This window comes from Rhinoderma darwinii, chromosome 1, assembly GCF_050947455.1.
Source record: "Rhinoderma darwinii isolate aRhiDar2 chromosome 1, aRhiDar2.hap1, whole genome shotgun sequence".
Taxonomy (NCBI): Eukaryota; Metazoa; Chordata; class Amphibia; order Anura; family Rhinodermatidae; genus Rhinoderma; species Rhinoderma darwinii.
The window spans coordinates 429,110,420-429,398,777 of NC_134687.1; the positions used below are offsets into that span (position 1 = coordinate 429,110,420).

The window sequence follows — 288,358 nt, forward strand, 5'->3', positions numbered from 1 at the left end:
AGTGCAGGGACCGCCGCCCAGTTGTACCCCGTCGCCTAGGGCGGGTCATTGCAAGTAGGCAGGGACAGAGTGGCGGGTAGATTAGGGCTCACTTGTCCGTTTCCCTACCCCCCGGTCATTACACATACCAAAAAAAATTAGTAACACATAAAAAAGCAAAGCAATTCTTATACTTACCTTTTCTGGGTCCAGCACTGGAGCCACAATGTCATCGAGCTGGGCCCTATATCTAATCCTATCATGTGTGATACTGTCTGCTGAGCAACTGTATCTAATCCTATCCTTAGCTATAGGGTCAGCGTGCCATAGGTATGCATATATATATATATACATACACACATACATACACACATACATACATACATAGATACACACACACACACACACATATGGATACACGCACAAACACATATTTTTTTTGGGGGGTGGACATATGTTAGTACAAGGATACTTACTGCTGGGGCCCTGTGTCTAAGTCTATTATGTGTGAAACTGTCTGCTCTCCATGTATCTAAGCCTATAATAAGTGATACTGTCTGCTGGGGCCATGTATCTAAGCCTATCATGTGTGATACTGCCTGCTGAGACAGGGTGGCTATGTGGGACTACTTACAGGGGACTGCATGGCACTGTCTACAAGGGGGATGTATGGCAGGGGGACTGTGTGTGGAACCATACAGGGAACATTGTGTGGGGAACTCTCTACAGGTGTCTTTGATTAGAGCCCATGGACATAACTTTGCTTGGGGCCCCAGGAATGCCAAATTTACCTCTGAGGGTTAGCACAAGGATACTTACTGCTGGGGCCCTGTATCTAAGGCTACATTCACACGAGTGTGACAGATTTACGTGCGTAAAAACTGTGCGGAAATCTGTCCGTGTGCATTGCGTTTTTCCATCAGTGTTCTTTGCTGGTGGCATGTGTTTTTCACGCACTTGCAAGCACTTTTTTTCAGTGTAATTAAGGCGTGAAACACAGACAGCACACGGACACTCACTGGGTGAAAACTCACGCATGTGTGAATAGCCCCATTTATATCAATGGGTCCGTGTGTTGTGCGTTGTTTCAATGCACAGCACACGGACGAGATTCATGCTCGTCTGAATGAGACCTAAGTCTATCATGTGTGATACTGTCTGCTGGGCATGTATCTAAGCCTAGCATGTATGATGCTGTATGCTGAGACAATGCATCCAATTCTATCCATTGGTGTAGCTATAGGAGCCTTAGCCTTATAGATATGCTATCTCCGATATGTATGTAAAAATGTATTACATCAATAATTTGGGAGAGAATTTTGCAGCGGGCGTCGATCCACCTCGGATAGTCTCTCCTATTAACCCTAGGTGATGGAGTTTCCCGGCTTTTGGGGACATTGACGTAGAAAATGACCTTTATGGCCACAGTAAAAACATATTCCTGCTGAACGTCCGCGCTGCCGCTCTTCGTCAGTCTATCCACCTACACAGGCTCTTCAGGGACAACAAGCGAAGGATGTAGCAGGGGTCTCTGGAACTTAGGCACCAGTCTGTAGGACCTTTTTTTCCAACGAACTTCCTGGGAGCGTTCTTGGAACCTCATGTCTATCCATGTAGCCAGTAGAATTAGGGCATCCAAGGTAGATGGGAGATCATGAGCCGCCAGCTCATCTTTTATTTGAGGAGCTAATCCTTGCCAGAAGGTTGCCATCAAGGCCTCATTATTCCAGGCAAGCTCTGCTGCCAAAGTACGAATTTGGATGGCGTACTCTTCTACTGTTGATTCCCCTTGACGGAGAGTTAGAAGCGAAGTAGCTGCAGTAGACATTCGGCCCAGTTCTCCAAACACTGTACGAAAGGTTGACAAGAATAATTGCAGGTTGGAAGATTCTGGCCCCTCACGTTCCCAAATAGGATTTTCCCATGCCAGAGCTTTGCCAGAGAGGAGAGTGACAATAAAGGCAACCTTGGTCACATCAGATGGGAAAAGATGTGCATGGATCTTGCACTGGTTGTTAAAACCTCAACAGGTTTTAGCATCTCCATTTTAACGAGGTAGAAGTGGCAACAAAACTCTGGACCCAGAACCGACAGGAGTGATGGTGGATAGTGGAGTAGATGGAGCAGCAACAGAAGCAAGATCCAATCGTGTGGCAATAGCATTGACCGCTTGTAGAACCTGATCCTGGCATGCTCGGATGTCTCGCATGTCTGCTTGCATTGCTTGGACCTGCATCTTGGATTGACCAGCGAGATCCATGGCGCGAGCAGACTGTCATGACTCTAGGGTATGTGGACCCACTGGTCCGCTCCGCTGTAGCGGAGTAGAAGCTGTCCAAACCAGAGTCACTAATAGTCTTTAGGACAAGAGTACCTGGATAGAAAACTTGTGCCGGGCTATCAGAAGCAGACTTGTGCCGAACTATCGGAAGCTGACTTGAGCTGGACTATCGGAAGCTGGCTTGTGCGGGACAACAGGACTTGTCTCGGATACAGGACACGGATAGTGAAGTTGTCTTGGATACTGGACTTGGCAAGGACACCGGACTCGGATAGTGAAGTCGTCTCGGACACTTGACTTAACACTTGACAGGGCTCGGACACTGGACACAGATACTGGATACGGGATACGGAATACAGGATACAGCTAGGGAACCTTTGCAGACAAACACTGAGGTCCCGGTTCCCAATGAATAGTGTTGGTCTCAAGTGCTCCTAAGGCCGTGGGCAGGGGCGTAGCTAAAGGCTCATGGGCCCCGATGCAAAAGTTCTTATTGGTCCCCCCCCCCCCGCAAACTCCTCATGGCCGACGGTCCGCAGCTTTCAGCTGCATCGCTGGGTCTCCTAAGTGACACAACAATGCAGCACTAGCAGCCAGGGCGTCACTAAGGCTGGGTTCACACACCCTATTTATGGACGTAATTCAGGCGTTTTAGCATTGAATTACGTCCGAAAAAGTGCGGCTCAAAAGCGTTGGCAAACATCTGCCCATTCATTTGAATGGGTCTTACGATGTTCTGTGCCGACGGTCATTTTTTTTACGCGCCGCTGTCAAAAGGCGGCGCGTAAAAAAGATGCCCGCGTCAAAGAAGTGCCTGTCACTTCTTCAGACGTAAATGGAGCCGTTTTCCATGGACTCCATGGAAAAACAGCTCCAAGTACGTCCGTAATGGACGCAGCGAAAGACGCCTGCACATGCCATTACGGCTGAAATTACGGTGCTGTTTTCTCCTGAAAACAGCACCGTAATTTCAGCCGTAACGGACGCTGCCGTGTGAACATACCCTCATGGCTTAAAATGTCAGGGGAAATAGCCCCAATACATATGTGTCCCCCCCCAAAAAAAATGTGTGTATAGGAGACATCATATCTATAGCACTACGACCCTATAAACTATGGATAGGATTAGATACAGTGGCTCAGCAGACAGTATCACACATATTAGGATTAGATACAGTGGCTCAGCAGACAGTATCACACATGATAGGATTAGATACAGTGGCTGAGCAGACAGTATCACACATGATAGGATTAGATACAGTGGCTGAGCAGACCGTATCACACATGATAGGATTAGATACAATGACTCAGCAGACAGTATCACACATGATAGGATTAGATACAGTGGCTCAGCAGACAGTATCACACATGATTGGATTAGATATAGGGCCCAGCAGACAGTATCACATATGATCGGATTAGATACAGGACTCAGCAGACAGTATCACACATGATCTGATTAGATACAGGGCTCGCTGACATTGCTGCTCCAGCGCTGGACCCAGGAAAGGTAAGAATAATAATTTTGCTTCTTTATGTGTTACTGATTATTTTTGTGTGTTTGTGTTTTTTTACAGGTTCGGTTGTTGGACTTCGGATACGAGGACTTCAATGACGGCGTTTTTTTTATTCTCAATAAAATGGTTAATGAGGGTTGTGTTTTTTTATTTTAATAAAATATTTTTTCTATGTGCTTGTATCTTTTTAAACTTTATTATCACCGCCTTAGTAATGGCCGCTGGCTGATTGACAACCTCCATTACTAAGACGGGGCTTAATGTTAGCAGGTGCAGAGGCCAACACTAACCCCCCCATTTTTCATAACCAGCCAGATACAATAAAGCAGCAGCAGCCTAGCATTACCAGGGTGAGAAGGGCCACTGTATCTGGCCTTTCCCCTCCTGATAATACCAGCCTGCGGCCGCCCCAGTGGCCGACCATCACTACAGATGGTCAAGTACTGGATCGTACCCGGCTCTTCCCAGCACCCCTGGTGGCGGTGGGTACCGGGGTAATAAAGGGGGTTAGTGTTAGCCTCTGCACCGGCTAACACTAAGCCCCGCCTTAGCAATGGATGCTGTCAATCAGCCGGCGGCCATTACTAAGGCGGTAGTAATATAGTTTAAAAAAAAACACAATGATATAGAAAAAATATTTTATTGAAATAAAAAAAAAAACACACAGCCCTCATTAACCATTTTATTGATAATAAAAAAAAAGCCGTCATCGAAGTAGTCCTGGAATTCGACGTAGTCCAACGACCGAACCTGTAAGAAAACACACAAGAAAAACGATTAGTAACACATGTTAGGCTTAGATACAGTGCCCATGTGTGATACTGTCTGTGGGACCCTGTATCTAAGCCTATCACAAGGTAGGCTTAGATACAGGGTCCAGCAGACAGTAATCTTATACAGTATAAGATTACTGTGTGCTGGGGCCCTGTATCTAAAACTACAGTGTGGTAGGCTTATATACAGGGCCCATCAGACAGGATCACACATGGGCCATGTATCTAAGCCTACCATGTGATTGGCTTAGATACAGGGCCCAGCAGACAGCATCACACAATCTGTGATCCTGTCTCATGGGCCCCCTAAGCCTGCTACATCGTAGGCTTAGGGGTTGTGCAGTCCCTAAACATTGATGGCCTATCCAAAGGATAGGCCATCAATAGCTGATGTGTCACCCGGGACCCGCAAATCAGCTGTTTCGAAAGGGGCCGCAGCACTCGTACGAGAGCTGCTTCCCCTTCATTTCACTACTCGCTCACACTGTGAATCGCCGACACCGATTCACAGTGTGACCGGAATGAAGTGACCGGAATGAAGGGGAGCAGCTCTCGTACGAGTGCTGCTGCCCCTTCAAAACAGCTGATTGGTGGGTCCCGGGAGTCGGACCCCGCCAGTCAGGGCTAATCTTACCTTCCTCTTCAGCCGCGGCGGTAGTTCTGTCGTCTCGATGCTGTGCGCGGCGCATAGCGCTGTGACGTCATGCGCTGCGCACAGCGCTTGACGTCAGGACCTCCGTTGCGATCCGGAACCAGGAGGGTAAGTACAGTCTGTTACTATAGTAACAGGGGCCCGCGGCCCGAGTTACTATAGTAACTTTTTATTGATGTGGTGCGGGGGGCTGTGGCTGGGGCAATTGCGACCGCTGCGACCCCTATAGCTACGCCAGTGGCCGTGGGAGATTCGAATCCCGATATTCTGCTAGTGTTGAAATTTTTTTTAACTCCTTTTCGTAGTTATGGGTAGACAAGTCCCTGTGCAGGTATTCTTAGGAAATCTCCTGACGTGGTAACCTGTGAGAGGATAGATGAGGCTGTAACAGTATCATATGCGAAGGTTTCTGTAGACATCTGCAGTACGGTGCACGTCACCAAAAATGTGTAAATCAATACATGGGCGATGGGATGCACTCGAAGAAATAGGGGCGAGGTACGTGATGATAGGGTTTCCCACGTCAACAGTAAAGAGATAATCACAGCACATGCTTCAGAAATACTTGAATAAAGTGATATTTATTGATCTCTTAATTCAACACGTGGTATTAATAAAGATCAACAAAGTAAAGAGACAAATATAAGATAAGGATCTTACTTTCCAACTCGCTATAAATGAAAAACAGGGTAATACAGATCAAATACTACCAGTAAACATTGTAAAATAACCTATGGTGGTAGGGGTAGGAAATAGTATGGGATAAGGACATAAATATAACAACAATCAATAAAATAATAAGGAAAAAAGCTCAAAGGTGAAAATTCCGGAAAATGTCTAATGAACTCGATACTGGGTTGCATTCATTCATCATATCCTAGCAGAAAATGTACAGAGTAAGCAGGTAGGTAGGTATATTATGCAGAAGATTGCTCATTATGAGTGATAACATATGTGGATCAATAGGTGAGATGCTGAGTAATTGGCTAGAGGACTGCTCAGTTAAAGGGGAGGTGTCATGATTTTTTTTTTATTATATTGCTTTTAATAAAATATAAACAAAAATTTTATTTTTTAGCGTTGTCACTTAATACTTTTTACTGTATTCAAACTTTTACTTCTCTATGGGGCTGCCATTTTTTTTTCATCTCTGTATGTGTCGATTAACGACACATACAGAGATGCTATACGGCACATACAACCCCATGGAGAATGTGAACGGGAGCCGTTCCATTCTCAGAAGCATACACCGTCTGTGTGGGAACGGCGCATGCGCTGCTCCCACACAGACCAAAACTAAGCTCGTTCGTAGAGCGAAATCCGGAGCCATTTTCATGTGGACCGGAAGCCGCTGCCGGACAGTAAGATGACGACTTCCAGCCGCGGCTTACGGCCATATGTTGAACGAAGCGAAGGAGCAAGGACTAGGAGCGTAGACCAGCGGTGGCGGAGGCGGCAGGAGCAGGTAATTTATGTTCGTGTATGATGTGTGTATTATGTTCGTGTATGTTCGTGTGATACTGTCTGCTGAGCCCTGTATCTAATCCTTCTACACTGTGCAGTCGCTCAGAAAATGGCGGCACACAGTGTAGGAGGTTTTAAGACATTCAAACCCCTCCTTCTCCTGGCACTAGCCAGAAGAAGGGAGGGGGGATTGTGTGAGGACACTAGAGGAGAGTGTTGTCCACCCCAAATTTTGGGAACTGCTCCCTCTAGTGGCCAGCACATGGAAATGTTATAAATTAGAATCTAATTTATAATATTTCCTGACTTGTGAAAAAATTAAAAAAATTAAAACAATGTGTAATCACTCAAATACTAATTGTTTAACTGAAAAAAATAATAATAATTTCTAGCGACACATTCCCTTTAAGTGTCTACATACTTATTGTTCTGATGGGTGATAACAGTAATGGTGTCACAGAGGAGAATGAAGATGGAGGGGATAAAGGTGGAGATGGAGGAGAGAAGGCAAGATTATGAAGCTGTAAATAACCTTCATGATGCTGGGCTAATAAGATATATTGTATGTGAGAATCCAGTAATCTCCTGCCTTTAACCCCTTCCCGCAATTTCACGTACAGTTACGTGATGGGAGATGGCCTTTTCCCGCATCTCCACGTAACTGTACGTGATGGAGATGAAGCTGGCTCAGGATCTGAGCCAGCGACATCACCGCCGGGTGACAGCTGTATGTTACAGCTGGCACCCTGAGGTATCGGCCAGGACCGGAGCTAGCCTCCGATCCGACCGATTAACCCCTCACATGCTGCGTTCAATAGAGATCGCAGCATGTGAGGAGTTTATAGCCATCGGCACCCCAGCAACGTGATCGCTGGGTTGCCGGTGGCTGCAAAGGCGATCGGAGGGCTAATACTTACCTCCCGATCAGCCTGTAATGGCAAGATGGTGCCGGCTCAGCTTCCGGCTCAGAAGCTGAGCCGGCGTCATCCGCAGTGGGTGTCCGCTGTATGTTACAGCGGACACCCCGATCTATCGGCAGGAACCGGAGCTAGCTCCGATTCCTGCCATTAACCCCTTCAATGCAGCGATTCAATGCAATCGCTGCATCAAAGTGCTTTGTATTCAATCGGCAGCCTTGCCATGCGATGGCAAGGCTGGCGACTGCTACTATGGCAACAGGATGCCTAACAATGGCTTCCTATCTGCCATTACGTTAGCCGATTAGGCCCCGCCCAGAGGCGGAGCCTGATCGGCTTGCTGTCAGTGAACAACTGACAGTTCTAATACATTGCACTACATAGGTAGTGCAATGTATTAGAACATCAAACAAACAGTTGAACCTTCAAGTCCCCTAGTGGGACTAAAGAAAAGTGTAAATAAAAGTTGTAAAAAATACAATAAAAGTTTCAAATAATAACACAAAACACAAATCGCCCTTTTTCCCTTATCAAGTCATTTATTATTGAAAAAAATAATAAAGCCATACATATTTGGTATCGCTGCGACCGTAACGACCTGAACTATAAAAATATGATGTTATTTATCCCGCGCAATGAACGCCGTAAAAAAAATAACTAAAAAATACTGACATAATTGCTATTTTTTGGTCACTTTGTCTTCCAAAAATTGAAATAAAAAGTGATCAAAAAGTCGCATGTACCTAAAAATGGTACCTATAAAAACTATAACTCGTCTCGCTAAAAACAAGCCCTCATACAGCTCCGTCGACGAAAAATGTAAAACCGTTATGGCTCTCACAACTTGGCGACAGAAAAAATCCATTCTCTTTACAAAAGTTATTTTATTGTGCAAAAAGTTGTAAAACATAAAAAGTGCTATAAATTAGGTATCACCGGAATCGGACTGACACGCAGAATAAAGGTAACATGTAATTTATAACGCATGGTGAACGCTGTATAAAAAGAACTAAAAAAATATGCCAGAATTGCTGTTTTTTGGTCACCTTGCCTCCCCAAAAAAAAAAGGATAACAAGTGATCAAAAAGTCGCATGTACACCAAAATGGTACCAATAAAAACTACAGCTCGTCACACAAAAAAAACAGCCCTCATACCACTACGTCTATGAAAAAATAAAATTAGTCAAGGCACCAATAAGCCAGGAAATAAAAATATGCAGTTGTGCCGGCCCGAGGGGAACGTTTCTTCTGTTTCAAGTGGCGATTTATCAAGGCCCCTAAAATTAGGGAACCAGGAAGGGGAGGGCCAAACATATCTGCTGGAAGTGAGGGCGCCCGTATTATACCAGGACAACACTTTCCCAGCAAAATTCCCCAAACTTCAAAGGTGTGGGTTGCTGACCAAAAGGGGAATAAGTAAAGACCATTTATTAGTGTGACACCGGCCTGTGCAGAAAGGATTGTGTCACAGCGTAACACACATCTATGGATTATTTTATTGTTTTTTTTTACCCCATTATTATACCCCCTGACTATGCCCCTTATATACTCCGCCCGCCTTACATGTACCTCCACATTATAAACGGAAACACCAGTAAGACTCCAAACAAAACTACTACAAGCAAAATCCACGCTCCAAAAGCCAAATGGCGCTACCTCCCTTCTGAACGATACAGTGTGCCCAAACAGCAGTTTACTTCCACATATATGGCATCGCCATACCCGGGAGAACCCTTTTAACAATTTTTGGGATGTGTGTCTCCAGTGGCACAAGCTGGGCGCCACATATTGGCATATCTATTGAAAAACCATTTTCACTCTGCAACATCGAGTGCACACCAATTTCTGCCAATCACTTGTGGGGTTAATATGCTCACTACACCCCTAGGTGAATACCTTGAGGGGTGTAGTTTCCAAAATGGGGTCACTTCTGGGGGGGATCCACTGTTTTGGTCCCACAGGGACTTTGCAAATGCGACATAGCGACAGGAAACTAATCCAGCAAAATCTGTACTCCAAAAGCCAAATGGCGCTTCTTCCCTTCTGAGCCCTACTCTGTGCCTAAACAGCAGTTTATGGCCACATATGTGGTATTGCCGTACACAGGAGAAGTTGCTTTACAAGTGTTGGGGTGCTCTTTTTCATTTATTTGTTGAGAATATGAAACATTTTCAGCTAAAACTACGTCTTATTGAAGAAAAAGGATTTTTTTTATTTTCACTGCCCAATTCTAATAAAATCTATGAAACACCTGTGGGGTCAAAATGCTCACTACACCCCTAGATGAATTCCTCAAGGGGTGTAGTTTCGTGAATCAAGTCACTTTTGGGGAGTTTCCACTGTACTGGTACCTTAGGAGCTTTGCAAATGTGACATGGTGTCAAGAAACCAATCCAGCAAAATCTGTGCTCCAAAAGCCAAACGGCACTCCTTCTCTTCTGATCCTTGCCGTATGCCCAAACAGCAGTTTATGACCACAAATGGGGTATTGCCGTACTCCAGAGAAGTTGCTTTACAAATGTTGGGGTTCTTTTATTCCTTTATTTGTTGAGAAAATGAAAAATGTTGAGCTAAAGCTACGTCTTATTGGAAGAAAATGATTTTTTTTATCTTCACTGCCCAATTCTAATAAAATCTATGAAACCCCTGTGGGTTCAAAATGCTCACTACACCCCTAGATAGATTCTTCAAGGGGTGTAGTTTCCTAAATGGAGTTTTGGTGTTTTCACTGTTTTGGTCCCTTAGGGGCTTTGCAAATGCGACGTGGTCTCCGCAAACCATTCCTGCTAAATTTGAGTTCCAAAAGCCAAATGGCGCTCTTTCCCTTCTAAGCTCCGCCGTGTGTCCAAACAGCCGTTTATGACCACATGTGGGGTACTGTTTTACTCGGGAGAAATTGCTTTACAAAAGTAGTGGTGCATTTTCTCCTTTTAGTCCTTGTGGAAATTAGAAAAAATTAGCTAAACCTACATTTTCTTTGAAAGAATGTAGATTTTCATTTTCACGGCCTACTTCCAATAATTTCTGCAAAAAACCTGCGTGGTTAAATTGCTCACTATACCCCTAGATAATTTCCTCAAGGGGTATAGTTTCCAAAATGATGTCACTTTTGGGGGATTTCCACTGTTTTGGTGCCGCAAGAGCCTTTCAAACCAGACATGGAGCCTAAAATATTTTCTAATAAAAAGGAGGCCCCAAAATCCTCTAGGTGTTCCTTTGCTTCTGAGGCCTGTGTTTCAGTAAATGTGGGGTATTTCTAAAAACTGCAGAATCTGGGCAATAGATATTGAGTTGCATTTCTCTGGTAAAACTTTCTGTGTTACAAAAAAAATAGATGAAAAATGAATTTCTGCAACAAAAAAAAAGAAATTTGAACATTTCACATCTACTTTGCCTTAATTCCTGTGAAACATCTAAAGGGTTAAGAAACTTTCTAAATGCTGTTTTGAATACTTTGAGGGGTGAAGTTTTTAAAATGGGGTGACTTATCGAGGGTTTCTAATATATAAGGCCCTAAAATCCACTTCACAACTGAACTGGCCCCTGTAAAAATAGCCTTTTGAAATTTTCTTGAAAATGTGAGAAATTGCTGCTGAAGTTCTAAGCCTTGTGATGTCATAGAAAAATAAAAGGATGTTCAAAAAACTATGCCAATCTAAAGTAGACATGTGGGTGATGTTAATTAGCAACAATTTTGTGTGGTATTACTATCTGTCTTACAAGCTGATACATATAAATTTAGAAAAATGCTAATTTTTGCAATTTTTCGCTACATTTTGGTGTTTTTCACAATTAAATACTTAATGTATCGAGCAAATTTTGCCAGTAACATAAAGTCCAATGTGTCACGAAAAAACAATCTCAGAATCGCTTGGATAGGTAAAAGCATTCCGGAGTTATTACCACATAAAGTGAAACATGTCAGATTTGAAAAAATTGGCTGTGCCCTGAAGGCCAAAACAGGCTGTGTCTTGAAGGGGTTAAAGTACCAAGTGTATGACAACCCTGGTTAAACCAGCAAAATACTTTTTCTGTGGACCAGCTTAGAAAAAAGCCCTTCCCCTTTAATGCCGTTAAGTGTCGATCCTGCACACATCAACTCTACTCACACCCCTATATGCTTGCCTTGGTCTTGACTCACAGACATTACCATATCCCTGTCAATAAAAATAAATCCAACTTTCGCTCTTACGAGCAGAAGAAGGTCCCCCGATCTCTTTTTTACACTAATTGTCTTTCAGACAGACATGTAAAACGTTTTTGGACAACCTTCCACGTTCCATACGAGCTGCATACTGGCTAGAGAATTATCTATTATTCCCAAAACTTCTAAAGAGACTACTCTCAAAAATATACCAAGGCCTCCTTCTTCAAAATCTGCCCAACGCAAACCCAATTTTCTAGTCTACTAGGAAATATACAACTTTCTCTAGAACTTGTGTTTTTATGTCTACCGACCACACACTTCCAACTTTCTAAAAATAATTTACCAACTTTGCTTAAGCTGCACATATCCCTCAAATGGAAGTTTGTGGAACCTCCATTCCTGGAATTATGGATTGATAGACTACACAAAATAGCTCAGATAACCACTAGCCAGTTGGGAAATGGGCAGTCACACTAAATACCTCACATTGTGGACACCCTGGTTCGGTTTTCTTATAACTCAAAAGTCATTATTCTGTCGTCCCCCCACCCCCTCAGTACTTTTGCTCTTGAATATCGTAGCAGATGAATCTTGATCCTCATCTGATGAATTTATGGTACATTCATATACTGTAAATTCTATAGTAGACATTGGTCACCTGTGTTATATGTTCCATGTTACAAGTCGTGTTCTATTATCTGTATTACTTGCTACTGATATCCTCTTTTAATGTGCATTTTTAGGAAGTGTTTTCTTGGAAAGAGGACTGTATCTTCATCTCTATGATATCTTCTACTATTTGTATATGCTAGGCCTGAGTGCCTTACCAGTGTATTTCCTCGATATTTCTGTGTGCATGTGAGAAGCCCATCACTATACACCTTAAATGGTTGTGTAACCCAGACACAACACTGTTGCCGGGTATAGTACAAAGTATATTGTGGACCATCAAAAGGTGCTGCTCCTACTAGTTCCTGCTATGCCAACCAACAGTAAATACTTCGAGAAAATAGTAAAAAAGAAAGACCAAGGAGTGCTCCTAGTGTATTCTTGCGATCGAGAATTAAGAAACAAATATATTAGCAGATGCTCTCATCTGGTAATGTTGTATTGAAGGTGCAACACGTAAAATGGCGTCAAGAAATTGGAGTGATTCAATCAAGGTATTGAATCCTTCTTTTAGTGACATCAGATAACGTGTTTTGGGGTGCTCACTCACCCCTTTTTCTGATCCACTAGACATGTCTGATAAAGCTTTATGGTGGCAGTGCTGGCGGCAGCAGCAGCTGTTAAATTGCAGCTGCTGCCTTTCATTTCAACCATCCCTCTCCACTCAGGGGCATCACTTACGGCCTGCTCAGGTGCTGCTTGTTAGGTAATGTTCACATCTGCGTCAGGGCTTCGTTCTGACCGTAGTCGACTACGCTATTCATCCCGTCAAAATGACGGAACCCTTGCACAACGGAGACAAACTGAAACCATTGGCACCGGATCCGTCACCATTGAAACCAATAGTGATGGAAATGGAAACCTATGGTTTCAGTTTGTGTCAGTCAGGGCTCCGATGGAAAGCTCCGACTGAACGTCGGTACGGAACCCTGACGCAGATGTGAACAAAGCCTTACCTGGAAGAGGCGGTTCAGATATTAAATGGATAAGAACAGATTATTTTTAGGTGAAAATACTTTATTAACAATCAGTCGTTTTAAACACACATACAATGTACAATGTACTGCGATGCGGTGCAGGCTATGAAGCAGCACACAATAAATAATCTCCTATGTCATGCATGACAGTTCAACAAACAGCACAGGTTTCCCTACACTAACATTCCTGAATAGCCAAAAGGCCATGAAGCGACAACTCGAAAATGTTGCACGCCATCGCCATCCAGTAGCCAGATTTTTAGGAGATGGCGCCCACTTCTAGGGTCTTACTGGCACACTCATACATGGCAAGAGACAAGGTTTGACTCCCTACCAGTCTTCCCAATATTCGCAAAAAGGATTTATATCTGCATAAAACCACAAGTAACAAGCTGCAGCTGAGTAGGCCACTAATTGATGCAAATGAGTGGAGAGGAATGTTTAAGATGGAAGGAAGCGGCTGCAATTTAGTAACTGCCACCATAACACTTTGGCCTGGATATCGCCAGCAAAGACGGAGTTATTATGTTACTATGTTACCTGGGCACATAGCATACCGTGGAAGATGTCAGCAACGCTTGTGGCTGCTTCATTTCTGTTTTGTAGGCTTCTGTCTCTAGAAGCATAGTGGCCTGGTCCAAAGCAAAAAGGAGACTTACTGATACTGTGGGGCTCATTGGACCTTTGCATAGATGGAACACTGCGCATGTCACAATGAATCTCTCAGCAGCCACAGGTCATGACCTAATAAAGGGACCTCAGTCAACCAGGGGCTTCATTGTGACACGCGCAGTGTTCTATCTATGCAAAGTCCCAATGTATCAGTCAGTCTCCATTTTGTTTTGGACCAGGCTACTTGCAGTTCCGTAAACGGAAATACATCAGCCACAAGTATTGATGACTTCTTCCACGGTTTGCGTTCAGGTAACAGTAACTGTGTCTATGCGGGCGAGTGTGGATTTCAAATGCAGGGAGGGGAGGGACATTCCATCTGTTCAGGCCAAAGTTACAATGACGGTGGCAGCAGCAGTTGCTAAATTTCAGCCTCTGCTTTTCACCATGGAGATCTAAGAACCTGAGGGATTTGCTGGTCAAAAGCCATCTCCCAACGAGTACTCAAATTAATCAGCTCCACTGGACCCAAATGGGGCTGTAGTCCATGTGGGAAATGTATTTCCTCTCCGAACGGGCAAAGAAATTCCAGCAATCGAGTGGCCAGAGAATACTATGACACATGCCCGTGCCCAAAGATTTACATTAGGCTAACTACCCGAGCAAAAGATTCACATTAGAAAACATGTATGGGTTATTGAGTCAGCGAAAAATTTAAATGAACTTAAAAAGTTAAAAACTATACCTAAACACTTCAAAGTACATCATTATTGCAATTCGAAGGCATTTCAAGTAAGAAGTTGTAATGACGGGGGGTAGGGAAACGGACAAGTGAGCCCTAGTCTACCCGCCACTCTGTCCCTGCCTACTTGCAACGACCCGCCCTAGGCGACGGGGTACAACTGGGCGGCGGTCCCTGCGCTCAGTAAGTGCACGACAAACACGACAAACATACAAGGGAATACAAGCAAGGGAAAGGGGCAGTTGCCCACGGCAACACCGTGAGCAACCAGAGTGGTGAACGAGCCGAGTCAAGCCAGGAGTGTACGAGGTACCAAACGAAGAGCAGAAGAGTAGTCAGTAAGCCAGGGTCTGTATGGAGCAGGATCAAAATAGAAGGAGCTGTAGCTGGGCCAGGAAACCACACGAAAATAATCACAAGCACCGAGGGACAGGAAGGGCAGGCTTAAATAGACCGAGGGCGGGAGCTAGCTGAGTCTGGCCAGGTTGCGATAGGCTCTCCCACTCCTAAGCCTGCCAGCCTGAGTGGTGGAAGCTGGAGTCAGTCTCAGGGATGTAGATTCAGGTGCTGACTGATTAATTATGGGAGTTAACCCCGAAGCTGTGCCTGGCAGATCCTTTACAGTACCCCCCCTTTTATGAGGGGCCACCGGACCCTTTCTAAGTGGACCTGGCTTACTGGTAACGAAGGTGGAACCTCCTGACCAATACCCCAGCGTGAACATCCCGGGCGGGTACCCAAGTCCTCTCCTCGGGCCCGTATCCTCTCCAATGGACCAGGTACTGGAGGGAGCCTTGGACCATCTTGCTGTCCACAATCTTGGTCACCTCGAATTCCACCCCCTCAGGGGTGAGGACGGGAACAGGAGGTCTCCTCGAGGGAGCCAAGGACGGGGAGCAGCATTTAAGGAGGGAGGCATGAAACACGTCGTGTATACGAAAAGACGGGGGTAACTCCAGCCGGAAGGAGACAGGATTGAGGACCTCAATGACCTTATACGGCCCAATAAACCGGGGAGCAAACTTCTTGGACGGAACCTTGAGACGCAAGTTCCTAGACGACAACCACACCAGATCCCCGACCATAAACAGGGGGTTAGCAGAACGTTTTCTATCAGCCTGAGTTTTTTGTATGCTCTGGGACGCCTCTAGGTTCTTCTGAACCTGGGCCCAGACTGTGCACAGTTCCCGATGAACGACCTCTACCTCGGGATTGTTGGAACTACCAGGTGAAACGGAGGAGAACCGTGGATTAAACCCAAAATTACAGAAAAAGGGGGAGACCCCTGACGAGTTACTGACCCGGTTATTAAGGGAAAATTCGGCGATGGGAATGAATGAGACCCAATCATATTGACAGTCAGAGACAAAACACCTTAAATATTGTTCTAGATATTGATTAGTCCTCTCAGTTTGGCCATTGGTTTCAGGATGGAAGGCAGAGGAGAAGGACAGATCAATCTCCAACTTCATACAGAAGGCTCTCCAAAACAATGAAACAAATTGTACCCCTCTGTCCGAAACAATATTGACAGGGACCCCATGGAGACGCAGGATGTGTTTGACAAACAAGGTAGCCAACGTCTTAGCGTTGGGTAGTTTCTTGAGGGGCACAAAGTGGCACATCTTACTGAAGCGGTCTACTACCACCCACACCACCAACTTGCCTTGGGATGGAGGCAAATCGGTGATAAAATCCATGGAGATATGTGTCCAAGGTCTCTGGGGAATTGGCAACGAACGCAGTAAGCCCGCTGGTCGGGACCTGGGATTCTTGGACCTAGCACAAACCTCACAAGCGGCGACGTAGGCCTTAACGTCTTTAGGCAACCCAGGCCACCAATAGTTTCTAGTAATGAGGTGTTTGGTACCCAGGATGCCTGGATGACCAGATAGTGCGGAGTCATGATTTTCCCTAAGTACCCTTAGCCGGAATTGCAGGGGAACAAACAGCTTGTTCTCAGGAAGGTTCCCGGGAGCTGATCCTTGATCAGCAGCAATTTCAGAGACTAAATCAGAATCGATCGAGGAAATGATTATACCTGGAGGCAAAATACAAGCAGGATCTTCCTCCGAAGGAGGGCTGGCCATGAAGCTACGCGACAGTGCATCAGCCTTAATATTTTTAGACCCAGCCCTATAGGTAACCAAAAAATTTAATCTGGTAAAAAATAACGCCCATCGAGCTTGTCTCGGGTTTAGCCTCCGGGCAGATTCTAGGAAAACCAGATTCTTGTGGTCGGTAAGGACCGTTACCTGGTGCCTAGCCCCCTCCAGGAAGTGGCACCACTCTTCAAATGCCCATTTAATGGCTAAGAGTTCGCGGTTGCCAATATCATAGTTACTCTCAGTTGGCGAAAACTTCCTGGAGAAGTAGGCACAGGGGCGGAGATGGGTGAGGGACCTGGTACCCTGGGACAAGACAGCCCCCACTCACACTTCAGATGCGTCAACTTCCACGATAAATGGCTCCATTTGGTTGGGCTGAACCAGCACCGGGGCCGAGATAAAGCACCTCTTAAGGACCTCAAAAGCCTGGACAGCCTCAGGAGGCCAGTGGAGGAGATTAGCTCCTTTGCGAGTGAGGTCCGTAAGAGGCTTAGCGATGACCGAGAAGTTAGCAATAAATCTCCTGTAATAATTAGCGAACCCCAAAAAACACTGTAACGCCTTCAGGGAGGCAGGTTTGACCCATTCCGCCACAGCCTGAACCTTGGCGGGGTCCATGCGGAATTCATGAGGAGTGAGGATTTGACCCAAAAATGGTATTTCCTGTACCCCAAACACACATTTTTCGCTTTTGGCAAACAGTTTGTTTTCCCGAAGGACCTGGAGCACCTTCCTGACATGCTCAATGTGGGAGGACCAGTCCTTGGAAAACACCAGTATGTCATCAAGGTACACTACAAGAAATATCCCCAGGTAATTTCTCAAAATCTCATTTATGAAATTCTGGAAGACCGCAGGGGCATTACACAACCCAAAGGGCATGACGAGGTATTCGAAATGGCCTTCGGGCGTGTTAAACGCAGTCTTCCACTCATCCCCCTCTTTGATGCGGATAAGGTTATACGCCCCCCGTAGATCCAACTTAGAGAACCATTGGGCCCCCTGAACCTGATTGAAGAGATCAGGAATCAAAGGAAGGGGATACTGGTTCCTTACCGTGACCTTATTCAGGCTACGGTAGTCAATGCATGGCCTAAGACCACCATCCTTCTTCCCTACGAAGAAGAAGCCAGCACCTACCGGAGAAGTAGAGGGACGAATGTAACCCTTGGCCAGGCATTCCTGGATATACTCTCTCATGGCTTCACGTTCGGGACAAGAAAGATTAAATATCCTACCCTTAGGAAGCTTAGCTCCTGGTACCAATTCGATAGCGCAATCGTATTCTCTATGAGGAGGTAACACTTCGGAGGCCTCCTTAGAGAAAACATCAGCGAAGTCCTGAACAAACTCGGGTAGCGTGTTCGCGTCCTCAGGGGGAGAAATAGAATTAACAGAAAAACATGACGTAAAACATTCATTACCCCATTGGGTTAGCTCCCCAGTATTCTAGTCAAACGTGGGATTATGCAACTGCAACCAGGGAAGGCCTAGAACCAAATCGTACGATAATCCCTGCATCAACAGTACAGAGCACTGCTCCAAATGCATGGAGCCAACAAGGAGTTCAAAAACAGGGGTATGCTGTGTAAAATAACCATTAGCAAGAGGAGTGGAGTTGATACCCACTACCCGGACAGGTGTAGGCAAATCAATCAGAGGCATAGCAAGAGACATAGCAAATTCCACAGACATGATATTAGTAGAGAACCCTGAATCCACGAAGGCACTGCCGGTAGCAGACCTACCACCAAAAGAGACCTGAAAGGGAAGCAAGATCTTAGTACGTTTCCTATTTACGGGAAATACCTGTGCGCCAAAGTGACCTCCCCGATGATCACTTAGGCGCGGAAGTTCTCTGGCTGCATTCTTACGCTTAGGACAGTTGTTCACTTGATGCTTGTCATCCCCACAGTAGAAGCAGAGACCATTCTTCCTGCGGAATTCTCTACGTTGTTGGGGGGACACGGAGGCCCCGAGTTGCATAGGTATCTCTGAGTCTTTTGGGGAGGAACGAAGCAACGGAACTTCGGGAGGCATCATGGGGGAGTCGGAGGAGAAAACACATAAACGTTCACGTTGTCGTTCCCTGAGACATCGGTCAAGTCGTACCGCTAAAGCCATAACCTGGTCTAGGGAGTCAGAAGAGGGATAGCTAACTAGCAGGTCCTTCAGAGCATTCGACAGACCCAACCTAAACTGGCACCTTAAGGCAGGGTCATTCCACCGAGAAGCTACGCACCACTTCCGAAAGTCAGAGCAATACTCCTCAACAGGTCTCTTACCCTGACTTAAGGTCACCAGCTGACTCTCGGCAAAGGCAGTCCTGTCAGTCTCGTCATAAATAAGTCCAAGAGCAGAAAAGAAACAATCAACGGAGGAAAGTTCAGGGGCGTCAGGAGCCAAGGAGAAGGCCCACTCTTGGGGCCCTTCCTGGAGTCGGGACATAATTATACCCACCCGCTGGCTCTCAGAACCTGAGGAATGAGGCTTTAAACGAAAGTAAAGCCTACAACTCTCCCGAAAGGAGAGAAAAGCCCTCCGGTCCCCTGAGAACCGGTCGGGCAACTTGAGGTGAGGTTCAAGAGGTGCGGTGAGGGGAACTACCAGGGTAGCATCAGGCTGGTTGACCCTCTGAGCCAGGGCCTGGACCTGTAGGGAGAGACCCTGCATTTGCTGAGCCAGGGTCTCACGGGGATCCATAGTGGTGTCAGGGACCAGGGGTAGACTAGGTATAGGCTTGTGATTATGTAATGGCAGGGGGTAGGGAGACGGACAAGTGAGCCCTAATCTACCCGCCACTCTGTCCCTGCCTACTTGCAACGACCCGCCCTAGGCGACGGGGTACAACTGGGCGGCGGTCCCTGCGCTCAGTAAGTACACGACAAACATACAAGGGAATACAAGCAAGGGAAAGGGGCAGTTGCCCACGGCAACACCGTGAGCAACCAGAGAGGTGAACGAGCCGAGTCAAGCCAGGAGTGTACGAGGTACCAAACGAAGAGCAGAAGAGTAGTCAGTAAGCCAGGGTCTGTATGGAGCAGGATCAAAATAGAAGGAGCTGTAGCTGGGCCAGGAAACCACACGAAAAGAATCACAAGCACCGAGGGACAGGAAGGGCAGGCTTAAATAGACCGAGGGCGGGAGCTAGCTGAGTCTGGCCAGGTTGCGATAGGCTCTCCCACTCCTAAGCCTGCCAGCCTGAGTGGTGGAAGCTGGAGTCAGTCTCAGGGATGTAGATTCAGGTGCTGACTGATAAATTATGGGAGTTAACCCCGAAGCTGTGCCTGGCAGATCCTTTACAGAAGTGTTGACCATATTGATATGGGATTAAAGGGTCGAGACCTAATCAAAAAATTATTACAGTGTGAAAGAAGATGGATTAGGAAATGGAAAATGTTCCAGCCGAGGAGTCTCAATGAGACACTCGGTTTTGCATTGTTCATTTGACCTAAGCTTGGTCCGGTGACATTTCTTCTGGTTGTCGATATCTGTTTCTGTGGTGCTTTAAATGCTAATGTTATTTATAATTTTATACTGTGTTTAGTTATTTTTATTAATTCTTATTTTATGCCCTATTTAAGTCCTTTTCAAAAAAGGCAGCCTGCCGGCAGAAATAAGCCATGTTTTCCAACCATTATTAAAGAGTAAAAATAAAAAAGTCTTTATTCAATTTGCAACAAGGACAGACTACATGAAATTTAAAAGTTAATGTCCATTTCTGACAGCAATTAGCACAGTGCCAGACGTAAGAGCTCTGTCTAGAAAGGGTTAAGTACCACAACCACAGAGCGCTACATGCAGTTAGTTATTAGTTAGATTCAAAGGTGTCAATAGGACAATTATTAAAATAAAGGTAGAAGCCCCCCCGACATGTTTCGCTACGATGTAGCGTCCTCAGGGGTATCGGGGACATTAACTTATAAATTTCATGTAGTCTGTCCTTGTTGCAAATTGAATAAAGACTTTTTTATTTTTACTCTTTAATAATGGTTGGAAAACAGGGCTTATTTCTGCCGGCAGGCAGCCTTTTTTTTATTTAACTGTTGCACGCCCACCAACTATTGAGGTCCGCTCCATTGTATTTTCTATTTAAGTCCTTGGCATATAGCTTTTCTGATGACTATCCCTTCTTGTTTAAAGACTAGTGAAGCTACCCTACTGCAATGTAAAGATATATTATTTTGTACTACAAACTTTTTTTTGCTGTCATTTTTTTGTGTGTGCAGGATTGGTGTATATAGCCCTACAGTGTATTTATAACTTTATGTATATCTTGTATATATTTTTTCAATGGGTCACTTTATGGGTTGTACTTATTTGCACTAAATCATTTTTTAACTTTATATGCATTATCCATTTACTATATATTATTTAACTATTATTTCTCAGATTAATTTTTTAAGTTTATATACACATTATTATAACCACCAGCTAATATCCAGAGTAACTGCTGTGTGCAGCACGGACAGTAGCTAGGCGTGCTGCGAGTGACTCAATAAGGTGCTGGTAGATTGTCTCAGGTATGTGGAGTCATGCTGACTGCAGTGCATCCCGTGTTTATTGGAGGGTGCGTGGGGAAGGATCCATAAAGCAAACAAGACAATCGAGGTGGTCCCACAGATGCCCAATTGGGTTCAAGTCTGGCGAATTAGGGGGCCAGGGAAGTACTTGGAAGTCTTGGTCATGCTCTTTCAACAACTGTCAGACATTTCTAGCCATGTGACATGTCGCATTGTCTTGCTGGAAGATTCCATCTGCCCCAGGGAAGAGAAACAGTATGTATGGGTGGACGTGATCTGCAACGATAGATTCATACCCAAATCGGTTCACAGCGCCTTCCACATGGATGAGTGGGCCCAGAGAATGCTATGAAAAAATTCCCCAGACCATAACGCTGCCGCCACCAGCTTGTGTTCTTTCAGCAATGGTTGCGTTTCTCGCCTGACACGCCAACGTCCATCCGTTTGATGAAGTAGAAAACATGACTCATCTGAGAAGGCAACCCTTTGCCAATCATCGGTGGTCCCATTCCAATACTACCGTGCAAATTGAAGCCTTTGTTTCCGATGCACCTTTGTTAGCATAGGAGCAGTGACCTTCCGTCTGCTTCGGAGCCCCATACGCAGTCGGGTTCGCTGAACTGTTGTTTTGGACACACGTCTGGTAGCCCCCTGATTGATTTTAACGGTGAGCTGCTCCACTGTCGCGTATTGTTCAGCCCTCGCGCACCTTCGTAGCCGACGTTCACCTCTCGCATCAATGACACGTGGTGCTCCACAGTTTCCATGTCGGTTATTCCCAATGGTGCCATTTGTCCACTCACGATACACTTTCACCACAGCAGCACGCGAACAGTTCACAAACTTTGCTATTTGAGAAATACTGCCACCCTTGGTCCGAACGCCAATAATTATCCGTTTTTGCAACTCTGATAAATCGCCCCTTTTACCAATGGAAAACACGAGTGATATGTGTTCAGACAGCCTATTGCACACCTTATATACCCACCAAGCCAGCCCATGACACATCACTTCCTTCATGGGCTAAACGCTGCCGACGTCAAAAGTAGGAGGTGGTCATAATAATATGACTCGACTGTGTGTATTTTTGCTTACTATGCAACAACCACTTAGATGTCTCTATATCTAAAATTGGTGTTGCACTAACATGGTCTTAGTTCAACATATATGCACTATTATTTAGAGATGCATTCATTTTTTATTTGTACCATCAAAACATTTTGTATTTGGAGTAATTATTAATCACCATAAAATTAATAATTTATACAGTTCGGAATCTCGGTTTATGTACTTATATATTTATAGAGGGGGATGCGTTAATATCAATAATCAAGAAAGCCCCAGGAACGCAGCCGCTGGTGTAGTTTAATGGGCACATGATTGAGCTGGTGATTAGACAAATAGCAAAGTGTTAAATTGAAAGGAGAAGAAATCAGGGAGGAGATTAAAACACAAAAGAAAGAGTCAGATAGGGTTGAGGTCACGTGGCCAGAGCATCGCTAGGGAGTGTTTTCCTGCCTGTCCGGCCTACTTTGTTTTGTTTTCTTTTTGTTGTCTTGTGCTTTTGTATTTCAGGCAGTGTGAGTTCCGGACAGTTCCAGTGGCGCAAGTATGAGGGGTCCTTAATGGCAGATGAAAAAGAAGCATTTACGTAAAGGAAAATTGTGGGGGGGGGGGGGGAATTTAGGCCCCCAAACAACAGTTGTGGTAATTTGGGCTTGGGGGTATAAAAAGTGAATTTGGAATACCTTCAAGGAATCCTCATGGGAGTACTCATTTGTTTACAGGAATGTCAAGTGTTGAAATGTTATTTAAAATATTAATTGTAGATATTTAATGCAAATATTTATATTTTGTTACATTATATGATTGTTTAATAAAAAGCTTCTATGGCATTTCCTCCAATCAATATTATTTGAGGTGAAAGGTGGGAAGGTGCTCAGGATAGAATCTACAATCCTCTAGTCATGATCTAAGACTCTATGCACGTTGCACTTTCTAGTTTTTTACACTTTACATAGTGTGATAGGGGGCTGGTATATGACACTACTAGAGATGAGCGAATTTCCTGAAATTAGTTTTAGTCTTCTAGGACTGTATCCAACCCCTTTCAAACATTTTGACAGTATTAGTAATGTCAAAGTGACAGCAACATATAAGGCTATGGGTAAACGGATGGTAGTCTGTGGTAAAAAAAAACAGCCTGCTTAAAAACACACTGCATTGTCAGATTATGTATGCTTTTTAAAATGAAAAAATGGTCCAAAAATTCCTTGTTTTTGGGGGCAGATGCCTGCTGGTGTTTCTACACACACGGTGATATAGAAAAAAAGCTATGGTTTTTTATCAAACGGTCTGAAAATTATCCCTTTTTGGGGAGTAGCAAAAGGTTTCGTGTTCTTTTACAGAAAGAAAAATAAATTATATATATATATATATATATATATATATATATATATATAGTGGGAAGAAAAAAGCAGCACTTCAGAGAATCGGTGCTATGCGTCCTTGACCGTCATCCACGCGATCCTAAACTGGATATATATATATATGTATTAACCACCACTTCCACCACTACATGTGCCAATGACAGAGAGACTGATTGTCCTGGAAAGTGAAGAAGCAATGGCTATTATTTGAAAAAAAATGTCACTTAGACACAGACTGATGTAGAACGTCGCTGTATAAATACTTGATGCAGAATAATCCGCCAATTTTTGGTGCCACTATTATTAGCAGTTAGAATAAAAAAACAATACAATGAGTAACTTCACGTTCGTGATGTCTGTACCAGCAGGCAGCAGCATGCTATAAGCACGCTATTAAATGAAAATCCTTTTATTTGAAAAAAAAAATTGTCACAGACTGAAGAATAGCTTGACGCAGTTCAATATGCCAATTTTTGGTAGCACTTTTATATATATATATATATATATATATATATATATGCAAAACATTGAGTGACGTCACGTCCATGACGTCTGTTTCAGAAGGCAGCTTCACACTATGAGCACCAGGATTAATGTTATTGAAGAAGATTTGTCAATAATGTGATGAAGATTGGTGATTCACAAATTAATGTAAGAATTGTATAGGTGCAGCATCACTCACTTACAGCAATGACTACCTGTGCCTGTTTAACTAACACAATGACACTGACTGGCTCCTATCTCTTTCTAAAATCTATTTCTCCATCAAATTGTTGTAAATCTAACTATTCACTTCTCCTCACTATGAAACACCCTCACTGCCACTAATCCACTATCTAGCTGTATTCTGTGTTTTACTATCTCTCACTTTTTGTCTGACGTCCTATCCCTCCTCCCTGTATTCCCTAAAAGCACCAGAATTTCCTGGTTGGGCTGTTTATAGTGGCAATGACTGTCACTACTGAATTATCAGTGACTTACACCTATACCCCTCAAGATTGGCCGTGCTTGAGGGAGGATTGTCTGCAAGGCATTATGTGGAAACCCGCCGGGCCACCATCCAGGGTCATGTGATCCTTCTTATCTGCCTTCTTCTGATCTGTAAAATGGCTGCCGACATTTTGAGCGCTTCATGTGGGACAAATCCCAAAACTTTTGGGAAATTCGTAATAAAAGTTTTTCTTCGTGAAAATTCGATTCGCTCATCTCTAGTCACTACCTATTATTATTTAATGTTTTCTATGCACATTACTCTTTCATTCTTGTTTTGCACTTTATATAACGGAGGTATTGTTTCCATTGCATACTTAACATATTCATGTTAACTGTTATACATTACACACCTGATACTCGGTACCTGCAGAATGAACTAATTGTATATGCTTATGGCACAGTTATGGGGGCTCACAGGCATATAGCCGCTGAGCCAGGGACTGTTGCGGCGAAGGGGTTAAGTGAGGGGTTAATAGTCTCCCTCCCTTCTCCTCTGTACTTGGGGGGAGTCAGAGTTAGGTAAGGGACGTTAGGGGAGTAGAAGGGGTGGGCTTAGGGTAATGGAGGAAGAGATATAGGCGCTGCTTACCTGTTGTGCGGCCTCTTTTCCAGGATTTTTCAACCAGGATGGATCGTCAGGAGATGCTTCGGGCGCTGCGCGCCACTATCGCCGCTGTAGGGAGTGACTGGCTGCAGTCCCTGCTACGGGAATCAGCTGTGTCGGCTCCTGCATCTGTGGCCGGGCGGCATCGTTCGGCTCGTGCCTCTTGTCCGCCGGTCCGGCTCTCTTCCTCCACTTCCGGTGGGGTGTGGCTGGCAGGCCCCTCCCCCATCGGTACTGCTGCCTCCTTCGGCGCCGGTGCTTCCTGGAACGGGGGTGTTCAGGCCGTTGTGGGGGATGTGTTTCCTCCGACACAGGGGATCAGGGGAGCCACGGGTGTGGTGGGCCTTAGCATCAGCTTCCATCTCAGCGGCGGCAGCTGCTTCACCAGCTGGGAGCGTGCTGCTGCTCCTGGCGTCAGATGGCAGAGAGGTGGGGGGTTTTGAAGGGGAGGGGGCAGTGGGTGGAAGAGTCGGGGGATGATGGCTCCTTTGAAGGGTCGGAGCTCTTTTTTTCGGGCCAGTCAGCTAGGCGGGTGGCACGTCAGGTGGCGGCCCCTCCCGCTGATGTGCTGCCGGGGCCGGCAGCGGTGGCCACAGTGTTGGCATCAAACATAGGTGCAGCGTGCCGGCATCGGTCCCATAGTAGACACGGGGCGAGTAGGGCGGGGTCAGGGCGGCGCCATGTGTCCGGTCGCAGACGGTCGCGGAGACATCGGCGTCGTCATTCTCGTTGGTATAGGCGGTCTCCGTCTGACTCATCGTCATCCGTCGTCTCCCAGGATAGTTGGCGGGCGGATCGAAGCAGTAGAAGGAGTTGCCGTGCTGCGTCTGACCGGGGGACTCAGAGTCGCCGTTCCTCAGTTGGAGTAGCAGGGGTCACTGCCCCTACGCCAGATGTGGTTTCGGTGGCCCCGGTGGCCACGCCGGCTGAAGTGGTTTCGTCCATGCCTGGACACGGTGAGTATGCCTGCCTTCGGGCTTGGAATGCTGATAACATATCTGCCAATGATTTATTGTCTGCTGTGCAATCTCTGGTGGCAGGGGCCGTCTCGTTGCCCGTGGGACCGTCGTCGCAGGCCGTAGTTGCGAGGTCCACAGTGGAGGCGTCCACTTCTATGTCCACTCCTTCGGTCCCTGCTTTCAGAGATTCTTATTTTTGTAGTGGGTCTCCCTTGGGTGCGCATGTGTCTGACGAGGTGCGCGAGAAAATTGGGAAGAATGCTTACATTGATATTTGGTCTCTTTTGTCGGTCGATTCATCGACAGTTGATAAGGAGCGTAGACTTGAGAGGGGTGTGCTGAGTAAGCCTAGGGTCGTGCGGTCGTTTAATAACTGGATGCAGGCCTTTGCTATTTTTTTTGGGGGGGGGGGGGGTTTAGTCAGGTGTGCCGGGCAGTTGTGTGTCTATTTGGACACTATTTTTAGTGCGTATAAATCGCATGGTGGCACGGCCTGGTGGCGGTACGATGAGGAGTTCAGTCGGCGGTTGGCTCAGAGGCCTGTGGTGGGGTGGGATACAAAAGCGACTGATGTGTGGTTGCGCTTGATGATGGCGCAGCGGCCCTTTCAGCCCGCCGCCCCCGCCTTTTCCCCTTCCGGGGGGCGGGGTTTGGCGGGGGGATGGGGCTGTCCTTCGAGCACGGACCTGTTGGCTCTTTAATGAGGGACACTGTAGATTTTATGCTTCTTGTAAATTCCGACATGAGTGCTCCTCGTGTGGAGGTACCCATGCAGCGGTCAGGTGCTCCCGTCGAGTGGCGGCGGTCGCCCACCCTGCGGGTGTTGGTAGAGGGGAGGACGCCGGTGCGCGTGTCCGCAATGCTCCCGTGGTTAAGCCGGTATCCCAAGATGGCGGAGGCTGCCCTGCTTAGAGTTGGATTTTGTTTTGGGTTCTTTATTCCGTTTACTGCGCAGGTGGACCCAGTTATGTCGCGGAATTTGAAGTCAGCGGAGGAGTTTCCAGCCGCCATTAGGGAGAAGGTGGAAAAGGAAGTGGAGCTTGGCCGGATGGCCGGCCCATTTTCTGCTTTACCCTTCTCGAATCTTAGGGTGTCGCCCCTGGGGGTGGTTCCTAAGAAGGAGCCTGGAAAGTTCCGTCTGATTCACCATCTGTCTCATCCTAAGGGGCAGTCGGTGAATGATGGAATTTACAGTGACTTGGTGACGGTCTCGTATGTTTCGTTTGATCGGGCAGTTATTGTGTCGGGCGGGGGCGGGTGCCCTCATGGCCAAGTCTGATATTGCGTCCGCTTTTCATTTGTTGCCCGTTCATGCGGATTGTTTTCATCTGTTGGGCTGTGCTTTGGAATGGTTTTTCTATTATGACATGTGTTTGCCGATGGGCTGTTCGATTTCTTGTTCTTATTTTGAGGTGTTCAGCTCATTTCTGGAATGGGCAGTGCGGGATCTCACTGGTTCTGGGTCAGTGACTCATTACCTGGATAATTTTTTGTTTGTGGGGCCTGCGTCCTCGGGGCAGTGTCAGTTTTTGTTGAGGTCCTTTCAGTTTCTTGCTCAGCGGTTTGGGGTCCCCCTTTCTGAAGAAAAGACGGAGGGACCGGTGACGGTGTTGCGTTTTCTGGGCATTGAAATCGATTCGGTTGCTATGGTCTTTCGCCTCCAGGTGGAAAAGTGGGTGAAATTGCGTACCGCATTGGACATGGCTTTGGCTGCGCGTAAGTTGGAGTTGTGACAGATTCAATTGTTGTTGGTTTGTTGGTCTTTGCGGGTCGTATTATGCCCATGAGGCGAGTGTTTGCCAGGAGGTTGTCCTTCGCTACAGTGGGAGTCTTGGTGCTTTCTCATCATGTTCAGATTTCTAGTTCTGGCGCCCTTTCTTGGAGGACTACAATGGGCGTACGTGTTGGAGGGCGCCTTCCATTTCCAGTGTGGACTTGGAATTGTTTACGGACGCGGCTGGTGCGGTGGGATTTGGGGCATTTCTGGGTTCGGCGTGGTGTGCTGAAGCTTGGCCTGATTCCTGTAGGGACAAGGGGTGTTGTGCAAATTTGACGTTGTTGGAACTTTTTCCCATAGTGGTCGCCGTTGAATTGTGGGAGGCACGCCTCTCCAATAGGTCTGTTGTCTTTTGGTCGGATAATATGAGTGTTGTTTTTGCTGTTAACCGCCTTACTTCTTGCTCAGGTCCGGTTTTGACTTTGCTCCGTCATTTGGTGTTGCTTTGCTTGCAGTGTAACATCCGTTTTCGTGCTCGTCATATTCCAGGTGTTCACAATGTTGTTGCTGATGCTTTATCTAATTTTCATCGGCAGGTTTTTCGCTCTCTTTGCCCGCAGGCGGAGCAGGAGGGGGCCAGCTGCCCGGAGTTCTTGTGGAGGCTGCTGGATCGGAGTTAGTGCCATTGGTGAGGTCGTCCCTTGCGCCCTCTACCTTGGGCGACTTACGGTAATGCATGGAAGGAATGGTTGAGCGCTGCGGGGAATAGACTGGCAGGGGAGGATCCGGTGCTGCGCACAACTGTGACGCTGGAGTATTTAACAGCTTTGAGCGAGCGGGGTGTTTCGGGGGTGGTAGCTCAGCGGCGTCTGGCTGGGGTTGCTTTCTTTTCTAAGCTAAGAGGGTGGTCGGATGTAACTAAGTCCTTTTTTATTTTACAAGCATTGAAGGGTTGGAAGAAGTTGGCCTCTAGGAGGGAGTCGCGTTGTCCGGTGTCCTTTTCTTTATTGCAGGAACTTATAGCGGCGCTGTCGTCGGTTTGTTCTTCTCCGTATGAATCTGTTTTGTTTTCAGTGGCTTTCTCGTCATGTTTTTTCGGGGCTCTGCGGATTTCGGAACTAGTTCCGATGGGGGGCGGCTTGTCCGGGGGGTTTGCTTTTTGAGGATGTAGGGGTTTCTTCGGTGGGGATTCGTTTGCGTATTCGTCGCTCTAAGACGGATGTGTTTGGTCGGGGTTGTTGGGATTTGCTTCAGCCAGTTCCGGGTTTGGCTTGTCCGGTGGTGGCGGTGGCGGCTTTCTAGGTTCCAGTTTTCTGCTATTTTCCGTAAGGCTTTGGTTCGGGTCGGTAAACCGCCAGGGGAATACGGTAATCATGCTTTCCGTATTGGGGCGGCCAGGATGGCCAGTGAATTGGGGTTATCGGATGCGGCGGTGAGACGCATCGGGAGATGGATGTCGGAATGTTTTGCTGATTATGTTCGCCCGGATCTTATTTTACATTAATTTAGTTTTCGTTTTAGGTTCCAGACCATCGGTGTGGATTGTCGGGCACTCCTATGTGTTTTGGGCGGAAAGGAGGGCTGCCATACGCCCTGGGGGAAGATCGTTGGGCTTTGCAAGTGCCGAAGTCTACTGGAGAGGCATCCGGGGCCTGCGCTGGTTGCAGGCACTGCCCGAAGTGGTCGACATTAGCCGGCATCAGCTGGTACCAACTGTTTTGGTTGTGCATTTGGGAGGAAATGATCTGTGTGCAGTTAGGTTGGGGGAGTTGATCTCGCTGATACAGTCGGATTTAGAGAGGTTCGCTTCCTTTTTCCCCCGGTTAGTGTTAGTATGGTCGGAAATTGTTCCTAGGTTGGTGTGGCATGGGGCACGGGATGTGAATGCCATTGAGCGGGCGAGGCACCTCTTAAATACCAGGGTGTCTCGGTTTGTCCGAGATAGAGGTGGTGTGGTGGTGCATCATCGGGAGTTGGAGGGTGACAACAGGGGATTGTTGCTGCCAGACGGGGTGCACCTGATGGACATTGGGCTGGATATTTTCTTGTTGAGATTGCAGGATGGGGTTGAGCAAGCTCTGTTTTTGTTGGGGGTCGGTGAGCCGTGTAGTTGAGGAGTACACGGTCCCCTGGTGGCGGTAGTAGAAGGGGATTTACCTACATGTCCTTGGTTAGGCAGGCATACAGGTTGTTTATTGACCTCTGTTAAGGTCATTTAGTGTTTATATATTTTGTAAATATGTTATTTACATTTTTATTGTATTAATAAAGCTGTGGCCGACCCCTGGGTCAACCCCACTTTAAAAGAGAATTAAGTGTCGGTTGTTATATTATTTTAGTTTATGGGGGGGACTCATCGGTTAGATGTTGCTTTATGCATACAGTCATCATAATAACAGTGCTGGTACTTCTTAATGGATGGTTGCTCCAGGTGCATATTTTTTAGGTTATAGGCCGGATTCACACGTGTATGTTCGTTCCGTGATATACGGACCGTATGTCGGCAGTATTTCCCAGACCGAACACACTGTAATCATGTTTTCAGTACGGGACAGTTTTCCCGAAGCGAGGCAGGGACTCATAGCGTCATAGATAACTATGATGCTAGGAGCCCGGCTTTCTGAAGTGTGTTTTTGGTTCGGGAAATACTGCCGACATACGGACTTTGTGCGCATGCAGAGACTGTGTCCAGCCCGGTATCCATGAATGACGTTCGGATGTCGCAGATCACATGATGATCCTGTCACGTGTGGCGACCTCTGACGTCAGGGACACCGGTTCTGGAGCGCTATCACCCTACAACTGAGACATGATGCCAACAAAGGGGCAGACGTTCATAATATTGCAGTTACGTTGCACCTGGCAGATCCACCAACTGGCCCTCTGGCCACTGAAGTAGAGGCTGTTTGCTATGTAAGCGCCACCTGCAGACTAAGGCACTTTGCCGAAACGCCCGTTTGGGTGGACTCCGATCCTCGTGATCTTTCAATATGGATATGTAAGATATCAGTTTCATTATAGCATACCTTGTTAGTGTTGTCATTTTTGCACTGTTGCACTTTACTCATTAGTTTGTATACCTTTAAGGCCTCATGTACACGACAATGGTATTTTTCGGACTGTAAACAACGGATCCAGTGTCCGTTTTTGCGGTCCGTGTGTTATCAGTGTGTCCTCCGCATCCATTCCGTATGTCCGCAAACATAGTCTGTATTGCATCCGTATGTCATCCATATTCACGGATCTGCAAAAAAAACGGAAGGCAGGAAATTATGTCAATAGTTTGTCCCAATTTTCTTTGGTCACATGATCTCTCTGGCGCCATTTTCTCTTGCATCTTTCCTTTGCTTTGTTAAGAGCTCTGTCTGATTCCTTTGCTGATCTAGCTCTGGTTTCTGGTGATTCCTTCACTGCAAAGATGTCCTGCAATGCTGTGGATAATAATAATAATCTTTATTTATATAGTGCCAACATATTCCGCAGCACTTTACAATTCAGAGAGGACATATACAGATGATATCAGACATTCCATACTCACAAAACTAAATTACAATTCAAACAAGAGGAGTAAGGACTCTGTTCGCAAGACCTTACAATCTATGAGGAAATAGGGGGGACACAAAATGTAAAAAGTGCTTGTTAAAGGGGTTTTCTGAGTTATTTCAAAAATTGGCCACGGTAGAGGGGAATCCAAAAAACACACTAAAGAGCCATTCCTCACCTGACAGATCCCCGTTGTTCCAGCACCTTTCCAACTCTGACCATTGACATAGCTGCAGTGATGATGTGCTTGTACATCCACATGATCACTGCAGTCAATTACTGGTCAATTACTAGTCTCCATTTCTTGGCTGCAGCAATCACGTGGGTATACGGGCACGTTAGCGCTGCAGCTATGTCATTAAACAGCTGCATGGAGGAACGGAGTAGCGCTGCTGGAACGACAAGTTCTGTGAGGTGAGTAATGGCTCTTTTTTTTTTGCATCTCACCTACCCCTTTAAGTACAAAGATCCAGCTATCTTTTATACACATTGGGTAGTACACATAAAGCTGCACGAGCCGGTCACCAATCTGCTGATGGTTTGTCGAATAGGGGCTGTGTAGAGAGAAAAGAGGAGCGGACCTAGGACTGAAACCTGAGGAACCCCAATAGCAAGTGGAAGAGGAGAAGAACTAGTAGAACCAGCAAATGACACTCTGAACGAGTGGTCAGAGAGATAGGAAGAAAGCCAAGAGAGAGGTGTCCTAACCCCTTTCCGATATTGGGTGTGACTTTACGCCCTGATTAGCAATGCATTCCCGCAATAGGGCGTACAGTCACGCCCTGTAGATGAAGCGAGCACAAGTGCTGTGCGCGCTTCATCTTCAGCGGGTGTCAGCTGTAATATACAGCTGACATCCCACTGCAACGGCAGCGATCGCAATAATCGCCGCCGTTTAACCCCTTTAATGCGGCAGTCAATAGTGACTGGTTGACAGAGGGAGGGGGCTCCCTTTGTACCCCACAGGACCCCCCGCGAGAGATCGTGGGTGCCAACGGTTGCTATGGCAACTAGGAAGCCTAGCAACGGCTTCCTGGTTGGCTGGCTATCGAAGCCTATTAGGTCCTGCCCAAGGCAGGACCTAATAGGCTAACTGTCAGATGAAGAATGATAGTTACGATACACTGCACTACATAAGTAGTGCAGTGTATTGTACCGGAGATCAGAAGACCAGATGTTCAAGTTCCCATGTAAGTGTAAAATAAAAAGTGAAAAAAGTAAAAAAAAATGTTTATGAAAAATAAAGACGTTTTAACTAAAAAAAAAAAAATGTATCGCTCTGTTTCCCTGATCAAGTCCTTTATAATTAGAAAAAAACGAAAAAAACTATACTTAATAAATATTGCCGCATTCGGAACAGCCTGAACCATAAAACGATCACGTTATTTTTACCGCAAGGTAAACACCGTCAACAAATTGAATAAAAGACAATAAAAGAATTCAGTTTTTTGGTTATCTTGTCTAAAAAAAAATGTTTTAATAAAAAGTGATCTAAAAGTCGCAAGTACCCCAAAATGGTAGCACTAGAAACTACAGTTTGTCACGCAAAAAAACAAGCCCTCTCACAGCGATATCAACTGAAAAATAAAAAAGTTATGGCTGTCAGAAAATGGCGACAGTAAAACATGATTTTTTTGAGAAAAGAGTATTTTTATTGTGGGAAAGTAGTAAAGCGTAAAAAAAACAAAATAATTTTGGTATCGCTGTAATCGTATCGACACGCAGAATAAAGTTAACATGTTGTTTATACTGCACTGTGAACGCTGTAAAAAAAGAAAACAGCAATTCTAGCACTGTTTTGTGTTTTTTGGTTTCCTCGTCTCCCCAAAAAATTGAATAGTGATAAAAAAAAGATTGCATGTACCCTAAAATGGAACCAATAGAAATTACAGCTCGTTCGATAAAAAACAAGCCCTCACACAGCCTCGTCAACGAAAAAATAACACGTTATGACTCTCAGAACGTAATGATGCTAAATGATGGCCCAGACTAATTTTTTAGGTCCAGTAGTTTTTCACTAAAAACCCCACATTGGCATTTGCTAGACCCGACAGGTAGACCCCATAGATGCAGCGGAGATGAGGAAACTTTAGGGTCTTGTGCTGCTTATAGGGCTAGTGAAGAAGTCAAAGATTAGGCAATACTGGAGCGCAGTTTGTACTATACACAAAAAACCCAGCCTGTGCCTAAAGGATTGGTTCAAAGCGTACCACACCAATCCATGGATTATAAATTTTATTATTCATTCACCCCATTATTACATAATCCTATTATGCTCTGATGTACTCCACCCAGCTTACATATACCCTGATGTACTCCGCACAGCTTACATATACCCTGATGTACTCCACCCAGCTTACATGTACCCTGATGTACTCCGCACAGATTACATATACCCTGATGTACTCCGCCCATCTTACGTATACCCTGATGTACTTCGCCCATTTTACGTATACCCTGATGTACTCCGTCCAGCTTACATATACCCTGATGTACTCCGTCCAGCTTACATATATCCTGATGTACTCTGCCCAGTTTACATATATCCTGATGAACTCCGCCCAGCTTGCATATACCCTGATGTACTCCTCACAGTTTACATATACCCTTATGTACTCTGCAAAGCTTACATATGCGCTAACGTACTCCACCCAGCTTACATATGCCCTGATGTACTCGGCACAGCTTACATATGATCACGATCTAGGGGTATGTGGACCCACTAGGCCGCTCCGTAAGAGCGGAGAGGCAGCTGACCAACTCACAGTCTATGCAAAAGTCTATGGAAGGAGCGTAGCACAAGGGTACCTGGAATAGTCCAGACGGCGGCAAGGGCTTTGGCACAGATGGGGCTAGATATGGTGGGTCGCGCCAGACGTGGCAGATGGTATCCGGGATGGCAGATGACACCAGACGTGGTGTATTCCGGCAGGCGAGGCAAGGCACAGCTCAGATACTAAACAGGCTCGGAAGGAAGATACAGCATGGGATACAGGAGATCGGAGGCAGGGCACGGGAACACTGGGTGCAGGAAAACACTAAGGAACTATTTGCCATACAAACATGGGAACACTAAAACAACGCTCGGGCAAGGAGTGGAAGGGAGGAGCCCCTCTTATAGTCCAGGGTGATCAGGAATGGATTAGGGAATTCTTGACAGGTGTGTGCACTGGCCCTTTAAGGCGCGCACCCTAACACTTGAAGCAGGGCCGGCGTCTTCTAGGAGGGAGACGCTGGCAGGATGCGAGCAGTCTGTGGTCGCGGCCGCCGCCAGATAAGGAACAGTGGCGGGCCGTGACACATATACCCTGATGTACTCCACCCAGCTTACATATGCCTCCACATTATAAGGTGAAATACCAGTAAAATCCCGAACAAAACTACTACAAAGCAAAATCTTCGCTCCAAAAGCAAAATGGCGGTCCTTCTGAGCCTGGCAGTGTGAAAACGTGCCCAAAGACTGCAGAGAGATCCAGAAGAATCAGTAGAGAGTATTTGCTGTGAGGGTATGTTCACACGGCTTATTTTCTGCTGTTTTTCGGGTTGCAAATGCCTCAAAAAATGGATAAAAATGCGGGGGCTGAACGCCTCCAAACATATGCCTATTGATTTCAATGGGTTCTGTTCCCACTTGGCTTTGTTCGAAGAAGTGCATGTCACTTCTTGAGCCGTTTTTGGAGCCGTTGTTCATTGACTCAATAGAAAAACAGCTCCAAAAACGGCCGTAAAAAACTCTGCAAAAAGCGCAAGTTGCTTAAAAAACGGCTGAAAATCAGGAGCTGTTTTCCCTTGAAAACAGCTCAGTTTTTTCAGCCGTTTTTTGTTAAGCGTGTGAACATATCCTTAGATTTAGCCGCCAAGATATCGTTTGAGACATTAGTAAGGGCAGTTTCTGTAGAGTGTAGAGCGCGGAAACAGATTGTAAGGGGTCTAGAATGGACTTAGCAGAGAGATAGCGGTTAGGCGAGAGTAGACCAAGCGTTCCTGGAATGTTTGTTTTTAATCAATAAAGATATACCTTTTTACTTTGAATAGACTTTGGCTCTTTGATGCAATCTTATCCTTTCCCATTGGTTCTTGACAGACTTTTTTTCGTGGTAAGTGATAAATCGCTGTCCATAGGAATGCATTAGGTTACAGCTAATTATCTTACTGCAAAATGCATAAGCAGCGTGAAAATCTCTTCAAAATCGCTCCAGTCAAGCGATTTGCTAACCATTTTTTTTTTATCGCAACATGCTGGGATTTCAGAGCTACACACTTGTCAGTAGTGATTTTAACCCCTTCCCTCTTTGGCCACTTTTGACCTTCCAGACAGAGCCTCATTTTTCAAATCTGACATGTTTCACTTTATGTGGTAATAACTCCGGAATGCTTTTACCTATCCAAGCGATTCTGAGATTGTTTTCTCGTTCACATTGGACTTTATGTTACTGGCAAAATTTGCCCAATACATTCAGTATTTAATTGTGAAAAACACCAAAATTTAGCGAAAAATTGCAAAAATTAGCATTTTTCTCAATTTAAATGTATCTGCTTGTAAGACAGGCAGTTATACCACACAAAAATGTTGCTAACTAACATCCCCCATATGTCTACTTTATATTGGCATCGTATTTTGATCATCATTTTATTTTTCTAGGACGTTACAAGGCTTAGAACTTTAGCAGCAATTTCTCACATTTTCAAGAAAATTTCAAAATGCTATTTTTACAGGGGCCAGTTCAGTTGTGAAGTGGCTTTGAGGTCCTTAGATATTAGAAACCCCCAATAAGTCACCCCATTTTAAAAACTGCACCCATCAAAGTATTCAAAACAGCATTTAGAAAGTTTCTTAACCCTTTAGACATTGCGCAGGAATTAAGGCAAAGTAGAGGTGAAATTTACAAAGTTCATTATTTATTTCCAGAAATTCATTTTGAATCCATTTTTTTTGTACCACAGAATGTTTTACCCAAGAAATGCAACTCAATATTTATTGCCCAGGTTCTGCAGTTTTAGGAAATATCCCACATATGGCCCTAGTGTGCTACTGGACTGAAACACCGGCCTCAGAAACAAAGGAGCACCTGGTGGATTTTGGGCCTCCTTTTTATTAGAATATATTTTAGGCACCATATCCGCTTTGAACAGGTCTAGTGGAACTAAAACAGTGGAAACCCCCCAAAAGTGACCCCATTTTGGAAACTACACCCCTCGAGGAATTTATCTAGGGGTGTAGCAAGCATTTTGACCAGCCAGTTTTTTTGCAAACATTTTTGGAACTAGGCCATGAAAATGAAAATCTACATTTTTTCAAATAAAATGTAGGTTTAGCTAATTTTTTTTCATTTCCAAAAGAACTAAAGTAGAAAAAGCACCACAACATTTGTAGAGCAATTTCTCCCGAGTAAAACAATACCCCACATGTGGTAATAAACGATTGTTTGGACACACGGCAGGGCTTAGAATGGAAAGTGCGCCATTTGGCTCTTGGAGCTCAAATTTAGCAGGAATGGTTTGCGGAGGCCATGTCGCATTTGCACAGCCCCTGAGGTGGCAAAACAGTGGAAACCCCCAACAAGTGACCCCATTTTGGAAACTATACCCCTCGAGGAATTTATCTAGGGGTGTAGCAAGCATTTTGACCGGCCAGTTTTTTTGCAAAAATTTTTGGAACTAGGTCATGAAAATGAAAATCTACATTTTTTCAAATAAAATGTAGGTTTAGCTAATTTTCTTTCATTTCCAAGAGAACTAAAGTAGAAAAAGCACAACAACTTTTGTAGAGCAATTTCTCCCGAGTAAAACAATACCCCACATGTGGTAATAAACGGTTATTTGGACACACGGCAGGGCTTAGAAGGGAAAGAGCGCCATTTGGCTCTTGGAGCTCAAATTTAGCAGGAATGGTTTGCGGAGGCCATGTCACATTTGCAAAGCCCCTGAGGTGACAAAACAGTGGAAACCCCCAACAAGTGACCCCATTTTGGAAACTATACCCCTTGAGGAAATTATCTAGGGGTATAGTGAGCATTTTGACCCCACAGGTTTTTTGCAGAAATTATTGCAAGTAGGCTGTGAAAATGAAAATCTAAATTTTTTCAAATAAAATGTAGGTTTAGGTAATTTTTTTTCATTTCCACAAGGACTAAAGGAGAAAAAGCACCATAAAATTTGTAAAGAAATTTCTCCCGAGTAAAACAATACCCCACATGTGGTAATAAACGGCTGTTTGGACACACAGCGAGGCTGAGAAGGGAAAGAGCGCCATTTGGCTTTTGGAACTCAAATTTAGCAGGAATGGTTTGCGGAGGCCATGTCGCATTTGCAAAGCTCCTGAGGGGACAAAACAGTGGAAACCCCCAACAAGTGACCCCATTTTGGAAACTACACCCCATGAGGAAATCTAGGGGTGTAGCAAGCATTTTGACCCGCCAGTTTTTTTACAGAACTTATTGTAAGTAGGCCGTAAAAATGAAAATCTACATTTTTTCAAAGAAAATGTAGGTTTAGATATTTTTTTTTCATTTCCACAAGGACTGAAGGAGAAAAAGCACTGCAACATTTGTAAAGCAACTTCTCCCGAGTAAAACAATACCCCACATGTTGTCACAAACATCTGTTTGGACACACGGTAGGGCTCAGAATGAAAGGAGCACCATTTGGATTTTGGAATGGTTTCTGGGTGTCATGTCATATTTGCTGAGCCCCTGTAGTACTAGTACAGTGGAAACACCCCAAAAGTGACTCCATTTGGGAAACTGCACCCCCTGAGGAATCATCTACGGGTATAGTGAAAATTTTGATCCCAAAGGTTTTTTGCTGAATTAATTAGAATTAAGCCATGAAAATGAAAAATAATTTTTTTTTCCAACAAGATGTAGTTTTAGATACACATTTTTCATTTTTACAAGGAATAGAGAAGAAAAAGCACCCCAACATTTGTAAAGTAATTTCTCCCGAGTACGGTAACGCCCCATATGTGGTTATAATCGGCTGCTTACGTATATGGGAGCATTCAGAAGAAAAGGAGCGGAATTTATCTTTTGGAGCGTAGATTTTGCTGGAATGGTTTGCGGACGCCATGTTGCATTTGCAAAACCACTGATGTACCAAACAAAAGTGACCCCGTTTTAGAAACTACACCCCTAAAGGCATTTATCAAGGGGTGTAGTGAGAATTTAGACTCCACAGGTGTTTTTCAGAAATGAATACGCAGTGGATGGTGCAAAGTGAAAAATGCAATTTCTCCACTGATCTGCCCATTCACCGCACAAGATGTTGTGCCCCTAGAGAATCTTACCCAATAAATTGTTAAGCGGGTTCTCCCAGGTATGGTAATGCCTTACTTGTGGCCATAAATTGCTGTTTGGGCACACTGTAGGGCTAAGAAGGGAAAGACCGCCATTTGGAGCATGGATTTTGCTTGGTAATAGTTCTGTTTGGGGTTTTGCTGATATTTCCGTTTATAATAATGTGGGGTATATGTAATCTGTGCGGAGAACATCAGGGCATAATAAGAGGGTATAATAATGGGGTAAATAATACAATTCTCCATAGATGTGTGTTACGCTGTGAAGCGATCCGTTATGCGCAGGCCGGCGTCACACTGATAAACAGTTTTCTTTCTTATCCCCCTTTTGTAACGCTCTGCACCTTTTGGGGACTTTTTCTCCTTCGTAGTTTGTGAAATATTACTAGGAAAGTTTTGCGCTGGTATAATACGGGCGCCCTCGCTTCCAGCGGATGTGCGATGTCCCTTCCCTTTCCTAGTTCCTAAATACTAGGGCCCTGAAACTGAAGGAATGTTCCCCTCCGGCCTGCGCATTGAGATGTTTTTTCATCACCGCATTACTAGTGCCGTAACTTTTTTGTTTTTCAGTTGATTGAGCGGAGTGCGGGCTTGTTTTTTGCGAGACGGGCTGTAGATTTTATTGGTACCATTTTAGAACACATACGACTTTTTGATCACTTTTTATTTCATTTTTTGGTAAAGGAAATTACCAAAAACAAGCAATTCTGGAATAGTTTTTTATTGGTTTTTTTATCGGCATCCACAGTGTGCCCTAAATTACATGTTAGCTTTATTCTGCGGGTCGATACGATTACGGCGATACCAAATTTATATAGTTTTTTTTATGTATTGCAGCTTTTGCACAATAAAATCACTTTTTTTATAAAATCATTTGTTTTCTTTGTCGCCATACTCTAAGACCCATAACGTTATTATTTTTGCGTGCACAAAGCGGTGTCAGGGATTATTTTTTGCGGCACGGATTGTCATTTTTTATTAGTACTATTTTGGAGTAAGTGTGACTTTTTGATTACTTTTTATAGCATTTTTTGGAAGGAGATGAGACCTAAAAACAAAGATTCTGGCGTTGTTTTTCATGGGTTTTTTTTACGGCGTTCACCGTGCGGGATAAATTACATAATTGTTTTGTAGTTTGGGTCGTTACGTACGCGGCGATACCAAATTTATATAGTTTTTTTATGTATTGCGGCTTTTGCACAATAAAATCACTTGTTTTATAAAATCATTTGTTTTCTGTGTTGCCATATTCTAAGACCCATAACTTTTTTATTTTTGCGTGCACGAAACGGTGTCAGGGATTATTTTTTGCGGGACGGATTGTCATTTTTTATTAGTACTATTTTGGAGTAAATGTGACTTTTTTATCACTTTTTATAGCATTTTTTGGAAGGAGATGTGACCTAAAAACAAAGATTCTGGCGCTGTTTTTCATGGTGTTTTTTTACCGCGTTCACCGTGCGGGATAAATTACATAATAGTTTTGTAGTTTGGGTCGTTACGGACGCGGCGATACCAATTATGTATAGTTTTTTTTATTTTTACCTTTTTTCCCATAATAAAAGACTTACTATGGGAAAAAAGTCAGTTTAGCTTTATTTTTATTTGAAACTTGTGTGTTTTTATTGTTTTACCACATTTTTATTAACTTTTTTTTACTTTTTTTACTTGTCCCACTAGGCGACATGAGGGCCTGATGCCCCGATCGCTACTCTAATACACTGCACTACATATGTAGTGCAGTGTATTAGCGCTGTCAGTTATTCACTGACAGCAAGCCTATGAGGACACGCCGCAGACAAGGCAGACTCGGACGCCATTTTCTGGCGTCCGATTGCCACAGCAACCCAGCGATTGCATCACTGGGTTGCCGATCGGGTGAAAACCTCTATTGAGCACAGCATCTGAGGGGTTAATCTGCCGGATCGGAGAATAGCTCCGGTCCTGGCAGTTACAGGAGGGTGCCAGCTGTATAATACAGCTGTCACCCTGCGGTGATGGTGCCGGCTCTGCTCCTGAGCCCGCACCATCACTGCGCCGTACATATACGGCGCTTTGAGGGAAGCACCTCCCGACAGCGCCGTATATATACGGCGGATGTCGGGAAGGAGTTAAAGAGATTTTCAAGCTACTCAATCATTGTATATTTGTTGCTTACTGAAATGCTGCCACAAAAATGCATCTGAAAAACGCATACATTTTTAAATACCCAGACGTTTTTACAAAGTGTTGCAGCTGTAAGCCTGCGTTTCTTTTGCATGTGTTTGAGAACGCACCAAAACTCGCAATGTGAACTCAACCTAACTGTGCTGCAAACAAATGCTGCAAAAGATGCAAAACAAATTAGGCCGGATTCACACGAGCGTGTTCAGTCCGTGATATACGGTCTGCAGGTCGGCCACATTTCCCGGACCGAACACAGTGCAGGGTGCCAGGCTCCTAGCATCATCGTTATTTATGACGCTAGGCAGGAGCGTAACTAGGAAAGACTGGGCCCCATAGCAAACTTTTGACTGGGGCCCCCCCTCCCCTGGGTGTCACACAACCCCCCCCCCTTGTAGATAGTGCCTTTTTTACAGCCCCCCTGTAGATAACGCCATACAGCCCCCCCTGTAGATAACGCCATACAGCCCCCCTGTAGATAGCGCCATACAGCCCCCCTGTAGATAGCGCCATACAGCCCCCCTGTAGATAGTGCCATACATCCCCCCTGTAGATAACGCCATACAGTCTCCCCCTGTAGATAACGCCATACAGCCCCCCTGTAAATAGCGCCATACAGCCCCCCTGTAGGTAACGCCATACAGCCTCCCCTGTAGGTAACGCTATACAGCCCCCCCCCTGTAGATAGCGCCATACAGCCCCCCCTGTAGGTAACGCCATACAGCCCCCCCTGTATGTAACGCCATACAGCCCACCCTGTAGGTAACGCCATACACAGCCCCCCTGTAGGTAACGCTATACAGCCCCCCTGTAGGTAACGCTATACAGCCCCCCCTGTAGGTAACGCTATACAGCCCCCTCTGTAGGTAATGCTATACAGCCCCCCTGTAGGTAACGCTATACAGCCCCCCTGTAGGTAACGCTATACAGCCCCCCCTGTAGGTAACGCCATACAGCCCCAACCCCCCAAAAAAATCCGACCTATAGTTTGTCCTACAAAAGACATGTATCCCCTATCCACAGGATAGGGGATACATGTGTGATCGCTGGCAGTGATAAGGAGAACGGGGGACCGACAGTCCCCCGAAGTTCTCCATGACTAACCTCTGACTTCTGGCGTCTGCGCAGCTCAATACAAATGGAAGGAGCGCTGGTCACGCATTTCTACGGAGCTGCCGACACAGACCCCGGAAGTCCGAGGTTTGTGATGGAGAACTTCAGGGGACTTTCGGTCCCCCGTTCTCCTTATCGCTGCCAGCGATCACACATGTATCCCCTATCCTGTGGATAGGGGATACATGTCTTTTGTTTAATGGCAGAGCGGGGAGATACCTCCCTGCTCTGCCGTAGTGTTCAGTGGCATCGCACTGTAGTAGCCATAGTGGCAGCTAGCGGAGCCTCCGGCCATGGTGGGGGCCGTGCCGGCGGGCGATACGGCCCCCTCATGCCACGGGGCTCATAGCAGCCGCTATGGCTGCTACAGCGGTAGTTACGCCACTGACGCTAGGAGTCCCTGCCTGTCGTCGGAACTACTGTCTCGTACTAAACACGTTCGTGTGAATCCGGCCTTATTGGTTTTAAGGGTATTTCCACATTGCGAATACAGTAGCAGCAGAGTGGATGAGATTTGAACTAAAACATTTATAAACTGACCTGCAGTGCATTTTTTTAACTGGCTCCCGACCGCTGGCTGTGTATTTACGGCCAGCGGTCAGGGTCCTTAAAACCCGCGCCATAGACTATGGACGCGGGTTTTGGCTTGTTGCCCGAGCGATCGGGCAGCTGAATGTCGGGTCGCCAGCAGCCAGTGACTGCCGGGGCCCCTGAGGAGAAAATATAAGCAGTTTTCGCAATGAGCGATGTGATTATGAATAGAGGCAGCGGTAGCAATTACGGACTATTTTTATGGTTGTGTGCATGGGGTCTTAGTGTGATAATTCCTGAATTTACCCTGAGGCTGGATTCACACGAGCGTGTGGTTTTCACGCACCCATTGACTTCAATGGGTGCGTGATGCGTGAAAAACGCCCAAAGAACGGACATGTCATGAATTTTTGCAACGGACCAACGCTGCGTAAAAGTCACGCACATGTCTGCACGGCCCCATGGACTAATGGACGTATATCCCATCCCGTTCGTCTGAATAAGCCGTAAGGCCCAGTCCACAGAGTTTTTTGGCGCTGATTTTGACGTGAAACCGTGTCAGAATCAGCCCAAAAAAACTGCCGAAATTGCTTCCTATTGATCTTAATGGGAGGCAGAGACTTTTAGCCGTTTGCGGGAAAAAAAAGTGGCATGTTCTTTCTTGCCTCAGGTCTGCCTCTGACCTCCATTTAAATCAATAGGAGGCAGAAAATGTGTTTTTCACTGCGTTTTTTTTACCAGCAGTTCTCAACGGGCACGGGGGAAAAACACTACGAAAACCACGGCAAGAAATACTCTGTGTGATCTAGGCCTAAGGACCTGTCCAGACGTAGCGGAATTGCTGCAGAATTTCTGAAGCAATTCTGTTGAAAGTAGAAGACATTCCGCTGTGGAAAAAAACGCAGTAAAAAAAATGTGTTTTTTTTTGCTGCAGAAAATGGTGGGTATTTTGCTGCGTCTTTCTCATGGCTGGGGGATGGTAACATCTCCTCTGAAAAACGCAGCAATTCAGTCCACTTTCCGCAGCAAGAATTGACATGCTGCGGTCAATTTTTTGCAGCGTGTGGATGAGATTTTGTAAATCTCACCCACTTTGCTGCTACTGTATTCCGCTGCGTATTTTCCGTCCGCAATTTCGGACGAAAAATATGCAGCAATTCCGCTACGTGTGAACAAGCCCTAATTCAAACATGTTGACATCTGTACACACATGACAATGGCTGGAGTGAACAGCAAAGGTGACATTTAGATGATTATGGTTCCGAAGAAGTTTGGAGATTACCCAGCTCCTGCGTCATGGCTATGTAAGTTTTCTCTCCACTTACTGTACATGCAATTTACAGTTTAAGATACAGTGTATAGACACCAAATCAAATGTCATCAACCAGTGCAAGTACGGATGTAACTTTGGAAAGAAAATCAGGCCATTGATCCTCATGTATCAATATGTTGTACTTGCAAGTATAAGGCTGGGTTCACACGACCTATTTTCAGATGTAAACGAGGCGTATTATGCCTCGTTTACGTCTGAAAATAGGGCTCCAATACGTCGGCAAACATCTGCCCATTCATTTGAATGGGTTTGCTGACGTATTGTGCAGACGACCTGTAATTTACGCGTCGTCGTTTGACAGCTGTCAAACGACGACGCGTAAATGGACTGCCTCGGCAAAGAAGTGCAGGACACTTCTTTGCCACGTAATTTGAGCTGTTCTTCATTGAACTCAATGAAGCACAGCTCAAGATTTACGAGCGTCTCAGACGGCTCGCAAAATGCGAGGAGGAGCATTTACGTGTGAAACGAGGCAGCTGTTTTCTCTTGAAAACAGTCTGTCTTTTCACACGTAAATGACAGCTAGCGTGTGAACATACCCTAAGTCTTAAACCAGGTTCAACAGTGTGGCTTTTTTTGGGGGGACTTCTTTTTTTTTTTCTTTTAAGGCCAAAATAAGGAGCAGATCCAACATTGAAAAGGAAATGTTGAAAGAAAATATAATCCTTGCTTTGGCGCTTAAAAAAAATAAATCAGAAATTGCCCTGTCCTTATAAAGGGCTAGACTTTTGTTCTGGTAAGGCCATTTTCACAGTGCTGTATTTGGGAGCCAAAACTAGAGGTGGAACAGAAACCAAAATAGTATAATGGCAAGATTTGTACTGTCAGGTCCGTATTTCAGGGTGGCTTCCGTCCCCTGTTATTTCACACCGAATAACCACCTCTGTAAATTGAAAGCTGAAGGCATGCCTGGAAAGAAGTAAACCAGCCAGAGATGTTGGTACACAGCTTTCCCCAAATCAGACAGGAAGCGAACTGAACTTTATTCAGAAGAAAGAAACACAGGAAAAAACACATACCCCTCCCTAGAGATATGGGACTTGCTTAAGCCCCCATTGGCTCCTCAGGTGTAAGTTCTCCTGTACATTCTTCTGCACACTCCTCTTGCATTCCAAGGGGCGGTGTCTTCCATAGGTGTGTCCGACATGAACAAAGAACTTGTTATATATATATCAGTATATTACACAAAGAACTGAAATGTATATACATATGTGTGAGGATAATATTTTTGCAAACAATATACATGGTAATGATCCCTGACAGTACCACTTCCGTGTTTTAAAATTGCTCCTAGTTTTGGCTTGTATTGTTGTGTAAGACAGCCTAAGGGTATGTTCACACGCTTGGCAAAAAATGTCTGAATATATGGAGCTGTTTTCAAGGGAACCACGTGGATTTGTATTGTGGACTGCAGGCTGCCATATAATCTGTAGTCTGCAAACAGGATCTAGACTGCAGATTGAGGGATAAAACCGTGCAAGACATTTTGATCAAAATGGTTTTTGTTTTATCCAGGCCGATGTAGCTGAACCTGTGGCTCATAAGGGTAGTGAAAAGCACAATGGATAACATGAATGCCTCTCCATCACCTGCCCGCTGGTTTAGAGTTTTAAGAAGGTGAGAACGTGAAAGTAAATTGTAATAAATTCACTTCAGGCAAGTGATCACAAAAAAAACGCTTCGGCTGGGTTCACCTTGTGTTTCTCAGTATATGCTTAACCCCTTAGTGACCAGCCTATCTTAAACCTTGATGACCAAGCTATTTTTTTAATGTTTTTTTTTCCATCGTCTCATTGCAAGGACTATAACTTTTTTTTTTAGCATCGACATAGCTGTATAAGGACTTGTGTTTTGTGGGACAAGTTGTATTTTTAATAGCACCATTTTGGGGTACATATAATTTAATTATTTTTTGGGGGGGGCGTAAGGAAAAAAAAGCAATTTTGCCAATTTTTTTTGCGTCTTTAATTTACGCCGTTTACCGTGTGGTATAAATAACATAACTTTATTCAGCGGGTTGTTACGATTGCAACGATAACAAATTTATATGGTTTTCTTATGTTTTCCTACTTTTACACAGTCTAAATTATGTGTTTTTGTGTCTCCATATTTAAAGATCCATAATTTTTTTTTTTTTTTTAGGCAGGATGAACGTAAATTCTGGCTTTTTTTTTTTTTTTTTTACAGCGTTCGCTGAGCGGGTTAAATAACATAATAGCTTTATAGTTTGGCTCGTTACAGTCTCGGCAATACCAAATATGCGTAACTTTTTGACTATTTATTTTTTCATAATAAAGCATTTTGTAAGGGGGACATTTTTTTATTTTTTCCTTTAACTAGTCCCATTAGGGGACTTCACTATACGATCGTCCGATCGCTTTTCTAATGCACTGCAATACTTCTGTATTGCAGTGTATTACTGCCTGTCTGTTTACAACGGACAGGCATCTGCTAACCCATGCCAGAGGCATGACCTAGCACGCATCCACTACAGGCAGACCTGGGGGCCATAGAAGACACTGGCACCCTGCGACTGCATGCAGTGTGCCGGTGGGGTGAGAGAGGGAGCGCCCTCCATCTCTCCAAAACCACATGGATGTGGCGCTCTCTATTGAGCGCCACATCTAACTGGGAGTCGGACCCTCACAGATCCTATCCGGTGGATAGGTCATCAGTTGTCCGGTTTGGACAACCCCTTTAATAAATGTAAAAGTATTAAGAGGGTATAGTATTGAAATCCACTACGAAATCTAGAAGTCTTGAGACCAGCTGTGGATTTGAAAATACCGTGATATACACACAAACCCCATTCACATGCGGCGCACTATACGTTCTTGTGGAGTCTGCACTGGAAATATGCAAGAAATTCACGTGGGAAACTCCACTTTATAGTCCTCTTTGACAAGGCTAATGTTTGATAGTCACACACGCGTTCACATCAAGCATGTTTGAACGATTTTATGATGCATCTATAATCTGTGAGGCTGGCATATAACAATATGTGTAGGTAGATTACCTGGAAGCACATACGACTGATGCTAAAGATCTGGTTAGAGGATAGAAACTAGAAAGGGGACACCCAGAAGAATGGTATTTTTTCCTATCTACCATTGATGGACTAACTGCTTCTGTCCTGACTTATTGGAGAGACATTGTAGTTGAAACCAGAGACCTCAAATTTCACACTTGACCCCCCCCCCACTTATTTACTCTACAACTGATCTAAATGGATATAAAACTGATCACTAGGTATCTCAATATGCATTGGCTTTTCAATCCATCACAAATTACATTTATGGCACAAACAGAGCATATGCGATAAATGATAGGTAGAGGTTCTTCCTCTGGAACCCCTTATCTATTGGTAGAATGGGGGTTGCACCGTTAGACCCAGTCTCTTTTGACCACAAAAACTAGCCAGAGTCAGCCGTGCTTGCACTTCGATTCGCCATTAAACGATTAGGCCTGATTTCAGACGAACGAGTGCAAACTCAGACGTGACAAGCTGCCGTTCTTCACATCAGTCACCCCTGTGGATCCCTCATAGACGTGAGTCCATTGAGGGTTCCGTGAAAACGGATGAAAATATGACATGTCCTATTTTTATTTTTTTTCCACGGGCCCTTAACACGGTCCGTTAAAACAATGGATGTGTGAACAGCCCCATTGAAAAACATGCGTCCGTGTGACGGCCATTAAAAAAAAAAAAAAGTCAGTCACATGGACTCTATTTAAGTTCATCTGAATAAGGCCTAAAAAATACTAAAATATCTGACTGTGTGCCTTTTTAAAGTTTTTTTTTTTTTTCTTTTTTTTTTTCCTACCCCTAAAATTGTGTTCAAATAGTGTAAAACGATAAACTAAGCAAACCAGCGTTCCCCCCCCCCCCCCCCCCCGCTTCCTGTTTTCATTACAGAGCAATTACATATTGTCCATTCAGATCTGATTGCGGCAACCAGTTGCTGTGGGGACAAAAACCCAGCATAAATTGACATGCTGCGGATTTGAAAATCCATACCGCAGGTCAACTTCTGAACTTTTTCACTGTGTTTTTTTTTCTGCAGCGTGGACATGAGATTTTCTGTATATAATTTTTTTTTTTTGTGTTTTTTTTTAAAAAAAAACACTTTTTTTCATTAAATGAAAAGATAGAGTATGAGCTACAAATCAGTATAATATCAAAACTATTTAACAGTAAAACAAGAAGTGTGGAAGAGAACTTAGTGTAGAAATCAAAGTTCATACAGATCTTTCGGAATGTTGAACAAGCTTTGAAGCCAAGGGCTCCAATTGGACAACGCATGTTTTTTATTACGAGCATTTAGCATACATCGAGATTTTCTAAATATCATTCTCTCTACTGCTGCTGTAAATACTACAGAATTCCATTGCAGAAATACCTACGTGGGAACCCAGCCTTAGGCCTCGTGCACACGACCGTGCCCGTAATCATGGCCCACAATTGTGGGCACGGCTGGCCGCAGCCCGCATTTCCGGCCCGTTCTCCCATACAAAGTATGGGAGCACGGCCCGTAAAATCCGAAAAATAGGAAATGCTCCATAATTCCCGGCACAGTTCTACGACACGGACACCTATCCGTAGCGATACGGAAAGGTGTCCGCGGCCAATAGAACTGAATGGGTCTGTAATTGCGGACCGTATTGTGGTCTGCAATTACGGAGTTTTTTTACAGTTGTGTGCATGGGGCCTAGAACTGTAACAATTCTACTAGGGCTAACTATGCAGCCGACATTCTGCTGCAACAGCCGGGATTAGACCTAACATCCTGGACGTCTCATTCCTTGGATGCAGCGGTCAACAGAGGGGAGAGGGTTCCCAAATGGTTCTCATGGCAGCTGGGGGCCTAACGTGTCTATATGCTGCAAGGCCATGCCAAAGGTATGCTGAGTATATAAAAGCATTATTAAAGTGATCAAATGATCACATTGGAAAGTCCACTAATGACACTAAAGTAGGTACGTTTTAAGTCTGTATAAAAAAAATATATATATATATTTTACTGTAAACGCTTTATTTATTCTCATAATGGTATTTTGTTAGTGATAAATAAATATGACCGCAATTGTTTTTTTGTTTTTTTTTTAATGCTAAATACTGCATTTTAAAAAAAAATGTTTTTAGGAAATTTGCTACTGTGCAAAAAATGGTAAAACACAAACATTTGGTATCGCTGAAATCGCACCGACCTTTAGAATAAAGGTGATGTGTTATTTATGCCACACAGTGTAAATTTAAAACACAAAAAAAATTGTGGCATTGGTTTTTATTAGCTTTAACAAAAGCTAAAAAAAAAGCTAGTTAATCTGTGTCCTGAAATGGCTCTATTAAAAAATGATTTGTCCTGCAAAATTTGAGCCCTCAAAGTTATGGTTCTTGGAATGCGAAATCAATGGGCAGATGTTTGAAAGCATTCTGCTTCTGATTTATTTATTTTTATGACGTTTTTTTCGGGACGCTTACGGACCGAAAAACGCCTGAAAATGGCTTGTGTGCACATACCCTTAGAGTTCATTGTAGTTCTGACTTTTTTTATTTTTTATAAACCTTGACAATGAACAGGCCTTTAGACAACTAACAATGTGCGTGTGGTCTGTTGCAGGTGACTATATCACGGGAAGGCAGGTGATGCAGGCGGCAGCCAAACATATGACACCCGTGTCTTTGGTCCTTGGCGGAAAGAACCCTTGCTATGTGGACAAATTATGTGATATTGCAGTGGCACCTCATAGGATAGCATGGGCGTGGTTTATGAATGCAGGCCAAAATTCACTGGCTCCAGAATATATTCTGTGCCATTTGGATACTAGAGATTCTCTAATCCATGAGTTGGAAATGTGCATCCATGAATTCTACGGGAAAAATCCACAAGAGTCCCAGCACTATGGGCGCTTGGCAAGTTTGGACCAATATAGAAGAGTCAAGGATTATCTATCCTGTGGTCAGGTGGCCCTCGGGGACAGACTGATGAAAGTGAGCGCTATATTGGTAAGGACTTGGTTATGACATGTACTGTGAATGAAACCTTAAAAGCCCCTTAATTCTAAATCCAGAAAAAAACTTATATCTACCCCATACTAACCAATCTTGTATGACCTGGACTTATTTAAAAAGCAGTTACCTAAAGTCAACCATCAAATAAAAATCGGTAATGTAAAGTATTTTTATTAGTGATTTTTACTACTATACAGTGAAGGAAATAAGTATTTGATCCCTTGCTGATTTTGTAAGTTTGCCCACTGTCAAAGACATGAACAGTCTAGAATTTTTAGGCTAGGTTAATTTTACCAGTGAGAGATAGATTATATAAAAAAAAAAAAAGAATCACATTGTCAAAATTATATATATATATTTATTTGCATTGTGCACAGAGAAATAAGTATTTGATCCCTTTGGCAAACGAGACTTAATACTTGGTGGCAAAACCCTTGTTGGCAAGCACAGCAGTCAGACGTTTTTGGTAGTTGATGATGAGGTTTGCACACATGTTAGATTGAATTTTGGCCCACTCCTCTTTGCAGATCATCTGTAAATCATTAAGATTTCGAGGCTGTCGCTTGACAACTCGGATCTTCAGCTCCCTCCATAAGTTTGATGGGATTAAGGTCTGGAGACTGGCTAGGCCACTCCATGACCTTAATGTGCTTCTTTTTGAGCCACTCCTTTGTTGCCTTGGCTGTATGTTTCGGGTCATTGTCGTGCTGGAAGACCCAGCCACGAGCCATTTTTAATGTCCTGGTGGAGGGAAGCAGGTTATCACTCAGGATTTGACGGTACATGGCTCCATCCATTCTCCCATTGATGCGGTGAAGTAGTCCTGTGCCCTTAGCAGAGAAACACCCCCAAAGCATAATGTTTCCACCTCCATGCTTGACAGTGGGAATGGTGTTCTTTGGGTCATAGGCAGCATTTCTCTTCCTCCAAACACGGCGAGTTGAGTTAATTCCAAAGAGCTAAATTTTAGTCTCATCTGACCACAGCACCTTCTCCCAATCACTCTCAGAATCATCTAGATGTTCATTTGTGCGTGTGCGTGCGTGCGTGTGTGTAAAAAAAACCAGTTCTTATTGATGTGAAAGAATCGGATCCCATTATACAGTAGAGTCTCTGGAAAAGGCAATCCAGTTCATCAACCAGGGGGAACGACCCTTAGCTGTATATGCCTACTCTAACAGCTGTGAAGGATGGTTTATTTGCTTATATTCTCTGTATGAAATGTGACGTCACTCACAGGTCCTGCATCGTGACGGCCACATCGGCACCAGAGGCTACAGTTGATTCTGCAGCAGCATCAGCGTTTGCAGGTAAGATCGATGCTGCAGAATCAACTGTAGCCTCTGGTGCCGTCACGATGCAGGACCTGTGAGTGACGTCACAGATCTGCACTGTCAGAAGCTGGGCGTTCTGAAGAGAAGAGGATGTTACTTCTCTTCAGAGCGCCCAGCTAGTGAAAGTATTAAAAACGCCCCGATGTACGCACATAATACACGCCCACTTGGACTTTTACTTTTAAACACACCCACTTGGACTTTTGCAAGCCTCATTTGCATAACTACAAAAATGGTCAGAACTTGGCCAAAAATGCTCGTTTTTTAAAAATAAAAACGTTACTGTAATCTACATTGCAGCGCCGATCTGCTGCAATAGCAGATAGGGTTGCAAAATCTGGTTACAGAGCCTCTTTAAGTCCTATATATTACCAAATATAATTTGCATGTGAAACCATTGCAAAGTGCTAGAGGAAAGAGTTTGGGATATATGCTACATCACAGGCTGTATGAACCGAAAGACACACCCCGGCAGTAAGTGTTTTGCATAAATGAATGTGACCAACTCCTGCTCGAATCAATGGAGGTTCATGAATGTCGATTGTGTTGAAGAATTTGCTCTTGCAATTGTTGATTGGCAGCATTTTGTCTGTTCTTGATGTTCAATACAGTGAGGGATCAGAGGAAAGGATACCCTACTGCTAGAATGTCTGGAGGAACGACTTTTGATAGCGTATTGGTTAGACAGTCTAGGAGATAGACTGGTCTGAGATATCTGTCGGCAAACGTGGCCAGTTTGCCTGGAGGTGGGGGATTTACCGGAAATCACCCTACCGCTCTCCGACCATGGGGTCAGGAGGAAGTAAGACAAAAATGCTTTGGGGCACGGGTCCCGGCCATCATTATAGTAGAATGAGCAAAAGGAGCTGGGGCTTTAATTGTAAAGTATGTGAAGGCAAAACCACACACTGTAAAAAAAAAATATTGTCGAGGCTGGCAGCCGTAAGATTGATGTTTGCATGTGATAAAGAGAATGGTTTGTGGAAAGTTGAGAAGTTAAAAGGACAAAGCAGATGGTTACAAGTAAGTTGATGTAAGAAAGAACAATTTAAATACAGGTGTACATTTTTATTGGAAGAGTGAAGAAAACGGAGCAGCCGGGTACATTGCAGTGACTAATGTGGGTCAGAACGGGCGGGGGGGGGAGTGTAATGTGACCAGGTGCGATGTGACATGTGTGTAATGTAACATGTTTGAAACTAGTGGCCACAATAAAGCAGATCTATATTGTATGTTATCTTTAACCGCAGTAATGTCTAAAATTCTTAGTGTTTTGTGTATGGGGTTAAAATCAGTTCCACTCCTTAATGGAATGTGTCTTATCTTTGCGCATGTGCTGTCGTCTGTAACTACACCAAGCGAGAAAAATATTAGACTACTAGATATGTTTGTAAAAAGATAAGTTACGTTGCATATTTATGTGTTATGATGTGATAAGATTTAATGTTGGAATGTTTTGATGTTAATTCAAATAAATTAAAATACAGATATTGTGAGACACGGGATCTTGAAAATTTATGTGCCCCCCCCCCCCACAGTTCCCTATTCTTATGTATAGTTTATTGGTTTGCAGTAATTAATATTACCAGATATATTATTTTCTGTGTTATTGAATAACTAATTACAATTTTTTTGTTTTCACTCGTGAGGCACGTGCTGCCTAAATGTTTTGGAAAATGTGATGTTTTACAGGTAAATGGTTGCAGGTCATTTTAAAGATAAAATTTATTTTTGTCAGGAGAAAGTCATTTTTGTTCCAGGCTGTTGTGTATTACAAGGGGTTAAACTAGTGCCCCCCAGATAGAGTGCCTGTCCTTATTATGTTAACCTGTAGTTTTGAACCCTGCTACATTACTTTCGCAGAGTCCAAATAGGAGGGAATGGTGAAGGGACTGATCAGGTAGTTTTTTATTTTGTGTTTTTATTTTGTTTTGAATTAATGAATTTGGTTCTAGGAGGTTTACAAAATGTGTATGAGACCCCAATGAGTAACCCAGATTAAATGTGTATGACAGTAACCTACATTTTGAGGTATTTCTGTGTAGATGGTTCCAGATCTTTCCAGAACGTTAAATATGGCACTGGGAAAGTGTGACACCAAGTGCAAATGAAATGTACCCAGTAAGCACACATCTTCTAGGTGCCACGTCCATTGTAACAGAGAAGTTTTTCTTATATAAAGGTGTTAGTTTGATTTAGTTTAACCCCTTCCCGCACCTTGACGTAACTGTACGTCGAGGTGAGCAGTAAGTTCGCGCACCTTGACGTGCAGTTACGTCTGTGCTTTGACAGTTAACCGCCGCGCGGCGGTTAACTGTGTAGGCCGTCTGCCCTGCATTCCCCGTTGCTGATCAGCGGCCTATCGCCGCTGATTTCGGCAGTTAACCCCTTAATTGCGGCGTTCGATTTGAACGCCACACTTAAGGTGTTTAGCGCCGATCGGCAGCACCCATGTGAAATTACGGGGGCTGGCGATCGTACCCATGGCAACCGGACGCCAGACAATGGCTTCCGGGTTGCCATGTACAGAAGCCTATGAGGACCACCCGGAGGGTGGTCATCGTAGGCTTCCTGTCAGTGTGACTGTCATGTCACAATGACAGTTGGAGTGCATTACACTACGTGTGTAGTGTAATGTATTCCAGCAGCGATCAGAGATGCAAGTCTAAGTGTCCCCTAGTGGGACAAGTGAAAAAAGTAAAAAAAATAAAATGTTTTAAAAAAAGTGTAAAAATAAAAGTTATAAGTGACATAAACATGAACTGCTTTTTTTCCTATAATAAGTCTTTTATTATAGGAAAAAAAATGAATACGTAAAAAAAAAGTACACATATTTGGTATCACCGCGTTCGCAACGACCCCAACTATAATATTATTTTTCCCGCACGGTGAACATCGCAAAAAAATAAATTAAAAACAAAGCGAGAATCACTATTTTTATTTTGGTCACCACCCCTCACAAAATATACAATAAAAAGTGATCAAAAAGTTGCATGTACGCCAAAATTGTACCGATACAAACTACAACCCGTCCCGCAAAAAACAAGCCCTTACACCGCTTTTTTACTGAAAAATAAAAAACTTACGGCTCTCAGAATATGGTGACACAGAAAATAAATTATTTTCTAAATAAGTTATTTTATTGCGCAAACGCTGCAAAACATAAAAAAACCTATATACATATGGTATCGCCGTAATCGTACCGACCCGCAGAATAAAATATAACGGTCAATTATAGCCCAGGGTGAACGCTGTAAAAAATAAATAAAAATCATTGTCAGAATTGATGGTTTTTGGTCACCTTGCTTGCCGAAAAATGGAATAAAAAGTGATCAACAAAATTGCATGTACCCCAAAATGGTACGAATGAAAATTACAGATTGTCCCGCAACAGATAAGCCCTCACGCAGCTCCGGTGGTGAAAAAAGAAAAAAAGTTCCGGCTCCCAGATTATGGCGATGCAAAATGTGCAGAGCGTTCCAAAAGCGGATAAGATCGGGCACCATTTATAATATAAGTGCAACACCGGCCACATATCTGCGTATTATTATTTATTTACCCCATTATACCCTCTTATTATGCCCCTGATGTACTCTGCCCAACCTACATTTGCCCCCACGTTATAAACTGAAATACCAGCAAAACGCCAGAGCTTCTACCAAGCAAAATCTGCGCTCCAAAAGCCTAATGGCGTCCCTCCCTTCTGAGCCCTACAGTCTGCCCAAACAGCTGTTTACGTCCACCGATATGGCATCGCCATACCCGGGAGAACCCTGTTAATATTTTATTTGTGGTATTTGTGGCACAAACTGGGAACAACATATAGTGCACTAAAATGGCACATCAGTGGAAAATTTTAATTTTCACTTTCCACCATCGGCTGCGCATTAAACCCTTCGCGCACCATGACTTAATAGCATGTCGTGGTGTGGGGGGTGATATATGGAGTGTCTCACGCGCTGAGCCCGCGCCATACGCTGTGGGTGTCAGCTGTGTATTACAGCTGATACCCGGGACTAACGGACAGAAACAGCGATCCCGCTGTTACAGGAGCCTGTAAAAATCACAATATACTGCAATACATTTGTATTGCAGTGTATTCTACCAGTGATCTAATGATCGCTGGTTCAAGTCTCCTAGGGGGGACTAATAAAATATGTAAAAACAAAAGTAAATAGTTATTATTAGTGGAAAAAATTTAATAAATATTTAAAGTCCAAAAAGAAACCCTTTTCATATTTTTTCTCTAAAGTAATGTAAAAAAATAAAAAAAATACACAAAATTGGTATCGCTGCGTCTGTAAAAGTCCAAGCTATTACAATATACCATTATTGAACTCTCACGGTGAACGCCGTGAAAAATAAAGAATTTTAAATGGCAAAATCGCAGTTTTTTGGTCACCCTCGCTCTACCAAAAAATGTAATAAAAAGTGCTGAAAAAGTCTTATGTACCAAAAAATGGTACCAATAAAAACTACAGCTCGTCCCGCAAAAAATAAGCCCCCACACCGCTCTATTGATGGAAGAATAAAGACGTTGTGGCTCTCGGAAAGCGGGGAGGAAAAACGAAAAAGAAAAACATGGATCAGTCCGGAAAGGGTTAATTTATTTTCTAATGAAAAAACATTTATGACCACATGTGGGGTATTGCCGTACTCGGGAGAAATTGCTTTACAAATGTTGGGGTGAATTTTCTCTTTATGAAATTGAAAAAATTCAACATTTTAGTGGAAATAATGTTGATATTAATTTTCACGGCCTAATTCTAATAAATTCTGCAAAAGACGTGTGGGGCCTAAATGCTCACTATACCCCTAGATAGATTCCTTAAGTGGTGTAGTTTCCCAAATGGGGTTACTTTTGGGAGGTTTCCACTCTTTTTTAGTACCTCAGGGGCTTTGCAAATTCGACATGACACCCAAAAACTATTCCAGCTAAATTTGAGCTCCAAAAGCCAAATGGTGCCCCTTCCCTTCTAAGCCCCGGTGTGGGTCCAAACAGCAGTTTATGTAAATACCCCATATGTGGTAATAATCAGGAGAAATTGTTTTACAAATGTTGGGGTGCTTTTTCTCCTTTATTCCTTGTAAAAATTAAAAATTTCTAAGTTCTTACAGAAAAAAGTCGATTTTTACCTTTACAGACTAATTCCAATTACTTCAGCAAAACAACTGTGGGGTCAAAATGCTAACTTTACCCCTAGAAAAATTCCTTGAGGGGTGTAGTTTCCAAAATGGGGTCACTATTGGGGGGTTTCCACGGTTTTCATCCCTCCAGTGCATTGCAAACGTGACACGGCACTGAAAACTATTCCAGCAAAATCAGAAATCCAAAATCTAAATGGTGCTCCTTCTCTTCTGAGGCCTGCTGTGGGTCCAAACAGCAGTTTATTACCACATATGGGGTATTGCTATAATCGTAAGAAATTGCTTTACATATGTTGGGGTGTTTTTTCTACTTTATTCCTTGTAAATATTTAAAATGTTTACGTTTTTTCACAAAAAAAGTAGATTTTCATCTTCACAAACTAATTCAAATAAATTTAGCAAAAAAACTGTGGGTTCAAAATGCTAACTATACCCACAGATAAATTCCTTGAGGGGGTATAGTTTCCAAAATGGGGTCACTTTTGGGGGGTCTTTACTGGTTTGGTACCACAAGACCTATTCAAACCTGACATGGTACCTAAAATAGATTCCAAAAATAGGAGGCCCCAAAATCCACTAGTTGCTCCTTTGCTTCTGAGGCCGGTGTTTCAGTCCATTACCGCACTAGGAACACATGTGGGATATTTCTAAAAACTGCAGAATCTGGGCAATAAATATTGAGTTGCGTTTCTCTGGTAAAACCTTCTGTGGTACAGAAAAAATTAATTACAAATTAATTTTCGAGAAAAAAAATGAAATTTGTAAATTTCACCTCTACTTTGCTTTAATTCCTGTGAAACGCCTAAAGGGTTAAAACACTTTCTGAATGCTGTTTTGAATACGTTGAAGGGTGCAATTTTCAAAATGGGGTGATTTATGGGGACTTTCTAATATATAAGGCCCTCAAAGCCACTTCAGAACTGAACTGGTCCCTGAAAAAATAGGCTTTTGAAATTTTCTTGAAAATATGACAAATTGCTACTAAAGTTCTAAGCCTTGTAACGTCCTAGAAAAATAAGTGTTCAAAAAACGATGCAAACATAAAGTAGACATATGGGAAATATAAAATAGTAAGTATTTTGTGTGGTATTACTATCTGTTTTACAAGTAGATGCATTTAAATGTAGAAAAATGCTAATTTTTGCTAATTTTCTCTAAATCCTTGGTATTTTTTACAAATAAATATTGAATTTATCGAACAAATTTTTTACCTAACATAGTACAATATGTCACGAGGAAACAATCTCAGAATCACTTGGATAGGCAAAAGCATTCCGGAGTTATTACCACATAAAGTGACACATGTCTGATTTGAAAAAACTGCTTCGTCCTGAAGGCCAAAACAGGCTCAGTCCTGAAGGGGTTAAGGGCCTCACATTGTTATTGTATGTACTTAGAACAACTTTTATATTACATAGAGGTTTTCACCAGATTAGAATTTATTTTAACAATTGACAAGGGTTAGTGGTTCCTGGCAAGTGCCAGTAAATATGAACTAAAAGACTTTTAATACGATGAACTCCATCACTGAGGTGCGGCAGGCGCAGCTGGAGCCAATACAACGTGTTTGTCATGAACTGACGGCAGTGTCACAATTCCAAGCAGCCACCCAGACAAGTAACTTACCGGAGGAAGAGGACAGTTGCGGAGGGTTTGTGGTAGTCACAATAAAACTCCACTAATCCGCCTACGTGGGATCTCACCCCAGGCTCACCGCATGAGGTGCTATGTACAGCCCGGTGACGTAAACTAAATGAGACGGTGTCGGACAGATGAGAAGGACCAAGACCAAAGACCTGAGTGAATCCGTCAGCAGTATCAAGTGTTTTTTAATCAGAAGACAGGAGAAGAGGACGATGTATAGGACTTGTCAATACACTGGTGGGACCCCATACCCAAACCGGACATATTAGTTGTGGCCCTATTGATATAGTGTTTATAATCATAATATATAATTTCTGTAATTTAATGAGAAAAAGGGGGGGTTTGTGAAGGATGGTTTATTTGCTTATATTCTCTGTATGAAATTACGTTGTGAATTATCAAGCAGGATGCCGAATTACTAAGATATGTATTATGTGAAAGTGATTACAATAATGTTTAAATTATTTAGTTTCGTGCAGCAGCCATCTTGTCTGGAGTTTCCATCTTGGTTCTTTTGTAGTGAATAGGAAAGTCACTGTTCCTTTAATACAAGTAATGTGAAGAATTATGATGTATCTTATTGTATGCTTTTTACTGAATAACAAATATTGTCACATTGTCTATGATTGGTTAACCTCAAGCCTACACCCCTTCTGAATTTCAGTATTCTAGTTTGAGCTTGGAAATAAACCTTCAGAGGAGTATTTTGAGCAGATCAGCAGCGTCCGTGTTTTTTCTTCTCCGCTCTCGCTATATATCGGTGAAATATCCTAATTAGGATACTGAATAATGGGGCCTGGCCGGAGAGTCTGTTTGGACTCGTATAAACTTCAGTTTAATATATTTTGAGCCATTGATTTCCACGACAACCCAGAGGTAACTCTACTGCTACGCGATACCAAGCTGTGGCTTGAGTAGTTTACAGCTCTTTACCATTGCCCTTTGTAACAGCGGAAAAAGGTTCTCCTCAGTGATTTAAGAATGGATACGTACAGCATATTTGACGTGGAAGTACAAGACCATGCAAGTGAATGGCATTCAAGAAACCTAATTTACAAATAGCGTGAAAAATCTGCAGCCGATTTTAGGCACGTCCTTTTTATGTTGCAGACTTCACTCATTGCAATAGGTAAACACTGTCGCCGAATCTGCTTGTCCCATGTGCAGATTTTAAGGAAGGATTCACTGCTTACTTTATATGCTGTGACGACAAATTCTGCAGTTTATAGTCCCATTCGTTTTTATATTGCAAAAGAAAATGTGACAATTGCCTTTTTAAGCTGGTTAGCATACGTGCATGTATGCTTAGAGTTGACGATACCACTGGTTGCTAACTTAGAAACTTCTCATTTACCCCCCCCCCAAGTATTATGTCTATTGGGCTAAAATAAACAGAGTGGCTATTAGACATCTCTTCCTGGATTTGTGGTATCTAAGGGCCCCTTGCACACAACGTGTATTCGTTGCAGATTTTCTGTGTAACTTAACTGGACATGCTTCAGAATCTGCACCGCAGGTCAACTTTTCCAGACTTCAAATGAAGTGTAATCACTGCGGAGTTTCTGCGCGGAAATTCTGCAGCATTTTCGCAAGAGAAATAATCAAGTTGCGGAATGAAAAGCTATGCAAGTCAATATATATATATATTTTTTTTCGTGCAGGTTTATCTGCAGCATGTAAACTGTAATAAGTGGTGGAATTTCTGATTGGAAATTCCAGTTTTTACATTATACAACTGCATTTAAAACGCCCTTAAAAACAACTAACATTTTTCATGTGGTTTAAAACACCAGAAAAATCTTAGGCCTCATGCACACTTCCATCACCGTTTTCGTGGCCGTTTTTGATGGATCTGTGTGTCCGTTTTGATATCAGTGTGTACTCAGTGTCCGTTACATGTTAAATGGATGTAATGCTTCGCTTTCGTTTCAATTAAGAAAATGGAAGGTATTGAACTTTATTTGAACTTGTCACATGCTCCAGTCTGAACTTTAGCACGCCCTGCCGTTGCTAGGGCAATGGATCCGTCAAAAACGGACAGCACACGTAAGCCTTCCGTGTGCCGCCCGTTTTTTGACTGACCCATTGACTTCTATGGGCCCCACGGTAATGGAATCACTGACCAAAGTAGGACATGCTCTACTTTAGACGGAACGACGGATCGGTCAAAAAAAACAAGTGTGCATGGGCGCTATCAGAGACAAAAACGGATAGCACCCTGAAGGAAAAAAACTGAAGTGGGCATTAGGCCTTTTAGAGGTACTGATAGTATACCTGTAATATAGTTTTAAATAATTTGGCCTAGCACCATTTTTCATTTGTATCTAGAAACCTGAAGACCTGACATACTATAATTATAATGACAAGAAATCCTTGTTGGAGGCTTTTTTGCAGAACTTTATTTATACTGTGATAAGTAACAAAAACAAATGTGACTGATACCATTGACCACCTGTCATTTGCCTTAGGAAACAGTGGTGTAGGAATATATGGTGGTAAGTTCAGCTTTGACAACTTCTCACACAGCCGTGCCTGTCTACTGCGCAACACCACCATTGAGTGTGTCACTTACCTGCGTTATCCTCCATATGCAGAGAAGCCGCTCCGTCTCATGCAGTGGGCCATGTCTATGTCCAGGACTAACAACTGGTGTCACGTACTGTAAAGACCTTTTTGTGACCCACTGCTGCGTTCAATGTACTATGCAGGCATGTGAATGCTATGGACTAATATATATATATTTATTCTACTCAATGTGGATGTGAAACGTATGTGTTAGGCTGCTCGCACAAGCTGTGGTGGGGGTGATTGCGTGGCCGACAGCAGTGTGGCAAGAGCTTCATGTGGTTTCCATGTGCTCCTCCTGTACTTGCAGCAAAACCATAGCAAACTATGTGCAGTTTTTGCCGTGTAGTTCTTGACCGCATGGCACAAGATGTAAGTGTAGGAGCAGTCTTCTAACCAATACCAATTAGTCTTGGCTTAAATTTTTTTAATTGCCACCCAAAAATGCAGTACATATGCATTGGGAGATAAACCTTATAACTGCCTTTATTCACTGAAATACTTCGGCACTTTATTTACCTTCTTTGGCTATTTTTTTTGTTTAAATACCAAACATTCATTTGGCATTTAAAAGAACAGGGTCGAGGGGGTCGTAAATGTAACGTTACAGCTTTTCTATGTTGCGTGTGTAGCATTATGTATATATGTATGTATGTATGTATTTTAATTTAAACTATGTAAGATCTCTAAGTCAATTCCATGTGAGCTACTAGAGGCAGAACATTGTTTCTGAGAATGAATATGGGAGGGTACACATGTGTATTTTGTCAACTGTGCCTGATCTATTGTCCATGTCAGTCAAGGCCTTACATAATTCTAATACATATTTATATGGTATTAAGTTTGTGATGTATAGTTGGGATCAAATCCCTGGAAGGCAGGAAAAACTTTCCCCTGAAAAAAACCTATTGTGAAGGATTTTCCCATCTTTCTCATGATGTGATCCTATCACATTATTGTGCTTCAGCCATAATATCTAGTTGGGTTCAGGTGTTTTTTGTTATTTTTAAAAATATGCTCAGACACTTCCATGTCTGTAAAAGAGTCACAGCTAAATTTCCACTCACGGTCTTTGATATCTGTTTTTCCCCTGACTGCAATACTCGAATGTTCAGGTCGATAGGAATTGACAGTCTTAGTTCTACTTTTAATACCTTTATTCTGGAAAATACCATGCACTCAGACAGTGGCACCAGTGTTAGTAACCTTAATTTCCAATTACAGTAATAATTTTCATGATATTTCATTGCCTGGCTATACAAGTCTATGTGAGGGTGGGTGCGTGCGCAGAGAGGAGACACAGGCTACTTGTAAGTCTCAATGCTGGATTTTCAGCTACACTACTCATTACTGCTGTAAAACCTCCTTCATGCTGCAGCAGCATAGTAATAGAGACACGAGAGATATTCTCCTCATGTGAACAGCGTATCGAAGACATGATAGCACTTAAACTGAGAATTATGGACTGCAGAGGGGAAAACTGCTAAGTAATGCAGAATAAAAGTCCTATAATGGTCAGAAATAGTATTATTCCTCATGTGCACACATATTACAGCTTATTCTGAAGTCACCGGGAAAGTTAAATATGCTTTAAAGACTGTTACTTAGAAATCTTCTCACAAATGTAATGAGCTGTATACTCTGTCCTGAGTAGAGAGGCCAGGCTTACATAAATGAAAAGGAGCTCTACTCGACGGCACTTCAAGATCCCAGCTGCTATTTTTTTTCTAATGTAACAAGGCCTGCTGCAAGATGCCAACCTGAGAAGTTCAAACTACATATGCTTTACATAAAAAAATATTCTGTATTGTTGCCTTGGTATGTAACCATGAAGGGGGTATGGTCTCCACTCCAACTGTACATGGCATAGGTAATTATTACAAATCCCATCTCCTCATGGGTACATTCGAGTGTAGATGGTCTCCGACCTGCCTTCTGCCTTGGCTGCATATCTTGCCAATGTAAAAAGATAATCACTCAACCTGTAAAAGATAAGATTCTGATATTAAAAAAAAAATACGTGAAGACTGGTCCAGTACGCAAATGTTATGTGGCTAAGGAAGGGGAGAAGTTTTTTTTTTTAAAGAAATTCTCTATTAAAAGTGTAATTTAACTAGTAAACTTGAACTGCTAGGGTAATGTAACTTAGCACAACTGTTACAATTTTCCCTATGGTCCCCCAACTGGACATTTTCCAAGGTGCTCTGAACATTATAGCTTTCTAACACCACTGTAAACAACTGGACTGTACAAGACAAGTTGTCATATTACACACCATCTCTGACCACTATAGCCTGAAGATCCACCTCACTGGCCTCTTCTGTCCTATGCATTTAACTAATACTGTTCGTGAGGTGTTTTTTTTTTTTGGGGTCCAAATGTAAAAGAAAGCAGCCAAAATGGAGCAGTTATGTATTATCTGCAGGAAGTCAATGTGCTTTAGCCAAAAGGTGAAAATTTGGCAACTGCTATTGTACGGTTCATGCAACTGTAGTTATTTCCGGTAGGGCCATGTACAAAGTGAATAGATCACCATGGAAACTTACATTTAAAGGAACAGTGTCATCACAATATTTTTTTTAATATGTTAAAGATGTTAGTGCTTTATTAAAAACGTTTATATTTATTTGTGTGTTTGTGTTTTACTTTTTCTTATTTTTACACTTTTTCTTCCCTATGGGGGCTGCCATTTTTTTTTCCATTTCTGTATGTGTCGATTAACGACACATACAGACATGGAATACGGCAGCCACAGTCCCATAGGGACTGCGAACGGGGCCCGTTCCATCCACTAACATGTACGCCGTCTGTGTGGGAACTGCGCATGCGCCGCTCCCACACAGTCCAATTTGAAATGCGCGCCGTCCGGCGCCATTTTCCTGTGGACCGGAAGTCGCGGCCGGACAGTAAGATTACTACTTCCGGTCGCGGCTTCCGGACTTGTGCACTTGGACCAGCGGCAGCAGACGGAGCGGACGGGCCGGAGGGAGCTGCGGCGGCAGGAGCAGGTAAGAGATTTCTATGTATGTTCGTGTTTGTGTACGTTTACTACTGTATGTAAACCTACTACACTGTGTGTTAGCTCAAAAAATGGCGACACACAGTGTAGGAGGTTAGACCGTTCAAACCCATCGTTTATCCCGGCACTAGCCAGGACAAAGGAGGGGGGGGGGATGCTGAGAGCTCACTAGAGCGAGGGCTTTTTACCCAATTTTGCAGTATAAAGCAATGTGGTTGCTTTACCACATGCAATGCTGCAATTTTGGGAATAGCTCCATCTAGTGACCAGCAATGGGAAATATTATAAATTAGAATTAATTTATAATATTTCCTGACTCGTGAAAAAAATAAAAAAAATTTGAACAATGTTTAATCACCTACACACTAAATGTTTAATTAAAAAAAAACAACATGTTTTTCTGGCAACACATTCCCTTTAAGGGTTTCGAGTGAAAGATATTAAAGGGTTATTATTCCTTTTGATACCCCCTTAAAGGAGTTTTCCCATCAGGAACATTTGATGTATCTACAGGATACTTCATGGACGTCAGCTAGATGCGGGTCCCACCTATCTAGAACGCCCCGTAACCCCTGTTCTACCGTTCTGTGTTGTGGCTGAAGCGTGTGATTTTAGACCATGAAGAAGAAAACAGCATAGCTTGCTGAGCCACGCTGTCTCCGTAACTCCCATAGTGGTGAATGGCAGTTACGGAAGCAGAATCGCACGTGAGCTACGCGGTTTCCATAACTACCGTACAGTTCCACGGGACTTATGGGCGGAAATCAGCCACTTCAGCCACAACACAGAGCGGTAGGAGGAGGTTTAAGGGGCCCCTTTCTAGAGATAGGCGCGGGTCCCAGAGGTGGGACGTGCATCTGACATTTATGACAGATCCTGTCCATATTCTCTGATCGGAAAACCATTTTTGTAAAACTATTTTAGCACAATAAAAAAAAAAATTCTAAAAAATTATTTCATTTTTGTGTAGCCACATTCCATTATAACTTTGACAGAACTGGATGATGGCTTGCTTTTTGCGGGATGAGCTATAGTTTATTGGTACCATTTTGGAAAATACACGACTTTTTGATTACTTTTATGTTTTTCATCCCACCTAAAAAAAAAAAAAGCAGAGGAATTCTGCCATTATTTAGATTTCTCTTTACGGCGTTCACATGTGGGATAAATAACGTGTTAATTATTACGGATGCGGCGATAGTCATCAGTAAAAAAACAAACTGACAGACTTATGTCCATGGCAGACCTGGAGACCTTGATTAGACCACCCTTTGCAGGGGTGGGATCTGGCCAGTTCGCCCCGGTTCCCACCGAATTGGTTGTTAAAATTACAGCCGGTTCGCAGAACTGGGTAAAGCAGGAAACCGGAACCGGTTCCCTGCACTCAATTGTATTCGCGTCCTTCGGACGCGGATACAATGGAGTTCACTAGCACTGCCCTGCCGAGGCACATGATGCTTCGCCATTCGGCACTTTAGTGATAAAGCAGTCGGCACGATGACATCGTCGTTCCTCTGAAGGAGGACTGGCGTCGCTGGAGGATGGCGCGGCAACGGGACAGGTAAGCATATAATGGTTTCCTTTTATTGTGGGCAGTGTTGGGGGGGGGCTTAACTATAGGGGACAATAACTACAGCGGAGGACTATACAGGAGAGCACTATAAAGGGGGCACGAACTACAGGGGAGGACTATAGAGGTGGCACCAACTACAGGGGAGGACTATATAGGGGGCACCAACTACAGGGGAGGACTATATAGGGGGCACCAACTACAGGGGAGGACTATATAGGGGGCACCAACTACAGGGGAGGACTATATAGGGGGCACCAACTACAGGGGAGGACTATATAGGGGGCACCAACTACAGGGGAGGACTATATAGGGGGCACCAACTACAGGGGAGGACTATATAGGGGGCACCAACTACAGGGGAGGACTATATAGGGGGCACGAACTACAGGGGAGGACTATATAGGGGGCACGAACTACAGGGGAGGACTATACAGGGGGCACGAACTACAGGGGAGGACTATATAGGTGGCACCAACTAAAGGGGAGGACTATATAGGGGGCACTAACTACAGGGAAGGACTATATAGGGGGCACTAACTACAGGGAATGCTACTATCTACAGAGGAAACCAGGGGGAGCACTATCTACAGGGGGCTCTATGAGAGGCACTAGGGGGTTTTACACTGGGCAACTATCGGGCAGACCAGCGTTGTTAGAACGCTCGTTCACAATAATTGCCCTGTGTAAACAGGGCTGCGATCAGCAGAGCTACGAGCAAATGCTTGATCATCTACTGGTGTATCGTCTTAAAGTAAAATATTATCGTTGTCGGAAGCACATCATCTTGTGTAAACTGGGAGACGCGCTGATGGCATGATGATAATGTATGGGGAAAAGCGTTCGGAGTAACGACTGCTCGTCCCCATCCATAGCTCCTTGTGACAGGAACAAACTAGCGCCGATCAACGATGTATCGTTAATCGGCGCTCTCTGCATCGGCCGAAATTCGGCAGGCGTAAAAAGCCCTGCGTGTGGTGCATTAATTTACGGTGTTTGACACAATTTTATTCATGGACACAGTGTATAGTACGATTATATTCAGCACAGTGTGTAGAACTATTATATTCAGGGCACAGTGTATGATACTATTAGGGTATGTTCACACGCAGAGTCAAAAACTTCTCAAAATACGGAGCTGTTTTCAAGAGAATACAGCTCTTATTTTCAGAAGTTTTTTTGTGCCACTTGCGTTTTTTACGGCTGTTTTCGGAGCTTTTTTAATAGTCTATGGAAAACTGCTCCAAAAAACGTCCCAAGAAGTGTCCTGCACTTCTTTTTCGCGGGCGTTTTTTTACGCGTAAAAAAAAGCTGCGAAAAAGACTCCGTCGGAACAGAACAACGTTTTCCCATTGAAATCAATGGCCAGATGTTTGGAGGCGTTCTGCTTCCAATTTTTAGGGCGTTTTTTGGGCGTTTACAGGCCAAAAATAGGCCGTGTGAACATAACCTTATATTTAGGAGCATAGAGTGCGGCACCATGAGAATTTTATCTTAGTTTATAGGTGCAGAAATGTTGCAAAAGTGAGAAGCTGAAGACATCTGAGCGGCATACATATACGCGCAGAGCTTGCGCCCGGCGCTATATATATATACATGCACAGAGCTTGCGCCTGGCGCTATATATATATATACACACACACACACACACACACACACACACACACACACACACACACACAGAGCTTGCGCCTGGCACCATATCTGTGCATCAGCCGGGAGAGTTGTCGCGGCTTGTGCGCACGCCGCACTGTCCTCCACCCTTCTCACAGTCCACAGCCCAACTAAATGGGCTGAGCGCGCAAAAGAAAAAGTTAAAGGGAACCTGTCACCAGCATTTCACCTATTAAACCGACTATACCTGGTGGTAGTGGATGAAAAATCATTTTTATATAACCTAGAGTTGTCTTCTTAGTCGGCTCTGTAGCTTTAGTATTCAGTTTTTTAGTGTCCCACACCGTATAATAATGAGCATAAGAGTCAAATCTTCATTCCTCAAGTCTTTGCGAGCTTACCCCGCCTCCTTACTTTTGATTGACAGCTCCTCGCCTTCCCCCAGCACACAAAATCCGACGCTTGTGCATTGATGTTCTCTTTTGGTGTGTGCGCACAAAGGGACAACAGATTATTACGATAAAAGGCGCGAAATGTTTGAAGACCGTTATTTACAGTCGGAGGAGTTTAGGATAGGGGATAACGGCAATGGACTTTTTGATGGCAGCGGACAGTGAGGGATAAGTAAAGTTCAATAAATGAAATGCTGGTGACCGGTTCCCTTTAACCCATTAGTGACCGCCCATACGCCTTTTCACGGCGCTGCATCAGAATAAATAAACAGAGCAGTGAGCCGTTAAATCTCCCTGCTCTCAGCTGCCAGAGGTAGCTGGGGGCATTCCTGCTCAAACGGGTGAGATCGATATAAGTATCGTTCTCACCAATTTAACCCCTTGAGATGCAGCGCTCAATAGCGAGCACCGCATCTGAGTTGTTTTGGAGAGAGGGAGGGAGCTCCCTCTCATCCCACCGACACCCGGCGACAAGATCGCCGAGTGTCTGTGTCTTCTATGGCAGCCGGGGGCCTAATAAAGACCCCCAGGTCTGCTAGGTCATGCCAGAGGCCTAGCAGATGCCTGTCCATTTTAAATGGACAGGCAGTAATAAACTGCAATACAAAAGTATTGCAGTGTATTATAAAAGCTATCGGATGATCGCATATTAAAGTCCCCTAGTGGGACTAGTAAGAAAGTTAAAAAAAACATTGAAAAACCCACTTTCCCCAATCAAAAAGTTACACATATTTTGGTATTGCTGCGTCTGTAACGACCCCAACGATAAAGTTATTCCATTATTTAACCCGCACGGTTAATGAAGTAAAAAATAAAAAACTATAAAAAAAATAGAAAAATTGCTGTTTTCTGTGAAACCTGCCTTTAAAAAAAAGTGATAAAAAGTGATCAAAAAGTCACATCTACTCCAAAATGGTACCAATAAAAACTACAAGTCTTCCCGCAAAAAAAAACAAAAAACCCTCAAACAACTGCATCAGCGGAAAAATAAAGTTATGACTCTTCAAATATGGAGACACAAAAAATAAAAATTTTGAAAAAAAAAAGTGTTTTTAGTGTGAAAGTAGTAAAACATACAAAATCTATACAAATTTAGTATCGTTGCAATCGTAACAACCCGCTGAATAAAGGTAGTGTTATTTATGCCACACGGTAAACGGCATAGATTTAGGACGCAAAAAAGAGTGGCGAAATTTCTTTTTTTTTTTTTCCAAAAAAAAAGTTAATAAAAGTTAATCAATAAATTATATGTACCTCAAAATGGTGCTATTAAAAATACAACTTGTCCCACAAAAAACACGACCTTATACAACTATGTTGAAGCAAAAATAAAGTTATAGCTCTTGGAATGTGACGATGGAAAAACTTAAAAAATTGCTTGGTCATTAAGGTTTAAAATAGGCTGGTCATTAAAGGGTTAATGTATTTGTATGCACTAGATAGTTTATATGGGAGAATCTGGGATAACGCGGCTCATGGTCTATCTGTACGTACACTGCTGAAAACCAGTGAATGTGGGGATTTTGTTTTGAATTATTTTTCAGCATTTTAAAAAAACTAAAACGAATACGATTTTACTTCTAATATTATCAGAGAGGACTTAAAAAATCACTTTGTACCTGTTCAAGTATTTTCCAACATTTGGATCTGCCTCTCCTGTTTGCAAGAATTTGAAAGTTCTAGAATTAGAAAGAAAGAATTATTCAGTGGTTTATATACAGTTAATGATATTCCTTTAAACCAAAGCAGGTGTCCACTTGTGGTGATGGTCACATTGCTAGATACTAGGGCTGGGCAATTATGACCTAAATCAAAATCACGATTAATTGAACGTGTAATCTCGATTACGATCAATGAACGATTATTTAGGCGACAGCCCTTTTTGCATACCACACCCTCAATATGCATGCTACGCCATTGAATGAATATTTACTCCGAGCCTGCTGTAAACTACTGTATATAATATACCCCGACACTGCCCCCACACAGTATATTGCCCCCACCCAGTATAATGCCCCTATAACTGCCCTCCACACAGCATAATGCCCCTATAACTGCCCTTCACACAGTATAATGCCCCCATAACTGCCCTCCACACAGTGTAATGCCCCCATAACTGCCCTCCACACAGCATAATGCCCCTATAACTGCCCTCCACACAGCATAATGCCCCTATAACTGCCCTCCACACATTGTAATGCCCCCATAACTGCCCTCCACACAGTATAATGCCCCCATAGCTGCCCTCCACACAGTATAATGTCCCCATAGCTGCCTCTACACCGTATAATGCCTCATAACTTCCTTCCACACAGTATAATGCCCCCATAGCTGCCCTCCACACAGCATAATGTCCCCATAGCTGCCTCTACACCGTATAATGCCCCCATAGCTGCCCTCCACACAGTAAAATGCCCCCATAGCTGCCCTCCACACAGTAAAATGCCCCCATAGCTGCCCTCCACACAGTAAAATGCCCCCATAGCTGCCCTCCACAGTAAAATGCCCCCATAGCTGCCCTCCACACAGTAAAATGCCCCCATAGCTGCCCTCCACACAGTAAAATGCCCCCATAGCTGCCCTCCACACAGCAAAATACCCCCATAGCTGCCCTCCGCACAGTAAAATACCCCCATAGCTGCCCTCCACACAGTAAAATGCCCCCATAGCTGCCCTCCACACAGTAAAATGCCCCCATAGCTGCCCTCCGCACAGTAAAATGCCCCCATAGCTGCCCTCCCCAGTAAAATGCCCCCATAGCTGCCCTCCACACAGTAAAATGCCCCCATAGCTGCCCTCCACACAGTAAAATGCCCCCATAGCTGCCCTCCCCAGTAAAATGCCCCCATAAGCTGCCCTCCACACAGTAAAATGCCCCCATAGCTGCCCTCCACACAGTAAAATGCCCCCATAGCTGCCCTCCACACAGTAAAATGCCCCCATAGCTGCCCTCCACACAGCATAATGCCCCCATAGCTGCCCTCCACGCAGCATAATGCCCCCATAGCTGCCCTCCACACAGCATAATGTCCCCATATCTGCCTCTACACCGTATAATGCCTCATAACTGTCCTCCACACAGTATAAATGCCCCTATAACTGAGGATGCAGATTTAGTTGAAACCGGGAAAAAAATAATCTAAGAAACTAATGCGCAAGATGACTGTTAATTGCACTTCGGTTATTTTTCAATTAATTGTCCAGTCCTACTAGATACAATAGTGGAAAGGCCTTACACTCTCTCTGCTCTCCGACACACTGATCTGGCCACATGTAGCGATGCACTGGCCTTCCCTCCAGACTAGAAGAAAAACAATATATATAAATTGGCAGTAAATGATAGCAGCCCCATGCTCACTAAAGTGTACAGTGGTTGGGGTGAAAATGACAAGAATAACTTCTTATAACAGGTTTGGTTTGTGTAGCACATACAGGTAGAATAAAGCTGGTCAGTGGAGGAAGCTGAACTGTGTACTTATCAATCCATTGCTCCAGCTCCCGGACAGGATCTTCACTAAATGATGTATTCACTACAGAAAGATAAATGAAGACACAGACAGTGATTTATATAAACCACCAAATAGCATCATTTACTGTTCAAGTTAGCAGATTGTCAGTGCCGTTTAGGTTGAATTATACAGGACGTCTATCTACAGAGGAATTTGCTATACTAAATTATTCACTTTGCAGCCCATCAAGCTGAAGAAGTGAAGATCTGAATAGTTTTCATGAAGTACTGGTTAATTGTGAATATTGCTTGGTGCAGACCAAAGGATAACCCTCTGTGTCATTCATAAAACAGGCCACGTTTCCGACAAGTCAGCATATCATATGTATGCCCTACTAGAGCAGCGCCAGTCAGTTGCTATTGAAGTGAAAAAAGTTAGGGTATATTCACACGTGCTGGTTTTGTGGCAAAAAACTGCACTGATGACAGATGGGAATACACTCATGTGAATACAGCCTATGGTACATGAATGGATTCTTAAACTGAAGGATGACAAATGTAACTTTTTATAAATCAGTAAAAAAAAAGCAGGAATAAAAAGTGGACGCTCTCATCGTGTAGATAAAAAAAAAAAAAGTTGATTAAAAACGTACACTTTATTCCTGCTTATTTTTTTTTCTACGTATCCGTTTTACATGAGGCCTCGATTCCAGAGGCCTGCAGGTTGGAGCAGCGGTCCCGGATCCCAGGGAAACCTACAAACAAATGCCTTCCCAGTGTTGTGCCTGTTACACAACTTTCTCTGGTGAGAAACACATTAACATTCCCCTGCGTTACATCCCCGTATTCATTGCAATTTAGAGCGCTCTCCACTTTCTTTTTCAAATATACCTTTATGGCTTTCTCTGGCTGAAGACAGTGGTGTTGCAATATTTGAGCCAATATCTTGAAGCATACACTGTATCTGTAGGGAGAAAATGTTCTGTTAACTCTGACCTCTACTAAAACGTGATTGATCAAGTGGCAATTATACGACAACCAAAGCAGGGGCTGCACGGGAACCGGTCACCAGCATTTCACCTATTAAACCAGCAATACCTGGTGGTAGTGGGTCAAAAATTCATTTATGTAACCTAGAATTATCTTCTAAGTAGGCTCTGTACCTTTAGTATTAAATTTTTTAGTGTTCCTGTGCCGTATCCTAATGAGCATAAGAGTCATATCTTTTTTCGAAAAGAGTCATATCTTCATTCCTCAAGCCTTTCCAAATTAACCCTGCCTCCTTACTTTTGATTGACAGCTCCTTACCTGCCCCCAGCACACACGAAATCCCGCACTTCCGCGTCTATGGCCTATTCTGGTGTGTACACACAACAGGACACCATAGCGGCGCATGTGTAGTAACTAGATTTGAGGCACGGACGAAGCAGAGAAGGGTTTCTGACCATACATGACGGGCGCACCATCTCTGAGATTTTAGCATTTTTTGGCGGTGGCCGGGCATAAGAAGAGGAAAGAACGAGACTGCCGTATTATAACCATAAAAGGCGCAAAATGTTTACAGACCGTTATTTACGGTCGGAGGAGTTTAGAAGAGAGGATAACACCAATGAACTTTTGACAGCAGCGGCCAGCAAGGGGTGAGTAGAGTTCAATAGGTGAAATGCTAGTGACCGGTTCCCTTTAAAGCAAAACTAGATAAGATTATCAGCGCTAAACAATATGCATACCTCCTACATACTTATCCACACAACCCAGTTATATATAACTGCCAAAAATTATTACATTAATTAAAGGAGTTTTACCAGAATAGCGAATTGTCTGCTTGCTGGGACTACACCGCTGGGAGACCTACCATCTGCGAGAACCGGCATCTAGCATGTGCGCTGTCGCACCATTAGAAGTTTTTGCAAATTATGAAAACCGCCAAGGACAGCTCTTGGCTTTTTCCGTCAGTCCCATAGACATTGAATGGAGTGGAGAGTATGCTCGATCGCCGCTCCATTCAATCTCCTCCTCACTGCGGTCGTGTTATAGGAACCGCGTTCTCACGTTTGGTAGGGTATATAAGGTGATAATTGTAAATTCTGTTACAACCCCTTTAATTGTTGATAGCTTTCCCTATACCCCAGCTCAGTATCACATTCGTAACGGTCAGTATTTTATGTTTAAGTCCGGGTGGTTTGCCTGTCCAGATGAATGAAATTTGGAGTGAATTAACCATTTTGAAAAATGGCATTGGTATGGCAATTGGGATGGCCTGGAACAAGTATAGTATTCGCGGCAATACATTCATTTTAAAAATGGTACAGCAACTCATCCATGTGAATGTGCCTTTCGACCATCTGGTACAATCTGTCCGATTGTCAGCAAGGAGAGGAGGAAAGTTTAGTTGAAAGAGATCTTTCAGGTCAGCTGGGATCTAAACCCCAAGGTATGGATTTTACTTTTAATGAGGTCTGAGTCTACAGGCTGCCCTCAGGAACCTTTGAACCTGAAGGTGCTCAGATATCTTCGCTTTAAATAGGACGCTAAGAGCGGAAAACTGTACCTTCAATGTGCTGGGCCTGAGATTTTTCTTTAAGCCCTCTGTAAAATAATTTAAATTAAAGGGATATCCGGACCCTCAAAGACAGTGACAGGTTTGCCCACAAATTTACAGAAGGCTCTCCAAGTTCTAAGGTAAATCTCTGAGGTGACCATTTTTCTACTGGCTAGAAGAGTGTCGATAACCTGATCAGACAAGCCTTTTTTCCCTAAAATCTGCCTCTCAAGAGCAATGCAGTCAGGGGGAGACTTTTTACCTCTGGGTGAAATACTGGGCCCTGGGACATGAGTGACTCTCTGGAAGAAACCATGGGGTCGCTACTGACATTTTTCAAATCCATGAAAACCAGACTCTTTTCGGCCAAAAAGGAGCAATCAGAATTACTTTTACAGAATTCTCTCTGATCTTTTTCAGTGTTCTCGGAATCAACTTGAGGGGGGAAAGGCATACAACAGCCCTTTTTTCCAAGATTGGGAGAAAGCATCCAACCCCCTTGGAAAATCCGGAGGAGAAAGGGAAAATAAACTGTCCATCTCTCAATTTACTTGAGAAGCAAACATGTCTATTACCGGGACCCTCCATAGTTTTCTAATCAGAGTGAAAACTTTGTGATTCATACTTCACTCCCCCTGACTGATATGATGAGGAAGAAATCGGCCTTCTGGTTGTCTATCCCCCTGAGGTGAACTGCTGAGAGGCAACTGGAGGATTCTGCAAACTGGAATATTTTTAGAGACCGGGACAACAGACTTGGGATTCTTGTACCCCCTTGTCTGTTTATGTATGCCACCACTGTGGAGTTGCCCAAATATATTTTTACACTGCGATCCCTGACTACTAGTAATGACTGGGATAATGGATGGAACACTGCCATCAATTCCCTGAAATTCTGGAATTAAACCCTGGTATCTTAATCCCACATGCACTGTAGAAGAAGAGAGTATGTGTGTGCTCCCCAACCGTGTGGGCTGGCGTCTGTCGTCAGGTTGAAGATATTCTCTCTCTTCCAAGGGATTCCCTTTCCTGAGTTTCCCAGGTCTATCCACCAAGATAGGAATTGAAATGACTGCGGGGAGAAAACTATCTTGTGATCTAAGGGTCCCTGCATCTCTTCCCATTCTGATAAAAATCTGATGCTGAAGAAGTCTAGTGTAACTGGGTCCATTCTACCGCTGGAATACAGGCCGTTAGTAATCCCAGAACCGACATCGCTTCTCTTAAAGAGATCACCTTCTTCTGTATGTCCTCCTTGACCCTCATTACCACACTCTTTGCTTTTTTCAAGGGAAGGGAAGACATTTGAGTTGAAGAGTCCAGCATTATCCCTAGAAAGATGCACTGCCGACAGGGGACTAGCTTCTATTTTTGCATCGTTCAATTCCCAGCCAAGCTTAAAGAGAATATCCTCTACTATTTTTATTTGTTGAAGAAGAATCCGATCAGACTCCAGCAGAAAATCATCCAGATAAGGTATTATTACAATGTCTTTTTCTCGAATATGGGCCATCATCTCTGCTACAAATTTTGTGAATACTCTTGGGGCTTGTGAGAGTCCAAAAGGGAAGAGCCCTGAACTGTAGGTGACAGTGTTCCCCAGAAATACAGCCACTCTTGGGAATTTCTGGAAGTGACTGTGGACACATTATGCACATAATAGTCATCATGCATATCCAGAGTCGCCACGACACATCACGGAAAGAGATTGTTTACTGCGGAAGTAATTGAGTCCATGCGAAAATTCTCGTAAGATAGGCTTAGATTCAGCTTCTTTAAATTTCTAATGGTGCAATAAAAGCCGTAAAATGTTCAGTAGAACCATAAAATGTTCAGTAGAACCCCCACCCTTTTTCTCCTGAAGGGACCTGGATTAATACTTCCTTGGAAAGCAGAGAGTAGATTTCTTCAGAAAGAGCCCTTTGCTTCTCTGGATCTGTGAACATGGACTGAATGAAATTTTCTGCCACTTGTGAGAAAACAGCAATAGATGCCCCCCCCCCCCCCCACAGAACTTCTGGCGTCATTGCTGGTAAATTCCAGTTATTTTTCTTATTGAACTGCTTGAAGTCCTAACTTTTATTACACTGAAAGGATTTTTTGTTATGGGGAAGCATCACTGAGGTGAACCCCTTTTTCTATCGGATACTTTTTCGAGTAAATCATCTAGAGCTGGGCCAAATAACAACTCCCCGACAGGGTATGGCACAAAGTTTTGACTTACATCCCGCATCACTCTTCCAGCATTAGAGCCATAAAGCTCTACGAGCTGAATTAGACAATGCTGCCGCTCTTGCACTTAAAGGGGTTGTCCAGGAATACATTTTATTTCTATTTTAACTTAATGGGACATGTACAACTAACTTCCTAATATAATGTCTGTTTATATCTTGAGGCGTTACTTCTAATGTGACCGAACCCAGAGTAAATTTTTCACATCTTCTGATGTTCCGTGTCTTTGCTCAGCCAGCACTTTCGGCAGAGCTGAAGCACGGTGAGTCATCAACTAGGTTTACAGGCAGTGGGACTAGAGGCGGAGCTCTGAAGAGCTCATGAAACATCCGCCCGGCCCACTGCCTGTAAACCTAGTTGATGATGTGCCGTGGCTCCGCTCTGCTGGAAGTGCTGGCTGAGCAAAGACAGGAAATGTAGTCTCTGCTAGTACACGCCCCTCCTCCTCTCTCTGAGTTCCCTCACTGCGTGCACGTCTCCTCTCATCGCCCACCCAACCTCCCCTATATCATCCCTGTGTATTACCCCCATCATCCCTGTGTATTACCAATCATTCCCTGTATATTACCTCATCATCCTTGTATATAACCACCATCATCCCTGTATATAACCACCATCATCCCTGTATATAACCACCATCATCCTTGTTTATAACACTAATATCCCTGTATATAACCCCCATCATCCCTGTATATAACTCCCATCATCCCTGTATATAACCACCATCATCCCTGTGGGATTATTGCTGGGTGTTTGTGCAGGGAGCTGGGTGACTGTAATTAGAGAAGGAAATGACCCTGTAAACAAAGAGGGGCGTGGCAGTATGCAAAAACCTGAGATGCTATAGAGGAAGGGGGGGGGGGTGTAAGCTGTCTCATCAGTTTCAGAAAGGGATCATGGGTATGGTGGGTTACAAGACAGGAAACACAGGAACAAAAGCAAGGGATATAAACAAACAGAGAGCAGAAGTGACGATTGAGATCAAACAGAAACTGGTTAGAAGGTTAGTAGGGGGTTTTAGGTAAGGCAAACCAAGGCTGGGGAACACTTTTTAGAAAATATTTTTTCCCTGGCCAACCCCTTTCACTGTCACTGCTTAGGGTAGCAGCTGATCTCTGGGAGTACCGCTCCTAATATGGGCTTCTAACTAGCTAACCCAGATCTTAAGGGATCTAACTACCCTTGTTGCAGCAATAGCGGGTTTGAAAGCAGAGGTTGTAGTTTCCCAATTTTTTCTTAGGTATGCCCCCACTCTATTATCCATGGGTCCCTTAGCGAACCAGCATTCTCAAAGGGTAGAGAAGCTGTCTTTGTAACACAGGGGCGTCAACTCTAGGAGCCCTATCACAGGCAGTAGACTCTTCTTCCTCAAAGGGGTACTTCCTTTTAATCGCGGAATGAAAAAAATTCTATTGTTTTTTTCCGTTCCTTGGAGATTAGGGCTCTGATGTTTTTGCGGATCGGGAACACTCTTCTCCTTCTGGGCCTTAAAGAGACTCTGTCACCACATTATAAGTGCCTTATCTCCTACATAAGGATATCGGCGCTATAATGTAGGTGACAGCAGTGCTTTTTATTTAGAAAAACTATTTTTACCACTTTATGAGCGATTTTTAGCTTTATGCTAATTAGTTTCTTAATGCCCAAGTAGGCGTATTTTTACTTTAGATCAAGTGGGCGTTGTACAGAAGAGTGTATGACGCTGACCAATCAGCGTCATACACTTCTCTCCATTCATTTACACTGCACTAGCGATATAGCTATATCGCTATGTGCAGCCACATACACAAACACTAACATTACTGCAGTGTCCTGACAATGAATATACATTACCTCCAGCCAGGACGTGATGCGTATTCAGAATCCTGACACTTCTGAATCTTTTCTGTGGTTTTCCAGCAAGGCAAACGTAATCTCGTTTTAAATGACAGTTTACATTGTAATCTCGCGAGATTACGTTTGCCTGGCTGGAAATGTCACAGAAAAGATTCAGACGTGTCAGGATTCTGAATACACATCACGTCTTGGCTGGAGGTAATGTATATTCATTATCAGGACACTACAGTAATGTTAGTGTTTGTGGCTGCACATAGCGATAGAGCTATGTCGCTAGTGCAGTGTAAATGAATGGAGAGAAGTGTATGACACTGATTGGTCAGCGTCACACACTCATCTGTACAACGCCCACTTGGTCTAAAGTAAAAACACGCCCACTTGGGCATTAAGAAACTAATTAGCATAAAGCTAAAAATCGCTCAAAGTGGTAAAAATAGATAGTTTTTCTAAATAAAAAGCACTGCTGTCACCTACATTACAGCGCCCATCTCCTTATGTAGGAGATAGGGCACTTATAACGTGGTGACAGAGTCTCTTTAAACCTTCGAACATCATATCCTGGACCGACCTAGCCTCTTAATCATCCTCTAGGTCCACGGTGGCCCTCACTGCTTTGACTAATGTATATTTTCTGCAGGAAAAAGGTTTTCCCGAGAGCTCTTCTGAAGAGGAGTCATATTCGGAATCCCTCTTCTTCAATATATCCTCTTCTTCCTCGGCTCCTGACTGAAGTTCATCCTTACTGGAAGATGAGACTGCCCTATATCTACCAGATGAAGTGCCAGGGCGTTCAGCCTTGGAATAATTTTTTGACCAGGTGGTTTTTATACTCCTGAACAGAGATGGGCCCTCATCTTCTAAAACCTTCTCCAAACAGGCTTTATAGAGGGATTTTACATAGGCCATGGGGAGCTTTTACTTACAAATTCCACATTCTTTGTTTTTAAGTTTAGCTGATCTTTTCCCTGGGCCCTTAGAGCCCTAAAAACAATAATATTCTACAATAAAAAATAGGGCTAAGGAAACAACTAGGGGTAACAACCCCTCTTACCCCACCAGTGTGTACTGATCCGGCAACTGTGCCAGTGTCACTGGGATCAGTGCGCTGTGAAAGCTTCCATTCCAAACACTAGGAAGCTGGAGAGCTGCAGTAGTTAATTTCAAGACACAGCTCTCCCAAGACTGGCTGGGCCTCTTTCAAAGAGAACGCACTAAAAACTCTGCCCACTTCCGGCCCTGACGTCGAGCGACAGCCACAGGAGGAAACCGTAAGTAACCCGTATCACTTCCAGCTCCACTGGCCGTAAACATAAAGTACCGGTGAACACACAGATACAGCCTGTAGAGCTACCCAGGCGTACCTAGACATCGCTGCAGTCCGGTCCCAAGGAAGCACCCAATGGCCCCGCACACAGCAGGGGGAGGGAGGAATGGAGCGTCCACAGACAGTCTGGTTCCTTCTCTTCACCCCACCTATCTCCGATAGCTCCTAGTGGAGACATGCCGACAGGTCACCCATGAGCCCCTCAGATCCAGGCTGGGCTCCTACAGTCTGCCTTTACTTGAATCCTATGTCGTCCCTGCCTTTGTCCGAAGGACAGTACTGTGGATGATGCTGGTATTCCTTCCTTTTAAATGAATCCTAGTTTCCTGTCCAGTGGAAGATGGTGGTGTCATTGGGGGATAGGGAAAATATTTATAGGCTGCCAGTTCAGTGACATGACGAATGGAGGTGATTGGCAACAAGAAGCAAACTTTTCAAGAAAAGAGGCAGAGGGAAATGTTGTCCAGCGGCTCAAGTAGACTAGACTGCAATGCGTCAAGTACATTATGGGCCGTGCCACCTATCGCAGGAAGGTATCGATGTTACCTGGATGGGAACAAAGTACTGGAATAGAACGGAAAGAGCCAACATCTGACCTGTCCTTTAAGAGCGCTAACCCAAGAACTACATCCAGGCCCTCTTAAAAGGAGGATAGCAGACGAGAAAGGGAAAAGTGGAACGAGAGAGAAAACTGCCTCTCCTAACACCAGCAGAAAAGACAGAAAGAAGAAAATGGCACATTGCCATCTGATGGAATATTGAAGCTGCCAATAGGATAGCTGTGGAGGGTTATAGCCTGATAGGAGGAGATTTTTGCATAGGGTTCTGCCACTAGGAGGCGGAAACTATGTCCAAGGTAGGGTTGTCACGATAACAGAATTTGGACTTAGATACCGATACTTTGTGTAGTATTGTGATTCTTGATACCAAAATGAGACTTTACCAACAATAATAATAAAATAAAAAAAGTTTCTGATGTGAGGCACGTGATGTGATAAACTTTATACCTCCATGTGCCTCACATTAATAGTAATTAACCCCATCATGTTCCTCAGTTATAATGGACAGTGGGTTAATGTGTGAGGTACATGATGGTGTGAATTACTATTAATGTGAGGCACCTGGCGGTACTAAATTCATAACACCTCAAAGCCTCACATTAACCCCTTCAGGACTGAGCCTGTTTTGGCCTTCAGGACGAAGCCGATTTTTCAAATCTGACATGTGTCCATTTATGTGGTGATAACTCCGGAATGCTTTTGCCTATCAAAGTGATTCTGAGATTGTTTTCTCGTGACATATTGTACTTTATGTTACGGAAAAAATTTGGTCGATAAATTCAATATTTATTTGTAAAAAACACCAAAATTTGAAGAAAATTTGCAAAAATTAGCATTTTTCTAAATTTTAAATGTATCTGCTTGTAAAACAGATAGTAATACCACACAAAATAGTTACTAGTTAACATCCCCCATATGTCTACTTTAGTTTGGCATCGTTTTTTGAACATTCTTTTATTTTTCTAGGACGTTACAAGACTTAGAACTTTAGCAGCGATTTCTCATATTTTCAAGAAAATTTCAAAAGCCGATTTTTACAGGGGCCAGTTCAGTTCTGAAGTGGCTTTGAGGGTCTTATTTATTAGAAAGTCCCCATAAATCACCCCATTTTGAAAACTGCACCCCTCAAAGTATTCAAAACAGCATTCAGAAAGTGTTTTAACCCTTTAGGCGTTTCACAGGAATTAAAGCAAAGTAGAGGTGAAAGTTACAAATGTCATTTTTTTTTTACAAAATTCATTTGTAATAAAAAAAATTCTATACCACAGAAGTTTTTACCCGAGAAATGGAACTTATTATTTATTGCCCAGATTCTGCAGTTTTTAGAAATATTCCACATGTAGCCCTAGTGCGCTAATTTACTGAAATACAGGCCTCAGAAGCAAAGAAGCACCTAGTGGATTTTGGGGCCTCCTTTTTTTTTAGCATATATTTTAGGTACCATGTCAGGTTTGAAGAGGTCTTGTGGGGCCAAAACAATAAAAACCCCCAAAAGTGACCTCATTTTGGAAACTACACCCCTCAAGGAATTTATCTATGGGTATAGTTAGCATTTTGAACCCACAGTTTTTTTGCAAAATGTATTTGAATTAGTATGTGAAGATGAAAATCTACTTTTTTTCTGAAAAAAACGTAGAATTTTTTTAATGAATAAAAGAGAAAAAACACCCCAACATATGTAAAGCAATTTCTCCCGATTACAGCAATACCCCATATGTGGTAATAAACTGCAGTTTGGACCCACAGCAGGACTCAGAAGGAAAGGAGCACCATTTGGATTTTGAAATTCTGATTTTGCTGGAATAGTTTTCAGTGCCGTGTCGCGTTTGAATTGCACTGGAGGGAACAAAATAGTGGAAACCCCCGGAAAGTGACCCCATTTTGGAAACTACACTCATCAAGGAATTTTTCTAGGGGTAAAGTTAGCATTTTGACCCCGCGGTTGTTTTGCTGAATTCATTGGAATTATTCTGTAAAGGTAAAAATCTACTTTTTTTCTGAAAAAAGGTAGCCATTTTTAATTTTTACAAGGAATAAAGGAGAAAAAGCACCCCAACATTTGTAAAACAATTTCTCCCGATTACGGAAATATGCCATATGTGGTAATAAACGGCTGTTTGGACCCACAGCAAGGCTCAGAAGGGAAGGAGCGCTATTTGTCTTTTGGAGATCAAATTTAGCTGAAATGGTTTTTGGGTGCCATGTTGCATTTCCAAAGCCCCTGAGAGGCCAAACAGTGGAACCCCCCAAAAGTGGAAATTACACCACTTAAAGAATCTATCTAGGGATATAGTGGGCATTTAGACCCCACAAGTCTTTTGCAGGATTTATTAGAATTAGGCCGTGAAAATGAATATCAACATTTCTTCCACTAAAATGTTGTATTTTTTCAATTTCACAAAGGATAAAGGAGAAAATGCTGCCCAACATTTGTAAAGCAATTTCTCCCGAGTACGGCTATACCCCACGTGTGGTCATAAATGGTTTTTCATTAGAAAGTAATTAACCCTTTCTGGACTGATCCATTTTTTTCTTTTCCTTTTTAGTTTTTTCCTCCCCGCTTTCCAAGAGCCACAACTTTTTTATTTTTCAGTCAATAGAGCGGTATGAGGGCTTATTTATTGAGGGACGAGCGGTCGTTTTTATTGGTACCATTTTTTGGTACATACAACTTTTTGAGCACTTTTTATTACATTTTTAGGTAGAGCCAAGGTGACCAAAAAACAGTGATTTTGCCGTTTTAAATGCTTTATTTTTTACGTGAGACGCTCCATGCATCACCCCCCCCCCCCACACTACGACATGCTATGTTGTGGTGCGCGCAGGAGTTAATGTGCAGCGGATGGTGCAGAGTAAAAATTACAATTTTCCACTCATATGCCATTTTAGTGCACTACATGTTATGCCCAGTTTGTGCCACTGAAGACAAATACCTCATAAAATATTAAGCGGGTTCTCCTGGGTATGGCGATGCCATATCTATGGGCGTAAACTGGTGTTTGGGCACGCTGCAGGGCTCAGAAGGGAGGGAGCAGCATTTGGCTTTTGGGGCGCAGATGTAGCTTGGTAGTAGTTCTGTTTGGGGTTTTACTGGTGTCTCAATATATAATGTGGGGGCATATGTAATCTGTGCGGGGTACATCAGGGTACATGTTATCTGTGCGGGGTACATCAGGGTATAATAAGAGGGTATAATAATGCAGTAAATAAATAATAATCCGCAGATATGTGGCCGGTGTCGCACTGATAAAAGGCGCCCGATCTTATCTGCTTTTGGAACACTGCACATTTTGCATCGCCATATTCTGAGAGCCAGAACGGTTTTATTTTTTTTCCACCGGAGCTGGGTGAGGGTTTATTCTTTGTGGGACAATCTGTAGTTTTCATTGGTACCATTTTGGGGTACTAGAAATTTTTTTGATCACGTTTTATTCAATTTTTTGGCAAGCAAGGTGACCAAAAACCATCAATTCTGAAACTGTTTTTTATGGCGTTCACCCTGGGCTATAAATTACCATTATATTTTATACTGCGGGTCGATACGATTACAGCGATACCATACGTATATAACTTTTTGATGTTTTGCAGCGTTTGTGCAATAAAATCACTTATTTATAAAATAAATTCTTTTTTGTGTCACCATATTCTGAGAGCGATAACTTTTTTTATTTTTGAGTCAAAAATGCGGTGTAAGGGCTTGTTTTTTGCGGGACGGGTTGTAGTTTGTATTGGTACCATTTTGGCGTACATGCGACTTTTTGATCACTTTTTATTGTCGATTTTGGGAGGGGTGGTAACCAAAAAATTGTGATTCGGGCACTGTTTTTCGTTTATTTTTTTCGCGGTGTTCACCGTGCGGGAAAAATAATATTACAGTTTTATAGTCGGGGTCGTTACGAACGCGGTGATACCAAATATGTGTACTTTTTTTATCGTGTTAATTTTTTTCCTATAATAAAAGACTTATTATAGGAAAAAAAGCATTCTTTGTTTATGTCACTTCTAACTTTTATTTTTACACTTTTTCAAAACATTTTTATTATCTTTTTTTTACTTTTTTTACTTGTCCCACTAGGGGACACTTAGACTTGCAGCTCTGATCGCTGCTGGAACACATTACACTACACACGTAGTGTAATGTGTTGTAACTGTCATTGTGACGTAACTGTCACACTGACAGGAAGCAGAGGAGGAACGGCCGGAGGCTGATCCTCCGAGGCTTCCGTACATGGCAACCCGGAGGTCATTGTCTGTCCTCTGGTTGCCGTGAGAAGGATCGCCAGCCCCCGCAAATACATGTGGGGGGCTGCCGATCCGCTGTAAACCTCTTCAATGTGGGGATCGCAATCGACCACCGCATCGAAGGGGTTAATTGCCGATTTCAGCGGCGACAGGCCGCTGATCGGCAACAGGGAGAGCAGGGCTGACACCCTGCACAGTTAACCGCCGCTGCGGTGTAGCGCCGCGCGGCGGTTAACTGTCAAAGCACTGACGTTAATGAACGTCAAGGTGCGCGAAGTTACTGCACACATTGACGTTCATTAACGTCAAGGTGCGGGAAGGGGTTAATAAGTGAAAGAATGCAGTTTTATTTTTTTTAGTGTGTACATAAATGACGCTACAAATTTGTTGTGCAGGTTATTACGGTCACGACGATACAGAAAGTGTGTATATTTTATGTATTGAGATTTTTATTTTAACGTTTATTGTAAAAAACTTTGTGTGCATTTTTTTTATTTAACATTACTTTATTATTTTTATTTACGTTTTTATTTTTAAACTTTAATGTACTGTCATATATCTATATGCTAGTGAATTAGCCTGTGTACTGTTCGTTCAAAGGCAGTTGTTAGGACATACGTAAGAGTATGTCCTAACAACAGGAAATATGGACCCTGGGCTGTCTGCCCCTCGATCGCATTACAGGGATTTCCTGTAACGCGATCCATGGGGCATCCCCCTTCTCATTTTCCCCTTGAAAGCTGCGGTCCGCTTTCATCGCAGCATTCGACGGAATAGCGGAGAAGAGGTTTTTCTGCTGTTAGAGCAGAGCTGCGGCAGTGTAATACAGCCTTTGTGCTGCGCCGGCACTAAACACAGCACATGGGGGTGTTTTGCAGTGTCGGATCGCATCATGCTGACCGCGGGCACCAGTTGTCAGGAGTGCGGCACATCCTTTATTACACAGCCCCAGCCCCGCTCTGACTACATTCATGTATTACAATACTAAGCTTTTTTTTATTTCATTCTTTTTTAGCGCTACGGTGACCAAAAAACAAATATTCTGGGGCTTTAAATTTTATTTTTTTTTACGCCGGCCACCGTGCAAATAATGCTATATTGTAATAGTCTCTGACTTTTACAGACGCAGCGGTACCAATTTTACTTTATTTTTACATTGTGCTTGGGGAAAAAGGTTTGTTTTTTTTAAATATTTTTTTACACTCCTGAAAATGTATAACATTTTTTTTTTTTTACACATTTTATTAGTTCCCCTAGGGGACTTGAACCAGCGATCATTTGATCGCTGGTACAATACACTGCAATACATGGATAAGTTATGGAAACCGCGTAACTTGCTGAGCTACGCGGTTTCCGTAACTTCCATAGTAGTGAACGGCAGTTAAAGAAGCAGCGTAGCATGCTACGCCGTTTCCGTAACTACTATTCAGTTCTATGGGATTTCCGGAAACCGCTTAACTCCTGTTTCCGTAACTCGACCATATACGCTGTTTTCGTAGCTACCGAGCACCGGAAACCGCGTAGCTCGCGGTTCTACGCTGTTTCCGTAACTCCAGACCACCTAACCAGGAAGTGGCCGGGAGACAGCACGGGGGTTTAGGGGGCCCCGTTCTAGAGATAAGTTATAATATATAAGTTATAATATATTATAATAACTAGTTAAACGGCCAGGAACAGCGCAATCACTATTCCTAGCTGTGTTTTATAGCTGACACGCTGCTCTGACACCTGCAGTGTATGGAGCGGGCTCAGCGAGTGAGCCCGCTCAGCTCCAAACATCATCCCCTCCCCGCTCCATGATGTGCCAGTACATCATGGGTCCGGAAGGGGTTAAGTAAGAAGCGGTCAGGGGGCCTGGTGCTGCCGCATCTCTTGACTGCCGACTATAAGACGCAGGGACTTTTTAGCAAGATTTATTCTTGCTAAAAACTGAGTCTTATAGTCCGAAAAATACGGTATATCTATAAACAAATTGTACAATGATGTTCAAAAGTTAACCTTAAAGTTTTCAGTGAAGTCTAATTTGAATAATAAAATAGAAATACCTTCTCAAGTTCTGTGACACATTGGAGATTAGCATCTAGACAAAATTCCCTGGCCAACCTGGAAAAATAAACAAAACACAATTCTGCTCAGATGCTGGAGAATGGAAAATTACACGACTGGAAATAGGAGGTGCATGTAATAATCATTTCGCTCTGACTAACCAACCTGCCATGGGGTGGTTTTTCATAATTTTGACCTATCCACAGGATAGGTCAACAGTATATGATCGGTGGGGGCCCAGATGGCTCTGGTCACACCATAGCAGCCGTGCTGGGTTACTGCAGCTCTGCTCCTATTCAAGTGAACAGGAGCAGAGCTGCAGCACGGCCACTAAACAGTGTACGGAGCCATCTGCTTCCGGCACCGACCACTGCATGACTTCTGGTACCCGGAGGGTGTTCCGGCTTCACTTGAATAGGAGCAGAGCTGCAGCAGGGCCGCTAAAATGTGACCGGAGTAATCTACTTCCGGCAGTGATCACTGCATAACTTCCGGTGCCGGGAGGCAGCCGGAACAGCTGTTGTGTGGGGTCCAGGTGATGGACCCACACCGATCATATACTGATGACCTATCCTGTTTTTCATCAGTATGAAAAGCCGCCCCATGCCTGGACAACCCCTTTAACTATCTTCTCTGAGTAATACCTAATGTAGTCTGGTAGCAGCTGGTATTTTGTATTCAGTACAGGCGAACCTGTGAGCTAAATACATCAGCAGCACAAATCTCTCTCATGAACACTTGCTACAAGTAGTGCAGCTTTTTCACGTTGGATAACCATTGCATTACTTTTTATAATACAATGTACGTATAAACATGAAACGAAAAAACCCTAGATAGATTTCAGCAACAAGGGGGTGAGTTAGTTCCACGTCTAACTTCTAACAGTCAATTCTGTTGAAATCAATGGATTCACCGGAACCCTGGCTGATGGAAAATATCAACTTCTGGCCCTTTTACATGGGCCAATAATTGCATGAATGCTCATGCCTGATCATTGCCGTGTGATGAGATCTTTTATGCTGCCAAAAAAACCTTCGCTTGTCCGCAGAACATCTTCCTATGTAAACAGGGGATGTGCTGACGACAGGATGCAAATTGTATGGAGACGAACAATCGTATTCATGATCACTCCTCATTCCCATACATTCCGGTCCTAGCTCTGTTTAAATGGAGCAAAAGAGCGCCGATCGACATGCTGTTATCGTTGATCAGCACTCGTGTACCTGGAGAACATCTGCCCACGTACAACTCCTACTAGATTTGATTGCGAGGTTCTGGATTTACCGTGGTTTATCAATGTAAGTCTTTATTTTCTAAACCCTGTACATACAATCACAACTTACCCTATGGCAGAGGTCAGCTCATCAGTAGCGCCCAATGCTTCAAACACAAGGTTATCTTTCGGTCTCCGCTCTCCAGTGTATGTACTTGAGAAGCCTATGAAGCAATACAATGTATTGAGACATGACTCGGCTATGAAACAAATTTAATGTCCCACAGAAATGTCATAAGAATGAGACCTTTATCTCCTGTTTTTGTGTAGATCTTTGGGATCTTCTCTGGTTTATTATCTGGCGGGGAGCTAAAAGGAAACACAAAGGATAATAGTATTACTTTTACACAATTTTTCCACAGATAATGTGGTGACAACACATGCAGCACTCTATGGAGTGTTCATCCATTGCTTAAAGAGGCTCTGTCACCACATTATAAGTGCCCTATCTCTTACATAATGTGATCGGCGCTGTAATGTAGATCACAGCACTGTTTTTTTTTATTTCGAAAAACGATCATTTTCACCAAGTTATGACCTATATTAGCTTTATGACAATGTAGAAGGAAGAGTGATCCAGCGCTGATGTTAGTTTAAAAGGGAAATGAGAGTCCCATGTTTATTGGAAAAAAAAAATTCTTGCCATGATTAAGAACGCAGACCGCGTTCAAAACGCGTAGGCTTGGGCATATACCCTGACTACTTGCACTTTGGGACTGCGTCTCCCTTTCAATTTTATAATTTTTTTTCCAATAAACATGGGACTCTCATTTCCCTTTTAAACTAACATCAGCGCTGGATCACTCTTCCTTCTACATTGTAGCTTTATGATAATAGACAACTGGGCGTGTTTTTACTTTTTGACCAAGTGGGCGTTGTGGAGAGAGGTGTATGACGCTGACCAATCAGCGTCATACACTTCTCTCCATTCATTTACTCTGCACATAGTGATCCTGCGTTGTTCACTATGTGCAGTCACATACACCCACATTAATGTTACTGAAGTGTCTTGACAGTAAAAAGACATCGCGTCCAACCAGGACGCGATGTCTATTCACAATCCCGACACTTCGGCAACGTTTGTGTGTGACTTACTCACACAGCAAATCGAGATCATGCTGTGCTGTCATTTACATCGTGATCTCACGAGATTACTCTTGCTGTGATGTAAGTCACACACAAACTTTACCGAAGTGTCGGGATTGTGAATAGACATTGCGTCCTGTTTGGACGCGACGTCTATTTGCGGTCAACAAAACAAATAGTTTCCACAGAACTGGACTGCAACTGGGTGCACTCCTCAATTGGACCTGATCCACGGTCCTCAATATCAAGCAGACAAAAAATGGACAGATGCAGCACTTCCAAAAGGCATCAGCAGTTTATTCACCCGTGCAACGTTTCAGTCCAGCAGGACTTTTTTTAAGCGTTAATGTGGGTGTATGTGACTGCACATAGTGAACAACGCAGGATCACTATGTGCTGAGTACATGAATGGAGAGAAGTGTATGACGCTGATTGGTCAGCGTCATACACTTCTCTCCACAACGCCCACTTGGTCAAAAAGTAAAAAACACGCCCAGTTGGGCATTAAGAAAGTCATTAGCATAAAGCTAAAATATGTCATAACTTGGTGCAAATAGATCGTTTTTTTAAATAAAAAAACACTGATGTTACCTACATTACAGCGCCGATCAGATCATGTACAAGATAGGCCACTTATAATGTGGTGACAGAGCCTCTTTAATCTCCTTAAAGTTGTTTTCTGTAAATAAAACTTAATCATTGAATATTGAAAACATATGCAACTTACATCAACTGCCTACCATTTTCAATGCTTTCTGACATATAGAAGCCGAAAACCTGCGCTGAAAAGTAAATCTACGCCTATCAAGGCATAAGTTTGCAAGTATATACACCTCAACTGTATTAGCCAAAGGTGATCGGAACAGAGCCCTAATCTAAATACATTTTTCATTCACTGACAGCAAGCGTGGATCTTGACAGCTGTAGAATTTATATACAAAGTACATAAGTTGCATAATGGCAGGCCAGACCACCCTTTTATGGCTAGGTGCACACTTCATCCGATTTTAACAAAAAAAGACTCAATCTCTGATCTGATTTTTTTAATGTAAACCTACACATGCTCACCATCTGTCATTAACCCCTTAGTAACCACCAATACACCTTTTCACGGCGGTCACTAAGGGGCCTTAGGCTATGCTATCGCCTTTTCACAGTGGCCAGTCTAAGCCATGCACTGGTGTCCTGTGACAGTTGGGCTCCTGCTCCAACGACCGCGATCGAAGTTTACTTGCCGTGGTCAATAGCGACAGCGCCATTTAACTTGTTTACAGATGGAGGGAGCTACGATGGGGTGCCATGGCAGCCGGGGGCCTGATAAAAGCCCCCAGGTCTGCCCTGGGCATATGCCTATTAGGACATGGGACTGAAAAAATAAGTCAGTAATGTGAAATAAAAATGATTAATAAAAATTACAGTAAAAAAATAAAACAATTTTTCCCCTAAATAGTGGTTTTATTTAGTAAGTGTAAAAAATAAATAAAAAGTATACATATATGGTATCGCCGCGACCGTAATGACTCAAACAATAAAGTTAATATGTCATTTACGCCGTAAAAAACGCAAAAACCAATGGCGAAATTGCTATTTTTTCTCCATTGCCCCACAAAAGTCATAAACGCTAATCAATAAGTCCCATGTACCCCAAAACAGTATCAAAACTACATCTCGTCCCGCAAAAAACAAACCCAAAAAATAACTACATTGACGGAAAAATAAAAAAAAATGATGGCTCTTGGAATGCGGCGATGCAAAAACAAATAATTTTAGTTCAAAAGGGTTTTTATTGTGCAAAAGTCGTAAAACAAAAAAACTCTACATATTTGGTATAGTCGTAATCGTACCGACCCGTAGAATAAAGGTAACATGTTATTTACGCCACAGTGAACGGCGTCAATTTATAACGCATAGAAAAATGGTGGAATTTCAGTTTTTTTTTTCTATTCTCCCGAAAAAAAGCTAATAAGAGTTAAAGAGGCTCTGTCACCAGATTTTGCAACCCCTATCTGCTATTGCAGCAGATAGGCGCTGCAATGTAGATTACAGTAACGTTTTTATTTTTAAAAAACGAGCATTTTTGGCCAAGTTATGACCATTTTTGTAATTATGCAAATGAGGCTTGCAAAAGTCCAAGTGGGTGTGTTTAAAAGTAAAAGTCCAAGTGGGCGTGTATTATGTGCGTACATCGCGGCGTTTTTAATACTTTTACTAGCTGGGCGCTCTGACGATAAGTATCATCCACTTCTCTTCAGGACGCCCAGCTTCTGGCAGATCACGCTGTGACGTCACTCACAGGTCCTGCATCGTGTCAGACGAGCGATGACACATCGGCACCAGAGGCTTCAGTTGATTCTGCAGCAGCATCGGCGTTTGCAGGTAAGTACCTACATCGACTTACCTGCAAACGCTGATGCTGCTGCAGAATCAACTGTAGCCTCTGGTGCCGATGTGTCCTCGCTCGTCTGACACGATGCAGGACCTGTGAGTGACGTCACAGCGTGATCTGGCAGAAGCTGGGCATTCTGAAGAGAAGTGGATGATACTTCTCGTCAGAACGCCCAGCTAGTAAAAGTAGTAAACACGCCCCGATGTACGCACCTAATACACGCCCACTTGGACTTTTAAACACACCCACTTGGACTTTTGCAAGCCTCATTTGCATAACTACAAAAATGGTCATAACTTGGCCAAAAATGCTCGTTTTTTAAAAATAAAAACGTTACTGTAATCTACATTGCAGCGCCGATCTGCTGCAATAGGAGATAGGGGTTGCAAAATCTGGTGACAGAGCCTCTTTAATCAAAAAATAATATGTACAACAAAATTGTGCCATTAAAAAGTACAACTACTCCCGCAAAAAACAAGTCGTCATAAAGCTATGTCGACACAAAAATAAAAGAAGTTATAGCTCTTTAAATGCGACTATAGAAAAACGAAAAAAATAAAATAAAAAATAGGTTGGTCATTAGGGCCTCAAAATAGGCTGGTCACTAAGGGGTTAATGTCTTTACAATACGTTTTTACATTCAAGCACAATTTTAACCACAATGCCACTCTCGGTTCTGAGTGGGGTTATAGTAAATGAGAGGTTGCTGTTGATTTGTGTTTCAGTCGAAGGAGAGGTTATCGCAATTGTCCTATATTTGGCTGTCCGTGTAAGATCACATAGTGGGGATAGATTATAGTCATCTGAGTGAAATACATATATTTTGTTCTGTTTATGTGAATATACATATGGATGCATTATCAACTCTGGGTATACAAGATCCCACAAAGTGCCAGTATTGCCCCAGCCAAACAAGAAACGGTGGATGTAGATAGCCTATGATTTGTACCAATACATCCAGTTAACCAACGGACTGGCTGCTCTGGATGGGTCTCATCATTGTAAGCTATTCTTCTTCCATAAAGTGGGAGGAAGTATGGAAAAACAGGAAAGGCCTCCTGGATGAGCACTACGCCAAGAAGCGATCTTTGCAAGGCATCAGGCGGAGAGCTCGACACTATTAAAGAGGATTTCCTCCCAAAACATAACAATGTAAGTTTGGTAATGTTTCATTTATTACAGAGATATTGGCACTTACCTACTTAGTTGTGACCACTAAAATTTAGAAATAGTTTCTTTTACTTAGACATTTTTGCAAATGTGACAAAAGGAACAGCAGCCATATTGCTCATCATTTCTGAATTAGCATCTCCGGTACTGAAGATAAAACTTTACATTTTCTCATAATGCTGAATGAATAACAGAAAAGTGTATATATGGCCGCACTTCCGCTTTCCTATTTTGTCACAGTAAAAGAAACAATTACCAAATTTTGGCTACTGCTTTAACTTTTAATTTAATATTTTTTGGCCAAGTTATGGGTGGAAATGCTCCTTGGAATATCTAATACAAAAAAAAACACCACCCAGACAGTTATTATGATGGCACTAGTCTTTCTGGAAATTATTGGAAGAACAAGGGGAGAAACCCAGATGGGGCATACCTGAGTGTGGAAGAGTGGGCAGGACTAGGAGCCATTACTGAAGGGTCATAAAATGATGGGTTAGTGGTGGAAGTAGATGTTGTAAATTTGGCCATTACAGTCATCAAGGCCACCTTACATTCTGCCTTCCACCTTGGCGACATTTCTCGGAGAGAGGGGAGGAGGCTCTTGAGAAACAGCAGATCGCCATCTTCATTATCCCACTGTTGCCTCTGCTCTATCTGCCACATCTGGTCCTTCTGTTCTTCACGGTAGGAGACTTGTTGTTCCTGCATGTTGGATAGCATCATGAGGACATTATCCGCAAAGTCAGACGCTTCTCTTCTGCTCTTCCTGGCAGCTTTGCCTCCCCTTCTAGATCCTCGAACGGTCTGGTGGCGGAGTGTCTCCAGTGGGTGGGCTGTGAAGGATGGCTGGGATGTTCCTGGGTTAGGCGCGTCACTTTCCTCAGCAGCAGTGGTGGCAGACTCTTCAGGCTCCGGTTCATATAGAGGTGACTCAGAGTCAGACTCCCTCGCATTGGTAGAGGACCTGAGGAGATAAAGAATTTAAATTAAATTATTTAAATTGTTTCACAGAAACTTTTAGAGCAAGCAAAGCAAGAACACATACTGCCTTTGCTCAGCGGACTTCCTCAGAAATGAAAGGCAGTCCATATAAGCGTAAGTCTTCCTTTTAGGGGCCATAGAACCGCTGGGGAGCTTCCTCTCCTCTGCCAGCTCCCGCATGAAACGGTCTCTGACGGACCGCCATCTTGTCTGTATTTGCTTCTCTGTTAAAGACAAATATTTGTAAGTGACAATATAAACGAAAGCTGGCGATAGACATAAAGAGTTGCCCATGATTCAACGAGCGTTCATTTTTTTTAAATGTAACGCTCATCAGATAAGGTACAGCCGAAAACATACTTCTTACTGTACGAACAACTGTGTGTATCTTGTCAAATTTATTGTAAATTGGCATTGCCCCACAGCTGCCATTTGGCACACTCCTTCCTTTCTAGGAGTTGCTGCTTGTTAAAAGGGATTACATTTTTATTGAGAAGACATGTAAAAAGGTGCTTAGGGGTCTACAATAGTAACATTTCTAATAGGTCTACCTTTCCATTTCTCCACCTTCCTCCACCACCAGTGTCTTCGGTCCTCTCTGCAGACGGTTTTCAAATCTGTGTCATGATGGGTCATCTGCAGTGACAAGTCATGTGAATGCAGCGGCCAATTGCTTCTGTGGGATGTGATTTCCATATGGACAAATGCTCAATGCAGAGGACATGTGACATATTGTCCCTATGGATGACACATCAAGACACCGCTTTGCAAACAACAAGCAGTGAGGGATAGAAGATGCCAGCGGTGTGGGAAGTGGTCAGTCAGTTAAGTATATAAGAAAGTTTATTATTCTACTATTCTGGTCCCATAATCCCTTTATTTCCCCATATCTGGGAATTACCCCTTGCATGTATATAGATTAAATAAACATAGGTGTAGTTTCCCCAGATTTCCACATACCATACAGAACTTTCTCCTTTCGAGAGAAGTTCTCCCACTGCAGGACCAGAGTTTGGAAGATGGATTCCCATATGCCACGGGTGACAACACGGTCGGAGTGTCCCGGGTCTGTCTGATCCCAAAGGGCAGGACTCTGTTTCACCAGTTCAATCAGGTGATTAACATCGATTGGGATCTTTTCCGCTCCCCTCCTGCGCTCCTTGTTGCGGACCTAAACAACATGGAAACGTGTTAGTATTTCTATACTATATTAGTAACAAGAACTGCCACTACATTTATAGGATATTACCCGAGTGCAGTCCCAGCTCTGGTCTTGGCTGTGGTCCTGGAAACCATAAAAAAAAAAAAAAAGTTCAACTAGTAAAAAAAATACTTCAATCTAGAGCTGGTAAATAAAGTGGCTAAAAATGTACAGCGTAAATTACCCAGCTGCGATCGTGTTTGCGCTCTCTGCTGCGGCTACGGTCCCTGCCGGTCTTCATGATTTCCTCTCTCATCTTTCTGTTCATGTTTTGCTGGTCTCTTTCGAGTCTCTCCAATTCACGCTCCTCTCAAGGTCTCCAAGCAACCCCACACCCTCCCCTCACCTCTCACTTCCTTTTCCTGTTTCCTGGACAAAAAACAGATTAAAACAGATGATGATGGATTGTCATCTGTTTTTTCTTCCGCTCCCATCGACCGTAAAAAACCCTCAAACATATCTAACAATCTGTGCTTTTATGATTTTACGAAATGGAAGTGTGCACATACCCATAGCCTATACACTAAAACATATTCACAAGACCGTTTTTATATTATTTTTTTAGTTAGAAGAAACTGAACATACACAACGCATACATTTAAGTAACAGAGCTGCAAGGCAACAATGCTCCCAAGGGGGTGCATCATCAGCACGGCTTCAAAAAGATACTGGAATAATAAAGGGAACCGGTCATCAGTTCTTACCCCCCCCCCCTAAAGTGGTCTAAGACATGTAAAGACCTTTCTAAGGCTTATTCACACGAGCATGTCCAATTTGCGCCGCAAAAAAAGGTAGTTTTTAATGCATGAGACTTTCCGTGTTGCGTCAGTGTGGTTTCCGTGTGTCATCCATTTTCCTCCTCTGCAGGCACTTCCTGTTTTTACTTTTTTTTTTTCCTCTGCCTTTCTTTAGAAACGGATGTTGTCTGTGTGCTGTCCGTTTTGTTTTATTCATCCAAAGACTTTAATGGGCGAGTCTGATCTGCAAACGCGGAGAGGAATAAGACATGCAGGGAGGTTTACACAACGGACACACGCTCTGTGGAAAAAACCACGGATGTGTAAATAGCCCCATTGAATTGCATTGTCACTGTGCTGTCAGTTATTTAAGGAACAGCACACGGACTTAAAATACATTCTACATACATTTCTAACCCATCTTTCCCTGATTGACGTTGGCGTTGCCCCCTGCAGTGAACCATCGCATGCACATTAGAGATGCCCTGTTGAGGGCACAGGCTTTAATTCCCTTGTGTGTATGCGCCGGTCCCGATATGGAGAAGACCGCGGATGACGCAGGAGGCGTCACCAAGTCAATCAGGGACAGATAGGTTGGGTTAGAGATGAAAACGACGGACTCTTCTGAACTGAGTAAACGCCAAGGCGACACTTCAAGCCTCGATTACATACGATGCAGGACATTTTTAAAACTTATTTTTGTAAGGTATACTGCGCTACTGGGAACAAACAGGTATACATTTAGAATGATCTTTACATGGCCTAGAGTAGAGGTCTCAAACTTGGCTGGGTAAATGGGCCGCACATAGAAAAAATTTGAAGTTGACGGGCCGCATTACATTCAAATTTGATACAATATAAAATTATTGTTAATCAATTAGTTATTTGAACTACTATAACAATATTACATTACTATAATAATACAACATTACTATAACAATACTACACTACTATAACAATACTACATTACTACAGGGTGGGCCATTTATATGGATACACCTAAATAAAATGGGAATGGTTGGTGATATTAACTTCCTGTTTGTGGCACATTAGTATATGGGAGGGGGGAAACTTTTCAAGCTGGGTGTTGACCATGGCGGCCATTTTGTATCCAACTTTAGTTTTTTTCAATGGGAAGAGGGTCATGTGACACATCAAACTTATCTAGAATTTCACAAGAAAAACAATGGTGTGCTTGGTTTTAACGTTACTTTATTCTTTCATGAGTTATTTACAAGTTTCTGACCACTTATAAAATGTGTTCAAAGTGCTGCCCATTGTGTTGGATTATCAATGCAACCCTCTTCTCCCACTCTTCACGCAGTGATAGCAACACCGCAGAAGAAATGCTAGCACAGGCTTCCAGTATCCGTGGTTTCAGTTGCTGCACAGCTCGTATCTTCACAGCATAGACAATTGCCTTCAGATGACCCCAAAGATAAAAGTCTAAGGGGGTCAGATTGGGAGGCATTTCTTCTGCGGTGTTGCTATCAGTGTGTGAAGAGTGGGAGAAGAGGGTTGCATTGACAATCCAACACAATGGGCAGCACTTTGAACACATTTTATAAGTGGTCAGAAACTTGTAAATAACTCATGAAAGAATAAAGTAACGTTAAAACCAAGCACACCATTGTTTTTCTTGTGAAATTCTCGATAAGTTTGATGTGTCACATGACCCTCTTCCCATTGAAAAAACTAAAGTTGGATACAAAATGGCCAACTTCAAAATGGCCGCCATGGTCAACACCCAGCTTGAAAAGTTCCCCCACTCCCATATACTAATGTGCCACAAACAGGAAGTTAATATCACCAACCATTCCCATTTTATTTAGGTGTATCCATATAAATGGCCCACCCTGTATAACACTAGTACACTACTATAACACTAGTACACTACTATAACACTAGTACACTACTATAACACTAGTACACTACTATAACACTAGTACACTACTATAACACTAGTACACTACTATAACACTAGTACACTACTATAACACTAGTACACTACTATAACACTACTATAACACTAGTACACTACTATAACACTAGTACACTACTATAACACTAGTACACTACTATAACAATACTACATTACTATAACACTAGTACACTACTATAACACTAGTACACTACTATAACACTAGTACACTACTATAACACTAGTATACTACTATAACAATACTACACTGCTATAACAATACTACATTGCTATAACAATACTACATTACTATAACACTACTACACTACTACTACACTACTATAACAATACTACATTACTATAACACTACTGCACTACTATAATACTGCACTACTATAATAATACCACATTATAAGTTCCCTATCTCCTACATAATGTCAATTTTGACCAAGTTATGAACAATTTTAGCTTTAGGCTAATGACTTTCTTAATGCCCAACTGGGCGTTTTTTAGCTTTTGACCAAGTGGGCGTTGTACCAATCAGTGTCATACACTTCTCTCCATTCATGTACTCAGCACATAGTGATCCTGCGTTGTTCACTATGTTCAGCCACATACACACACATTAACGTTACTGAAGTGTCTTGACGGTGAATAGACATCACCTCCAGCCAGGACGCGATGTATATTCATAGTCCCGACACTTCGGTAACGTTTGTGTGTGGCTTACTCACATTGCACATCGAGATCACGCTGTGCTGCCATTAAGTCCCACACAAACTTTACCAAAGTGTCGGGATTGTGAATAGACATCACATCCTGGCTGGTAGTGATGTCTAATCACTCTCAAAAGTAGAGAGTTACCACAGCACCGAACCGCCAGGAAGGTGCACGCCTCTTCAGAACCTGGTCCAAGGTCCTCAATATCAGGCAGAAAAATGGACAAGGAGGCAGCACTTCCAAAATGTAGAAAAACCTTTAATCACCCATGCAACGTTTCAATCCCTCAGGATCTTTCTCAAGCACTTCAGTAAAGTTAATGTGTGAGTAAGTGACAGCACATTGTGATCTTGCAAGATCATATGTGCTGAGTACATGAATGGAGAGAAGTGTATGATGCTGATTGGTCACTGATTGGTCAGCGTCATACACTTCTCTCCACAACGCCTACTTGGTCAAAAGCTAAAAAACGCCCAGTTGGTCATTAAGAAACTCATTAGCATAAATCTAAAATAGGTCATAACTTGGTCAAAATGTATTGTTTTTCTAAATAAAAACCACTGCTGTTATCTACATTACAGCGCCGATCACATTATGTAGGAGATAGGACACTTATAATGTGGTGACAGAGCCTCTTTAAGTGTCAGTAAATGTAGTCTGGCTGTTCAGTTGGCAGCGTTTGGCAGACACAAGAATATGAAGATTGGGCAGCCCCTTTTTAGATGATGCCACAGTGCACTCTGTAGATAATGCCACATACACCCTATAGATAGTGCCACACACACACCCCTGTAGATGGCTCTATTGGTGCTCCCTCTAGGAGTGGAATCCCCAGCCAGAGCGTTGCCGACGCTTAGGCCGGGGATTCCTCTCCTGGAGGAGCCCGATGTCACTGTTCATAGACCCTGATGTCAGGGGATCCTCCTGGACCCGAATATGATGTCAGGGACAACCTCAGAGCAGAACACTAACATAGGCTCTGCTCTATCATTTATGGACAGTGATGTCAGGGGCTTCCCCAGCCATTGTCCCAGAGCAGAGCCGCTTCTAGCACTCTGACTGGGACTCCAGCTCTGCTCCTGACATCACTGTCCATATATGGACAGTGATGTCAGGGGGTTCCTCAGAGCAGGATTCCCGGAGCAGAACGCTAGTACAAGCTCTGCTCTGGGACCCTGGCTCTGGGGAGGCCCCTGACACCACTGTCCATATATGGACAGTGATGTCAGGGGCTTCGTCATTCGCCAGCGCACTCTTCCTTCAGCCTATCTCCTCTCCCAAGGGAGCTGTGGTGCCCTGCAGGCCGTGGATGACAGTCTCAGGGGCCGCATGCGGCCCGCATGTTTGTGACCGCTGACCTAGAGCATGGTGGGACTAATTTAGTGGGGTAAAAACTGATTACAGGTTCCCTTTAAATGGGTTTTACCGTATGCTTCTAGAAGAGAATACATCCATACGTACAGCATCTGGAGCATATAAAATTTGAGGTGCAGTAAGGGTAAATTCACACACTGCAGAATTGCTGTGGATTTTTAGATTCGGTACTGAAAATCAAAAGCAATTTACAGTACAATAATTGTGGATGGAATTTTATAAACCCCATCCACATGTAGTGGAAAGAATCTAAGTAGAATTGAGGGCATGCTGCAGATTTTCTAATTCGCAGCATGTAAATTCTGTTTTATCCCTTTGTCATGAGTAGGCTGAAATTTTGACACGGATTTGCTGTGAAATCCACAACGGAAATAGTCAGAAGCGTGTAAATTCATCCTTAAGGCCACACACGCTAGAATGGGAGCCCTTTTGCAACTCCATAGAAAACAGAGCCGTAATACAGCTGTGTACACGAGGCCTGTGTCAATGAATGGGACTGCCTGACTTTTGTTGGTTTTGAGCATATTTGTGAACTTAAAAACATTTTCCATGACCGAGGGACAGCCTAGAACTGGTCAGACTAGTCATAGCTCTCAGATTACATTTTAGGCTTCAGTGAGCATGCTCCAAAATCAGGTACTTACAGCAAATGTACATGCATTTGTGCAATAATTCTCAGAATTTGGCGCACATCTGGTAAATTTTGTCCCATTTGTAATGACAAAAGATCTTTGTTAGGGCTTATTCAGACGACCGTGTAATACATCTGTGCTACGCGCGTGATTTTCACGCTCATCGCACGGACCTATGTGCCGTGCAGACTGTCAGTGAATTTCACGCAGGGTATGTCCGCTGCGTAAAACTCACGACATGTCCTATATTTGCCCGTTTTTCGCGTATCACGCACCCATTGAAGTCAATGGATGCGTGAAAACCGCACACAGCACACGGACGCACTTCCGTGTGCCGTGCGCTACAGTAGTCAAAACTATGAATGAAAACAGAAAAGCACCACGTCCTTTTCTGTTTACAAACATAAAAACACCACGTCCTTTTCTGTTTACAAACATAAAAACAGAGTGTCATAATGATGGCGGCTGCGCAAAAATCACGCAGCCAATCAATTGTCTGCACAATATAAGCTTATGAGGAAGTTGCAGTGTATATACATTTTTTTGTACTCCAAAAACTTTGTGTGAAAAGACTAATGAATACACATTTTGTGCGCGCACGGTTCGCGATTGCGGACGGCACGCAGATGACATTCCGCAGCCCATCAATGCCGTATTCACGGACCATTCACACAGCTACAGCCATATACAGAGGACTTATAGATGTCCTGTTAAAACTAAGGCAATGAGAATGCTTTATTGCACCCGCTGAGCTCCCATTCTAATAAATACATCCCTCTCAGCCAATCAGTGCAGGCGGCATGGATCGGGCCACGCGCACCCACTCAGCATAACCAGCAGGTCGTTCAGTAAATCCAACAGCACCCAGTGGTTTCGTTTTATTGGGGCATCTTTGTTATTGTATAAAGTTATAAGTTAGTGGGGAAAAAGTAGATCTAGTAAACATGAGGGATAACAGCAGTGTGCCACAAAAACTTTTCCCATTCACTTCCATTGTGTTTTTCTGCACAATTTTTTTTTTTTTTTTTTAATTTAACTGAAGACCAAGCAGGAAATGAATCAAAACCTGCCCTTTGGGTAAAACTTTCTAGGTACTGGTTGAGTTCAGGGTTGTACACCACCATTTGTAGTACACAGATCTCGGTTGTATAGACAGACAACGATGGGTGCTGGGTGCCTGACAAGAGATGGATGACTGCGGGGAGTAGTGTACATCATCAAGGCGCGTGCATGTGATACGTGTACGCGGCTATAGTGGCCTATATACTAGACATATATAATATATGCACCAGGATGATGACAGACACAAACACCATTCACTGCAATAACATGCATGGAACCGTATCATAACAGCGGCTTTCTCTCACCTCCCCTCGGCGCCCCTACTACTGTACAGGCGCCCTCCCAGTGTCACACCTCGCACGGCTCTCCGTAATAACAAGCGAGCGGCTGCCATCACTCCATGCCCCGCCCACATCTCGTCCCACGCTATAGAATGAACCGTATTGGTTATAAACCTCTGGCTATGACACACAATCGCCGCTTATTGGGCAGGAGTTCTGCATTCGATCGTACCTTGCTGAACGCATGTTTTTGGGATTGGAAGGGAGGAGGGGGCGTGACCTTAGCGTATTGGCAGAGAAAGCGGAAGTCGAGTGAATGATTCTGATTGGTTGACTGTGATTGGGCTGTACGAATGCTGATTGGTGTGGTGTATGAGTGTGCACCTTGTGCATGGTGTGGATGATCTTGCTGTAGGACCTGGGTGACGGCTGGATGTGCAGGTAGTGTGTGTTACCTTATAACGTGTAGTGTGACAGCTACGGAATAGTTAAAAACTCCTTAGGCCTTGTTCACACAGTGCAGATTTTGCATGTGTTTTTTAAGAAACAACCTCAACCGAAGAAATATATAAAGGAAGGCATCATATGCTCTCCTGGATCCAATTCTGGTTTGGGCTTAAAAAATGCATTCAAAATCTGCACTGTGTGAACACGACCTTAATTAGCGTCACCTCAGAAAAAAGTAAAACTGCAATTTATAACTAAGTACTCATAATGGGACAAGCATCAGCTCTAAAATTGGTCACTGCATACTAAACTAAAATCCCTGATGTTGTAATTCACATATACTGAAACGAATCTGCTGCATTGCGATGGCGTTGTAACTCATTGTAGATGTGAGTTCATGGGAGAGTATCCTAGTACCCAGAAACCACCAAGGGTTCTAGAAAAAAAACAAACATTGAGTTAAAGAGATTATCCCAGGATGATCACATCCCCTTTGTTTTTAGTAAATATCCAGAAAGGATTTTCCTCTGTTATTCCTCCTGGAAATGTATAAATATACTTTGACAACTAGGTGTTACTATTTCTCTTGTCAATTGGTATGTCTCTACACACTCTGTCATTATCTAATCCGTGCTGACAGCGTCAGATTGTGTAGACGAGCACCCACTAATAAAAAGGGGAGCGGTAGCGCCCAGTTTACAGTTTATTCATACATTTCCAGGAGAAATAGCAGAGGTAACAGTATAACGCAGAGTTCTAAGTAAAGGTACTCTATCATGTTCTATCAAGGGGAATACAAATATTTACTAAGGCTATGTTAACGCATCGTGTCTTCATTTCGTATTGGAAGCCATGACGCCCTGTTGGATATGTTGCACAACAGACTGACTGACAGCATTGGCTTATAATGGGCTCCGTCAGTGGTATCTGTCATTATGACGGGAAGAATAACGCTGCTACTCCCTCTGTCAAATCTGGTGGAATTTGAAACGAAGGCTCCGAACCAAATGTGAATAAAGCCTAAATAGACATTTTAGGATTGTTGACAAGTCCTCTTTGATGGGGGGGGTAAAAAAAATAAATCTGTCTGTTCACACTAGGGGGAGCTCACTGCATACTGATGTTTTATTGAGATTAATGGGTGCTATAAAAAATTCCTATGTAGTGAGCTCCCTCTGGTGGTGGTTGCAGGCAGAGAGAATTGTATCATTTAACTGGATGATTGTGTGGAGGGAAGCAGAGGCTCGGCAAAAACAGAGCTGTGTCCACTTTACAAATTCTGGACCTTTTTAAATATGAAAATAGGAAATCATAGTACACTATTTGCCCTTCACCATCCTACACCATGTTAAATCGTTTTTTATTATTGTATTATTATCCATAAGCATTCTAGACCAGCATGCATAATAAATATCAATATTAACCTCTTAATCACCCTAGACCTAGGTATTCACTGCTAAACCACTCTATTCCCCCCAGGAATATTACAGGAATACAATCACTAATTCATATGCCACTTGTTGTAATAATCTGTGATGTAGAAAGTTGACAAAGTGAGTGTAATCGGATATGGAGTGTGGAGGATGGGACTGTTGTACTCCAATGCACTTAGAATCCCTCTTTATGAAGAGTAAGGGTATGTTCACACGTAGTCAACAAAAACGTCTGAAAATCCAGAGCTGTTTTCAAGGGAAAACAGACCCTGCTTTTCAGACGTTTTTTGACCAACTCGCATTTTTCGCGGCGTTTTTCGCGCCGTTTTCGCGGCGTTTTTTACGTCCGTTTTTGGAGCTGTTTTCATTGGAGTCTATGAGAAAACAGCTCCAAAAACGTCCAAAGAAGTGTCCTGCACTTCTTTTGACGAGGCTGTATTTTTACGCGTCGTCGTTTGACAGCTGTCAAACGACGACGCGTAAATAACAGGTCGTCTGCACAGTACGTCGGCAAATCCATTCAAATGAATGGGCAGATGTTTGCCGACGTATTGGAGCCGTATTTTCAGACGTAAAACGAGGCATAATACGCCTCGTATACGTCTGAAATTTGGCCGTGTGAACATACCCTTATGAACTTAGATGTGATGGAGGTGGATCCTGCGTGTCCGAGACATGCAAGACCTGCTGACACTGAACCCCTCAATCCCGCGGAACAGAATTCAGCAAACGATACAGCTGCTCTGTATACAGGATACAAAGCAGCTCTATCTGAAAAAGTAAAAATAATTTTTAATACAAACGAATCATAAAGTTGCACCAAACATACTGATACACATTTTTATTTATAAAAAAAAATGAACTTTCAAAGGTTTACATAGTCTTTAATGAATTTTGCAATTCTTTCTATTTCAGATAAAAATAACAATGACCGGTAGAGAACTGTGTGTGTCCGCTCCTGGTAAAGTTATATTACATGGAGAGCATGCTGTGGTACATGGGAAGGTAATATACAATGTCATGTCTACATATCAACACATAAAGCCGGGGTAATAGGGGTATTTTTAATTCAATATTTCTGGAAATCCATTTTAACTCGGGCAGAGGACCTATTCAGGCAGTAAGATGTTAATATGCAGTCTTGCCTCCCATCGTTAGAACCATGTATTGTAAAGCATCTATATCTGTATTCGTATGCTATGTTTACAGTGTCCACATATAAGTACCTACTGTCTCTCATAACATCCATGTGTTTTTTATGTTTAGGTGGCTTTAGCAGTAGGTTTAAATTTAAGGACATTCCTTAGGCTGAAACCTATGAACGATAATACTGTATTAATAAACCTGCCTAATATTGGAACCAAATTGAGCTGGACTACATCCGATCTTCAGGCCCTGGTGCCATCTTTCCAAGGTGAGTTTAAATATATTATACCCCATCTTGAAACAGATTTCCGTTTTTATCACTAGTTAAATGGTTTTTCCAATGATTGTATCTGACATGTCAGCCCGCAGTGTCAGGTCAGAGAGCTAGCACTGCTTCTGATCCCCCACTGTCTTGTTATTTGAGCCTTCCTATAACCCCTTGGTGACATTTATGCTGCTAGCACTAAGTAGTTAGTTCCATGCACCGTAAATGTATGCTGTGGGGTTGGTGCGAGCACAGGAGTTGTGCCTACACCATCCGTAGCGGGTGTCCGCTGCATATTACAACTTACAATTGCCGACATTGGAGATGACCCTGATCACGGCTGTTTAACCCCCTCAGATGTCGTGGTCAATAGCGACCGTGTCATCTAAGTGGATAGACAAGAGGAGGGTGCTCCATTTGGCCCTTCAATCGCGACACGATCGCAGGGTGCTGATGTGTTATCGTGGCATCCGGGAGCCTAAGGAAGGCTGCCATATCTGTATGCCTGTCTGTACGCCTATTATACCCTGCCGGAGGCATGTTCTAATAGGCGGCCTGTCAATTTCATACTGGTACGCCTAGTACCCAGCAAAAGAAAAGTATTGCAGTGTACTATGTAAGCAAGGGACTTGACGATCACATGGTCGAGTCCCTTAATGGGACTAAAACATAAAAGTAAAAATAAATAAGAAGTAGAAAAATTCCCCCCAAATTTTTTTTTTCCCTTTTATACATTTTTTTTATTATGGAAGATAATTAAAATAAAAAAAGTACACATAATTGGTATTGCTGCAACCGTAGTAAAATTACAGGATTGTGTCTGTTCATCCGTCTTCCCAACAAAAGGAATAAAAGTTGTTTCATAAGTTATATATGCCCCCAAATGGTACCAATGAAAGCTACAACTCGTCCCACAAAAAATAAGCTCTCATGAAGCTCTGTTGACTGTAAAAAAAAGTTATGGCTCTCAGAATACGACTATACAAGAACAAATTAGTAAAAATAACCATAATCGTATCGACCCGCAGAATAAAGTTCGCTTGTCATTTACACTGCACGGTGAATGCCGTAAAAACAAAACCCAAAAACAATTTCGGAATTACTGTTTTTTTTCCATTTTCCGCAAAATAAAAAAATTACGGCTTGTCCCTTACACAACAAACAGGCACACAAAAATAAAGTATTATAAATGGTGGCTCTCCGAACACAGTGATGTAAAAAAATTGCTGTGTTCTCTCCCCTGGTTATATGGTCACGGCGGGTGTGCTCTATCCTGGTTATATAGCCACTGCGGGTGTTTTCTCCCCTGGTTATATGGCCACTGCGGGTGTGCTCTATCCTGGTTATATGGTCACGGCGGGTGTGCTCTATCCTGGTTATATGGCCACTGCGGGTGTGCTCTATCCTGGTTATATGGCCACGGTGGGTGTGCTCTATCCTGGTTATATGGCCACGGCGGGTGTGCTCTATCCTGGTTATATGGCCACGGTGGGTGTGCTCTATCCTGGTTATATGGCCACGGCGGGTGTGCTCTATCCTGGTTATATGGCCACTGCGGGTGTGCTCTGTCCTGGTTATATGGCCACTGCGGGTGTGCTCTGTCCTGGTTATATGGCCACTGCGGGTGTGCTCTGTCCTGGTTATATGGCCACTGCGGGTGTGCTCTATCCTGGTTATATGGCCACGGCGGGTGTGCTCTATCCTGGTTATATGGCCACTGTGGGTTTGCTCTATCCTGGTTATATGGCCACTGTGGGTTTGCTCTATCCTGGTTATATGGCCACGGCGGGTGTGCTCTATCCTGGTTATATGGCCACGGCGGGTGTGCTCTATCCTGGTTATATGGCCACTGCGGGGTGTGCTCTGCCCTTGTTATATGGCCACTGCGGGTGTGCTCTGCCCTGGTTATATGGCCACTGCGGGTGTGCTCTGCCCTGGTTATATGGCCACTGCGGGTGTGCTCTGCCCTTGTCATATGGCCACTGCGGGTGTGCTCTGCCCTGGTTATATGGCCACTGCGGGTGTGCTCTGCCCTTGTCATATGGCCACTGCGGGTGTGCTCTATCCTGGTTATATGGCCACTGCGGGTGTGCTCTATCCTGGTTATATGGCCACTGCGGGTGTGCTCTATCCTGGTTATATGGTCACTGCGGGTGTGCTCTTTCCCGGTTATATGGCCACTGCGGGTGTGCTCTATCCTGGTTATATGGCCACGGCGGGTGTGCTCTATCCTGGTTATATGGCCACGGCGGGTGTGCTCTGTCCTGGTTATATGGCCACTGCGGGTGTGCTCTATCCTGGTTATATGGCCACTGCGGGTGTGCTCTTTCCCGGTTATATGGCCACTGCGGGTGTGCTCTATCCTGGTTATATGGCCACGGCGGGTGTGCTCTATCCTGGTTATATGGCCACTGCGGGTGTGCTCTTTCCCGGTTATATGGTCACTGCGGGTGTGCTCTATCCTGGTTATATGGCCACTGCGGGTGTGCTCTATCCTGGTTATATGGCCACTGCGGGTGTGCTCTATCCTGGTTATATGGCCACTGCGGGTGTGCTTTATCCTGGTTATATGGTCACTGCGGGTGTGCTCTTTCCCGGTTATATGGCCACGGCGGGTGTGCTCTATTCTGGTTATATGGCCACTGCGGGTGTGCTCTTTCCCGGTTATATGGCCACTGCGGGTGTGCTCTATCCTGGTTATATGGCCACTGCGGGTGTGCTGATTCGCGCATAAACAGAAGTCTGAGCCATAGAAATAAATGAAATTGAACAATGTCTATGACTCAACTTGTATGTGCCCCATGAGTTAATAGACTATGTCCGTGCTTTCCTGCTTGTCTAGAGTCTCCTGAACATAAGTCTGTCAGTCCTAGCCCAGAACAGCTGGATATTTTGAAGACGTTTGCTGGTATTTCTAATGGAACCAAAGACACAGAAAGTCTTGCTGTTCTAGCATTCCTTTATCTTTACCTATCTATCTGTGGACGGTAAGTGAATACAAACTGTGAATTACTACTAGAGGTTCTACTATTAAAGCGACATCTAGATGTCTCTATTGGTAAATCATATGTGTTGTGTTTAGCCAGACGTTCCTTCTTATTAGCTGAAGGCCTGTTCACATCACCTTTGCCCTTCCATTGAGTGGTTCCGTCTGAGGTTTCTGTCGGGTTAACCCCACAATGGAAAGGAAAATGGAAACCTCAGCTTCCATTTCCGTCACCATTAATCTCAATGGTGACGGAAACCTAGCTAATGGTTTCCGTCTGTCACCGTTGTGACAGGGTTCCGTTGTTTTGATGGAATCAATAGCGCAGTCGACGCTTAGGTTTCCGTTTGCTTTCTGCTGAGGGGTTTACTCGACGGAAACCTCCAACGGAACCCCTCAACGGAACATAGGCGGGGATGTGAACACAGCCTAAGATAATGAAATGACCTAAATTGATGAAGTGGACAATTATTTTTTTTGTGCACAGTTTACAGCAGATGGGCCCGTTTGCTGGCTGCATAATATTCAGTATTACCTCTTATCTGTTTTGGTTTACCTAGAGAATTGCCAAGTTTGGAAATATTGGTTTGGTCTCAGCTGCCCACAGGAGCTGGTTTAGGATCCAGTGCTGCATATTCAGTTTGTCTTGCTGCTGCCCTGTTAACAGTCTCTGGAAGGATTTCCCATCCAGCGCAGGAAGTCATTGCCAGGTATGGAGTTAGGCTTGGTCACATCTTGTTGAATTCTATCAGCAATTGGCGTCTTCTTAACTCAACACGGTGGTTGTTATGGCAGGTGGACCCAGACTGAGTTGATTCTCATTAATGGTTGGGCCTTTCAGGGTGAGAAGGTCATCCATGGGAACCCTTCTGGAGTGGACAATGCTGTAGGGACATGGGGTATGTATCTATACAGAAAAATAACTGTGGGTTGACGTCCGTTAGTGTGTTTCTGTGCAAGCAACTCCTCCGTATAGAATTCCTAACCAGAACTTGGGTGATATTGGAAACCTCATGACAAATCTGAAACACCTTAATTTTCAACATTTAATGAGTAATGCAATGTTTGTAAATAACGAATACGTGCTGGATAAAAACGATAAATACGAGTAATCTTGTTTGCATTGTAGGGGGTGCTTTAAGGTATCAGGCCGGTCAGATTTCTCCAATTGAAAGGTATACTTTGAGTTCTTGCTGTAAATCTACTTTTTATGTTTGTTTTCGCGGAAAATTAAGAATGGTTTTATATATATATATATATATATATATATATATATATATATATATAAAAAAATTTAAGCATATAATACATTGGTGAGATATGAATCCATATTTCTGCTGTTTAATAGGAATTTCGCCCATCAGTGAAACACTGGTGAAGCGAATTTTCACAGATTTTCTCATCACTAGTCTAGTGTGGCGTAAAAAAGTGGCAAACGGCCCAAAAGTCGCAATAATTACGACTTTATAGCTGTTTCCACAGCTCTCGCTACTTCCCTAAAAAGTGGACGGAGATCAGTGAAAGGTGGCCTGGCCATCCATGGGCCAATGCAATTACTATAATTTTAAGACAGAAACTGGTGTAAATTATAGCGGCAATCTATGCCAGCTCCTGGCTGACGTCGATTTAATGCAGTGTCGCAAGGACAGCCGAAGATGCAACAAATTTAGAAAGAAGCGTGTGCCCCTTAATAAATTTGTTGCATCTTACTCCAGCGTGATTTTTATTAAAATTGGCCCAGACTTAATATGTCTCCACCGTTGTTTTAGAGTTTTATTTTTTGCTGTTATGATAAATTATTATTATTACTACAAAAGCATTACCTGTACCCCCTGAGTTTCGTCTATACAACGGATTAATGAAATGTTGTAATAATGAGTTTATAATATATTGTGACCTCTTTCTAGGGTACCAGAGCTGCAGATATTACTCACCAACACACGAGTCCCACGCAGCACAAAGACACTCGTGGCAGGAGTGAAAGATAAGCTACTTAAGGTGCATTCTCATTCTTCATTTGCCAGTAATTTTTTTTTAGGTTTTGAGCAGTGGCGTACCTTAATGGAGACAAAAAAACTTGACTGCTATGTGACCGTAGTAGAAGGGGGGCACAGCACTTAACTCTTGCTACTGCTTCCGACACAGTGTCTGTGTTTTCCTTCAGCCACCAGTAGGGGGAACTCTCTGCATAAAGATTTCTACAGCTCCCCTTTAAAGGTGTTGTCCAGTCCCTAAAAATTGATAGCCTATCCTCAGAATAGGACATCAATATCTGATCGGTCGGGGTCTGACTCCTGGGTCCCCCGCTGATTTCACTTCAATGGGTGAATGCTGTAGTACTGTAAACCGCCGCTACAAGTGTGTCAGCGATTCACAGTACGAGCAGATAAGGAATGATGGGGAAGCAGCGCTCGTACAAGTGCCGCAACCCCTTCAAAACAGCTGATGGGCAGTGGTCCCAGGAGTTGGACCCCGACTGATCAGATATTGATGGCCTATCCTGAGGATAGGGCATCAATTTTTTTGGGACTGGTGGCTGCAGGTAGCTACAGTTTTTTTTATAATTTACTGGGTAAATGGAAGAAGGGAAATTGAAGCTCACGATGGGAGATTTATCATTGTATTCTAGTTTTCTGGAATAAATACACTGAAACATATGGCATTTGGGCTGAACACCATATTTATAAAGACCCTGTGCCAATTTGTGCAACTGTGTCGGAAAAAGTGACAGAAAACAACGGCAGGTGTATCTGGTGTTGAGTATTGTAATAACCTCACTTTTGTCTCAGGCTCAAATATTAAATATGTAATTAGGACAGTGGTGTACGGTCCAGTAAATTGTAGTAGTTTGTAAAGGTTGTACTTATTTCAGAACAAAGCAACTATATATGTTTAAATTGGGAGGCAATCAGCCATTGTTCATAGGGAGTTCATGTCAGAAACAATAGTGTTATCCTAAATCGTTGCCTAGTCTGGCATGTCACAGAATTCTGGCTGTAGTTATAGTAATCTGAAGCTAAGGGCTGATTCAGACGACCGTGGCGTTTATGCTCACGCAAAACACGCAGCGTTTTTGCTCACGCAAAACACGCAGCGTTTTGCCTGCGCAAAAGCCACTTACCTGCTCCGTGAGGCAGCATCATATGATGCGCGGCTGCGTGCTTTTCGCGCAACCGCCATCATTATGACACGCCATTCGGATGTTTGTAAACAGAAAAGCACGTGGTGCTTTTCTGTTTACATTCATCCTTTTGACAGCTGTTGCGCGAAACAGGCAGTTCGCACGGAAGTGCTTCCGTGCGACCTGCGTGGTTTTCACGCACCCATTGACTTCAATGGGTGCGTGATGCGCGAAATACACGGTGATATTGAACGTGCCGCGCTTTTTACGCAGCGGACAAACGCTGCGCAAAAAGCGCGGACTGTCTGTACTGGCCCATAGACTTCTATTGGTCCATGCGTGCCGCGTGAAAACCACGCAACCTGCACAGATGCAATTTGCGGTCGTCTGAATCAGCCCTAAAGGAAAAATTGACAACAGGTGACAAAGTCCCATGCTCATGCCCCTTTTGCCTCTGGCTTCCTACAATACTTCATTATTAATAGGACACTAAACTTATACAGTTGAATACATTGTATTGTTCACTGTACGCAGTCGTGTCCGTCTGGGGAAATGCTGACTGTAGTGTTTTTTTTTATTTTTTATGGTATTCCTGTCAGGAAGTTCAGAAAAATGACTGTCTTCCATGATGACACCGCTCCAGTCCTGAGAGAACTTCCAGGAACATTTATATACATATTTGTGAATGGAATGAGCAGCTCTTTCAATAGGCTTTACCTTTTATAAGTTCTGTACATTAAATCTGAATAAATACATACAGGTGAATTCATGACCCAGCTGCCATATTCCTCTCCATGGCTGTTAGGCCAGCCAAGCTTCAGGCCCCATCTGGAGAGCTTCTACCACCCATGATATTAGCTGTGTCTTCATGTAAATTCACGTAGTTTAAATAGCGCTTTTTGTGATACAATTTGGGCATGTCTAATAAATTATTTATAGCGACCCATCCTTATTTTGTAGCATCTTAGCAGTATATACATTTTCTCATAGTATCCAGATATCATGGAGCCTGTGCTTTCATCCATCAATGCAATATCCGAAGAGTGCCAGCGAGTTCTACAAGCTGCTGTTGAAGGGCTTTCTAAAGAACATTACTCTGTATTAGAGGTATGATATTTGTGGAGGATAACCGACAAAGAAAAACTGCTTTGGTGTTCTGGTGTTGGGACGATCAAATCTATAGCATTCAGATATAAAGGGTTGTGTCACACAGCCTGTTTTCCAAGAGTGTACTGTATCTACTACAATGTCCCTCAAATGAAATTCTCCTGCCTGTTCTGATATTGGGTATGGAGAAGTGCAAGGTGGACGCCTCTTAATAATGTGCCACATCTTTCCGCTGGCCGTGGCACAACAACTGCGGCTGTGCTCCATCCATTCACCCCCTCCCCAATGGAAAAAAAAATGTATGCTCCCTTCGGCTGCTTCCCACCGGGTCCCCTCAGGCTACCTTCGCACGCCACAGCTCATACAAGGTCCTGACACTGAGCAGCGTTAGTACTGCGTTACATACAGCATCCTGACGCTGCCCGAGTAATAATGTATACATATATTTTTTCTTATTTTGTTAGAATAAATTTGCCAGATTGGGATGACCACGCCCCTTTGTTAAGTCACACCCCTTTTCCAAAAGTGGCAAGGGCAGCCTAAAATGTTTAATTAAAAGTAAACATTTTCAACGCAAATTGCAACTTTTGGGCTATGACTAAGCACTGTTTATCCAAAACGCGTAAGCGAAACCTGTGCTCCTTGGTAATGCCGTGGTTGTTTTAAAATGTTCAAATAAAGAAGCAAAGATTTTACTACATTGCCGTGGAGTTGTATAGCTGGAATTTCTCCCTCCAACCCTGTGTGTGTCCCGCTCTGGACTTATCCGTGCCTGATACTGCCATGTGCTAATTGTGGATCGGTGTTTTGTTTGAAGGTGAGCTGGCTATTTACCCTGCTGCTGCTATCCATAGGATACGTGGTAAACGTGAGATCGCTAGGGGCCCCACCACTGGAACCTCACTGATCTAAAGAACGGGTGCCCCGACCCCTGTTCCCCCTCACTGAGGAGTATTTTGAATGGAGTGGTGGCAGCGCATGGGCACTGTAGGAGGAACGGGGGTCGGCAGAGATCGTGGGGCCCCCCAGAGATCATGTATCGATAGATCCTATGTACCTATGGATAGGTGATAAATGTCCTTTGTGGGAAAACCCCTTTAATGATGATGCTCTATTGTTTTTTTTTTTATATGCTACATCAGTAGCATAAAACCTCCCCCTTTTGTTTCTTTTACAGGAATTAATTGACATTAATCAGCATCATTTAAATGTGATTGGTGTTGGACACCCATCATTGGACAGACTGTGTCAGGTGACCGCATCCCATGGTCTACATAGTAAACTGACTGGTGCTGGAGGTGGTGGCTGTGCAATAACTTTACTCCAACCTGGTAAGTACTAGATTTTCTTGCCTTTTACCACTAGTGTGTGAAAGCTTATTCTCTATTGATTTATTATTTGCAGAGATGGTGTGTTTGAATTTACCTGTATTATGATGGGCGAGTGGAAGGCCACATTTATATACCCTGTACTTTACATAAGACATAAAAAAATGTAAATATCCTCCAAAATTTTTTTTTCTCATTGCCCCTTCCCCACTCCCCCCCCCCCCCCCCCAAAAAAAAAAACAAAACAAAACACAAACTTCCTTAAAACTAGCGCTAGGCACTGGTGGTGGTACTTCTGGAACACAAAGCATCATATTGTATCACCCAGCTGACAGATCCAGGGTGGTCATCTCTATCTGCACTTGCAGAATGTATTCATGAGGGAGTCAAAAGGACTTTTCAATGCATAATTAGTGTATGTTCACATTGGGCGGATAAGCTGTAGATTTTCCGCAGCGGATTTCATTGCAAAAGATCCGCAGCGTATTACAGTAAAGATAAAAAAAACTTGTTTACATTTTTTCAAAGTCTACAATTACTCCCCCCTGGCATTGTCATAGCTGGTACACCTTCTTCCCCCGGCTGTTCTCCATGTAGCCCAGCCTCTGGGGATGACATTTAATTCCATATGACTGCTGCAGCCAATCACAGGCTGTAGTGTTTTGTTTTTGTTTTTTTATTCCTTGCACTTCTTTCTGCAGAGGCGGTTTCTAGGTCGGATACGCTGTGTACTTTTACGCAGCATGTCTGACCTGTGTGAACTTACCCTTACAGTAAAAGACTCTAGAGTTCTCAATGAAAAATGTAAATTTGGAAATTCCTTGGCTTATTAGTGCATTATATTCAATGCACTCCCCAAAATACTTTTACTCGTATAAAACGTTAAACGAAATACATTTCCTACCGGTTTTGCTGTGACCAGTCGCATTCAGCAGTAGTATGTTGACCCAGTGTAAGTACTAAGGTGAATTTGATTTTGCACATTGGTGAACGTCAAATAATAAATTTCCAAATATATTAGGCCAATCACCTCCAAACTGGACAACCCCTGTCCATATGGCCTAGGTTAAACGTACAGTAGCATCCCAACGTTTTATCTGTTACCCCCTAATGCCGAAGTCTAGCCGCCATCATTACTGTAAAAATCCACCTCTACTTTGCTGGCCAGAACGAGATGCTGTGTGATTGTGTTGTATCCATCTGCTCGGGGGCTGCTATATAATCTCAGGGCAAGAAGTTTGATTTTGGAAAGTGGAGGCGACATAGGTGGTAGTGTGCATGTGGACCGACTGCTTTCTGCCAAGTGCATCAGAAGGTAAGTTGTCAAAGACTGTATACAAGCATCGAATCACTCCAGGACGGGATTTGTGTCATCTACTAGGGACAAAAATCAACGCAGAGACAAGAGACTGTGCAGATCTGTTGTTGTCCCCAAATGTATTCCTGGGTTTTTGTGTAACATTAGACAATGCATTCCCACACATTTTATTAACATATTTCCCCCACAGTGTTTAAGGCGGGCAAATGCTAGTCGTAAACGAATGTACGTCGGCTGAAAATACGCCAAAAATATTAAGAGGTGTGTTCCCCTTAATATATTTGCCACGTATTTGGCTGTCCATATGATAGAAATGCAAATATATGCCTGCTATGAGCAGGTGTAGATCTGTGCCGTATAACTTACACTAGTTTATGCTGTAAATTATGATAAATCTGTCATTCCGGTGGAAGCTCCACCTCCTTTGGTTAAGCCCCACCCCTTTCCCCCACATTTGGAAAGTGAAAAGTAAAAAATTCACAAATTTTAGCCCAGCTATGGATTGCGCTAAAACATTTTTTTTATGCCAGAAAACTGGTGTAAATCTGTTGATGTAGTTTCCCCCCAGTGGCTTCATGGAACATTAACTGAGGTAATATTTCATATGAGAAACAGTTTTTCACCTGCGGTTCCCTGCAAAGATTATGAGTGCAGTTCCATTGTGTTCTGCTAGGTGTCAGTATTTCCCCAAAAATAATCCCAAAAAATAAGTCAAATAAAGAAAAGAAATCCGCGATACTTTTCACAATTACCAAGCTAGGATTATACATTTTAGTTTAAATTGTGCTTTTTATGACACAAATAGTCCAATTAATCAATAATAAAATATTTATAAAAAAATGTATAAATGAAATTGCCTATTATAGTGCTTCTCTAAATCACCTGTCTCTTCTGTTAGACATTGAGCCCACTGTCGTGGATGCAGCCAAACAACAGCTTTCAGACTGTGGATATCAGTGCTGGGAGACCAGTATAGGGGCACCCGGTGTCTCTTTACATTCTTCATCATCATTGCCAGATGACATCACAAGACCACTTAATACGGCTTAAAGGACAAGAAAACATGAGCAATGCAAAGCCCGCCAAGAAGATTATTTTTTTGTGTGGTGTTTTTTAAGCATTGAAAAACTGTGACCGTGTAATGTTAATAACTTTTTTTAATTGTTCTAACTGCTTCATCTGCAGACCTCACATGCTAGAAGTATTAGGCCCCATGCCCACTACAGTTTTTTTTTTTCTTCAGGGTGCTATCCGTTTTTCTGACGGCTAGCACACTGACCCATTCATTTCAATGGGGCCATGCACACTTCAGTTTTTTTGACGGTCCCGTTGCTCCGTTCCGATCCAATGTAGAGCATGTCCTACTTTGGTCCGAGATTCCATGACCGGGAGGCCCATGCAAGTCAATGGGGCCGTCAAAAAAAACTGAAGGCACACGGAAGGCATCCATGTGCCGTCCGTTTGTGACGGAGCCGTTGCCTAGCAACGGCCGGGCGGGCAGAGAAACAATTACAGAAATATTACACTAATCGGCAGCCACTTGTCTCTATCAATCGCTGATAGAGAAAAGAGGCCGCTGATTAAAAATAAAATAAAAAGCAGTTCATACGTACCCAGTCGTTGTCTTGGTGACGAGTCCCTCTTCTTCCTCCAGTCCGACCTTCCTGAATGACGCGGCAGCCTGTGATTGGCTGCAGAGGCCGCTGCAGCCTGTGATTGGCTGCAGAGGCGGTCACGTGGGATGAAGCGTCATCCCTGGAGGCCGGACTTCTGACGTCATCCTGAGGTGCGTGACCGCCACTACAGCCTGTGATTGGCTGCAGCTGTGACATGGATGAAACGTCATCGCTGGAGGCCGGACAGGAGGAAAGTAAGTATGAACTTTTTTTTATTACATGGTAATATTGCAAAACTCAGATGCAGAAATGAGTAAACCAGGATCTTTGGGACTGACAAGAACTCTTTATATGATGACATTATCCAGATCTGGACATCTGTGGGAGCTGTTACTCATTTTGGGTGCTGTGTGGCTGTTTTGGCAGGACTGCCTGATATATGAAATGTAGCAGACCTCATTTATCTAATTATGGGAGCCAATTACCATTAAACATTGCATTGTCCGTAGCATGTCAATTTAATTTATTGTCAAATAACACACTACAGCTATTTATCACAAAGGAAAATTTCAGCGAAAATACAAAAGTGAGATTTGTAGTTTTTAAATTTTTTTTAAAAATAAATCTATTTCTTATATTGCATGTTGACTTTTTCCAGTGACAACCAGAAGAATTGTGAATGCATGTCTAGACTATAATACAGGATCAGTGCAAGATAAGTAATGCACTGAAGGAGATACTGCATGTCAAAACTGGTGCAAAGAAAAAGTGGAGTAGTTGCCCATGGCAACCAACCTCTCATTTTCCAGAGGCCCTTTGTAAAATAGAAGCAGCAACCTGATTGGCTGCCACAGAAAACGACTCCACTTTTCCTTTGCACCAGTTTTGATATATCTCCGCCAATGTATTTACAAAATTACTAAAATATATGTAGTGACCAGTTTATTCAGAGCATCCACTCAATACTTTGTTGGGCCAACGTACTATACGTTGAGACAATGAGCTCTAACTTTATTGAGATTATGTGCTACGCAGGGGCGTTGCTAGGGTCTTAGAAGATAATGGGAAAAAGCCCTGTGGCATATGTTTATAGCCCCCCCCCCCCCCAAAAAAAATTCTGTATATAAATATATGTATATGTGTGTATATATGACAGCATATCTGTAGCACTACGACCCTATAGCTATGGATATAGGGCCCAGCTCCCTGACATTGCGGCTCCAGCGCTAGACCCAGGAAAGGTAAGTATAATCATTTCTTTTTTTATGTGTTACAAATTTTTTTTGTGTGTTTTGTGTTTTTTTTTTTTTTACAGGTTCGGTTGTTGGACTACTTTGGATTCGAGGACTACTTCAATGACGGCGTTTATTTTATTCTTAATAAGATTGTTTAAGAGGGTTGTGTGGTGTTTTTTTTATTTCAATAAAATATTTTTACGACATATACAATCCAGTACCCGACCATGTGTAGTGATGGCCGAGTACTGGGGCGGCCGCAGGCTGGTATGGCATTAGACTGGGAAAGCCTAAAAACAGTGGGCCTTCCCACCCTGGTAATCCTAGCCTGCTGCTGCTTTGTTGTATCTGGCTGGTTATGAAAAATGGGGGGGTCCCCACATTGTTTTTTTCTAATTACGATTTGTCTAATTACCAGGATGGGAAGGCCCACTGTTTTTGGGCTTTCCCAGTCTAATGATACCAGCATGCGGCCGTCCCAGTGCCCGACCATCACTACAGATGGTTGGGTACTAGATCGTAGCCGACACCCCTGGTGGCGGTGGGTACCGGGGTAATAATGAGGGTTAGTGTTAACCTTTTCACCGGCTAACACTAAGCCCGCCTTAGTAAGGGACGCTGTCAATCAGCCAGCGACTATTACTAACGCGGTATTAATAAAGTTGAAAAAAAATACAAAGACATACTGTAGATAAAATATTTTATTGAAATAAAAAAAAACCCACACAACCGTCGGTAACCCATCATTGAAGTAGTCAGACGACCAAACCTGTAAAGCAAAAACACAAAAAAAACCTGATTAGTAACACGTGGTAGGATTAGATACAGGGCCTATGTGTGATACTGTCTGTTGGACCCTGTATCTAAGCCTACCACATGGTAGGCTTAGATACAGGGCCCCTCAGACAGGATCACCCGATGTGATCACTACTATGTAGTAGACTTAGTTACAGGGCCCCAGCAGACAATAACATTATACTTCCCCTTATCTTCGACTCTGGACACAGCGGAGGTCCTGATGCCATCCGGCGTCGGGACGTTGTGTGCGGCGCACATCGTCGTGACGTCATGACGGGAAGACATCAGGACCCTCGCAGCGCTTGAGAACGAGGAGGGTAAGTATATTATTAGTACTATAGTAACAGGGGCCCGTGTTTATTACCCCGTGGGCCCCCTGGCTTTGGGGCCCGGTCGCAATTGGGACTACTGCGTCCCCTATAGCTAATATGGCAGTTGCCCGGGGATCCAGGGCACTGGGGCCTGGGCCCCGAAAGGCTGGTGCTAGCGACGCCACTGCTGCTACGTGATGCACTGTTGTACATCTGTTTGCCTGTAAAAAGCTGCCCATATGCATTAGATGGATGCCAGCCAAACCTACCAACTTCGGCTGGACCAGCCGACCATCTAATATGTATGGCTGTGTTTCGACTCTCCCCAGACGGCAGATGTTGGGGAGAAAGAAGGGTCGGGCATGTAGGATCTCAGTATGCCTGGTCTTTTGTTCATAAGGAGATAAGCTGGTGTAAGTGGTGTCTGACTACAGTTTTCTCCCTGTTCGCTGAGCCGAGCGTGCATGTATATGGGAGAGTATGGAGGAATAGCTGTTTAAAGGAACAGTGTCATCACAAATTATTTTTTTATATGTTAAAGATGTTAGTGCTTTATTAAAAACGTTTATATTCATTTGTGTGTTTGTGTTTTACTTTTTCTTATTTTTACACTTTTTCTTCCCTATGGGGGCTGCCATTTTTTGTTCCATTTCTGTCTGTGTCGATTAACGACACATACAGACATGGAATACGGCAGCCACAGTCCCATAGGGACTGCGAACGGCTCCCGTCCCATTGACTTCAGTGTACGGCGTCTGTGTGGGAACTGCGCATGCGCCGCTCCCACACAGTCCAATTCGAAATTGGCGCCGTCCGGCGCCATTTTCCTGTGGACCGGAAGTCGCGGCCGGACAGTAATATTACTACTTCCGGTCGCGGCTTCCGGATTTGTGCACTTGGACCAGCGGCAGCAAACGGAGCGGACGGGCCGGAGGGAGCCGCGGCGGCAGGAGCAGGTAAGAGATTTCAATGTATGTTCGTGTTTGTGTGTGTTTACTACTGTATGTAAACCTACTACACTGTGTGTTAGCTCAAAAAATGGCGACACACATCGTAGGAGGTTACACCGTTCAAACCCCTCGTTTATCCCGGCACTAGCCAGGATAAAGGAGGGGGGGATGCTGAGAGCTCACTAGAGCGAGGGCTTTTAACCCATTGTTGCAATGCTGCAATTTTGGGAATAGCTCCATCTAGTGACCAAAAATGGGTAGTATTATAAATTAGAATTAATTTATAATATTTCCTGACTATTTCCTGACTCGTGAAAAAAAATAAAAAAATTTGAACAATGTTTAATCACCCACACACTAAATGTTTAATTTTTTAAAAAAAAACATGTTTTTCTGGCAACACATTCCCTTTAAGTCTAAACAACCTTTCGCTCACAGCTGCAGCATCCAGTAGCCATTCACCACCACATGCATTGTGTTCAGTCCCTGTTTTTTGTCTTGCGCTCTACTCTGAAAACTATCACAACTGCTGCTTTCCAACAATTCACAAGTGGAGAGGGTGTACTTGCCTCCCTCCATTGCACAGCTTACTGAATGTGGCCAGATCATGAAATCTTCTGGTCAAGCCACAGGATAAATGTCCAATTTAGGCCCCTTACACATCACTAATATTTCTTTAGAGAATGTTTCCTCTCTCCTTGGGCTAAGTTTTTTCCCTGTTTTTCATCCAAAAAGATGAACGGAACTCTCAAACATGATGTGAAAGGAGCCTTACCCATAGAAGTGTTACTGAATCATATGAGACCTGACCATGCATCTTCTCAGGCAGAGCTTTCATATTATTTCAGCCTCTCTTACAATTTGATTATATAGTTACAAGATGCCGAATAATAAGCTACCGCTAGGATACAATTTTTAAGAAAATCAGTTGGCAAATAGTGGCTGTAATATCAAAGAATGTGTGAGCACTTGAACAGTGGTTATAGTTTATATCCTGAATGATCGAGGCCCTTTGTGAAAATGACAGTTATAAAGATAGTGCTGCATGTCGCTCATATGATGGAGAGGGCACCTAGCGCAGGGTGGGTGCATGGAGCACGTACATCAGAAGCCTGTAACAGTATTAAATACTCTGTCTGATGCCATATGGGGCCTTACAAGCCATGCTTCTAGTCCAAAATACCGGCATAATACAACATGTGATGGAACATACAACAATTTTTTTTCTCTCTGCTTCTGTATAAATCCATGATCAAAAACCTTATGAAAACAGAGGTACATTAAGGGTGCATAGAGTTCTGTGAGCATCATATTCCGGATCCGTAATATAGTTGTCTGCATAAGGCTTCAGTATATTGAGAAATTATCAATAATGGTGTTGACTATTGTAATATTTTTATATAGCTGGAGGTACACGGGTATATGAACAAAATTACAATTGTTAAATGGAGGCTATTGGTAGGTCTGCAGCCAATAAACCACCAGCATGCCATTATGTAGCCGGGGTTTAGTGTTCCAAACCTGCCTACCTCAAAAACAGATGTTTAGGGAATAGTTAGTAAAGTAAATGACAACTTACCCAAGATGAGACTGGGAGCGGCATCAGGCACTTGCGCATTGTGTACAAGAAGCAGAGGACTATACACTCCGCATTCGCAGCGAAGCGATGAACGTGCGCCAATGCAGCCGAATTCTTTACCTAGACTCCTTTCAGTAAGTTGTAATTTTACTTTGATAACTTTTCCCTAAATGTCAGTTTTTGAGGCTGGCAGGTATGGAACACTGGACCCCAGCTGCATAACGGAATGCTGGTGGTTATTTGGTGCCAAACCTACTGACGGGTTCCCCTTTAAATACGTTCGATTCAGTGCTGATAATGAGTGGGACCTCCTAAATATACAATCTGGCACTTCCTATTCAGACCTTGCTGTCATTCTTCATTTGATCATAGTTTTATAATTGAGGGTCTATTTTGAGGTGGTGGAAAAGTCAGCAATATTGCAGATGTGATTTTGTTACTATGTCTAGCCAAATGGCATGTGTATGTCTATGTTAATGGAAGTGCTATGTGCTGTTTTCCTCATGGTGATTGATATCCTTGGCTAAACTGCATTTCACACGGTGAGCCAGGAGGGTCAACAGCAGTGTGCCAAGGCCAAAGAGTGTGCCACATGAGTGGTCTTGCGGATCACATGATTGGCTTATCTCCATGTATTACTCTCCCCACCAGCCAGGTGTTCACTGCTGCTACTGAGACCGCTTTGGCTGATCGCAATAAGTAATATGATTTGGCGATGTGTATCCAATGGCATTAAAAAATCCTTATTTTTTTTTATTTTTTTAATGAAATGAAATTGAACATATTCGCTCATGTAATGATAAGGGTAGCAATTCCCATAGGTAGACGATTTCTAATAGCATTTTTATTTTAAAAAAATTATATGTTATTTTGAACACTTTTAACTTTATTATTTTGTTATTCTTAATATAAATATAGTAACAAAAAAATAAATATATTTATACATTTTAGATAATACAACTATACAGTATATTTAGAAAATGTATTACATGTGAGAAAGACAAGGGATATGTATGCCCGCTTAGTTCTGCTAGGACAGCAGCCTGAATGTGAGTGAAAAGCGCAGCAAGTGCTGTACCTAAACCATACGTTAAATTTAATTCTATTATGTCTGAGTATTATTATCATTTTTTGTTTTGATGGATCTAGTAATGCTCTGTGGGCACCAATGCAGACTTTCCCCTTGCACAGATGGCAGACTTTCTTTTGCCATGGCCGTCAGCACTTGTTAATTTCCGCTCTGATGAATTGATTCTAAAGAGGCAGTGACATTATGCGAGATAAGATAGACAGCAGCAGGGCCAAGGCTGGGGGAAAAATGTCAGAGGAACCAGATAAATGGGGAGGGAAATGACAGAGAAAGACAACATGACAATTAGATGGAAAAGAAAGTGAATGGAATGGAACTCGAGCGTGTTTTCAGTAAAGCAGAAAGGTACAATCCCACACAGCCTGAAACAACAGCCTCTTGTTTACAGTTTAACAGTCTAATTCCGTCTTTCACATTAATTCATTGTTGCATTTCTCATGAGATTCTGAGAGATGTTGGGTACGTGTTATCTTTAAAATTAATTCTAATGGAAAACAGTGTGGTTTGTTTGGTTGCCTGCTATAGATCCCTGCGCTGTATAAGCAATGGATGAGAACGAGAGGATAAAGGTATAAAAGAAAGTCCTAAAGTATGAAATAAATTCTACTGCCATAGGTTCAGTAATTGGAAAAATAGTAGCATCAAATCTGTAGGATTGAAAGGGGTCACACTGGTACTGGATGGGCGTCTTATGATTTATCTGCCTTTTAACCTGGATTGCCCTATTTGGCCGTGTGCCACAAACTCCTTCTGTGTCCTCACTCTCATTGTGATTATTGAAATGTTTTCCATTCTTGCAATAGAAATCTGCTTCCTTTTAATCACCATAACCAGGCCAGGAAATTTGTGATAAGTTAAAGAGACTGGTTACATTTCCCTTTTCTATCACGCACATTAAAAAAAAACAACCCAAAAAACTAGGTAGCAAGTACCAATAACGTATGTTGTAATCTTCTTGAATTCAGAGCAAGGACTCCTGTACACGGCAATGCCATGTGCATGGAGCCTATGCAGCAGCACAGAGAATCCCTATGACTGCGTATTAGTAGGCACTTCGTGTGCTACCCTATAGTGACTCTGTTCTGCACCGTGTAATGGCGGCATCCTGCCCTAGAAGCAATGCTTCTGGAATAACTCTGTAATATGGTATCTTATTGAAAATGTACGTTTTTTTTTCATATAGAATCCGAAAGAAAAAACTCCACGTTTTCATATGAAATCGTGTAGTATGGCCCCATGGACCTCTATGGGTGCCGTATTGCGGCTCTGTACATCACGAGGTTGTGAGGAGCCGAAATACGACCATAAAATGTTTCTCCTCAGAAGTTTGGTTCTCGAAAAGCTGCCGCTGAGAATTCAATTTAGTTATATACTGACAGCCATCAATACAGCAATTGAAAAATACAGGCAATATTAACCGCATCTGTATTCAGTTGATGGCCCTGTCATCTGCAGCAGCTTCTCCTATATTATCTGAATAATTTCAATTCATAAAGGGGGTAAATCAGGTAACAGAAGCATTTTAGATCATTTCTGATAACACAGTTCCATAATATGCTAGGGAAGGTTCAATCATGGTGAACATTTTACTTAGATATATTAGAAAGGTATTCCCAGGTACCCCGACTGGTAAGGTGGCAATTGCATACCAAAAGTATGTAGGGATGCTTTCTAATGAGTGGACTCATTTGTTTCAGCCATAGCCATTGTGAACTGTGCAGTCCCCATATGTTAGCAGTACACTGTGTCATAGAGCCCAGTTCTCAAACCCAGCAAACAGCTTTGGTTTGAATTAGAGGGTTGACTGGTCTTATTTGCCAACATCAGCACCCAAACTAGATAATGGTCTTGTGGCTGCAGGCAAGCTTCAAAATCAAATAAAATGTCTTTAGGCTCTGTTCACATCTGCGTTTGGGTTTTCTGTTCCTATGCTCCATCATAGGAGGAGAACTACGAAAAACCCGGAGTTGCCGGATCTATTGCATGAAGGGAACCAATGGCGCCCATCACGGTGTCCATCATTTTGGCGCAATGAATAGCGCAGCATTAGACAGAATCTGCAATAGAGGCCCCTAACAGAGCCTCTGATGCAGATGTAAACAGAGCCTAAGTAGTAGAGTGAGGAATCATTATGTGTTAAAGTTAATTTCTTTACCATGCATTTGCTAAAAAATAAAATAAAGAAAATCTGTCATATTTCAAATAGATATTAAGCGTTTTACACGTACAATATCATAGTTTATTTTATTTAAGCATTTAAATCCATAGAGTGCACAGTTTATGCCTTAGTAGAGTGCATGAAGTAAAATACTGCAATAGTTTTATACGGCTGCGAAGGGAATTCGATAAAAGATTGCAGTGTGAAGGACAGGACTATAAGAATTTATCAAACAGAAAGCCTCTATCATACAAGGTCAATGGCAGAAAACATACACTTTGTAAAGTGTAGTAGTTGTAAATGTATATCATTGTCCTGCAATACAGCAGATATGGCAAGACATTTATCTTACTGTATGTCTATCATATTTTATTGCCATTAAAATTAGATTACTTGTCAATTCCCAGGTGGGATTCTTGACTTTTGTACAATGGAACTACGCAAGATTTCACCCGGTTGCCTTTGTGGAGCCTCTGAATGGTCTTCTAGACCTTCATCCATTCTGTAAAGTGATGTCATCATACAGCTGTCTTATATTTCAGACTGAAATTCTTCATTTCGCCTACCAGGAATGTTTGTGGCTAGTGATGCTGTAAATGCACCAGTTGTAGCACCTCCTTTTTTATATATATATATATATATATATATATATATATAATCTAAAAAGCATAGACAAGACCACCATTGATTGATTTAAAATAGAATATTAAACCATAAAATATACTCAACTAATGATAAAACTAATAGCTGGTCATAAGCTGTACTTTAATATACTACATATATAATTGTCTCGATGAAGGCTTCATAATTTCAGATCTCATAATGTGACAATAATACTTAGAAAGCCATAAAAAAAATACCATATAGCATACGTTATCAGAAATGAGAAATGGCATTTCTACGGAGTAATATCAATACCCACTGACTTTGTATTGTAGCCGCATACAATTAAGAAGCTGTAATACAGGGGGGCGTGGCCTGGATGCTGACTGTGGCGGACGCTTAACTCGGAGCTCCGTCCTCAGACCTCGAAGCGACGGTAAATAAGCGACTGAAAGCCGACTTACCTGGCATTTTCCGGAGTGCAGGCGAGATGATGACCAGGAAGAGAGGCAACAAAACCGGCCCGAAACGCCTGACAGACTTCTTCTCCACCCGCAGCATGAGGCGGGACGGCATCCAAGATGGCGTCGGCTTGAACTCCCCAGAAGATTCCGGCGCTTGTGGCAGAAGCTCCGGCCCAGCGTCTCCTACAGCCTCTCTGGGTGAGTCTTCACACACTCCGGTGTGCCCCAGACAGGGATCTAAGGAGAGAGAGGGAGAAGCGTTATATGCAGCTAGCCCTTTGCAAACACCCCATGCTGACAGGGCAGAGGAACAGAGACCGGAGAGGGAGGAAGAAGGGACTATAGCAAACCATGATAGACAGAGCCCAGGGATCTCGGAAGAAGATACTGCAAGGGAAGGAGACCCAATATCGAATCTGCCCACCACAGACCAGGTGGCGTCAGAAAAGTTTATTAAAGGCATGGTAATGGCACTCAGAGGATCTTTGCAACAGGATATGGCCAAAATCACTGCCAAGCTAAATACTTCCATAGAAGAGCTGGGTACTAGAGTGGATCATGTGGAAAACAAGATGGGAGATTTCACACAGGCCCATAATGATCTGGTTGATGTGCACTATGTGCTAGAGGAGGAGGTGGAAGCTATGAAAAATAAAATGGCGGATATGGAGGATCGAAACAGGCGGAACAATGTTAAGTTTCGGGGCATTCCGGAATCGGTGGCACAAGCGTCTGCCGAAACCCAAAGCTCTGCCGGCGGACATACTGCGCGACGTGATCTCCCGCGTTCATTTTTATCATGTGAAGGAGGCCTTGATGTTCGCTGCGCGGAAAAGAGAGCCCTTACCAGATCCATTTGGTGGCGTCCATCTATATGCGGATCTCTCGCAGGCTACGTTGCAAGCAAGGAGGGCCTTCTCTCCGATAACCCTGTTGTTACGGTACCATAAAATACCCTATAAGTGGGGCTTCCCTACTAAGCTGTTGATAAGGAAAGATGATCGTACCCATGTCCTGTTCAAGCTTGCTGATGGGGATAAATTGATGTCGGACTGGGGCTTCCTGCTCTCTGGCCCACAGCGGAAAGTATCTCCGAGGGGACCGGCGAGGATCTCCCCAGAATGGTCAAGGCATACCGAAACTCGCTGAAAGACTGGCTTTATTGGCTAAACGAGAGGTCGAGTCTCATCTGGTCGAACTTTCACCCACGAAACCTTTACGGGATCGCCAAGGTTGATGGGATCCTACTGGAACTGTTCCTGGTTCCGGAGAATGTTGTTTTTCCAATACGAATACAGTTTTTTATGTTTCTGTTTTTCCTGGTTGTCCTCCCGGTTGTTTTATCCAAACAGCTTTTTCAAGAATATCCTTTTCAGTATTGTCCAAGTATGCAATGTCAAATTGATACAGTGCCTTACCTATGTTATATTGCAGCTCTGTAATAGGGATCATGGCGGTTAAGATAATGTCCCTTAATGTTAAGGGTCTAAATAGTCCTTTTAAGAGGTCGACGGCCTGGAAGGAGGCTCTGAAGTCTGGGGCGGATATTATGTGTCTGCGAGAAACACATTTCCAGCAATTGAAATGTCCGACCTTCGCAAATACTAGATTTCCCCATGTTTTTATGTCTAATGCTGAAAGGAAAAAGGCGGGGGTCTTGATAGCCATCAGGGATACGATAGATTTTAAATTAGTGGACTCCCGGGTGGATGTGGGGGGGTGGGATTTCTTGCTCTGATATGCTCCATTAACGATACCCTAATCACACTAGTCAATATATATGCTCCTAATGTTTCTCAGATTAGATTTCTAAACAAAACTATACGGAAAGTTCTCAAAATCCAGCAGGGGCAGCTTATTTTATGCAGAGATTTCAATATCATTCCAGACAGAATTTTAGACCCCACCAGTAGGAGCAAGAGATCTCTCCCTACTTTGTCAAAGTGGGTTCAGCAACAGGAAATATACGACGTGTTTAGATGTCACAATGCTTCGTCAAGAGAATTTTCCTTTTACTCGCCGTGTCACCACACCTTCTCTAGGATAGACCTATTTCTGGTAGATAAGTGGTTGCTGAATTCAGTGATAAAAGCTGATGTGGGAGACATTACTTGGTCGGACCATGCCCCGGTCTCCATGCAGGTGGCGTTGTCACCCTGGACTTGCACGCATAGGTCACGGAGGAACAATACTTTTCTGATGGCCTTGACCCAATATAGAGGGCGTATTTCCTCCCAGATAAAGGATTACTTTGACCTGAATGATTCCCCGGACATAGACCCATTTGTGTTGTGGAACGCCCATAAGGCGGTGATGCGTGGGCTTTTGATCCAACAGAGTTCCCATTATAAAAACAAAAACAGATGAACACAGATCGCATACTAGCACAGATCAAAACCCTAGAGATGCAACCGCAATCCTCCCGTCTCTCACGGTTCATGACGCCCTGGCTAAACTGAGGCGTGACTTTAGAGAAATACTGATAGCAGACTTTGACAAAAGTTGGACCTCCCTTCACATTACATACTACACCTCACACAACAAGGCGAGTAAATATATGGCGAATAGAGTTAAACAAAAACGACAGAAGTCGAGGATACCGTTTTTGATAGCGGAAGGGAAGGAGCCAAAGATCTCGAATTCCCAAGGGATTGCAGACAGGTTTAGCCAGTTCTATTCCAAATTGTACAATTTACAAGACGACCCCATTATAGTACCGCCTACGGCAGAGGCAATAGATACATTCCTAGATCAGATTCAACTGCCTAAAATAACTTCTCTTCAATTAGATCAACTAAACGCTCCTATTTTACCGGACGAGGATTTCCAAAGTTATAAGACTGGCTAAACCAGGTAAGGCCCGGGGCCGGATGGGTTCTCATCTGAATATTACAAATTTAACGAATCTATTTTGTCCCCTTACTTAGCTCGTATTTTTAATGTAGCCATAGCTAGGGGAAGTCTCCCGGCCGAGATGTTGCAGGCTACTATTGTAACAATCCCAAAACAAGGGAAGCCTCCGACTCTCCCGGCTAATTTCCAACCCATCTCATTGCTAAATTGTGATACAAAGCTTTATGCAAAATTATTGGCCCAACGTCTTTTGACGATACTTCCCACAGTAATTCATAACGATCAAGTAGGTTTCACTAAGGGGAGACAGGCGCCAGATGGCACAAGGCGCATTATAAATTTAATTTCTAGGGTGGAGGCTGGATACACTGGGGATTTGCCTTTGAAACCATGAAGAGATTTGGGTTTTCGGGAGCCATACTAGGGGCGATCGGGGCCCAGTACTCTGCACCTTCCGCCCGGGTGCTGGTTAACGGGATGCTGTCGGAGCCATTTAATATCACCAATGGAACAAGACAGGGTTGCCCATTGTCTCCTTTGCTTTTTACCATGGTGATGGAGCCAATGGCAGAATTGATACGGATGGATATGGGGGTACGAGGGATATCCGTAGGACATAGACAGCATAAAATTGGACTGTTTGCTGACGATGTCATACTGACCCTTACAGAACCAATGTCCTCTCTCCGCAGAGTTGCAGAGATTTTGACACAATTTGGCAAAGTATCCTATTATAAAGTAAACGCCTCCAAGTCTATGATATTGGGAGTGGCCATACCATTGACACTGCGACAAGATATTCAGAGGGAGTTTCCGTTTGGTTGGGAGGAGATGTCGATTCCTTATTTAGGCATAAAATTGTGCTCGCCAACATCTAAACTAGCCCATATTAATATTCTCCCTCTTCACGATAAATTGCAAGACGAATTAAAACGCCTGTCGGATACAGAACCATCCTGGATGGGCCGAGTAATTCTGTATAAAATGCTTATCCTCCCCAAGATACTTTATGTGTTTAGGACAGTGGTGGCACCTCTGCCGGCCTTTATCCTTCGTAAGTTACAGGATCAGCTGATGCGGTTTATATGGAAAAATAAGAAGCCTCGGATAGCTAGGCACCGCCTTTACATACATAGGCAGAGAGGAGGGATGGGGGTACCGAGCTTAGAGGCTTATCATAAGGCTATAGTGATACGACAATTGCGATACTGGTGCAATACATTCTCTGGCTCTAGTTGGCCGACGATTGAACAACACCTAATGGGGGATGTTCCTCTTACCTCGTTACTTTTAATCCATGCAAAATTTCCTAAAAAGGTACTTCCTAAATTTCCCACAGTACGAGTTTCATTACAAGCATGGAGACATATTCTGACAGTGACGCCCTCCTCTACCTCGGGGTGCAAGCTCTTCTTGCCATTGGATTCTCTTGAGCTTTTAATACCTGATCTGAATCTGCGTAATTGGGCTAGGTTGGGAGTGGCGTCGCTGGAAGATCTTTATAGGGAGGACAGTATTAAATCCTTCTCAGAATTGAGAGAGAAATTTGCCTTGGCTCACTCTGAGTTTTTTAAGTACTTGCAGATTCAACATCTCCTCCCGACACGGGCACACGCCCAGGTCTGCATTCCCTCCAGGATATACCATCTGCTATTCGAAGCCTCCGTAATAGAGTCTAACTTAACAAAGTCCTTCTATGAAGTGCTTTTGGAGGATACGATGATGGCCAAAAATCCACAAATGGTACAGTGGGAGAGGGACTTGGGATCCACTTACACCATAGAGGAATGGTCCAGGGCCATTAACCCCTTCCCGACATGCGCCGTACATGTACGGCGCTGTCGGGAGGTGCTTCCCGCAAAGCGCCGTACATGTACGGCGCAGTGATTGTGCGGGCTCAGGAGCAGAGCCGGCACCATCACCGCGGGGTGACAGCTGTATTATACAGCTGGCACCCTCCTGTAACTGCCAGGACCGGAGCTACTCTCCGATCCGGCAGATTAACCCCTCAGATGCTGCGCTCAATAGATCGGCAACCCAGTGATGCAATCGCTGGGTTGCTGTGGCAATCGGACGCCAGAAAATGGCGTCCGAGTCTGCCTTGTACGGGAGCCCATGAGGACCCGCCTTCGGCGTGTCCTCATAGGCTTGCTGTCAGTGAATAACTGACAGCGCTAATACACTGCACTTCGTATGTAGTGCAGTGTATTAGAGTAGCGATCGGGGCATCAGGCCCTCATGTCCCCTAGTGGGACAAGTCAGAAAAGTAAAAAAAAGTTAATAAAAATGTCGTAAAACAATAAAAACACACACATTTCAAATAAAAATAAAGCTAAACTGACTTTTTTCCCATAGTAAGACTTTTATTATGGGAAAAACCGTAAAAATTAAAAAAACTATACATAATTGGTATCGCCGCGTCCGTAACGACCCAAACTACAAAACTATTATGTAATTTATCCCGCACGGTGAACGCCGTAAAAAAAAAACATGAAAAACAACGCCAGAATCTTTGTTTTTAGGTCACATCTCCTTCCAAAAAATGCTATAAAAAGTGATCAAAAAGTCACATTTACTCCAAAATAGTACCAATAAAAACGGCAATCCGTCCCGCAAAAAATAATCCCTGACACCGTTTCGTGCACACAAAAATAAAAAAGTTATGGGTCTTAGAATGGCGACACAGAAAACAAATGATTTTATAAAAAAAGTGATTTTATTGTGCAAAAGCCGCAATACATAAAAAAAACTATATAAATTTGGTATCGCCGTAATCGTATCGACCCGCAGAATAAAGCCAACATGTAATTTAGGGCACACTGTGGATGCCGATAAAAAAAACAATAAAAAACGATTCCAGAATTGCTTGTTTTTGGTAATTTCCTTTACCAAAAAATTAAATAAAAAGTGATCAAAAAGTCGTATGTGTTCTAAAATGATACCAATAAAATCTACAGCCCGTCTCGCAAAAAACAAGCCCGCACACCGCTCAATCAACTGAAAAACAAAAAAGTTACGGCACTAGTAATGCGGTGATGAAAAACATCTCAATGCGCAGGCCGGAGGGGAACATTCCTTCAGTTTCAGGGCCCTAGTATTTAGGAACTAGGAAAGGGAATGGTCACAGCACATCCGCTGGAAGCGAGGGCGCCCGTATTATACCAGCGCAAAACTTTCCCAGTAATATTTCCCAAACTATGAAGGAGAAAAAGTCCCCAAAAGGTGCAGAGCGTTACAGAAGGGGAGTGAGAAAGAAAACCGTTTATCAGTGTGACGCCGGCCTGTGCATAACGGATAGCGTCACATCGTAACACACATCTATGGATAATTGTATTATTTACCCCATTATTATACCCTCTTATTATGCCCTGATGTACTCCGCACAGATTACATATACTCTGATGTTCTCCGCACATATTACATATACTCTGATGTTCTCCGCACAGATTACATATGCCCCCACATTATAAACTGAAATACCAGCAAAACCCCAAACAGAACTATTACCAAGCAAAATCCATGCTCAAAATGGCGGTCTTTCCCTTCTTAGCCCTACAGCGTGCCCAAACAGCAATTTATGGCCACAAGTAAGGCATTACCATACCCGGGAGAACCCGCTTAACAATTTATGGGGTAAGATTCTCTAGGGGCACAACATCTTGTGCGGTGAATGGGCAGATCAGTGGAAAAATTGAAATTTTCACTTTGCACCATCCACTGCGTATTCATTTCTGAAAAACACCTGTGATGTCTAAATTCTCACTACACCCCTTGATAAATGCATTTAGGGGTGTAGTTTCTAAAACGGGGTCACTTTTGTTTGGTACATCAGGGGTTTTGCAAATGCAACATGGCGTCCGCAAACCATTCCAGCAAAATCTACGCTCCAAAAGATAAATACCGCTCCTTTTCTTCTGAATGCTCCCATATACGTAAATAGCCTATTATAACCACATATGGGGTGTTACCGTACTCGGGAGAAATTACTTTACAAATGTTGGGGTGCTTTTTCTTCTCTATTCCTTGTAAAAATGAAAAATGTTGATCTAAAACTACATCTTGTTGGAAAAAAAAATATTTTTCATTTTCATAGCTTAATTCTAATTAATTCAGCAAAAAACCTTTGGGATCAAAATTTTCACTATACCCCTAGATGATTCCTCAGGGGGTGCAGTTTCCCAAATGGAGTCAATTTTGGGGTGTTTCCACTGTACTAGTACTACAGGGGCTCAGCAAATGTGACATGGCGCCCAGACACTATCCAAAATCCAAATGGTGCTAGTTCCATTCTGAGACCTACCGTGTGTCCAAACAGCCGTTTATGACCACATGTGGGGTATTGTTTTACTCGGGAGAAATTTCTTTACTAATGTTATGGTGCTTTTTCTCCTTCAGTCCTTGTGGAAATTAAAAAAAAAATACCTAAACCTACATTTTATTTGAAAAAATGTAGATTTTCATTTTTACGGCCTACTTCCAATAAGTTCTGTAAAACACCTGTGGGGTCAAACTGCTCACTATACTCCTAGATAATTTCCTCATGGGGTGTAGTTTCCAAAATGGGGTCACTTGTTGGGGGTTTCCACTGTTTTGTCCCCTCAGGAGCTTTGCAAATGTGACATGGCCTCCGCAAACCATTCCTGCTAAATTTGAGTTCCAAAAGCCAAATGGCGCTCTTTCCCTTCTCAGCCTCGCCGTGTCTCCAAACAGCCGTTTATTACCACATGTGGGGTATTGTTTTACTCGGGAGAAATTTCTTTACAAATTTTATAGTGCTTTTTCTCCTTCAGTCCTTGTGGAAATGAAAAAAAATTAGCTAAACCTACATTTTATTTGAAAAAAATGTAGATTTTCATTTTCATGGCCTAGTTCCAAAAATTTTTGCAAAAAAACTGGCCGGTCAAAATGCTTGCTACACCCCTAGATAAATTCCTCGAGGGGTATAGTTTCCAAAATGGGGTCACTTGTTGGGGGTTTCCACTGTTTTGTCCCCTAGGGGGCTTTGCAAATGCGACATGGCCTCCGCAAACCATTCCTGCTAAATTTGAGCTCCAAGAGCCAAATGGCGCTCTTTCCATTCTAAGCCCTGCTGTGTGTCCAAATAACCGTTTATTACCACATGTGGGGTATTGTTTTACTCGGGAGAAATTGCTCTACAAATGTTGTGGTGCTTTTTCTACTTTAGTTCTTTTGGAAATGAAAAAAAATTAGCTAAACCTACATTTTATTTGAAAAAATTTAGATTTTCATTTTCATGGCCAAGTTCCAAAAATTTTTGCAAAAAAACTGGCCGGTCAAAATGCTTGCTACACCCCTAGATAAATTCCTCGAGGGGTGTAGTTTCCCAAATGGGGTCACTTTTGGGGGGTTTCCACTGTTTTAGTTCCACAAGACCTGTTCAAAGCTGACATGGTACCTAAAATATATTCTAATAAAAAGGAGACCCAAAATCCACCAGGTGCTCCTTTGCTTCTGAGGCCGGTGCTTCAGTCCAGTAGCACACTACGGCCACATGTGGGATATTTCCTAAAACTGCAGAACCTGGGCAATAAATATTGAGTTGCATTTCTTGGGTAAAACATTCTGTGGTACAAAAAAAATGGATTCAAAATGAATTTCTGGAAAAAAATAATGAACTTTGTAAATTTCACCTCTACATTGCCTTAATTCCTGTGCAATGTCTAAAGGGTTAAGAAACTTTCTAAATGCTGTTTTGAATACTTTGAGGGGTGCAGTTTTTAAAATGGGGTCACTTATTGGGGGTTTTTAATATCTAAGGACCTCAAAGCCACTTCACAACTGAACTGGCCCCTGTAAAAATAGCATTTTGAAATTTTCTTGAAAATGTGAGAAATTGCTGCTAAAGTTCTAAGCCTTGTAACGTCCTAGAAAAATAAAATGATGTTCAAAAAACGATGCCAATCTAAAGTAGACATATGGGGGATGTTAGTTAGCAACATCTTTGTGTGGTATAACTGCCTGTCTTACAAGCAGATACATTTAAATTGAGAAAAATGCAAATTTTTGCAATTTTTCGCTAAATTTTGGTGTTTTTCACAATTAAATACTGAATGTATGGGGCAAATTTTGCCAGTAACATAAAGTCCAATGTGTCACGAGAAAACAATCTCAGAATCACTTGGATAGGTAAAAGCATTCCGGAGTTATTACCATATAAAGTGAAACATGTCAGATTTGAAAAATGAGGCTCTGTCAGGAAGGTCAAAAGCGGCCAAAGAGGGAAGGGGTTAAGTGGACGCTAAGGTCTACCATGAACTCAAACCTCCTGGAAGTCTATCACAAACTGGTGTTGCGATGGTATTATACTCCCTTTCAAATATCCAAGATATTTCCCGGGACTGGCTCTGGTTGCTGGAGGGGGTGTGGAGGGGTGGGGACCCTATACCACATATTTTGGGAATGCTCCATTATCGCTCCAGTGTGGGTTTCAGTGTTCAATCTTGCTTCTAGATTGCTGGGGGTTCAGCTGACACCAAGCGCAGATCTAGCCCTTCTGTCCCTAAATATGGGCATAATTTCACCGGAAGATAGAGCCCTGGTTTGCCATATATGTCTATCAGTTAAATTATTGGTGGCCAAAAACTGGAAGTCAGTTTCGGTCCCGTCCTTGAGGGAGATTATAGAAAAGGTCTCATCCCATTGTGTATATGAAAGATTATTTGCACTTCGTCAGAACAGAATGAGTAGGTTTAAAACCCAGTGGCAAAGGTGGACTGACATGTTCCCAGGTTGAGGCAGATGAAGATAACTGGGGGCTTCCACACTGACTGCAGTGACTATAATTGGTGAGGTGGTTAATATTGGTGGAGCACAATAAAGGATATAAGAATGTTCTATGAAAACCTTCCTTGTTTCCCTATCCCTTCCCTTCCCTTCCCATCTTCCCTTCCAAGATGATGTTTTCAGTTTACCTACCTCAGTTGTACTGGATGGTATTATTTTGTTCTTTGCTCATCTTTTTGATGGTACAGTTTGTATGCATATGCACAACAATGTTTTTCTGTGTTTTAAACCAATAAAAATCAATGTTGTTAAAAAAAGAAGCTGTAATACAGACAATGGTGTCTGCCGATAGAATCATTCTCTCTTCTTTCGACATAGAGTTTTTGTTCTAGCTGTTGAGTTGTCTTATGCTCATCACCACATCTCACAAATCAGTTGGGAAGGGGTTAATTTGGGTAGACAGACTCATTATTTAATGGAGTAATTACTAATAATTAATCCAGAATAGGCCGTCGATTTGAATGACAACAAACAGGCCGTACTGTGTGAAACAAAAGCAAGAGCTCAGCTTTTGTTCCTGATTCAAAAGATGCCCACGGACTGTTTTCACAGTAACTGGGGCTTTGTGCGCACAAATTCCTAAATTATCTCAGCAGTGTCATGTCAGAACTCACACCGGCAGAAGAAAGATCTGTGGGATTTGAATTTCAGGAGGAAAGGCGTATCATAGAATCATGTTTCAGCACAAACAATGAAAAGTCTTCTGTTGGAAGCTTGTACATTCCAAGAGCATGCAGGCCCATCTAAAAACCAAACAAAGGATGGGCTATGTATCAAGGAGTCTGCTAAACCACATTGTAACTCATCAATTATTTAACATTCTGTCCTTTGCAGCCGCATACAAGGTCATTCATCAAAGTGTCCCAGCTCGAAGGAAAAAATGGTACGAATGGATCAGAAAGAAAAGACAGCCTCAAGCACAAGAATGCGTCTACTGAAAATTAGTTCTTGTTTTTAATAGAGATGACAAGAAGTAATCTATGTATATTAAACATGTTCTTATAGGATATTCTATAGCACAACATTCTATGCTACTTTCAAAAAAAATAAAAAATCTGAGCTAAGATTTAAGGGAAGTGACAATGGCATTGCTTGTAGAAATATTCTTGCTGCACCAGCCAGGTGTTATTCATTTTAATAACCTTTTGGCAGCTTTGGATTGATCAAGTGAGCCATGTATCAAATAGAATGCTGTACCGCTCGGTCCAGCTTGACTGTCATTTCCATAAATAACTGTACTCACGTTTTATCTGAAAAAATGTGGAAGATCACAATACAGAACACTACAAAATGATAAAACAGGAAATATTTGATTCAAGCTAAATAAAAGTACCACAAGCAATGCCAAGTGCAGTCATAAAGTTTAGGGCTATTAATTGAAGTTTGGTTTGCATTCTACAGTACTCCAATTTCTATAATATTGGGTACGGTAATGTAGAGGTGTAACGTAATGCTCCTTGGCCCCAATACAAAATCTATAACACAAACGAATATGTATGATTTTTAGTAATGGTCTCCTCATATGGGAACGAGGGACCTTTTGGTTTCCTTTAAAGCGTACCTAACTTTTCAGTTCACTTTTCAGAATAAGCTGTCGTGTGTAACACTATTTCTGGCCATTATATGACTTGTTTATGGCATTTTTATTAGCAGTTTTCCATCACATGCTCTGTCTGTAATTCTCAGTTTTCTCTGAGCTAGCGGGCGAAGCCTAACTGCTATCATGTCTGCCATACAAAGCACACAGAGGAAAGGATAGTCCTGCTCTCCCATCTCTATCATATATATATATATATATATATATATATATATATATATATATATATATATATATATATATATATATATATATAAAAAAGCTGCAGCAGCATGGAGGAGATTATACAGCAGTACTGAGCAGTGTAGCTGTGAATCCAGCACTGGGATGAGATTTAACACTTACTGTAAACTGCAGCGGAATCTGTATCTGTGTCTATCTCTGCCTCTCCCTCACTCTTCTCCCCCACTTCCTCCATGGACTTTTATAAGCAACTGTAACCTGACGCTTCAGTGAGTTGATAGTCTGTCTTGTCTTGAGGAGATGGAAAAAGCAGTAAATTCAAAGTGAGTGAACAGTTTAGAGGGAGAGAACTTTCTGATAAGCGGAAAAAGAGGCGTTTTTGAGTAAAGATTTTTTTAGGATATATTACAAAGTATATTATATTCGCTTCTATTATTGATTAATGCACAGTTTGTTAAAAAGTTAGCGACCATTTAAGCCCTGGGTCCGGGTATGACTGTAACCTCTAGCTTTTCTCTTGCAACATTTGTATTGAAAGTGTTATTTCCAACAGATATTTATGGCATATCCACTAGATAGATAGATAGATAGATAGATAGGTGTCCTACCTCTGTGATCAACACCTATATTAAGAATGGGTGACCCCTGTTTTGTCCATCAGACATTTATGGCATCTCTTGTGAATTGAGTTAAGGATACCCCTTTAACCAATTATATTTTCAATGATAATTATATTCCCAGCAGTATAATATGGCCAGCATCAGGAATCCATGCATGGAAACCTGCAGGGGCCCCTAGCAAATGTAATATTTACATTTTGAATCAGGATAGACTGTCATTGTTCAGTGACTTTCCCAAGTGATCCACATCTGCAAACATTAGATAGAGCCTTACTTAGCCATCTTGCACACGACCTTGTGTGCCGTCCGAGCCCGTCCGTGATCCGTGGAAAGATAGGACATGTTCTATCTTTCCACGGAACGGAGAGTCGGGTCCGTTTTCACGTACCCGATTCTCCCACTGAGGTGAATGGGTCAGTGAAAACTATCGGGTGCCGCGAAAAAACGTCACGAGTGGCACTCGGTCGTGTGCAATGGGACTTACTGTGCCCTGTGGTCAGTGATAAGAAGTAACAACTAGTGGGATGCTGGGGAGAAGTTAATATTGCTCTTGTACTTTCCTGATCTTTCCCACAACAGCATTACTTTCTGTAACCGGGAAACAGAATTTAATAAAGAGATACAAAGAGCAGACCTGATTCCTGCCCATGATTCGCAGATGACCAACTGTGATTGCCAAGAGCCTAGTTTTCAGTCAGATGTAAGAAAGTAATGATTATTGTAAAATATTATTGGAATGTCATTGTCCCTATTACACAAGTAATTTGGCCGATTCATCAAGACTGGCATTTCATACACCAGTCTTAAAGGGGTTTTCCAAGTTAATCCAAAAAGTGGGAGGGGTAAAAGGGATGCATTAAAAAAAAAAAAAAAAAGATTACTCACCTCACAAATTTCCAGTGTTCCAGCGCCGCCGCTCTCGTCCTCCCCACCAATGTTTATTGACATAACTTCAGCAATGACATGCCCGTATACCCACATGATAGCTGCATCCAATCACTGGCCTCCGTGATCCTGTGCCGTATGCCCACTGAGACAAGTGATTGGCTGCAGCGATCATGTGGGTACACAAGCACGTCATCGCTGCAGCCAAGTCAATAAACAGCAGCGGAGAGGACCGAAGCGGCAGCGTTGGGATGTCGGGGATCTGTGAGGTAAGTAATGGCTTTTTCTTTTTTAATGCAACCCTCCTACCCCTGCCACTTTTTTGAATAACTCGGAAAAACCCTTTAATATAAAAAAGCTGTGGAGTAAAATGCGCCTAATTTATTAAGAGGAGAACGCTTCTTAATAAATGAGGCGCATCTCTAGCTGTCCGTGCGCCAGAAAGGGGAAATCTACGCAAGCTATGACCTGGAGTAGATTTCTGCTATAATTTACTATAATTTACGCCAGTAAATTTTCTAGCGTAAATTATAATGAATTTGTCAAGCTGTGAGTGACTATGCCCCTCCCGATAAAACTCTGCCTAATTTTTTGAAAAGCAGTGGAGCTGGCGTAAAAATACAAATGCGCAATCTTTTTGAGCAAAAAATTTAGTTTTTTCACAAATTGCAACTTTTCTACACCAGAAATCTGTTGTGGAATTCGTAATAAATGACCCACATTGAATATCTCAGTAATCACTACCAATAAGTTATATAATAAACCTATAGAGACACGTTTTTTCATAACTATAGGTAAGACAGAGGCAGCAGCTGGGCCCATCAGCCTCTCTGCTACACAAGAAAACGGCAGTATTATATGCAGATGGTGTTGAGGCATAATTTTTTTTTATGGTGGGTATTGCTCAGTAATAAGATAAAGCTTTATAGATCTGAAGTACATCACTACAGATACATTTTTAAATTGTAGGTAGATCCTATGGAATGTGATGTATAAATATAAAGCAAAACTCTACGTTGTTAAAGGGATCCTGTCATCAACATCTTACCTGTTAAACTCGCCTGACCCCTCAATGGCCGCAGCTGTCCAGAGTTCGTTCCTGTTCTCTTCTTTCCTGAAGTCCTCCTCTGTCTGTAAATATCGTCGTTTAAACTCTTCCCGCCTTTTATGGTAATTATTTTTCCCTCTGGGATGCAGCTTCTTAACCCCGCCCACCGTTGCCACCTGTCTGGCCCTGACTGGCTAAGGAGCTGTCAATCAAAAAGAAGGAGGTGGAGTCCACTCTGAGACGCTGGAGGAATGAAAATCTGACTCTTTTCAGATGAAGATTTGACTCTTTTCTGCTCATTTGCATACGGTGTGGGACCACTGAAAAACGGAATACTAAAGGTACAGAGCTTACTTAGAACATATTTATAGCTTAGATGACAATGATTTTTCACCCACTTTCACCAGGTATTGCTGGCTTTATAGCTAAAATGCTGGTGACAGGTTCCCTTTAACTGCTGGTGGTTTATTTTACCACTAGGGTCCAAGAGCTTCAAACTACACCTGATAATTTTGTGAATGAAGATTAGTCTCTCCACTCCTTTGAGTGGGACTTAAAGAGACTCTGTCACCACATTATAAGTGCCCTATTTCCTATATAAGGAGATGGGCGCTGTAATGTAGGTGACAGTAATGCTTTTTATTTAAAAAAACGATCTTTTTTCACAACGTTAGGAGCGATTTTGGTTTATGCTAATGAGCTTTCTTAATGCCCAAGTGGGCGTACTTTTACTTTCGACCAAGTGGGCGTTGTACAGAGGAGTGCATGACGCTGGCCAATCGGCATCATGCACTCCTCTCCATTCATTTACACTGCACTAGCGATATAGATATATCACTATGTGCAGCCTCATACACAAGCCCTAACATTACTGTAGTGTCCTGATAATGAATACACATGAAATCCAGCCTGGACGTCATGTGTACTCAGAATCCTGACACTTCTGACTCTTTTTTGTGAGATTTACAGCAACGGATACGAAATCTCGTTTACCTCGTAATCTCGCGAGATTTCGTATCCGTTGCTGGAATCTCACAGAAAAGATTCAGACGTGTCAGGATTCTGAGTACACATGACGTCCAGGCTGGATGGTCATGTGTATTCATTATCAGGACACTGTAGTAATGTTAGGGCTTGTGTATGTAGCTGCACATAGCGATATATCTATATCGCTAGTGCAGTGTAAATGAATGGAGAGGAGTGCATGATGCTGATTGGTCAGCGTCATGCACTCCTCTGTACAACGCCCACTTGGTCGAAAGTAAAAGTACACCCACTTGGGCATTAAGAAAGCTCATTAGCATAAACCAAAATCGCTCCTAACGTTGTGAAAAAAGTTCGTTTTTTTAAATAAAAAGCATTACTGTCACCTACATTACAGCGCCGATCTCCTTATGTAGGAGACAGGGCACTTATAATGTGGTGACAGAGTCTCTTTAAGGCATATGTGCAAAATTGGCAGAGCATATAGCTGCTGTGCGGCCATTAGAAGGGGGGCCCAGCTGGGTCAAGCCTTAAACCCTTTGCTCTTAATGTGTAAGGCTGTGTTCACATCAGCGTTGTCTTTCCGTTGAGGGGTTCCGTCTGAGGTTTCCGATGGGGGAACCCCTCAACCGAAAGACAATACTGATGTGAACAGGCCCTTACCTGTACAGGGCCCTCCCTCTCCACAACCCCATCAAGTGAGGGTGAAAACACTAAGGGTATGTTCACACGCACTAATTACAGACGTAATTCGGGCGTTTTTGCCCCGAATTACGTCCGAAAAATGCACCTGGATAGCGTTGACAAACATCTGCCCATTGAAAGCAATGGGCTGACGTTTGTCTGTTCACACGAGGCGTATATTTACGCGCCGCTGTCAAATGACGGCGCGTAAATTGACGCCCGCGTCAAAGAAGTGACCTGTCACTTCTTTGGGCGTAATTGGAGCCGTTATTCATTGACTCCAATGAAAAGCAGCGCCAATTACGTCCGTAATGGATGCGGCGTTCAAGCGCCTGCGCATGCCGTTACGGCTGAAATTACGGGGATGTTTTCAGGCGGAAACATCCCCGTAATTTCAGCCGTTACGGACGCTGTCGTGTGAACATACCCTAAGGGTTATTTTCTCATACATCAATGAGAGGAAGCAAGGGGGGCAATAAGTTCAAGGCCCTTCTGTTCCTAGATGGTGGGATGTGATTGCGTGATCCAGCGACAACAGTAGGGGGACCCATTTTGATATTTGTTTTGAGACCCTACTGATTATTTTACACTCCTGAGTTGGGCAGCAAATCTCTGCAATCTGGCAGCGATTGATTTCCATATTGCGCAGAAAATGACACAGTGTACGTCACTTAAAGAGAACCTGTCACCTCTCCAGACATGTCTGTTTTAGTAAATAATTGTATTCAAAGTAAAATAAGAATTCTTCAGCATCTTTTCTTAGAACTGTACATTGTGCCGTTCCTTTGTTATTCCTCCTAGAAATGTATGATTATATTGACAACTGGGTGTTATCAGTTGGGGGTGTGACCCTACACAGACTGTCAATGTCCAATCAGTGCTGACAGAGTGAGACTGTATAGGGACACACCCTTGAGGAATGGTAACACCCACTTCCCAATTTATTCATACATTTCTAGGAGGAATAACAGAGAAATGACACACTGCAGAATTCTCAAAAAATTTGTTCTAGAATTGTTATTTTATGGTGAATAAAAATATTTCCTAAAATAGACATCAGGAGAGGTGACAGGTCCTGTTTAAAATGAACATGGTGATCAGTCTGTCACTGGCTTAATAGAATCTCTGACACTGAGACAGTGAAGTAGAATGGAATTTCCCTGCCAGTTGCTGTTAAAAGCTTCAAGAACAATGATAATCTTTTGTACAGAGCAGTTTTAGTGTCTGATAATTGCTTGTTTCAATATAAATTCTGGGTTTTTAAAATGAATACTTATTATTGATCGCATCAGCCATATTATCCATGCATATATGGTCAGTTTTGGTAAGTTGTATTTTTATCTGTTACTACCAATTCTGTGTTACACACTGTCAGTTGAGGCACTGCAATGGTCTAATTTCTCTGCCTGTCTCACATATCCAATAAGTGTAGGATGGAAATAATGGGTTCTTAGTGCTTCAGCTACCAATGTACTATAATGTACTGTGTAATGTATAAGATCATGTAGCACCAGGGGCGTCGCTAGCACCGGGCCTTCGGGGCCCAAGCCCAAGATCTTTGCCCCGCATCCCCGGCGACTGCCACATTCGAGTCGCAATAGCGACCAGGTCGCAGCGATCGCAATTGCGACCGGAGCCGTGGCCGCCCACACCGCATCTATAAAAGTTACTATATAACTGGGGCCTATGTAATAAAATACACGGGCCCATGTTACTATAGTAACAACACATACTTACCCATCTTCCTTCCTGAGCGCAGCGGAAGTCCTGGCGTCTATTCACGTCATGACGTCACAACACTAGAGGAGCCGAAGAGGAGGGTAAGTGTAACGATACGGTCTGGTGGGGTACTGTATCTAAGCCTGCCTTGTGGTAGGCTTAGATACAGGGTCTAACAGACAGTATCACACATTGACCATGTATCTAAGCCTTCCACGGCGTCACCTGCTGTGAAAGTCAAGTCGTGCTCCTGCCTGATTTTTTTCCACAGATCTTGTGACTCATCAGGGCCATGTCCGCCAGGTGTTGCTTAGATTAAGAGAGAATCATCTTTATGCCAAGTTAGAGAAGTGCGTGTTCCAAGAGGAGTCTCTACCCTTCCTGGGCTACATTATCTCTTTTTTTTTTTTTTTTTTTTTTTTTTTTTTTTTTTATATTTTATCCTCCTCTTTATTCTTTATCACTGTCTTTATAATTATATGGGATTATGTCCTTCTGTGAATACATGATATTTGTACTTTTTATATACTGGATTATTTGTCTTCTTAGTATTTATCATATATATATTTTCCAGTGATTTAATATACACCTTAACATTTGTGTATTTGTTTTCACGATCTGTTTTAATCACTTTAATTATGTCACGTGTATTCCTCTGATTACAGTGTTTTATATATGTATTAATTTATTCGAGGATTATAATTTTCTATACTCACTGTTACATATATATGTAATATATTTGTATTTCGTAATGATTTACAACTATCCATTGTTGCACATAATTTTTCTTTTCACATTGACACTTTGTCTACACTTCATTACACACTTATATCTCATCTTTAATATTCTCTTTTTTTGAATATAAACTTTCACTTTTAAACATAACCACTAGATGGTGCTATAATGCAGGTATTCAACCTGTTATTAAATTTTACATTCTTTTTAGATACTAAATAACTATGCTCAGCGAGCGTAGTTCGAGCATCCCACAGACCCAATAATCCTGGTAATATATACTCATACCTCTTGGCCCTTTAGATGGGACCTATAAGAAATAGGCAGGGCTTGATGTTCGTCTGCCGGTCTTTCAATATGGCTCTCTGCGCCTGCGCTGTTTCCCTGGTGACGCGTCCCGGGACTCGCGCATGCGCAGTGGGTCACTGATGTCCGGCGGCGATACCTAAGTTCCGTCACAGTCAGGCGCCGCTTAGATCGGCTCCTGATTGGCAGAGGGGAGATCAGATGTCTCTATCGATTCATATATAAACAGGGCACCAAAATAACATCTGCACCCCTTGAGAAAGCTACGGGCGAAACGCGCGTCGGGGCGCTATCCTACACTGCTGGGTCACATCTCACCTCCCATACATGGGTAAGTGCATACTCTGGAAGTACATCTTGGCTCTTTGTGCCATCTGTCTTTAGGCAATAACTACTTACTTTCTAGTCACTATAGACTTTTTTCAGAGTTAGGCACATTGCCTTTTTTTTACACAAATTCATACTTTGATACCATTTTCATGTTTATGCACCCCAGGTTGGAGTCATATTGAGTCATAGTAACTATGCATACCATCAGGGTTTTCTAATATATATATATATATATAGACTCAATATACACTCCTGTGATCCGTTTTAGGACTATTTTTGGATTCTCTGTCTATGTCATTTTATGTATTTTATTTTTGTTCTTTAATAAAGATAGTTAGTTTCATACATTGATATATATGGACTCTGTTTCTCCGGTTTATCAAGTTAGAGAAGTGCGTGTTCCAAGAGGAGTCTCTACCCTTCCTGGGCTACATTATCTCTGATCAAGGTCTCAAGATGGACCCTGAAAAGGTCAAAGCTGTCCTGGAGTGGCCACGTCCCCAAGGCTTAAGGGCCATACAACGCTTCCTGGGATTTGCCAACTTCTACAGACTGTTCATTCCCAACTTCTCTTCTCTGACAGCCCACATCTCCTCCCCAACTAAGAAGGGTATGAATGCCAAGGTATGGAATCCAGAGGCGGAAATCGCATTTGAAACCTTAAAAAAGGCCTTCACGTCAGCTTCTATACTTCACAACTCTGATGTATCCTTACAGTTTTCATTGGAGGTGGACGCCTCCTCGGTTGGTGCCGATGCACTATTGTTCCAGAGGGGTTCGAAAGGTAAGACTGTGGTATGTGGTTACTACTCCAAGCTGTTTTCTTCTGCAGAGCGCAACTACTCGATTGGAGATCGGGAGTTACTGGCCATCAAGCTGGCTCTGCAGGAGTGGAGACACCTACTGGAGGGCGCAGCTCATCCTATCCTGATCTTCACGGACCACAAGAACTTGACCTACCTACAAACGGCTCAACGGCTGAACCCTCGTCAAGCCAGATGGTCATTGTTTTTTGCACGGTTCCGGTTCGAACTCCACTACCGACCTGCCGACAAGAATGTGAGGGCCGATGCCTTGTCTAGGTCATTTGAGACAGAGGACACTGTGGAGTCCCCATAGAATATTATCGATCCTTCCTGCATCTACTCTGTCAACACCTGCAGGTCAGAGACATTCCTCCAGGAAAAACTTTAGTACGGCTGGCAGACAGAGGAGGAGTCCTTCACTGGGGTCACAGTTCCAAGCTGGCAGGACATGCAGGTGCCCGTAAGACACGAGACCTAATTGCCCGGCTGTACTGGTGGCCCACGTTGCCCAAAGACGTCATGGACTTTGTCTCCTCCTGTACGGTGTGTGCAGCCAACAAAGTTGCCCACTCCAGACCAGTCGGTCTGCTCCAACCACTACCTGTGCTCGATGCCCCCTGGCAGCATATTGCTATGGATTTTGTTACAGATCTGCCTCTCTCTGCGGGATGCAGTGTGATCTGGGTGGTGGTGGATCTTTTTTCTAAAATGACTCATTTTGTTCCCCTGACTGGTCTGCCTTCTGCCGCTCGACTGGCTGATCTCTTCATGCAACACATCTTCCATCTGCATGGATTACCTCTGCATATTGTCTCGGATCGAGGGGTCCAGTTCACCTCTATGTTATGGAGAGCACTCTGCGGCCTACTCCGTATAAAGTTGGACTTCTCCTCAGCTTATCACCCTCAGTCCAATGGACAAGTTGAGAGGATTAACCAAATTATGGAGAAATACCTGCGGCACTTTGTCTCCAGAAGACATGATGACTGGGTGCAGCTGCTCCCGTGGGCGGAGTTCTCTTATAATAACCATACCAGTGAGTCCACCACCTCCAGTCCATTTTTCATAGTATACGGTCAACATCCTCGAATACCCCTGCCCGGCTCTACTATGTCTCAGGTGCCTGCAGCCGACTCTACCTTCAGGAACTTTCTGCAGATATGGCAGCTGACACGATCTTCTATTCTGCTGGCGGTGGACCGCATGAAGAGAAAGGCAGACACTAAAAGACGAGAACCTCCCCAGTTTCTTCCAGGTACAAAGGTCTGGCTGTCTTCCAGGAATATCCGGCTGAGGGTGCCGTCTTGCAAATTTGCTCCCAGGTTCCTTGGACCCTTCGAGATTCTGCTGCAGATCAATCCTGTATTGTACAAGCTTCGACTGCCTCCTACCCTCAAGATCCCTAACTCCTTCCACGTCTCCTTGCTAAACCCGGAACTTTCGAAGTGAGGGAGATCCTGGCCACCAAGAAAGTAGGAGGCAGGACGTTTTACCTGGTGGATTGGAGGGGATTTGGTCCAGAGGAGAGGTCTTGGGAGCCAGAGGAGAACATCGATGCCCCTGTCCTCGTGAAGAAGTTCCTTTCCCGCTCTGGTCCCAAGAAGAGGGTGCGTAAGAGGGGGGATACTGTTATGTCTATGGCCGGGGGTCGTCATTCTGACTTACCCCATGACGATCCCGGCCATGGACGCCTCTCTTCTCGGCGTTCGCTCCCTCCAGGGAGACGCTGGCACTCTCTTCCGGGTCCTCGGACTGTGTCCCGCAGGGCGCGCGCGTGCACGGCCTTGAAGGGCCAGTACGCATCCAGCTACCTTACATCAATTATCAGCCCAAATGGATGCTGGACTATAATAAGGGGCCCTGCCCACTGGTTCCTTGCCTGAGCATTGTTGTACACTGCATTCCAAATTATTATGCAAATGTTATTTTTCGCTGATTTTCCTAAATAGTCGCTGCAAATGACAGTCAGTATAATCTTCAAGCCATCAACCGTTGGAGTATAATGTAAATTTTATTGAACAAATCTCCTAATGATAACAGATTTTTTTTTTAGAAGTAAAAACTCAAAATGCACTGTTTCAAATTAGTATGCACAACAGAGATCAAAACATTTTAAAGGTTGTAAAGAGAACTAGAATGGTAATTTTGTTGAATTTGCAGCATCAGGAGGTCATATTTACAGAAATCAAAAGCTCTTTCAATCAAAAAAAACTTAACAGGCCAAGTTACATGTTAACATAGGACCCCTTCTTTGATATCACCTTCACAATTCTTGCATCCATTGAATTTGTGAGTATTTGGACAGTTTCTGCTTAAATATCTTTGCAGGATGTCAGAATAACCTCCTAGAGCTTCTGTTTTGATGTGAACTGCCTCCCACCCTCATAGATATTTTGCTTGAGGATGCTCCAAAGTTTCTTAATAGGGTTGAGGTCAGGGGAACATGGGGGCCACACCATGAGTTTCTCTCCTTTTATGCCCATAGCAGCCAATGACACAGAGGTATTCTTTGCAGCATGAGATGGTGCATTGTCATGCATGAAGATAATTTTGCTACGGAAGGCACGGTTCTTCTTTTTGGACCACGGAAGAAAGTGGTCAGTCATAAACTCTACGTACATTGCAGAGGTAATTTTCACATCGTCAGGGACCCTAAAGGGGCCTACCAGCTCTCTCCCCATGATTCCAGCCCAAAACATGACTCCGCCACCTCCTTGCTGACGTTGCAGCCTTGTTGGGACATGGTGGCCATTCACCAACCATCCACTACTCCATCCATCTGGACCATCCAGGGTTGCACGGCACTCATCAGTAAACAACACGGTTTGAAAATTAGTCTTCATGTATTTCTGAGCCCACTGCAACCATTTCTGCTTGTGAGCATTGTTATGGGGTGGCCGAATAATAGCTTTATGCACACTTGTAAACCTCTGGAGGATCCTACACCTTGAGGTTCGCGGGACTCCAGAGGCACCAGCGGCTTCAAATACCTGTTTGCTGCTTTGCAATGGCATTTTAGCAGCTGCTCTCCTAATCCTATTAATTTGTCTGTCAGAAACCTTTCTCATTATGCCTTTATCTGAACGAACCCGTCTGTGCTCTGAATCAGCCACAAATCTTTTCACAGTACGATGATCACGCTTAAGTTTTCTTGAAATATCCAATGTTTTCATACCTTGTCCAAGGTATTGCACTATTTCACGCTTTTCGGCAGCAGAGAGATCCTTTTTCTTTCCCATATTGCTTGAAACCTGTGGCCTGCTTAATAATGTGGAACGTCCTTCTTAAGTAGTTTTCCTTTGATTGGGCACACCTGGGAAACTAATTATCACAGTTGTCTGAGATTGATTACAATGATCCAAAGAGCCCTAAGACACAATAGCATCCATGAGTTTCATTGAAAAACTAATAATGAAATGTTTATGACACTTAAATCCAATGTGCATAATAATTTGGAACACGGTGTATACCGTAGTTTGTCTTGCTAAAGGTCTTCCAGTGTTTTCCAGTTCCCAGTGTTACCCGTTCCTGCTGCCTGTACCCTGTATCCCATGCTATCGTTACCTGCTGTGAAAGTCAAGTCGGGTCTTGCCGCTACACCCGCGGCGTCACCTGCTGTGAAAGTCAAGTCGTGTCTTCCCGCTGCATCCGCGGCGTCACCTGCTGTGAAAGTCAAGTCGTGCTCCTGCCACTGTCTACATTGCCTCAGGTACCCGTTCAGAACTATAGACATTGTTTTGTACCTTGTTGGCCAGCTGCTACCCCGCTACGTGGTACGGCCCAGTGGGTCCACACCGCGCGCCGTGACACATACATACATACATAAATACATACATGCACACACATTTTTTTGGGGGGTGGGCATATGTTATTACAAGGATACTTACTGCTGGGGCCCTGTGTGTAAGTCTATCATGTGTGATGCTGACGGCTGGGGTCCTGTATCTAAGTCTATCATGTGTGATACTGGCTGCTGGGGCCCTGTATCTAAGTCTATCATGTGTCATAAGGAGGGTATGTGGGACTACCTAAAGGGGACTGCATGGCACTGTCTACAAGGGAGTTTTATTTTGCATCAGTGTGCTTTGCATGTGGCATGTGTTTTTCACGTACTTGCAAGCACTTTTTAATTTTTTTTCAATGTAATTGATGCGTCAAACACGCACACGGATGCCGTCCGTGTGCTGTTTGTGGTTTTCACGCACCCATTGACCTCAATGGGCGACTAGGTGCGTGAAAACGCACTAATATAGGACATGCAGTGAGTTTCAAGGAGAGGCTGGCCTGCAGCCCAAAAAGACCTATGGGGAAGCCTCCATGACCGCCCTAGGAGGGAAGGGGTTAACAATTGCGGGTCAGGTAGGGGTCAGTGCAGGGGAGGCCAAGGAGGAGTTGGGGAAGGGAGGAGAAGAGGGTTGGGATAACGGTTCTTCCCGCTGTTTGCGGTATTGAGCCGGAAGCAGTGGGAAGAGCAACATAAAAAATACTAAGCAGTCACACTATGGTCTAATGTCTATATGACAATACATTAGTTTATCACTTCATTTTTTGTTGAATGTGATTGATTGTACTTATTGCGACACTTAAGGGGGTTTTACACTGGGCGATTATCGGACAAACGCTCATTAATTTAACGCTCATTACGATAATTGCCCAGTGTAAACAGGGGAACGCTCAGCAGATGAACTAGCAAATGCTCGATCATCTGCTGGTCGTATCGTTTTAATAAAGTAAAGATTATCGTTGTCGGCAGCACATCTCCCTGTGAAAACAGGGAGACGCGCTGCCGACATGATAATAATCGATGGGGATGAGTGATCGGAGTAACGACCGCTCGTCCACATCCATAGCTTCGTGTGACCGGAGCAAACGAGCGCCGATCAACGATGTCTCGTTGATCGGCTCTCGCTGCATCGGCCGGTCATCGACCGGTGTAAAAGGCCCTTTACAATACCTATTGCTCTCTAGGTTACAATGACGCTCCCCGCTGGGAGGAAACCCCTTGTCACTGGCAGCGAGCATTGTAATAATAAAGTTGTCCATCAGAACCTCTGCAACGATATGTCAAACCCACTGATGTGTAAACGGGTCTTAAAGGGTTGTTCATTTTTATTTGTTTAATTTATTTATAGAATAGGAAATCATACAGTTTTCCAATATACATGTATTTAAGATTCTACTCACATACCTTTCTTATATCAGTGCAGTAGGCCCCTGTCTATGTACAGTGGAACTGTATAGCCCACAGATTAGTCCTGTGTAATGCATCCATTACCCTATCAACAACATGACATCACCTTGAGAAAGGCAGCCATGTTATACATCATCTAGAGATAGGCAGTCATGTTATACATCCTCTAGAGATAGGCAGCCATGTTATACATCATCTAGAGCTAGGCAGCCATGTTATACATCATCTAGAGATAGGCAGCCATGTTATACATCATCTAGAGCTAGGCAGCGATGTTATACATCAGCTAGAGATAGGCAGCCATGTTATACATCAGCTAGAGATAGGCAGCCATGTTATACATCAGCTAGAGATAGGCAGCCATGTTATACATCATCTAGAGATAGGCAGCCATGTTATACATCATCTAGAGCTAGGCAGCCATGTTATACATCAGCTAGAGATAGGCAGCCATGTTATACATCATCTAGAGATAGGCAGCCATGTTATACAAGTAAGTACACACAGTGAAGTAGTTGTTTATCATTATTCCACCATTAGTCCTGTTTATATAGCTCATAATTTTGCCTCAACACATGTATGTCATTCAACCCTGTTACATAGTTACATAGTTACATAGTTAGTACGGCTGAAAAAAGACACATGTCCATCAAGTTCAACCAAGGGACGGGAAAAGGGAAGGAAAAATTTCTACACATAGGAGCTAATATTTTTTTGTTCTAGGAAATTATCTAACCCTTTTTTAAAGCCATCTACTGCCCCTGCTGTGACCAGCTCCTGCGGTAGGCTATTCCATAGATTCACAGTTCTCACGGTAAAGAAGCCTTGTCGCCTCTGCAGCTTGAACGTTTTTTTCTCCAGACGGAGGGAGTGCCCCCTTGTTTTTTGAGGGGGTTTTACAAGGAACAGGATTTCACCATATTTTTTGTATGTGCCATTAATATATTTATATAAGTTAATCATGTCCCCCCTTAGTCGTCTTTTTTCAAGGCTAAATAGGTTTAATTCTTTCAATCTTTCCTCCTAACTTAAATTCTCCATGCCCCTAATTAGCTTCGTTGCTCTTCTTTGTATTTTTTCCAACTCCAGGGCATCCTTTCTATGAACTGGAGCCCAGAACTGAACTGCATATTCTAGATGAGGCCTCACTAATGCTTTGTAAAGTGGTAATATTACATCCCTGTCCCGTGAGTCCATGCCTCTTTTAATACACGACAATATCCTGCTGGCCTTTGAAGCAGCTGATTGACACTGCATGCTGTTATTGAGTTTATGATTTACAAGTACACCCAGATCCTTCTCAACAAGTGAATCCGCCAGTGTAGCTCCCCCTAGGACATATGATGCATGCAGGTTGTTGGTACCCAGATGCATAACTTTACATTTATCTACATTAAACTTCATCTGCCAAGTGGACACCCAAACACTTAGTTTGTTTAAATCTGCCTGCAATTCATGAACATCTTCCATAGACTGAACTATATTACATAGCTTGGTGTCATCTGCAAAAATAGAAATAGTGCTATTAATCCCATCTTCTATATCATTAATAAATAAGTTGAATAATAGTGGTCCCAGGACTGAACCCTGGGGTACACCACTTATAACTGGGGACCATTCAGAGTAGGAATCATTGACCACAACCCTCTGGATACGGTCCTTGAGCCAATTCTCAATCCAATTACAAACTATATTTTCTAAACCTATAGTCCTTAATTTACCCATTAGCCGTCTATGGGGGACAGTGTCAAATGCCTTTGCAAAGTCCAAAAACACTAAATCCACAGCGGCCCCTCTGTCTAGACTTCTGCTCACCTCTTCATAAAAACAGATTAGGTTAGTTTGACAACTTCTGTCCTTAGTAAAACCGTGCTGGCTGTCACTTATAATGCTATTTATTGTCACATAATCCTGTATATAGTCCCTCAATAGCCCCTCAAACATTTTCCCCACGATGGATGTTAAGCTTACTGGTCTATAATTACCCGGGGAAGACCTAGAGCCCTTTTTGAAAATAGGCACCACATTTGCGCTGCGCCAGTCCCTTGGCACTATACCAGTCACTAGAGATTCTCTGAATATTATGAAAAGGGGGACAGAAATAACTGAACTAAGCTCTTTAAGAATTCTAGGGTGTAACCCATCTGGTCCCGGGGCCTTGTGCACATTTATTTAATTTAATTTAGCTTGGACCATATCTACATTCATCCAATTCAGTATATCAACTGATATATTAACAGCACTGGCACCGGCTACATCAGCTGCTCTTTCTTCTGTTGTATATACAGAGCTAAAGAACCCATTTAGTAACTCTGCCTTCTCTTGATCCCCTGTGATCAACTCCCCATTACCATTATCTAGGGGTCCTACATGTTCAGACCTTGGCTTTTTAGCATTTATATACTTGAATAATTTTTTGGGATTTGTTTTACTATCCTTGGCCACCTGCCTTTCATTTTGTATTTTTGCTAATTTTATTACATTTTTACAGATTTTATTAAGCTCTTTATATTTTACAAAGGCTACAGCTGTACCCTCAGATTTGTATTTTTTAAATGCCCTTTTTTTGTCGTGTATTGCCCCTTTCACAGAAGGTGTAAGCCATGTGGGGTTTAATTTGAGTCGTTTATACTTGTTACCTATAGGAATAAATTTTGCACTATAATAACTCAAAGTAGATGTGAAAATCTCCGATTTATCATTTGTTCCATTATTTGACATTAGTTCTTCCCAGTCCATATCCTGAATTGCAGCCCTCATCCTGGGGAAATTGGCTTTCTTAAAATTAAATGTTTTTGCCCTCCCAGCCTGCGTTTGTTTTTTACAGTATAGGTAAAATGTAACTATATTATGATCACTGTTACCGAGGTTTTCACGAACATTGACATTCCCAACAAGATCTGCATTATTAGAAATGACCAGATCCAACAGAGCTTCACCTCTAGTCGGGTCTTCCACAAACTGGCCCATAAAATTTTCCTGCAACAGGTTGAGGAAATGTCTCCCCTTTGCAGTTGAAGTCGATCCATGACACCAATTAATATCCCGGAAATTAAAATCTCCCATTATCACTACAGTACCCGCCTGTGCAGCCCGCTTCATCTGTTTATATAGCTGAACTTCCATCTCCTCAGTTATATTGGGGGGGTCTATAGATTACACCAAAAGTAATTTTTTCAGTGTTTACCTCCCTTTCTAGTTCCACCCACAAGGTTCCAACCTCCTCACAATCTTCACCCACTATTGTCTCTTTCAGACTCGCCTTCATATCATTTCTGCTAACTGAATGCTAAGGGTGACATGATGTGTGTGTGGAGGTCACATGACTGATGCAATGTTTAGTCATATTCAGTTAGCCCATGGATACATTACACAGGACTAATCTGTGGTCTTTACTATTCTACTGTGAAGAGGCAGGGGCAGATTATGTGAGCAGAATTTCTAATACATGTATATTAGAAAACTGTACTATTTCCTATTCTATAAATAAAAAAATAATAATAACAAAATGAACAACCTCTTTTAAATACAATGGCAATTGTCTATGGATACCTCAGGCCAGCCATATACACTCAATAGCTGTTGACTAAAAATCATTAAAGAGGCACTGTCACCAGATTATAAGTGCCCTATCTCCTACATAATCTGATCGGCGCTGGAATGTAGATAACAACAGTGGTTTTTATTTTGAAAAACGATCATTTTTGAGCAAGTTAGGAGCAATTTTAGATTTAGTTTCTTAATGCCCAACTGGGCGTGTTTTTACTTTTGACCAAGTGGGTGTTGTAAAGAAGTGTATGAGGCTGACCAATCAGTGACCAATCAGTGTCATACACTTCTCATTGTTCCAGCCCAGCTTCTTTCACTGCACAATCTCACTGTGCTGTGGATCATGCTGGGCTGGAACAATGAGAAGTGTAGGACACTGATTGGTCAGCCTCATACACTTCTTTACAACACCCACTTGGTCAAAAGTAAAAACACGCCCAGTTGGGCATTAAGAAACTAAATCTAAAATTGCTCATAACTTGCTCAAAAATGATCGTTTTTCAAAATAAAAACCACTGTTGTTATCTACATTACAGCGCCGATCAGATTATGTAGGAGATAGAGCATTTATAATCTGGTGACAGAGCCTCTTTAAGCCGACAGCTATGTCACCCAGTTCTACCATAAACATACATGTTTATTGCAATGGGGAGAGGAGTGTGTAAAAGGGCCCAGCAATCAGCCAACAAACGAGGGGCTGTTTAACCCCTTAATGACCAGCCTATTTTGGACCTTAATGACCAAGCTATTTTTTACGTTTTTCAATCGTCGCATTCCAAGAGCTATAACCTTTTTATTTTTGCGTCGACATAGCTGTATAAGGTCTTGTTTTTTGTGGGACAAGTTGTATTTTTTAATAGCACCATTTTGAGGTACATATTATTTATTGATTAACTTTTATTAACTTTTTTTGGGGGGGGAATAGAAAAAAATCTGAAATTTCACCACTCTTTTTTTCCGTCCTAAATCTACGCCGTTTACCGTGTGATATAAATAACACAATAACTTTATTCAGCGGGTTGTTACGAGTGCAACTATACCAAATTTGTATAGTTTTTGTATGTTTTACTACTTTTACACAGTAAAAACGCTTTTTTTTCTAAATTATTTGTTTTTGTGTCTCCATATTTGAAGAGACGTAACGTTTTTATTTTTTCAGCGGTTGTATGAGGGCTTTTTTTTTGCGGGACGACTTGTAGTTTTTATTGGTACCATTTTGGAGTAGATGCAACTTTTTGATCACTTTTTAATCACATTCTTTTAAAGTCAGGATTCACAGAAAACAGCAATTTTTCTGTCGTTTTTTATTTAATTTTTTACAGCGTTCACCGTGCGGTTTAAGTAATGTAATAGATTTATAGTCGGGGTCGTTACGGATGAGGCGATACCAAATATGTGTAACTTTTTTACTTTATTTTGGTTTTTTAATAGTAAAGCGAAGGGGAAAAAGTGGGTTTTTCATTATTTTTTTCACATTTTTTTTAAATTAACTTTATGAAACTTTTTTTTTAAACTTTTTTACTAGTCCCACTAGGGGACTATAATATGCGATCGCTATTATAATACACTGCAATACTTCTGTATTGCAGTGTATTATGCCTGTCTGTCATGATCTAGCAGGCATTCGCTCCAGGCAGACCTGGGGGCCTTTATTAGGCCCCCGGCTGCCATTGGAGACACAGACACTCGGCGATCGTATCGCCGGGTGTCGGTGGGGGAGAGAGGGAGCTCCCTCCCTCTCTCCAAAACCACTCAGATGCGGTGCTCGCTATTGAGCACCGCATCTGAGGGGTTAAACGGGTGAGATCGATACTAATATCGATCTCATCCGGCAGAGCAGGGACGCTCCTAGCCCTCAGCTTTGACAGCTCCCTGCTCTGTTTACTTATTCCGATGCCGCGACGTAAAAAGTCTATGGCATCGGAATAAGGCCCGTTAGTTAGAAACACGATGGGCCGGTCACTAACGGGTTAAGCAGGGGATGAGCTGTTGACAACGATGCAAACTCTATGGGGACAAACAATCTTGTTTGTCCCCATACAGGACAAAAATCAGAGAAAATCGCCCAGAGCAAAACCACCTTTAGCTGCTTCTAGTCCCCTCTGGTAACGGCTTAACCCATTCAAAAACAAAGAATAGCATCTTAAGATCCAATTCTTTCCCCCATTTACCATCGGAGGACAGTCAGGAGGCCCCCATACATATTAGATTGTTGGCTGATCCTGCCAAAATCAGCAGGTATGGACAAATGTCATCTAATGTTTATGTTCAGCTAAGTATATCCTAAAAGGCAGTATGGTCAGACTTCCCTGGGCTCCCTTTTAAGACCCAAACCTGTCTGCCCATATTGAGTGATCCCTGTGACTGACAAATGCTTTCCCCCTTTTGTTTTCTCCAATCTGCACTGCGATCAATACAAAAGGTTCAAAAGTGGGGATGAGAGATTTCCCTGTTAAAAGTGAAGTGCGGAAATTCAGTGTCTCCCACCCGCAATGCACCGTATATTTACATTTGTCAATGGGTTGTCCAAACATTATGATCCCTTCTGATCACAGAGCTCTAAAGTGAGGTAAAGGCAAAGACACATTTTAAGTGGAGAATCAATCTTATTTTTTGGAATAAATACCTGGTCAGCAGAACAAACTTATTAAAATAGTCACCTGAATATTCACCAGCACTACTTGTCTTCATAACAATATTAGGTTTGTGATAATATCAGAAAGCATCTTATTAACTGTTACTTGCCACTCACCAGCTCTCCTACACAGCGGTAGGGAAATTTGTATTTTAAAGGTTCCTGCTGTAGGAAGATGGATCATATGTGAAGAGCGTTGGCAATGGTCCCTGTTTCTCTATGTGATTAATAAGAGCAGATAATTTCTGGGCTTAAAAAATTACTCCTAATTACATATTAGGTCTTAAACACCCCAGCAAACTCCTGCTGATGGTAATTTGGCACAGGCCTCTTTCATTTTGAGGGCATCATCTAATTTTAGTTAAATATAATGCAATCAATGGCAGATGTCTGATATGAAATATGAATATGCTGATGTGCAGTTCTTGAAGACAGGAAATGTGTTTTTAATCTCATTAGCATCTTGAAGTCTCATTAAACATTATATTTCCAAAGGTGTGTGTCTGGCACTTTGGCCGCAAGGATCCATATTACATGCATTGTAGGAACTTTCAGACGTCACTCGCTGTAGGACATAAATAGTCAATGTTAGGGAATGCACCAAACATGGAATTGGTCTTGTGACCTCTGTAAAAATGATGATCATTTATTTATAGATCTCCAGTATATTCTACTGCCCAGAGAAAAAATATAGTATCTGCAGTCTTGCTGGAGAACGTTTCCTAAAACAATATCGGCAAAAAGCAGCTGTGAATAAATCTATTTTTAGTAAGTCTATAGGGTTTTGCTGAAATATGAAAGAAAGTTTATTGAAATTTTTAGCACACAGGGTAATGTGATTGTGTTGGGAGCATATAACACATAATGTATTTAGTTCACAAGGTGATAGAGACCTTCTGCTGGCTGCCTGGGAAATGTCAGCCCTTATTTGATCTTCATCTGTCAGCAGCACATTATGTAATTATCTCATGTATGTTTAAAATGTGATAATAGACCAACACATCGTGGGAAAGTAGAATGGTCTCCACTATCTTATTTATAGGTATGATGTGGCATTGTACAGAAAACAGAATGTTAGGCGCTGCTCAGATGTTGCTCCACTGCAAGTTATTTGGAGCAAAATTATACAAATAAAGTATATTTAAAGAGGATCTTTCACTAGTTTAGTAATGCCCAATCTCCGAGCTAATCTAACAGGTGCTGTCACACTGATAATGCTAGTGAAAATTGTGTCACAAAACGTTTATTATTTTAAAAGTTATGAGCTTTTTTGTAAATATGAAAATGAGGCTATACTAGACAAGTGGGCGTCCACACCAGCGGTTCTCCTGAGGTGGAGCTTGCTCACAGCCTCTGACGCTGTCCAATCAGCATGAAGCTGCTTCACACAGTGTGGGAGACTGAGGCTGGAGGGAAAGGGGGATCACTTCAAATAGAAATATCTCCGGCTGTGATATAAAAGATGAGATTCTTATCTTTCACATGGCACCAGGATCGCGGTTCTAGCTGTGACAACCTGAGATATCACCAGTTGAAAACACAGTTGGGAATGGAAGCTGTATACTATATGATCACGCTGTGTTGCTGGGCTGGGAAGAGGAGAAATGTATGATGCTGATTGGACAGCGTCATACAGAAAACATTATACCGCCCAGAGTGAAAAAAAAAATGAGTCACCTCCCATTTGCTAAGTATAGCCAAATTAACATATTTAGAAAAATGCTCATAACTTTGCAAATAATAAATGTTTTTGAAAAAAAAAAATCACACTGTAGTTCTCAGCATCATAGCGCCTATTAGATTAGTTAGGAGGTAGGGAATTAATAAACTAGTGACAGATTCTCTTTAACTAATGGGCGCTAGACCAAAAATAGGACTTCTTGGTTTCCCTGCATGTCTGTTTAGAAAACACGGGTGCCTGCCCGCAACAAAGCAATATACTCTACCCATAATGCCCGCATAAAAAGCAAGTAGCTTAGATATCATGACATAATTACAATCATCTTGTCAAGAAATTCTAAACCTAAAGGGTTTATATCAGAGGAGAACTGAACGGCAGGACATTTTACAAGGGTTCACCAGCTGAGGGGAGGCCATAGGTCCCTCCTATACCTGATGCAGACAAAATGGGCTGGAGAATTCCTATTAATTTTTACTTTACTCTACTTACAGCTTTTGTAGTATTTTACATTGCATGATGTCTGAAACTGAACTATCCCTGGCTGAGGGTCTAGCTATTTACATATTTTTACACTTAATGATGTGACCATTATCAGATTATTGAAACTTTGTATAAATTAAAGGGATGTCTGCCAGAATTTTTACAGAATGTTTTGGATTTTTAGGTTTGTCAGACAGGGTCGGATTAAGTGTTATCTTACACAAGCAGGTTTTCTAACGAAAACTCATAAAGCTCATTATTCTGCTTTATTTACATGGCGTAATGATGAGGAGTAAAAGGACGAACGATCATTAATACAAAAATTAGTCACCATACAGTTTGCATATTGTGGGCAGCTCATCCCCTGTTTACTCGGGGAGATATTCTGCCAACAACAGCCTTTTTCATGACGGCATAAAAGATGCGATCAGCTGACGAACTAGCTGATCGTTGCCATGTTTACATGGGCCAATGATCGGGATCAGGCCTGTGTAAGAGGGCATTAACCCCTTAGGGTATGTTCACACGTACTCGTCCGATACGCCTGAAATTACGGAGCTGTTTTCAGGAGAAAACAGCTCCGGAATTTCAGACGTAAAGGCAAGTTTACGCAGCGTCCATTACAGACGTAATGGGAGCCGTTTTTCTATGGAGCCAATTACATCCCAAGAAGTGACAGGCACTTCTTTGACCGTCGGCACAGAACATCGTAAAGCCCATTCAAATGAATGGGCAGATGTTTGCCGGCGCATTGGAGCCGTATTTTCGGACGAAATTCGAGGTTAAAATGCCCGAATTACGTCCGTAAATACGGTGTGTGAACCCAGCCTTAGTGACCAGCCTATTTTAGGCCTTAATGACTGAGCTATTTATTAAGTTTTTCCATTGTTGAATTCAAAGAGCTATAACTTTTTTATGCGTCGACATAGTTGTATTTTTTAATAGCACCATTTTGAGGTACATATAATTTATTGATTAACCTTTATTAACTTTTTTTGGGGGAGTAATAAAAAAAAAATTGCCACTCTTTTTTGCGTCCTTAATTTACGCAGTGTACTGTGTGGTATAAAAAAAAATTCTTATGTGTTACTACTTTTACACAGTAAAAACATAGTTTTGTCAAAATTATTTGTTTTTGTGTTTCCATATTTGAAGAGCGATAACTTTTTTATTTTTCTGCCAATGCAGCTGTATGAGGGCTGTTTTTTGCAGGAAAAATTGTAGTTTTTATTGGTATTATTTTGGAGTACATGCGACATTTGATTACTTTTTATCACATTTTTTTGAAGGCAGGATGAACATAACAAAGCAATTCTGGCATAGTTTTTTTACGGCATTTGCTGAGCAGGTTAAATAACATAATAGCTTTATAGTTGGGGTCGTTACAGATGCGGCGATACCCAAATATGTGTAACTTTTTTTTGTTTTTTCATGAAGCATTTTGTAAGGGGAAAAAGTTGGATTTTCATTTTTTTAATTGGGTTTTTATTAAAATATTATTAACTTTATTAAACTTTTTTCAACTTTTTTATTAGTCCCACTAGGGGACTTCACTATGCGATTGTTTGATCCCTTTTATAATACACTGCAATACTTCTGTAAAACTGATAGGCTTCTGTTAGGCCATGCCTTTGGAATGGCCTAACAGGCATTAACTAGAGGCAGACCTGGGGTCCTTTGTTAGGCCCCATGTTGCCATAGAAGCCATCGGCACTGATCGCATCTCAGGGTGCCGGTGGGGTGTGAGAGGGAGCTCCCTCCCTCCAAAACCACTCAGATGCGGCGCTCGCTTTTGAGCGCCGCATATAAGGGGTTAAACGGGCGGATTTTAGCGACACCAGCTACTTCCTCGATTTGCCCAGCCTCACAGCTTGCCCTTCTTGGTGTTGCAATTTCAATGTTGAGGAGTGTGGAAAAACAAAAAATCTGAATGTCCATACAGTAACACAGTCCAAACCATTTAAATTAAAATTCAAGGTATGTATATTACAAAGAGTCCACACTTTTAGTGATGAGTTAATTGAACACAAGAACAGGGAATCCCTTTAAATCAGGGATGGGGAACCTTTTTTCTGCCAAGTCCCATTTGGATATTGTACTGTCCATGGCCATGGGCCGTCAGGTATACTCACCTCCCGACACATGCAGCCATGGATCGGTGAGCGCTGGTCCCCATCCCCTTCCTAGGAGATTCCAGCAGGGTGCGCGCTCACGCTCGTGCCTGGCCTTAAAGGGCCAGCTTGCGCACAAGAGGAAATCATCATCATCAACTGCCCATGATTTCCTGGTCTATAAGAAGGCCCCAGCCTTTCTCATCCTTGCCTGAGCGTTGTTAGTTATCCCTAGTCTGTCTTGCAAATGGTCCCTTAGTGTTTCCCATTCCAGTTGTTACCCGTGCCCTGTTACCTGTTCCTGTATCCCGTGCTGTTCTTATTCCTGTGCCTACTAGTGTCGGAGTCGTGTCACGTCCTGTGTCATCTGACACATCCAGAGGAATTCCCCATGTCTGGCGCAACCTGTGGCACCTGTGTCATCCGTCACGGATGGCGTTACTTGCTGCACCCATCTCCATCAGTGCCAGAGCTGCGGCCACTGTCTCGACTATCCAGGTACCCTTGTACGGGACATTGTATTGCTGGGGTTCCCTGTTGTTTGGCCAGCTGCCTCCCCGCTACGGCGGTACGGCCTAGTGGGTCCGCAAACCCGCAACGTGACAGATATTTATAACATCATTCATGGGCCATACAAAATAATCAACTTAAAAATTACCCTGCTATATTTGGTCAAACATTTAATTAACTCACCCCTAATGCGATGTCTGGAACTGCTTCTCTTTGGTAAGGCATGTGATGTTAGCCAGTATTGATGATGTTGCTACTGCATTGGTCAATTTGGAGCGCAGTCGACTCTTTGCAATGGTAAGTTTTTAACTTCTCGCAGCATTAAGTTGTTCCAACTTACTTAAAGAGGCTCTGTCACCAGATTTTGCAACCCCTATCTGCTATTGCAGCAGATAGGCGCTGCAATGTAGATTACAGTAACGTTTTTATTTTTAAAAAACGAGCATTTTTGGCCAAGTTATGACCATTTTTGTATTTATGCAAATGAGGCTTGCAAAAGCCCAAGTGGGTGTGTTTAAAGTAAAAGTCCAAGTGGGCGTGTATTATGTGCGTACATCGGGGCGTTTTTACTACTTTTACTAGCTGGGCGTTCTGACGAGAAGTATCATCCACTTCTCTTCAGAACGCCCAGCTTCTGGCAGTGCAGACACAGCCGTGTTCTCGAGAGATCACGCTGTGTCGTCACTCACAGGTCCTGCATCTTGTCGGCCACATCGGCACCAGAGGCTACAGTTGATTCTGCAGCAGCATCAGCGTTTGCAGGTAAGTAGCTACATCGACATACCTGCAAACGCCGATGCTGCTGCAGAATCAAATGTAGCCTCTGGTGCCGATGTGTCCTCGCTCGTCCGACACGATGCAAGACCTGTGAGTGACGACACAGCGTGATCTCTCGAGAACACGGCTGTGTCTGCACTGCCAGAAGCTGGGCGTTCTGAAGAGAAGTGGATGATACTTCTCGTCAGAAAGCCCAGCTAGTAAAAGTAGTAAAAACGCCCCGATGTACGCACATAATACACGCCCACTTGGACTTTTACTTTAAACACACCCACTTGGACTTTTGCAAGCATCATTTACATAAATACAAAAATGGTCATAACTTGGCCAAAAATGCTCGTTTTTTAAAAATAAAAACGTTACTGTAATCTACATTGCAGCGCCGATCTGCTGCAATAGCAGATAGGGGTTGCAAAATCTGGTGACACAGCCTCTTTAAAGGGGTTTTCCCATCAGAGACATTTATGACATATCCACTGGATATGAAGCAAAATGGAAGGTTTTGAAGCAGCACAAATCCCGAGTCTGGTGCGGTGCACGCTGTCAAGCCGGGCAAACCCACTACGGCATGTTGTAGAATTCCAAGTAAAATAGTCGAACAACAGCACACGTCTCCAGATGATCAAAGTGGTTTTATTGTCAAAACATCCACGACAGACAGGCAACGTTTCGACCCATAGTGAGTGTGGGGTCTTTGTCAAGCCTGACTGGCAGTGAATGGCAGTTACGGAAGCAGCGTAGCATGCGAGCTACGCTGTTTCCATAAAAAACTATTCAGTTCTATGGGACTCACTGAAACAGGGTAGCTCAGCGCAAGGAGCACAAAGAGGTAGAACAGGGTTTAGGGGGTCCCATTCGCGAGATAGGTGCGGGTCTCAAAGGTGGGACCAGCATCTCTCTGACATTTATGACATAACCTGTGGATATATCATAAATGTTCTTAATGAAAACAAACCCTTTAAGTCACCTGACCTCTTTTCATGCTTTTAGGACAGGTCCTATCCTATGCCTACACTACAGCTAAATTTCTACATTTAGGCCTCGGACAAATTTCTAAATTTTAGGCCAGGAGCAGGAGGAGGGCAGATGGAGCCAAGTACTGTCATTCACAGCGGTCTGAGTGAGGAGGTCAGTACGTGCTGGCTCATGAACGGACCAGTCCAGTCACCTGACCTCATGTCACTTACTCAGGTCAGGTGACAGGTCTGTTCCAGTCTTGGGCCGGCACGCACCGACCTCACTCAGACCGCCACCGTACTTGGCTTCTCCTGCTCCTAAATGTGCGTGAGTAGGGTAGACGGAGCCAATGAGGGAATGACACGGCTGCAGTGGCGGTCAGAGTGAGGTCAGAGCTTGCTGTGACGGAAGTGGACCAGTCCAGTCACCTGACCTCACATCACTGATGTGAGGTCAGTTGACTGGACTGTGACGGCCCTGGAGTGGACCGGTCTGGTCATCTGACCTGTCACCTGACCTCACGTCACTGACTCAGGTCAGGTGTCCGGACTGTTCCAGTCTTGGGCCGGCATGCACCGCCCTTCTCCTGCTCCCTAATGTGAGTGAGTGGCGCAGACAGAGTCAAGTAGCGAACGGCAGCACGGCCTGAGTGAGGTCGGGCCGGACCAAATGATCTTGCGGGCCTTATCCGGGCCCACCCCTGCTTTAAAGGGATCAGACATGTCTGAAGGTGTCAAATCTGTTAAGGTCTACACTAATGTTTAAAAATGATGTAATCCTGGCCCCTGTGACAGTCCAATCATTTGCATAGAGAGGGACTGTGGTAGCAATGTAACTGCTCCGAATATTGTCTGTATTGGTGGGGGGCCCTGCTGGACTTCTTCCATTCTGACACATATTGGATTGCTATGTTGTTAATATCAATTATGTTAAATTCCCTTTAAAAAGCAATGGCTATTGACATTTTTTTTTAAACTCATTTTATTGAAAATACACAGTGCACAAGGTATGATAAACATAACATTTTGGGTGACATGCAAGAAACCCATTATTCCAATGTAACATAACCATACAAACAACAACATCGATCTCCGTTACACAATGAGAATAAGAAGTGATACATCCTTTTCCGGTATGTTATTGAGTATAACCATTACATTTATAGGAACAAAAGCAATGCAAATATATACAACCCTGTTATAAATCCTTGTACAATCCAGGACTGATCTCGTCCAACCCCCTATCTAACCTCCCCCCCCCAGTTGGGGCCCGCTACCCCGTCCCTGCTTCCTCAATTAAACCCCAAGACTGTTTAGGGAGGACCTGAGGTCACCAACATTAAATGATGCAAGAGGCGATGAGCACCAACTACCCCACACTTCCAGAAATTTATACGGACATCCCCTATGTTTGTATACTAGATTAGCGTAAGGTATTACTGAGTTGAGCAGTGATTTCCATTGTGGAACCGTTGGGTGAAGATCTCCCATCCAACGAAGTGCAATAGCCTTCCTGGCCATGAACAGGGTCTCCCGTAAAAATATACCTTCATAGTGTGACCATGAATTTGGTGGGATCAGACCCAACAAACATAGCCCAGGCTCACAGGGGACTAGTTTATTTGTTACTGATGAGAGAAAGTCTGTGACCTCTCTCCAGAATTTAGATATTACCGGGCAGTGCCACACCATATGGTCAAAGTCTGCCCGATCATGCTGGCATCTTTTACAACTAGCCGAGGAAGATCTGCCCATATGCAATAGCCTGGAAGGAGTTATATAACATCTATGGATGATATAAAGCTGCGTCATTTTATTATTAGCCGCTGGTGAAACCGCAAGGTGTGAAGACATTGCATCAAGCCAATCCCCCTCAGTCAGGTTCGGAATCAGCCCCTTCCATCTGAGTTCCACCGCACATCCCGCATGTGCTAACCTTTGAGACAGGAGGAACGTGTAAACTACTGATATCAGGCCCCGCGGGCCTTGTGTTCGAAGCACCCCTATAAGGGGTAGGGAAGAAATCAAAGTCTGAGCGTGTCTGAATTGGGCCCGGAGAGCGTGATGCAGCTGTACACATCTAAATGTATCCCTCTCTGGCACCTGGAATGTATCTTGTATCTCCCTTGCTGATAACGCGTGTCCATCTCCAGTACTCAAATGCTTCATTTGTGTCACCTCTAAACCCTCCCAGAATGCATGATCCTGAAATCCCAACAAGTGAGGTAATCCATGGTTGGACCACAACGGCAACTCCGCTACCGTATCTTTAAATTTCAGCAGTGATTTTGCATGAGCCCACACCTGCTTCGCCAGTTTAATCAACGGTAACGTATGCTTAGGGCTAAAATCATGTGGTTCTAGAACAGGCCATAAGTTAGATACTCTGAGAAAATGTGCCAAATGATGTTCGGCATTGGGCAATGGATCATCCAACAACCACAGCCTAATATATCTAAGTTGACCTGCCAAGTAGTATAAAAACACATCCGGTAGGGCCGCTCCCCCCCCCTCTGTTTGGGCCTCTGCAAAGTGTCTATTCTGAGCTTGTGTCTATTCTTTCCCCAGATAAATGGAGTAAATAAAGAGTTGACCAAATTAAAGAACTTTTTAGGAACCATTGTGTCCGCGTGCTCCAAGACGTATAGCAATTTAGGTAGCACTACCATTTTAATTAGGTTAATTCTACCTGCCACTGATAAGGGGAGTGACTTCCAGACTGCAAATTTATCTTTCAAATAAGAAAGTAGAGGGTACACATTAATATCGTATGAGTGTGAACTATCCCTAGATATCCAAACTCCCAGATATTTAAAACTATGCACCACTTGTAGACCCTGAAAATGTGAACCCCACCCACAATTGTTAGAATGGAGAGGCATGAGATAGGACTTACTCCAGTTAACATGCAGGCCCGAAAAACTGCTAAACACCTCCATCAATCTCATAGCCCTGGGTAGTGAGGCATTCGGATTGGCCAGGAACAGCAGCATATCGTCAGCGTACAGTCCTATGCGGTCTTCCCGTGGTCCGATACGAATTCCCTGAAGGGCCCTATCTTTTCGAATCCCTATAGCCAGGGGCTCTATGGCAAGTGCGAACAATAATGGGGACAATGGGCACCCTTGTCTCGTACCCCTATGAAGCAAAAAGGAGGGGGACAAAATCCCATTAACCACTACCGAGGCTCGAGGCTCTTTATATATGATCGTAATCCATTTGATAAAGTTAGTTCCAAACCCAAATTTCCTGAGGACCTCACATAGGTATGTCCACTCTACAGAGTCAAATGCCTTGGCAGCATCCAAGGATGCCAGCGCCCAATCCTGCTGCTCCCACCACCCCATCTGAGTAACCACCTGAGCTCTACGGATACTATCCGAAGTGGATTTCCCTAGTATAAAACCGGTCTGATCAGAGTGTATGACATCATTGATGACCCGCGCTAGTCTATTGGCCAATAATTTAGTCAGTATCTTATAGTCTATGTTAAGCAGTGATATGGGACGGTAAGAACCACAATCCTCTGGGTTCTTGCCTGGTTTCAGAATAACTACTATGGTAGCTTCTTTCATAGAATCCGCCAGGTCCCCCGCCAATAAGCACGCCTCAAATAGAGAAAGAAGTTGGGCTGACATAACCTCAATATATTGAACATATACTTCCAGAGGAATCCCATCCGGGCCCGAGGCCTTACCTTTAGTCATATCCAATATACACTCAGAAATCTCCTCTACTGTGAAGGGGGACTCTAGTACCTCACAACCCTCCTCCGTCAACTGTGGAAACTGCATGTCATCCAAATATTTCTCCAACTCTTCCATTGAGTGCCCAGCCCTAGACGTATATAAGTCCCTATAGAAGTCTGCAAATTGAGCCACTATCTCCTGGGAGGTATGGACCAAAACATTCTGAGCGTTTCGAATGTTCAACACTGGAGGAGACAAGGTATTCTGTCTCACCACATGAGCCAAGAGTTTGCCGGATTGGTTACCCAATTCAAAAAAGGATTGGCCAGTGAAGAAGATTCTACGTTCCGCCTTCTCCTGTAGTACTAGAAGATAATCCCTCCCCACCGAGAGCCAAGCCTCCCTGTTTTGTGGGGAGGGATCACCCACAAACGCGGCCTCCAATTCTCCACATTTTCCCGCCAAATCCATTTCCCTTTGGGCCGAGGAGCGCTTAACAAATGATATTGATGATTTCAGACAGCCTCTCAAATACGCTTTCAGCGTATCCCATCGTAGTAACCCATTCTGCTCCTGCCTATGTGCTTCGAGAAAGACATCTAGCTGATCTGGGATTCTATCGTTCGGTTTGATTAATTGGAGCCAAAACGGATGAATTTTAAGGGCCCCCCTCCTATCCACCTCCGGTAATGACATTTGCAGAAGAATCGGACTGTGATCAGAAATTGCTCTGGGGAGATGTTCAATACTTTCCATAGAGTTATATACAGAGGGCGTGCCAAAAATATAATCTATACGAGACAATGCATCAAATTGTGGTGTGTGACATGTGAATTCACGAAGTCCCATATGACTAACTCTCCACAGATCTACCCAGCCTATCTCCTCCATTAATGAGGCTAATGGGGAGACCCCTTGTCTTACGTCACCCTCTCCCCTCAAGAGGAACCGATCAATAGACTGATCCATTATAAGGTTCAGGTCTCCTAGGAGGATCACTCTGGCTTCTTGATATGCGGAAGCAAAGGAAACCGCCTCCCTAAGTAGTGCCAGAGACCCTGGCGGTGGGTTATATATCCCCATTACGACATAAGGTGTGGAGTTAATGTTGGCATGCACAAATACGTATCTCCCCTCAGGATCAATTCTGGTATACATCACTTCCCACCTAAGAGTTCTATGTATTAATAGAGATACCCCTCTAGAGGCAGAAGTTCTAACAGAGTGTCTACTCCACTGAATCCAGGGCTTACATAAAAGCTGTACTGTGTCTGCTGTCATATGCGTCTCCTGAAGACAGATTATATGTGGGTTCACATTCTTAAGCACAGAAAAAATCATATTCCTTTTCCTTGGAGTCCCCATGCCCCTCACATTCCAGGACAAGAACTTAAGTGACGCCATCCTTAGAACACTCCCTATGTACTGATAACAGCCCTTCCCTCTCCCCCCTCCCCCTCTCCCTAGGTAGTGCCAGTCCCTGATATGCTCTCAAAATGTAAGGTACTCGTTTTCTGACATAGTGTAAAACAGAGATCAAAAACATAAACCACATAAAAACCCAGTTAGCCATCAGAAGCTCAACAGGAGCTCAATAGCTATATACTATATATGCAGGGGGTAGCGTCCACTGATAAGGAATATACACAGTGAAATCACAAATCAGGCTGCGTACTCCACCAATTTCCCCCCTGTAATGTGCTTTACTGTGCCACAGAATAAGAGGAACAACCACCCGTTGGTCAGAATCCCCTATTAACACTTCGGTACCCTACTACAATCACGTATCGTAACAGGAATAATATATGATCTGGAACCATTATGAACTCTGAACCCCCTTATAGGCATATTGCAGGAAGATAAAGCATTATGATGGGAAACTTTAAACAATGTCTCCCCCAAGTATAACCTCTCCCCACATGCAGCACAGCAAAAGTCCGTTCAGGATACATATTCACCATGCCAGCGCTTAAGTCCCCACGAAATCCTTCATCTTCTAGGCGACCTCATGTTCCTCAGCAACCATTCATCCGCCTCCTCCGGGTTGGCAAAAAATACCGCTCGATCTCCATCGACGACTCTCAAGCGGGCCGGATAAGCCATAGAATATGGAATTTGTCGGTCTCGCAACTTTCGTTTAATCATCACAAACGATGCACGTTGACGTTGTAATTCCGGAGAGAAATGGGGGAAAATCGACACCGTGACGTTGTCCACTTTGATGGCCCCCTTGCGTCTGGCTGCCTGCAGGACCAGGTCCCGGTCCTTACAATTTAACAATCTCGCCAGGAATGGTCGAGGGTTCGCTTCAGGGGGTGGCGGCCTCGCCGGAACCCTGTGCGCTCTTTCCACTGCAAAAGCCTGCGAAAACACGGTATCTGGAAACATATCTTTCAGCCATTTCTCTGTAAACTCGTCCGGACGGGATCCTTCTGCTCGTTCTGGTAGGCCTATAATGCGAAGGTTGTTCCTCCTCAGCCTATTCTCCAAATCATCCGCTTTCTGGCGCCATAAATCCACCTTTCCAGAGAGGTCTCGAAGAGTGCGGGGTATATTAGCTGTACGGTCCTCCAGGTCAGACAGCCTGGTTTCAGCATGCTCGACTCGGTCCCTCAAGTTGTGCAGATCCTGCCTCAGGAGACCCAAATCCACCTTAACCTCCTCTATTTTTGTCGTGACCGAGGTCTTGGTCTCTAATATCGCCGCCAGCAGCGTCTCCGATACTTGCTGCAATGTCAGGCCAGGCTGTGCTGTTACCTCAGCCGCAGGGCGTAACTCCGACTGCCCTCCAGGAACTTTTGCCAGCCCCTCTGCTCCATGCTGTGAGGCCTCGCCGCGGGCGCCATCTTGGACCGCACCTCGGGCAAACTCTTTCAACTTCTCCGCAGCTCCTGCCGCTTTTGACGGTCCCATTTTGCTCCTCAGGGCTCTCTTACCCTTTCTCCGCAAGTTATAAGAAATGGTGGCAACAGTAATTCCTCCGCAGGATAAATAATAGGGGTCTCTGGTCAGAGCCGAAGTTCCGTGCGACCGCTCACATCAGTGCCTGGCCACGCCCCGGCTATTGACATTTAGGTGGCAATATCATCCATATGTTAAATCGTGACTACAATTAATAATTCTTTTTTTTTTAAATTCTAATTTACTCTCATCATACCTCAGGATAGGCCACAGGTTCTAGTGATCAGACAGCACTGGTATTGTTTCTGCATCATAACATAATGACCTGAAGTTTAAGGAGTCCAGAAATTAACTTTGGGATACAACTAAATAAATAAATATTGTATAAATATTAGTCATCTATCATGTTAATTTTGGTTAAAGGAATGTATAAACAACAAAAGTGCAGTGCCGTGCTTTGTCATGTCATATTACTTTTAGCAAATGAAGAGAATATTTTCCTAGCTGCAGCCTTGGCACAATGATACTACTTGCACGATTGCATTTTGTAGGGCATGAATATTTAAATGAAACATAAAAGGTCATTAAACAGGTACAGTAATAAATAAAACATTAATACTTCTCAGTTCCTTCTATACTTGCCACAGATTACTCCCTAGTGCCTTTGGTGGCATCAACTATTGTTTTTAATATCTGGTATTTAGAATAATTTTATAATAATATTTATGTTTTTACTATGTATATATCTATACATATGACAATACTGATGTTTTTGCATTAGATCAGACACCATTTATTTTACATATACTTGATATTAGCAGTTTACCAGTGCCTATAGTAGTCGTAGTAGTTAGCTATTAAAAGTGTTTGGCAGCATGTGACACATATCTTAATTAACAGCCCAGCTGCCGAGGGGTTAATAGCTTGAAAGAAGCCAGCAATGACTATACCTGTGGTTGTGTCTCTGCTTGGGCCAGCCACGCACTATCTATCAAGGGCATGACAGCCGAGATTCATTTCAAGACCAAGAAAATGCCAGCTAATCCTTTCTTGGAGACATTGATAGACTAGCGACTTGGGAAGGATTGTACAGCAGTAATGAAATTAGGCCTGAAACTGCTAGTGGATTGCAGATAATTACCCTTGTCTGTCACCAAGAATAACAATCTTCCAAAGCCATCGACGCCATCATAGTCTCTCCCATCTTTTAAGACACTAATGCTGCAGATGCATGGTCATAACGCTCTCACCCCTGCAATTTAGACTTAGGGGCCTAGTAGCACTTTGATGATCTTCATTCTTGGATGTAACCAGAGCTGGCATCACATTTACTGGTATGCCTTTCTTGTATTGACATGAATTTCATTGCCCCAAGGCAGCTTGGTACTAAACTGGCTGAAGCCCCCTGTCTACACCAGTGGCATCTCCGCATGTGCTGTTTTAACATATTAAAATCATATCATTTGTGTTAGATCATCCAAAGTCTGCTGGATTGTGGCAAAGTATCTGAGAAGCAAAAGTAATAGGAGAAAGAATGAAAACAAATTTCCCGGCCACCAGTCACTTAGTCCAAATTTGAGCATCTTCATTAAATGACAATCTCAGTTTACAGTGGCTAAGCAGATTATATAGTTACTTAGGATGAAAAAAGACACAGGTCCAACAAGTTCAATATTTCTCAGAACAATTATACATCAATCATTGCTAAATTAGTTATAACCATCAATGCCATTCGTCAATAGATAAGCATCTAGCCCTTTTTTGAATGCTGACATAGTATCTGACATCACTACATCTTGGGGTAGGGCATTCCATAGTATAAATACTCTAACTGTAAAAAAACCTTTTCATATATTGATGTCTGAAATGCCTTTCTTCTGCATACAATTAATGTCCTCTGGTTCTTAGTAGTTCTCGTAATGAAGAAATCATGCTCCAATTATTTGTATTGACCACACATCGTAGGCATCTTTTCCAAGCTGAACAAGCCCGATTTTTTAGCCTGTCATTGGAAGAGGGACCCCTCATTTAATAATTGAGTCAACCATCCCTCCCTCTCTAACTCTCCTATATACTTTTTAAAATGTGGAGCTCAAAACTGAATCCCATTTTTCAAAATATGGCCTTACCAGTGATTTATAGAGGGGCAATATTACATTTGAATCACAGGTTTTTATCTTTCTTTTTATACATCCATCCTAAAATCTTTTTTGCTTTTGCAGCTGCTGCTTGGCATTGAGTACTGCTGCTCAGCTTGCTTGTAATTAGAATACCCAGGCCCTTCTCTTTTCCTGTTATCCCCAGTTTTATTCCATTTAATGTGAACACATTAATACTATTACTGCGGCCTAGGTGCACTACTTTACATTTAGCAAAATTAAATTTAATCTTGCACCTACTTGCCCAGGCTGCCAGCTTATTAAGGTCTTTCCGTAATATTTGTAAATCAAGCTGTGTGTTAAGCATCCTACAAAGTTTTGTAACATCAGCAAAAACTGACTCTTTACTTTCAATCCTATCCACAAGATCATTAATAAAGATATTAAAAAGAAATGGGCCTAACACAGATCCTTGTGGTACCCCACAGCTGACTTTAGCCCACTATAACTTTGATCTATTTGTAACGGCACTTTGTTTTCTGTCACTTAACTAATTCTTTACCCATCTGCATAGGTGTTTCCCCAGTCCCTTCCTCTGTGCATGTTAATAGGGGAGTAGAGAGGAGGTAGAACTATAAGGAGCCCACTATAAGCGTGTACTATTTGTAACGACAATTTGTTTCCTGTAACTTAACTAATTCTTTACCCGTCTGCATAGGTGTTCCCCCAGTCCCTTAGTCTGTAGCTTGAGCACAAGGGTGTGGTGAGGTTCAGTATTAGAATTATTATCGCTTCTCGGCCTTTTGGCTAAGATCAAGTGTAGTACCTGCTCAAGCTGAATTTAGTAATCATCCCTGCCGGCGGAAGTTTGGACCATCGTAGGGGGGTGACAGAACGCCGAGGTGAGGGCAGGGAACCACAACGGTCATCACTCTTGTGTACGCATTTGGTTTAAAGGTACCATTTGTAGGTGACCAGGCGACCGCCGGATCGAGGTCAGGAGGTCGGGTAGTTTGGAAGCCCGAGTTGCTATGTGCCCCAGGGCTGGTGACCCTGGGGTGCCCTAACTCACTGGGGGTGGGATCCCACTGAGTGAAGGCACATTTGCACGCACTCCTCTTTCACACTTCTGAGCACACACCTTTATTCTCCCGGCCTTCTGGCTGGGAGATGAGGAATTTTTTTATACCTGGCGGATGTCCAGGCTGTATCACAGCGCACATCCACTTATTTAATTTTGTTTTTTCACTATGTGTTTGTCACGTTTGTCACAAGGCTTTTGGGATGCGGTGCCCTTTTGGGACCCTTCTGAGGTCTAGGGGGAAAATGTGTTGCCATCTGGTTCCATTTTCCTCTGCAACCCGGCCTCCCTTCTTCGGAGGGGAGGTGCAACTTTGATGCAGGCTCCTAGGTGAACACTGGGGTGGCAGCCCAGGTAGAAGCCTAGGAGTGTGTTTGGGTCTCCCTAAGCTTCGGCGAGGGGGGATCATCGATCCTCTAGGCCTATGGTTTGGAGGGTCGGGGAATGGTTATGCGGGGGCCTCTCTCTTTTAAGAGAAGGGCTGCGATAGACCGCATCCTTGTGCACTTTTTGTGTGGCACTTCTGCACTTTTTATGCACTTGCGTGATAGAAAGCACGGCTCGGGCTTTTTAAAGAAAAATTAGAATTATGGGACAGCAGTTACCTGGCACCGCCTTGCATATTTATCCATATATTTGTAAAAAAAACAAACAAAACAATGAAAATGCCCTTACACATTAGATGAAAGTTGTCTGAACCCACCGAATTCACGGAGACTGGCCTTCTATCTAGTGTGTATGGGGGTATCCTGACTCTTTCCTGCAGATGTGCGGTCAAAGGCAGATTGGGTATGTTAACTTTGACCATGGCCGATCGTTTGCTCCCACATGCACGCTTGGCTGAACGTGCATGTTAATAGGGGAGTAGAGAGGAGGTATAAAAAGGCATAAGGGTGTAACTAAAACTTCACATATACATTAGATTAAAGTTGACAGATCTTGACAAAATGTCAGAATCCACTGACAATTTAATATTTATGGGACCTCCCGATCGGACATGTGCTCCATAACTTTCAAAAAGGCTGTCTGTATCTACAACTTCCTGTACCCAATTAGAGAAGGAAGAGAAACGCCGTAACACAAAAGGTTGAAATACTATACACTGAGAACAAAGATATTTAATGAGCAGAAGAGGCATGTAAACAGATCAAGAACACAACTTATGGGACATCAAATAGGTGGAATGATCGATGAGACGGAACGTGACAAATTGCAGTCCATATCTCAGTTTTAAAAAAAATGCATACTGTTTTTTATCCTTTGTTTCATCAGTTGTGATGATTCTCTAATGTGAATATAGCCTAAGTTTTTTTTAAATTCAGTTTTGATGCAGTTTTTGCCTCCATTTTTTCTTAGACAAACACAGGAGTGGACACAAAAGGAGATGCATTAGTATTTTCTTTATACCTTTCCTTCCTTTCGGATCCATTTCTGGCTTTGGCTAAAAAACTGAACCAAAAACAGCACAAACAAATGGCATTTTGTATGCCCTGCACATCAAGAAGTATTGTAACTGACTAGGAGTCAGTGGGCCCCTTTGGGCCCTGAGGCACTGCCCTAATGCCTAATAGGGTATAGGGGAAACTTTAGAGGATACTTGGGCAGTATGCATTACTTTCAGTATAATATTTGTGTGAATAAACATAATATGCTGATGTTTCAATTGCTGGTCTTATTCATATTCCAGTAGCTGCATTATGGTCACTTGTAGAAAGTGTGTATGCAATTTGAAAACAGCCACCAGATGGCAGTATACAGTCACTGTTCAAAGTAAAAACAGTGCTATGGATAATGATGAACACACTACATTTGTTTCTTCCACGACTTGCACCAATGTAAAGGTTGCTTAGCATATATGTAAAATATATGATAACTACTGTACTTAAAAAATATAATGATAGCATACTACTATTGCATCATGAATTATTTTTACTACATATTTGTGTGTTAACATAGAAATGTGTTTCTCATAAAAAACGAAAACAAAACTTCAAACAAATTTAAAAATAGTGTATGCTTCTTTCTGACGAGTGTTCATTTATACAAAGGCTTTGTTCACACTTGCATTTTCCATTGCTTTTAAATGGTCAGAATAGTGCAGCATGCTATTCTGCAAAGTAAAAAAAATACAAATAAATCAGGAACCTGCCAGACTTTCTATAAGTCTATTGGGGGAAAAAAAAGCATCATAATGGATCCAAACAGATTATAACAGATCCATCTTCACCATCACGGATACTGTAAAAAGGGAAACCATCATGCCAGTGTTTATAGAGCCATATACTAGGATATGTATACATTTAGCATTAATGTAACAGTTGGATTAATTTCTGGGCTCTCCCCTTTCGCCCAATTGTCATGTGGGGGAACAGGAGCCCGACAGGGAAGAGCACATATGTGGCAAACCTATGCAAAAATGTGACACCTGAATACTTTGACAAAAATGAATGCCTCATGTAACCATACCTCCCAACTTTTGAATCTGGAAAAGAGCGACACTAAGCAGTGCGTCGCGACAAATTTTAAGACACGCCCGATATCCCGCACGACTTACAAAAAAAGTCTACAAGCTACAAGCCAGGAGGGGGTGTCTTCAAATTGTCTAGCACTGTGCAGCACCATTTTGTGAGTGACTGTACAATAGAAGGACATGATCACGGCAGCAGCAGCTACAGGTCACACCAAAAGGTTGAGAATGATGAAAGTCAAGAGGGAGACCCTGTGGTGGATGACTTTTCAGTTGACAGATAGCCGAGTTACATGATGGGGATTTTTTTTCCCTGTCATGTAACTCTGCTACCTGTCAATGTAAAAATCATCCGCCAGAGGGAAAAATGTTTCCCCATGGAGAAGGACAATGAATGCGTCAACTAGTAATTAGACATGAGAGGGAAAAATAATTCCCCATTATGTAACTTTGCCACTTGTCAGCTGAGAAATCATCCGTCAGAGGGAAAAATGCTTCCCCATGACGGAGTATCACAAAGAAACACCTGGGAATCAGACATGATGGGGAAACATTTTCCCTGTGGTGGATGACTTTTCAGTTGACAGGTAGCAGAGTTACATGTAGGGGATAAGACAGAAGTCTGCTGTAGGTGAGTATAAGTATTTTTATTTTTCATACTACAAACTTTTGTTTTGTTTTGCAGGTTCTGCTGAACCATTTGGACTACGTCGTAGATTCGGTGGACTACTGCGATGATGTACGTTTTTTAAAATAAAATGGTGAAAGGAATTTGTGGGGAATTTTTATTTCAATAAAAAAATATTTTCTTACGTGTCTGTTTTTTTTAATACTTTATTAGCGCCTTAGTAATGGCAGTTGTCTGTTTGACAACATCCATTACTAAGGCGGGGCTTAGTGTTAGCCAGTAAAAAGGCTCCAACTAACCCCCATTATTACCCCGCTGGTGCCCACCGCCACCAGGGGTATTGAGAGGAGCCGGGTACAGTCCAGTACCCGACCATCTGTAGCGATGGTCGGGTACTGGAGCGGTCTCAGGCTGGTATTATGAGGCTGGGAAGGAACAAAAACCGTGGCCCTTCCCACCCTGGTAATGCCAACCTGCTGCTACTTTATTGTATCTGGCTGGTTAGCAAAAAAGGGGGGCCCCACGTCATTTTCTTCAATTATTTATTGATTTTTAAAAAAAAAAAAAAATAACATGCTCCCCCCCATTTTTATAACCAGCCAGATACAATAAAGCAGCAGCCTAGCATTACAAGGGTGGGAAGGGCCATGGTTTTTGGCCCTTCCCAGCCTAATAATACCAGTGCCCGACCATCACTACAGATTGTAGGGTACTGGATCGTACCTGGCTCTTCCTGGCACCCCTGATGGCGGTGGGTACCGGGGTAATAATGGGGGGTGTTAGTCTTAGCCTATGCACCGGCTAACACTAAGCCCCGCCTTAGTAATGGACGTTGTCAATCAGAAAACTGCCATTACTAAGGCGCTAATAAAGTATTCATAAAAAAAACAGACATAAGAAAATATTTTTTTATTGAAATTAACTCCCCCACACATCCCTCTTTCACCATTTTATAAAAAAAAACAAAAACGTAAATCATCGAAGTAGTCCAGCGAATCTACTACATAGTCCAAACGGTGGTCAGGCGGAACCTACAAAACCAAAAAATAAAGTTAGTAATATGAAAAATAAAAAAAATCTTATACTCACCTCCAGCGACTTCTGTCTTCTCCCCTGCGCCGTAATATAAACTAGATATCAATGAACTTCTGAAATGTCATATATTATAAGTTAAAGAGGTTTTCCCGCAAACACATGTATCCCCATATAGGGGATACATGTGTGATCGCTGGGGCTCCGACCACTGGGGACCCCAGCAATGAGAACTGGAGCCCAACAGTCCCCGAAGTGGCCAGCGCTCCATTAATTTCTATGTGACTTAGAGGACTGGCAGCTGTATAAAAATGAATGGAGCAATGGTTGAGCAAGTGCACCAGCGCTTCATTCTCATGGACCACTTGAGGGAATTTTGGTCACCCGTTCTCAACACTGGGGCTCTCAGTGGTCAGACCACCAGTGATCACACATGTATCCCCTATCCTGTGGATAGGGGATACATGTGGTTGTGGGAAAATCCCTGTAAAGGGCTTTTTCCAGTCTCTAAAAGCTGATTGTTCGGGGGCCAATTCCCAGGAGCCCCACCGATCAGCTGTTTTGAAGGGGGTGCAGGGCTCATACGAGCGCTGCTTCCCCTTCATTTCTTCTTCTTCTTGCATTCCCCTTCTTCTTGCTTCTTCACTATGAATGGTCGACACGGATGTAGCTGTGATTCACAGTATTGCAGACTTCTCCCATTAAATGGGAGAAGAAGGCTGAAATACCAGTAAATCGCAGCTACATCCATGTCAATTTACAGTGAGCAAGTAGAAATGAAGGGGCCGCAGCGCTTGTACGAGCGATGCACCCCCTTTAAATCAGATGATCGGCGAAGTCTCGGGAGTCGGACCCCGACCCATCAGCTATTGATGGCCTATCCTGAGGATAAGCCATCAATTTTTAGTTACTGGAAAACCCCTTTACCTCCATATGGGGCATCCACTTGTGTCTTTTTATATGTAAAAAGAATGTGCCTGGAGACAATAGAATTTATAAAATCATAAAATAATGTCATTTATTTTATGATTTTATAAACGCTAGTGTTCCGAGGCACTAAATTGTATAAACTCTCTACTCACTATCCCGTGCTTTCTTTTTCTCTGCAGTGCTCCGCTCTGGAGTGTCTGCTACGCCCTGCTCAATCGCTCCAGGTAGACTGCTGCTGCTGTGTTATGCTGAGCGTTACAGTGACGTGGTCACGCTGAGCGCAGGCAGATCAAGGGACAAGGATAACGTCGTTGTGGATGTGGGGGGCGTGGCTGGTGACAGGGAGGGTCTGGGGTACGGCGGGACATTTTTCAGACCGCCCGGGACTGCGGGAAAGCGGTGAACAACCGGGACTGTCCGACCGGATCCGGGACGGTTGGGAGCTATGCATGTAATATCCCTGGTGGCCTAGGGTTCATTCCAGCATCCTTGATGGTCTAGGAAAGTGAAGGGGATAATTTATACCTGGTGTCTGGTATGTTAGCAGAGTTCACTCTGCTGCCTATGACAGGAAGCTGAATGCATGTCGCCATGGTCACTTCTACCACTAGGGGCCCAATCTTTATTCCATTCAAGGGGCTTCCACTGATTTAAATATAAGCCGTATTGAGCTGAATATGGACAAAGCCCCTTAAGGAAACAGCCACATGGATTTTTTTAATGTATGCAGGAGGAACACCAGCTCTCCATATTAAACAAAGGGAGAACCAATGCTTAATGGTGTTTTCTTATTAGAATTAGTGGCATATCTATAGGATATGTCTTCACTTAATGATAAGTGGGGTCCGGACCCCCACAAATTCTGAGGACGAATTGGCCGCAGTACAGGGAAAATTGTTCTTGGGACTGGCGGAGGTCCAAGAAGTTGGACCCCCCCCCCAATCATAATGTTATGGCATCTCCTAGTAAAATGCTATAACATTACAAGATTATAAGATAAGACTTTTAATTGAGTAAATTAAAAAAATAATGTTCAACCCTTCCCGACATTTATATGTACGACATGTATACATACGGCGGAGGCCGGGAGGGAAAGTAAGGAATAGGCTCACGGGCTGATAACTTGGAGCATTCACCTCAACGAGCAGGATCCCACTCATTTAATCCCTTAGAGGCTGCGGTCAATCCCGACCGTGGCAACTGAGCCGTTAGAAAGAGAGGTGGCCCCTAATGAAGGCCCCCAGGTCTGCCATCTATGTGTTCCTATTAAGCCCTGCCCCAAGGAGACTATAAAAATCACGATCTACAACGATTGCTAGTTCAAGTCTCCTAGGGAAACTAATAAAAATAAGTTACTGTAAATATTTTTTTTTTATACATATAGAAAGAATAAAAATATGAAAAGTTCAAAAAAACACCCCTTTTCCCCCCATAAAAGTCAACATAACTGGTATTACCCTGTTTGCGAAACTCTGAACTATTACATTATAACATTATTTAACCCGCATGGTTAATGCAGTAAAAAAAAAAAAATTACAAAAATAGAAACGCCAGAATCGCTGTTTTTTGGTCACCTCATCTCTTACAAAATAAAAAAAGCTATGGCTCAGAATATAGCGACACAAAGTAAATTTTGTTTTAACAAATAGCTTTTTCTTGTAAAAGTAGTAAAACATAAAAACCTATCTAAATTTGGTATCGCCGTAATCGTATTGACCGGCAGAATAAAGTTAACATGTCATTTTCACCACACGGTAAAAACTTAACCTAAAAAACAATGGAGGAATCACAGTTTTTTTCCCCACAAAGAAATGATTTCCAGTTTCCCACAACATTATATCGTACAATAGAAGGTGCTGGGAAAAACTTCAACTTGTCCCGCAAAAACAAAACAAGCCCTCATACGGCTATAATCGACGGAAAAATAAAAAAGTCATGACTGTTGGAAGATGGAGAGGAAAAAAGCAAAAATGAAAAACCAAAAAGTGGTTGCGGATGGAAGGGGTTAAGGTTATTCCAGGTCATTCCACAAAGAGAAATGGATGGCTTGATGTTGGGATGTTCTACCAGGTACAAAGTCGAAACTGGAGAGGAATACTCGAAACCACAAAATTTCCAATAGATGTAAGCTTAAAAATGTTAAATATAACTAGACCTAGACTGGCCTCTTCCCCAGACAGAACCTTGCGGCCTCTCTTGGTTTTTGATCTTTCATCTGTACACTAAAAAGTGAAGTTGTTGCCTATAGTAACCAATCAGATCACTGCTTTCATTATCTGCAGCAGAAACACTGAAACCTGTTTGGTTGCTATGGGCATCGCCTCCATATTTGTCTGCACTAGGTTTCATCACTATACCTTAGATTATTTAGCCTAAAAGTAATTATTGATTTGACAAGTGACCTGTGACATGTGACATGGTCGGTTCGCCCCGGTTCTCCCGAACCGTTTGTTAAATTGACAACCGGTTCGCAGAACCGGGGTGAAGCGGGAAACTGGAGCTGGTCCCCTGCACTCAATTGTATTTGCGTCCTTAAGACGCAAACACAATTGAGTTGACTTTCGCTGCACTGGCGAGACACATGATGCCTCGCCATTCAGTGCTTTAGTGATGATGCAGCCGTTGTTCCGCTGGAGGAGGACTGGCGTCACTGGATGATGGCGCGGCAACAGGACGGGTAAGCATATGTTTGTTTTTTTGTTTTTACTGTGGCCAATGTTGGGGGCCTTAACTATAGGGGACAATAACTACAGGGGAGGACTATATAGGGGACAATAACTACAGGGGAGGACTATATAGGGGGCAATAACTACAGGGGAGGTCTATATAGGGGGCACTAACTACAGGGGAGGATTATATAGGGGACAATAACTACAGGGGAGGACTATATACGGGGCACTAACTACAGGGAAAGACTAGATAGGGGGCACTAACTACAGGTGAGGACTAGATAGGGGCACTAACTACAGGGGAGGACTATATAGGGGGCACTAAATACAGGGGAGGACTATATAGGGGGCACTAACTACAGGGGGACTATATAGGGGGCACTAACTACAGGGGAGGACTATATAGGGGCACTAACTACAGGGGATGACTATATAGGGGGCACTAACTGCTGGGGAGGACTATATAGGGGGCACTAACTACAGGGGAGGACTACATAGGGGGCACGAACTACAGGGGAGGACTATATATGGGGCACTAACTACAGGGGAGGACTATATAGGGGGCACTAACTATAGGGGACTATATACGGGCCTCTATCTACAGGGAACGCCTCAGAGGGTACTATCTACAGGGAACACCACAGGGGGCACTATCTACAGGGCACAACACAGAGGGCTCTATCTACAGGGGATGCCACAGGGGGTACTATCTATAGGGAACAATAATAATAATAATAATGACACAGGGGGCCCTATCTACTGGGAACACACTATCTACAGAGGGCTCTATGGGGAACACTATCTACAGAGGACACTATGGGGAGCACTATCTGCAGAGGACACTATGGGGAGCACTATCTACAGGGGGCTCTATAAGAGGCACTATAGGGGTTTTTACACTGGGCGACTATCGTGCAGACCAACGTTCATAGAACGCTCGTTGACGATAATTGCCCTGTTGAAAAAGGTCAGCGATCAGCAGATGAATGAGCAAATTCTCGATCATCTGCTGATCGTATCATTTAAAAAAAGCTAAATATTGTCTTTGTCAACCGCACATCTCCCGGTGTAAACAGGGAGAAGTGCTGCCGACATGATAATAATGTATGGGGACGAGCGATCGGCATAACACCTGCTCATCCCCATCCATAGCTCCGTGTGACAGGAGCAAACGAGCGCCGATCAACAATGTATTGTTGATCAGCGCTCGCTGCACCGGTCGAATATCGTCAGGTGTCAAAGGCCCTTATCTACAGGGGGCTCTATGAGGGACACTATCTAAAAGAGGCACTGTGTGTGGTGCATTTTTTTACAGTGTTTGAAACTATTTTATTCATGGACAGAGTGTATGGTACTATTATATTCAGGAGCGCAGTGTATAGTACTATTATATTCAGCACAGTGTGTAGCACTATTATGTTTGGGGGCACAGTGCATGGTACTATTATGTTGGGGGGCACAGTGTATGATACTATTATATTTAGGAGCAAAGAGTGCAGCACCATGAGAATTTTATCTTAGTTTATAGGAGCGGAAATGTTGGAAAAGTGAGGAGTTGAAGACATCTGAGTGGCAAACTCTGCAGAAATGGGTCGTGGCCGGGAGAAGTCATAATAGAGAACCAAAGAAAAGAGAAAAAGAACGACTCCAATCTGAGAAGTCGTCACCGGTGAGTCACTAAATGTAAATGTTTATTCTTCCTGTGACTGATCAGTACAGTAGTCACTGTATGATCTGCAGCGAGATGATGGGTGTATCGTTCTTTTTTTGTGAAACAACAACTCCCAGCATATCCTTACCATCGTCCTGGCTATACTGGGAGCTGTAGTTTTATGCCGTAAAAACATATATGGAAGGGGTAAACTAAATTTGCAAATGATCTCTGTACTGAGCTGCATTTGTGCTTGTGCTGTATTTATGTACAGATCTTGGTTCTGGTGCTGTATATATGTACTGAGCTTGGTTCTGGAGTTATATACATCATAACAACCAAGCTTAATACATATATACAGCACCAAAGAGAAGCTCAGAACATATATACAACTCCAGAACCACGATCAGTACATATACAACACCAGAACCAATCTCATACATATATACAGCATCAGAACCAAGCTCATACATATATACAACACCAGAAAAAAGCTCAGTACATATATAAAGCACCAGAATAAAGCTCAGTACATATATACAGCATCAGAACCAAGCTCAGTACATATATACACAACACCAGAACCAAGCTCAGTACATATATACTGTACCAGAACAAAGCTCAGTACATATATACATCACCAGAACAAAGTTCATTACATAAATACAACACCAGAACTAAGCTCAGTTCATATATACAGCACCAGCACAAAGCTCAGCATATATATACAACACCAGAACAAAGCTCAGTACATATATACAGCATTAGAACAAAGCTAACTACATATATACTCAAATAACCACAAAAAAGGCCATACTTACTAAATGGGTTGGTAGACACCTTTTCCAAACAGGACGCAGACAAGTCAAAAATGCTACAGAGGAAGAGGGCTCAGGTGCATTAAAGGGAAGGTGTCACAAATTTTTTTCTTCTTATATGTTATTGCTTTTATTATGTCATTAAAATAAATTTTATTTATTTGTGTTTTTGTGTTGTACTTTTTTCTTTTTTTTACTTCTCTATGGGGGCTGCCATTTTTTTTTCATCTCTGTATGTGTCGATTAACGACACATACAGAGATGGAAAACGGCACATACATCCCCATAGAGAATGCGAACGGGAGCCGTTCCATTCACTATAGTGTACGCCGTCTGTGTGGGAACGGCGCATGCGCGGCTCCCACACAGTCCAAAAGGAAGGTCTTCGGCAGAGCGACATCCGGCGCCATTTTCATGTGGACCAGAAGCCGCGGCCGGACAGTAAGATGACTACTTCCGGTCGCGGCTTTTGTCCATATGTTCAGAAGCAAGGACAGGGTGCGGAGCCAGCGACAGCGGCGGTGGCAGGAGCAGGTAAGTTATGTTTGTGTATGTGATGTGTGTGTATGTTCGTGTTATACTGTGTGATTACCACTGTATCTAATCCTCCTACACTGTGCATTCGCTCAAAAAATGGCGGCACGCAGTGTAGGAGGTTTGAACATTCAACCCCCTCCTTTCTCCTGGCACTAGCCAGGATAAAGGAGGGGGGATTGTTTGAGCACACTAGAGCGAGTGTGTCTTCTCCAATTTCGCAGCATAAAGCAATGAGGTTGCTTTACCACATGCCAATGCTGCAATTTTGGGAATTGCTCCCTCTAGTGACCAGCACATGGAAATGTTAGAAATTAGAATCTAATTTATAATATTTCCTAACTTGTGAAAAAATTCAAAAAATTAGAACAATGTGTAATCATTTATATACTAACTGTTTAACTAAAAAGCGACACATTCCCTTTAAAGAGGCTCTGTCGCCAGATTATAAATGCACTGTCTCCTACATAATCTGATCGGCGCTGTAATGTAGATTACAGCAGAAGTTTTTATTTTGAAAAACAATCATTTTTGAGCAAGTTATGAGCAATTTTAGACTTATGCTAATTAGTTTCTTAATGAACAACTGGGCGTGTTTTTACTTTTTACCAACTGGGCGTTGTACAGAGGAATGTATGACACTGACCAATCAGCGACCAATCAGCGTCATACACTTCTCATTGTTCCAGCCCAGCTTCTTTCACTGCACAATCACACTGCAACAATGGGCTGGAACAATGAGAAGTGTATGACGCTGATTGGTCGCTGATTGGTCACTGATTGGTCAGCGTCATACACTCCTCTGTACAACGCCCAGTTGGTAAAAAGTAAAAACACGCCCAGTTGGTCATTAAGAAACGAATTAGCATAAATCTAAAATTGCTCATAACTTGCTCAAAAATGATAATTTTTCAAAATAATCTGGTGACAGAGCCTCTTTAAATAGTAATATCCACTCCCACTAGTCTTGAGGGGAGTGGCTGCTCAGTGTTATCACTGCCCACAACCAAAGCTTCAAATAATGGGCCAGTTGCAAGGCGGCCACTCCCCTCAAGACTACTGGGACTGGATATTACCATTTAATGCACCGGAGCCCTCTCCCTCTGTAGCATTTTTGACTTGTCTGCGTCCTGTTGGGAACTGGTGTCTACCAACCAATTTAGTAAGTATGGCCTTTTTTTGTGTTTTTTTTTAGTATATCTATGTCCCTTTTTTTCTGTGTATTGCTTTTATGTAGGGAACGAAAAGTTCTAGCGAAGGGACTCGCAAGACGGTGAGGACCCTTGACGTTTGCTTGCGAGCTTGTGTATTTTGGCCAAAATATCAACTAATACCTCATGTTTTTCATGGATACGTTTACTGTATACACTTTTTTCAGGATGCAGCCAGGTCTTATAATGTTGGGAAAGTTTAGTGTGCCATTGTCTGGTGTGGTGTGCAGGGCAGCCCGCCTGATCTAATAGTATGGTCGTGACTAATAGGCTGTGATCCGGCAAGATACGCTGCGCCTTGCAACTGGCACATTATTTGAAGCTTTGGTTGTGTGTAGTGATAACACCGAGCAGCCACCCCCCTCAAGACTAGTGGAAGTGGATATCACTATTTAATGCACCTGAGCCCTCTCCCTCTGTAGCATTTTTGACTTGTCTGCGTCCTGTTGGGAACTGGTGTCTACCAACCCATTTAGTAAGTATTGCCTGTTTTTGTGTTTTTTTGAGTATATCTATGTTCCCCTTTTTTCTGTGTATTTCTTTTCAGTACATATATACAACACCAAAACCAAGCTCAATACATATATACACAGCATCAGAACCAAGCTCAGTACAAAAATACAGCTCCAGAACCACGCTCAGTACATATATGCAGAAAAAGAACCAAACTCAGTACATAAATAAAATACCAAAACCAATCTCATTACATAAATACAGTACTGAGCTTGGTTTTGGTGCTGTATTTATGTACTGAGCTTGGTTCTGGTGAGTATATATGTACTGAGCTTTGTTCTGGTGTTGTATATATGTCAAAAAGAAAAAAACAAAAAATATTTTCCAAAACATACCAGGCACTCTTTGGGATAAGAATAATTTCATATAAATTTTTATTAAATTCCATATAAAAATATATTTTAAAGATTTTTCATATATAAATATATCTCTTTCCTCTTTTATCCATAATACAAAGATTTTTTATAGGAAAAGAAAAGGGTTTGAGCAAACACATTTGTTTCAAACTAGATGTACATAATTAAAAAAATGTCTCCTGGCCAGGATACCAACACAGACTTTTATAACATTACTGCCATTAATTTATCCCCCTCTACACACAATGACATGTCATGATGAGATATCTAGGTAATAGGTGTTCTATACATAAGCCAAAATCAGACCCATATAAGAGATTAGCTATAAGAACCGGTTCTGAAGATTTTTTATCCAGACACCATTGGTCTCCGTTCACACTTGCACTTTTTTCTTTTTACTCCTTCTTTTCTAATTTTGGTCCGAAACCAACAGAAACAGTTCCTCTTGTGTAATAGCAATGCAATTGTATATAAGGAGTTAAATATTTAACTTTAAATCTTCCTATACTCGGGGGCAGCCGAGATTTCACCCAAAGGTGAGCAAATCTAAGCAATGGAGCACGCTCCTACATTGAAGAGTCGGAATCCTGCTATGCTGGTATCCACGTTAAATTTTTATTCAGACACCATTGGTCTCAGTTCACACTTGCAGTTTTTGCTTTTTCCTCCTTCTTTTAGAATTTTGGTCCGAAACCAACAGGAGCAGTTCCTCTTATATAATAGCCATGCAAATATAGATAAAGAGTTGAATACTCATCTTTATGTTGATCTCGCAACTCAAGGTGGACTGAAAGTTCACTCTTTTTCACTACGTTCCTCCTCCTGGAGCAATTGTAGAGTTAAGGCAGATTTTAAAAAAAATTATATATATCAATCGCGTTTTTCACCCCTTCAATCTCATCATTGGCAGATCACAATTCCCACATGGAAGGTTCTCCTTATATCCACTCCATCCACGGTCAATCCTTATGTTGAATAGCTTGGATCTTCCTATGCTCGGGGGCAGCCGAGGTTTCACCCAAGGTGAGCAAATTGTAGCAATGGAACACACTCCTCACTGGAGAGTCGGTATCGTAATATGCTGGTATCCACGTTGGTTTTTTCTGGCAACACTGGAGACTGCAAGACAAGGCAAGGTTGACGTCACTACCTGCCAGGTGTAGACTAATTGATCAGCTGACATGTTTCATCCCGAACCGGGATTTCCTCAGAGCCATTTTGTGAGTTCAGTAAAGTCTGGCATCTTTATAGTGCCAAATTTAAAGGGAACTGGACCCATATGTAAAGATATTACATTAAGTACTCATAGAATCCAATGATTCAAATCCAAAACGTCCAATTATACACATGTTTTGTCCATATTTATAGATTCCCCTCAGTATTTCATCATACATTTCTATCCGGGAATATACATATATATAAAATACCAAAACATATACACACAGTACATTGCAAGTAAATTCCTCAGTACATATATGCAGAAAAAGAACCAAACTCAGTACATAAATAAAATACCAAAACCAATCTCATTACATAAATACAGTACTGAGCTTGGTTTTGGTGCTGTATTTATGTACTGAGCTTGGTTCTGGTGAGTATATATGTACTGAGCTTTGTTCTGGTGTTGTATATATGTACTGATCTTGGTTTTGGTGCTGTATTTATGTACTGAGCTTTGTTCTGGTGAGTATATATGTACTGAGCTTGGTTCTGGTGTCGTATATATGTACTGAGCTTTGTTCTGCTGTTGTATATATGTACTGATCTTTGTTCTGGTGTTGTATATATGTACTGAGCTTGGTTCTGGTGTTGTATATATGTACTGAGCTTGGTTCTGGTGAGTATATATGTACTGAGCTTTGTTCTGGTGTTGTATATACACTACCGTTCAAAAGTTTGGGGTCACCCAGACAATTTGATGTTTTCCATGAAAACTCACTTATATTTATCAAATGAGTTGCAAAATGACTAGAAAATATAGTCAAGACATTGACAAGGTTAGAAATAATGATTTTTATTTCAAATAATAATTTTCTCCTTCAAACTTTGCTGTCGTCAAAGAATGCTCCATTTGTATCAATTACAGCATTGCAGACCTTTGGCATTTTAGCTGTTAATTTGCTGAGGTAATCGGGAGAAATTTCACCCCATGCTTCCAGAAGCCCCTCCCACAAGTTGGATTGGCTTGATGGGCACTTCTTGCGTACCATACGGTCAAGCTGCTCCCACAACAGTTCTATGGGGTTGAGATCTGGTGACTGCGCTGGCCACTCCATTACAGATAGAATACCAGCTGCCTGCTTCTGCCCCAAATAGTTCTTGCATAATTTGGAGGTGTGCTTTGGGTCATTGTCCTGTTGTAGGATGAAATTGGCTCCAATCAAGCGCTGTCCACAGGGTATGGCATGGCGTTGCAAAATGGAGTGATAGCCTTCCTCATTCAAAATCCCTTTTACCTTGTACAAATCTCCCACTTTACCAGCACCAAAGCAACCCCAGACCATCACATTACCTCCACCATGCTTGAAAGATGGCGTTAGGCACTCTTCCAGCATCTTTTCAGTTGTTCTGCGTCTCACAAATGTTCTTCTGTGTGATACAAACACCTCAAACTTCGATTCGTCTGTCCATAACACTTTTTTCCAATCTTCCTCTATCCAATGTCTGTGTGCTTTTGCCCATATTAATCTTTTCCTTTTATTAGCCAGTCTCAGAGATGGCTTTTTCTTTGCCACTCTGCCCTGAAGGCCAGCATCCCGGAGTCGCCTCTTTACTGTAGACGTTGACACTGGCGTTTTGCGGTTACTATTTAATGAAGCTGCCAGTTGAGGACCTGTGAAGCGTCTATTTCTCAAAATAGAGACTCTAATTTACTTGTCTTGTTGGTCAGTTGTGCTCCGGGGCCTCCCACTTCTCTTTCTACTCTGGTTAGAGCCTGTTTGTGCTCTCCTCTGAAGGGAGTAGTACACACCGTTGTAGGAAATCTTCAGTCTCTTGGCAATTTCTCGCATGGAATAGCCTTAATTCCTAAGAACAAGAATAGACTGTCGAGTTTCACATGAAAGCTCTCTTTTTCTAGCCATTTTGAGAGTTTAATCGAACCCACAAATGTAATGCTCCAAATTCTCAACTAACTCAAAGGAAGGTCAGTTTTCTAGCTGCTCTAAACAGCAAAACTGTTTACAGCGGTGCTAACATATTTGCACAAGGGTTTTCAAGTGTTTTCGAATCATCTATTAGCCTTCTAACACAGTTAGCAAACACAATGTACCATTAGAACACTGGATTGATGGTTGCTGGAAATGGGCCTCTATCCACCTATGTAGATATTGCATTAAAAACCAGACGTTTGCAGCTAGAATAGTCATTTAGCACTTTAGCAATGTATAGAGTGTATTTCTGATAAATTTAATGTTATCTTCATTGAAAAAAACTGTGCTTTTCTTGCAAAAATAAGGACATTTCTAAGTGACCCTAAAGTTTTGATCGGCAGTGTATGTACTGATCTCGGTTTTGGTGCTGTATTTATGTACTGAGCTTGGTTCTGGTGAGTATATATGTACTGAGCTTGGTTCTGGTGTTGTATATATGTACTGATCTTTGTTCTGGTGTTGTATATATGTACTGATCTTGGTTCTGGTGTTGTATATATGTACTGAGCTTGGTTCTGGTGTTGTATATATGTACTGAGCTTTGTTCTGGTGCTGTATTTATATGCTGAGCTTGGTTCTGGTACTGTATTTATGTACTGAGCTGGTTCTGGTGCTGTATTTATATGCTGAGCTTTGTTCTGGTGCTGTATATATGTACTGAGCTTGTTCTGGTGCTGTACATATGTACTGAACTTTGTTCTGGTGCTGCATTTATATGCTGAGCTTGGTTCTGGTGTTGTATATATGTACTGAGCTTGCTCCTGGAGCTTGCCCTCCACCTTTCTCACAGTCCACAGCCTAATTAAATAAGCTGAGCACACTTAGGATATTAAATGTGCACATATAGGTCTATACGTAATGGGTGAGTTTATGGATACATAATGGATTAGTGTCGGTAGGTAGGTAGGTATGTACGCTTGTGTAATTATATACATAGTGTGGAAATCCACACTAAATCATTCTGGACAGGGAATTTCTTTATTTAGAGTCCACTTTAATATAGGGTGTATTTGGAATATCGTAATTGTTTTATTTTATTATTAGAATCATTTTCCATGGCACGATACACCACAAAACACCGCACCCCCCGACGCGTATGTCTTTGTCCGCAAAACAGAGAACCTGTTAAAAATTTGAATCCCACCTCTGAATATATGACATGTTAAACCAAACTGCACTCCTGGGAGTGACACTCACAGTGGAGCACATGCTCCAATGGATTTTACTAATCTTAAGGCAACGCGCGTGAATCTGATCCGTGTGTGTTGCGTTATTCATCAGTGTGCTTTTTGAGTGGCATGTGTTTTTCAAGCACTGGCAAAGCACATCGTTTTGTTTTTTTTCAAACAAATTAATTTCAATGGGCGCGTAGGTGCGTGACAACGCACCAATATAGGACGTGCAGTGAGTTTCACGTAGCGGACTTTTGCTGCGTGAAAACTCCTACATGTGTGAACGGCCCCATTAAAATCAATGGGTACGTGTGCTGTGTGTGATTTCCATGCGCAGCACACGGACGTTATAGGGCCCTTAGAATTTATTTACTTCTTATAGGCCTCATCCATATGCATGCACATGTACTGTATGTACACTGTATATATGTACACACTGTATATATACATGTGTATATATATATATATATATATATATAGTTATATAGTATAGTTTAGTATATATATAGTTTAGAATCAGAATGGCTCTCGTCAATACGAGTTAATAATCTCAGTCGGGTGTTTAGGTTGTTTGCAAAACAAATGCGTATTGTTAATAAGAACGCAGCATCTATAAATGACCTTTTTTAACCTTTACCACTTTGACCTTTTATTGTCTTTATATAAAATGTCACAGAGCCACTGGCATTGGCTGGAAAAGCAAATTTAACCATTGACTGACTGCATCATTATTCCTTGCACCCCTGACTCTAAAAATAACCTTATAAAGGGAATAAAATTAACAATGCATGTAATGAACAAACTCACTGATAGCATCTCGGGGACAATAATATTGACACAACATAACAATGATTATACATGGAACAAAAGCCAATTATATACTATATAATGTAATGCCAATTTATAGGATAATAAAGCACCATTTAACACAGCTCTAGAAATGAATATATGAAGGCGTATATATAGGGTTGCTGACATGAAGAGCTTACAATCTAAACATTAATTTGATGCATAGACCTGCCTAGAAGTATATATTGTAATCTTTCTGTAAAATGCAGAATATGATGTGGCTTTCTACAGCTTTGTGTAGTTGGGAAAAGGAAAAAGAAAGGCTTTCCTTTGTGATTTATACGATTGTGAAGTGAAGGAGGCAGCGGGGGTGAGTAAGTGCAAAAGCCGACTACATTCATGTTTTATACAGCAGAGCCTGACACTAGTAATATACTACAGGCCCTGGAACCATATTTCACAGCCCCTAGCCCCCCTGCCAGGCAGAATGAAGATTGGTTGTGTTTGGAGGGGACTGAACACACACACAGTCCATTCTGCTTATAGTCTGTCCTTAACAGAGAGCTCAAAGGAAAGCAGGAAAGGCCACACTATGACGGAATTACACGGAATAAATGTATCATATGGTAGAGAAATCAGAAAGGCAAATCATTTCAGACCGATTGAGCTATATTATCCCTCCTAATGTATATGTATGGTGTAGGGTTTAGTCACTCTTTATGGTAAAGATGGCTTTGATAGTGTGCTGTTATATGAAGATTCAGATCAATTGATGTATGCAATTTTGATATATCTTGTAGATATGGATATAGCAGCAGCCAGACCTGCATGTAAAATTGGAGTTGGGAGTGATATCGAATGGCAGAAGCAACTTTCAGCGGCAGCTATCTAATGTGTATGGGGAAGTAACTGGAATAGTTGTATATAAGGTCTTCTATTTGTATAAGAACAACACACAATTATGTATATAAACTGCACTACAGCCAATTATATACTATATATTGCCAGAGGCATAACTTGAAGCCCCAATAAAAAATCTCTAACAGCCTACCATGTGCAGTATAATACTGGTAAACTTCTTATGTGCCAGAGGGGCACCAGGTCCTGGATGTGACTGCTACCTCTGCATTGCCCATAGTTACTCCCTGGTATATTCCTGTGGACGATTAGCTTTGTCAGAGGGACATTGTGTAGACCTAAATCGCCATCCAAAATGTTTTACCCATAATTGCAGCTATTCAAGCCGTTTAGAGTTTGAATATACCAGGAATGTCCCAATGACAGGCTGATATGCCAGAATGTAGAGCAGAAAGTGCTATCCACGGGTGGACACATAGTGTGGGCAGACTGTACAGCTTGGCCCAGAGGCGGGGGAAGGGTTCCACTCTGCATCTCTCACCCCCTCCCCCTGCTCACACTCTCCACTGGACATTTCATCATCCCATTCAGCCAATCACACACACTCTTATTGTCTGAGCGGCTTTGTGATTGGCTGATAGATGATTATTTAGTTTGAGGAAGGATGGTATCATCAACCCATTTCGGTGCCCTAGACCCCCAGCGATGTTACTACTAACCCCTTAAGTTCACTTGGCCACCAGAGATGTAGCCATAAAGCCCATCACTGCCCTAGATCACAAGAGATGTTATCATTAACCTCTCCACTACCATAGACTGCCATGCTGATAGAAATTGCTGTAGGGGAAATGAAGACTATACATCCATTTTCTGTAGAGATAACAACAAAAACTATTTTTTACAGTCATTTTAAATATGAAAAGATTTATGTTTCAGGTATGCTAATGAATGGAAACCATATGGTATTTTTGAACAGGGGCCCTTAGTTGTCTGTGTCCGCCCTTAGAGATATCTGAGCGAAAGAGCTGCAGAAACGGACCTGTAAATTCAAGCACCTACAGAATGGTATTAAAAAAACATTTTTCATACAAAGTAAAAAGCGTTTCATATGCTATTCAAGATAATTTTCCTTGAAGAAGAAGCAAATGTATAATTATTTACATACTTGTTGGTCAGATAGTGCTGTGTGCATGGACCCTGTATAGCGGCACACAGTGTCCCTATGTGTCTGCATTATGGACTGTAGTAGACACGTTGTGTGCCACTATATGATTCTCCTAAAATTTGGGAGAAAAAACTCTGTATGCCTCCATGTAAAATTGGAGGGGCACGGACCTACAGTATGGGCGTGCAAAATTCTGTGGGCACACTTTTATGGCTCTGTACCACACAGATCCATACTATAGCTGTCTGCATAGCCCTAAAGTTTTAGTGTACAACAGGGGTTGATGTGTGGAGGGTAAAGTTGTCCTTTACATTATTAGGCTGATGCCTTTGTTATAGGACCAAACAAGGAGCAGCAATATTTTTAAAGAGCATTTCGACCTTAAAAAAAAAGTCAATAGATATAAGCCATTGAGTTTCCTCAAATTATGATAAGCTCTTCCTTAACCCCTTCCCGTTACAGCCAGTTTTGACCTTCCTGACAGAGCCTAATTTTTCAAATCTGACACTTTATGTGGTAATCACTTCGGAATGCTTTTACCTATCCAAGCTATTCTGAGATTGTTTTCTTGTGACACATTGGACTTTATGATGTATAATTTGGTCGTTACATTCAGTATTTAATTGTGAAAGACACCAAAATGTAGCAAAAATTTTCATTTTTATAAATTTAAATGCATCTGCTTGTAAGACAGATAGTAATACCACACAAAATAATTACTAGTTAATATTCCCCAAATGTCTACTTTAGATTGGCATAGTTTTTGAACATCCTTTTATTTTTCTAGGACGTTACAAGGCTTAGAACTTTAGCAGCAATTTCTCACATTTTCAAGAAAATTTACAAAAACTATTGTTTTATGGACCAGTTTAGTTCTGAAGTGGCTTTGAGGGCCTTATATATTAGAAAGTCCCCATAAATCACACCATTTTAAAAACTGCACCCCTCAAAGTATTCAAAACAGCATTCAGAACGTTTAGACGTTTCACAGGAATTACAGCAATTTAGAGGTGAAATTAGTAATACTTTTATTTTTGTTACACGAGAAATGCAACTCAATATTTATTGCCCAGATTCTGCAGTTTTTAGAAATATCCCACATGTGGCCCTAGTGTGCTAATGGACGGAAACACTGGCCTCAGTAGCAAAGGAGCTCCTAGTAGATTTTGGGGCCTCCTTTTTTTTTTTTAATCAAATAGTTTTTATTAAACATTTTCAGAATGTACATTAACATACACCAAAGGGATCACCCTCTCCCCACCCAAAACCCGACCCTTCCCGCTCGATCAGGCATCAGAAGAGAAAAAGAAAAGAACAAACATGATAATGACATACTAATTTCTCGCCATGCAGGGCGCATACAGATACAAATTCTTTAACATTTATAAAAACAAACATCACACAAGTATCAGAAGGTGACTTAGCACATATAAACACATAGGCATATGCGGGCACATCAAGGGCAAACCCATAGACATATACGAAACATATGTTGGATACTACCCACCCTTCTTCTCTATAGCAGTCACACAGTACCCAGGACACTATGAAGTTGGAGACGTAGGCGTCTGGACCCTCCCGGCCATATCTATTAGCAGTGTGGCACAAGCCAGCCCATCAGCATCCAGCCATGGAACCCACAATTTGTCAAATCGAGCATGAGCTGCCGTTTCAAGAAAAACAGCCTTTTTATTGACGACCAGTAGGTTCACTCTAGCAATAAATTCTTGGCCAGTTGGACGGGAAGGCTGTATGCAGTGTTGCGCAATTAGTTTCCGAGCCACATATAGTAACCGCCCCACTGCCAATTTACCATTGGAGTCTAAAGCTAGGCAATCAACAAATCCGAACAAACAGACCTTTGGTTCTCGAGGCATAGACACAGAGAAGACCCTACTCACAATTACAGGGACATTGGACCAAAACATATCTAGTTGTGGACAGTCCCACAGCATATGTATGAGGTCGGCAGGTTTCAAACAACATCTCGGGCAGGTAGCATCAGGACGAACTCCAATACGGTGCAACACCACAGGTGTTTTTTTTTAGAATATATTTTAGGCACCATATCAGGTTTGAAGAGTTTAAACCCCCCAAAAGTGACCCCATTTTGGAAACTACACCCCACAAGGAATTTATCTAGCATTTTGACCCCTCAGGTGTTTCATAGATTTTATTAGAATTGGGCTGTGATTAAATGAAAAATGTAATTTTTTACACTAAAACGTAGAATATTTTCATTTCCACAAGGACTAAAGGAGAAAAAGCACCCCAACATTTGTAAAAAAAATTCTCCCCAAGTACAGCAATATCCCATATGTGGTCATGAACTACTGTTTGGACACACAGCAGGGCTCAGAAGCGAAGGAGCGCCATTTGGCTTTTGGAGGTTAAATTTTCCTGGAATTAATTGCAGAGGCCCTAAAAGACCAAAACAGTGGAAACTACACCACTCAAGGAATTTATCTAGAGGTATTGTGAGCATTTTGACACCACAGGTTTTTTGCAGAAATTATTGGAAGTAGGCTGTGAAAATAAAAATCTAATTTTTTTCCAATAAAATGTAGGTTTAACAAATTTTGTTATCATTTCTCCAAGAATTAGGGCGGGTTCACACATAGCGGAATTTCACTTAAATTCCGCTGCGGACACTCCGCAGCGTTAATCCGCAGCGGAGCCGTTTCTCCATTGACTTTCACTTTAATTTAGCAGTGTTCGTTTACACGATGCGTACAATTCCGCTGCGGAGCATAGGCTGCGGAGCGGAATTTGGTGTCCGCAGCATGCTCTGTCTGTTGCGGAGCAGTGGCGGACTGGTTGCGGACTCATGGCGGAATTTCTCCATTGACTTCAATGGAGAGTCAAAATTCCGCAATGAAGTCCGCAGATGTTATGTGTGCTGCGGAGCGTATTGTTTTTACTACCATGACATTTCTTCATTCTGGCTGGACCTATGTATTTCTAGGTCTACAGCCAGACTGAGGAAGTCAATGGGGCTCCCGTAATGACGGGAGCGTTGCTAGGAGACGTCTGTAAATAGTCACTGTCCAGGGTGCTGAAAGAGTTACGCGATCGGCAGTAACTGTTTCTGCACCCGGGACAGTGACTACCGATCTCAATATACATGTATCTGTAAAAAACATATAAGTTCATACTTACCGAGAACTCCCTGCGTCTGTCTCCAGTCCGGCCTCCCAGGATGACGTTTCAGTGTAAGTGACGGCTGCAGCCAATCACAGGCCAAGCACAGGCTGCAGCGGTCACATGGACTGGAGCGTCATCCAGGGAGGTCGGGCCGGATGCCGAAAGAGGGACGCGTCACCAAGACAACGGGCGGTAAGTATGAAATTCTTTTACTTTCACTAGGGAAAGTGCTGTCCCTTCTCTCTATCCTGCACTGAATAGGGAGAAGAGAAGCACTTTTCCTGCAGTCCGCAGCGGCCAGTCCGCATCAATTTTCTGCACATTTTGTGCAGATCCGCTGCAGAATCTGCAACGCAGATTCTGTGCGGCATTGATGCGGACAGTTGCGGAGGAATTCCGCCATGTGTGGTCATGCCCTTAAAGGAGAAAAAGCACCCCAACATATGTAAAACAATTTCTCACGAGTACGGCAAAACCCCATATGTTATCATAAACGGCTGTTTGGTCACACAGCCAAACAGCCGTCCGTTGCTGTTTGGCCGTATCGCATATGCAAAGCCCCTGAAGGACCAAAACACTGGTAACACCCCCCCCAAGTGATCCCAATTGGAAAACTACACCCTAAAGGAAATTATATAGGGGTATAGTGAGCATTTTGACCCCACAGGTTTATTGCAGAAATTATTGGAAGTAGGCTGTGAAAATAAAAATCTTAATTTATTTCCAATAAAATGTAGGTTTAACAATTTTTTTTAAAAATGTTAAAAGAACTAAAGGAGAAAAAGCACCCCAACATTTGAAAAAGCCTGAATACGGCAATACCCTAAGGGCATGACCACACATGGCGGAATTCCTCCGCAACTGTCCGCATCAATGCCGCACAGAATCTGCGTTGCAGATTCTGCAGCGGATCTGCACAAAATGTGCAGAAAATTGATGCGGACTGGCCGCTGCGGACTGCAGGAAAAGTGCTTCTCTTCTCCCTATTCAGTGCAGGATAGAGAGAAGGGACAGCACTTTCCCTAGTGAAAGTCAAAGAAATTCATACTTACCGCCCGTTGTCTTGGTGACGCGTCCCTCGTTCGGCATCCGGCCCGACCTCCCTGGATGACGCTCCAGTCCATGTGACCGCTGCAGCCTGTGCTTGGCCTGTGATTGGCTGCAGCCGTCACTTAGACTGAAGCGTCATCCTGGGAGGCCGGACTGGAGACAGACGCAGGGAGTTCTCGGTAAGTATGAACTTATCTATTTTTTTACAGATACATGTATATTGAGATCGGTAGTCACTGTCCCGGGTGCAGAAACAGTTACTGCCGATCGCGTAACTCTTTCAGCACCCTGGACAGTGACTATTTACTGACGTCTCCTAGCAACGCTCCCGTCATTACGGGAGCCCCATTGACTTCCTCAGTCTGGCTGTAGACCTAGAAATACATAGGTCCAGCCAGAATGAAGAAATGTCATGGTAGTAAAAACAATACGCTCCGCAGCACACATAAGATCTGCGGACTTCATTGCGGAATTTTGACTCTCCATTGAAGTCAATGGAGAAATTCCGCCATGAGTCCGCAACCAGTCCGCCACTGCTCCGCAACAGACAGAGCATGCTGCGGACACCAAATTCCGCTCCGCAGCCTATGCTCCGCAGCGGAATTGTACGCATCGTGTAAACGAACACTGCTAAATTAAAGTGAAAGTCAATGGAGAAACGGCTCCGCTGCGGATTAACGCTGCGGAGTGTCCGCAGCGGAATTTAAGTGAAATTCCGCTATGTGTGAACCCGCCCTAAATGCAGTCATAAACTGCTGTTTGGACACACGGTAAGGCTCAGAAGGGGAGGAGCGCCATTTGGCTTTTGGAATGGTTTCTGGGCGTCATGTCGCATTTGCTGAGTCCCTGTAGTACTAGTGCAGTGAAAACACCCCAAAAATGACTCCATTTGGGAAACTACACCCCTTGAGTAATCATCTAGGGGTATAGTGAGAATTTTGACCCAAAGGTTTTTTGCTGAATTAATTAGAATTAAGCCATGAAAATGAAAAATCAATTTTTTTCCAATAAGATGTAGTTTTAGATCAACATTTTTCATTTTCACAAGGAATAAAGAAGAAAAAGCACCCCAACATTTGTAAAGCAATGTCTCCTGAGTATGGTAATACCCCATATGTGGTTAAAAACTACTTTTTAGCCAGGGGTCTCAAACTTGGCTGGATAAATGGGCGGCACATAGAAAAAATGTGAAGTTGATGGGCCGCATTACTTTCAAATTTGATATAATGCAAAAGTATTGTTAATCAATTAGTTATTCGAGCTACTATAACAACACTACATTACTATAATAATACTACATTACTATAACAATAATACATTACTAAAATAATTCTACATTACTATAATAATACCAGAAAGGTTTCAACTTAACGTAAATTTGCGAGTTTTCTCCAAGTGCTTATTTTAACAATCCAGTTTTCCAGTTTAAATGTTGCTAAATGCAGTCTGGCTGCTCAGTTGGAAGCATTTGGCAGACACAAGAATATCAAGACTGGGCAGCACCTTTTTATATAGTGCCACAGTGCCCTGTGTGGATAATGCCACAGTGCCCTCTGTAGATACTGCCACACACCCACCTGTAGATAATGCCACAGTGCCCTCTGTAGATAATGCCACAGTGCCCTCTGTAGATAATGCCACAGTGCCCTCTGTAGATACTGCCACAGTGCCCTCTGTAGATAATGCCACCCCCCCTAGATAATGCCACAGTGTCCTCTGTAGATAATGCCACAGTGCCCTCTGTGGATAATGCCACAGTGCCCTGTGTAGATAATGCCACAGTGCCCTGTGTAGATAATTGCCACAGTGCCGTCTGTAGATACTTCTACAGTGCCCTCTGTAGATAATGCCACAGTGCCCTCTGTAGATACTGCCACAGTGCCCTTTGTAGATAATGCCACCCCCCCTAGATAATGCCACAGTGTGCCCTCTGTAGATAATGCCACAGTGCCCTCTGTAGATAATGCCACAGTGCCCTCTGTAGCTAATGCCACAGTGCCCTCTGTAGATAGTGCCACACACACATGCCCCCTATAGATAGTGCCACAGACACACACACACACACACACACACACACACGCACACACACGCACACACGCACACACGCACACACACACCTCCCCATAGATAGCTCCATTGGGGCTCCCTCTAGGAGTGAAATCCCCAGCCAGAGTGTTGCTGACGCTTAGGCCGGGAATTCCCCTGCTGGTGAACCCCCTGACGTTACTATCCATAGACAGTGACGTCAGGGGGATCCTCCTGGACTGGAATGGGATGTCAGGGGTAAACCCAGAGCCGGAGTCCCAAAGTAGAGAACTAGTATAGGCGCTGCTCCGGAACTCTGGGGAAGCACCTAACATCACTGTTCATATATGGACAGTGATGTCAGGGGCAAACCCAGAGCCGGAGTCCTGGGCAGAGCGCTACTAGCGCTCTGCATGGGACTTCATCTCTGCTCCTGACATCACTGTCCATACATAGACAGTGATGTCAGGGACTTCCCCAGCCGGAGTCCCAGAGCAGAGCCGCTTCTAGCACTCTCACTGGTACTCCAGCTCTGCTCCTGACATCACTGTCCATATATGGACAGTGATGTCAAGGACTTCCTCAGTGCAGGAGTCCCGGAGCAGAGCGCTAGTATTAACTCTGCCCTGGGGCGTCATGAAGGAGCTCTCCTCCTTCGGCCTGCACTCTCCTCTCCCGAGGGAGCTACGGTGCGCCGCGGGCCGCGTGTTTCAGACCCCTGGTTTAGACATATGGGAGGATTCAGAAGAAAAGGAGTGGTATTTGTCTTTTGGAGCGAATATTTTGCAGTAATGGTATGCGGACACCATTTTGCATTCGCAAAACCCCTGTTGTACCAAAAAAAAAAGTGACCCCATTTTTGAAACTACACCCTAAAGGCATTTATCAAGACGTGTAGTGAGCATTTAGACCCCACAGGTGTTTTTTAGAAATCAACACGCAGTGGATGATACAAAGTGAAAATTGCAATTTTTCCACTGATCTGCCATTTCACTGCTCAATATGTTGTGCCAAACTTGTGCCACTGGAGAATCTTACACCATAAATTGTTAAGCGGGTTCTCCCAGGTATGGCGATGCCATATATATGGACGTAAACTGCTGTTTGGGCACACTGTAGGGCTTAGAAGGGAAGGAGTGCCATTTTGAACATGGATTTTGCTTGGCAGTAGTTTTTTTTGAGTTTTACTGGTATTTCAGTTTATACTGTGGGGGGCATATGTAATCTGTGCCGAGTACATCAGGGCATAATAAGAGGGTATAATATTGTGCTAAATTATAAAACTATCCATAGATGTGTGGTACGCTGTAAAGCAATCCGTTATGCACAGGCCAGTGTCGCACTGATAAACTGTATTCTTTCTTATCCCACTTTTGTACCACTCTGCACCTTTTGGGGACTTTTCCTCCTTTGTAATTTGGGAAATTTTGCTGGGAAAAACTGGGCCCCATAGCAAACTTTTGACTGGCCCCCCTTCCCTGGGTGCCACACACAGTCCCCCTTGTAGATAGTGCCCCCCTGTAGATTCTGCTATACAGCCCCTCTGTAGACTATGGGATACAGCCCCCCTGTAGCCAGTGTAACACCCCCCTTATATATAGTGCCCCCTCCCCCTTTGTAGACCGTGCCATACAGCCCCTCTTGTACATAGTGCCCCCACCTCCCCCTGTAGATAGTGCCATACAGCCCCCTGTAGATAGTGCCATACAGCCCCCTGTAGATAGCGCCATACAGCCCCCCTGTAGATAGGGCCATACAGCCCTCCTGTACATAGTGCCATGCAGCCCCCCTGTAGATAGCACCCTTGCCTCCCTCTTGTAGATAGTGCCATACAGGCCCCCTGTAGATCGTGCAATACAGCCCCCCTGTAGATAGTGTCACACAGCCCCTCTGTAGATACCCCCGTGTGCATAGCACCATACAGCCCCATGTAGATAGTGCCATACAGCCCCTGCTGTAGATAGCGCCCCCCAAACAAATAACACAAAAGCTATGTACTCACCTAGGCCCCTTTCCCACGACGAACGGAGCTTCGTACATACATAGTGCAGTGTATTAGAGATGTTAGTTATTCACTGACAGAAAGCCTATAAGGACCTGCCGGAGGTGGATCCTCATAGGCTTCCGCAAAAGGCAGACACGGAGGCCATTATTAGGCCTCCGGTTGCAATACCAGCTATCGGCACCAGCGTCGCTGGAATGCCAGTCGGGTAAAAAAGCCTCAGATTCTGCGTTCTCTATTGAGCGCAGCATCTGAGAAGTTTATCGGCCGGATCGGAGACTAGCTCTGGTCCTGGATGTTACAGGAGGGTTTCAGCTGTAATATACAGCTGACACCCTCGGTAATGGTGTGGGCTCCTCTTCTGAGCCCGCACTATCCCCGTGATGTGACTGTACTGCGGTTTGCAGGAAACCCCTTCCTGACAGCGCCGTATATATGCCGCGGATGTCGGGAAGGAGTTAATATTTCCATAAACAAAAACAGAAATGGCAGCCATTACAACTCTTAGGGTCAGTTCACACGGCGCGTTTTGCTGCAAAATCCGCAGAGGAATTATTCCTCCTCCGATTCACTTCAATGGGAGGTTCGGGTGAAATCCGCCCGAAGATCGGGCAGGATGCTACTTTTTCCGCTAGCTGAAAAAATCAGCTAGCAGGAAACAGAAGCATCTGGCTCCCATTGAAATGAATGGGAAGCTGAATTTTGCGGCATTTTCCCGTACCGCATTTGCGGTAATAGAGGATGTCACATTTTTATCATAAACTACAGAATGCCTAATCTGACTAACAGTGCAGAACCAGGCAGCTTTATCCTTCTCGGAGTCTATAAACAAATAGCCGACCACTCCTAGAATTGCTGTAATGGCTGATTGTTCTCGTTTTTACTTTCAGAAAACAGAGAGAAGAAACAGTTATAACCAAGAAACGGCAGAACAGATATACAGTAAATTCAAGGGACATGAAACGCTCAAAAACTTATGTTGACTGGTTATTATTTGATTCTAGGTCTTTGCAAAATCACAAGTAATAACACTAAAATTAAGTAATGTGACTGGTTCAGTCTTATCATTTTCTAAAGTCTGGGTGGCACTGCATGTGGTAAAGACTATGTTGGTCCCGAAAAATGCTTCAGCCATTTCCCTTTTCTCCAAGTGAGATAATGAAGTGAATTGATTTTCAGCTATCTGGTCCTAAATATTTTTGGAGGTTAACAAGACTTTATGGACTCAAGCACAGCATCAACATAAGTTGGCCGTGCTAGTTTGTTTGGACTTCAGGGTGGGTAGCCTGCAAACAGGGAAGGCACTGTCATCGCAGTAGAGGTCATGTGACTGCTTTTTCCATAGTTTGCATGTGCGCCTTAGCGTAGACGATCTGTGCAAATCCGGTTGGTTAAGTGCTTCCATGCATAAGCACGCTACGAAAAGGTTGAAGTAGGGCAAATATGCTGTATTTATAGGATAGTGGTCAACCCCTATTACCCCTTGATGACTCAAGTGTCTATTTAAGTAACCAAATTTATTTGGGTATCTACCATATTAAGAGGAGACAAATGCCGACTGCTTGGACTGATTGTGTTCCCATCTTGATCGAATGATGCTTGATGGTAACATGTTTGAGTTGTAAGACTTCACACAAAACCTCTTCTCCAGTCTGCCATAATATATTTCAGAACATTTACAAAGCAAAAATTATCAGAAACACCAGAATTATAATAGCCACTTTCCACATAATAAACAGTGACAAACCAAAAAGAATAATTTCACGTGTAGTAAATCGTTGATATGTATAGGCAGTTTCTTCTAACTCTTTTGCTTCAATGGATGAATAAATAATGCCCCACAATACTATTGTAAAAGGCAAATCTGCTTTACACAATTTTCTCATCTGTCAGTAGACTCACAATGATAACACACTGAGAGCTTGTGTCAGCGCAGTCATTGATCACATGTTTAGCGTGCCTGCCATAAAGTTTGCTCGGTGAGTTTCAGGCCAACCACCCTCCCACTTTCTACCCACTAAACTGTACAACTTCTGCTGCCAGCTGCTGAGGGATGATCATCCTTTCACAAAGAACATAAAAAAAAGGGACAAGGGAATGTACTTATTCTGCTGCATTAGCAAAGCCATAAAGTACTGTTTTAAGTATATAAGCGATTCTGATACAAGCGTGATATGGTACATACCAAAAAACGTAGGCCCTAATCATAAAACATTTTTTTTACGTTTCACAAAACTTTTTGGTCTAAAAAAATATAGGAACATATCCGTGAAATACCCCATTGTTTGCTACAAGCCAAATTTATGGTAAAGTTGTTAATGCTAAATAAAACGTATGTGCCTTTTTTTTTTTTACCAAATGTGCTGTGAAAGTGGACGTACCTGTCCATTACGAGGCAATTTTGTGGTCATTGGCGTTTTTTTTCCAAAATGTAGCATGCTCTGGGTATGGCATTTTTTCAGGTTTTTTTTCCCCATAGGCTTTTCTATAGGACTTTAAAAACGCCAGGAAAGTGTACAGACTTCCAATCGCTTCTAATAACGCCTTAAAGGGGTTGTCCCGAGTTGATAAATGGAGCTATAAAGCTCCCCCATGTAAAAATAAGAAGAATTTTAATTACCTGTCCGTCGTCCAGCGATGTCGTTTTCTTGATATCGTTGATTGAAGTTGCGGTCGGTCCCTCTTTGTATCCTGCTCGTTGCCTAGGTTCCCGGCCACCGCTATTTACCTTTAGCGGTGGCCGCGCATGCGTAATGACATCCTCTGCGTCCTGAGCAGAGGATGTCATTTACTCATGAACGCGCATCTCAGCGCATGCGCAGGAGATGCAGTGGAAGGCACCCGTCGCGAGAAGTCTGCGCTCCGCTAAAGGTAAGTGTGTGTGTCTGTGTTTGTGTGTATATGGGTGTGTTTGTATATATGTGTTTGTGTGTATGTGTGTGTGTGTTTATGTGTGAGTGTATATATGGGTGTATTTGTGTGTATATGTTTGTGTATATTTTTGTGTTTGTGTGTTTATGTGTGTGTGTATATATGGGTGTGTTTGTGTATATGTTTGTGTGTATATGTTTGCGTGTGTGTGTGTTTTTGTATATGTGTGGGTTTGTGTATGTGTTTGTGTATATATGGGTGTGTTTGTGTACATATGTTTGTGTGTATATGTGTATATGTTTGTGTGTATATGTGTGTGTGTTTTTTTGGTGTGTTTATGTGTGTGTTTGTGTATATATGGGTGTGTTTGTGTATATGTGTGTGTGTTTGTGTATATATGGGTGTGTTTGTGTATATATGGGTGTGTTTGTGTATATGTTTGTGGGTGTGTGTGTATATGTGTATGTTTGTGTATATATGGGTTTGTTTGTGTACATGTGTTTGTGTATATGTTTGTGTGTATATGTGTGAGTTTGTGTATATGTTTGTGTGTGTGTGTTTGTGTGTTTATGTGTGTGTGTTTATGTATATGAGGGTGTGTTTGTGCATATGTTTGTGTGTATATGTTTGTGTGTTTTTGTATATGTATATGTGTGTGTGTATATGTGTGTGTTTGTGTATATATGGGTGTGTTTGTGCATATGTGTATAGGTTTGTGTGTATATGTTTGTGTGTGTTTTTGTATACGTGTGTGTTTGTATATGTGTGTTTCTGTATATATGTGTGTGTGTTTGTGTATATATGGGTGTGTTTGTGTATATATGGGTGTGTTTGTGTATATGTTTGTGTGTTTGTGTATGTGTGTTTGTGTATATATGGGTGTGTTTGTGTACGTGTTTGTGTATATGTTTGTGTGTATATGTGTGTGTATATGTGTGTGTGTTTGTGTTTATGTGTGTGTGTTTGTGTATATATGGGTGTGTTTGTGCATATGTGTATATGTTTGTGTGTATATGTTTGTGTGTTTTTGTATATGTGTGTGTATATGTGTGTGTTTGTGTATATATTGGTGTGTTTGTGCATATGTGTATAGGTTTGTGTGTATATGTTTGTGTGTGTTTTTGTATACGTGTGTGTTTATGTATATGTGTGTGTGTTTGTGTATATATATATGGGTGTGTTTGTGTATATATGGGTGTGTTTGTGTATATGTTTGTGTGTATATGTTTGTGTATGTGTTTGTGTATATATGGGTGTTTGTGTACATGTGTTTGTGTATATGTTTGTGTGTATATGTGTGTGTTTGTTTATATGTTTGTGTGTATGTGTTTGTGTGTTTATGTGTGTGTTTGTGTAATATATGGGTGTGTGTTTATATGTGTTTGTGTATATGTTTGTGTGTGTGTAGGTGAGTATAAGTATCGGTATTGTTCACATTGTTAACTTTTTTTTAATGTTGTTGCAGATTTTGATGTACCAATTGGACTACATCTTCGATTCGTTGGACTACTGCGTAGATCTACGTTTTTTGAAAATTTTAATAAAATGGTTAACGAGGGTTTTGTTGGGGATTTTTTATTTCAATAAAAAAAAATTGTCTTTGTTTTTTTTTTTCAAACTTTATTAGTTATAGCCAATAGTTTCCAGAAGCTAACGAGGTTACTGGGCTAGGTATTGTTCCAAAAAACATCCTCCCATTTTTAAAGTTACGGCAACTCTATAGTATATATATAGAAGAAAGAGAAAACAGAGTCTTAGAGCCAAAATATATCAAAGAGTATCAAAAAATTCCTTTATTCAATATATATAGCAACAAACATTTAAAACTGTATATGACAGGAGAGACTCAAAATAATGTCAACACAACGATGTATCAGGGAAACCCAGATTATAGGTAGTAAGCCATTTATCAGTATAAATCTACAGGCAAGAGTATCAATGGTTTGGAAAGTGCAGTGCAAGAGTTATGTCTGCTACAGGGTCAAAAATGATCCTGACAAGAAGCATGGATGTACTAAATAAATACAAGTAAGCCATCCCCTGAAACTCCAGGAGTAGGCATGATAAACTTACCCATGTACAGTTTTATTGAGTTCCCAGACAATCGGGAACTTTATTAGTGCCTAGATAATGGTAGTTGGCTGATTGACAGCGTCCATAATTAAGGCGGTACTTAGTGTTAGCCGGTGCAGAGGCTAGCACTAACCACCCATTATTACCCCGGTACCCACCACCACCAGGGGTGCCGGGAAGAGCTTGGTACGATCCAGTACCCGACCATCTGTTGTGATGGTCGGGTACTGGGGCGGCCGTAGGCTGGTATTATGAGGCTGGGAAGGGCCAAAAACAGTGGACCTTCCCACCCTTGTAATGCTAGGCTGCTACTGCTGTGTTGTATCGGGCTGGTTATAAAAATGTGGGGGACCCCCACGTCGTTTTTTTTTAAATTTAACAATAGACGTTGGGTCCCCCACATTTTTAATAACCAGCCATATACAAGGCCGCAGCAGCCTGGCATTACACAGGTGGGATGGGCCCACTGGTTTAGTACATTCCCAGGCTAATAACACTGTGTTGTTTGTGGCTGGTTATGATAAATTGGGTGGAACCCCATGTCTTTTTAATAAAAATAATAAATAAATAATAAAAAAAAATGACGTGGGGTCCCCCCCATTTTTATAACCAGCCAGATACAACACAGCAGCAGCAGCCTAGCATTACAAGGGTGGGAAGGTCCACTGTTTTTGGCCCTTCCCAGCCTCATAATACCAGCCTGTGGCCGCCCCAGAGCCCGACCATCACAACAGATGGTCGGGTACTGGATCGTACCCAGCTCTTCCCGGCACCCCTGGTGGTGGTGGGTACCGGGGTAATAATGGTGTTTAGTGTTAGCCTCTGTACCGGCTAACACTAAGCCTCCCCTTATTAATGGACCTTGTCACTCAGACAGCGGCCATTACTAAAGTGATAGTAATAAAACTTGAAAAGAAAAGACAAAGATATAGATAAAATATTTTATTGAAATAAAGCAACCCCAACACAACCCTCATTAACCATTTTATTGATGAAAAAAAAAGCGTCATCTAAGTAGTCCTTGAAACCGACGTAGTCCAAACACCAAACCTGTAAAAAAAATCAAAAATATAAAAAGAAAAATGAAATAAAACATGTCGTAGGCTTAGTTTCACTTTCATGTGTGATACTGACTGTTATACCATGTATAGAAGCCTGCGGCAAAGTTGGCTTAGATACAGGCGCCAGCAGACAGTATCATACATGGCCATACAGACATTTATACAAACAAACAAACATACATACATGCAAACATACATGCACATATACACATACATACAAGCAAACATACATACAAGCAAACATACATACAAGCAAACATACATACAAGCAAACATACATACAAGCAAACATACATACATGCAAACATACATACATGCAAACATACATACATGCAAACATACATGCACATATACACATACATGCACATATACACATACAAACATGACAAAATACATACAAGCAAACATACATGCAAACATACATACATGCAAACATATATACATGCAAACATACATGCACATATACACATACATGCACATATACACATACAAACATGACAACATACATACAAGCAAACATACATACATGCAAACATACATACATGCAAACATACATACATGCAAACATACATGCATACATACATACATGAAAACATACATACAGGCAAACATACATGCACATATACACATACATGCACATATACACATACAAACATGACAACATACATACAAGCAAACAAACATACATACATACATCCATACATACAAGCAAACATGCATACAAGCAAACATACATACAAGCAAACATACATACATACATGCAAACATACATACATGCAAACATACATACATGAAAACATACATACATGCAAACATACATGCACATATACACATACAAACATGACAACATACATACATGAAAACATACATACAAACATACATACATGCAAACATACCTACATGAAAACACATACATGAAAACATACACACATACAAACATGACAACATACATACAAGAAAACATACATATATGCAAACATACATACATGAAAACATACATACATGCAAACATACATACATGAAAACATACATACATGCAAACATACATGCACATATAAACATACATACATGAAAACACATACATGAAAACATACACACATACAAACATGACAACATACATACAAGAAAACATACATATATGCAAACATACATACATGAAAACATACATACATGCAAACATACATGTACATATACACATACAAACATGACAACATACATACATACATACATACATGAAAACATACATACATGCAAACATACATGTACATATACACATACAAACATGACAACATACATACATACATACATGAAAACATACATACAAGCAAACATACATACATACAAGCAAACATACATACATGCAAACATACATACATGCAAACATACATGAAAACATACATGCACATATACACATACATGCACATATACACATACAAACATGACAACATACATACAAGAAAACATACATACATACATACATGACAACATACATACAAAAATAAACTCACCTAAGACGTTCCCACGAAGAGCTAAACGGTCCCGTCACTATTCTTCTCCCATTCACAATAACAGAGCAGTGGGCGCAGATGACGTAATCACGTGGGCCTGATATGATTACGTCATCTGCGCCACAACGTATTGTTACTATGAATGCGAGCGGCGCCAAGAAGAAGGAAGATGGCAAGTGACAGGACCGTTCAGAGCGCCATTAGAACGTCTTAGGTGATTATTATTTTATTTTATATATTTTTAGTTGTTCGCCGGGTGCTGATGCAGCACCGATGCGGCGGGTACAAAAATGTAGTGACAGGGTGGGGGAGGGAAAAGGTGCTTGCCGAAACGGGGTGAATGTAGTGTAGTGTAGTGTACAGTACATTCACGGTAAGTTCGTCTCAATCAGGCTTACCATGCCCGCTTGAGACGAACATTCTCCCGATGTTGCTAGAACTACAGTATCTAGCAACATCGGGAGCGCGCACACTGCAGAGCGGCTTGATTGACATCGAGCCGCTCACGCCCCTTTTTAGAAAAGATAACCAGCACTTGCTGAGTTATCAAGTGTAAAAAAAAGGCACTTAGGAAATTAATTTTTTAAATTTTTTAACACCAAATGTTTTAAAATTCATTTCCTGCTTAGAATGTATAAAAAAAAAAATTTGAGTCAACTTGGGACAACCCCTTTAAGCATGTTACATTTTAATAACGCTAGCTAGTGTGTAAATGAGGCCTTATGGTGTTATTAACATGCGTCTTTGGTGGCATTTGCTTTTTAATGTCATTTTATACATGGTGTTTTTGAAGTCCTATAGAAGTATATGGAAAAAAATAGCAGTTTTAGGGTTTGTTCACACAGGGCGGATACGCTGCGTAAAAGCACACAGCGTATTCACCCTGTGTGCCGCAGGGAATTCCGGACGAAAAACCGCACCAAGTTTTTCGGCCTGGAATATCTGCTACGGAAAACTACACAGAAAAAAAAAGAATGCATACTTACCATCCCTCTGACGTCCTGCAGCCCTGGGATAATGTTTCATCCCATGTGACCGCTGCAGCCCAGAGGTCACATGAGATAAAAAGTCATCCCAGGAGGCCGGCCTGGATGAAGAAACGCAGAATTTTGTGTAAGTATAAGATTTATTTTTTCTGAGTTGCGTTTTTTTTTTGCAACAGAATCGCTGCTTTTCCATTGCAAAAAAACGCAACATCTGCTATTTATTGCGGGTTTTACCTCCCATTTAATTCAATGGGGAAAACCCGCAACAAATAAGCAGCGTTTACACAAATACAATTGACATGCTGCGGACTAAAAAAACGCGTGAAAAATCCGCAGTATTTATGCTACGTGTGAACTTTCCCTAAAACTATATACCTAGAGCATGCTGCATTTTGAAAAAAAGACACTCACTCCAAGAATTTTTCCATAAACGCCACCAACCAAAACGTGTATATAGGCTTTCTTATGTTTTGGGTAAAAAAAATTTGCAAAATAACACAGCAAAAAAAGGCACCGAAAATGCGAATAAATGCTGTGTGTCACTCTAGCCTAAGGCCTCCTTCACACACAGATTGTTGCTGGCAATTTTAACTGCATCAAAATATGCTTTTTTAGTGCGTTTTTAGTGGCTTTTTTTGTTGCGTTCTTCACATGGTGTCATTTTGTACATGCTTTTTATCTGGTGTTTTTAAAGAGTCCTATTGACGTGAGAAAAAACACCTCAACCCATAAATTCTGCAGCATTTACAGTAGCAGCAAAGTGAATGAGATTTAGAAAATCTCATGCATACTCTGCTAAAAAACAAAAACGCACAAAAGTCATGCGGAAAGTGTTCCTGCGGTGCGTTTTTCAATTCCGCAGCATGTCAATTTATGCTGCGTGTTCTGTGCGGAGATGCTCCGTGTTTGGCCCATAGACTTCAATGGGGAGCAGAAATTCTGCAACAGATCTATGTTGTTGCGGTCTTCACAGCGTTTACACAGCAGAAATGCAGTAAAAACCACTGGAAATCCGCAGGTGCACATATACTTTGCTATAACCAATGTTTAACACTAAATCCGTAGGTAAAACTGCCACGGAAAAAACGCAGTGTTGCTGCAGCAATATGAGCAGGAAAAACGCACTTGGTGCAGATTTTTATGACCGATTTACCAGTGTTTTTTTCAGAAATTCTGCTGCAGATTTTCTGTTGCAGAAAATCTGCAGCATATCCTATGTGTGGGAACATACCCTTAGGCAGGGGTGTAACTAGGAGAGACTGGGTCACATAGCAAACTTTTGACTGAGGCCCCCTCCCCTGGGTATCACTCAACCCCCCTTGTAGATAGTGCCTCACTATAGATTCCGCCACACAGCGTCCCCTATAGATAGCACCATACAGCCCCCTGTAGATAACATCATACAGCCACCTGTAGACAACATCATACAGCCCTCTGTAGATAACATCATATAGCCCCCCTGTAGATAACATCATACAGCCCCCTGTAGATAACATCATACAGCCCCCTGTAGATAACATCATACAGCCCCCTGTAGACAACATCATACAGCCCTCTGTAGATAACATCATATAGCCCCCCTGTAGATAACGTCATACAGCCCTCCCCCTGTAGATAACGTCATACAGCCCTCTCCCTGTAGATAACGCTATACAACCCTCCCCAGGGGCATAACTAGGAAAGACTGGGCCCCATAGCAAACTTTTGACTGGGGCCCCCCCCTCTGCTGGGTATCACACAACCCCCCCCTTTGTAGATAGTGCCTCCCTATAGATTCCACCACACAGCGCCCCCTATAGATAGCACCATACACAGCCCCCTGTAGATAACGCCATACAGACCCCCTCTGTAGATAACGCCATACAGCCCCCTCTGTAGATTACGCCATACAGACCCCCCCAAAAAAACAAAACGGCCTATAGTTTGTCCTACAAAAGACATGCATCCCCTATCCACAGGATAGGGGATACATGTGTGATCGCTGGCAGCGATAAGGAGAACGGGGGACCGAAAGTCCCCCGAAGTTCTCCATGACTAACCTCGGACTTCCGGCGTCTGCGCAGTTCAATAAAAATGAAAGGAGCGCTGGTCACGCATGCGCACAAGCACGACCGGTGCGCAAGTCATTTCCATGGAGCTGCAGACAGACTACGGAAGTCCGAGGTTTGTCATGGAGAACTTAGGGGGGACTTTCGGTCCCCCGTTCTCCTCATCGCTGGGCGTCCCAGCGATCCCACATGTATCCCCTATCCTGTGGTTAGGGGATGCATGTCTTTTGTAGGAACAACCCCTTCAGTGGCGTCGCGCTGTAGCAGCCATAGCGGCTGCTAGCGGAGCCTGCGGCCATGGGAGGGGCCGTGCCGGCGGGTGGCACGGGCCCCCTCATGCTGCAGGCCCCGTAGAAGTCGCTACGGCTGCTATAGCGGTAGTTACGCCACTGCGCATAGGTTTGTACGGCGTAAAACTACAGCTCCCAGCATGGCCGAAACAATGATAAGGATATGCCTGGAGATGCGGTTTCACAAAAAAAAATCATACCACCATCATCTCGCTGCAGATCATACAGTGACTACAATACTGATTAGAGGCAGAATAAACATTTACATTAAGTGACTCACCGGTGACGTCTCAGATTCTAGTTCTTTTCTTCTCCCTCCGGTTCAGACATCTATGATGGATTTCTCCCGGCCATGACCCATTTCTGCAGTTTTCCGATTAGATGTCTTCAGCTTCTCACTTTTAAAACATTTCTGCACCTGTAAACAAAGTTAAAATTCTCAACACATCTAAATATAACTGTCACACACACACACACACACACACACACACACACACACACACCGTGCCCCCTGTAGATAGTGCCCCCTGTAGATAGTGACCTACATAGAAGCCCCTGTAGATAGTGCCCACATATGGAATCCAGAGCTGCAAGGCAATAGTGCTAACCACTGAGCCACCGTGCTGCCCTACATATAGCTTCCCCTATAGTTAGTGCTCCACGTATAGCCCACCTCTGTAGATATTGTCCCACATCTACCCCTGTAGACTGTGCACTACATATAGCCACCCTGTTGCTAGTGCCCCACAGGTAACCCACCCCTGTATATAGTGTCCCACACATAGCCCACCCCTATAGAAAGTACCCTAAAAAATAGCTCCCCTATAGATAGTGCTCTACATATAGCCCACCCCTGTATAGTGTCTCACATATACTGCCCCACATATAGACCCCCCTGTAGATAGTGGCCCACATACAGACCTCCCCTGTAGCTAGTGCCCCACATATAGACCCCCCCCTGTATATAGTGGCCCACATATAGACCCCCCTGTAGCTACTGCCCCACATATAGACCCCCCTGTAGCTACTGCCCCACATATAGACCCCCCTATATCTAATAGCCCACATAAAGACGACCCCCCCCCCTGTAGATAGACCCCCCACTATAGATAATGCCATTCACATTTTTATGAGGAAAAAAATATATAAAGTTGACATACTCACATTCTCCGTTTCCCACGCTATTCACTGGCGATGCAGACATGCTCTCTTCTGAGCATGTCTGCAGGAGCTGAATGAGCGTCCTTCAATGACGCTGATTGGCGGGGCAGAATGACTTGCCCCGCCAATCAGCACCTTCCAAGCATGGAAGCGGCGCGATGATGTCATCGCGCCGCTAGCCAATCAGTGTCATTGTAAGGCACTGGATGGTCAGGCACGGAACATGCCCGGCCATTCAGTGCTAATACATGTATTTGGCTGCCGCTAGCACCGGGGCCCCCTCCGGTGCTAGCGACACCTACAGGCATGAGAGTGCCTGTGTAAGGCTCGGTGGCGCGGGCCCCACATTAGCGGTGCTACCCCTGTAGCAGCCATAACGGCTGCTAGCGGCGCCACCGGGCATTTGGGAGGGCGTGTCGGCTGGCGGCACGGGCCCCCTCAAGCCCCGGGCCCCGTAGCAGCCGCTACTGCTGCTACCGCGGTAGTTACGCCACTGACCCTCCCCCTGTAGATAACGCCATACAACCCTCCCCCTGTAGATAACGCTATACAGCCCTCTCCCTGTAGATAACGCTATACAGCCCTCCCCCTGTAGGTAACGCCATACAACCCTCCCCCTGTAGATAACGCTATACAGCCCTCTCCCTGTAGATAACGCTATACAGCCCTCCCCCTGTAGGTAACGCCATACAACCCTCCCCCTGTAGATAACGCTATACAGCCCACCCCCTGTAGATAACGCCATACAACCCTCCCCCTGTAGGTAACGTCATACAGCTCTCCCCCTGTAGATAACGCCATACAGCCTTCCCCCTGTAGATAACGCTATACAGCACTCCCCCTGTAGATAACGCCATATAGCCCTCCCCCTGTAGAGAACGCCATACAGCCCCCCTGTAGATAATGCCATACACCCCCTGTAGATAACGCCAGGCATCCCCCCTGTAGATAACGCCAGACAGCCCTAAACCCCCCCCCCTGTAGGTAACACCATGCAGCCCCAACAAAAAACGACCCATAGTTTGTCCTACAAAAGACATGCATCCCCTATCCACAGGATAGGGGATACATGTGTGAACGCTGGCAGCGATAAGGAGAACGGGGGACCGAAAGTACCCCGATGTTCTCCATGACAAACCTTGGATTTCCGGCGTCTGCGCAGTACAATAAAAATGAAAGGCGCGCTGGTCACGCATGCGCACAAGCGCGACCGGTGCGCAAGTCATTTCTATGGAGCTGCAGACAGACCCCGGAAGTCCGAGGTTTGTCATGTAGAACTTCGGGGGACTTTAGGCTGGGTTCATACCTGTGTTCAGGTTTTCGCTGTTTTGACACGTCATAGGAGAAGAACAACGAGAAAAACGGAAAAGCCCTATCCATTGCATGGCAGACACAGACGGCCTCCAACAGAACCCGATGGGGCAGATTTACTAATACTCTCTAAGTTTTAGACTGTGTAAACATAGACAAGGCAGTCCGAAAATGTGACAAATTTATCATGGTGCATTCTGTATGATAAATTTGGCATGCTAGACACTTTTCCCTTTCTTTTACCACATACCAGCATATTACAATCAATATATAATCTCCAAAAGAAGTTATGTTAAAGGCTGAGTGATGGTTTTGAAACCAACATCCCCCCATGAGTTACCCTGCAGGCAGCTCAATAACTATATAAACCATACCAAAACAAAATAGAGCATATAGCCAGAAATATATAAGAATATAACAATTTTATTAAACAAATATAACAAACACTTTAAAAAACATATAGATACAAGACTCTAGTACAAACAATGTGGTATTATAGAGCAAGACATAGAAATTGCTGGATAATATGTAAAAAATATAGAAAGGCTGTACTGACTAACTGCAAAAAATCTATTGTAGACCCAAAATGAGTTCTACACTGATTGCTTCTAGTACCCTGTGAACATTATTGATTGATAAACGGGGACATATGGAAAAGTGTCCGTGCATGCAGATATTAGACAGAAAGCAGCCTTACCCATTACAGCAAAAAGTGTTTAAACCAGTGTTGGCTCTGCCACAAGGACCCCAACGCGCGTTTCGCTGTGAGTGCTTCCTCAGGGGGTATGTGCCTAGCATATACCAGCATATTAGTTGGCTTCGTTTACGAAAGTTTTTTGCGGAAAAACTTTGGCTAACTTTTGATGAACAGTGTTGCTTTTTAGGCCAACTCCCTCTCCCGAGACTACGCCCTTTTCCCACTTAGCCATGACCATTGTTGGTCATATCAAAAAATTGCCTAAAACAGTCAACAAATGTGGTGCGCACATTAGAATTATTCGCGCATTTTGAATAGTTGATCTTCCCCATTATATTTAATGAGTTCTGTCAGGTTTCTGTCATTGTGTCTGTCGTTTTACTAGAAAAAATAATGCAGAATGCTGCGCTATTTTTACTGCCACTTTTGACGGGATCTGCACTGGAAGCTCCTAAAGTTTCCAATGCAGATGTGAACATATCCTTTCAGTTGCTCAGGTGATGTCCACTATTACAATACATTAACCCTGCAAATGTCATCATGCTTACAAACTATTATTCATGAAAATCTTGCTAAGAATCATTCACATAACTGTCGTAGCTTATAAATGACTGCAGGCAAAAAAGTGCTGCTGGGCTGTTTCCGTATATCCCATATAACAGAATTCAGACAGCCGTTCGGCCCACTCTCCACCAGTCACAGCCCATGGCCATTTAACCAGGTGAAATGGGCATCAGATGACCCCCGTTCTCAATATACAGTAGGTGCGGGTCCCAGAGCTGGGACCCACATCTATCAGACATTTATGGCATGTACACACATATGACAGCTTATTCTAAAAAATTCTCCTGAAAAGTTAGGTATGCTTTTTCCATGCAAATTCCATTGCGGACAATCCGCAGTATTTACGCAACGTGTGAACTGACCCTAAAAGTCGTAATAATGACTTTTGCAGCCTCAGCATGTATGGGATGACTTAGAGGTGTATAAAGTAAAATGACAAAAAAACAAGAAGTGTGATGAGTGACTGCTCTGGGTGGCCACGCTATAGTTAATTGTTAGTTTTGAGATTTTGATACTTTATCCAATCTTTTGTATTTTTCCTAAAAGTTGCTAGAAAAGCACCATGACTAATGCTGAGATTCTATCTAGAGCAGTTTGGGGGTTTTATAGAACAACATTTAACAGCAAGCAGAAATACTATAAACTGGCAGGACTCAGAATGATAAGACCCGTGAAAAAGCTGTTCACCCATAAACTTTAATTCAAGGCTTCTATACCTCAACTAGTGATTAAAACCTAATTGAGCTTGTAAGAATCTTTTGCTCCTGAGGATAAAGCAATAACAGGGTGGAATGTATCAGGAGGATTCATGCATGATTGTTAGATTATGCCTAATTGCCGTTTCCATTTCGGAGGTTGTCACGGTAACCTGTCAGATTTTGTGTTTTAACCCTGTTGATACTATAAAATATATGAGGTAGCTTTTGAAGACCGAGAGCAAGTTTGGCTCATAATGAGAGAATACTCTTAAAAGAGTCATGGACATTATCTATCTATCTATCTATCTATCTATCTATCTATCTATCTATCTATCTATCTATCTATCTATCTATCTATCTATCTATCTATCTATCTATCTATCTATCTATCTATCTATCTATCTATCTATCTATCTATCTAATCTATCTATCTAATCTATCTATCTCACATCTATCTATATATATATATATATATATAAATGTGTGTGTGTGTATATATATATATATATATATATATATATATATATATATATATAAAACCAAAAGAAAATACTGTGCCAGCTTTTAACCGTCCATTAACATTGGACCACTTGCTTCCCTTCTAAAAAGGTTAGCATATATAGTAGAGTACTGTGAGAGATTTGCGAGATGAGGTTCTATATTGTATTGGCCATTGTAAGCGGTAACTATAATTTTCAATTGTACCTTATGCTTAAAAGGTTGTAAGTACTGGTAAAAGAGTAATGCTGAAGTGTGAGGAAAAGTAAGAAGTCTGGGGAAAAGTTTATCTATACACTATATGGCCAAAATTATGAAATTATGGAATTCATTTGTTTCAGCCACACCCATTGCAAACAGGTGCATACAAACAACTACACAGCCGTGCAGTCTTCATACACACAATATAGTATAGATATAGTGTGAGTTGTAAACTGCAGTGTTCTGTCCCATAAGGCTATGTTCAGACATGGTGGATAAACTGCGTAAAAGTACACAGCCTATCCACCCTTGTTTACGCAGGGAATTCCGGCTGAAAAACCGCACCAAATTGTGGTGCAGTTTTTTCAGCCGGAATGTCTGCTGCGGAAAAACAGCAGGTAAAAAAAAAAGCCTATGCTTACCCGTAGTTATGGCGACGCGTCCCCTTGACATCCTGCAGCCCAGCCGCCTGGGATGACATTTCATCCCATGTGACCGTTGCAGCCTGTGAGTGGCTACAGCAGTCATATGGGATGAAACATCATCCCTGGAGCCGGGCTGGACGCAGGAGCATAGAGATCTGGGAAAGTATAGACTTTTTTAGTGATTTTTGCAGAGGAACTGCTGCTTTTCCACCGCAAGAAACGCAACATCTGCTATTTGTTGCGGGTTTTAACTCCCCATTAAATTCATTGGGGAAAACCTACAACAAAAGAACAGCGATTCCGCAGCATAAATTGACAAGCTGCGGATAAAAAACCACACTGCCGGTCAATTTATGAACGTTTCTTTGGCTGATTTTTTACACAGCGTGTGGTGTGCGTGATTTTCAAGCACCCATTGACTTCAATGGGTGCGTGATGCGCGAAATACGCACAAAGAACGGACATGTCGTGAGTTTTTCATAGCGGACTCACGCTGCGTAAAAATCACGCAACTGTCTGCACGGCCCCATAGACTAATATAGGTTCGTGCGACGCGCGTGAAAATCACGCGCGTTGCACGGACGTATATCTCGTTCGTCTGAATAAGCCCTAATTCTCAGGACCTTAGGTGTCACGGCATCGGCGTTCACCATACAGAATGTAACGGCATGTCCTAGTGATGTGCCATCACTTTTTTTAATACCCCTCTAATGCATTTCCATTAACACTGTATTGAACAAAAACAACAACAATATGTCCTGTTTTTCTTTATCTTAATCAGTAATAAGGCTGGGTTCACACACAGTTTGCCGCCGCAAAACTCGCCAAAAACCGGCCGAAAATGCCTCCTATTGATTTCAATGGGAGGCGGAGGCGGTTTTCTCCCGCGAGCGGTAAAACCGTCTCGCGGGAGAGAGAAGGGACATGCCCCATCTTCACGTGGTTACGCCTCTGACCTCCCATTGACATCAATGGGAGGCAGAGAAAGCGTAATTCGCGGCGTTTTATGCCCGCGGCGCTCAATGGCCGCGGGCGAAAAACGCTGCGAAAATCGGCGTGCAGGCAGATATTCCAAATGGAATTTTGAGGCAGATTTTCCGCCTGCAAAAAATTCTGTGTAAACCCAGCCTTACTAAAATTGTATCAAATATTTAATGGGAGTTGCTATTTCAAATAAATTAAAAATATTAAAGAGGACCTATCACCACTCCTGACAGATCTGTTTTAGTAAATACTTCCCTATGAAATAACAATTCTGGAACATCTTTTCTTAGATCTCTATGTTGTGCTATTCCTCTGTTATTCCTCCTTGAAATTTATGAATAAAATGACAACTGGGCATTACCTTTGACAAGGTAAATGATAACACCCAGTTGTCAATTTATTTATACATTTGTAGGAGAAATAACAGAGGAACATCACAACACAGTGTTACAGAAAAATATGTTCTAAAATCTGTGTTAGGGCTTGTTTTTTGTGAGACATTTTTTTTTTTAATGTTACCATTTTGGGGTACCTTTAAGTCATTGACTTAAAAAAAAAATTAGGGGGGCAGAAGTTTAATCATGGTATTCTTTATTTTTTACACCATTCATACAGTATATGTTTAGATATTTATAGGTTCTTTTTATACTTTACTACTTTTGCGCAATAAAAACCTTTTTTCATAGGAAAAAATATATATTTCGCATCAACATTACTATAGCTATTACGTCATTTTCCCCTCAACATACATAGCCTTATGAGGGCTTATTTTTTGCAGTAAGAATTATAATTTTCAATGGCACCATTTTATAACATAAAACAAATTGATTAACTTATAAAAAAAAATGTGGGATATTTTAATGTGAAAAAAAAACGATTTCTATTTTTTTTTATGCCGTTCGCTATGCAGTATAAATAACATTTTAGCCTTATTATATGGACTGTTACGAATGCGGCAATAACAAATTTGTATTTTTTTTACTTTTACTATATTTTTAATAGGAAAATGGATTTTATTGGTGTGTTTTTTTACTTGAAACCTTTTTTTAATTATTTTTTTAATAAACTTTATTTATTATAGACCCTCTAGGGGAAATAAATGTGCAATCTTCTGATAACTTCAATATTGCACTGCAATACTCCTGTATGGCATTGTATTATTGTCTGTCAGGGTTTTACTGACAGGCAACCTATTAGGCGTCAATGGGGTGACAGAGGGAGCCCTCTCCGTCTTCTAAACTCCTTAGATGCCGCAGAAGCTATTGACTGCGGAAGGGGTTAAACGGTCTGGTCCAAGTTATCTCTATTATGTCACCTGTTAGTTAGAACCAGCACCTGCTCATGATGGTGTGGGCACAGCTCCTGTGTCGTCATGGGACGGCAAGGGGTTAAATTATGTGAACACTTAGGGTATGTTCACACGCACTATTTATGGACGTAATTCAAGCGTTTTACCCCTGGAATTACGGCCGAAAATACTGCTTGAAAGCTTCGGCAAACATCTGCCCATTCATTTGAATGGGTTTTACGATGTACTGTGCAGACGGTCATTTTTTTTACGTAAAAAAGATGCCCGCGTCAAAGAAGTACCTGTCACTTCTTGGCATGTAATTGGAGCCGTTTTCCATTGACTCCATAGAAAAACAGCTCCAATTACGTCCGTAATGGACGCTGCGAAAAACGCCTGCACATGCCATTACGTCTGAAATACAGGAGCTGTTTTCGCCTGAAAACAGCTCCGTAATTTCAGCCGTAACTGACGTGCACGTGTGAACATACCCTTAGGGTATGTTCACACGCAGAGTCAAAAACTTCTCAAAACACGGAGCTGTTTTCAAGAGAAAACAGCTCCTGATATTCAGACGTTTTTTGTGCCACTTGCGATTTTCGCTGCATTTTCTACGGCCGTTTTTGGAGCTTTTTTGCTAGAGTCAATGAAAAACGTCTCCAAAAACGTCCCAAGAAGTAACCTGCACTTCTTTCTCGCTTCCGTTTTTTTACCCGCAAAAAAAGCCGCGAAAAACGCTCCGTTGGAACATCAATGGGCAGATGTTTGGAGGCGTTCTGCTTCAGGTTTTTCGGCTGTTTTTCGGTCGTTTTTCGGCCATTTACGGCCCGAAAAACGGTCGAAAATAGGCCATGTGAACATACCCTTAAACCTCTATAATGCCCTAGTCCACTGCAGATAATAGCATTAAACCCTTAACCATTCCAAACTACCAGAAATATTAGGTGTTAATTTTGCTATGGGGCTCTACTCCTGTGTACAGGGTTCCAGCAGCATAGGAACCAACCAAAAAAAATTACACAGCTTTCTACCTTCTGTATACTTTGACCCAGTAATAAGGGCACATTCAGACGTAAGGGCACATTCAGACGTGGTGGAATTGCTGTGGAATTCCGCTGCGGACAGTCCGCAGTGGAAATCCTTAGCAGACAGTTTGTCCATTGGTTTCCACACCTTTTTAGTTATCTTCGTGCAGACATTGCGGAAAACTCTGCTGCGGACCATAGGCTGCGGTTTTGAATTTTCAGTCCACAGCATGCACTGTCTGTTGCGGAAAAGAAGCGGAATTTCACTGCGTATTTCAGCCTTTGCAATGCAAAAACTAAAATATGTGGCAAGTCCGCTGTGTTTTCTGCAACGTCTGAATTACCTGTCAAATATGCAAATGTTGTTGCAGATTCGTTGCGTAATTGCCCAAAATCTGCACCAACATTTGCAGCGGAAGAATTCCGGCAGGTCTTAACGTGCCCTAAGACTATCAATAGTGTTTCCTATTTTACAGGTGAAAACTGTACAATACTGGCAAGAATTGTTCCGCAACACATGTAGCCAGGTGAGACTATAAGGGAATGCCCAGACGTGGTGTATTTCTTCCGCAACTGTCTGCATCAAGGCCGCACAGAATCTGCGTTGCAGATTCTGTTGCGGCTCTGCCCAAAATGGGCATTAAATTGATGCGGACTAGCCGTAGCGTATTGAGGTGAAAGTACTTCCCTTCTCTCTATCAGTGCAGGATAGAGAGAAGGGACAGCACTTTCCCTAGTAAAAGTAAAAGAATTTCATACTTACTGGCCGTTGTCTTGGTGACGCGTCCCTCTTTCGGCATCCAGCCCGACCTCCCTGGATGACGCGGCAGTCCATGTGACCGCTGCAGCCTGTGATTGGCTGCAGCCGTCACTTAGACTGAAACGTCATCCTGGGAAGCCGAACTGGAGGAAGAAGCAGTTGATGTATATTGTGTAGTTGATGTATACACGTTGATGTATATTGTGATCGGTAGTCACTGTCCAGGGTGCAGAAACAGTTACTGCCGATCGCTTAACTCTTTCAGCACCCTGGACAGTGACTATTTACTGACGTCGCCTAGCAACGCTCCCGTAATTACGGGTGCTCACACGTAGTCACCCGTAATTATGGATGCACACACGTAGTCACCCGTAATTATGGGTGCACACACGTAGTCACCCGTAATTACGGGAGCCCCATTGACTTCCTCAGTCTGGCTGTAGACCTAGAAATACATAGGTCCAGCCAGAATGAAGAAATGTCATGTTAGTAAAACCAATACGCTCCGCAGCACACATAACATCTACATAACATCTGCGGACTTCATTGCGGAACTTAGAATCTCCATTGAAGTCAATGGAGAAATTCCGCAATGAGTCCGCAAACAGTCCGCCACACGTCCGCAACAACCATTGTATGCTGCGGGCACCAAATTCCGCACCGCAGCCTATGCTCCGCAGCGGAATTGTCCGCAACGTGCAAACGAACCCTACTAAAAAGCTGTGGAAGGCAATGGAGAAACGGGTCCCCTGCGAATTCCAGAGCAATTCCGCCACGTATGGCCATGCCCTTAGGCTAGATTCACACGGGCGTTGCGCATCTCGGATATCAAGCATCCCCCATAAACTAGAGTCTATGGAGGGATGCGTGAAGCGTGAAAAAATAGGACATGTCCTCTTTTCCCACGGACCCTTCACACGGTCCGTTGAAATAACGACCGTGTGAAGGGCTACATTGAATTATATAGGTCCGTGTGACGGCCGTTGTTCCAACGGCCGTCACACGGACGTTTAACACGTTCATGTGAATAAGGCCTAAGGCCTCATGCACACGACCGTAGCCATGTGCACGGCCGTGATTTTCGGGTCGGCCAGCAGCGGACTGTCAGCCGAAAGCCGCCCACAAATCGCGGGCAATGCACATGGCCGCGGCCATTATTTTCAATGAGCCCGGACCACAGAAGACGGCCGTAATAAGACATGTCCGTTCTTTCTGCGGTGCGGGCTCCCGGGCCATGCACAGTCCGTAAAAACTACGGTCGTGTGCATGGACCCTTAGAAATGACTGGGGCCGCAATTCTCCCGTGGATTTTCGGGGGAATTGCGGCCGCAAAAGCACGTTCATGTGAATAAGGCCTAAGGTTGAGAAGTATATTTCCCCGTGTGTAAAACCTTCCGGATGACTCCAGCCTGCTGTTCTATTTATTTTACACCGTCGGTCAGACACCAGAGTTGTAGTCATAACCGAATTCATTGGATCCAGACGCTTTAGAACAACAAGCCCATTACAGGTACTTGTATTACTGATCACTGATTAGAATTGGGATTATATTAAGGGAAGTAAACAGAAAGAATTGTTCCTCTTCTCATAGACAGGTTCATGTTGTTCACTGACAGCCTGAGGGAGATTCAACAGCAGCCGCTTGGTCCCTAAGCTTTCCCTCTGTAGGACTGAAGCAAGTGGCCTTGGGATTTCAAATTCCAGGAAATAAACAGGTTAGCTGTAGGCATCCACTGGGATTCAGGAACAAATCACAGACAATTTACATAAGTATGGCAAGACCTTCAGGCTCTGAAACTAAGCAGACTATTTTATTGTGTAATAAACAACATGACAGTGGCTGATTACTATGTGGCGCATTTATTACATTCAATATATGACTTTTAGCTGGTAATTCACAGATAGGGACATTATTTTTTATTTAGTCATTGTGTATTTTGTTAGTTAACAGTGATATGGTCTTAATATTTTGTATGGTAAATTTAGTAAGGCAAAGTGCACACAACGTTTGTGCACTACGTTTAGATTATACGCTGGGAATTTCTCCAGACAGATATGTTAAACGTTTCCATAGGCCCCTATTCACCTGAGGGAGTCCAAAAGAGTGTCCTTTTGGCCTCCATCAGGCATACCGTTTTCTCAGCTGTATGGAAAAGCGCAACAGACTGCACTTTCCTATACAGAGGGACACCACAGAAAAAGGCTCGAAGAAGCACTCCGGGTCCCCCTCCCCTTTTTTTCCCCGTTTGCAAATGTAACGTAGAATAATGAATGATGTGTATTGACTTACCCGGTACTGTATGTGGTGAGACGCTGCTCCATTTCGGGACACTTTGGGAAAGTGGCGAGAAAAGTAAAAAGTCGCAAAAATTAACACAACTATGTGCCAAAATGTGTGACTTTTTTTATTCCAGAAAACTGGCGTAAACTTGATATATTCCCCCCTATTTTCTCCAGAATGCACAGCCCGTGGCATGACATATCACTATGAGCAACTGGAGCAGTGAGGTAATTAATACCAGCAATGGAGGCCTTAACTCCTTCCCAACATCTGCTGTATATATATGGTGGACTTCGCGGGGTGGGGGGTATGGAGCGGGTTTACGGGCTGAGTTCGTTCCATAAGACGAGTATGTCGGCTGTATGTTACAGCCAACACTTCAATGTAATGAGCTGGATCCCAGATATACTGCTATACATTAGTAATGAAGTATATCGTTTCCCATTTCCCCAAGAACAATGTAAAAAAACAAAACTATTAACATAACTCCTATCACCATGTCCGTAAAGGTCTGAACTATTCCAATATAACATTATTTAACGCGCACTGTGAACTCCGTAAAAAAAATAACCTCATCTCCCACGAAAATGGAATAAAAGTGATCAAAAGGTCTCATGTACTCCAATAGAAACTACAGTTCGCCCTGAAAAAATTAAGCTCTCATACTGCTCAATCGACTGAAAAATAAAAAAGTTATGGCTCCCAGAATATGGTGACACAGAACAAATTTTATTTTTAACACTTCGTTTTTTCCTTGTAAAAGTAGTAAAACAAAATGGTAATTTTGTGTCGTAATCGTATTGACCCACAGAATAAATTTAACATGCCAATTTTACTGCAGTGTGAATGGCGTAAAAACAAAACCTAAAAAATAATGGAAAAATCACTTTTTTTCCACATTCCACCCCGCAAATAAAATTTTCGCTGGTTTCCCACTACATTATATGGTAGAATAAATAATGGCATCAAAAATTACAACTCTTCCTGCAAAAAAACAAGCCCTCATATGACTATATGAATGAAAAAATAAAAAAGTTATGGCTTATGAAATGTAGGGAGAAAAAAGTGAAAATGAAAACCCGAAAAATGGCTTGCGGAGGGAAGGGGTTGAGATAGAGGTCTCAGGAGTCAGTCAAGACGTGTTCCTTAATAATAAGCTATAATTGTAGAATGAATGATAAAATCCCATGTTATGATGTGTAATGTGATCAGAATTCCACAAGATTGTATGCTCTTTGGCTGCTGATGTCCCTCGTATGCATTTAGTTGTAGTTCTGAACATTTACGCTGAAACTGTAAGGGTATGTGCACACGATAACGACAAATACGTCTGAAATTACGGAGCTGTTTTCAGGGGAAAACAGCTCCTGAATTTCAGACGTAATTGCTCGTACTCGCGTTTTTCGCGGCGTCCATTACGGACGTAATTGGAGCTGTTTTTCAATGGAGTCAATGAAAAACGGCTCCAATTACGTCCCAAGAAGTGTACTGCACTTCTTTTGACGAGCCGTCTTTTTTACGCGCCATCTTTTGACAGCGATGCGTAAAATGACAGGTCGGCACAGTACATTGTAAAACCCATTGAAAATAATGGGCAGATGTTTGTCGGCTTAATGGAGCCGTTTTTTTCAGATGTAAAACACCCAAATTATGTCTGAAACTTGGTCGTGTGAACCCAGCCTAAGGCCGGATTTACACAAGCGTGTGCGTTTTGTGTGCACAAAAAATGCGTCGTTTTGCGCGCGCAAAAGGTACTTCACAGCTTCGTGTGTCATCACCATATGATGCGTGGCTGCGTGATTTTCACGCAGCCGCCATCATTATGACACTCTGTTTGTATGTTTGTTAACAGAAAAGCTGTGGTTCATTCATACTTTTTACTGTTGTTGCGCGAATCACGCGCGTCACACGGAAGTGCTTCCGTGTGCTGCGCGTGATTTTCACGCACCCATTGACTTCAATGGGTGCGTGATGTGCGAACAATGCACACATAACGGACATGTCGTGAGTTTTACGCAGCGGACACACGCTGCGTGAAACTCACGGACTGTCTGCACGGCCCCATAGACTAACATAGGTCCGTGCGAGGCGCGTGAAAATCACACGCATTGCACGGACGTATATCACGTTTGTCTAAACAACTCACATTCTCTTTTTTTAAATTTTAGAACTATTCCTAAATATCTATTGTTAAATTAATTTACTTGAGATGTAAGAATATAACCGCTGGACATAGGGGGGAATAGGAAATAAAAGCAGATTGAAAGCCAGATGGAAGATTTAATGGAAAGTTAAATAGAAGGCGAGGGATCTAAAACGGCTTCTTAATGGAACTCTTCCTCACTCCATTTAATCCTCGTCTGCTAAACGTAGTGTCCAAGTCAGCAGAGGGATAGCAGAGCTAACAAGGTAATGATTAACCCTGTAGCATCGAAGAGAGGTCTGGATTAGTTCTAAAAGCAAAACCTGCACTGTTGTAATTGGGACTGGGAGCGTATATTAATGTCACAACATGATATAGAAGGACATACAGAGTGCTGTGCAGTAGAGCAAAGAATGAAAGAGTAAAATAATTTGTCAACATTTTGGAACAGTTCTTGAATTTTCCTCATTAAATGGTGTTGAACAATGGTTAGGTTAGAAATAAATAGGAAGAACTCACAAGGTTCTAGCCGAAAATCCACGGGAGAATTGTGGCCCCATTCATTTCTATGGGGCCATGCACACGACCGTGGTTTCCATGGTCCGTGCATGGCCCAGGAGCCCGGACCGCAGAAAGAACGGCATGTCTTATTACGACTGTGTTCTGCGGTCCAGGCTCATAGAAAATAATGGACGCAGCCATGTGCACAGCCCGCGATTTGCGGGCGGCTCGTGGGTGACACTCCGCTGCCGGCCGACCCGAAAATCAGGGCTGCCATCAGGGCAGTACCAGCAGTACTCCCGTCAGGGGCCCAGCCACATGGTTCAAGAAAAGTGGCTGGCCGGGCTGTCGTCGCCCCCCCCCCCGAAGACTGTCATCCCCCCCTGCGGACTTTCACCCCCCCTCGCAACGCTCACGTCCCCCCTCGCAACGCTCGCGGCCCCCCTCCCAATGCTCGAGCCCCCCCTTGCAACGCTCGCGGTCCCCCCACCTGCAGACCTGTTGTAGCTTCACGAACGGGACGGGAAAAATGCAGCATGTAAGCAGAAGCTCCGTGTGGAGATCCTGCCCTCCAGCCAGCTCCTCTACACAGCCGACCGGACCTGCAGGCTAGTGAGTGTTTTTCTCCTCTCCATCCTGCTTTCCATTCCTCATGACCTCATACTTATAGAATATATAAAAGATGTTAAAATGTTTTTTTGTTTATTTTCATTTTCTTAAAGTTTTTTTTGCCACAATTTTTGCAATCGCGGAAAAATGGCGCAGTTTTGCTGCGATTATATAAAAATCGTGGCAAAACCGCGTGAAAATTGCATAAAAAAAAGGGTACAAAACATGAAAAAATAGTGCTGTTAGGCTATATTTTCACAGTGCGGTCAAATCACGTTTTTGCCACGATTTTTCAAAAATTGTGTAAAAAAAAATGGGATTTGACCGCACTGTGTAACTAGACTAAGGCCTTATTCAGACAGCCGTGTTTGGTCCGTGATATACAGAGCGTGTATCGGCCGTATTTCCCAGGCTGACCACAATTCATGGAGCCGGACTCCTAGCATCATAGTTATCAGTGCTGCTAGGAGTACCTACCTCCCTGCGGGAATACTGTCCCATACTGTAATGATGTTTTCAGTACGGGATCGGGGACAGTAGTCCCACGGGAAGGGAGGGACTCCTATGTTTATAGATAACTGTGATGCTAGAAACCCAGCTCCCTGAACTGTGGTCAGTCCGGAAAATATGGCCGATACACGGTCCGTATATCACAGACCGAACATGGACGTCTGAATAAGGCCACTTGCCTCCTATTTTTGGTGCGGATTGCGCACTGAAAATTCACTACAAAATTACAATATAAGGCCATATTCCAACCAACGTGTGCGAAATCAGCCGTGAAGCAGCCGTTTTTCACAGCCGATTTGCGCCCGTGCGGGACCAATTTTCACAGATCCCTCATAGACTTGAGTCTATTGAGGGATACGTGAAAATGCACAAAAATAGGACATGTCCTATTTTTTTTACAGGCCCTTCACACTGTCCGTTAAAACAACGACCATGTGAATAACTCCATAGAAATACACGCAGCCGTGTGACGGCCATTAAAAAAAACGTCCTTCTCACGGACCATTAACACGTTAGTCTGAATAAGCCCTAACTCATGTGAATGGGGCTTGTCAAAACCTCATGTACGTGCAGTAGAAAAACAATCTGCATGGAATTCAAGACATGATGCTGATTTATAACCCCTTAAGGCAATATCATTTAACTGTAGGTGATAAGGGTTAGGTATGTATGGGAAGTATAGAGCGAGCTCACGGGTTGAGCTCGCTCCATATACAGCGGGTGACGGCCGTGTTACGCAGCCGACACCTCACTGCAATGGGCGGAATCAAAGATCACTTTGATTCCGGCCGTTTAACACCTTAAATGCCGTGGTCAATCGCGACCGCAGCATTTAAAGTGTTAGAATTAGGGGGGCGCCCCTGAAACAAGCCATCGCCCGCCCCCCGCGGAATGATCGGCTGTTAACAACGGTTGTTATAGCAGCCTGGGGGCCTAATGAAAACCCTGAGGTCTGCTGTCATCTTTGTACTCCTTTGAAGCTCTGCCTCTGGCAGGGCTTCAAAGGAGACTGTCAGAATCGTGATATACTGCAATACATTAGTATTGCAGTATATCATGCAGTGGATGATCATTGCAGTGGATCGCTGTTTCAAGTCCCCTAGGGGGACTAATAAAAAAAGGAAAAAACAGTTAAATAAAAAAATATATATATTCCAAAAAAAATAAATTTTTTCTCTAAATCAATGTTAAAAAAATAAAAAAGTTAACATAACTGGTATTGCCGCGTCTGTAAAAGTCTGAACTATCACAATATAGCGTTGTTTAACCCGCTGGGTGAATGTTGTAAAAAAAATATATATATATATAAAACACGCAAATTGCTGGTTTTTGGTCACCTTAGCGCTCCAAAAAAGTGATAAAAAAGTTGCATATACCCCAAAATTGTATCAGTGAAAACTACAGCTTGACCTGCAAAATTTAAGCCCTCACATCACTAAATTGATGGAAAAATGAAAAAGTTATGGCTCCCAGAATACGGCGACACAAAAGATTTTTTTCATTTAGCAAATAGTTTTATTTTTTTAAAAGTGGTAAAACATAAAACAAAATGTAAAGGATCTGCCAGGCACAGCTTCGGGGTTAACTCCCATAGGTAATCAGTCTGCACCTGAATCTACGTCTCTGAGACTGACTCCATCTTCCACCCTCAGGATGGCAGGCTTAGGAGTGGGAGAGCCTATCGCAGCCTGGCCAGACGGAGCTAGCTCCCGCCCTCTGTCTATTTATACCTGCCTTTCCTGTTCCTCCTTTGCTTGTGATTCTTCTCGTGTGGTTTCCTGGCCCAGCTACAGCTTCTGACTATTTGATCCTGCTCCATACTGACCCTGGCTTACTGACTACTCTCCTGCTCTGCCTTTGGTACCTCGTGCTCTCCTGGTTTGACTTTGCTCGTTCACCACTCTGGTTGCTCACGGTGTTGCCGTGGGCAACTGCCCCTTTCCCTTTGCTTTGTATTCCCTTGTATGTTTGTCTCGTGCACTTACTGAGCATAGGGACCGCCGCCCAGTTGTACCCCGTCGCCTAGGGCGGGTCGTTGCAAGTAGGCAGGGACAGAGTGGCGGGTAGATTAGGGCTCACTTGTTCTTTTCCCTACCCCCGTCGTTACACAAAACATATAAATTTGGTAGCGCCGTAATCGTATCAACCTGTAGAATAGGGTGAATATGTAGTTTTTACCGCCTGATGGATGCCGTAAAAACAAAACCCCCCAAAAAATGGCGTAATCGCTGTTTTTTGCCCATTTTACCCCACAAATAATTTTTTTTCAGTTTCCCAGTACATTATGCGGTACAATAAATGGTGCCATGAAAAACTAAAACTTGTCCCGCAAAAAAACAAGACCTCATATGGCTATATAGATAAATAAAAAAATTATAGCTTTTGGAAGGTGGGAACTAAAAAAAAAAAGTGAAAATCCGAAAGGAGGGAAGGGGTTAAATCAGCTTCATGCCTATTATGTTGCAGAATTGTAACGTATTTCATCCTTTACAATGTAAAGGGTTAATTTGCTGTAAATCCCTAGCAAATTCTGTAACTCACACATTGAGGAATTTGGTGCACAAAATCCACAGGTAATTCCGCTGGTAAAATCTGCACATAATAGTGCGTTTTTTTAATATGTTTTTAGGTGCGGTTTTTACATTTTGATGCGGAAATATGTGCAGGTTTTATGCTGCATATTTTTTTTTAAACAAAGCGGAAACGCAAGATAAATTCACATGTAGCATATTTTCATATACGCACCAAAGGTCAATTTTTGTGTAGAAAATGCGACATGTAGATGAGATTTCTTGATCTCATTTACTTTGCTGGTTCTGTATTACACTGCGGATTTGCCAAATAAAAATACCCGTGACAAAATTGCACGTAATAAATATTGTGTGCATTTGGCCTAACAGAGTTTTTTTTTAACTCACTTGGCCTTGTTCACACACGTTGGATTTGATACGGATTCCGATGACATGCTGATGATTCTGCATCCCATGCATATGAGGTTTCCGCAAGCCAGATAACATGCTGCGAAAAATTTTCCACGTGTATTTTTGTCCGCACCATGAAAAGAAATCCACCACAGCAATAAGTAGCATGTGACTGATATTACACGGAAAAGCAGATGATGAGCAACTTTGAATGACAATGGGACTTAGGCTTTGTTCACAGTTTTTTGCAGGCAGAAAATTCTGCCTCGAAATTCCTTCAGGCTTTCTCTGCCTCCCATTGTCAATGGTAGGTCAGAGACGGAAATGCCCAAAGAAAGGGCATGTCGCTTCTTTTTCTCGCGAGAGTTTTTTCCCGCTCGCGGGAAAAAACGCCTTTGCCTCCCGTTGAAATCAATAGGAGGCGATTTCAACAGTTTTTTTGGCGCAGTTTCAACGCGGTTTCCCCTGCAAAAAAATGCAGCAAAAATCTCTGTGTGAACAGGACCTTATTCTTGTGCGGATCTGCTACACGCTTGTGGCACATATGCTTCAGAAATCAGAGCATTAGTGCTCCTTACATTCTCACAAGCGCAACCCCCTCCCTTAAGGCACCCTTCACATCATGTTGTTGCTCTAAGTTGATCGTGTACGTCAGGAAATCTCCTAATGTACACTATAAACAATGTAGACGATAATTCACGGGGCTCAATTATGTCATTTTAGCCTCTGACGGGCTACCTTATTTTTGAAGGATGGAATAGTGTAGTAGACTTTGCTATTCAGGAGTCCCCAGGCACATCATCACAAGTTGTCTACCTGTGGACTTTGTCTGTGGGAAAGCTCCAGACATCACTGCCCATATATGTAAAGTGACGTCAGGGGATTCTCCAGGGTCGGAATACCTGGCCAGAGCGTTGCCGACGCTCCGGCCATGTATTCAGGCTTGGCAAAGCTTAGAATGTCACTTTACGTATGTGGACATCAGGAACAGCGCCATAGTCCCTGGGCAGAGCGCTAGTAGAAGGCTCCAGCCCTGTTCATGAACAGTGACTTCAGGAGTTTCCCCTGGGCCATTCCCCGGGCAACGTATCCCACTGTATGCCATACAGTCGGATACCTTTTGGCTAAATACACCGTGTTCCAAATTATTATGCACATTGGATTTAAGTGTCATAAACATTTAATTATTAGTTTTTCAATTAAACTCATGGATGGTATTGTGTCTTAGGCTGGGTTCACACGACCTATTTTCAGATGTAAACGAGGCGTATTATGCCTCGTTTTACGTCTGAAAATAGGGCTACAATACGTCGGCAAACATCTGCCCATTCATTTGAATGGGTTTGCCGACGTATTGTGCAGACGACCTGTAATTTACGCGTCGTCGTTTGACAGCTGTCAAACGACGACTCGTAAATGGACTGCCTCGGCAAAGAAGTGCAGGGCACTTCTTTGCCACGTAATTTGAGCTGTTCTTCATTGAACTCAATGAAGCACAGCTCAAGATTTACGAGCGTCTCAGACGGCTCGCAAAATGCGAGGAGGAGCATTTACGTGTGAAACGAGGCAGCTGTTTTCTCTTGAAAACAGTCTGTCTTTTCACACGTAAATGACAGCTAGCGTGTGCACATACCTTTAGGCTGGGTTCACACGACCTATTTTCAGACGTATACGAGGCGTTTTTTGCCTCGTTTTACGTCTGAAAATACGTCTCAAATACGTTGTCAAACATCTGCCCATTACTTTCTATGGGTATAACGCTGTATTGTTCCCACGACGCGTAATTTTACGCGTCGTACGGCAATTACGACGCATAAAATTACGCCTCGTAAAAAGAAGTGCAGGACACTTCTTTGGACGTTTTTGGAGCTGTTTTCTCATAGACTCCAATGAAAACAGCTCCAAAAACGAATGTAAAAAACGCCGTGAAAACGGCGCGAAAAACGCCGCGAAAAATGCGAGTTGGGGTATGTTCACACGGCCTATTTACGGACGTAATTCGGGCGTTTTTGCCCCGAATTACGTCTGAAAATAGCGCCTCAATAGCGCTGACAAACATCTGCCCATTGAAAGCAATGGGCTGACGTTTGTCTGTTCACACGAGGCGTATATTTACGCGCCGCTGTCAAATGACGGCGCGTAAATAGACGCCCGCGTAGAAGAAGTGACCTGTCACTTCTTTAGCCGTAATTGGAGCCGCTATTCATTGACTCCAATGAATAGCAGCGCTAATTACGGCCGTAATTGACGCGGCGTTCAAGCGCCTGCACATGCCGGTACGGCTGAAATTACGGGGATGTTTTCATGCTGAAACATCCCCGTAATTTCAGCCGTTACGGACCCCCGCCGTGTGAACATACCCTTGCTCAAAAAACGTCTGAAAATCAGGGGCTGTTTTCCCTTGAAAACAGCTCTGTATTTTCAGACGTTTTTGGTCACTACGTTTGCACATACCCTTAGGCTGGGTTCACACTACCTATTTTCAGACGTAAACGAGGCGTATTATGCCTTGTTTTACGTCTGAAAATACGGCTCCAATACGTCGGCAAACATCTGCCCATTCATTTGAATGGGTTTGCCGACGTACTGTGCAGACAACCTGTAATTTACGCGTCGTCGTTTGACAGCTGTTAAAAGACGACGCGTAAAATTACAGCCTCGTCAAAAGAAGTGCAGGACACTTCTTGGGACGTTTTTGGAGCCGTTTTCTCATAGACTCTATTGAAAACACCTCCAAAAACGGCCGAAAAAACGGTGTGAAAACGGCGCGAAAAACGCCGCGAAAAACGCCGCGAAAAACGCCGCGAAAAACGCCGCGAAAAACGCCGCGAAAAACGTGAGTTGCTAAAAAAACGTCTGAAAATCAGGTGCTGTTTTCCCTTGAAAACAGCTCCGTATTTTCAGACGTTTTTGGCTCAGCGTGTGAACATACCCTTAGGGCTCTTTTGATCATTGTAATCAATCTCAGACACCTGTGACAATTCGTTTGCCAGGTGTGCCCAATCAAAGGAAAACTACTTAAGAAGGACGTTCCACATTATTAAGCAGGCCACAGGTTTCAAGCAATATGGGAAAGAAAAAGGATCTCTCTGCTGCTGAAAAGCGTGAAATAGTGCACTACCTTGGACAAGGTATGAAAACATTGGATATTTCAAGAAAACTTAAGCATGATCATCGTACTGTGAAAAGATTTGTGGCTGATTCAGAGCACAGACGGGTTCGTTCAGATAAAGGCATAATGAGGAAGGTTTCTGCCAGACAAATTAATAGGATTAGGAGAGCAGCTGCTAAAATGCCATTGCAAAGCAGCAAACAGGTATTTGAAGCCGCTGGTGCATCTGGAATTCCGCGAACCTCAAGGTGTAGGATCCTCCAGAGGTTTGCAAGTGTGCATAAAGCTATTATTTGGCCACCCTAAACAATGCTCACAAGCAGAAACGGTTGAAGTGGGCTCAGAAATACATGAAGACTAATTTTCAAACCGTGTTGTTTACTGATGAGTGCCGTGCAACCCTGGATGGTCCAGATGGATGGAGTAGTGGATGGGTGGTGAATGGCCACCATGTCCCAACAAGGCTACAACGTCAGTAAGGAGGTGGCGGAGTCATGTTTCGGGCTGGAATCATGGGGAGAGAGCTGGTAGGCCCCTTTAGGGTCCCTGACGGTGTGAAAATGACCTCTGCAAAGTACGTAGAGTTTATGACTGACCATTTTCTTCCGTGGTACAAAAAGAAGAACCGTGCTGTAATGAGGGGGTAGGGAGACAGATAGGTGAGCCCTAATCTACCCGCCACTCAGGCCCTGCCTACTTGCACGACCCGTCCTAGGCGACGGCGTACAACTGGGCTACGGTCCCTACGCTCAATATGTACAAAAAGAAGAACCGTGCCTTCTGTAGCAAAATTATCTTCATGCATGACAATGCACCATCTCATGCTGCAAATAATACCTCTGTGTCATTGGCTGCTATGGGCATAAAAGGAGAGAAACTCATGGTGTGGCCCCCATGTTCCCCTGACCTCAACCCTATTGAGAACCTTTGGAGCATCCTCAAGCAAAATATCTATGAGAGTGGGAGGCAGTTCACATCAAAACAGAAGCTCTTGGAGGTTATTCTGACATCCTGCAAAGATATTCAAGCAGAAACTGTCCAAATACTCACAAATTCAATGGATGCAAGAATTGCGAAGGTGAAATCAAAGAAGGGGTCCTATGTTAACATGTAACTTGGCCTGTTAAGTTTTTTTTGATTGTAAGAGCATTTTATTTCTGTAAATATGACCTCCTGATTCTGCAATTTCAACAAATTACCATTTTAGTTCTCTTTACAACCTTTAAAATGTTTTGATCTGTTGTGCATAATAATTTGAAACAGTGCATTTTGAGTTTTTTTACTTCTAAAAAAAAAATCTGTTATCATTAGGAGATTTGTTCAATAAAATTTGCATTATACTTCAACGGTTGATGGCTTGAAGATTATACTGACTGTCATTTGCATCGACTATTTAGGAAAATCAGCAAAAAATAACATTTGCATAAAAATTTGGAATGCAGTGTAGCTCAAAATCCAGAGCATTAACCGGTCACTGCCTGCTCCATGGTTTCCTTCACTGTAAGGCTGGGTTCACACACCCTATTTACGGACGTAATTCGGGCGTTTTAGCCTCGAAAATACGGCTCCAAAGCGCCGGCAAACATCTGCCCATTCATTTGAATGGGCTTTACGATGTTCTGTGCCGATGGTAATTTTTTTTACGCGCCGCTGTCAAAAGACGCCAGCGTCAAAGAAATGCCTGTCACTTCCTGAGACGTAATTGGAGCCGTTTTCCATTGACTCCATGGAAAAACAGCTCCAATTAAGTCCGTAATGGACGCAGCGAAAAGCGCATGCACATGCCATTACGTCTGAAATTCCGGAGCTGTTTTCTCCTGAAAACAGCTCCGTAATTTCAGCCGTAATGGAGACTGCCGTGTGAACATACCCTAATTGACTTCAGCACCAAAATCAGTTAATGCGTATAACGTACAAACGTGAGTGCCACACTTTCTGTTGCTCACCCCAGTAATGGAGGGGGGGGGGCAGACATCTTGACTGTATGGGGCCCAGAAATTCCTGATGGCGGGCTTTGTATGGGAGCACCAGATAATATGAAAGCTAATCACCACCTATAAAACTATCACGCCAGAGTCACTATCTTTAAAGCTATAGAGTAAGCACTCTTTTTGGATCATCAAGAACATAGTGGGTTTCATTCTCTCTATCCAGCAGTGATCTCTGCTGTTAGATACTGGTGCCCACTTGTAATGGGGCTCCCCTTAAGGGATAGAAGGGAGGGTGATGATCACAGTAAACTATCAGTTTCAGTTCATGAACATGTCCGTTTTTATCTTCAGTGTTCTGTGTTGTTTTTACTGCCATAACACTGACCCATTCAAGCTTATGGAGCAATGCACACATCTGTTTTTTTCACTGATTAGTTTGTCCGATCTGTTTTTTATAGATCATGTAATGTTCTTGTCCGTTTTAACTGAAGACTTTACCCATTGAAGTCTATGGGATTATTTAAAGAAAAATGGAGACACAGATGGTCATCAATTTTTAACTGATCTATTGCTAGGCAAAGGGTGGAAATCCCCTTCTCTACATCATGCTACATGCCTTCTAGACATTGCACAGTGTCCCTTCTAGTGCAAAGCCAGTGTTTTTTAAAATTAGATTACTGAATGTAGAGCGACTGTAACGTCCGTGGTCGCTGACCATGAACTCCTTCCATCCAGTCGACGCCCTTCTCTCCAGAGATGTCTGCACATACGGCCGTCCTGTACCACAGTGACCACCAGGGTGCGCTCGCGAGCTCAGTCAAGACTTAAGAAGCCAGAGCGCACGCATGTGCGAGATTGAGTCGATTTGCTCCCAGAGCACCCTGGGCTATAAGAAGGTCTCAGGCCCTTCTTCCCACGCCTGAGCGTTGTTGTCGTATCCTAAGTTTGTCTTGCAAATGTTCCCCTAGTGTTTCCTGCACCCAGTGTTCCATGTTCCTGTATCCTGTAACCTGTATCCTGATCTAGTGCCGTGCTGAGCTGTTGCCGTGCTGTGCTGTATACCACGCCTGTCCTGCTACTCCACGCCTGACGTCTACCTGCTGCCTAGTCCCAGCCAAGCCTGCCTTGCTGCTGTCCGAGCTGCCACAGTTACCCTATATGAACTATAGTCTCTGACCTGCACCCTGTTGGCCAGCTGCCATACCGCCAAGGCGGTACGGCCCAGTGGGTCCACGAACCCTACCTGACAGTACGCTCAGGCCATGGACCCCGCTGGTCGATCCAAGACCATGACGACATCACAAGAGATGCGGGTGGATATGCTAGACCTCTGGTCTCAACAAGACCAACTCCTCCAGGCCTTGAACATTCTCGCACGTCGGCAGGAGGCTTGAGCTGCTGTTCCTCCTACTACACCTCCTGGCAGTACTGTTCCTCAGACTACACCTCCTGACAGTGTTGATCCGCGTTTTTCTTTGCCACTTCCTGACCGCTATGATGGAGACCCAAGTACCTGTCGTGGATTTTTCAACCAATGCCAGATCCACTTCAGCCTGTATTCAAGGGCATTTTCGTCTGATGACGCAAGGGTCACTTTCATCATCTTTCTTCTTACTGGCACGGCCCTTGCATGGGCGAACCCTATCTAGGAGAGACAAGGACCAGAGACCCGTGACTCCCAGGGGTTCCTCCGGACATTTCGCACGGTGTTTGAGGAGCCTGAACGAGTCTCCTCTGGTGCAGCTTCCTTGCTGGACCTACGCCAAGGAGACATCTCTCTGGGCGAGTACGCCATCCACTTCCGCAACCTGGCGGGAGAACTGTTGTGGAACAATGAGGCCCTGGTGGCTACATTCTGGCATGGACTGTCCCCTAAGATTAAAGACGAACTTGCTGCTCGAGACCTGCCATCTATCCTCCTGGCTGCCCGGATTGATATAAGGCTCCGAAAACGGCTCCAAGAGGTTCGTCAGAAGGGAGGCCTTCCTAGTCTGGCCCCTACCTTGCAGCAACCCCTGCCGTCTTCAGATGCCGATCCTCCTCAGGAGACTGTGAGGATGTACCAATGTAAGCTATCTACCCAGGAGAGACAACGCAGACGCACTTCGGGACTCTGTCTTTATTGTGGCCACGGAGGCCATCTTGTGCGTCTGTGTCCCCAAAAGCCCCAAAGCCTAGGGTTGGTAGGAGAGACAACCTTGGGTAAAGAAGGACTCCCGTCTAAGTTGTCCATACCCGTGACCATAGTGTCCGGTGAGAAAAAGCATCAGGTCTCTGCCTATCTGGACTCTGGATCTGCTGCTAATTTCATTTGTAGAGACCTGGTGGACCTTCTCCAATTACCCAATACCCCTCTGGAGAGACCGTTGATGGTTGCATCAGTAAATGGACTACCTCTGCAAGACCCAGTTATAACTGTGACCAAGCCGCTGATTCTCCAAGTAGGGGCTCTCCACTCCGAACTTCAACCGTTCTATGTCCTGTCCAAGGCCGCTAACCCTGTGCTGCTGGGTCTGCCTTGGCTTCGACTACATGCCCCAGTCATGGACTAGAACTCTGGAGAGGTTCTCCAGTGGGGCCCCGAGTGTCACAGCCGATGCCTGGTGCATATTCGTTCAGTCCAGCCTCCTCTGCCTCGATCATTGGCAGGATTGCCTGGTCATTATGCTGCATTTTTGGACGTCTTCAGCAAAAGGGAGGTGGAGACACAGCCCCCACACCAGGTGTATGACTGTCCTATCGAGCTGATCCCCGGTGCATCCCTTCCCCGTGGTAGGATATATCCTCTATCCTTGCCAGAGACTCTGTCCATGTCCGCCTATGTTAAGGCGAACTTGGAGAAGGGCTTTATACGGAAGTCTTCCTCCCCGGCAGGAGCCGGGTTCTTCTTCGTCAAGAAAAAGGATCGCTCCCTGCGTCCTTGTATTGACTACAGGGTTCTCAAACAAATCACAGTGAAGAATAAATATCCGTTGCCGCTGATCTCTGAATTATTTGATCGTATACGTGATGCCAAAATTTTTTCCACACTACACCTGCGTGGGGCTTGCAACCTAATCCGGATTTGCCAGGGTGATGAATGGAAGACTGCATTTAACACCCGTGATGGACACTATGAGTATCTAGTAATGCCCTTCGGCATGTGTAATGCTCACACGACCTTCCAGGAGTTTGTTAATGACACTTTCCGTGACCTCCTCTATGTTTGTGTTGTGCTCTATCTTGATGACATCTTGATTTTTTTTTTTGTCCAGATTCTGTGACTCGTCATAGACATGTCCGTCAAGTTTTGCTGCGGTTAAGAGAGAATCGTCTGTACGCTAAGTTGGAGAAGTGCATGTTTGAAAAGGATGCTCTGCCCTTCCTTGGCTACATTGTCTCGAATAGAGGTCTCAAGATGGATCCTGAAAAGGTAAAGTCCGTTCTGGAATGGCCACGCCCTCAAGGCTTGAAGGCCATACAGCGCTCTCTGGGATTCACCAATTTTTGCAGACAGTTTATTCCAAACTTCTCCTCACTGACATCTCCTATCTCTGACCTCACTAAGAAGGGCATTAACGCCAGGGTGTGGACTCCTGAGGCATTGTCTGCATTCAATAGCCTGAAGAGTGCCTTCATGTCAGCTTCTATCCTCCATCATCCCGACATTTCTCTACAGTTCTCGCTGGAGGTGCTGGTGCACTTCTGTTCCAGGGAGGTTCCAAGGGCAAGTGTATGGTATGTGGCTATTGCTCTAAGCTCTTCTCTTCCGCAGAACGCAACTACTTGATTGGGGATCGGGAGTTACTGGCCATCAAGTTTGCCCTGGAGGAGTGGAGACATCTACTAGAGGTCGCAGCTCATCCCATCCTGATTTTTACGGACCACAAGAACCTCACCTATCTCCAGACGGCCCAACGGCTGAATCCTCTACAGGCCAGGTGGTCACTGTTCTTTACCAGGTTCCAGTTTGAGCTCCATTATCGCCTGGCCGACAAGAATGTGAGGGCCGATGCCTTGTCCAGGTCTTTCGAGACAGAGGACACCATGGAGATGCCACAGAACATTATTGATCCATCTTGCATTGTCTCTGTCAATCCCCTGCAAGTTGGGGACATTCCTCCAGGGAGGACTTTTGTGCGCCTGGCTGACCGAGGGAGAATCCTCTGCTGGGGACACTCCTCTAGACTGGCAGATGACGGGACCCGTAAGACCCGAGATCTGATTGCCCGTCATTTCTGGTGGCCCACGCTGCCCAAGGACATTTTGGACTTTGTTTCATCCTGCTCAGTGTGTGCAGCTAACAAGGTCGCTCAATCCAGACCTGCTGGCCTGCTCCAGCCATTGCCTGTGCCCGATGCTCCCTGGCAGCATATAGCTATGGACTTTATTACTGATCTGCCTCTCTATGCTGGATGCAGTGCTGTTGGGTGGTGGTGGATTGATTTTCGTAGATTGCCCACTTTGTTCTTCCTTCTGCTCCTCTACTTACCAAGCTGTTCATCCAACACATCTTCTGCCTGCACGGCTTACTGCAGCATCTTGTGTCTGATAGGGGGGTTCAGTTCACCTCGAAGTTCCTATCCTAGGCGATGGCATACAACTGGGCGACGGTCCCTACGCTCAATATGTGCACGACAGACAAACTGACAAGGGTACACAGAAGCTAAGGGAAATGGGGCAGTTGCCCACGGAAACACCGTGAGCAACAAGAGTAGTGAACAAGCCGAGTCAAACCAGGAGTGTACGAGGTACCAAATGCAGAGCAGGAGAGTAGTCAGTAAAGCCAGGGTCAATATGAAGCAGAGGTCAATAGTACAAGCAGCAGCAGCAGAGCCAGGAAACAGGCAGAATCACAGGCAAAGGAGGAGCAGGAAATGAAGGTATAAATAGACAGAGGGCGGGAGCTAGCTCCGTCTGGCCAGGCTGTGATAGGCTCTCCCACTTCTCAGCCTCCCAGCCCGAGTGGTAGATGATCGAGTCACTCTATCAGACTTAGGAGCAGGTGCAGACTGATTAACCACGGGCGTCGACACAGAAGCTGTGTCTGGCAGATCCTTTACAACTACTTACGGCACAACAATCACACCAGCGAGTTCACACAGAAGACACTGTTCTTCATTGTCTACGGCCAACACCCACGAATTCCTCTACCGGTGCCTCATACGTCCGAGGTACCAGCTGCTGACACGACTTTTAGTGACTTTCTGCAGATCTGGCAGCAGACTCGATCCTCCATCCTGCTGGCGGTCGACCGCATGAAACGGAAGGCGGACACATGGAGAAGAGAACCTCCTCCGTTTCTTCCTGGCACGAAGGTCTGGCTGTCCTCCAGGAATATTCGACTGAGGGTGCCGTCGTACAAATTTGCTCCCAGGTTCCCTGGACCCTTCGTGATCCTACAGCAGATCAACCCTGTCGCGTACAAGCTTCGGCTACCTCCTACCCTCAAGATGCCCAACTCCTTCCATGTCTCTCTCCTGAAACCGGTGGTTCTGAACCGCTTTACCAAGACTCCTAGCACTGCGGTTGCCTCCAGCGGTCCTTCAGACACCTTCGAGGTTAAGGAGATCCTGGACATTAAAAAAGTAAGAGGAAGAACCTTTTATTTGGTAGATTGGAAGGGGTTTGGTCCAGAAGAGAGGTCCTGGGAGCCAGAAAAGAATCTCAATGCTCCTACCCCCATTAAGAGGTTTCTCTCTCGTTCTGGTCCCAAGAGGAGGGGGCTTAAGAGGGGGATACTGTAACGTCCGTGGTCGCTGACCACGAACTCCTTCCACCCAGTCGACGCCCTTCTCTCCAGAGATGTCTGCACATACGGCCGTCCTGTTCCACAGTGACCACCAGGGTGCGCTCGCGAGCTCAGTCCAGACTTAAGAAGCCAGAGCGCATGCATGTGTAAGATTGAGCTGATTGCTCCCAGAGCACACTGGGCTATAAGAAGGTTTCAGCCCCTTCCTCCCACGCCTAAGCGTTGTTGTCGTATCCTAAGTTTGTCTTGCAAATGGTCCCCTAGTGTTTCCTGCTCCCAGTGTTCCCTGTTCATGTAACCTGTATCCTGATCTAGTGCCGTCCTGAGCTGTTGCCGTGCTGTGCTGTATACCACGCCTGTCCTGCTACTCCACGCCTGACGTCTACCTGCTGCCTAGTCCCAGCCAAGCCTGCCTTGCTACTGTCCGAGCTGCCACAGGTACCCTATATGAACTATATACTTTGACCTGTGCCCAGCTGCCATACCGCCAAGGCGGTACGGCCCAGTCGGTCCACGAACCCTACGTGACAGCGACTACTCACTTTGATTCAGGAGCATCCTGAATTGTGGGACAGCTGAACCGAAAACTACCATGACTGTAAAGATCCCGGATAAGAGGATGTTGCAAAGCATTCTGGTATCATGGTAGGTGAGAACAGGACACAGAGACTCCAACAAGTTACAAGTCACATCTGAGCCAGAAACCGTTTGCCATCTGTTTTTCATGGCCTTTAAAAAAATGTACCATGGATCTCTATAATACAATAAGAGACGTTAATAAATTAGTACGTTTACTCACCATTAACCCCTTTAGGACCAAGCTCATTTTGGCCTTCAGGACCAGCCCCATTTTTTCAAATCTGACATGTGTCACTTTATGTGGTAATAACCCTGAAATGCTTTCACCTATCTAAGCGATTCTGAGATTGTTTTCTCATGACATATTGGACTTTATGTTAGAGAAAAAATTTGGTCGATAAATTCAATATTTTTTTGTGAAAAACACCAAAATTAAGAGAAAATTTGCAGTTTTCTAAATTTAAATGTATCTGCTTGTAAAATAGATAGTAATACCACACAAAATAGTTTATATTTCACATATCCCATATGTCTACATAATGTTTGCATAATTTTTTGAACATTCTTTTATTTTTCTACGAAGTTACAAGGCTTAGAACTTTCGCAGCAATTTCTCACATTTTCAAGAAAAATTCAAAAGGCTATTTTTTCAGGGTCCAGTTTAGTTGTGAAGTGGCTTTTAGGGCCTTATATATTAGAAAATCCCCATAAATCACCCCATTTTGAAAACTGCACCCCTCAAAGTATTCAAAACAGCATTTAGAAAGTGTTTTAACCCCTTAGGTGTTTCTCAGGAATTAAAGCGAAGTAGATGTGAAATTCAAAATTTTGTTTGCCAAAATTCATTTGTAATAAAAAAATGTCTGTAACACAGAAGATTTTACCCAAGAAATGCATCTTAATATTTATTGCCCAGATTCTGCAGTTTTTAAAAATATCCCACATGTGGCCCTAGTGTGCAAATGGACTGAAGCACAGACCTCAGATGCAGAGGAGCACCTAGAGGATTTTGGGGCCTCCGTTTTTAGAATATATTTTAGGCACCATGTCAGGTTTGAAGAGGTCTTGTGGTGCCAAAACAGTGGAAACCCTCCAAAAGTGACCCCATTTTGTAAACTACACCCCTCAAGGAATTTTTCTAGGGGTATAGTTAGCAGTTTGACCCACAGTTTTTTTGCTGAATTTATTGGAATTAGTCTGTGAAGATGAAAATCTACTTTTTTTCTGAAAAAACATAGAATTTTTTAATTTTTACAAGCAATAAAGGAGAAAAAGCACCCCAACATTTGTAAAGCAATTTCTCCCGATTATGGCCATACCCAATATGTGGTAATAAACTGCTGTTTAGACCCACGCCAGAGCCCAGAAGGGGAGGAGCGACATTTGGATTTTGGAGCGCAGATTTTGCTGGAATGATTTTCGGTGCCATGTCGCGTTTGCAACGCACTGGAGGGACCAAAACAGTGAAAACTCCCCAAAAGTGACGCCATTTTGGAAACTACACCCCTCAAGGAATTTTTCTAGGGGTATAGTTCGCATTTTGACCCCACAGTTTTTTTTGCTGAATTTATTGGAATTAGTCTGTGAAGATGAAAATCTACTTTTTCTCTGAAAAAACTGAATTTTTTACTTTTTACAAGGAATAAAGAAGAAAAAGTTTGTAAAGCAATTTCTCCCGATTACGGCAATAGCCCATATGTGGTAATAAACTGTTGTTTAGACCCACGGCAGTGCTCAGAAGGGTAGGAGTGCCATTTGGAGAACAGATATTGCTGGAATGCTTTTCGGTGCCATGTCGTGTTTGCAACGCCCTGGAGGGACCAAAACAATAGAAACCCCCAAAAGTGAACCCATTTTGAAAACTACACCCCTCAAGGAATTTTTCTAGGGGTTTGATCACTTTTTTTTAACCCAATAGTGTTTTTGCAGAATCTTGTGGAAATCTGCCATTAAGAACAACATTTTAATTATTTTTCACAATGCGTCATTTCTAGGACATATTGTTCCTACATAGTACATGAAACACACCCCAACATTTATTACCTAGTTTCTCCTGTGTCCAAAAATACCCCCACTTAGGCCATAATCTGCTGCATGACCACACAGTGTGGCCCCAAAGCAAAGAAGCACCCTTTGGCTTTTCAGAACATAATTTTAGCTTGAATGACTTGATAGGCCCCACTCCATGCCTATAAGGGCACATTCAGATGTGGCGAAATTGCTGTCGACTTCCGCTGCGGACAGTCCGCAGTGGAATTCTGCAGCAGCTGTTTTTTACATTTCTTTCTATAGATTTTTAGGAAACTTAGTTCAGACGTTGCAGAAAATAACTGTGCGGAAATTAGCCTGCGGTGCAGATATTTCCCTCCACAGCATGCTCATTAGATTGCGGAGAAGAAGCGGAATTTCACTGCAGATTTCAGCCTTTGCAATGCAAAAACTGAAATCTGTGGCAAGTCCGCTGTGTTTTCTGCAACGTCTGAATTACCTGTCAAATATGCAAATGTTGGTGCAGATTCATTGCGTATTTGCCCCGAATCTGCACCAACATTTGCAGTGGAAAAATTCTGCCACGTCTTAACATGGCCTAAATTATTTGAGCTGGCAGAACTATCTGACAACCCTAGAAGTGGCCCCATTTTGAAAACTGCACCCCTAAGGTATTTGCCTAGTGGTTTAATGAGTGTTTGTACCGCTAGGTTTTCATAGCCGGAATCATGGTATTTAGGTGGTAATTTTTTTACCAAATCTATTATTTTTGGGGCATGGTGGCCTTCCACAGCATATTAACCCGTAGAAGTGCATTTGCCGGTTTATGTTACTATATCATGCTAACAAAGCAGATGACCAACAAATGTGTCAGTCAATAGCTGTTAACAGTTAAAGCAGGGAGAATCAAAATTAGAACTGTGTTGGACTGAAGGGCAATATATTTGAGAACAGGAGGAAAATTTTTAGAACTTGAGAATGTTCGCAGGATGAGAGAAAAGGGCTTTATAATGTCACTTCTTTTTTTCAAAGGGACTGGTCATACAACGTCTCTTTAGCCCCATCAATCTCTATATCAGAGATGAACGTCCCAAGGGACGTTGGCACACCGTTACAGGTCCCTGCCCGGCAAAGTAGGAACCGTAATGTGCGCAAAACAACCAATCACCTACACAATATATAAAAGGGCAGTGTCCAACACCATCTTTATGGACAGTAAAGGATCACTAATCCCCTAAGATATTGTCAGTTTTCCTGGAAGTATTTTCGGGTTTAACAGGTTGTGCAAAAACCTGAACAAAACAACAAAAAAAAGCCCATAATGTATTGATCAGGAACCGCTCGTAAATTGAGTAACCTCCAAATATAAAGAACTATGCCCATGTCACCAAACAGTTTATAAGAATTAATATAACAGCTTTATATGGCAGGACATAGTTATAATAATAGGCAAACTCAGTAAAATTATTTAAAAAAAAAATGTATTGAAGGAATATTACATTTATATGAAATGATGCTGCCAAATAACATTTTTAATTTTTATCTCAAGTATGCTATTTCAGTGACTCCAACTGACCTTATTTTGAAAACTCTACCTTTCAAGGTATTCATCTAGGGGTATAGTGAGAAATTTGCTAGGGGTTTTTAAAAAATATTTTAATTTTGTGTGTCCAATTATAATGTAAAACCACGTAGGTATTCATCTAAGGCTGGGTTCACACTACCTATTTTCAGACGTAAACGAGGCGTATTATGCCTTGTTTTACGTCCGAAAATAGGGCTATACGTCGACAAACATCTGCCCATTCATTTGAATGGGTTTGCCGACGTACTGTGCAGACGACTTGTCATTTACGCGTCGTCGTTTGACAGCTGTCAAACGACGACGCGTAAATTGACTGCCTTGGCAAAGAGGTGCAGGGCACTTCTTTGCAACGTAATTTGAACCGTTCTTCATTGAAGTCAATGAAGAGCAGCTCAAGATTTATGAGCGTCATAGACGCCTCGCATAATGCGAGGAGGAGCTTTTACGTCTGAAACGAGGCAGCTGTTTTCTCCTGAAAACAGTCTGTCTTTTCAGACGTAAAAGGCACTTCTCGTGTGCACATACTCTAGGGGTATAGTGAGAATTTTGTTAGGGGTTTTTCAAAAATATTTTAATTTGGTGTGACTAATTATAACGCAAATCCACTTTAGGTAGTCATCTAGGGGTGTAGTAAGAATTTTTAGTTTTGTTTGGGCTTATTTTAAATTTTAGTAAGTGGGAAAAATATATGAAAATAAAATTACTCAGCTTCGAAAATCTATTTAGAATGGCCAATTTGCAAAATGAACGGATGTATGAATAAAATAATCTAAAACTCAGTGGAGGTATGGTAAAGTTTAAAGCATTCATTGATGCATAGGCCTGGCTTTGTGGGGCATGTCTCGCACTGGTGGATAGTGTCTTTTCTGAAGCCTTTTTTGGAACACACCTGACATCTTTTCTGGGGTCTTGTTTTCTTCTCAGTGGGGGGTATTACTGAGGGAAAGTGCTGGCCTGGGATTAAACGGCAACTGTAATCTCACGAAGAAGTGCCCTCTCCTTCTGGGTTGTCTCCTGAAATTGGAGAAATGCCTGTGCATCTGGACACCACAAATGCGTTATACATTGCCATTTGGTTGAGGTGGAATGCCAGCTTCTTGTACCAGGTCTTACATTTCCGCATGGCACTATACGGCTTTATGACCTGATCAGATAGACCAATGAAGCTGTTATAATCCAGTACGCAGGCAGGCTTGGCAGTTGTGGTGCTGGAGCCACAAACTGGAACGTGGATGCTGCTATCCTTATGGATGCTAGTTAGAATGTGGACATCTTTCTTGTCCCTATATTTTACTAGCAGCATATTCTCGCTGCACATTGCTTTGCTTTCTCCTTTTGGCAATGTCTGGCCCAGGAGGGTTTTGGGGAGACCCTTAGAATATAATGTGCAAAAATTATGGTTTTTCTAATTTTAAATGTAATCTACTTGTAAAACAGAAAGTAATACCACATAAAATTGTTGCTAATTAATATCCCCCCTATGTCTACTTTATATTTGCATTGTTTTTTTAACTTTATTTTATTTTTCTAGGACGTTACAAGGCTTAGAACTTTAGCAGCAATTTCTCATATTTTCAAGAAAATGTCAAAAGGCTATTTTGTCAAGGACCAGTTCAGTTCTGAAGTGGGTTTGAGGACCTTATGTACTAGATAGACCAGATAAATCACCCCATTTTGAAAACTGCACACCTCAAAGTATTCAAAACAGCATTCAGAAAGTTTATTAACCCTTTAGGCGTTTCACAGGAATTAAAGCAAAATAAAGGTGAAATTTACAAATTTCATTTTTTTTTTGCTGAAATTCATTTAAAATAAAAAAAATTCCAGTAACTTAGAAGGTTTTACCAGAGAAATGCAACTCAATATTTATTGCCCAGATTCTGCAGTTTTTAGAAATATCCCACATGTGGCTCTAGTGTGATAATGGACTGAAGCACCGGCCTCAGAAGCAAAGGAGTACCTAGAGGATTTTTGGGTCTCCTTTTTTAGAATATATTTTAGGCACCATGTCAGGTTTGAAGAGGTCTTGTGGTGCCAAAACAGTGGAATCTCCCTAAAAGTGGTTTTAGAAACTATACACCTCAAGGAATTTATCTAGGGGTATAGTTAGCATCTTGACCCGACAGGTCTTTTGCTATATTTATTGGAATATGTCTGTGAAAATGAAAATCTACTGTTTTTCTGAAAATATATAAAAACATTTTTTATTTACAAGGAATAAAGAATAAAAAACACCCAAAAACTTGCAAAGCTATTTCTCACGATTACGGCAATACCCCATATGTGGTAATAAACTGCTGTTTGGACCCACGGCAGAGCTCAGAAGGGAAGGAGTGCCATTTGGCTTTTGGAGCGCTGATTTTGCTTGGTAATAGTTCTGTTTGGGGTTTTGCTGGTATTTCAGTTTATAATGTGGTGGCATATGTAAGCTGGGCAGAGTACATCAGGGCATAATAAGAGGGTATAATAATGGGGTAAATAAATAATTCATAGATATGTGGCCGGTGTCGCACTGATAGGTTAGTTTATAAACTATATTGGAGAAGCATCATTGAATCACGATCACCGATGTATTTGTTTTATGATCAATCATAGATTTTATTATACACCGAAGCTCTTAAAGGTTATGGGGTTAAGGAATAACGATAATTGTCAGAATATGGTATATATCAAGCGGATCTCATCCACCTGTTATGGCGTTGTCCCAAGCTACATAGATACTGGAGTGGAGTAGCAGCATCTGTTTCTAAATTAATTCGGAAAGAGATTCCAATCGAACTGATGCTATTTATTTTTGGCACCTCCGCTCCTTTGAAAGACTGTGGTTGTGGCAAATTAGAAAGATTTTGTTTCTGGCAAGATTGGTTATCATTTATAAATGGATCTCAAAAGATTTCCCATGGGAAATAGAATGGCACCATAGGCTGAATAGAGTAGAGTGATACTTCTAGGAAGATCATATTACTTGACGCTAAGTAAAGAGGAAGGGGAATTTTTTCTTTATATGATCTGGAACAGATGGATAATGGAACTATCCTCCGAACAGAAAAAGACCTTAGGGCTGGCTTAAAATGTGTTATTAGTTGTTTGAGGAGTAATGTGTTTTTGTGTTTTTTTTTATTTATTTATTTTTATTTTTTTTAAATTATTATTTATTTCTCTCTCTGTCTCCCTTCCCCACTCGATATATTCCTGGATTTTAGGGGGTGACTGTTGATTTTCCAGCATTGACTTTTGGGATAGTGTCTATACTACATAATATTTTGTTTAATATAATGTGAACTCTGAATATTTTTTGTTATTTTTTTTTGTTATGTAGTATGGAATATTTTATTTAAATCAACAACAATAAAAAAATGATATATAAAAAAGTAGACATATGGGAAATGTTAATTAGTAACTACACAGTCGAGTCACATTATTATGACCCCCAGAGTGACTCAATAAGGTGCTGGTAGGTTGTCTCAGGTATCTGTAGCCATGCTGACTGCAGTGCATCCCACATTTGCTGGAGGGTGCGTAGGGGAAGATCCATAGAGCGAACAAGACAATCCAGGTACTCGCACAGATGCTCAATTGGGTACAAGTCTGGAGAATTAGGGGGCCAGGGAAGTACTTGGAAGTCTTGGTTGTGCTCTTCCAACCACTGTTGGACATTTCTAGCCATGTGACATGTCACATTGTCTTGCTGGATGATTCCATCTGCCCCAGGGAAGACAAACAGCCTGTATGGGTGGACGTGATCTGCAACGATAGATTCATATCCAAATCGGTTCGGAGTGCCTTCCACATAGATGAATGGGCACAGAGAATGCCATGAAAAAGTTCCCCAGACCATAACGCTGCCGCTACCATCTTGTGTTCTTCCAGCCATGGTTGCAGGGGGTTTGTTCTCTGTTTCCCGCCTGACACGCCAATGTCCATCCGTTCGATGAAACAGAAAATGTGAGTCATCGGAGAAGGCAACTCTTTGCCAATCATCGTTGGTCCAATTCCGATACTGCCGTGCAAAATGAAGCTTTTTTTTTTTTAATGCACCTTTGTTAGCATAGGAGCAGTGACCTTCCGTCTGCTTTGGAGCCCCATACGCAGTAGGGTTTTCTGAACTGTTGTTTTAGACACACGTCTGGTAGCCCCTTGGTTAATTTTCAATGTGAGCTGCTCCACTGCAGCTTGTCGTATGGCCCTCGCGCACCTTCATAGCCGACGTTCACCTCTCAATGGCAAGTGGTGCTCCGGAGTTTCCACGTTGGTTATTCCCAATGGTGCCATTTGTCCACTCATGATACACTTTCAACACAGCAGCACACGAACAGTTCACAAACTGTGCTGTTTCAGAAATACTGCCACCCTTGGCCCGAACGCCAATAATCATCCCTTTATGCAACTCTGATAAATCGCCCCTTTTACCCATGGCAACAACGAGTGATATGGGTTCTGACAGCCTATCACACACCTTATACCCACCAAGCCAGCCCAAAACATATAATTTCCTGCACTGCTGACGTCAAAAGTAGGAGGTGGTCATAAGAAGGTGACTCAACTGTGTATTTTGTGTGCTATTACTATCTGTTTTACAAGCAGATACATTCAAATTTAGAAAAATTCACATTTTTGCAAGTTTCCTAAAAATGTTGGTGTTTTTTACAAATAAGCAATGAATTTATTGACCAAATTTTACCCCTGACATAAAGTACAATTATGTACTTGCATAAATTGTATTTGCATAAACGCTGCTTATTTGTTGCAGGTTTTCCCCATTGAATTCAAGACCCGCAACAAATAGCAGATGTTGCGTTTTTTTGTGGCAGAAAAGCAGCGCTTCGGAAAGAAAGCGCTTAGCAGCGATTTAGAAAAAAATAATAATCTTATACTTACACAAAATTCTGTGTTTCTTTATCCAGGCCGGCCTCCTGGAATGACGTTTCATCTGATGTGACTGCTACAGACAATCAGAGGCTGCAGCGGCCACATGGGATTAAACGTCATCCCCGGGCTACGGAACGTCAGGACATCGGAGGGACGCGTCGCCATGGTAAGTATAAATGTATTTTTTTGTTGCAGTTTTCCACAGCGGACATTCCACAATTTAGTGCAGTTTTTCGGCTGGAATTCCCTGCGGCGCACAGGGTGGATATGCTGTGTCCTTTTATGCAACCGTATCCACCATGTTTGAACATACCCAAATAGCGCAGGTTGTGGGCGGTACAGTGGGCATCTTATTTGGACAAACCTCGTAAGTTCATACCATCTGTACTGCTCTGATTGCAGACCGGAAGAACTAGTGTGTAGATTGTGCGCTCCCTCCCCTTACGACGGATTGTGTTTGTATAACTTTAATTGTGTATATTGCTTTAAATGTTTGATGTTTACTCACTACGGTATGTATGTACCTGTTTGTAATGCCATGTTTACTGTGCACCCAACTGGCCTTTAACCCCTTCCCGCACACGGGCGTGACTGTACGTCCGAAATGCAAGTGATTTCCCGCATTCGGGCGTACAGTTACGCCCAAGCTTCAAACTGTCACCATGTCAACAGACATGGTAACAGCGTCCTGATCGCAACTGTCATAGACAGTTGCCGAGCAGGACTCGCGGGCACAGGACTAATCAGAGTGGTCCCGTGCCGGCACGAGCTGTGATTGGCCAGTCAGTACTGACAGGTCAATCACAGCGCAGGAGCAGTGGTTTGCCGGCATCTCCGTCTCTGACAAGCTCATTCCTGTCAGAGAGCTTGTCAGAGTCGGAGACAAGTACAATTACAGTCAAATTGTTAAAAAAAGAACCCAAAAACCCAGCGATCAGCCCCTTTTCTGCCCTTTTGTGCCAACTAACCAGTGATCACCCCCTTTGGTGCCCACTGGTTAAGAAAAAAAAACCCCCAATATATATATATATATATATATATATATATATATATATATATATATTATATATCATTTCAGTCCCCCACAGTGTCCTTCTGCCGTGCTGTGATCTGTCACCTGTCGCAGTACCCGGTCGCCATCACCCTGCTGTGTCCCTAGATTGTCCACTGCCCGAGTTCCCTGTTAGGTAGCAATGCCACGTCTCATTTAGTTTTTTCATTTGTAGGTAGGGTACCCTTACTAATTGAATACAGCAGGGTCTGTTCTCAGTCCACGGTTGAGAGTAGCAGTTTATTTTTTGATAAAAAAAATAAATAAAAAGTTACAAAAAAAATTGTGTTCGTTAGTGGTAGCAAGAGTTTATTAGTATGGCCAAAAGAGTCTTTTCAGCCGAGGAAGCATATGAAATGCTGTGTTCCGACACGGACAGCGCGAGTGAAGGTGAAGAGCAGTTCGTGCTTCCATCTTCCTCTGAATCCAGTGACTCTGAATCTGCACCCCCCAGTCGGCGCAGAAGAGCCGTAGGTCCTGCTCTGCCGGAGCTGACCTGGCAAGCTGCGGACAATTATGCCCCCCAGGTGCCTGAGTTTACAGCCCCCTCAGGCATTCAAATTGAAATTACCGGTTTCAGCCCCATTGATTATTTTAAACTTTTTTTTTCAGACTCCCTTTTGGAATTAATTGTCCAGCAGACCAACCTTTATGCAGAACAGTTTATCGCCCAGAACCCCGACTCTTTTTATGGGAGAAGCCAAAATTGGACCCCCACAAACCCAGTGGAATTGCGGAAGTTTTGGGCCATATTTTTAAGCTTTGGTCTCATAAAAAATTAGAGACTATTGGTCCCCTGATATTTTATATAACACCCCCCTGTACCGCACAGTAATGACAAGGAAGCGATTCGAAGCCATCCTAAAGTTCCTGCATTACAATGATAATAGCCAGTGCCCACCCCCACAGGACCCACATTTTGATAGGCTGTATAAAATAAGACCATTAATTGCCCACTACTCCCAAATTTTTTCCCAAGTTTATACCCCCCCCCAACAAAATATTTCGGTGGATGAATCCCTAGTCAGCTTCAAGGGTAGACTGCACTTCAGGCAGTATCTACCCAATAAAAGAGCCCGGTACGGCATAAAACTGTACAAGCTGTGCGAAAGTGCCACCGGTTACACGTACTCTTTTAGGGTCTATGAGGGAAAAGACTCCCAAATAGATCCCCCAGAATGCCCCCCCCTTCCTAGGAATTAGTAAAAAGATTGTATGGGATCTTGTCCATCCTTTGCTCGGCAAAGGATATCATTTATATCTGGACAACTTCTACAACAGCGTCCCATTGCTAAAAGTTCTCTCGTCCAGATCCACCTTGGCGTGCGGAACAATCCGCAGAAATCAGAAGGGCCTCCCCAAAAATTTTCTGGGTCAGATCCTAAAATTAGGAGAGAACAGAGCTGTCTGCAGCGACGATCTGCTTCTCCTGAAGTATAGGGATAAAAGGGACGTCCTTATACTGACCAGCATTCATGACAGCAGAGGCAGCCTAGTCCCTGTACGCGGATTCACCACCCAAGTTCCCAAACCATTCTGCGTACAGGAGTACAACAAACATATGGGTGGCGTTGACCTGTCCGACCAGGTTAAAAAACCATACAGCGCCATGCGCAAGACCAGGGTATGGTATAAAAAGCTGTCTGTGCATCTTACACAGATGGCAGCATACAACGCCTTTGTCCTCTACAGATATGCTGGCAGTGGGGATACGTTCCTGCAATTTCAGGAAAAGGTCATCAAGTCCCTGATATTTGGTGACCAGGAAGGGGAGGGCAGTTCATCCGGTTCTTCCGTCAGCAGGATAATTCCCGGCCAGCATTTCCCCACAGAAATCCCCCCCCACTGAAAAAAAACTGCACCCCCCAGTCGGCGCAGAAGAGCCGTAGGTCCTGCTCTGCCGGAGCTGACCTGGCAAGCTGCGGACAATTATGCCCCCCAGGTGCCTGAGTTTACAGCCCCCTTAGGCATTCAAATTGAAATTACCGGTTTCAGCCCCATTGATTATTTTTAAACTTTTTTTTTCAGACTCCCTTTTAGAATTAATTGTCCAGCAGACCAACCTTTATGCGGAACAGTTTATCGCCCAGAACTCCGACTCTTTTTATGGGAGAAGCCAAAATTGGACCCCCACAAACCCAGTGGAATTGCGGAAGTTTTGGGCCATATTTTTAAGCTTTGGTCTCATAAAAAATTAGAGACTATTGGTCCCCTGATATTTTATATAACACCCCCCTGTACCGCACAGTAATGACAAGGAAGCGATTCGAAGCCATCCTAAAGTTCCTGCATTACAATGATAATAGCCAGTGCCCACCCCCACAGGACCCACATTTTGATAGGCTGTATAAAATAAGACCATTAATTGCCCACTACTCCCAAATTTTTTCCCAAGTTTATACCCCCCCCCAACAAAATATTTCGGTGGATGAATCCCTAGTCAGCTTCAAGGGTAGACTGCACTTCAGGCAGTATCTACCCAATAAAAGAGCCCGGTACGGCATAAAACTGTACAAGCTGTGCGAAAGTGCCACCGGTTACACGTACTCTTTTAGGGTCTATGAGGGAAAAGACTCCCAAATAGATCCCCCAGAATGCCCCCCCCTTCCTAGGAATTAGTAAAAAGATTGTATGGGATCTTGTCCATCCTTTGCTCGGCAAAGGATATCATTTATATCTGGACAACTTCTACAACAGCGTCCCATTGCTAAAAGTTCTCTCGTCCAGATCCACCTTGGCGTGCGGAACAATCCGCAGAAATCAGAAGGGCCTCCCCAAAAATTTGCTGGGTCAGATCCTAAAATTAGGAGAGAACAGAGCTGTCTGCAGCGACGATCTGCTTCTCCTGAAGTATAGGGATAAAAGGGACGTCCTTATACTGACCAGCATTCATGACAGCAGAGGCAGCCTAGTCCCTGTACGCGGATTCACCACCCAAGTTCCCAAACCATTCTGCGTACAGGAGTACAACAAACATATGGGTGGCGTTGACCTGTCCGACCAGGTTAAAAAACCATACAGCGCCATGCGCAAGACCAGGGTATGGTATAAAAAGCTGTCTGTGCATCTTACACAGATGGCAGCATACAACGCCTTTGTCCTCTACAGATATGCTGGCAGTGGGGATACGTTCCTGCAATTTCAGGAAAAGGTCATCAAGTCCCTGATATTTGGTGACCAGGAAGGGGAGGGCAGTTCATCCGGTTCTTCCGTCAGCAGGATAATTCCCGGCCAGCATTTCCCCACAGAAATCCCCCCCACTGAAAAAAAACTGCACCCCCCAGTCGGCGCAGAAGAGCCGTAGGTCCTGCTCTGCCGGAGCTGACCTGGCAAGCTGCGGACAATTATGCCCCCCAGGTGCCTGAGTTTACAGCCCCCTCAGGCATTCAAATTGAAATTACCGGTTTCAGCCCCATTGATTATTTTAAACTTTTTTTTTCAGACTCCCTTTTAGAATTAATTGTCCAGCAGACCAACCTTTATGCGGAACAGTTTATCGCCCAGAACCCCGACTCTTTTTATGGGAGAAGCCAAAATTGGACCCCCACAAACCCAGTGGAATTGCGGAAGTTTTGGGCCATATTTTTAAGCTTTGGTCTCATAAAAAATTAGAGACTATTGGTCCCCTGATATTTTATATAACACCCCCCTGTACCACACAGTAATGACAAGGAAGCGATTCGAAGCCATCCTAAAGTTCCTGCATTACAATGATAATAGCCAGTGCCCACCCCCACAGGACCCACATTTTGATAGGCTGTATAAAATAAGACCATTAATTGCCCGCTACTCCCAAATTTTTTTCCCAAGTTTATACCCCCCCCCAACAAAATATTTCGGTGGATGAATCCCTAGTCAGCTTCAAGGGTAGACTGCACTTCAGGCAGTATCTACCCAATAAAAGAGCCCGGTACGGCATAAAACTGTACAAGCTGTGCGAAAGTGCCACCGGTTACACGTACTCTTTTAGGGTCTATGAGGGAAAAGACTCCCAAATAGATCCCCCAGAATGCCCCCCCCTTCCTAGGAATTAGTAAAAAGATTGTATGGGATCTTGTCCATCCTTTGCTCGGCAAAGGATATCATTTATATCTGGACAACTTCTACAACAGCGTCCCATTGCTAAAAGTTCTCTCGTCCAGATCCACCTTGGCGTGCGGAACAATCCGCAGAAATCAGAAGGGCCTCCCCAAAAATTTGCTGGGTCAGATCCTAAAATTAGGAGAGAACAGAGCTGTCTGCAGCGACGATCTGCTTCTCCTGAAGTATAGGGATAAAAGGGACGTCCTTATACTGACCAGCATTCATGACAGCAGAGGCAGCCTAGTCCCTGTACGCGGATTCACCACCCAAGTTCCCAAACCATTCTGCGTACAGGAGTACAACAAACATATGGGTGGCGTTGACCTGTCCGACCAGGTTAAAAAACCATACAGCGCCATGCGCAAGACCAGGGTATGGTATAAAAAGCTGTCTGTGCATCTTACACAGATGGCAGCATACAACGCCTTTGTCCTCTACAGATATGCTGGCAGTGGGGATACGTTCCTGCAATTTCAGGAAAAGGTCATCAAGTCCCTGATATTTGGTGACCAGGAAGGGGAGGGCAGTTCATCCGGTTCTTCCGTCAGCAGGATAATTCCCGGCCAGCATTTCCCCACAGAAATCCCCCCCACTGAAAAAAAACTGCACCCCCCAGTCGGCGCAGAAGAGCCGTAGGTCCTGCTCTGCCGGAGCTGACCTGGCAAGCTGCGGACAATTATGCCCCCCAGGTGCCTGAGTTTACAGCCCCCTCAGGCATTCAAATTGAAATTACCGGTTTCAGCCCCATTGATTATTTTAAACTTTTTTTTTCAGACTCCCTTTTAGAATTAATTGTCCAGCAGACCAACCTTTATGCGGAACAGTTTATCGCCCAGAACCCCGACTCTTTTTATGGGAGAAGCCAAAATTGGACCCCCACAAACCCAGTGGAATTGCGGAAGTTTTGGGCCATATTTTTAAGCTTTGGTCTCATAAAAAATTAGAGACTATTGGTCCCCTGATATTTTATATAACACCCCCCTGTACCGCACAGTAATGACAAGGAAGCGATTCGAAGCCATCCTAAAGTTCCTGCATTACAATGATAATAGCCAGTGCCCACCCCCACAGGACCCACATTTTGATAGGCTGTATAAAATAAGACCATTAATTGCCCTCTACTCCCAAATTTTTTCCCAAGTTTATACCCCCCCCCAACAAAATATTTCGGTGGATGAATCCCTAGTCAGCTTCAAGGGTAGACTGCACTTCAGGCAGTATCTACCCAATAAAAGAGCCCGGTACGGCATGAAACTGTACAAGCTGTGCGAAAGTGCCACCGGTTACACGTACTCTTTTAGGGTCTATGAGGGAAAAGACTCCCAAATAGATCCCCCAGAATGCCCCCCCCCTTCCTAGGAATTAGTAAAAAGATTGTATGGGATCTTGTCCATCCTTTGCTCGGCAAAGGATATCATTTATATCTGGACAACTTCTACAACAGCGTCTCATTGCTAAAAGTTCTCTCGTCCAGATCCACCTTGGCGTGCGGAACAATCCGCAGAAATCAGAAGGGCCTCCCCAAAAATTTGCTGGGTCAGATCCTAAAATTAGAAGAGAACAGAGCTGTCTGCAGCGACGATCTGCTTCTCCTGAAGTATAGGGATAAAAGGGACGTCCTTATACTGACCAGCATTCATGACAGCAGAGGCAGCCTAGTCCCTGTACGCGGATTCACCACCCAAGTTCCCAAACCATTCTGCGTACAGGAGTACAACAAACATATGGGTGGCGTTGACCTGTCCGACCAGGTTAAAAAACCATACAGCGCCATGCGCAAGACCAGGGTATGGTATAAAAAGCTGTCTGTGCATCTTACACAGATGGCAGCATACAACGCCTTTGTCCTCTACAGATATGCTGGCAGTGGGGATACGTTCCTGCAATTTCAGGAAAAGGTCATCAAGTCCCTGATATTTTGTGACCAGGAAGGGGAGGGCAGTTCATCCGGTTCTTCCGTCAGCAGGATAATTCCCGGCCAGCATTTCCCCACAGAAATCCCCCCCCACTGAAAAAAAACTGCACCCCCCAGTCGGCGCAGAAGAGCCGTAGGTCCTGCTCTGCCGGAGCTGACCTGGCAAGCTGCGGACAATTATGCCCCCCAGGTGCCTGAGTTTACAGCCCCCTTAGGCATTCAAATTGAAATTACCGGTTTCAGCCCCATTGATTATTTTTAAACTTTTTTTTTCAGACTCCCTTTTAGAATTAATTGTCCAGCAGACCAACCTTTATGCGGAACAGTTTATCGCCCAGAACTCCGACTCTTTTTATGGGAGAAGCCAAAATTGGACCCCCACAAACCCAGTGGAATTGCGGAAGTTTTGGGCCATATTTTTAAGCTTTGGTCTCATAAAAAATTAGAGACTATTGGTCCCCTGATATTTTATATAACACCCCCCTGTACCGCACAGTAATGACAAGGAAGCGATTCGAAGCCATCCTAAAGTTCCTGCATTACAATGATAATAGCCAGTGCCCACCCCCACAGGACCCACATTTTGATAGGCTGTATAAAATAAGACCATTAATTGCCCACTACTCCCAAATTTTTTCCCAAGTTTATACCCCCCCCCAACAAAATATTTCGGTGGATGAATCCCTAGTCAGCTTCAAGGGTAGACTGCACTTCAGGCAGTATCTACCCAATAAAAGAGCCCGGTACGGCATAAAACTGTACAAGCTGTGCGAAAGTGCCACCGGTTACACGTACTCTTTTAGGGTCTATGAGGGAAAAGACTCCCAAATAGATCCCCCAGAATGCCCCCCCCCTTCCTAGGAATTAGTAAAAAGATTGTATGGGATCTTGTCCATCCTTTGCTCGGCAAAGGATATCATTTATATCTGGACAACTTCTACAACAGCGTCCCATTGCTAAAAGTTCTCTCGTCCAGATCCACCTTGGCGTGCGGAACAATCCGCAGAAATCAGAAGGGCCTCCCCAAAAATTTGCTGGGTCAGATCCTAAAATTAGGAGAGAACAGAGCTGTCTGCAGCGACGATCTGCTTCTCCTGAAGTATAGGGATAAAAGGGACGTCCTTATACTGACGAGCATTCATGACAGCAGAGGCAGCCTAGTCCCTGTACGCGGATTCACCACCCAAGTTCCCAAACCATTCTGCGTACAGGAGTACAACAAACATATGGGTGGCGTTGACCTGTCCGACCAGGTTAAAAAACCATACAGCGCCATGCGCAAGACCAGGGTATGGTATAAAAAGCTGTCTGTGCATCTTACACAGATGGCAGCATACAACGCCTTTGTCCTCTACAGATATGCTGGCAGTGCGGATACGTTCCTGCAATTTCAGGAAAAGGTCATCAAGTCCCTGATATTTGGTGACCAGGAAGGGGAGGGCAGTTCATCCAGTTCTTCCGTCAGCAGGATAATTCCCGGCCAGCATTTCCCCACAGAAATCCCCCCCACTGAAAAAAAACAGAAGCCCCCCAAAAAATGCCGTGTGTGCGCCAAGCGAGGCATTCGTAAGGACACCACATACCATTGCGAGACATGTCACTCAAATCCCGGCCTGTGCATGAAACAATGTTTCAAAATATACCACGCCTCCTTGGATTTTTAATTTATTTATTCTTCATTCACCTTTTCTGTCTCCCATATTGTCCATGAATAATTATTCATTTTTTTACTGACCAGCCCCATTTAAAATTTGATCATTTAAAATTTGTAAAAAAAACACCTAAAACAAAACTAAAAATTCTCACTATACCAAGGATCCGAGGGAGTGTCTGTCTCATCCAGGTAAGATTGGTTGTCTCAGCAAATCTTTTTTTGCTGAGGCCTTTGATTTATTTTTTGGGCTTTACGGGTTTTCCAGGTTGTCCTCCTTATTTACTAATATTAAAGTATTTCTTATTATACCCCTAGATGAATACCTAGAGGGTTGTCACTTCAGAATTTAAAAATTCTCACTATACCCCTAGATGAATACCTAGAGGGTTGTGACTTCACAAATTAGAAATTCTCACTATACCCCTAGATGAATACCTTGAAAGGTGTTACATTACAATCTAAATCTTCTCACTATACCGCTAGATGAATTCTTTGAGGGGTTTAGTTTCCTAAATGGGGTCACTTTTCTGGGTTTCTAATGTTTTGACACCCCAGAGCCTCTGTTTTCATGACACAGGGCAGTAAATGCCATCGTACTAGGCCTCAGATGTTGCAAACAGCAGTTTATCTCCACAAATGGGGTATTGCCGTATTCAGGAGAAATTGCGTAACAAACTGTGGGTGCTTTTTCTTCTTTAAACCCTTGTGAAAATTATGAATTTGGGGCAAAAGCAACATTTTCTTTGAAAAAAATCTAAATTGTATTATTTTACTGCCCAGTGTATGAAACACCTATGGGGTCAAACTGCTCACTATACCACTTGAAAAATTCCTTGAGGGGTGTAGTTTCCCAAATGGAGTCACTTTTGGGGGGTTTCCACTGCGCTGTCACATTTACAAATGCGACATGGTGCAGAGAAATCAATCCAGCACTCCAAAAGCTAAATGGCGTGCCTTCCCTTCCGAGTCCTTCTGCTTGCCCAAACAGCAGTTTATGACCACATGTTTGTTATTTCCGTACTCTGGAGAAGTTGCTTTACAAATTTTGGGGTGCTTTTCTTCTTTTATTTGTTGAAAAAAATAAAAATTTTGAGGTAAAGCTACATCTTATTGGAAAATAATGTAATTGTTAAGGATCTGCCAGGCACAGCTTCTGTATCCACGCCCATAGGTAATCAGTCTGCACCTGCTTCTATGTCTGTGAGACTAACTCCATCTTCCACCACTCAGGATGGCAGGCTTAGGAGTGGGAGAACCTATCACAGCCTGGCCAGACGGAGCTAGCTCCCGCCCTCTGTCTATTTATACCAGCCTTTCCTGTTCCTGCTTGCTTGTGATTCTTCTCTGTTGGTTTCCTGGCCCTGCTGCAGCTTCTTGAACTACTTGTCCCTGCTTCGTATTGACCCTGGCTTACTGACTACTCTTCTGCTCTGCGTTTGGTACCTCGTACACTCCTGGTTTGAATCGGCTTGTTCACTACTCTCCTGCTCTGCGTTTGGCACCTCGTACTCTCCTGGTTTGACTCGGCTCGTTTACTACTCTTGTTGCTCACGGTGTTGCCGTGGGCAACTGCCCCGTTTCCCTTTGTTCTGTGTTTCCTTGTCTGGTTGTCTGTCGTGCACTTACTGAGTGTAGGGACCATCGCCCAGTTGTACCCCGTCGCCTAGGGCGGGACGTTGCAAGTAGGCAGGGACTGAGTGGCGGGTAGATTAGGGCTCACTTGTCTGTTTCCCTATCCCTGTCATTACATAATCACAAGCCTATATACCTACTCTACCCTGGTCCCTCACACTACTATGGACCCCCTTGAGACCCTGGCTCAGCAAATGCAGGGTCTCTCCCTACAGGTCCAGGCCCTGGCTCAGAGTGTCAACCAGCCTGATGCTACCATGGTAGTGCCCCTCACCTCACCTCTTGAACCCCACCTCAAGTTGCCTGACCGGTTATCAGGGGACCGGAAGACTTTTTTCTCCTTTCGGGAGAGTTGTAGGCTCTATTTTTGCCTAAAGCCCCACTCCTCAGGTTCTGAGAGCCAGCAGGTGGGTATAATTATGTCCCGGCTCCAGGAAGGGCCCCAAGAATGGGCCTTCTCCTTGGCTCCGGACGCCCCTGAACTTTCCTCCGTTGATCTTTTCTTTTCTGCTCTCAGACTCATTTATGACGAGACTGACGGGACTGCCTTTGCTGAGAGTCAGCTGGTGACCTTACGTCAGGGTAAGAGACCTGTTGAGGAGAATTGCTCTGACTTCAGGAAGTGGTGCGTAGCTTCTCGGTGGAATGACCCTGCCTTATTGTGCCAGTTTAAGTTGGGTCTGTCGAACGCCCTAAAAGACCTGCTAGTTAGCTATCCCTCTTCTGACTCCCTAGACCAGGTTATGGCTTTAGCGGTACGACTTGACCGACGTCTCAGGGAACGACAACGTGAACGTTTTGTGTTTTCTCCTCTGACTCCCCCATGATGCCTCCCGAGGTTCCGTTGCTTCGTTCTTCCACGGAAGACTCGGAGGTACCTATGCAACTCGGGGCCTCCGTGTCCCCCCAACAACGTAGAGAGTTCCGCAGGAAGAATGGTCTCTGCTTCTATTGTGGAGATGACAAGCATCAAGTGAACACCTGTCCTAGGCGTAAGAATAAGCAGCCGGAAAACTTCCGCGCCTAAGTGATCATTGGGGAGGTCACTTGGACGCACAGGTATTTCCCGTAAATATGAAACGTAATAAAATCTTGCTTCCCTTTCAGGTCTCTTTTGGTGGTAGGTCTGCTACCGGCAGTGCCTTCGTGGATTCAGGGTCGTCTGCTAATATCATGTCTGTGGAATTTGCTATGTCTCCCGCTATGCCTTTGATTGATTTGCCTAAACCTGGTATCGACTCCACTTCTCTTGCTAATGGTTATTTTACACAGCATACCCCTGTTTTTGAACTCCATGTTGGCTCCATGCATTTGGAGCAGTGCTCTGTACTGTTGATGCAGGGATTATCGTCCGATTTGGTTTTAGGCCTTCCCTGGTTGCAGTTGCATAATCCCACATTTGACTGGAATACTGGGGATCTTACCAAATGGGGTAATGAATGCTTGACGTCATGTTTTTCTGTTAATTCTATTTCTCCCCCTGAGGTGGTGAACACGCTACCTGAGTTTGTTCAGGACTTCGCTGATGTTTTCTCTAAGGAGGCCTCCGAAGTGTTACCTCCTCATAGAGAATACGATTGCGCTATCGATTTGGTACCAGGAGCTAAGCTCCCTAAGGGTAGGATATTTAATCTCTCTTGTCCCGAACGTGAAGCCATGAGAGAAAATATCCAGGAATGCCTGGCCAAGGGTTACATTCGCCCCTCTACTTTTCCGGTAGGTGCTGGCTTCTTCTTCGTAGGGAAGAAGGATGGTGGTCTTAGGCCATGCATTGACTACCGTAACTTGAATAAGGTCACTGTAAGGAACCAGTATCCCCTTCCTTTGATTCCTGATCTCTTTAATCAGGTTCAGGGGGCCCAATGGTTCTCTAAGTTTGATCTACGGGGGGCGTATAACCTTATCCGCATCAAAGAGGGGGATGAGTGGAAGACTGCGTTTAACATGTCCGAAGGTCATTTCGAATACCTTGTCATGCCCTTTGGGTTGTGTAATGCTCCCGCGGTCTTCCAGAATTTCATAAATGAGATTTTAAGAGACTACCTGGGGGTATTTCTTGTAGTGTACCTTGATGACATACTTGTGTTTTCCAAGGACTGGTCCTCCCACATTGAGCATGTCAGGAAGGTGCTCCAGGTCCTTCGGGAAAACAAAGTGTTTGCGAAGACCGAAAAATGTGTGTTTGGGGTGCAGGAGATACAATTTTTGGGTCAAATCCTCAATCCTCATGAATTCCGCATGGACCCCGCCAAGGTCCAGGCTGTGGCGGAATGGGTCCAACCTGCCTCCCTGAAGGCGTTACAGTGCTTCTTGGGGTTCGCTAATTATTACAGTAGGTTTATTGCTAACTTCTCGGTCATCGCTAAGCCTCTTACGGACCTCACTCGCAAGGGTGCTGATCTCCTCCACTGGCCTCCTGAGGCTGTCCAGGCTTTTGAGGCCCTTAAGAAGTGCTTTATCTCGGCCCCGGTGTTGGTTCAGCAGAAACCAAATGGAGCCATTTATCGTGGAGGTTGACGCGTCCGAGGTGGGAGTGGGGGCTGTCTTGTCCCAGGGTACCAGGTCCCTCACCCATCTCCGTCCCTGTGCCTACTTCTCCAGGAAGTTTTCGCCCACTGAGAGTAACTATGATATTGGCAACCGCAAACTCTTAGCCATTAAATGGGCATTTGAAGAGTGGCGCCACTTCCTGGAGGGGGCTAGGCACCAGGTAACGGTCCTTACTGACCACAAGAATCTGGGTTTCCTAGAATCGGCCCGGAGGTTAAACCCGAGACAAGCTCGATGGGCGTTATTTTTTACCAGATTAAATTTTTTGGTTACCTATAGGGCTGGGTCTAAAAATATTAAGGCTGATGCACTATCGCGTAGCTTCATGGCCAGCCCTCCTTCGGAGGAAGATCCTGCTTGTATTTTGCCTCCAGGTATAATCATTTCCTCTATTGATTCTGATTTAGTCTCTGAAATTGCTGCTCATCAAGGTTCAGCTCCCGGGAACCTTCCTGAGAACAAGCTGTTTGTTCCCCTGCAATTTTGGCTAAGGGTACTTAGGGAAAATCATGACTCCGCACTATCTGGTCATCCAGGCATCCTGGGTTCCAAGCACCTCATTGCCAGAAACTATTGGTGGCCTGGGTTGCCTAAAGACGTTAAGGCCTACGTCGCCGCTTGTGAGGTTTGTGCTAGGTCCAAGACTCCCAGGTCCCGACCAGCGGTCTTACTACGTTCTTTGCCCTTTCCCCAGAGACCTTGGACCCATATCTCCATGGATTTTATCACCGATTTGCCCCCATCTCAAGGCAAGTCGGTGGTGTGGGTTGTAGTAGGCCGCTTCAGTAAGATGTGCCACTTTGTGCCCCTCAAAAACCTACCCAATGCTAAGACGTTAGCTACCTTGTTTGTCAAACACATCCTGCGTCTCCATGGGGTCCCTGTCAATATTGTTTCTGACAGAGGGGTACAATTTGTTTCTTTGTTTTGGAGAGCCTTCTGTAAAAAGTTGGAGATTGATCTGTCCTTCTCCTCTGCCTTCCATCCTGAAACTAATGGCCAAACCGAGAGGACTAATCAGTCTCTAGAACAATGTTTTATCTCTGACTGTCAATATGATTGGGTCTCATTCATTCCCCTCGCCGAATTTTCCCTTAATAACCGGGTACTCCTCCGTTTCACCTGGTAGTTCCAAAAATCCTGAGGTAGAGGTCGTTCATCGGGAACTGTGCACAGTCTGGGCACAGGTTCAGAAGAACCTAGAGGTGTCCCAGACCATACAAAAAACTCAGGCATATAGAAGACGTTCTGCTAACCCCGTGTTTATGGTCGGGGATCTGGTGTGGCTATCGTCAAAGAACTTGCGCCTTAAGGTCCCGTCCAAGAAGTTTGCTCCCCGGTTTATAGGGCCGTACAAGGTCATTGAAGTCCTCAATCCTGTCTCCTTCCGACTGGAGTTGCCCCCATCTTTTCGAGTACACGACGTGTTTCATGCCTCCCTCCTTAAACGCTGCTCCCTGTCCTTGGCTCCCTCGAGGAAACCTCCTGTCCCCGTTCTCACCCCTGAGGGGGTAGAATTCGAGGTGGCCAAGATTGTGGACAGCAAGATTGTCCAAGGCTCCCTCCAGTACCTGGTCCATTGGAGAGGATACGGGCCTGAGGAGAGGACTTGGGTATCCGCCCGGGATGTTCACGCTGGGGTATTGGCCAATAAACCAGGTCCATCTAGAAAGGGTCCGGTGGCCCCTCATAAAAGGGGGGGTACTGTTAAGGATCTGCCAGGCACAGCTTCTGTATCCACGCCCATAGGTAATCAGTCTGCACCTGCTTCTATGTCTGTGAGACTGACTCCATCTTCCACCACTCAGGATGGCAGGCTTAGGAGTGGGAGAGCCTATCACAGCCTGGCCAGACGGAGCTAGCTCCCGCCCTCTGTCTATTTATACCTGCCTTTCCTGTTCCTCCTTGCTTGTGATTCTTCTCTGTTGGTTTCCTGGCCCTGCTGCAGCTTCTTGAACTACTTGTCCCTGCTTTGTATTGACCCTGGCTCACTGACTACTGTTCTGCTCTGCGTTTGGTACCTCGTACACTCCTGGTTTGACTTGGCTTGTTCACTACTCTCCTGCTCTGCGTTTGGCACCTCGTACTCTCCTGGTTTGACTCGGCTCGTTTACTACTCTTGTTGCTCACGGTGTTGCCGTGGGCAACTGCCCCGTTTCCCTTTGTTCTGTGTTTCCTTGTCTGGTTGTCTGTCGTGCACTTACTGAGTGTAGGGACCGTCGCCCAGTTGTACCCCGTCCCCTAGGGCGGGTCGTTGCAAGTAGGCAGGGACTGAGTGGCGGGTAGATTAGGGCTCACCTGTCTGTTTCCCTATCCCTGTCATTACAGTCATTTTTCATTTTCACTCCCCAATTCTATTGAAATCTATGAAACACCTGTGGGGTCAAAATGCTCACTACACCCCTAGATGAATTCCTCAAAGGGTGTAGTTTCCTAAATGGAGTCACTTTTGGGGGGTGTCCACTGTTCTGGTACCTTAGGAGCTTTACAAATTCGAAATGGTGCAGAGAAATGAATCCAGCAAAATCAGCGCTCCAAAAGCTAAATGGCGTGCCTTCCCTTCCGAGTCCTGCCGCTTGCCCAAACAGCAGTTTATGACCACATGTTTGGTATTTCCGTACTCTGGAGAAGTTGCTTTACAAATTTTGGGGTGATTTTCCTTATTTATTTGTTGAAAAAAATAATAATTTTGAGGTAAAGCTACATCTTATTGGAAAATAATGTAATTTTTCATTTTCACTCCCCAATTCTAATGAAATCTATGAAACACATGTGGTGTTAAAATGCTCACTATACCCCTAGATGAATTCCTCAAGGGGTGTAGTTTCCTAAATGGAGTCACTTTTGGGGGGTTTCCTTTGTTTTGGCACCACAAGACCTCTTCTAACCTGACATGGTGCCTGAAATATAATTTAAGAAAAGGAAGGCCCAAAAATCCTCTAGGTACTCCTTTGTTCTGAGGCCGGTGTTTCAGTCCAGTAGCGCACTAGGGCCACATGTGGGATATTTCTAAAAACTTCAGAATCAGGGCAATAAATATTCAGTTGTGTTTCTCTGGTAAAAACCTTCAGTATTACAGGAAAAATGGATTAAAATGGAATTTCTGCAAAAAAAGTGAAATTTGCAAATTTCCTTTCCACTTTGCTTTAATTCCTGTGAAACGCATAAAGGGTTAAGAAACTTTATAAATGCTGTTTTGAATACTTTAAGGGGTGCAGTTTTTAAAATGGGGTGATTTGTGGGGGCTCCTAATATATAAGGCCCTCAAAGCCACTTCAGAACTGAACTGGTCCCTAAAAAAATAGGCTTTTGACATTTTCTTGAAAATTTGAGAAGTTGCTGCTATACTTATAAGCCTTGTAACGTCCTAAAAAAATAAAAGGATGTTCAAAAAATGATGCGAATCTAAAGTAGACATATGGGAAATGTTAGCTAGTAACTATTTTGTGTGGTATAACTATCTGTCTTACAAGCAGATACATTTGAATTTAGAAAATGCTAATTTTTTGAAAATTTTCTGTACATTTTGGTGTTTTTCACACAAAAATATTGAATATATCGACCAAATTTTTTCACTAACTTAAAGTACAATATGTCACGAGAAAACAATCTCAGAATCGCTTGGATAGGTAAAAGCATTCCAGAGTTATTACCACATAAAGTGACACATGTCAGATTTAAAAAATGAGGCTGTGTCATAAGGTCCAAAATTGGCTGCGTCCTTAAGGGGTTAATGTTGGAGAAGAGGCAAGAAAAACTTATGGATATACAGAAAGCGCTACTGGCATATTGGGAAAATTCTTGTCTCTTCTTTGACTTAGGGTATGTTCACACGCAGTGACCATAAACGTCTGAAAATACGGAGCTGTTTTCAGGTGAAAACAGCTCCTGATTTTCAGACGTTTTCGTAGCAACTCGTGTTTTTCACAGCGTATTTTATGGACGTTATTGGAGCTGTTCAATGGAGTCAATGAAAAACGGCTCCAAAAACGTACCAAGAAGTGACATGCACTTATTTTTCGCGGGCGTCTTTTTACGCACCGTATTTTGACAGTGACGCGTAAAATGACACCTCGTGGGAACAGAACACAAGATGTTTGTAGGCGTATTGGAGCCGTTTTTTCAGGCGTAATTCGAGGCGTAAAATGCCAGAATTACGTCTGAAAATACTGCGTGTGAACATACCCTTATTGCGGTGCCATCTGTATGTTACCGGGGCTGTGGATTGAGAGCTGCAGCTGTATGATACAATCTACACGCCAACATCAGTGTTGTGCCTGAGCTGCACAACTGCCATAGGTGAGCGTAACCGCTTCTCCTCGCATTATATTCCTTTACCTACCCAGATGATCCTGCACTATGTGGCGTCATGCAATTTTTCTCTTTCTTTAGGTATTTAATGTTGGAGGGCTGGCAGGCTGTTGTACGCCGCTGCGCCATCAGGCCTGCCATCGCTGCAGGAGAAGGTGCCTTACGTCATTGTTTACCCAGGCATTACTAAGCCCATCCATAGTAATGGATGCTGTCAATTAGCCAGCAGCCATTACTAAGGCGGTAGTAATAAAAGTTAAAAAAAAATGCAAAGACATCTAAAAAATATTTTATTGAAAGAAAAAAAACACCCACACAACCATCGTTAACCATTTTATTGAAAAATAAATAAGCCGTCATCAAAGTAGTCCTCGAATCCGACGTAGTCCAACAACCGAACCTCTGAAAAAATCACAAACACACAAAAAACACATTAGTAACACGTGTGGTATGAACTCTGAAATCTCAGACTACGAGCAGATGAGTATCTAATCCGTTACTACAAAATTACCGTTGCATTTGATGGACTGATTGTGCCAATTTACAATTGAAATATCTGAACACCAAAAACCGCAGGTGTGAACTTAGACAAACGGTTTTGGAACCAAGAGAGAGGATTTGCTAAGTTCTTTAAAATACTCATCTTATTTCCTCCATGCTACTTGTATAAAATTACTAAATAAGGTGCTTTCTCATTTTTCTATTGTATATTATCAACTATAGATGTACATTACCTTTGTATAGAGGAGGATATGTTTTGGAAACATTGTTATTGGAATGGAGCCTGTATGTATCCTGGCCAGGAGGTGTTTTTAATTAATTAATTGATTGTGAACATTTCGTTTGGAAAAAGTATTTCTACCCGCACCTTTTTCCATAAATTAATATTTCAGAATCTTAATAGAATTGAAATAATACAAATTTATATAAATTATCTTTTATTCCAAAAGGTTCCCGCTTTGTTTCTGGATTCTCTTTTTTTTGTTTTTTGATCTGCATATTTCATTTTCCTGAAACGGCACCGTGCAGTATATCCACTGCATATTTTGGGATTTCTTTTAGATATGGTTTAAACCATTCTTTTTTCTAGTTAAAACACATGTGGCAGTCTTAGATACAGGGCCCATGTGTGATAATATCTGTTGGACACTGTATCTAAGCCTACCACAAGGTAGACTTAGATACAGGGCTTAGCAGACGGTAGCACACACTGGCCCTGTATCTAAGCCTACAACATGGTAGGCTTAGATACAGGGCCCATGTGTGATCCTGTCTGATGGGGCCCTATATCTAAGCCTACCACACGGTAGGCTTAGATACGAGGCTCCAGCAGACAGTACTCTTATGCAGTATAAGATTACTGTCTGGGGCCCTGTATCGAAGCCTACCATGTAGTAGGCTTAGATACAGGGCCCATGAGACAGAATCACACATTGGCCCTGTATCTAAGCCTACCATGCGGTAGACTTAGATACAGGGCCTAGCAGACAGGATCACGCATGGCCGATGTGTCGTCATGACGTGAAGAGACGTCAGGACCTCCGTTGCGCTCGGGAACGAGGAGGGTAACTATCCTGTCTGTTACTATTGTAAGAGGGGCCCGTGTAGTGTACATAGGCCCCAGTTACTATAGTAGATTTTAATAGACGTAATGCGGGGGGTCGCGGGCCCCCTGGCTTCGGGACCGGTCGCAATTGTGACCGCTGCAAGCCCTATAGCTACGCTACTGGGTCACATGATATATGTGTGTATGTGTGTGTGGGGGTTCCATAACGAACGCCATGTTTAGTCCTATTCAGTTAGCCCATGGAGGCATTACACAGGACTAATCTGTGGGCTATACCATTCTACGGTGAAGAGACAGGGGTCTACTACACTGTTATAAGAAAGGTTTATGAACAGAATGTATAATAAATGTATATTATAAAAACTGAACAACCCTATTAATAAATTATTTAGCAAGGAATGATTTCTATCAGAACAGGATATTGATATTTGTGGCTAACTGTATATAAATGCAACCAGCTAATTATGATAAATACAACTAGAGAGTTTGTAAATTATAAATTCAGATGAGGTCAATAAATATCAGGGGAATTTTTGTGCACTGAAATGCAAACAGATTTGCCCTTTTAAAAGAAATGTTTTATCCCATGAGTTATGATGGCAGAAGCTGGAACAAATGTTATATCTTTTATGTGAAATTCTCTACATTCTAGGGAAATAAGAATGTCAAATGTTATAGCTTCCGAGGTTGGAAAGAATGGCTACTGTGTTTTCCAAGTAGTCAGTACTGTTACCATTATAGAAGTAGCTTCGTACAGGGTAAAACAATCCGTTGGAATCGACTACGCTATTGATTCAGTCAAAACAATGCAACTGTTATGGAACGGAGACAAACGGAAACCATTAGCAACGGAAGCATTACCATTGAAATCAATGGTAATGCAAACGGAAGCTATTCCGTTTGCCTTTCCGTTGATCGGTTCCTCCGACGGAAAGCTCAGACGGAACCCATTGACAGAAAGCGAACGCTGATGTGAACGAACCCTTACACAATAACTTATGGTTCATGAAACGGTCTCTATTGTGCCTCTTAGGCCTTATTCACACGCGTAAAAAACGCAGCATTTTTCTTGTGTTTCAGTTTCGTGTGACAGCCATGTACGGTGCGCGTCTGTGTTTTTTCCGCGCGTATGTCACGCGTTTTTTACGTCCGCAAAAAAAACTGGTGGAGGTGTTTTTATTTTTCTCATTGCTTTGGCAACTGTTGCGTGAATCACGGACAGCACATGGATGTGCGTCCGTGTGCTGTCTGTGATTTTCACGCACCCATTGACTTCAATGGGTGCGTCATGCTCAAAAAATGCACAAGTATAGGACATGCAGTGAGTGTCCACTGCGTGAAAAACACAATGTCTGAAAATATTTTTGCTTTCACAGCCCCATTGAATTGCATAGGTCCGTGTGACGTCCGTTGTTTTAACGCGTGTAACACAGACGTGAAATACGCTTGTGTGAATAAGGCCTTATTGTCCATATGTTTCTAGTATAAAAAAGCAGCTTTCTACTTTAGTTGCATTTAGGATATGAATTGTGTGAGGGTGAATGACACTTGATATCTTGATGAAACACTAAAGTAACAGAAGAACCAACAACTATCATGAGAGGCTGTATACTGTATACCAGGGCAGTACGAGAAGTAGGCAGAGTAAGCAGTCGCCTAGAGTACCATTGAGAGGAGGCGCATTATATATATATTATATATTACAAAAACACAACACTTTATAACATGCGTGTTCTGCAGAACCAAACATCAATGTAATTGGGTAAATCATGGATTATGGCTGCCAGCTGAATGATTGTCCATCTGACAGCTATAATCTTTAGGCTAGATTCACACGAGCGTGTCTGTTTTGCGTGTGTAAATAACGTAGCGTTCTTCCTGCGTTGCAGCTCCGTGTGCCATCAGTGTTTGTTCCGTGTGGCATCAGTTTTTGATGTCAGTGTTAGTGCACATTTTTTATTCATGAATTGTTTTCTCTGAATTTCTTTAGCAACTGGTGCGTGAATCACGGACAGAACACAGAAGACGTCCGTGTGCTGTCCGTGATTTTTACGCATCCATTGAAGTCAACGGATGTGTGGTGCGCAAAAACGCACCAAAGTAGGACATGCAGTGAGTTTCACGCAACGAACACACGCTGCGTGAAAAACAACGCATGTCTGAATAGCCCCATTGAGTTTCATAGGTCCGTGTGGTGTCTGTGAAAAACACGGACAGCACACGGACGTGAAATACGCTCGTCTGAATAAGGCCTAACCTACAGGGAACAAGGGTGGGGTGGGGGCACATTCTAAACCCCTGCATACTGTACATGTATCCAAATAAAGAGGACATTTATGAGGGGAGCTGGTCTCAGCCAATCAGCATTGCTTAGAACAGTCCCGACACTGCTGACTGACTGGAAGAGCTCTCCTTGGATGCAGACACAATTTTTGGTTGTTCATGACAGTGCCAGTTTAAGGCCAGGGAATGAACTCAAAGCCTACCCCTCTAGTTGGCCAGAAAACATTTGTTGGGGTAGATGAATATTGGGTAAATTTATTAAAAGTAGAGCACACATAAAGTGGAGTTGTTGCTTGTAGCAACTAATGAGATTCTAGCTGACATTTTCCTAGTGCAGGTCAGCAAGGAAAAGTGTTATCTAAGCAAAACTACTGATCCGCAATTCTTACTTCAAATTAAATTTCTGTCTATACATTTCTACATGAGTTGCATTATATGGGGTTTGGACAAATCATTCAATGTAAAGCAAACCCCAGTAGCGTCTCCGACACAGCATATAGCCTACAATTTCATAAATATGTGTTTGTCTGGTATCTAAGTTCAGTCACAGACACTGGAATAAGAACTATAGAGGAACAGTAGCATGCATATCACTGGCAGGAATTACCTATTCATGTGAGAGCTGGTGGGTGGGAATGAATGACAGTACTCTCTGACAAGCTCGTAGCTTTGACTTCACATCAATGTGATGGCTGTTCAACGCCTCATACCAGCGCTTGCAAATAAAAACAGATTTACACATTTACACTTCACTTGCCAGCCACCCCATTAGCTGATGAACCTTGTCATCTTTATTCTCCTGTGATAAACCTGCTAGCTTCTTACTTGTCAAAAGACAGGCGGGTTATCAAGATATTAAATCTAAAAGCAAGTAGCAAAGGAATAGTCATTAATGAGTGAACTTGTCACTTGCAAAGGGGCAATCCTATTAAGAGCATGCAAGAAAATAATCAGCTTAGCAATGGGACACTCCTTAATTTCCGTGAATTTAAAAGCCATAATAATCATTGTGCCTAACTGGTTATTTTCTGTCTGTATTGTACTTGTCACTCACTATAAGCTTGCTTAAGTGAGCAGGACTCATGTAGTTGTGCATGGCTGGACTCATATCTAGGTAAACTAAGGAAGCTACAGTATGTTAAAACAGTAAGTGAGCAGTGTTTGATACAAATATGGCTTCACAATATTGGTGGCAATACTGTTAAGCTAAGTTTAGGGCTGAAGTCTTAAAATGTACCTACATCTTTTAGGTGGCTTTTCAGAATAAGCTATCTAATGAGTGTACATGAGGAATAACACTAAATCTGAGACAATATATGACTTGCCTCTTGCATTTTTTTTTAGCAGTTTTCCCTTTTGTAGGCTCTATGCCACGTACTCTCTGCCTGCGGCTCCCTCGGTCTCCAGGACGTCGAGAGTTACTTGCTCGGGCGTCGCCCGGCCTGGCAAACTGAGGCAGTCAGCAGCCAATAGGAGCTCAGGAGCGTCAGGTCAATCAAAGCCTGACTGATATTCCTGAACTCCCGCCCTCATTTAGTTCAGGAATATCTTCCTTATTTAGTTCAGCCTGGGGTAGTAGGCCTTTGCCTGTAATTAGAGTTACCTTGCCTGGTGCCTTCCCTTGTTCCAGACTTCCCTGAGCGACTTGCATTTTGACTCAATTGTGACCTGACCCCGGCTGGCCTCTTCACTTTTCTTTGCCTTCTGACTTTTATCTTTTCTACACTCTCCTGGTTTGACCCTGCCTGCCTGACTCCACCTTTTGCGCCCAGACTTGTCTGTGGCGCAATTGCCCTGCTTCTCCTTCCGTGTACTTGCCAAGTTACCCTTTGTTATTTTGTACTGTCTCTATCTTATCCGTTTGTCAGTTTCACGTGTAATATTATGGGGAACGCTGCCCAGTTGTGCGCCGTCGTTTAGGTCGGGTCGTACAAGTAGGTAGGGACAGAGGTTTGGGAAGAACAGGCACCTCACTGTTTACTGTGTATTTGTTTGTGACACTCTATTTCTAATTGTCAGTTTTAGCTGAGCTCTGCTCCAGAAGGGGGATGAGACTTTGCTGAGTATGGGAGACATCATAGCCGCTAGAGAGAATAGGAGAATCCTGCACTCCTATCCATATCTATTACACATATAGAAGCAGCAACGGCATGGAGATTATATAGCAGTAATAAGCAGTGTAGCTGAGAATCCAGCACTGGGGTGAGATACAAGACTTACTAGAAGCTGCAGCAGCATTTGTGTGTGTCTCTCTTCTCTGTCTCCCTCCAGCAGTTCCCTTCCACTCCGCTCCCCTCTCCATAGACTTTTATGGATCTGTAGCTTGATCTCTTAGTGTACGGACTTCTGTATACCGATTTTTCACAGAATATTCAGAGTGAGTGATCAGTGCAGGAAGCGGCGGGGGGGGGGAGAAGAGTCTGATAAGTGGAGAAAGGCATTTTTTTCTGTAATAAGATATATTATAGAGTTTCTTATCTTCGCATATACTATTGTTTTATGGAAAAAAAAAAATTAAGTATAGGTACTCTTTAAAGAGAAACTCCAGTAGACAGATTCAATCTTTCCGACCAACTAACCTAGCCACACTCCCCATCCAGCCTTTAACTTGCTTTTTAAAAGAGAATAATCCAGCTCCTGTACGCCATCTTGTTTCTGGAAATCAATGTCTGCAGGCAGTAGCTTTGATATCTTAAGGGGGTTCTGTACTAATGTAAATATATGTTACGAGGTTTTAGCCCATCAAGTTCTAACTGTAATGACGGGATAGGGAGACAGACAGGTGAGCCCTAATCTACCTGCCACTCAGTCCCTGCCTACTTGCACGGCCCGTCCTAGGTGACGGCGTACAACTGGGCGACGGTCCCTACGCTCAATATGTGCACGACAGACAAACAGACAAGGGTACACAGAAGCTAAGGGAAATGGGGCAGTTGCCCAGGGCGAGACCGTGAGCAACAAGAGTAGTGAACGAGCCGAGTCAAACCAGGAATGTACAAGCTACCAAACGCAGAGCAGGAGCGTAGTCAGTAAAGCCAGGGTCAAAATGAAGCAAGGCCAATAATGATAGCAGGAGCAGCAGAGCCAGGAAACAGGAAAGAATCACAGGCAGAGACAAGCAGGAAATGAAGGTATAAATAGGCCGAGGGCGGGAGCTAGAACCATCTGGCCAGGCTGTGATAGGTTCTCCCACTCCTGAGCCTCCCAGCCTGAGTGGTAGCAGATCGAGTCACTCTTTCAAACTTAGGAGCAGGTGCAGACTGATTAACTACGGGCATCGACACAGAAGCTCTGTCTGGCAGATCCTTTACAATACCCCCCCTTTTATGAGGGGCCACTGGACCCTTTCTAGGTGGACCTAGCTTATTGGGGAACCGAGGATGGAACCTCCTGAGCAATACCCCAGCGTGAGCATCCCGGGTGGGTACCCAAGTCCTCTCCTCCGGCCCGTATCCTCTCCAATGGACCAGGTACTGGAGGGAACCTTGGACCATCCTGCTGTCCACAATCTTGGCCACCTCGAATTCTACCCCTTCAGGGGTGAGAACAGGGACTGGAGGTTTCCTCGAGGGAGCCAAGGACGGGGAGCAGCGTTTAAGGAGGGAGGCATGAAAATCGTTGTGTACTCGAAAAGACGGGGGTAACTCCAGTCGGAAGGAGACAGGGTTAAGGACTTCAAAGACCTTGTACGGCCCTATATATCGGGGAGCAAATTTTTGGTATGGGACTTTAAGGCGCAAATTTTTAGAAGATAGCCACACCAGATCCCCAACCACAAACAAGGGGTTAGCAGAACGTCTTCTATCTGCCTGAGTCTTTTGTATGCTCTGGGACGCCTCTAGGTTCTTCTGATCCTGGGCCCAGACTGTGCACAGTTCCTGATGAACGACATCTACCTCGGGATTGTTGGAACTACCAGGTGAAACGGAGGAGAACCGTGGATTAATCCCAAAATTACAGAAAAAGGGGGAGACCCCTGACGAGTTACTGACCCGGTTATTAAGGGAAAATTCGGCGAGGGGAGTGAAGGAGACCCAATCATATTGACAGTCAGAGATAAAACACCTTAAATATTGTTCTAGAGACTGATTAGTCCTCTCAGTTTGGCCATTAGTTTCAGGATAGAAGGCCGAGGAGAAGGACAGATCAATCTCCAACTTCTTACAGAAGGCTCTCCAAAACAATGAAACAAATTGTACCCCTCTGTCAGAAACAATATTGACAGGAACCCCATGGAGACGCAGGATGTGTTTGACAAACAAGATAGCTAACGTCTTAGCATTGGGTAGTTTCTTGAGGGGCACAAAGTGGCACATCTTACAGAAACGGTCTACTACAACCCACACCACCGACTTGCCTTGAGATGGAGGCAAATCGGTGATAAAATCCATGGAGATATGGGTCCAAGGTCTCTGGGGAATGGGCAAAGAACATAGTAAGCCCGCTGGTCGGGACCTGGGAGTCTTGGACCTAGCACAAATTTCACAAGCGGCGACGTAGGCCTTAACGTCTTTAAGCAACCCAGGCCACCAATAGTTTCTGGCAATGAGATGCTTGGTACCCAGGATGCCTGGATGGCCAGATAGTGCAGAGTCATGATTTTCCCTGAGTCCCCTTAGCCGGAATTGCAGGGGAACAAACAGCTTGTTCTCAGGAAGGTTCCCGGGAGCTGAAAGTTGATCAGCCGCAATTTCGGAGACTAAGTCAGAATCAACAGAGGAAATGATTATACCAAGAGGCAAAACACAAGCAGGATCTTCCTCCGAAGGAGGGCTAGCCATGAAGCTACGCGACAGTGCATCAGCCTTAATATTTTTAGACCCAGCCCTATAGGTGACCAAAAAGTTGAATCTAGTAAAAAATAACGCCCATCGAGCTTGTCTCGGGTTTAGCCTCCGGGCAGATTCTAGGAAAACCAGATTCTTGTGGTCGGTAAGGACCGTTACCTGGTGCCTAGCCCCCTCCAGGAAGTGGCGCCACTCTTCAAATGCCCATTTAATGGCTAAGAGTTTGCGGTTGCCAATATCATAGTTACTCTCAGTGGGCGAGGCACAGGGACGGAGATGGGTGAGGGACCTGGTACCCTGGGACAAGACAGCACCCACTCCCACCTTGGAGGCGTCAACCTCCACGATAGATGGCTCCATTTGGGAAGGCTGAATCAGCACAGGGGCCTAGATTAAGCACTTCTTAAGGACCTCAAAAGCCTGGACCGCCTTTGGAGGCCAGTGGAGGAGATCAGCACCTTTGCGAGTAAGATCCGTAAGAGGCTTAGCGATGACCGAGAAGTTAGCAATAAATCTCCTGTAATAATTAGCGAACTCCAGGAAGCACTGTAACGCCTTCAGGGAGGCAGGTTGGACCCATTCAGCCACAGCCTGCACCTTGGCGGGGTCCATGCGGAATTCATGAGGAGTGAGGATTTGACCCAAAAATTGTATCTCCTGCACTCCAAATACACATTTTTCGGTTTTAGCAAACAGTTTGTTTTCCCGAAGGACCTGGAGCACCTTCCTGACATGCTCAATGTGGGAGGACCAGTCCTTGGAAAACACAAGTATGTCATCAAGGTACACTACAAGAAATAACCCCAGGTAGTCTCTTAAAATCTCATTTATGAAATTCTGGAAGAGCGCGGGAGCATTACACAACCCAAAAGGCATGACAAGGTATTCAAAATGACCTTCGGGCGTGTTAAACGCAGTCTTCCACTCATCCCCATCTTTGATGCGGATAAGGTTATAAGCCCCCCCGTAGATCAAACTTAGAGAACCATTGGGCCCCGTGAACCTCATTGAAGAGATCAGGAATCAAAGGAAGGGGATACTGGTTCCTTACAGTGACCTTATTCAAGTTTCGGTAGTCAATGCACGGCATAAGACCACCATCCTTCTTCCCTACGAAGAAGAAGCCAGCACCTACCGGAGAAGTAGAGGGGCGAATGTAACCCTTGGCCAGGCATTCCTGGATATACTCTCTCATGGCTTCACGTTCGGGACAAGAGAGATTAAATATCCTACCCTTAGGGAGCTTAGCTCCTGGTACCAATTCGATTGCGCAATAGTATTCTCTATGAGGAGGTAACACTTAGGAGGCCTGTTCACCTCCTCAGGGAGAGAAATAGAATTAACAGAAAAACATGATGTCATGCATTCATTACCCCATTTGGTAAGATCCCCAGTATTCCAGTTAAACGTGGGATTATGCATCTGCAACCAGGGAAGGCCTAAAACCAAATCGGACGATAATCCCTGCATCACCAGTACAGAGCACTGCTCCAAATGCATGGAGCTAACAAGGAGTTCAAAAACAGGGGTATGCTGCGTAAAATAACCATTAGCAAGAGGAGTGGTGTCGATACCCTCTACCGGGACAGGTTTAGGCAAATCAATCAATGGCATAGCTAGAGACATAGCAAATTCCACAGACATAATATTAGCAGAAGACCCTGAATCCACGAAGGCACTGCCGGTAGCAGACCTACCACCAAAAGAGACCTGAAAGGGAAGCAAGATTTTATTAGGTTTCATATTTACGGGAAATACCTGTGCGCCCAAGTGACCTCCCCGATGATCACTTAGGCGCGGATGTTTTCCGGCTGCTTATTCTTATGCCTAGGACAGTTGTTCACTTGATGCTTGTCATCCCCACAGTAGAAGCAGAGACCATTCTTCCTGCGAAACTCTCTATGTTGTTGGGGAGACACGGAGGCCCCGAGTTGCATAGGTTTATCCGAGTCTTCCGTGGAAGAACGAAGCAACGGAACCTCGTGAGCCATCATGGGGAGTCAGAGGAGAAGGCACAAAAACGTTCAAGTCGTCGTTCCCTGAGACGTCGGTCAAGACGTACCGCTAAAGCCATAACCTGATCTAGGGAGTCAGAAGAGGGATAGCTAACTAACAGGTCTTTCAGGGCGTTCGACAGACCCAATCTAAACTGGCACCTTAAGGCAGGGTCAATCCACCGAGAAGCTACACACCACTTCCTAAAGTCAGAACAGTACTCCTCAACAGGTCTCTTACCCTGATGTAAGGTGACCAGCTGACTCTCGGCAAAGGCAGTCTTATTAGTCTCGTCATATATGAGCCCGAGAGCAGAAAATAAAAGATCAACAGAGGAAAGTTCAGGGGCGTCAGGAGCCAAGGAGAAGGCCCATTCTTGGGGCCCGTCCTGGAGCCGGGACATAAATATACCCACTCGCTGGCTCTCAGAACCCAAGGAGTGGAGCCTTAGACGGAAATAGAGCCTACAACTCTCCTGAAAGGAGAAAAAAGTCTTCTGGTCCCCTGAGAACCGGTCAGGCAACTTGAGGTGGGGTTCAAGAGGTGAGGTGAGGGGCACTACCAGGGTAGCATCACGCTGGTTGCCCCTCTGAGCCAGGGCTTGGACCTGTAGGGAGAGGCCCTGCATTTGCTGAGCCAGGGTCTCAAGGGGGTCCATAGTTGTATCAGGGACCAGGGTAGAAAAGGTATATGGGCCTGTGATTATGTAATGACGGTGTAGGGAGACAGACAGGTGAGTCCTAATCTACCCGCCTTAGTGGTAGCAGATCGAGTCACTCTATCAGACTTAGGAGCAGGTGTAGACTGATTAACCATGGGCGTCGACACAGAAGCTCAGTCTGACAGATCCTTTACACTAACCTTTTGTAATATGCATTTGGGCAGATTTACTAGTACTATCTAAGTTAAACAAGACAGTCGGAAGATGCGCCAAATTTAATACAGTGTTGCATGCTGTATGATAAATTTGGCGCATCTTGCTAGACATTTTATACACTTTTTTCTTCCTTATAATAATATTAGTTGGCTTAGCTTATGCAAAAATTTTGGCACATTTTTTTGCGCCCAGTGTTGCATTTAAAGGGTACCTGTCGTTTAATTTGATTTTTCAGAATAAGCTACTATGTGTGTGTACATGAGGAGCAGCATTCTTTCTGGCCATTATATGACTTTGATTTTGCAATTTTTAGCAGTTTTCCCCTTTGCATGCTATATCTGTAGTTTGCATTTATCTTTGCTCTGGGAGTGAAGAATGACAGCCATACACTACACACAGAGAGAAGAGAATCTGCTCCATCACCTTCTCTCTCACTCAGAAACCACCCCAGGATCATTCAGGACATATATAGAGAAGTACTGATCTGTACTGATGTGAATAAAGTGCAGGTATTGGAACTTTCTCTTATCTCCTTCACTTCCTGCTTACTCTTTCCCCCTCCTCTCTCCATAGGCTTCCATAGACCTGTTCTAATCTGATAGATGTGAGCTGCAGTCCGACTCGAGAGAGAATGAGCTGAATTTTCAGAGTGAAAGTCAGTTTAACAGAGGGAAGGGGATCCGGAACACAGCTAGATAAGAGCTGAAAGAGGCTTGTTACTCTGATAAGATATATTACAAAGCTTCTTATAATCGAATTTAATATTCACTTATGCAAACTTTGTTGAAATTACAGTGTCCATTTAAGCTACCAGACCATGCCAATTTCCTGATCTGCCACACCCCCTCTTTGAGCGTGGCATTAACAGTGTCTAAAACAGTTAATGTGGTGCACAACATGTCAGAATTCTATCTTAATATAAGAAGAATTCTTGGAAATTTAGAATAGTAAATCTGCCGCATCGCGTTCAAATTCTTCAAGCAGCTACAACATGTACAAGGGAGCAGGGAGCAGCTAGAGCGGCCGCAGGTTGTCTTTTAGAACTGCCGCATGGGCAAACCAAGTCCCATTGAGTTCTATTCAGCCAGCTTACAAGGACAGACCTGATGCTCCTCTGACAGCTCCCTGCTCCCCTATACATAAATGCTTTGAGATAGAGAATTTTAACACAATGTATATTACAAAATGTTAGCAACTGATGGGCTAACACCATAACATATATTTACAAAAGTGCAAAACCATTCAATGTCTCATGATGCCTCATGAGGCATCACCTAGGGAGCTGTGGCCAGATTAGCTCTATCATGCTCAGTTCTATAGATCATTCCAAAATGTGAGCAGAATGCTGGAAAGCCACATATACAAAGGCAAAGGCACAGGAAAAGGCATAGGTGATTGTGCTCTGTGCCGCAGCATGTCACAGACAGTGTGCAAACTCCATCCTACTGCATGGAGAGGCAGACATGATTGGTTGGTTATAGTCTTACACCATCTACAGGAAATAGCGTCCTGGAAGGACTTCAGAGACAACCCGCAGAATACACAGGAGTATGCAGATTTTTAGTTATCACTACAGGCCTCCCTAGCTTGCCAAATCAGAATCTTTACTGTACAGTCTTAAGGCCAATTATCGGGCAAACTAAGGGGTTATTTACACGAGCGTGTTAAACGTCCGAGGGAACGGCCGTTGAAACAGCAGCCGTCCCACGGACCTATGTAATTCAATGTGGCCGTTCACACAGCAGTTGTTTCAACGGACCGTGTGAAGGGTCCGTGCGAAAATAGGATATGTCCGTTCTTTTCGTGCATCACGCAACCCTCCATGGACTCTCAACTATGGTGGATGCGTGACATCGCGTCTCGCAGCGCTGAGCACGGATGCACCTCGGAGGTGAAAAACAGCAGTTTTTCACGTCCGAGATGTGCAGCGTTCATGTGAATCAGGCCTTACTGTGATGGTCAGCGAGACAGCACAGTTGGAAGGACTTGTTAATTTCATCTTGTGCTTGCATTGTGAATCCGTGAATTGGGCTTGTGTTTAGCAGTGAACACCAGCAAACTGTGCACGGCAGGAACGTTCAGCAAAATACCAATGCAAACTTCTGTAAATAAACAAATGACATCATCTTGGCCATGAACATTTGCATAGAAAATGAAATGTGGGAAGGGAAGCATAGAAAAATTTTAAAAAAGTCCTTTGATGACAGGACAAGAAATTTGGGACAAAAAGTTTTAGTAAATTTTCTTACCACTATTTGAAAAAGTTGCTGATATAGACAACTATTGATGACAAATCCAGTGCTTTTACGAGCGGGTAGCAAGGTATTTTATAACATTGCTAATCTTCAAAACAAGGGAGAGAAATGAAGGCTAATTGTCTGATGACTTTATGAACCAAAAGCTGTTCACCGGAGACAAAGAATCTGACCTAAACCAAGACTTCTGCTGTGTCTCTAATTAACATTAGGAAAACATCCATTGTCTCCTGTAATGTTCTGCAGTACAAGAACAGACTGGGCAGCAGGGATACCATATGGTCCCTTCGAAAAGCAGTGTTACAGAGCCAGATCTTTAGACAACCTGTTATGTAAACCCTGGACAAAAAATTACAACTTCATTCGAAACCGTTTCCACGCAATAACAACGTTATAGGCAAACATATATTGTTTTGTTGATGTTTAGTTTGCTTTGCCTATACAGAAAATATTCTAACATTTTAAAATAGAAATTCCTTAATATGTTATTACCAAACTCACTCCTTGTAGTAACAGAAGCTTTGATATTACAGCAGCACAACCAGTAAAACAAGTTCCATATAGTCTATGTCTCATTTGTAGTAATCAGCAGTCAATAGTCTGCTGACATATTAGCAGAAACACGGCCTGGAGCAATATAGATAATGAGAGTCTATTGAGCAATTGCTTAAAAATGAGTGTCTAGTGCTAACTATATTCCACCAAAGTGCTGATTCGCCACTGCTCAACATTTATTTCTACTTACAAAATATTAAGGATAAAATAGCATATTAACAAGCAAATAAAAGCTAGGACGCCATTCACTGCCTCCTGGCTCTCCCGCCCGACTTGAGTTTCACCGTCTTGACTTTTCCCGGGACTTGGCTACACTAACATTAGGCAGATATTCAAATTTGTTGCAACTCCCTTTACAAAAATATTTCAATTTAAAAACAATCATATGCACAAAATATAAAAATATATATAAAAATATATGAATAAACACAAATGAAAATAATATTTTAACGTGTTCCGTCTCAACTATCAAAATAATAAGGTAGTAATAAAATAAAATTTATAAACCAGCAAAAATAACTACATATAAAAAAATAAAATACCTTTAGTAAAAAGGATATATAGCACACAAGAAAATGGCGACAGCACACTGCGAACACTAATGCCACCTAAATATAAATAAATATGCATTACTGCTAAATCTACTTACAATAGGGAGGTTATTTTATATATATATATATATATATATATATATATATATATATATATATATATATATATAAAAATATACATTTATTTAAAAAAATTACACAAAACAAACAAACAGACGAGGACCCATGGGGATACAGCACTAATCAAATGTATCTGAAACAGTTAATTAAAAACACAAGCAAACATAGTCCATTTAATTTAATTTAACCACTTCCTGACCAGAGGCTTTATCCCCCTTCCTGACCAGGCCCATTTTCAGGTTTTAGCCACGCGCCAATTTAAAAGTGAATTGTTCTTCTATTGCTCTTCCAACCTACATTTATTTGGTCTTGTTTTTCTGAGAACATGTTGGGCTTCCACATTTTGTAAAAAAAAATAATAGATATATTTTACTTTTTAAAAAATGTAAATGGAAAAAAGGGAAATAAATTAAAAAAAATGTGACTATGTGAATTTAGATGAAGTTATTTGACATCTGGTGCATGCCACTGGGTAAACGCACCTGAATACATATTTGGCAACTTCTGCCGACTTTAGCGATACTAAATGTGTCTGCATTTCTTACACACTGGGCGCAAGGCGGAGCTTACAATGAATGGTGCACAAACTGGATTTTGGAGAGCAAATTTTCCAAAGCTGGTTTGCTGACCCCTTACGACCATTACAGATGTTGTAAAGCGCCAAAACACTGTTAACACCCCCAAAATTACTCTTTTTAGGAAATTGCACCCCAAGCTATTCGATTAGTGACATATAAAATATTTTATCCCTCTATTTTTTTCCAGACAATTCATTGACTTTGGAAAAAAATGCCAGTTTTAATTTTCCCCATCAAATATGTGAATTCAAGTCATCTTTTCTGACATTTGGTGCATGCCACTGGGTAAACACACCTGAATACATATTTCTCAACTTCTGCCGACTTCAACAATACCAAATATGTGCACATTTCATACAAGGCCGAGCTTACAATGGAGAGCAAATTTTCCAAAGCTGGCTCTAAAGCGATCCTTTTGTATGTGACCAGTGTCGCGGCCAAAGTCGCCGTGTAGCCCCAGCCTAAGGCCCTCTGCACATGGCCGTGCCCGTAGTCATGGCCGGCCGTGGACAGACACTCGCATTTGCGGACCGTAAGATCAGGAGCACGGTCCGTAAAATAAAAAAATAGGACATGTCAATTTTATTTACTGGGTCACTCACAAAAAACTGTTGTACGGGTGCCCAGCAAGTCGTCCTGATCCTAGGACGAAGTATTATATAAAAAGAGAAAACTTGCAGCACTCCAATATGAAAAAAAGTAGTGGTTTATTCAGTCAAACACAAAACGACGTTTCTGTCCTACAATAGGACCTTTATTGAGTGCTGCAAGTTTTCTCTTTTTATATATATATATATATATATATATATAATATAATACAGCTCATCTCGCAAAAAATAAGCCCTCACAGCGCTCAAACGATGAAAAAATCTAAAAGTTGTGGCTCTCAGAATGTGGTGAAACATAACAAATGTATTTTTCAACCCCTTCGCTCTCAGCGACGTACTATTCCGTCGTGCTAAGTGCATCGTTCGGAATAGTACGTCGCGGGAGGAACGCCCATTTCGGCCGTCTTCCCGACACATACAGGAGCTGTTCCTTCAGCGGGGACCAATCGCTGTGTCCCCGCTGATTAACCCCTTGGAAGCTGCGTTCAATAGCGATCGCGGCTTCTTAGGGGTTAAGCTACCATCGTCGGCCCGCTACATGATAGCGGCCGGCGATCGTGGCTATGGCAATCGGACACCTAACAATGGCGTCTGGCTACGCCATCTATGGAAGCCTAGAGGGTCCTGACTAAGTCAGGACCCACTATGCTTGCTGTCAGTGAGTATCTGACAGCTCTAATACACTGCACTACGCATGTATTAGAATTGTGATCAGGGCCTCCTGCCCTCAAGTACACTAGTGGGACAAAGTAATAAAGTAAAAAAAAAGTTGTGTAAAAATAAGAAAATAAAAGTTTTAAAAGTAACAAAAGTATAATTCCCCCTTTTTCCCTTATTAGGCTTTTATTATTAATAAAAATAAATAAATAAACAAAAAAACGATACATAATTGGTATCGCCGCGCCCGTAACGACTTGAACTACAAAATTATTTTGTCATTTATCCCGCACGGTGAAAGACGTAAAATAAAATAATAATAAACCATACCGGAATCACAATTTGTTTGTCACTTCACTTCCCAAAAAATGGAATAAAAAGAGATCAAAAAGTCGCATGTACCTAAAAATGGTACTGATCGAAACTACAGTTCGGTACGCAAAAAATAAGTCCTCGCACAGCTTTCTTGATGGAAAAAAAACAAACCGTTATGGCTCCTAGAATAAGGCAACACAAAAAGTAAATGATTTTTAATAAAAAGTATTTTATTGTGCAAACGCCATAAGACATAAAAAAAAATATAAACATATGGTATCGCCGTAATCGTATCACCCCGCAGAATAAAGTGAATATGTAATTTATAGCGCACGGTGAACGCTGTAAAAAAATTTAATAAAGAACAATAGTAGAATTGCTGTTTTTTAGTCACCACGCCTCTTAAAAATAGAACAAAAACAGATCAAAAAGTCGCATGCACCCCATGAAAACTACAATGAATTCCTCAAGGGGTCTAGTTTCCAAACGAGGGTCACTTTTGGGGGGTTTCCACAAGACCTCTTCAAACCGGACATGGTACCTAATAAAAAGGAGGCCTCATAATCCTCTAGGTGGTCCTTTGCTTTGGAGGCTGGTGCTTCAGTCCATTATCGCACTAGGGCCACATCTGGGATATTTCTCAAAACTGGAGAATCTGGGCAATAAGTATTGAGTTGCGGTTCTCGAGTAAAACCTTCTGTTTTACAGAAAAAAAATGGAATAAAAAGGATTTTCTGAAAAAAAAAATGAAATATGTAAATTTCATCTCTGCTTCGCTTTAAATTCCTGTGAAACACCTAAAGGGTTAATAAACTTTCTAAATACTGTTGTGAATACTTTGAGGGGCCTAGTTTCTAAAATGGCGTGTTTGATAGGGGTTTCTAATATATAAGCCCCTCAAAGCCACTTCAGAACTGAACTGGAACTTAAAAAAAAAAGAGGCTTTTTCTTATACCACACCCTGATGTACCGCATGGCCGTGTCCAGGATGCGTTATGAGGTAATACTTTGCTTCTTACAGTATACTGATAATGAGCAGTGCCCACCCTGAGATTACCCCAGTTTTGATCGTTTGTATAAACGGAGACCCCTATTAGACCATTTCAGTGCCCGGTTTTCCCAAGCATACACCCCCGAGAATTGTATTTCTATTGATGAGTCCTTGGTACATTTTAAAGGGAGGCTTCAATTCCGCCAGTACCTGCCGGGTAAGAGGGCAAGGTATGGCGTGAAGATGTATAAGCTGTGCGAGAGTGCATCAGGGTATACGTACAAATTTAGGATATATGAAGGGAAGGACACCAGTATTAAGTCCCCAGAATGCCCCCCCTTACTGGGAATTAACGCAAAAATTGTGTGGGATTTGGTGCACCCACTGCTGGACCAGGGTTACCACCTCTAGCTGGATAATTTTTATACCAGCGTCCCACTCTTCAAGTGCTTCGCTTCCGGAAGTACCGCGGCATGTGACACTACTAAAAGAAATCTGAGAGGCCTCCCTAAGACACTGCTTGGGCAAACAAGAAGGGGTGAGAGCAGGGCACATTTTAGCAGCAACATATTGTGTGTCAAGTACAAGGACAAGAGAGATGTCCTTGTATTGACAACAATACATGGCCACACCAGTACCCGTCTACCTGTACGAGGTACCAGTACAGAGACCCCCAAACCAGACTGCAACCTGGACTACAATAGGTACATGGGAGGGGTGGACTTGTCAGATCAAGTCCTGAAGCCCTACAGCGCCATGCGGTGTGGTATAAGAAGCTGGCCGTGCACATCATACAGATGGCATTGTACAATGTGTACGTGCTACATCGATGTACAGACCAGATGGGAACTTTCCTGGAATTTCAAGAAGTGGTTATCAAGAAACTAATCTTTAAGGACCAAGAAGGGGGGGGGCACCCAGTACTTCTGGAAGCGAGGCCACACACATCGTACCAGGGCAACACTTTGCAGGAGAAGTTCCCCAAACTGGCAAAAAGGGAGAAAGTCAAAAGAGGTGCAAAGTCTGCTATAAGAGGGGGATAAGGGAGGACACAATATATCAATGTGACATGTGTCCTGAAAAAACATGGCTCTGTATGAAAGTGTTTTAAAATTTATCATACATCCCTTGATTTTCAATCTACCCCAGTTTTACTTACCCTGATGCACTCCGCACAGCTTATCCCCCTCATCTTTCAACTCTGGGCCCTGCAGTGTGCTTAGGCAGCTATTAACACCCACATGTAGGGTATTGCCGTACCCGGGAGAACCCACATTGCAGTTTATAATCGGACACTGAAATGGCATATATGTATAGAAAATGGCAAATCTCACTCTGCACCATCTGCTGTGCATTATCTTTTACACAATACCTGTGGTGTCAAAATGCTCACTACACCTCTAGATCAATGCCTTAAGGGGTGTCGTTTTTAAAACGGGGTCACTTCTCGGGGGTTTCAACTGTACTGGTACCTCAGGGGCTTCTGCATACATGACTTAGCACCAGAAAATCCCCAGTAGGACAAATGGTGGTCCTTTCCTTCTGAGCCCTCCTATGGGCCCAAACGGCAGTTTATCACCACAAATGGGGAATTGCCGCACTCAGGACAAATTGGGCAACAAAATGGGGCATTTTGTTTCCTGTAAAAATAAAACATTTTGATCGAAAATGACATCTTATTGGAGAAAATGTCATTTTTTTTAATTTCACAGCCCAATTCAAATACGCGCTGTGAAAAAACAGTGGGGTTAAAATGGTAACAACAACCATAAATTAATTCCTTGAGGGGTGCAGTTTTCAAAATGGGGTCACTTTTGGGGGATTCCTTCTTTTTTTGGCACCTCAACACCTCTTCAAACCTGGCATGCTGCCTAAAATATATTCTAATAAAAAAAGAGGCCCCAAAATGCTCTAGGTGCTTCTTTGCTTCTGGTGCTTGTGTTTTAGTCCACGAGCACACTAGAGCCACATGTGGGACATTTCTAAAAACTGCAGAATCTGGACAATACATATTTAGTAGTGTTTCTCTGGTAAAACCTTCTGTGTTACAGAAAAGAATTGCATAAAATTAAAATTCAGCAAGAAAAATGAAATTTGCAAATTTCACCTCCACTTTGCTTTAATTCTTGTGAAATGCCTAAAGGGTTAAAAAAAAATCTAAATGCTGTTTTGAATACTTTGAGGGGTCTAGTTTTTAAAATGGGGTGTTTTATGGGGGTTTATAATACATAGGCCCCTCAAAGCCACTTCAGAACTCAACAGGTACCTTAAAAAAAGGCTTTTGAAGTTTTCTTAAAAATATGAGCAATTGCTGTTTGTGTTCTAAGCCTTGTAACGTCCAAGAAAAATAAAAGAATGTTCAAAAAACGATGCCAATCTAAAGTAGACTTATGGGAAATGTTAACTAGTAACTATTTTTGGTGGGATAACCATCTGTTTTACAAGCAGATGCATTTAAATTCAGAAAAATGCTATTTTTTAAAAATTTTCTCTAAATTTTGCAATTTTTAACAAATAAGCACTGAATATATCGACCAAATTTTACCACGAACATGAAGCCCAATGTCTCACGAGAAAACATTCTCAGAATCGTTTCGATAGGTTTAAGCATTCCGACGTTATTACCACATAAATTGAAATATGTCAGATTTGAAAAATGGGCTCTGAGCCTTAAGGCCCAAACTAGGCTGCATCCTTAAGGGGTTAACAAATAGTTCTTTGTTTGTAAAAGTAGTAAAACATGATTTTTTTTTCCCTATTTTCTGTTCTCTAAAACCTGGGTGCGTCTTATAGTCAGGTGCGTCTTATAGTCTGAAAAATACGGTAGACAATCATCTATTTAATGTTTCCAATATATTAAACCGTCTTTTTATCTGGAATACTGTTTCTTAAATTAATAAAAAAGTGTTTCCCAATGAGCCATAAAAATATTGGCATGCTTGTCTCCTGTAAATAAGAAGTATTATCAAACCAAAAATAATTATAAGTAAAGCAAAAATGAAAACAATTTTATCCTTGATGGTCTTTCGAAATACATTTTGTGTGGTGGAACCAGTTCTGTGGTAGCATTGGAGGTTGCTTTTCCTATTTTTTTTCTCAACAGAGATTATGGGGTAGACAACCTCTTTAATTTGCAGCCCTAGATGGCGAATAGCATGCCCTTTTCTCTGGTGTCAACACAGTATCAATCCCGCATATTTGAGACAGACTGGTTGCTAGAAATAAGTTTGCTAACAACTCCAATCTGGTCAATGGGGTTGTCTCGCTGGAGACCAAACAAGTAAATCCAGCACTAATCAGACGCAATCAGAGGCATAATAATGACATTCAGTGATGTCTATTCTGTTGTAGTTGTACTCTTTTCTTCTCCATTTGGCCCAGACCATCATGACAACTTCTCCAGACCACATATTTTTGTATACCCAGGGTTTGCAGCCTAGACATCTTTTGTGCCAACAATACTGTGTCCCAGAAATATACTATGCGACACACATCCCCTCAGAGATATACTGGGCTGCCATATGTGCCGCACACATATACTATGCTGCCATGTGTCCTCAGAGATATACCGTGATGACATATGTGCCCACAGAAATATACTGTTCCACCACATGTGCCTCAGAGAGATATACTGCGCTGCCATATATGTCCCCAGTATATCACTGAGGGGAATATATGCCCCCAGTGATATACTGTGAAGACCAGACTCTAAAATAATTAAGACCCCAGACCAGACCACTACATAAATTCAGACCACAGATCAGACCCCAAAATTCTTTAGGACTCCAGACCAAACCCCAATGCCAACACCAAATTTAGACCTCAGACCAGTCCCCTACATTAATTCAGACAACAGACTAGACCCCAAAATGTATTTAAATCACAGACCAGACCCCAAAATTAATTATGACCCCAGACCACACCACTCATGAGGCAATTTGACCACAAGATAACCACAGATCAAGCCAACCACTCTTATTTATCAAGACTATCTAAGAGAAAAAATGGCCTTGTTGACCATAGTT

At 43.2% G+C, this 288,358-nt stretch overlaps 2 protein-coding genes, 1 long non-coding RNA gene and 2 pseudogenes across 6 annotated transcripts; 3 read left to right on the plus strand and 2 right to left on the minus strand.

Annotated features, from left to right (window-relative positions):
- The first annotated feature begins 14,226 nt into the window (after nt 1–14,226).
- LOC142651251 (aldehyde dehydrogenase family 3 member B3-like) lies at nt 14,227–60,844 on the plus strand (annotated as a pseudogene).
- A 1,039-nt stretch (nt 60,845–61,883) lies between these two features.
- Nucleotides 61,884–100,565, minus strand: MMAB (metabolism of cobalamin associated B). 4 transcript variants are annotated; one of them, XM_075830585.1, is made up of 15 exons: nt 100,478–100,565; nt 94,467–94,764; nt 93,911–94,095; nt 93,775–93,810; nt 93,486–93,696; nt 92,590–92,749; nt 91,978–92,508; nt 87,150–87,211; nt 86,973–87,066; nt 85,629–85,686; nt 71,739–71,811; nt 70,832–70,929; nt 70,636–70,700; nt 69,019–69,078; nt 61,884–62,726 (listed from the first exon to the last, which is right to left on the minus strand). In XM_075830585.1, exons 3-15 carry the CDS (start codon nt 93,992–93,994, stop codon nt 62,639–62,641), a joined length of 1,620 nt encoding a protein of 539 aa, XP_075686700.1. In that variant the 5' UTR covers nt 93,995–94,095; nt 94,467–94,764; nt 100,478–100,565; the 3' UTR covers nt 61,884–62,638. The 4 variants fall into 4 exon arrangements, 3 of the variants coding, with proteins under 3 accessions (XP_075686700.1, XP_075686709.1, XP_075686718.1); XM_075830594.1 differs by having other exon boundaries at nt 94,467–94,707; nt 100,478–100,542; XR_012849568.1 differs by having other exon boundaries at nt 62,696–62,726; nt 70,875–70,929.
- Nucleotides 100,566–100,788: 223 nt separating this feature from the next.
- MVK (mevalonate kinase) lies at nt 100,789–115,857 on the plus strand. The gene is made up of 11 exons (XM_075853667.1): nt 100,789–100,894; nt 103,249–103,338; nt 103,600–103,747; nt 106,587–106,731; nt 107,291–107,440; nt 107,526–107,629; nt 107,860–107,905; nt 108,638–108,728; nt 110,842–110,958; nt 112,136–112,289; nt 114,503–115,857. The coding sequence occupies exons 2-11, from the start codon at nt 103,261–103,263 to the stop codon at nt 114,652–114,654; spliced, it is 1,185 nt and encodes a 394-aa protein (XP_075709782.1). The 5' UTR covers nt 100,789–100,894; nt 103,249–103,260; the 3' UTR covers nt 114,655–115,857.
- Nucleotides 115,858–124,415: 8,558 nt separating this feature from the next.
- Nucleotides 124,416–138,733, minus strand: LOC142743178 (uncharacterized). The gene is made up of 3 exons (XR_012881507.1): nt 138,399–138,733; nt 136,008–136,136; nt 124,416–124,645 (listed from the first exon to the last, which is right to left on the minus strand). It is a non-coding gene; the product is annotated as an uncharacterized LOC142743178 (long non-coding RNA).
- A 32,595-nt stretch (nt 138,734–171,328) lies between these two features.
- Nucleotides 171,329–171,398, plus strand: LOC142722389 (U2 spliceosomal RNA; annotated as a pseudogene).
- Nucleotides 171,399–288,358: the final 116,960 nt, after the last annotated feature.

Coding starts and splice junctions, on each gene's coding strand:
- MMAB (XM_075830585.1), bottom strand. CDS start 93,994: ATGAACAGAAAGATGAGAGAGGAAATCATGAAGACCGGCAGGGACCGT. Junction 93,811..93,910: donor GCAAACACGATCGCAGCTGG/GTAATTTACGCT, acceptor TATGGTTTCCAG/GACCACAGCCAAGACCAGAG. Junction 92,750..93,485: donor AAAGGAGAAAGTTCTGTATG/GTATGTGGAAAT, acceptor TGTCTTTAACAG/AGAAGCAAATACAGACAAGA.
- MVK (XM_075853667.1), top strand. CDS start 103,261: ATGACCGGTAGAGAACTGTGTGTGTCCGCTCCTGGTAAAGTTATATTA. Junction 103,748..106,586: donor CCTGGTGCCATCTTTCCAAG/GTGAGTTTAAAT, acceptor CTGCTTGTCTAG/AGTCTCCTGAACATAAGTCT. Junction 110,959..112,135: donor AACATTACTCTGTATTAGAG/GTATGATATTTG, acceptor TTTCTTTTACAG/GAATTAATTGACATTAATCA.